The sequence below is a fragment of the Diabrotica undecimpunctata genome, chromosome 6, assembly GCF_040954645.1.
Source record: "Diabrotica undecimpunctata isolate CICGRU chromosome 6, icDiaUnde3, whole genome shotgun sequence".
Lineage (NCBI taxonomy): Eukaryota > Metazoa > Arthropoda > Insecta > Coleoptera > Chrysomelidae > Diabrotica > Diabrotica undecimpunctata.
Genome location: NC_092808.1, coordinates 94134539 through 94371406, shown reverse-complemented (window position 1 = coordinate 94371406; position 236868 = coordinate 94134539). Strand labels below are relative to the sequence as shown.

At 32.9% G+C, this 236868-nt stretch overlaps 4 protein-coding genes across 5 annotated transcripts in view; 1 reads left to right on the top strand and 3 right to left on the bottom strand.

The window, feature by feature from the left end:
* Window positions 1-2036: 2036 nt before the first annotated feature.
* On the bottom strand, window positions 2037-39893 carry YME1L (ATP-dependent zinc metalloprotease YME1L). Its single transcript, XM_072534906.1, has 9 exons — window positions 39734-39893; window positions 38924-39678; window positions 36835-37019; window positions 30450-30578; window positions 27142-27371; window positions 25394-25554; window positions 18594-18943; window positions 6867-7015; window positions 2037-2457 (listed from the first exon to the last, which is right to left on the bottom strand). The coding sequence occupies exons 1-9, from the start codon at window positions 39758-39760 to the stop codon at window positions 2272-2274; spliced, it is 2172 nt and encodes a 723-aa protein (XP_072391007.1). The 5' UTR covers window positions 39761-39893; the 3' UTR covers window positions 2037-2271.
* A 7806-nt stretch (window positions 39894-47699) lies between these two features.
* Gcn2 (eukaryotic translation initiation factor 2 alpha kinase Gcn2) lies at window positions 47700-159782 on the top strand. The gene is made up of 24 exons (XM_072534903.1): window positions 47700-47937; window positions 57416-57585; window positions 62955-63210; window positions 72810-72943; window positions 76618-76727; window positions 77317-77568; window positions 80719-80880; window positions 86613-86814; window positions 95202-95460; window positions 102204-102446; window positions 103694-103839; window positions 104358-104617; window positions 104859-105149; window positions 105249-105393; window positions 114967-115246; window positions 118514-118650; window positions 121103-121251; window positions 132741-132925; window positions 134823-135056; window positions 142446-142793; window positions 147308-147471; window positions 149608-149839; window positions 152352-152509; window positions 159611-159782. The coding sequence occupies exons 1-24, from the start codon at window positions 47881-47883 to the stop codon at window positions 159735-159737; spliced, it is 4701 nt and encodes a 1566-aa protein (XP_072391004.1). The 5' UTR covers window positions 47700-47880; the 3' UTR covers window positions 159738-159782.
* LOC140443571 (pre-mRNA-processing factor 39-like) lies at window positions 159779-218595 on the bottom strand. Of its 2 annotated transcripts, XM_072534904.1 has the most exons (11): window positions 218359-218595; window positions 207948-208210; window positions 196910-197855; window positions 195288-195601; window positions 186464-186589; window positions 185606-185880; window positions 176339-176615; window positions 172229-172393; window positions 171757-171985; window positions 167094-167535; window positions 159779-160301 (listed from the first exon to the last, which is right to left on the bottom strand). In XM_072534904.1, exons 1-11 carry the CDS (start codon window positions 218381-218383, stop codon window positions 160031-160033), a joined length of 3333 nt encoding a protein of 1110 aa, XP_072391005.1. In that variant the 5' UTR covers window positions 218384-218595; the 3' UTR covers window positions 159779-160030. The 2 variants fall into 2 exon arrangements, with proteins under 2 accessions (XP_072391005.1, XP_072391006.1); XM_072534905.1 differs by lacking the exons at window positions 207948-208210; window positions 218359-218595 and adding an exon at window positions 204276-204421.
* Window positions 218596-232285: 13690 nt separating this feature from the next.
* The window catches only part of LOC140443567 (BTB/POZ domain-containing protein KCTD3), an 11947-nt gene continuing 7364 nt past the window's right edge, over window positions 232286-236868 (bottom strand). Inside the window, exon 2 of the mRNA XM_072534901.1 lies at window positions 232286-234889. Coding sequence (XP_072391002.1) covers window positions 233190-234889 — 1700 coding nt within the window. The 3' untranslated portion in view covers window positions 232286-233189. The remainder of the gene's footprint in view (window positions 234890-236868) is intronic.

Here is a 236868-nt window from a genome sequence, read left to right as displayed (position 1 = left end):
GAACGTTACTGGTTAAACTAGCGTTGTTGTTTTATATTATTAGAACTCGGTGTAGACAAAATTGCCCTAATTTTAACTGGGTCGATATTTATTGTCTTTCTTTTTAACTGAAATTATTGGTAGGCTCCACGGACTACTAAATAGTTCTACAACATCTTTTTGGGGCGTTTTGTCTAGTTTAATGTTTACTATGTTCTTCGTTACTGAGATCAAAGGTCTATGTCTTTGTTTTGGATCTGATTTTATTTATTACTCGTTTAACAATGCTAAATTTTCTTACTTTCTTTTTGAGAAAACCACCCAGTTTTTTTATAATTGACCTACTTCTTAAAGGCCCCCCAATTGCATGTATGCGAAATTTGATAATTAAGTTCCGAGACTGTTGGTATAACACCGTTATTTAGCAATTTTATAAAGCTTTTTATTTGTCTCCTTTAGTATACTTTTCTTCCGCATCCCTACACCACTCCATGCGAACCTTTTACCGTGTGATCAGTGGTGCAATGCTGTTGTAGCTGCGCCGATTTTGCGTCCTCTAATGCCTCGTGGCGGGTTCCTTTTAAGCAGGATTTTATTTTTGGGAACTGTTGGAAATCGTAGGAGGCTAAATCTGGCAAATAGGACGGGTACTTAATGACTGTAATCACGTTTTTAGCCAAATAGTCCTTGACAGAGCGCGCGTTGGGAGTCTGCGCATGCCAAAATTGCATAGCTGATGTGTGAATGACACAGTACAAAATAGGCATGTTTTAGAGTGAATTGAGATACACATTCAGAAAGTCTTCTTATCAGAAAAGTTGCAGATCACAATTTACCTTGTATGAGCTTTCTAACACAGTCCTGCATCCAAGTAAACCCCCAAAAATTTTATTTGTTAGTCTACATCCCCGGAAGGAAGCTGCCTTCTTGGAAAAATTAAAGTTTGGGTTTTATTGAGGTTTAGAAGCAGTTTATTTGCTGCCAACCATTGTTCTGCAATAACTTGTGCTTATTGTGATTCTTCTATGGCTGCATAAACATCACGATCTTTGTATGTAATAGCAGTGTCATCAGAAAAAGAATAAATGAATTGATGAGGTATGTCCGTGAAAGATCATTAATATAGATAAGAAATAAAAGCCCAATATCCTTGAGGTAAACCGATATTTATAGCTCTCTCTGCTGACCTCATTTCACCCACCTGAACACTCTACTTTCTATGTGAGAGATACCTTGAGATCATTGCAATGCTTGTACCCCGAAACCCATATCTCTACAATTTTCTGAGAAGCAGTTCATATGAAACACAATCAAATACTTTACGTCTACAGAATGTAGCAGACAGATAACAGCTCTGCTCAAAAGCCTCTCGAATCTTCATCACTAGATCCATAATAATGGCTTTTGTTGTATTTAGAAATATTCTAAAACCAAACTGACATTTGTAAACAAATTTTTACGCTTATAATTTAATGGGTCATCATTGTCACACTTCTTATATACTGGTACCACCACTGCTTTTTTGAGAACAACAGGAAATATTTCTTTAAAACAGTGATAAGCATTTGTAGAGGACTGGCAATGAGATGTTTCACTCTTTTTATTACATCAACAGAGAATTGTTATATCATATTACTCCTTTATCAAGTGTAGAGTTTATTAGTTGACTTTGATCTCTATGTTTTTTTATAGGGTTTTTCAGAAAAAGAGTGTAAAAAAGCCCCACTTAATCCATTATAAAATACAAAGAATTTAACTTCACCAGTCTTTTGTTGACTTTCTTTTCGGTTTTGCGTGTGTTTTCATTTGATATATGTAAGACATTTCTAAATATATTTTCATAACCTAACCATGCCCCAGCACTTCTATTCATATCCCTTTGTCTATATTATCTATCCATCGATATACACTAAGGTACATGTAATTGCTAATGCCTTTCCAAAATTTTTGGTAGTTTTCAGAGGAGCGTCGCTCGCCCTGTTTTATTTAAGATATGTTACCAAACAATTTGATTTCCTTGCGAAAGAAATTATCAAAGAAAAAATAAAACACAAATAATCATGTAACATTTTTTTATTACGCAATCTATATTTCCTATCAAAAGGAAATTAAAGTTTAACAAAATTAAATTAAGTGTTATACACCAAACCGGTGGATTTGGTATTCCGTGTTTGCTAAATTAGCGAAAACATATATACAGAAATTACAAATTTTCTAAAATACCTTAGTTGTTGTGTCTCTTTAAAATAAAATAAAATGCGGTACTGCAACAACAAAAGTATCCTATTAAAACTAGACTTTTTTCTTGTCCCCACCACCTCCCTTCTCTGACATAATCGCTTTTATATCTTCTGCGTCTAACGTTTCGTATTTCAACAAAGCTTCGGCTAGTGCTTTGTGTTCTTTCGAATGAACCTTTAGAATTTGTCTAGCTCTTTCGTAACTTTCTGATAAAATCCTACGGATCTCACTGTCAACCTGAAAAGTTAATTAAAACATATTATACGCTCACATCACATATTTTAACTATAAACTAATGATCAGTGAAAATCAGATTTATTTTGTATTATTAAAAGACAAAAACAATAGAGCAAATATATAACATCGGTGACAGAATATTAAGGAGGCGGAACCCTGTCATACAATCAGCTAGATAACAACACCAGCAAGTAAACATAGAAGCTGCAGTTAAGTCATTAACTATAGATTTGTTTATGACACACCCGATAGTTCTACTCAGTTTAAAGCTTCCTCCTTCCATACAGTCGCCAATAAATTTTACCCAAACCATGAAGAAATTCAGGTATTTTGAAGAAATCAACTTTTAACGCCAGCTACTCTTAATACCAATGCTGAATGGATCGAAGAAACGAAGCATAACTGTTAACATTATAGTCATACTTTTTACGAAGTCTACTGTTAAAGAAGTCTCGATTATTATCACAGAACTTCACAATATCATACATATAACAATGGAACTGGCTAATTAAACAATACACTAAAGTATAAATCTACTGGACGCAAGCAATCCGAAAGAAGACACAGATTTTGTGACACCCTACAACGCATGTTAGAAAAAATATCTAATAAAGATCAAGTATTTGTTACGGGCAACTTTAACTTAAGAATCGAAAACTTGGCTGGAAAAAACTGGAATCATCGAAGTTTTGCGTATATAGAAGAATTCTGAAAATATGAAACCACTGGAGTTGTGGTTATATAGAAGATTTCTGAAAATATCGTGGACAGAACACGTCACCAAAAAGGTTATGAGAAGGATGAATTAAGAAATGAAAATTTTAAATACAATCAAAACAAGAAAATTGAAATATCTCGAACATATTACACGTGGAAAGAGATACAACTTTCTCCAACTGATGCATCCAAGGAAAGAGAAGCATAGGGAGACGTAGAATATTATGGGTTACCTGAGAGAATGATACGGATGTACATCAAATGAACCTTTCAGAGCAACTGTCTCTAAAATCCGAATACCTATGATGATTGCCGACCTTTTTTTCGCGGAGATGACACTTAAAGAAGATCGAATAAACTTGGATAGTATCAATACTTCACGACACCTGATGTCGCTTCTGGATTTCATCAAATCGAGATGGCTGAAAGCGACATTAAAAAACTACATTCAATACATAAAATGGTCACTATAAATTTTTGCGAATGCCTTTAGGACTCCATAACGCCCCAGTAACGTTCCAAAGGCGTATGGATAATATTTTGAGATGTATATATAAAACGGTGAGACGATACATACCAATATAGAAAATCCTACTCCTTTAATTCCTATTTCCGAAAACCTTGTAAACACGGGAATTAACCAAATTTTTCAATTTTAATCCTATTACTCCTATAATAATCAAATTATAGAAGAACTAGAATGAATTATATAAAAGACGAAGAACTCTCGTCCAGTTCTCAAAAAATAATTTTGAGCGTGATATAATTGATTTTATTAAATAATATACCATACTCAAAGTAAAATATCACCTTTATTTTGAGGACTCACTATATGAGAAATTAAGTGTTGTTCCAAAATTCACAAATATTATTTATCAATTGCACCAAAAAACTTATCGATGCTCTCATAAACGAAATTGAAGAAATAATTCAAAACTATCATAAAGGCAAGCAAAATCATAGAGGATTAAATGAAACGGATAACTGAATTAAATCATTATATTATTGGCCCAATTAAAGAGCTTCTATACAAACTTATTTAACGAATGCAAAATATGCATAATAACGAAATACGATAGAAATCCGATAAAGCCAACATTTAGCATTACTCCTACAGCAATTAAGCCATTTCAGATTTTATATTTAGATTTTATAACTCTTGAAAACACCAAATTTCTAACGGTAGTCGATTCTTTCTCCAAATATATCACAACAACTTAAGTCTGCCCAAGATATCACCTAGCTAAGGCTTTGATTCGATACTTCATTCATATTTGTATTTCAAATCATTTCAGACAATAGTACAGAACTAAAAAAATCATTAGTCATTAAAGACTTATTAGCATTACACAAGATATAAATTCACTTTATCTCTTCCCAGCATCCAGAATCAAATGGTGTAGTAGAAATATTTCATTCAACTATTATAGATCATATCAGGTTGCTAAACAATTCCAATACAACAAAAAGTAAATTATACCTTATTGACATACAACAGTAATATTCATTCAGTAACAAAAATGAAACCCTATGACTTAGTTTAGAAAACAACTAAGGACATTTACTAGGGACATTTAGAAAACAACTCTCCATTCAACATTGACCTAGAGCAACAATTAATTAACAATTATATTGCTAATCACAAAGATAAAATGAAATTACTGTGTTCTAGTTTTAACGAAAAATGAAAAATAAAATAAAGCAAAAGTTATAAAAAAAAGCAAAGGAATTACCAAAAGAAATTCTTACCGAAGTATTTATGCGAAACAGACAACAGATGAACGGAAAACTTATATTTTACCAGGTTCATCACAATCAGACATACAAAGCCGAAATAAAGGATATAACCTATAACCTAGGCAATCTACCTATAAATTTAGGAACTGCAAAACTCAAAAAAATCTAGTCGTACATTTTTATAATTTAAAACCCAAAAACCCATCAAACATCTTACAAAAATCTCTATTTATAGAGATCTTAATAGACAAATAAGGAGACGACGGACACAAATGCCCAGACGATAGCTCTGGTATCTAAACTACTGGTGTAATTCCAAATAGCCTAATAGAGAATATCAAACAGTTGGGACTTAGTGAACATTTCTATAAGACCGGTACTGGTCGCGACATCCAGATTTTCTTCTTCTTCTTTGGCATTATAAGCAATTCTACTTGTTAATTGGCGGATTGATACCTTTACGGAAGGTTGCCACTCCGTCTTTTGCGCGGTCGTCGTTACTCGTTTGGTGGTTTATATCTTGCTCTTTAGACCATACGGGTCTCCCCATTCTACTTGTGTGGTTATTCCATTCTTTTTTCTGTTTAGTGTCCACTCATTTATATACTGTACTTTAAATTTTCTTCGAATGTCTTCACTTCTAGACATCCAAATGCATCATAAAATTTGTAGAAAATATTCCAGCATAACAGCTCACATAGGGCTTGATAACTTTAATTAATTAATAAACTCATAGAGATACCTTGGGTTCTCTGACACTCATACTTTTCAAAATAAATTAAAGTAGCATATTCTCAACATGTATTGTACTTTAATATATATATATATATATATATATATATATATATATATATATATATATATATATATATATATATATATATATATATATATTCAGTTGTCTCTCTCTGTTGTCCCATTCTTACTCATGGTGTCGTCTACTTCGTTCTTCCAGGATTTTCGGGATCGTCTTCTTTTCCTCCTTCCTATGGGGCTCCATTCGGCTATTCTCTTTATCCATCTGCTGTCGCTAGTTCTTCTTACATGTCCATACCACTTTAGTCTTTTTTGTTCTATATATGTTAGTGTGTCTGTTTCTATTGATGTTCTTTGCTTTATTTCGTCTTTACTTCTCCTATCCATTCTTGTTACTCTGCAGCATCTTCGCAGGCATTCCATCTCTGTTGCTACTATCTTACTGCTGTTTTTCTTGTTTATGATCCAATTTTCAGCCCCATATGTCATAATACTTCGCACTAATGTTTTATAAATCTGTGTTTTTGTCTTCATATTTAGGTGTCTATCCCACCATACTGAGTTAAGTTGTCGAATTGCTGTTCTTGTTTGTCCTAATCTTTGTGTAATTTCTTCCTCTGTTGTTGCCTTTTTCGTGATTATAAACCCCAAGTATTTGAATTTATTCTTTCCTTTGATTGTTACGTTGTCATCAATCTGTAGATCTTCCATGTCTTCTTCACTTGTAGATAGGTACTCTGTTTTCGCGAGGTTAATATTTAGGCCAGCCTTGGTATATTCTTCTTGTAGTTTCTTCATCTTGTAGCTGAGGTCGTCTTGGTCTTGTGCAATCACTACTTGATCGTCTGCAAAGCTTAACGTATGTAGGTATTCGTTCCGTACCGGTACTCCCATATCTTCGCATTTTCTTTTCCATGTAGTCACGTTATACTTTAAATGCTATAGGTAAACCTAAAAAAATAATAACCACAACAAGGAACTAGATAGCATCATAAAAAATTAGAATCTGAAAGTCTTACAATAGAATCAGCATGTAATTTATCAAGTTTATTTTGTTATTCGTCTTCCAACTACTGTTTGAAATATAAAATAAAATAGTAATACCTAGTGCAGTTAAAGATAAAAAAAAGTAGTTGAAAGATGAATCTATTGTTACATGTATTATTACAAGAATAACACAAAAATATTTTTTCACGTACCATTTCATTGGTTGAGGGACCTAATGTTTCCGGTTGGAAGCTCTTTGAATTATCAACCATAGTGCGAAGACCAATTTTCTCTGACATTCCCCAATCTTTCACCATATGCGTAGCAATAGATGTCGCTTGTTTCAAATCTGAACTTGCGCCTAAAAAAATTGAGATTACAAGAAATAAATTAAAGATATCTAACATATATACTTAAAACTGACGAGAAACTAAATGATTACGGTTTAAATAAAGCAGAACACGGTTCATACTATGTTTATGGGTGACTTATTATATTTGTAATTGTTTAATATATACAATTTTTAACTTGTTTGGTATTCAATGTTAAAATCTCTATATACTGGTTATTTTAAAAGTTAGCTAACAGTTTTTTTAATACGATATCTTAGTTTCTGGGTTTCGTACAAAATACTAGTCGTGAAAACATACTGTTCTTGAAGATAATAAATAGTATGTAGTATTATACTCTAATTGAGAAGGACTGTCTGCATATATCCGTTCTGCAGCAAATTCAATAGCAATCCTAACTTTTATTTGGTGAGTTACTACTTTTTTACATTATTATTTACATTATTATTATTATTCGTTCCACTTTATTAGATGAAAATAATTGTAAACACAATAATTGAAAGCTCGAGTAATTCAAAAATAATTTTCTAAGAGCCCCTTTTATTGACTCCAACCCATCCAAACAGTTTTATTTTTTCCAAACGAGTCAACAAGTACTTTTCTTATTAATACATTTTGGTTATAACGACGATAAAACCATACATTTAGTTAAAAAGAGAGAAAATAAAATCAAAAAACGTGTTTTTTTACGTTTTTGGCCCGGCCGTGGCTATAAATAAATACCCTTTTTAGCTGCCACCCGCAATAAACTTCTTTACAATAAATACAAATAATGTTTCACATCTTTAGAAAATATGATATCTAGATACTGGACAATTTAAAGCAGTAAAAATGACAGACTTCTTCCAATTGCAGAAGCAATAGTTTATGTTATCCTTGAAAATACGCTACAATAAAAGTAAACAACTTTTTTTTCAAAAACGCCATTCAAACAATATTTAGCATCTTATATTATTCCGAATGGCTTCACTATAGGAAGTTAATGTTTTAGAAAACTACATATTCAAATGTATGCGCAGTATTATTGTTGTCTGATATAACGAAATCGGCTTATACCGAGGTAATTAGTCTGCCATTTCAGTTCTCGTTATAAAGGGAGTCTATATATATATATATATATATATATATATATATATATATATATATATATATATATATATATATATATATACATTTCTCCAAGAAATTAACGCACCACTTCAATAATTCAATTTTATTTGTAAACAGGCAAAGAATAAAACATAAAACTTCACCAGATTTACTCTACATTTTATTAGTAATTATAACAATTTGTCTAATCATCAGAACATGTTGAAGTACAGGAGAAAAAAAAAATAAAAAGGAAAATTCTAAAAAAATAATGATAACAAAAGTAAACTAAAATATGAAAAAAGTCTTAATAACGAGTGTTTCCACCTCTAGTACGTATAACAGCCTCACATCGTTGGCCTATACTTAAAATTAATTGCCGTATTTCATTTTGGTCTAGTTCTCTCCAAATCTGGATCAGCCTCTGTCCCACTTCCTGTAAGTTGTTTGGTTGGATCGGTGTCGCTCTTAATCGCCTACCAAGGATATCCCAGAGATTTTAAATCGGATTTAAATCCGGATTATGTGCTGGCCATTCCATAGTATTAATTTCTACCTCTTCTAGATAATTTCTGACGATATGTGCAGCGTGAGGGCTGGCATTATCTTGCATTAGTAAGAAATTTTCACCGACATAAGGAGCGAATGGTAATACATATTGCTCCAGGATCTCCAATATGTACGTTTCAGCTGTAACAGTTTCATTTTCTATGACCACTAGGTCCGTAGGTGCAGTCAAAAAAATACCACCCCACACCATACCGGATCCTCCACCAAAAATCTGGTGTGTGAGAAGTTACACTGAGCATATCGTTCGATGGGTGGTCGCAACACACGAACACGTCTGTTGTTATTGTACAAACAAAATCGGGATTCATCAGTAAATAGCACTCGTTCCCAGTCAGCCTCTAACCAATTAACGTGTTCTCTGGCAAAATGTAGTCTCCCCCTTCGATGCTCTGCAGTTAGTAGAGGACCCCGGACGGCAATCCTAGGTGTTAATTTGTATTCCCTAAGTGGCTGGCGAACAGTTTCAGTACTAATTTGTATAGCATGCACGTCTCGAAGCTGAATTTGTAGACTTCGATGTGTTACAAAACGTTGTCGAAGAGCAGAAATTCTTAAAAATCGATCTTGAATAGGGGTAGTTACCCGGTTTCGTCCTTGCCCTGGTCTGAGGGTAGGATCCTCTGTTTCGAGGAATCTTTCCAACACCCGTGAGACGGATATGTGGGACACATTAAACCGACAACCAATTCTCCGGTAACTTCAACCTTCTTCCGACAGTATCACTGCCTGGGCACATTCATCTTGGGTTAAATTACGTGATTGACGATCCCTAATAAACACAATTAACAATAATCAACAATTAAACAGTAGCCGAATAAAATTCGTTGAACACTTGGAAATTAGTATATTTATAGAATTAGTACATTTTTTGCTCCTTTTTGTTTTGTTGCAAAAAAAACTATATCGATAAAACAAAGTCAATAAATATAGAGTGTACGAATAGCATATAAAAGGAGCTTGCAAAATATAATATTACAATGGAAATTTTTATTAACGCTAATAAAATATTTTAATATTTCAAAGTGGTGCGTTAATTTCTTGGAGAAGTGTATATATATATATATATATATATATATATATATATATATATATATATATATATATATATATATATATATATATATATATATATAGATAGGTTGGTGAAAAGGGGGTTGAGGTTAATTGGGTATACAGCTGATTGAAAGTCAAGTGAAGTCTGTTGGCGAAATATAATGAACTATTGAACAGAGTACACTTGGCTTTCAATCAGCTGTATACCCAATTAACCTCAACCCCCTTTAGAACGTCTTCCGACGCTGAATGATTCCCAAATTCCATTCCATTATATTCTGCCACAGGTCGTCCCTGGGGTCTCTTGGGTTTATCATTATGCGGATGCCAGCTGTCCAACTAGTTTCCATTTATTCTCGCTTTCTATGTTTAGAAGGTTGCCATTCCAGATATTGTTTTGGGAGCTTCCCCTCATTCATTCGATTTACGTCTCCAAACCAGACCAACTGTTTTCTATATTTTTCATTCCTATTCCAATTGTTCAATTCACATACGATTATTAATATCTTTTTTGTTCTGGATATCCGTAGTAATCTTCTAACTGTAATTTAAGACAAAATATTAGTAAGACATCGAATCGCTCTTTATGAACTTCGTTTTCTTCATATTGACGTCCAATCCCCATCTTGAGTATTCTTTGATTAATTTACGACTTCCAAGAGAGGAATTGCATTCGGGCATCTACCTTTACTCTGAATCCAACACACATCTTTAGAAGATTTTACACCCTCAACCGGTTACTCTCTGCCTGAGACAGCACACCGCGCCCAGGAGAGATAATAATGGATAGCAACCATTCGTCAAATATCATAACGTCACCACATCCTTACAAGAAGGATAAAGGATAGAGGAGGAGGACACCCTTATATATATATATATATATATATATATATATATATATATATATATATATATATATATATATATATATATATATATATCTTTAAGGAATATGACCGTCTAATTTAATATAAAAAAGTGCACTTGTAAGTGAATGGGATGTTTTCGGTAAATTTGGAGATAAAAAAGACAAGAGTTGTGCTACTTTATCTATTTAATGAAGGCGTTTCGCCCACTGTACCAACTTGTAGTTAGTGTAACAGGAAACCTATGGCTAGTAATAGGTTTCTTAACTGTCATTCTTGCCATCCGTTCAAATACAAAATAAATCTTATAAAAGCACTCAGCTGTAGGCTACATAGGTTAACACATCCTGATAACAAAAGGGATTCTCTTTTGTTACTCAGAAGTATACTATCTGACAATTCTTACCCTACTTCTCTCATAAATAAATACCTTTTTTCAACAAGTTTTGGGTCTTCTATTGATGATTTACCTGATGGTGATCAACTAAGGATGATTTCTAATAATATTATGAACAACAGTACTCTACTTCCTCCTAACATTGCAACTTCCACCACCCATTACTCTTCACTACCCTATTTCGCATATGTTACTGAAAAGCTTATTAAATTATACAAACAGAACAATATCCCGGTTAAGATTGCTATCAATAATGCTAAGACTGTCAGGAACTTGTTTTCTAAAATTAAAACAACTCTTTCCTTTTTGGAACAAGTGAATGTAGTCTATCACATACTCTGTTCTGAATGTGATGCATGTTATATTGATCAGACGGGCCGTTCCCTTAAAGGACGCCTTACTTTACATCGTAGTGACATTAAACTTTCTAAACATACCTTTGCCCTTGCACAACATGCAATCAACACCAAACATACTGTGAATTTTGATGATGTTATAATTCTCTGCCTGAAAATTCTCTGTAGAGAATGTAACCTTAACCTAAGAGACAGTTTATGTATCATATTTTGAAACAACATAATGCATTAAATAAGAGAATTGATATCAGCAATTTAAGTAGCTTAACTCTTGTCTTTTTTATCTCCAAATTGACTGAAAATATTCCATTCACTTACGAGTGCACTTATATATATATATATATATATATATATATATATATATATATATATATATATATCCTTTTTCCAAAGTTGTCAAACCAGCCCCGACTAGCTTTAAACGAGTCTTCCGATTCATCATTTGTGGAATTGTGTGGGATCTACTTCAGCAAATCTTCGTAAATCACTCGTGCCGTCTCACATGATGCTTTGTGTTAAGGTTCCTCCTTGAAGGAACGCACATCCTTCTCTGTCACCCATACCATTAATAATTTCTCCATCTTTTCATGAAGAGAAGTCCGGGGCTTAGAAATTATTTTAACGCCCTTAGCTGGCATTATACCATTTATTACCTCCTTCCGTTTATGTACAGTGCATATCATTGATGTGGTATAGTCGACACGTAATTTCGTGAGAAAATTTATAGGAACCAGAGGAGTAAAATACTACTAAAATGGCAACACTGTTAGAGTTACCACTACTTTATTGAACAGTAGCGTAGATATCTAATTTTTAATTAAATAAAAGTTTTTATTTTTATTTAAGAAAAAGTTTCATTTTCTATAAAGTTTAAATAAAAAATATTGGTGTTGTTAACTTCTGTGATATATCTAGGAAGTGATTACACTAATCGACTCGGCTAAATAGAACTTATTGTAAAATAACAATACCTATAAAAAATTGTTAATAAAAGTAATTATCACATACAATTAAATACATTTTTTATGTACAAGTATTTTAGTATACAAACGTTTTAATAACACAACTGCTCATAAGTTTTAAAACTTATGATCACATTTTATCCTTGATAACTTAGTTATTGTAATAAAAAAAATAAAGAATTAATTTTTTAAATTATATACAGCGTATTCTATTAACAACTTTGGTTTGACACCGTGTGAGAGAAGACTTAGTATCTCAATAATTTAAAAATGGGTAATAGGTCTAAAACTTTTATGAACATCTTTTTTATATATCTAGCAGGTATTTTATAATAACCTAACCTGTACTTTGATTATTTTAAATTAAATTATGTTGTATGTTTTTGTTCTATCATGAAGTGTATTTGTACTCTATTTTCAAAGATATATAAGCAAAACGAGAATTTGTACAATTACAATAAAAATAAAGGTTTCAACTAACACCTAGTTGGAAATAAGAACTTAATAATCTACTCATAATCACTGTTATCACTAGTATCAGTTGTATCTTCTATATTTATAGTTCATTTGGTTAATGCTGGTAAATATTTAACATAGTCATTTTCCACTGCGATTACATGTTTGATTACACTTTTCCAGTTGGTTGCTGTGATCTTTGTGACTTCTCTTCTAATTAACTGGAGAGCAGTAGACAAAAATTTAGGAGCCACGTTTCTTCTTCTTCTATTACCTTTAAGTTGTGTCCATATTAACTCTATTGGGTTCAATTTACAATAGTAAGGAGGAAGTAATTGTAATACTGGGCATACCAAGCACGGTATGCCCATTACTGCGAGTACAGTTATCAACAACATATTCCTTCTGGTACTGTCTACTGTCAACAACCTCCAACAATTCCTTTTTACTATATGATGCCTCAAAGTACAAATCTTTCTCAAACAAATTCTTGAATTTGTAATTTGTTTCAAGTAATATTTGGAATTTTCTCATTAATCTTGAATAATATGATACGTTGTCCATGATAATCACACTATATTTAGGTAATCTCGGAAGAAGAGGTTCCTTTAATATTTTTTTCTAGGTATTAATAATACATCATCGATCCATCTATTTTCTCCACCGCAGTGTAAAATTATAATTCTCTGTCCTGTCATGTAGGTAAGATGTTTGTCCTATAGTCTTGTAGCAGATTGCTTTGGACACTCTGATAAACATGTTTCTACAATTGCTTCTGATTTAGACAATTTAGAACACAATTCTTCATAAACATGTTTCAGCATATGTTTGGATGGTATCATCAGAGAGGTATTGAAAATGTCGCTTACATTTTACTACACGGCTTTGTAAAGATATTCCAATTGATTAGAGGGTTCCGCTGGCTCTTCAGCTGCAGAAGTGAGTTTTATAAAAACTAACTTCTGTTTTTTTCTTCAAAAAAAACATTTAACGTCTACATCTACGGTTCCTGAGTTGAACTTTTTTTATACTTCATTTCCATCATATTGATAGCTGAAAGCATTATAATTGACGCTCGAACTTCTTGTGCGATATATATGTATATATATATATATATATATATATAGATTTTTCAAACCATGATTCACAAATTGAACCCTTCATATCCTCATGATAATCTAGATTCACGTCTTTATTTTTTTTACAGATATTAATAATAAATCGTCGATGCATCCAGTTTCTACACCGCAGTGTAAAATTATAATTCTGTCCTTTATTGGGCGGTAATGAATTAGAACACTTTTTGTTATTATTCGTCCAACTTTTTTCACGGTGTCATGAATACCATACCAGGTTTCATCCACATAAACAATATTTCGTTTAAAAATAAAGTTTAAAATAATATAAAATATTATACCTGCCTACCCAATTGTAAACCACTGGATGGTCGAAACGAAATTTATTGGGATAAACTACTTTATGGTTTCGGTTGCTCAGGCAAAAATTGTTATCTTACGCAAAGAATGCATCGATGATAACTTTATCTGAGCGACTGTACATATTTTACCAGGCTCATCTAAATGTAAATATCGATGAGAATATTAAAACTTTGTATTATTATACATCTCAGTCATTGATAATTTTGCAGTTAATAACTACTCCTGGTAGAGTACTTTTATTTTATTTTTTATTATCTGCTTTTATTACAGATAAATATATTTTTACACAGTCTCACCGAAATACGAGGCGACTATACGCCCGTACATTATCGCCAAGTCTGAGGTCTATAATAAAAATTTACACAGTGTAAATTACACCATCAAGAGTGCAATATAGTTGGTATTAGAATCCGAATTTTTGTTGGTTTAACTTCCAATGACCATTTAATTTGTCGGTCCAAGTAATAGTCACGTACAGAACCGTAAGATGATCTTTATGCCGAGGGCGTAAAGATCTATTACCACTAAACTACCTTTTAATTTACAAAGCAAATTAGAAGTAGTAAAATAAGAGGTATGAATTTGAATAAAAACCGATTCCTCGTATCTCAAAAAATCTTGCTCTCATCTCAAAGCAAAATATCGCTCGCTCCGCGGCTCATATCTCAAAACACTCATATATTAGGGCGCTCGTATATCGAGGTACCAATATATATATATATATATATATATATATATATATATATATATATATATATATATATATATATATATATATATATATATATAAGTAGAAACCCTCAATTTAGAAGAGTGATATCATAGTTTAAACGCGGAATATCCTCAAATTTAAATGTACACAGCGGCCCTCGAAAACTGCCTGTTTTCTCGATTGCAATTTGCGTTTCCTCATAAGAAATTACAGAATATATAAAGTTGTATATTTATTTGTGCTTCTCTATAGTAGACTTGACCAGAAGTTGTCGTACAATGTAGCCAATTCTTGTTCACAAGTAGTAATTATCGTCATACAAAACCTGTATTCTTCCATGCAGCGATTATTACCGTCATAAAAATACAAAAAAACCTGATTTTTTCAATAGTAAAAATTAAGCACAAAATTGTAATGAAATAAATTTTATTTATATGTTCCGTTTCGTTACATATTTAAATTTATAAAATAAAAATCGATATTTTAAAACAATATTTTTCAATCGTTTGGCAACTTTGGAATTAGCGACGGAATTCCGTTTCAATTCAGATCCACAGAAAGCCGTAAGACTAGTTTTTGTCGAGCGAGTGCCCATCAACAATAGGTTATTTACATTGGCGTTTCTGAGGGTAGGATATTTTATGCGATAAGTTTGTGTTATTGATAAAACGTGTTATTGATAATACGAGTGTTATAGTTTGTCGTTTTATAGTACATTTTTAGTTATATTCTGTGATTATTTGGTTTGAGTTTTATTGGAGTTGGACGAAAAACCGAGTTGTTCCAAGAGAAGATTGCAAAATTCTGATGTTGATTCCAAAAATGAAATGCCGCAAAAGAGACGGAAAATGTTAACGTCCGAAGAGAAGGTAATAATACGAAACGTTTATGAAGGAATTGTCGGCAGAAAAATGGAATTAAATGTTAGCCAAGCGGTCGACATTTGTAGCAGTTTAACAAAAGTATCCGTTAGCTGTATTTATCGTGTACTTAAAAATACATCGGAAAATAAAAAGCAAGAAAAAGGTAAAACTAGAGGTAGGAAAAGCATTGTTTTGGATGACGAGACAAGGAATATTATACGTCGAAAAATTCATTCATTTTATTTTCGGAGTGAAATTCCAACACTGAAAAATATTTCTCAAGAGCTCGAAAACGATGACTCCTTACCCAAGATATCTCGTAGAGTCTTAACCAGGACCATGCGGGAAATGAACTTTCGATATGTAAAACTCAACAGAAAAAGTATGCTATTAGAAAAAAATAAAATTATTGTGCGGAGAAGAAAATATTTAGAAGAAATACGCAAAATTCGCAGCACTGGACGCAAAATATGTTATTTGGATGAAACCTGGATTAACCAAGGTTGGAAAAGGTCATACAGTTGTAAAAGTTTGGCAAGATTTAAATGCCAAAAGTAAACGCGAAGCATTTATAGAAGGCTGATATACAGGATTAAAAGCTCCATCAGGAAAGGGACGGCGTTTAATCGTCACCCATATAGGAAGTGATAGGGTTTCTTGATGATGGTTTTCTTCAATTTGAGTCGAAAAAAACAGGTGATTATTAAAGAAATTGAAAGGGAGGATTAAACAATGGCTTACAGAAAAGGGGATTGCATACGAAGAATCAATGCTCAAAATTTACCTCCTTGACATTGCACGGTTAAGGAAAATTGAATATCTTAAATATGCTGTAGATGAAACTGCAAAAGATTATGGTGTCAAAGTTCTGCGTCTACCACCTTATCATTGCGAACTTAATCCCATTGAACTTATCTGGGAGCAAGTGAAAGGAGAAGTAGCACGCAATAACAAAACGTTCAAATTAAACGAAATTAAGAAACTTTTGATTCAAGCAATCCTCCATGTAACTCCAGAGAAATGGGCTAAATGTATAGGCCACATAATTAAAGAAGAACATCGTATGTGGGAACTTGACACTTATATAAAAGTTTTACTAGAGCCAATTATAATTACACCAGGTGGTGAAGATAATGACAGCGATAGCAGCACTGCATCTTCAGGTTTAGACAGCGAATAATATTTTCTAATAGTTTAATAAGAACATCAGCATAAAAAAACCAAAAACAAAAAAAAAACGAGAAGAACATAGTAAGTGTGTATAGTGTTTGTGTTTAAACACATCAAACATTATTTTTATTTTGTTTTTATTGGCGAACACCCATTTAAAAAAAGTATCGCGCCACAAGACATACCTCTGGGGTGGTGTGGAAACTGTCTTAAAAATATTTCAGTGTGTAACTCTTTAAGGACGGGTCACGTCAAAAGACGTTTTAGCGTAACTTCCGCGACAGCCGGTTGGTATCAGTAAACTTTCTGCAAAATTACTTCTTTTTTATAGCTTTTTGTTTGTGGCATTCTGTATTTTTAGGGGAATGTAGGGAATGAGCCACAAAATATTTATTCATATGTTTATTTATTGACGTTTCGATCTCTATATCCAGAGACCGTTTTCAATTATACAAATGATAGTACTATTTTATTTTCTATGGCTTTTCGCTTGTCGTTCTGTATTTTTAGAAATGATGTTGGGAATAAGCCACAATATATTTATTCAAATGTTTAATTTACGGACGTTTCGATCTCTATAAAGAGACCGTTTTCAAACATACAAATGGCAGATATATTTATTTTTCTATAGCTGCTTGTTTGTGGCATTCTGTATTTTTAGGGAGAAGGTTGGACATAAGCCACAATATATCTATTTACATGTTTAATACATTGACGTTTCGATCACTATTCCGTTTTTAAAGATAGAAAAAAAAAATAAACAATATAAGATTATAAAAATATATAATAATAAACAAATAAAATAAATATAACTATCATTTATATCTTTGAAAGCGGTCTTTGGATATAGAGATCGAAACGTCAGTAAAAACTTGTAAATAAATATATTGTGGCCTATTTCGAACATTAATATTTGAAAAATAAAATATAATTAACGTTAAAATAAAAGTAAGTGTACGTCACTGGATTTCCAAACAGCTTTCCGCATTTCTGGGCCTTTAAACGATGACTCACGCTCTCAAATAGTGAAATTATACTATATATATATATATATATATATATATATATATATATATATATATATATATATATATATATATATATATATATATATATATATATATATATATATATATATATATATATATATATATATATATATATATATATATATCGTCGATATATCCACATATTAAATCATTAAAAAAATATTATGTATATACATTATGTATTACATGGATATAATAAATCTTGAACTGCTTATATTTCTTTTTTATTTTATATTACTTTTTAAGACTTTGAGGACATAATATGTTTGATTCCTACGGAATTTGGATAAAGGTGATTTTAAAGAAATCTCAACTTAAAATATCATTACTTTATAGTACATGAGCAAAAGAACAAGGAAGCATTTAAATATTATCTAACAATTTTAGGTAAGGAAATAAAAATTCACACCGAGTAGGAAACAAGTCTATTAGGACCATTTGTTATTATTATCCTACTGCATAACAATATCAAACCAAAGCAGCAATCCACGTTATGTCGTAAGTTGTATGTGTAGAAAAGTAGCAAAGTAGAAAAGCTAAAATTTTTCGTTTCAAATTTTACAAAAGAACTACAAAAGAAAATTTAAAAATTTGAGAAAATATGTACCTGAAGTAATTTTTTCTGGTCCAAAAATAAGTTCTTCAGCAGCCCTTCCACCCATCATAGTATCCATCATAGCTAGCAACTGGGATTTTGTTATGTGATACCTTTCCTTTTCTGGAATGTACGCAGTATGTCCGAGGCTAGGTCCTCTGGGTATAATGGTTACCTTATGTAATGGATGACTGTCTTTCGTATAAAAAGCTACAATCGCATGTCCTCCTTCGTGGTATGCCGTTATCATATTCGCTTCTTCGTCGGGTATGCGGGATTTTCTTTCAGGTCCCATTAAAACTTTGTCTCTGGCCGATTCCAAGTGTTTCATGGCAACAAAATCTGCTCCATCTATCGCAGCTCTATTTTAAAAACTAATTTAATATAACATACATTTAACAAAATTATAAAAATACGAGTACTGAGGCCTGTCTAGGACGGGATTACTAGATGAAACTAAGCATTCACCTAACAACTCCAACAAGTTTTCAATAAAACTAGTATTTTAGCGAATTTATAAGTATTATGAAAGCCCTGATCTGTGAATTCTATGGATCTATGAATTTCAGTTACAAAAATTCTCCTTCCAAAAGCTTAACAAGTTAAAACCACATTAACATGTATTTGTACACTTGGCAACAACTCGGTAAAAAACTAACAAACTTGCAACCAAACTTGTGAAGATCTTCAACTGGTGTCTATAAAAAGAAAACATATAAACAAGAAAAAAGTGGAACATATGTACCAAATTTCAGGACTGTACGACTTTTTGTTCAAAACAAATGAAAAGGTTAAGAATATGAAAATAGAAGGTCTGCTTACCCCAAATTCAATAGGATTTTTCCTTATGCTAAGAGAATTCTATGTACTAAGTTTCAAGACTGGGATATATCTTTGAAGAAAAAAGGCAACAAAATATGAGAAGAAAATAACCTGTTCGTCTCAGCATTAAGGTTATTTTTTACACGAGGAAGAATCTGTGTATAAATTTTCAAGGTTCTACGGCTTTTTCTTCAAAAAGAAAAGGCATAAGTATACTCTTAACCCCAAAAGGCGTCAGTGAGCTCATTTTGTACTCTGATAGTTGCTATTGATGAGTCCATTGTTGCTTTTACTAGTCGGATGTATTTTTGGGGGATGTTAAAGCTATACATATTCGATATAATTTTTGTCTCTATTAATTGAGTCGTAGACCTGTTTGATCCTGTGCCGATCTTAGCTTGCGTAAAGGAGGGACTGAACTAAGTAGGGGTCTTTCAGTACTCTGCACAAGACAGACTGGGCAGGGAGTCCTCAACCCCGACACGGCGCGTCCCAATAGCTGATAGGCTTAAGAGGCTACATCAGCGCGTCATCACTATTAATTCGAGACATACTAGCCGCACCGTCTGTCGAAAGTTCTGCGAATCTTTTGCAACAGTGCGTCGGCCGGCAGTACGTGAGACTATCAAAAAGGAAGGCACAATATTGTGATAATTATAATTAGGCACAATAAAATTATAATTAGAGTTCGGATCGGATTTAAAAGCATAAAGAAACGCAAAAAAAGCATTAAGATTTTATGAAAATATTATTTATTTATTATACAAAAAAGAATAAACGTAAGCATATAAATTTTAACAAACCTTTTTCTTTACGAAAATTAGTATAAAACATCTTAGCTTAAGAATTAGTAAGTACCTATCATAAATTTAATAACAATATACAGTGTGTTACAACGAAAATTTGACCCCCCATAAAGTCAGAAACCAAGAGTTTTTTCAAAATAAAAAGAACTCGTCAATTTGTATTGGGCGCGGGACGAATTTTCATGCAAAATTCATGCCCTCAAATGTAACTCCCTACTGCCACGCATCAACCCCCAGTTTTTTTTTAAATAGCAAGTGTGGTCGAGTGGCATACCATCTGAAAGGTATTTTTTCCTCTACACAATACTTCTGTTTAATTTACGAAATAACTTTGAAGATAATTTTGGCTAATTTATTGGTTGAACATCAGTAATAACAAAAAACATAAAATTTCATTAAATTAATCACTTAAATGTTCGAAATGACCTCCTGTGACCTCTATACAGTAATACAGTATATTTTCAAAGCCTCTTCGTACATTTGCAAATACCTTCGGTGTGAATAATGGGCATTCTGTCACAATTATTTGTCGCAACTCTGAAATATCTACAGGCGGAGTGGCGTATATTTTTGATATTAGGTGTCCCCACAAAAAAAAATCTAAAGGCGAAAGATCCGGTGTCCGATCCACTCTATTGGATCCCTTCTGACAATCCAGCGCCCTGGAAAACGTTTATTCAAAAATAATTGTCTTACGCGTACATGATAATGTGGGGATGCCTTGTCCTGTTAGAAAGTAATTTTATTGTTTAAAATATTATCATCAGATTCCAATGAGTCAGTGATCAGCGGATAAATACTATGTCTATTATCCTTCGGACACTTAAAGGTTCAGGCAGAATACTAAAATAAATTTAAAATAATATAAGACAAAATTGTTTCGTTACACTTTGTTTTAATATAAATAATAGTAAAAGTAACAATAATAACTTTGAATTTTTTTGACTATGACTATATCCGAGGAAATCCTCACGCCAAAAAAACGACTCATCACCAAAGGACTTTCAAAGTTAATGTTTGGGCAGGAATTGTGGATAACAATCTAATAGGCCCAATATTTCTTCCCAACAATTTAAATGGTGATAATTATTTGCAGTTCTTGGCAAAAGATTTACAAGAGTATTTGGAAGAAGTGAATATTGCAATAAGGCAAAATATGTGGTTTCTACAAGATAGCGCTCCACCGCGTTATAGTAATGAAGTCCGGGAATTCCTTTGCAGGCAGTATCCTGGTCGGTGGATTGGAAGAGGTCGTGACGCACCTATTTCTTGACCACCCAGAAGTCCCGATCTTAATCCCATGGACTTTTACTTTTAGGGGTTTATGAAAGAGAAAGTGTATTATGTAACAATAGAGGACGAACATCAATTGAGGGTTAGAATAATTGAAGCTGCAAATCAATTTCGTCAGAAAAATATGGTTTTTCAGCGCATTCGGTTTTCCTTATTAAAACGATACCAAATGTGTATTGAAGAAAATGGGGGCCATTTTGAACATTTATTGTAATATCATATTTAGAAATTGGGCTGCACACCCCCCTTAAAATTTTTCTATGCGCTTAGATTTTGTTGTTTCTTTTTTATCAAAAATGCTTTCAGAACAAGAAAGTAACGTGTCCATTTTTATTACAAAATGTCAAGTAGTTTAGGAGAAAATGTAAAAAAACAATTTTTATTTTGTATCTTCAAAGGGCTGTAACTTTTTTTGTGTACAATTTTGTAATAAGGTAAGTTGGATTCAATCAATTTATTTTTCTTCCCGGAATGCGTGATTTAATTTATGAAATACTTTTTTGAAACACACTGTATACTCGGATTAAAATTTGAAATATTTTTACTTAAAATATAACTATAAAACTCACAATTAATAATCTATTTTTTCAAATAGTCCAACAACCTAGTTCTATTACACAAATATAATAAATTCATTTTAAACAAACACTACTTCACTATGAATCAACAATCACGAATTCCAATATCTTAGAAAATAATATCCATAATCCACATCCAAAATAATATTCTAATATCTGGCTGAATAGATATCGATACAGATAACAGAGCAGAATCGTGCTATCACTTACACAGAAAACAGACGCAGGTGTGCGCTGACTAATTCTCTATGTTGCCAACTCACTCAGTTAAGTTCGATTTCTTGTTATAGATCGATAATTTTAGGTGATTTTAGTAATTCCAATGTGACACAAAATCTAGGCATGAGATAAAAAAGTTTATTTGAAGAAAGTGTATTTTTTTATTTTTCTTAATGGCGGTACGGACTCGTTTTTGTAATATTTTATTTAGTTATAGAGTAATTTCCACAAACTAACATATTTGTCAAATTGGCTCCGTACCGCCATTCTTTACTATATCACGTATATGTGTGCCAAATATCTCGACAAAATATTCAAAATTAAAGCTGTAATCTTGGAATGCGTTTTCTGTCTTGATGACGCGCTGATGTAGCCTCTTAACGAATAAAGCTTAACCAAATAAGTACCCGCAGATCAACTGAAGACATGACACAGGCCAACAACTGTGTCATTAGTGGCCCGTGACTGAGGAATACAATTCCTGACAGGTGCCGTACCACAAAGTCGCAGGCGGCAATCAACCGCCGTTGATTTAACCGGCTGTGATACTGCGAACACTCACCAACCCGTCTGGCAGGCGTGGTGTTTTAATGACAATATACCCCTTAAAGGGGTATATTTCCACAGAAATGGAAACTGAAATAAATAAAATTAAATGGGATGTCATAGGTATCAGCGAAGTTAGAAGTAGAGGTGAAACTTAGAAAACAATGAAATCAGGGCATATATTCTATCAGATTGGCTCTGAAACTACATCAGTTGGAGGCACCGGTTTCTTTGTCCATAAAAACCACGCGAACAAGATAATAAACATCCAAAGTATATCATCTAGAGTGGCATATCTTATTCTGAAGCTGAACGGTAGATATCAACTCAAAATTATCCAAGAATACGCTTCAACAACAGACCATACAGACGAAGAAATCGAAATGTTTTATCACGATATATATATATATATATATATATATATATATATATATATATATATATATATATATATATATATATATATATATATGTATATATATATATATCTACTGCGCTTAATGACGAGTATACGGGAAGCCTATGTCAAGCAGTGGACGTGATAAATGAAGGCTGGATGATGATGATGAAGATGATAATAATGATGAGGCCTGTTTGAAATATATGTATATGTTGCGGACATCAATGTCGTATTCCCACGATTTGTTTAGAATTTGTTTCACTGTGAATAGCTAGTCAGTTCAAATATTCCCCGACGATATTTTCAGTTAGTTGTTGGAGTCGTTTATTTAGTATATAGTAAAAAAACTTTGTGCGCTGTGCACAAGAGAGTTATGCCGTGATCATTTTCGCATTTCAGTTTATCCCCTTTTTATAAATTGCGTATAAAATTCCGGTTTTCCAGTCGCTAGGAATCTTTTCTTCATTCCAAATCTTGTTCATAAGCAATGCATTTGTCTTACTAGGTGTTCGACACTTAATTTATATAGCTCAGGGGTCAATTCCTGGAGCCTTGTTATTCTTCTGTGCCCGTTTGCTTTGTATATGTTCTGTGTCTCCCTCAATGTGAGCATGTCAATATGCTCTTCATTTTCTTACGTCCCTAGGAGAGTTTGGAAATATGTTTTCCTGACTGATTTTATTTATTTTGGATCACTGGTTATTTGTCCTTCTTGATTTCTGCATATCGGGGTTTGTATTCTTTTTTTAAATTGCGTAGATATCTATCGATTTTTATTTCAAATGGGCAATCTTTTAAGATATAGATAATCTGTCGTTTATCAACCTCTCCCTTCAAGTAGCCAAACTCTTAATTTTAAATAATGAATAGACTATATGTGAAACATCATTATACAGTCATTTCGCTGGAGAATTCAGGCACCCACGATTTTTCTTTTCCATAATAACTCTGTTCTTGTGAAAAAGTATTAATTTATTACAAGTGCCACACCTCTTAAAACTAAACGTAACGCCTATTTTTTGCTAGTGTGGGCCCCCGCAGACTGCAGACTTTTTATCGGCCGATAGTTTACTCCGGTTGGGATGTAAGTACGTACACCGAGCTAACTAAACAGTCGGGTTGGTGATGTGGACGCAGACTAGCAACAGCCGGTCGGCTATTAACGAACGATACAGTACTAACGTTCGTATTTGACTGTTAAGTGAGCGGTCGTACAATGGAAAGAATGTACAGAAATGATATTATTGTTCTCCTCATACAACGGTGGAGGAAAATCAAAAAGAGATTCCGAGAGTATTGGCTTCAGTGGTGGATTATTTCGTGGAAAATTCTACACAATGCATTCTAAATTACTTGATCGCTCAAAAAAGTTTGTCACCTTTTATCGGATGAGCATAAGCAACTTCTTCAACTAGTCATGCTAATTGGACCAGCTACAGCGAAGAATACCAATTGTAAGACTTTCTATACCTGTAAAGGTGAGATTGAGATTTAAACTGTTTTTATATAAAGCGCGGGTCTTTGTCTGACTTCTTTTATTAACTTTACGACGCATGTTTCTAAAATCAACGATTGTAAATTGGACGATGCAATTTCTCGCAAAAATATTCCAAAAATATTTGCACGGCACGAGTGTCGGACACCAAATCTAGGAGCGAACTGAACTGTCGGCCGATAAACAATGGTCGCGTATTGTGTGCGTAAGTCGTAGTTAGTCAATGCTTATTAAACAGTCGGCCGATAGTTGACCAAAACATTAGTTTGAAGGCAATCGGGAAGCCCTTCAAACTTTTTATCGGCCGATACTGAATCGGTGTAATGTATACCTCTCCAGAATCCTGGAATAAATTCTGGAATCCATTGTATGGTGTAATTAAGTAAGAAAGTGATAGTCGACTCTATCTTGACTGCAATAGTAATTTTGGAATGTTTTACCATTTGTATAGTTTTCTAGCATATAAGCACTTTCGCTGCGGAACTTTATTTCAGAACGTTCTCCTGTGTGAATTGAACTTTTGATAGTATATGGAATACGCAGATAACGCCAAATGGCGCCGTCCGCACAGAATGAGAAATAAGAAAGACGCTATATGGCGTCTAAGAATCTCAGTTCGTATACCCATGATAATGATAAACTGTAATACATACCTTAATGCTGCTTGATTGACCATATTTTCTAGATCTGCTCCGGTAAATCCAGTCGTACCTCTTGCTAACAATTCTAGATCTATATCCTTAGCTAATATTTTAGTTAAGTATAAGCCCAATATTTCTTTACGACCTGTATAGTCAGGTGTAGGAACGGTAACCTAAAATTATAAAACTCAGGGTTAAAAGTTATATTCATGTTTTTTTTTCAGTATTTTATTAATTATTCAAATAAATATGTAATCGAATCCATCGTTTTACCCATTTCTTCCAGAAACATATTTCTGTAATAAGCTTTTTTTGATTAAATTTGCCCATTGTAAAAATTGAATTACAGAAATTTGGTTCTGTATTTAAAATAAATGAGCGGTTGAAATGTCGTTCAGTTACCACAGTGGTTTCTATTTTCTACCATCTAATGTAAATAGAGGTATGCAGACAATAATGAAAGAATAACTCTAATTTAAATATTATATTTATATGGGATTAAGCCAAAAAGATTATTTTAAAATCGTGAGTTGTTATTATAACCAATAGTTGTTTGGCGGTTATTGTTTGCCAAATTGACGGGTGACTTACTTGCCTCGATATTGTAGGTAAATAGTCATACTTTTAGTTGAACATTCTGAAGGTGGTGTTTGTACAAAAAAACTGTATCACACAAAACAATCGGAATTTGATATCATCCTGCGGGTATAAACTCCACCTCCAGAACTCTCAACAAAAAGCATGCCTATTGGCCTACAAGGTCGAGGCCAAGTAAATTACCCATCAATTTGGTAAACAATAACCGCTAAGGGTGGCCGCACACAGAAAGAGCAAAACTGTTTTAGTCAAAAACGTTTTTGACTTAACGAGTCTGATGCTGATGTTTCCATATAAATGAAATGAGCTGACGCACACTGATTAGTCGTGTGTCTAAAGCATGTTTAGGCTCATTTAGTTTCAGTCAGTCTGTTTGATGTTGATTACCGGATCGTCGTTTTGTGTCGAAACATTTCAATGTACGCAGGCGCATCGTGTTTTTGGAATTCCCTTCTTGAAACCGCTCGAGTAGTCAACAAGAAGCACATGTGGAAACAGCGATATTTTGCTTGTTTATATTGTGTGTATCATGGAAGTGGACGCAGAAAAATTAATTGTACTGATTGAGGCCAGATTCTTTTCTCATTATAGGATGCACCCAAAATTGTCTTTTATTTTGCGTTTTTTCGTCCTGTAGGAGGAACCACTGCCAGAAAACTAGTGCAATTTCGTCGTTATCTGTCGACATCTTTAATAAAACTGATTGCAGTATGGTTTTTGCAAACATTTTGTTTCTCTTGAAAACAAAATGTTTCTTGTGGAAACAAAAACGTTTTCGTTTCAAACAAAAACGTTTTTGACTAAAACAGTTTTGCTCTTTCTGTGTGCGGCCACCCTAACTGCGACTGTACCGTGCCCGTGCTTGGGAATTACCTCATTGGAAAACCACAGAAGCTCTTGACTGTACCGTCTCTGACTAAGACATGACTGTTGATAATGATGATAGACAAGAACTATATTAGTGAGTTAAATGCAAGATATGTATAATGGTTATAAACTGTATCTGTTCGAAGCAATTGTTATTATTTGTACGATATGTGTAAAATATTTCCATTTTTAATGACATTCCTACAGTAATATGAACATTAATTGTTAAAATATCTAACTCCATTGATAAATGACCCAATTAATTAAATAAAAAATCAAATAAAAAAAATAATTACTTCTACATCGAATCTACCCGGTCGTAAGAGAGCTTGATCCAGATCATCCCTTCTATTAGTAGCCCCCAATACAATGACTCCTTCATTTTGATGGAAACCATCCATTTCACTGAGTAATTGATTAATAGTTTGATTAGCATATGGATGTAAAACACTATTAGTACGTTTTGAACCTACTGAGTCGATTTCATCGATAAATATCACACATGGGGCACGTTTTTTCGCTGCCTCTGCAAAAATAAAAATAAATACCATTACTACAATAATTATTATTAAAGCACAAATGAAAATAAATTTAAGTATTATGAAAATTAAACTTTTGGTTGTTTGTTGTTGTACGCCACACGTTTCTTTTTTACTACATCACACACTGAAACGCATTGCTGAAAACGTGACCAAAAGTCTAAATGTGTATCAATTTGGATATCAATGTGTACTGTAAGGTTTTCAACCTTGCTGATTACTAATTTGATGTCAACATTGAAAAATTCAAAATGGTCGACCCAATATGGGGACCAAATTTCATATATGTCATATGGGGATTTTTTGGACATAAGCAGGTACTGCAAAGTTTTTGACCTCGCTGATTACGAATTTGATGTCAAAGTTAAAAAATCCAAAACAGCGAATCAATCTTGGCGGACAGACTTTCATAAAATTTGAATTAATTGGACACAAATCGGTACTGGAAGCTTTTCGTCCTTCCAGTACCGAACAGGCAGTGATCTGCATGTGTGTTGTATACTTTGTGTTGTATAGGACTATTTAAAAGTGGGATTTACCCAATATTTCTTCCTTCCGTTTTATTATACAGTTATACGTATACACAACAACGGCTAGCTCCGTGACATCCATCCCGTAATTGAAAAGAATAAATGTAGAAAGCCTGGCCGGACATGCCGAATGTACGTAGAAGCAGCATGTTGCTGGCCGACCGGGTGGTCGCACTGTACTCCATGCAGCCATGGTCCGACCAGTGGTCGTGGCCGGAGTCGCTGTACTGTGCGTTAGCTCTAAGAGAGTTCTCGCTTCTTGTAATAAGTTTTTTTTTGATATTTGCTTATTGCTAATAATATATATATATATATATATATATATATATATATATATATATATATATATATATCCATCGGTTTGGAACGTCTTTCGACGTTGTCCGATACCTAAACACCATCTCTTCTTATCTTCGCAGTCGTTTGTTGTTAAATTTCTTTCGCTCATGGACTTGTTTACGCCGTGTTGCCATTCTAATCTGGGTCTTCCTCTTTTCCGTCGACCTATCGGTTGCCATTCTACTACTTTTTTGGGGAGTCTTGTTGCTGGCATCCGTTGAACATGCCCATACCACCTTAATTGTTTCTTGATTATTGCTAATAATGCTGCTGCAATTATATCGGGTCCATGGACCAGTAATCGGTGAACTTCGGTGGGTATATTGTACCAGGGATATAGTTGAACCAAGTACCTGGGTATTTCTGTAGTATATGTACTTCCGAAATTCTATATCAATTTTTTCACCACTCGAAATTCTTTGTAAAATAATATGAAAACGATGGATCTTTTTTTTTTGTTTCATATTTTTGTCTTCGGCTTTGAGCGCTTACCACTTTCGTGTGCCACTTTGGTAGGATATATATATATATATATATATATATATATATATATATATATATATATACGCAACATTCGAATCATCCAATCCATGCATGTCGAGTTGACAAACCTAGTTTGTAATGGTCAGCGTTTACTGCTGTTTTTAACACTGCGTCAATATCGTGGAACTTGATGTTACTTCGCATAAGTCATAACGATGCTAAGATTTTGTTCCAGTGATGTTCCAAAATTTCATGTCGGTTCCTTTACTGTTAGGAGTATAAAGAAACTCATAAATCTCCGAAATAAAACCTTCAAGCCGGTCTTTATGACACCCGATTAGATATCAAGTATAGAAGGCTACGGGGTCTATTTATTATGCGTCATTGTTATAAAATATAAAATATGATCTCTTCCCATAATTTACACCCATAAATTAATAGTTATTTAACCAACAAGTGTATTAATAAAGGCGATTAACAGCGAGCGCGTTAATGTTCGAGATTGTTAATCGCCATTTTAATTCACGAGTTCGTTACAAAACTTTTCCGTCGACCATACTTTTCAGAAATAAAGATATCTTAGTTTAAATATTTATTTACTTAACGATAAACAACAATTTTTTCAGCTTTCATTGACTTTATTCAAAGTTTCCTTAGTGCTAGTTTTATTATAGTCAACATTAATATTCGAAATGGTGCAATTACTGAAATTAAAGGAAGATATTGATAAATGATTATATGCTGTATAGCATTTTGACAAATTTATATTTAAGTCTTCTTGGAACTCTGTAAATTCTGTGATAGAAGAAGTTAAATTCTGGTAGAGTTAAATTAAACTCTTCGTCAATATCCATCCTTTGATTTTTCAAATACACAGAATTTTAAACAATAAAGTAAATAATGACATACAATGACAGATAGTACTAACAGCGGCTACTTCATTTTAAATTATTTTTTTAGTGGTAATATAAATAGGTATATGTTTAGTTGCCTACACCACAGGTCACTGCCAATCACAGAGCGTTTAATTAATTTATGCAAGCTATAATAAAATCGTTCATTAATAGAAAATCATTCATTAATACGGTTATTAATCAATGATTTTGAGGGTGTTAAAATTGATCATAAATGGACGGTCGACGGAAAAGATAATTACTGAAAGTAAGACGTGACATATAAAAGACCAGACAAATGTGAATTCAACGCACTAATGTCATTATCAAATTTTATATTAGGTTATTAGAAAGTTATTAAATATACATTATGATCTCTCCTAATCCATAAGATACCAAACTCTACAGTAAAGTTGATCACCCTGTACAAATGGTTTTAGAGCAATATTAAAAATACAATTTACTCAAAAAATAAAATTATTGTGTTTAAATCCTGAACAGATTTTTAAAAACAAAAACGATGTAACAACAAAAAAGACAATAAGTCATAGAAAAACCCCTTTAGAAAATTAAATTTTTTGTGATAGTGGCCTCATTTGTCACCAATATACAAATTAACAATATTTTGCTGCTCTAAGAAGTAATTTAAAGGGCTTTGTGAAACATATTTCCAAACAAAAAATTAATTTGAGGATAATAGGATATTTAAATTATATTTAAATACGAAATTATATTAGAACATGTATATATATATATATATATATATATATATATATATATATATATATATATATATACATATATATAACATTATACTTACTAAATAAATCTCTAACCCTTCTGGCACCTTGTCCAACTAATACTTCATCAAATTCTGGTCCAGCTGCATGAAAGAATGGTACACCAGCTTCTCCTGCCACAGCTCTTGCAAGTAATGTTTTACCAGTACCTGTTTTAGACAAATTAATTCAGTCAACAAAAAAAATTATAAAATGTAGACATCAGATATTCACTCAATCTATAAATATTGTCTGAATATGACCTGTTATATGCTTAGTCACAAATCTTGTGATATGGAGAATCTAAAGTTCAAAAGCGAGAACTCTAATTCTATGGACAGTGGTAATGACTTCGATAAAGAGAATGTGGTGGTAGATCAAATAGCTGCAGTTAGTATTGTTTTTCTTCTAGTCTTAACAGTAATAGGTACAAACTTTACATACTAGATATATAAGCTCTTCCAATATGTTTAAGTGGGTCGCAAGACTGAAAATGTTTTTTTCAACTTTTCAAAAACAATGACATGTTTATTACCAATTCTCGATTATTGTAAACCAGTTGATTATTTTCATTTTATTTTGAAATACATATTCTAAATTTAGTTGTTAATTAAACAATACAGTAGTATGAAGTATTTATGACTGAAAGAACCAAGGAGAATCCTAGGGATCAATTGAATAGATATTATTGAAATTTATTGCACTTGTATTACATACAAAAACTACACCACTAAGCAGACCCCAAGACTATTGGAAGAATCGACCTGTATTTTAGTTAAAAAGAAATTCCCAAAGTATAAGTCGCGACAGATTTTTTGTTAAATGATATGCCTGCATTTTGTTCCAGGTCCAACTACAGAAAACGTAACCATATATCGACCATATTAAGTTATGATAATTATAAATATCTTTTCTTCGACGGCAAAATGGCCTCAGTCTATTATCTAAAGAAAGAACTGTCCCTAGTCAAATCGCTAGTTCTATGAAGGATAGTTTGGTGTTTCATCAGTGTGTAATATTAAAGTAGTGTAAAAGATGTATCTTAAAAATACTGTGATAAATATAGTATGTACTTCAAAAATATTAAATTGGAGTTGCCAAAAATATTTATATGCGTTAGCTTTGAGTTTTAAAGCTGAAAGTGATTCAAGGTCTTTTTGCGATGATAGTGGTTTAACAGGAATTTTGGTTGTTTGATGTTTGAAGAAACGGTAGAGAGGTGAGACGCAAAACTAGTAGCTCCGGCCGATATATCGAGGGTCAAAATGAATTCAAGTTTTAGGTTTGGAAGATGGCCCATTGAAGACAGACGTGTTTTAGTTGAGTCTGTCAAAAACCGGCAAATTTGTGAGAAAACGTGATTATACTCAAAGTAATATGTCTGTTAAAGTAAGAGTAATCACTGTTTTTTGTTGTATGCCGTAGCTGATCTGAGATATTTGTTAAACGGCGTGTATAACAAATTTGAATTTTTTTTTTTCAGTTTTTTTTTGTGTGGTAGAGAGAGTATAGTATAAATCCAGCTTCCACCCCCAGAAGTTTCAGTGCGTTTTAGTGAAATCAAGGTAACTTTTTGTTTTAAATTTTAAAGTAACGAACTATGCTAATACACTGTCTTCTTGCATTATTTGCTGCATAGGAACTTTAAATCCGAACTAGCTGAATAATACAAATATAGTTAAAGCTAAATGATGAAAAGGTCGATTCAGACAGGTCAATTTTTAAAATAATCTATGCTCATCATATGCTCTGGCACCAAGTTTTTAACTTTGCATGATCTCTTTTCAGGTGACAGTCACCATTTCAGTTTGTTGAAATCAGAAAGTACATTATGTGAAACGTCATTTAAAACCTCTTAAAATACTTATTTCAAAAACGATTAATCTCTTGGAAATATACAGATTCTAAGATGTACAAGACAGTGTTTCAATATGTATCTTGAAACAATTTAATGTGTTTTTGTGATTTTTTTAAATAGTTAAGTAAAAAAACTGTATTAAGTCTAATTTATTACAATTAAATTAATGATAGAAAATATTTGTGTACCCCGGAGGTAAAGGACACTATGTCCATTTTTATCGAAATTTAGATTATTGCACTTTTGAATATAACTTTTCTGGCTCTACACATAGGTAAACCATACTATGTCCAGAGACAATTTTACGGCAAGTTACCGACTTTTTAATAAACACCAAGTCCACTTCCAGTCAGAGGTAAACAACACCATGTGGACTTGGTGTTGTTTACCTCTACTATATGTGTGCACCGTCATTAACCATCCGGACATAGTGTTATGTACCCTTGTACACTTCCCGTCATATAAAAATGATACACTTTTTTTCCCAATGTAAACCAGTGTTCAGACCAGAGATATATAAGAGAGCCTCTCTTACTATCTCTGGTTCAGACTGGAGACAATGGTTCGTGAAACAATTCATTGTGGCCATCACAGATAACGGAATTGCACTAAATCTAAATAAAAAAAAATAACGTTCAAAAATGTGTTTAGATAAATATTATTTTTATTATTAACAACAAAAAACGGTATTTAATAAATTTAATAACCAGAGAGACGGTTGAGTTAATGTCCAAAATGTTTGAAGAATTTTTTAATAATGGAGATATTACAAAATACTATTATTTCATCAGTTTCGAATTATAATACATATATTTAAATTCCACATTTGTTCACTGTAAAAGTTATTCATTTTGTATTAACTTCAAATTAAATTTTGAATTTTTTCAGTGTGTTTTATTTATTCTAGTATGTCACAACTCAATACAGTTTTGTGCTACACTTTACGAGAAACGAATGACAGCTCTCGATTTGAAATTAAACATAATAATTTAAAGTCATGTCTAAATTTTTTATTTTTTAACATTATTTTTGAATTAAAATATTTTCATAAATTATAATAAAACACGATTCAAGTCCTTCTTTTAGCTGGTTTGATATAATATATTCGTTATAAGAAAAAAGTGGACGAAAATGATAATTTGTTTGGAGATGAAAATTCGGATATTGATAAAATCTATAAGCCTCCAAGTGGTGAAAGCTCAGAATCGGACGACAATGATATGAGACGTATAAGTAAACCAGCGAAAACAAAGGTAAAAGAGAAAGCTATTATTACTCCTACGATTATGGGGCAATAAAAAAAATCTTCTTCAGGACGATTTATCCCTAAGCAGTGATGCAGGCAATTTCAAGAGAAAGTGTTAAAAGAAAGGTACAAAATATAACTAAGTGCAAACAAAAAGGTAAAAAACGTGTAGTAAATAAACAAAATGGGGCCTGTAATGTTCGCAAACGAAAAATAGCTGGTGGGAAAGAGTATCTCAGTAAAACAGGCAAAGACATGCCTGCAAAAATGTTAAAGCCTACTTGCATGTGTCGCATGAAATGCTCTGAAAGATTGCCAGAATACGAAAGACAAACAATTTTCAACTCATACTGGACTGACACCAACGTTTCAGATCTTAAAAAGCAATTTATCTTCTCATGTATCTACATCCAACCTACTCTTCGATCAAGGAAAAAGATCCAAATTCTACCAAATCTAAAAATAATACACTACACTACCATTTTACAGTTAATAATCAGCTATTGAAGATGTGCAAGGTTATGTTTTTAAACACACTTTGTATATATAATTTAGTAGTAGTAAATATGTTGAAAAAAATTGAACCAGGAGGTTTATTAAAAACTGATCAAAGAGGTAGACACAAGCCAATCAATAAAACTCCTACCGAAACCATAAATAGTATACATCAACATATTAAATCATTCCCAAAATACAAGAGTCATTATTCCAGAGAAAGGAGTAAGAGAGATTATCTGGGCACAGAACTTACAATAGAAAAGATATATCAACTGTACATTGATGAATGCAATGAAAGACATGTAGATCCAAAGCTCAGAGCAAAAAAGTGGTTGTACGCAGATATTTTTAATAAAGACTTCAAGTTGTCATTTAAACCGCCCGAAAGAGACATTTGCGATACATGCAGTACATTCACCGCTCAATTAAAAAATAATCTTACTGCAGATGAACTAACCAGTGTACAGGCTAATTATGATGCTCACCTAATTGAATCTAAAACTCGGTATAACTTAAAACAGTTGGACTTTATAATAGCTAAAGAGTCACCAAAATACAAAGTACTATCTGGTGATTTGCAAAAATGTTTGCCTTTGGAAGCTTTGGACATTAAATTTTACATTGCATGATGCCAGTGATTCTACTGTACAATGTATAATGTGGGACGAATCATAAAGGACCCGAGGTGCAAATGAAATTGCCTCGTCAATTTTAAAATGGGCTGACAATACAATTCCAGGTAGTCAAGTAGAGGACATCACTCTTTGGACCGATAACTGCTATGGACAAAATAAAAATATAAATATTATAATGTGCTATTTTTGGATACTGCAAATAAAGACGATCACTCAAAAGTTTTTACTGAAAGGGCACACACATATAGAAGCAGACACTTTTCATGCTTCAATCGAAAGAAAAAGAAAGAAACTCTCCAATTTGGCCATTTTAATACCATGGGACTGGCAAAAATAGTTGGGCAAACATCAGGTAAATACACAGTGCACAATATGGAACTTGCAGATTTTAATAACTTCAAAACGCTGTTCGATAAGAAATTGTCATCTAATCCTCCTTTTGTAAATAGAAAAAAAAATATTAATAAAGACACTGTTCTACTGTCAACATGTGTTTTCCTAAAAGTCCAACAAGAACACATTGGAAAGTTCTTTTATAAGACCGATTTCAATAATCAAAATATGTATGAAGTGGACTTCATGAGGTATTGAAGACAGGAAGTAACGTTTCCAGCCCAATTAAATCAAGTCTCAGTAATCCCATTACCAGTCACAAAACAAAAGTACAATGACTTAATTGCACTACTACCTTTTGTTCCGTCAGTTTGTCATGCGTTTTATCAAAATTTAACACAGCGATATAGCCTAGCCACAAACGATTACCCACAAGAAGATGAAGATGATATGGAGCATCTTTAACAATTTTGAAACTTATCGTCTATAATTTTGCTTAATTATTATAACATTATAATGTTTACCTCTAATAAAATAATAGCATAGGCTGTTTAATGTGTTTGTATTGTTTATTTCGTAAAGACCTTAACATGCAATGCCACATTATTTAAAAAAGTTGTTAGAGGTAAACAACACTATGTCCAACTACACAATGAAAAACGATTGTACACACCACAATAATAATATATTAATCTTGGTTAAATATAAGAAACATTTGAGTATTTACTGATTACAAATTTAAAAAATTTTAAAACTGCTCTCCTGAAAAAGTAAGAAAATGGACATAGTGTCCTTTACCTCCGAGGTACCGATTTAACACATTTCAAGACTGCAATAGCAACGAATACTACATACTAAAACATAAAACAATTGAAGAGTAATTGCCAGCTTAAAACTTATGTGAATCTAAAAAGTGTTCAAAAGGATTCCCATTTAGTTCTCCGCAATAATATAAGAATTCAGAACAATACTGAGATAATTTGTTGGCATAGTTAGTGAAAAGTATCTAATAGTTGTGTCTAATAAATATTGGATTTTAAAAACTTAAGTTTGACTATTTAAATTAATGTCAATACACACTGGGCCTACTATACATTTTCCTAATATGCCTGTCCAAACATTTAGTTTTCTAGTGACCTCGAAATAAACTGGGACTTTTATCAGATGAGTATCTAACATTTTGTGAATGAACATGACCATTAAAAATGTAAAGAGATAATCAAGGTACTGTGCAATATAATTTGTCATTGTTTTGCAGTATTCCATATATTACTTCTTGAACCACTTTTATTTTGTAAGGTTGAAATTTATTTTTCTTCCCAACCTTTAAAACTGTATTCTCATCTACTGTACAAAGGTAAACAATAGTTTTAGCAAAAGTAAACAGATTAAAGACAAAATAACTTATTAACACATAAATCAGTTTATCTACAGAGATATGTTTTTTTTTTCTTATGTTATCTTATATTCATAATTCTGATGAACTTCACCATAAATTGTGATAATTTTTGTTTCTAAATTATGTTGTATCATTTTTAAAAGTCACAATAAACAAATTTCTTTTAAAATACCATCAACACTGGAGTTATTATTACTGTTTATTTTTGACAGCTGCTAAAAATGACTACTTTGCTTTAACCAGATCGATGAGCACTTACAATAAAAGTTTTCGTTACATGACTGTCACATAAAAAGTCACCATGCAAATTTCAAAACTTTGATGCCATAGTAGACTATGATTATGCTAGGTAACATGTAATATTCTACTGCATGTTATATATGTATATATATATATATATATATATATATATATATATATATATATATATATATATTTATAGAAAATAATAACATACCTGGAGGACCAACAAGTAAAACTCCTTTTGGTAACTTGCCACCCAAATTTGAGAACTTATCTGGACTTCTCAAAAATTCGACTACATCTTTTAGTTCTTGTTTAGCCTCGTCTACTCCTTTGACATCTTCAAAAGTTACATGGATTTCTTCAGGATCCACCTCTACCTGATTCCCTAATTGAATTCTACAATTTTTGAGAAACTTCAGAATAAAATAAACCTTTTTAATTAATTCATAAAAATACAGTATAATATTTTTAAATTTTAATTGTTATTCATAATGAATGTTTACACACAAAAAATATAATGTACAATATTTTTTATAATTTTGTGTAGAATAAAGATTTTTTAATAGATCAATAATATATTATGTAGAAATAATCATGTCTCGCTAAGTTGGGACATCTAGTTGAAAATGCTATTTTTATTTTTAAAACTCTATAAGAATTAAGTGTTGTTCAAATGAAGTAATAATACTGGTTATTTTCCAAATTATTACTTAGACTAGAAATATTTTATAAATTTGCTTTGTTTTGAACATGGACATTTATGTTTTGCCAATCCAAATTGTTGAAAATCTTAGCATTTCTTTTTTCAAATTTTCACATTCTTGTTTCTTTGATGGTCCCTTCTCTTTTTATGTTCTAAAAAATATGTATTTAAAATTTGTTTTTGTTCTTGGGTCCATAGTATTAAAATTCTTTTCTTCTTAAAGTCAACTGTTATTTTGTGTTCTTCTTTTTCAAAGTTTTGCTAAGGATAAAACATTTTATTTTTCACTTCAATATTTTCATTGGTTTCATCTAAAGTAATGTCGATTTCGTTTAGTTGCATATCTTTAAATTGAGATGCTTCTCCTTTTTAAATTCTATGAATTCTCCACAGTATGGTTCATAAATGTCTCTAATTGATCAACATCTGACTCTGTACTCTGTCATTTTGAGTAATTGTATGAGGGTAGCGAGATGCTTCCTGAGTTTGGTTGACGTAATGGTCAAAGGATTTTTTAATCCTGCACTTGGAAAGTGTTTCTTTAAAATTTTATAATCACGTAGCAGTCCGAAGAATGTAATATTTGCAAATAAATATATGTTACTTTTTGTTGATAATATTATCAAGATACTTAAATATTCTAATTAACTGTTCTTCTTGAACATCTTTTGAAAACATAACCAGTAAATCCCTACCCCCTTTACCCTTACTCACAATATGTTTCAAGCTTTTAATTAAATATTTTCAGTGGGACTTACTCTATCTGAAAATTCTTCACATTTTGTTGTTCTTTATTAGCTTTTTCATATAAGTAAAACAGCAACCTTTGTAATTTTCCTGGTCTACTTATATTCAAGTGTAACACTCTGCAATATACGCTATATATAAATTGTTTCATTTAACTTGATATTCTTATAATTTTTTGTTACTTTTTCAGAGCAGAATTTTCTGTTTATTAGATATTCTTTGAACACATTAAAATCAGTTGCAAGAGTTAATAATGTAATTTTATTCCACTTATTTACTTGTAAGTACTGGCAGCCTTACTAGATATTTTATATCAGGTGTGTCATAGTTTTCAAAGTTGCTTCTGCCTTAGCAGCAGGTATTGTAGAATATAATTATTTTCTCTTTAAAACAAGAATGATTACAGTATCACAAAATAGTTTTAGGCTAGACTTCCACATAATTATATTTTGCTAAGGTTACATAGATAGAAGATGTACAACAAACCAATTAGCTTCAGTATGAGCTGTTATAACACATGGCAGTTACACACAAAGGCACAAGTATATCACTGTGATATTGGACAAAATCAAGTGTGACCTATTGATGGCTTCCAGAAAAGAAATTCATTTGTGAATGGAAAATGTAAGCCCATGAAGAACGTGCAGTGTAATACACAATTCAACATTGTGTATATTGTAAATTAGTTTAGAAAACACTTTTGTTCAAGGTTCTAACACATTTGGCTAAATTTTAATACAATATACAGCCCAATTTATATAGATTGTTATTAATTTTAGTATTCAAATTTTGTTTATGTGTTTAATTACTAGTTTTCTTACTTTAAATAAGAACACTTTTACCTACTTACCTGAATACAGATCCACTGGCACTAGCTATAAGGCTAAATATAATGGCCAAAAATATAAAAACAGTTAAAATTTGTGTAGCTACTTTTAAGTATCTTGTAGATTTTCCTGGTTTAGGAGTAGCATTGTTTCCCATCAAATATCCTTCAGCAAAAGCAACTTTCAACCTCTGCTTCTCTGATTCATTTACTCCATCTTCAGAAGTTAACATATGTTTTAAATTCTCTGGAGAATTTGGTAATTTTGAAGAAATGGTAGAACTTGCATCTGACCCTGTAATGCCGAAGGCTTGTTTAACTCTATCTGTTAAAGGGGGATTTCTGTTAAGTTCAGCTTTTATGCTTCTGTCAGTCTTAAAAGTTCTTAATTGGGTTTTAAATAAACTTGGACGTTGAAATAACAAACCATCAACCAACTTCTGATAAAGTGTGGTTGGAACATATATACAATCTTTCTTAAATATTATTGTGGGAACAGTTTTATTTAAATCACTTTCGGAAAAACCATGTTTATTCTCAAAGAAAGTGTTACTTGAGGTATAGGAGACTTTAAAATTATTAATAAAGTGATTTCCAAATAAATCTTTTGTATTCAAATGCTTTGCAAATGAAAAGTCACAATTTTTAACAGCTTCTAGAAAACTATCTAAACAGATAAAACTCTGAGCATGTTTAGATTTCTTAGCAGAAGTCTTCTTTAAGTGAACAGAGTGCCTGGTGTTTATTTTAGAGGAGAACTGTGATAATGTAGCAAATGCCTGAAACAGAACGCATATAGTATTTTTATTATGGTGTACATTTTATGTTTCATACCTGATTAGGATTTTGTAGTGAAAACATTATTTTTTACATATATGATGAAGATGAAGTGTTTTTGATGAGAAAAAACTACAATTTTGTAATGATGAAATTAACCTATTTGACAGCTGACTGAGAACCAGAAACCAGAACCAGGCTGCTGAACTTTTAATAGAGATGTGATATCAAAATAACGAAACCAATTCTTATAAGTTACCTATTATGTAGGATGGCTAAAAAATATTCTAAACAGAAGAATTCTAAATACCACAGAAAAAACTTCACATTTGACTGATAGTGATAGGACTTTTCATCAAAAAAAGTCTCAGCCATTTTTTTCAAACAGGCATTTTGTAAACAAACAGGTTGGGTTCTATATATTTAAGCTTGTTATGTTTATAATATAAATATAATATGAATATGTTCAAAGCTTATTATGCGCATGTATTTGCATTGTAACTGCTATATACGTATGCTACATCTATGCTAGATCTACAATTCTCAATTCTGTGTCTATGCTAAATCTTTAGTGTAGTATATTCATTGAGCAAAAAGACAAAGTATATTTGGCATAGATGTTCATCAAAAAACAGTGTCAGCCATTTTTTTCGAACAGGCATTTTGTAAACAAAAAGGTTACGTTAATTAATCTAAAAAATACCAAATAAAGTCTAGTTATCGAAAAAAATAAAGTGCCACAATTAGCAAATCAATTTTTTTATCGATTAATACCTGTACAAAAAAGATACAACAAGCGGTGTTATTATGGAATATGTAAGAGGGATTCACGCTCTAAAACATTTAAAGACAATAAATATATTATTTTATAAATTGTCTAAACCCTTTATTTCTTTATTAAATCAAAAATATCTGTCTGTACGAAAAACATGGTGGTGGATGATAAGTCCTATGCCGTTTATGATGCGTTTATGTCAGAGATATGTAGGGTAGAGTGAGGTTAACTGGACATCTTTTGAAAAAAAAAATTATATTTATTTAGTGTCTGGTTCAAAATAAGCCAATATTTATCCTGTGTTTCGTTGTTATTTGACTAACCATTTAATACGATTTTTGAAGTTCAATAAATATCTATAGGAATAGGGGGATGATTTTCGTAATAATCTGCAATTTTGACCAGTTAACCTACCTAGTAGGTTAACTGGAACATGGAAGTGGGCTAACTGGACAGTATGATATACCAAAAAAAAATGGGTAAAGAAAATAGGAAATTTTCTTAACAACTCTTTATTGAACTAATATAAAGTAAAGTCAAATTCATCAAAGTCTATAGAAATCATGTTAGCAAACCTGGCACTGCCACTTTTTATTGGCAGAGGCAGTTTGTAAATAATATCATCAATAGGAACAAAACCGGGGTCGCCTTCTAAGAAATATCGTGTTTGGTTATGGCGTTTCATAAAACTAACATCATAGCCGTTTAACAAATTGTCATCAATGTGAACCACATAATGCCTACAGGTTGCATTAGTCTTGCCATAAACTTTTGCAATAGCATAGTCCCCTTTTTAAACTTAGGGTGGATTGGATTCTACATCGCCAAAATCTACATCGTCAAAGTAAAACTTGTCTCTTAGTTTGATTTATTTTTATTTTTTTATTGACCTTTTCTTCTCGAATCCTAGCTTCTTTTTCTAAATTTTCTTTAAAAGGTGTGTCCGTTAGTATTAAAGATTTGCGTTTTTTACGTCTAACGTTAGATTTGTGTTGCTTGGCTTTTGGGTGAGGGCGAATCTGTTCGGGAGTTATAATTGTTGATATTGGGGTTTGACAAAGTGGCCTCTTTAATGTTAATTGGGTTGAGAGTTTTCTTCTGATGTTCCTATTTGACCACTGTTGGACGAAGTCTGTTGTCCGTTCTCTGGATTTGGTCTATCTGTTACATATGATGACAAATAGTCATCATCAGAAAATATTTGATCATTAAACGGCTCTATGCCAGTAGCTCTAAATCCACTGCATATATTTTTTAGTGTGAAAGCTTGTGAAAGGAAAGCTTCTCCTGCTAGATTTGCAGCGTCATAAATAGTCTTTCCCGAATTATTCACCATCCACCTGTCACAAGCGGCACCATAAAAATTTTTTAACGAAGCAAACACAGCCACATCTAGCGGCTGCAGCTTGTGACTGCAGTGAGGAGGTAACGTTAAAAGGATTATTCCATTTTCCTTCGCAAAATCTAGTGCCGTTATGCTTAAGTGACTTTCATGATTGTCGATAATCATTAGTTTTGGGTGTTCCTTTGACGGTCTTTCATGTTGAGCAAAATGTTGCAAAACAGGCAAAAAGAGTTCACTTCTTATCCACCCAGATGGTGTTGCGGCACCTTTGCTTCCAAGTAGGGTGGCACATACCTTCCAGTGGCGCCAATAATTGCCACCAAGGTAACAAGGACCCCTCTTTCGGCAGAAGTCATTTGCCCCACGCTTCTTTTGCCTGTTGCGGCCAATACTTTTGGTGGTTTGTGCATCGTCGTTACACCTGTCTCATCTAGATTATAGACATCATTGGCACGTAAATTATATCTATTTTTAAGCTCTCTCAGATTTTTGAAAAATGCTTGTACATTTTCTTTATTAAAGCTGGTCGCCCTACTAAGACTAGTATGTTCAGGGGTTCTTAATGATAATCTGTGTCTTAGCATAAAATTAAACATCCACTCCCTTCCTGCCATTTCATTCCGAATCCAACTCTCCTTTATAGTTTTGTTGTTAGCTCTAGCCTTCGACCTTGTTTGGCTGACAATCCATAATGAATGTTGCAAGCTTCTTGTAAATAATTTTTAAGAAGCAGTTCTTCGTCTTGAGAAAATACCATTAGGTGTTCATTACTTGGGCGAAAATTAACCGTCCCCAAATCATGGTCGCGGCACTTGTCTACATAACGTTTTAGTGTAATTCTCGGAAGACCAAACTGGATAGCTACGTTTCTTACTGAACGACTATTTTCTAAGACTTCTTTGCAAGCCTCTTTTAATGTTTCTGAACTGTAGGACCTATTGTTTGTCGTTCGTATTCTTTTCCTTGGCATTTTCTGAAACAAAAAAAAATATAAAGTAATAATAAATAGAAACCAGTAAAAATATTAAGACAAGGCGCTTAAATGATTTTTGCTGGGCCAATTTGTTTATTGTTGATTTGGAACCAATACATTTAGACGTGACGCCCACATAAATGATTTACAATTAAATGTATTATTGCAGGTGACCCATAAACCAATTCAAAAAGCAGATTATATGCGTACCGCCTTATAGTAGGTTAACTGGATATATGTTCATCTAACCTCACACGGTGAGTGTTCAATTAACCCCACTAGGTAATAAAAATTATAAATAATAATAATTCTAAGAACAACACCAAATATACTAACTTTAAATAGTGGAATAGATGGCTCATACTTACCTCAAAAACCGTGTACAAAATAACTAGCTAAATTATATTTTAATCTGCTTAAAAATAAGAATTTTCATAGAGCGAAAAATTTACTTGCATCCAAAAAAACCATGTTGACTTCACTGACAATTCCCTGTAGGTTATATAGAAATCTTTAATGGCCACAAGTAGTGGCTGTTAGAGTTTGCTTTAAACTACATGTGCACGGCTCTGATTCTCTCTAACAGATGGCAGGTACGTTGAAGTGTTCAGTTAACCTGCCTGTTCAGTTAACCTCACTCTACCCTACTGGTTTATGTTAATCATATATAAAATAAAAATAATAAAAACGTTTATTGCCTAATATAAATTTACATGTCATTCCTTTCATTCATTTTAGCCTTCTTTCTTCTTCAGCGTCCCGCTCTTGCACCGCCAGCTTCTTGATGATTTGACCTCTCGGCATCCTGGACATCTTTGTGTGGATATATCCTCGTCTTCTTCTGTAGGTACTAATTTAAGGCACCGTACCTACTTCCCATATGTTAATCATTGGGCGCGTTCAGCAGGCGGAGCTGCTCCACAACTGTTGAGTAAATGTCTGCAAAATGAAACCGCTACCGCTCCGCTACTTCCGGAGCGGCCTGTCAAATTTGGTAGCGTAAAAATGTATCGCTACCTCCATCCAACATGTTGAGAGAAATGTCATTCATGACATTTCTGTACTAAAATTGAGGGTTAGGTGTTTGTTTGTTTTGCTTTTACGTTTTTACTTCCAGCCATATATTACTTTATTATATGGACATATCCATTGAATTTATTTAACTTGTTTAGAGGTATTTCTTGATTGGATTTCTAATTCCTTTCCAGCTGTTTCCTAATAACAAAAAGGTGATCCATTATTTATCTTTACAATTTAATGACTGTTTGGTTCCATTCCTTCATGTTTTGTTCATACTTTCTTTTCACTTCATATATTAGCTATTAAAAATGTTTACGTCGAAATTGATCATTACTTATAGTTAATGTTATCTAAAAAGAAAACTCTGAAAACTTTTGTTTTCTACATCTCTATAACTTTTATTATAATTTCTTCCCACTACAGCTATTTCAGCATTTTGTCTTTCTCAATTGACAAACAAATGTCTGTTTTACACTTTATAGTCTCTGAACAAATAAAGGAGGGGAAAGCTGTATGTCTCAAATTGGTCATTCAGAATTATATCTGTATATTTTAATACATCTCACTGCCATGAGAAGCATAATGTGATACACGGGTAATACGATTTTACAGCCGCGAGAATCAAATATCGAATACACACGCATTTGTAATGCTCACACATCACAAATTATGAAAGCTCTGAGAAGCAATTGTGGTCTCTCATATCAAAGTATCATTAATGCAGTTAAAACGTAGACGGCTGTAAGCAACAGAAACTATATTTGGCCTCTGAAATATGTGAACCAATGTTTGATTCTCACAGCCTGAAAAGTGGGTTACTGATAAAAACTACTTAAGTCAACTATTATGTATTTATTTTTTAACGAAAACTATTATTTAAATACATTGTTATTTTAATAAGAAATTAACAAAAACTTTATATATTAAAAAAATATTGTTTTCATTACACTATTTAGTTTCTCTTGTTTTTTTTTTAACTCATTTTCACAGTATAAAGAATTGCACAGAGTACACAGTGAAATCAACAAACACCTACGGGCTAACAGTTGGAAATAAATAATATTCATTTAGAGCAAAATTGTATTTTTCTGTAAAATGGCCTATATTGTGGAAATGGACATATAATTGTAATAAACGATATTACATTGATAAACACGGTCGCATGAATCATATGGACTTGTTTTTGTGTGAATCGGCATTTGATGCACACTGCTGTAATATACGATATCAGTCAACAAGGCTGCGTGAATCATATAGTGATTCTCACCTCTAACTAACACAAATTAAGGTTTTTTTTTTTTAAAGAAATGTGTAGATATATACTTAGATTTTAATTTTGTGTGTATATAGAGTTAAAAAGATATACAGCCAGAAGGGTCCTTTTTTTTCACTATGGTGCAGTGTGAGGGTTCATAAATTTCTTAATATAAGGATTTGAAATTGTTCACTAAATGAATTATTATGATATAAAAGGTGAAGTGTGCATGTAGACTCTGTTTTTTGTTGTTGAAAGCTCTTTTGTGTTCTGGTATACATTTGTTTAAGGTTCTACCAGTTTAACAGATGTAATATTGTATGTTGGGTTTTTGATTAAGTTTGTTATACCCCACTGTATAAATGTTTTTTATGTTGGCTCTGGTGCTTATTATATTTGCTTAAGTAATTGTTTGTTCTGAAAGCTGGTGTTATTCCTCTCTGTTTCTGGTTTTTTAGTTCTGTTGTTATCATGCCTATAGATGTAATTATTGTTTCAATTCGTTGATGGTTTTATTACTTTCATATCAAAGTCTTTCTTTCAGGCACTATATAGCTTTCCTTATTTAGATGATAATTGTGTGTAATGTTTAATCTAATTGTCAACTATCTAATATGTTGTTTCCAAGTAAGTGAAAATTTACTATATATTTACTGACGATTTAAAATGCTTTAAAATAAACAAATGCCAGGCCGAAGTCTGCAAAAGGATATTGATCGCCTATAAGTGGAGCACACAAAATGGTATTTGGATGCGTCAAAATGTCATAGTTTTCATTTGCACCTTCCTCATCCCCCAATAATATTCGAATATAGTAAACACAATTTAACCATATATTCTACTTTTGAAACCAAGGATCTAGGTGTGAACCTTGACTCTAACTATAAATCACACATTTCCACAACAATACAGAAATCTATGAAGCTACTTGGATTTGTGAAGAGAACCATCAAAGATTTTTCTTACATCTCTGCTATTTGATCTCCTTCTCCATGGTTAGATCCCTTTTCATTTACTGGTCTACAGTTTTGTCCCCCTATTACATTGCATCTAAACTGAAACTTAAGACTGTCCAATTTTTTGTCATGCCATTGTATGGATGCATGTATACTGTGAATATGTTGCATTAGAATGTATACTGAACTTCTCTTGAGGTATATAGAAATCAAAGAGACTTAATAGTTCTATTTAAAATTATCAACAGCCTGTGCACCTGCTTCAAACTTCTCTCCAAAATATTTGTTTATTATTCTCCAATATTGCAACTAGGTATGTGCAGACTTTTTATATTCTTTTCATAGATTCAATTACTCTTATAACAGCTTTACTCCCAGAACTCTTCTATTAACTAACTCTTCAAAGAAGCTCCAAATTTTTAATCTATCAGTTTTCCCCTTCAAAAGTGATAATTCTGATCCAACTTTGTAATACTTTCGACTTCAGCTTTTGTATTGTGTTTAGTGTTACATTATCTGCATGCATTAGATACCATTATACCTTGTGACTTTTTCTGAATTGATTTGTTATCTTATTTTGTGACTGTATATGTTATTTTTTTTTTTTGTAATCATACTATTCATATATTCTTCTTCCAAATCAGTTTATTGTATTAACTACATTTATAGCACTGTAAATAAAACTTGTAAAATGTTGTAAATAAAATGATATATTTTTAGTAGCTTTTGTTTTATTAAAATTAATTATTTTACAGAGGAAAGTGTGTTTATAAGCCAAATAAGAAAAGTTTGTAAATATAACATAAATATTAATGAACCAAAATATATACAAGTATCATCATTCTATTTGCCTTTTCGCCACATTAATAGATGTTCCACTTTTTATCTAAAGGAATTGTAGGGTATTGAATTGAAATGGGTATAGCTCCTAAATTTCCTAGTTGCTGAGTAATTACCTAAAATATTTATATGTAGTTTTCAAAGAACTAATAATCTTTACTAAAACCTACTTCATCACATTCCCTACTCATGCGAAAATGCTTTACAAAAAGATCTCCCATATATTATTGGTGAATGGTTTCCTCATAAAAATTTTGATTAGGAGGCACTTGAGCTCTCTCAACATTATTTAGCTCTAATTCTTCATTTTGTGTCAACTGATCCACAACATTTCCAATTAGCTGGATATTATTTTCCTCGTTCGCAAGTTCTTCCACTAATACTCTAATTATGTCATTCCTTTCTATATTCCTATTATATGAATGTGACGTAAAGTTAAATAATATTTAAAAGTCAAGCTAAATTGGTAATCTACTGACAAACGTAAACAAAGAACAAAAATATTTAATTTTTAAAATGACAAATTATTTGACATTGACAGATAAGGTAGCGGTAGCGGAATCCAGCAGGTTTTGACTTATGACATTTGGTCCAGCGCTAACCGATGGATTCGGAAGTAGCGGAGCGGTAGCTGCTCCGTCTGCTGAACGCGCCCATTGAGTTAGAATTTAATATATACGTCTATGACCTATCCACACCTATCTATGATATATATGAATCTGTGATTTTATATCTTCTGTGATTTGGGCTAAAAATACATAATAAATGTGACTGTATAACCGATATTCAGTATTCACTCACAATATATACTACTCCGTGGTTTCCCTACTCCGTGGTACACAACACAGTATAGACAACGTTATTTATTTATACTGTGGTCACAAATACATTAAAAAAGTGAGGTTGTACTATTTGACATAATTAATATCAACAAGAGAAAAGTATTCAAAAAAGTTCATTTCAGAAGTATTGAGTAGACAATTTTTACCTTGAATAAATAAGAAACAAGTAAATATTTTGTTATTTATTAAAATGTAAGAATGTCAGGGGAAGAATCTGCTGAAATTCGTCAAAATAATGAGTTAGAAGCTTTACAAGTATGTACAAAATCATTTATTATATGTATGATAAAAAGTTTTTAGGAACAGTTATTAAATAATATGCACCCGATAACTGAATATTAAGGTGATATGTATAGTAAACAATTAAGTATATGAGATGTGGGTGAACATAATATTTGCTTTAAACCATTGTAATTTGTTACATCATCATTATTTCCTTTGTACCCCTATCATCATCATCATCACCATTGGTACTATAAACCCAAAGTATAGCCTCTAGCTTTCCATGTCTTTCTTCTCATTCATTTCTATTCATTGTCAACTTTTGCAAGTTTGTTGCACGAATTCGATACATGACAGCAATAGTGGGATATTGTAATTGTCGATAAACTGAGAAATGTGATGATCTGTGCAAAATATATTTTGCTAAAGTAATAACCAGTCATAACTTTCTTATCGTACAGAGAACTGCATTTATATTTTGAATAAAACTTGTAAACTGAATACTAGATTACTTAACAGTACTTTTGTGAAAAATTGTACCAAAATTTAAAAAAAGACATGTCTCACTGTTGCACAGAAATGCTACTGGAAATATATTGCAATAAAAGTAAATATCTCACTGTCACACAACATATTTGGAAACAATTTTAAAAATATGATGAATAATCTTACTTGAAGGTTCAGTTTAACAGGGAAAATTTTCAATTACATTATATTTTCAGAAAGAAAAGAAACACTTATATTTTATAAGGTAACAAAGATTCTATTAAAGAGGTTTTGAATTATAAAAAAAAAAGAATAAAACGAAAATTAACTTTTGTTTTTCAGCTATCAAAATAATTAAAATCAAACTTTTCAGAAATTACTTATCTAGCTAATTTTCTTCGCTGGATGTTACGTCAGCTTGAGCTTGCACCCTATTGATGGCATCGTTATAGGTAGCATCATAAAATAGCAGTTCTTTACATCAATTCACTACTCTCAATGAATTCTTTGTATTTTTTTTTTCTAAGCAGGTTTAAATTAAAAACTGTTTAAAAAATAACTAATAAAATTGAACATCCAAGCAAGATGCACCGGTGTGCATCTCGCTTGCATGTTCGTTAAATATGGTGGTGCACATGGGTCCGTTATGAACTCGTTAAGCACGCAAATCCATATATAGGTTCGACTTGCCGTATAACAGTCCGGAGCGAAGGGATTAAATGAGAAGTAAAAGATTAAAAGAATGTTTGTCAATAAAGGATTCGATCAGTAACAATTGTCAAAATTTAATTTTTAATATATTTTTTTAATATTTCTGATTTTAAAATAATTTTATATAAATTCAATTATTAGTTTTAAACATATTATTTACTTTAGGTATATTATAATTCAATTTACTATTAAATGCTATTTATTTATATTTTATAATTAATTGAATATTTGGTCTGAATGTGACAGGTTTGGCAGAAGCAAACAACATATGCTTTGTTATTATGTTAACAGGTGGCCTTAAGAGCCAACATAATAATTTATTGAATTTGTTTAAAATATTGAAAATAAATATGTTATTCTTAAAAATACGCTTTATACAGATTTGCAGAATACAGATTTTTTGTTTTAACATATATCATTGACAATAAAAGTAAACAACTCTTTTTTGTTTTAACATATTTCATTGACAATAAAAGTAAACAACTTTTTTCCAAAAACGCCATTCATACAATATCTATTAGCATATTGCTCAGAATGGCTTCACTATTCACATATTCATATGTATGCATAGTATTATTGATGTTGGATATAACGAGATCTGCTTATAACGAGGTAATTTGTCTGCCATTTCAGTTCTCGTTATAGAGGGAGTTTTTTTTTTATTAGCAATAGTACAGTGTAAATACAAATACTAGAATAAATCACATTTCAGTAATAGAATAGAATTTAGTTTCTTTTAAATTCTTTTAAGTTTTTGTTTTAAATAATTCCCTATTTTATGTTGTCTCTAATCCATTTAAAGATTTCTTTTTTTACTTTATGGTAAGGTTTAGCCCTAATATTCTGTGGTAACTTATTAAATAATTTTGGTCCTACAGTATATATATGGTTCTGACATAGTGTATGTTTAGGACTGTTCACTTTTATGTTATTTAGAGTTACATTTCTTGTATTTATACCGTGTTCTATGTTTACTTTATAATATGTATTTTTTAACATAAATCTAATTACACACTTATTATACAGTTGATCAATATTTAATATTTCACTTTCTCTATATAATAAGTTAGTTGCATACCTTCTATTTTTGAACAGCATAATTTTTATGACCCATTTTTGTGCTATTCTGAGTTTTGAAAGAATTGTTGTACCCGCATAATATACCTGCTTAAGTACTTTAAAATTCAGTATGTTTCTTAGTTCATAGAATTTAAAAATAAGCTTTCTAACTTTATTAGTTACATAATTTATATGTTCTTTCCATTGAAAAGTTTCATCAATGTATATTTCCAAGTACTTTAAAAATGGTGTCCTTTCAACTACTTTATTACAATTTATATTTTAGTAGTTTTGTTTTAAAGCATTTTTCAATTATTTTACTTACAGTACTAGTTAACGCAATTGGTCTATAGTTGTTTGTAGACTTTCTGTCACCTTGCTTATATAATGGCAGTACTATTGTCGTTTTTAAAATTTCTGGGAAGACTCCAGTACCAAATACTATATTAATAATATGCTGAAGTGGCTTTATTAACTTTTCTTTATATTTTTTAATTAAATTTGAACAAATGTTATCTTCACCTCCCTTCACCCCATTTTTTAGGCTTTGTATCTCTCTCAATATTTCTTTTTCATTGCATGGAGTTAATAAGAATGAATTTAACACCCTTTTTTTACAACCCGCTATCTCTCCTGTCAGGACACTGCATGATTTTATCAGCTAATGTTTTTTCTATACTAGTAAAATATGTATTAAATTCATTTGCAACGTCTTTTTTATCATTTAGCTCTACATTATCACTATTTACAATTTTTCTAATTTCTGTCTTACATACTTCATCATTAGTAGCTTGTTTTATTACCTTCCATAGTTTTTTGGGATCATTTGCATTATTTTGTACTAGCTTCTTATAGTAAAAGTATTTTGCATTTTGTATTAGTTTAGATAGTTTTTCTATACTATTTCTATATCCTATATTTATTTATAAGAAATATATTATTATTATTTAAAGTACACTCTTTTTTTAACCTATCCCTTTTTCTTATTGAAACTATTAGTCCCCCCGTAATCCATGGTTTCAATCTTTCTTTTTTACAACCTACATTAATAGTTTTTGTTGACCTTACAATCATATTTTTAGTTTTATCAATAAAAAGCTTTGTACTTACATTCACATCATGTGTTCCGAGAACATCATAATAAATATATATAAATTTTACTTCTAAAACATCAAAATTTTAAAAACTGAACAAAACAAAAAGTAGAGGGAGATATATGAATCAATAGAAATAAAAAGAAATTCCAACTCAACAAATGGCAAAAAGGATACACAAAATAAAATATATTTCAATCTGATTTAAATAATAATAAATATAACACAGTAAAAAGCTGTTATAGTCATAACATATCTCCACTTTACCTTTTTCGAAAACATCAATGATACGCCCATATAAAAATAATTATACACTAATGACAGTAAACCATGAGATATCAGATATCAACTTTTATTTGTCACTTCATTAATGTCAGTGTCCCGTTTTATGTTTTGGCAAATAAATATAATATATATATATATATATATATATATATATATATATATATATATATATATATATATATTACAATAACTGTTTGTTTTTAATCTTGTACATTTTAGAATCTTGACAAAGGCAATGGTTTCCTGCCGAAACGTTAATTTCTATGGAAAATAAAATCTATTATACATAATAGATTAGATAGAGACATAATCTTTTTTTTTTCATACATTTTTTATTGTACAGCCTAAATATCATTGATAAATTCAATGACCATTCCAGGTATTTTTTTTTTGTTCTTGCTCTTCAGTAATATGACTCGATGCGAGGGAACAAATTTTTGTGTTGCATAATGTATTAAATTTTTCGTTTTTCAGTTTTGTTTATATGGTTATCGTGTTTTCCCCTTCTTTCTTCCTCCACACATCCAGTTTAGGTTGTTTTAGCAACAATTGTTGCCGTAGCATTATTTAAAATATCAAGCATGGCATTAAAAAACTTTTTACAGGTCCTCACTTTTTGTCATTTGACAGGAAATGACAAGCCTTATTAATTGAATGTTGACAGTTACTATATTTATTGTTAGGTAAAATAAGAGTCATACATTTTGATATGTAATCTCTCTGGCAAGTCTTGTCCACTAATTCATAAAATTTTCTTAGCAGTGATTCCTTATATTCTTCATTTAGTTTTTCTGGACAGTACTGGACAGTATATTTATATAAACAGTTATCGCATGGCGGTTTTAGTTTTTTGGCTTCGTGCAACCTGCTCAGCCTTGACAAATAGTTGTGGCCTGTTGCAATCTAATGTTTCTTTACATTTCTCTTCCCCTTCTCCGAATGAATCATTCTTTTTCTAGAAGTTTTTTCAAGTAGACTAGGATCTATTATTTAGACTCAACACATCTCATTTTGCTCATCAGTGTAGCTCAAATTATCAGCTTGGATGGAAGGTCCCTTCAATTTATCGAGTGTATGTGGATATTCATTTTCAAGAACAATATCTTTTAGTAAAGAATAAATTTTACTTGAGTCAGGAAAATTGTAGTCATCATCTATATCCCACATCATTTTAGTCACTTAGATTAAAACCATGAAAATACTGGGCAGTGTTTTCTGCAATATATTCCTCTGTGGATTTGCAAGCATTTCTAGCAAGGCTAGATTGTTGAATTTCTTCCTTTTTTACATCACCTAAAAACCAATTTTATTATATCTGTTTAACATTTTTGCGTACCTATTTCTAAATTCGCTCACCATATTCAGCAAATGAGGAAATCATTCACACAAACACGTTACTTTTGCAGATTCAGTTAGTCATAGGATAAACATTATTAATGATTTTCACTTACCTTTTGATTAATTTTTGTTATGATTCAACAGGGATACTATAAATTTTCCTCTTTCATTCATTCATTCTTCGTAATTATTTTTCACAACCAGAGCTTTTTACTAGAAATATATTACTAATACGTAACTAAATGTGAATAAACCTGTTGCTACAAGTCCTTGATGGTGTGGCATTGGCAAGATATACCAGTGTCGCTGTGACATCGCAAATAATAATTTGAAGTCACGATTTTGTTCAACACTGAGATATCTCACTGTTGTTATTTTCACTGTGTATGAACTTTAAAAGGGATACATTGGTTTAATCACTACAGAGAAAACTTGTGTAGTTATACATATCTGTGTATTAGTACCAGTATAGAGTGTAAGAAATTCTATGTAAATAGTCTATATAGGCAACAATATTTCTCCATCACTCATGTAGTATTTTCTCTATCTCTGATTTAGTCAAACATACTACTGTTAAACTTAAGTTTAGCATATTTCTTTTGTCGATGCTTTTAGCTTATGCCGTTTTTAATTGCATTGAATATGGGAAAGGGAAGAGAAAGCCTTAACATACTGTAACGACATAATACTCGTACTTTTGGGCGATAATAAGCACCAACGTTCACAAAATTTAACGAGTAGCACAAAAATCAGTGATTTTTCTTATTTGTCAAAGTGATAATCCATGCCCCGGAAACTTATATGCATGACCATAGATAAATAATATAGTAATAGTATATAGAAATAGATATGCAACTCAATGTATAAATTTCGTTCATTAGCATCACTTGCGACTAGGGTTATTACTAATCATCTTTTGGCGGGAAACTCAAATGGACACCCTTTACATACATACCCATTAGTGCCTTTTGCGGGCTATTTCGTTACTAATTAAAATTTACTGGAAAATATCTTATTATTTTCCGATGAAATAATCTCACATGTAAAAATCATAATTTTTTCTAGATATACGTATATTTATTTGTTGTTTAAAATAAAACAGTTATAAACTAATTACATAATATTTATTACACTCATATTTTCAGAAACAAATGTTAAATACTATTATTGTTTGCTTCCTGACAACTTACTATCATCATCATTTTTGTAATTTTTCCATAATTTGTACACAACGGAACAATACAATAATTCACCATGTCTAGTTTTTTTACTAGCACAACACAAAAATTCCTTGCTACAATAGGTAACTAAAATTAAACTTTAAAAACTAGGTAACCAACTTAAATTAAAATTACAATAAATTCAAACGAAAGTTAAAGATAAGAAAATAAAATTGAAAGCTTGTAAACGAACAGAATTGTTACTTTTGACAGAATTGACATTGCGGAATTAATCTTTGTTTGATTATTTTATTTGTGACACATCGAGATTGTGTTAAAATAAATGATTGGTTAAAGTCTTCCTGAGAGAGATTTCTATCATTTCTCTTTATTAACTGGCTGGGGTCAAAGTGATGGGGGAATGTTCCGAGTTCCGAGGTCATGCATATAAGTTTCTGGGGCATGTACATACCCTTGGAACATTCCCCCATCACTTTGACCCCAGACAGCTAATAAAGAGAAATGACAGCCTATCTCTCTCACGAAGACTTTAACCAATCATTTATTTTATCACAATCTCGGGGCGTCACAAATAAAATAATCAAATGAAGCTTAATTCTGCAATGTCAATTCTGTCAAAAGTAATAACAGATCTTCCGTTCGTTTACAAGCTTTCAATTTTATTTTATTATCTTTAACTTTCGTTTGAATTTATTCTTAGTAATTTTAATTTAAGAGACTTTGTAAATAGAAGAGAATTGTTTAGAGCAATGATAGACCTAGGAGTACCAAATCAGTTGGTAAGTCTAACCAAACTAACCCCTGAAAAAGTTGAATGCAGAGTACGAATCCAGGGGGAACTCTCTGAACCTTTTAAAACAAATAACGGGCTACGTCAGGGAGTCCCACTTTCCTGTATACTATTTAATCTAGCTCTGGAAAAAGTAATACGTACGTCACAAATCACAACTACCGGTTCAATATATAACAAATCTGTGCAAATCCTAGCATATGCTGATGATATCAATATCAATATTGTTGGGAGAACGGAAAACGCAGCACGAGAGGCGTACGTAGCACTAAAGGAAGCGGCTACAAAAATGGGTTTAATAATAAACACCAATAAAATGAAATAGATGGATACGCAGCCACAAATACTACGGCCACTTGTTATAGAAAACGACGTCATCGAAGCAGTTAACGAATTTGTATACCTGGGAACGCTCGTCAATACTGAAAATGACACTACCGCAGAGATAAACCGCAGAATTTGCACGGCCAATAGATGCTATTTTGGGCTTAATCTCCTTTTTAAATCTACAGTTATATCAAGAAATACAAAAGTAAAACTCTACAAAACAATAATACGCCCAGTTCTAACATATGGTTCAGAAACCTGGATGAAATGATAAAGCAAAACCTAGGATATAAGGTTTTAATCAACATAAATTGTACATATAATGTTAACAAAAACAATAGAAATTAATATGGCAGTGACAGTGACTTCTTTCAAACACTGACAGCATAAAGTTGTCTACAATATTAGAAGTCTACAGCCAAAGCAATACTAAGGAGGTTAATATCACATCATTCTCCCACACTATAATCTTCCAAATACCGTGGTAAATGACGAATTCTTTCCGATCTTCTAGGTAGTGCTGAAGGAGGCGATAAGCTCTGTTCAGAACTCATTGGGGGTTCTTCAAGAAGTAATGAATCCGGTGGAGGGGGACATGTAGATGTATCTGCCAGGGGCTGCATGTTTTGCGTGGTTGTATTGGATGAGGAATCATTAAGAGTCGAATGTAACTCATGTGGGTCTTCTACGAACACTGATTCTTGACCTGGTATATATAGTATTTTCTCATTTTTAATCTTGCTGGAATGCTTCGTGTTGAACATAAATGTTACAGACTTTTGATCAGTAATGATTGTGAAAGGCTTTCCTATAAGAAAATGGCGCCACTTCTTTAGAGATTCAACAATAGCATATGCTTCTTTCTCCACAGCAGAATGGTTCAGCTCACTAGAGTTAAGTGATCTTGAAAAGAAAGCAACGGGTCTGGAATCCTGACTCAAGGTAGCAGCAATTGAATGTTCTGAAGCATCAGTTTCAACAACAAATGGCATATTTTCGTTGATAGCGTGAACAGATGACTTTGCAACTATAGATTTCAGATTTTCAAAAGAAGATAAAGCATCTTTGTTCAATGGAAAATTGTTGACATGAGCTAATGTGTGGACCCTTTCGGAAAATTTGGGAATCCATTTTGAATAATGGGCAAACATACCTAATACCCTTCTGAGAGATGCAGTGTCATTCGGTGGAGGCATTTTTAATAAGGGTTGTAGTCTGCTAGCATCGGGCTTTATGACATGGTTTGGTCCTATAGTATAACCAAGTAAGTTTATTGCTGTTTGATTGAATTTGCCCTTGGTTTTGTTTAGTGTCAAGCCATATTTGTCTGTGGCTTTCAGAAAGTTCTCAAGATTTTTGTCATGTTCTACCTTCGTCTTACCACAAACAGTTATATCATCAAGATAGGCATATATCTCTTCAAGGTTTTCTGTGCGTATGAGCCAGTCGATTGTTCTTTGGAAACTGGCTACACCATTGGTAACACCAAACGGAATGCGACAAAATTGGTACAGTTTCCCAGCGGCTTCAAAAGCTGTGTACATCTTTTCATGTGGAAGTATTGGAATTTTTCGGAACACTAAAAAGATCCTGTTGAACTTCTGTGATCACGCCTAATCTAACACTCTTTCTTTCTGCGTAATTTATGTGAACAACTTTTAATCTTTATACTTAAGGCATTTATTTATACTTTCTAACATAGCGTACTATTTGAACATAGCCATACCAGCATTTTTCTGGCCTGCTACTATGCCGTTCCCATTCGGTTTGGTTTCTATTCTGGCCCCATTCGATTTATATTCGGGCTAAGTTCTTTTTTGGTTCTTCTTCGGGTCGACTCCCATTCAGGCTCGGTTCTTCTTCGGATTCGGTTCCTATTTGGGTCTTATTCGGGTTAGTTTCTTTTCGGTTCTTGTTCGGATTCGGGTCTTCGGGTTTTTGTCAGATCTCCGTCATCTTTAAAATAATTTCGTTGTCTTAATCCTAAATCTTTGACGGTTACTTTGGAATCTAAGTCGAACTTTTCGTCTTTATGCTGTAATTCCTCTTTGGACAGGCATTGTCTAAATTCATTCATAGTATATTTTTTATTATCTACTATTTACTATAATATAATAAAATATTTATTATTATTTAGTGTTTTATTGTATATAGCAATTATTAACCTGTATGCATTTTTTTTTTATTTATTTTTGTCTGAACTTTTGACAATATTTTTATTTCATAACTTTTGTTAAAAGGCGATCTACATTGAAAATCTAAAAGACCTGCGTAAAAAGGCAGTATGGAACAAATGGTCACCTTTAAACCTTTCCATTACATTAACACCCCAACAAGGAAGCTTGGGAACAACTCATATTTACGTACAAGTTGATATGCATCTGATATGTGACGAAAACTATCCGGAGAGGTAAGGTATAGCATTTAAAAATATCAATCCTACAAATTGTATCCTGATCATTGTTTTAATTTACTAATATTAGTAAAAAATAAAAGGATATTTATAAATTAATGAGAAAATACTCGCATTTTAAAAAAGTTATCATTTTCAATCAATTATTAATCATTTTATTTTACAATAAGTGATTACTACAGTATCATTGCCATCAGTATACCTTGCTGATCATTAATGTCCAGATGGAGTCATTTTCGGTGATTATACAAGGTTTTCACATAGACAGCACATTAAAGTTATCTCTGAAAATACACGGATTTAACGTGTGAAATTACGTGTACATTCTGAAATATTTACAGCTCTCTATCACTCTATCACTTAACGGTAAAACCGGAAATCTTTTCTTCATCTTTTCATTTAGGGGTCGCTGTTCCTTACTCTACTTCGCCACTCATTCCTTTCCATCGTGTCTTCTTCATTTAAATACTTTTTCTAAAGTCCTCGACAACACAGTCCTTCTATCTTCTTATCGGTTTTCCTCAACTTCTATCAGTTTTGTCCTTACTCCCACATAGTTCTTATTTATACGTTTGACGTGGCCAAACCATTGCAGTCCTATTTTTTTTCCTGGACGCTTTCTGTTATAAACCGGTCGTACTGCAGCCAATGGTTTATTGTATATCTTCCATTCCTTCATGATACCCAGTCCAGGATTCTGAAACCCTATATCCATGTAAGTGTGGTTGTCTCCAAAAAGTGTTTGCCGCCTGTGATCTAGTGCCTCGCAGTCGTGCAAGATATGGTCTACTGTTTCAGGTTATCTGCTGCAGAGTCCGCAGCTCTACATGAAACAATACCATTGTATGCCGGTGTTCCTTGACTGGCGCATGTCCAGTAAGGAAGACATAATTCTGAAATCATTCCTGCTTTATCACATGTCCGTCCAATATATATTTTACTACATGCCATGTATGTGGCTGTATTTTTCCAGTAAAATTTCCTGGATCGAAGTATTTTCGAGCTAATACCCTTTTAGTAAGTGCATCAGCTTTTTCATTGCCTTATATTTCCCGGTGACCTGGAACCCATATCAGTGTGACACTGTTATGTTCCACCAGTCTGCCGAGTTCCTCTCGGAAATCCCACACTAGCCTAGAGGCCAAATTAGGGCTTATGAGGGGCCCCCATTGCAATATTTGTTCTTAAACCTTTTTGAGATTGGTTCTTTTCATAACCTCGTCGTTTCTGATCTTGTCCCTTCAAATTTTACTTAACATCCACCATAACATTTTCATTTCATCTACCTCTATCTTCTATTCCTTTCCTGCTGTTTAGGCCAAACTTGTACAGTAACGCATACCTCACCACACTCTTGTATATCTTTAGTTTCAGCCCCGATTTTTCGATCACAGAGTAGCCCGCTCATTCGCTTCCAGTTAAACCAACCAGCCTGTATCCTTAGATGTCCTTCTTCTATCGATGTCTGTTTCCTTAACGTTTTCTATACAGTTCTCTACCAAATTTTCATTGTTTGCGACATTAACTTTATCTCTCTATAGTTCTTACAGTTCTCAATGTTCACTTTTTCTTTATACTGTGATACCAATACGCTTGCTCTCTCTCTCTCTCTCTCTCTCTCTCTCTCTCTCTCTCTCTCTCTCTCTATGCATTGGGCACCCTTTCTTCCTCATATATCCTACTCGTCATTTGCCACTGCTTTACCATTCTTCATCCTATTTAAAGTCTCGACAAGTTCATCACTCGTTATCTCCAGTATGACTTGGGGTTTCGCATACTCTTTCTCCACTCTGGTGTTCATTTAGCAACGTTCCATTCATACTCAAGTGCTCATACCATCTTTGCTTTATTTCAACATCGGATCTTAACACTCTTCCATCAACACTCTTAATCTGCTGCATGTCAGTCAAGTCCTTTGATGACTTGTCCCTTGCTTTAGCAATGCTCTATAACCTTTTTATCCCCTTGGTTGTTTCCAACTTTTCATACAGCTTTGCAGACGGTCTTTCCTTAGCAGTAACTACAGCGCGCTTTGCTCCCCTGTTTGCTACCTTGTATTTATCCTTATCTTCCTCTTTTTTAGACCTGTCATACCTATTTCTAGTCTCTTACTTTTTCCTAACCTTCTGTGGCACTTCGTCGTTCCACCACCAAGTCCGTTTGTCCTAGGAGGCCTTTACCAGATAGTTTTTCTAGCATTTCGTCTCCACTCGTACCACAACTTTGCTATTGGCTCCCCAACAGTTATTTACCCTCTTTTTTCTCAAACTGTTCCAGCACTCTACTCTTGAATCAACAAAAATGTCGTGTATACTTACCGAAAATATGTTGAAGAGAATCGGGCTTAATACAGACTCTTGTGGTATCGGCTTCTAGTAATATTTACTATATTAGCAGATAAATTTGTGGACAACCCCAGTTCGCATAACTGTGAATGCATTACTGTTAAATTAACACAGTGTCGTTAATTAACACACCTTTAAGATCTAGAAAAAAGCATGCTAAATATTTATTTTTAGGAAAATTTAGTTGGATATCTGTTGTTAAGTGACTTGTTGCATCTAGTGTACCAAGACCAGATCGATATCCATACTGAGTGCTTGGCAAAAGATTATATTTGTCCAGTTAAGGCGATTTTTGATAATTCTTTCGAAATTTTTTGTTATACCTTCAAGATCATAATCATTATTTTAACGACCAATTCCAAATTCTCCACATTCAAAATAAAGGCCTTAAGCTATAGGGCTTAGAATCTATGGAAATTAATAAATTAAAAGATACAGATATAATTCTGAATGACCAATTTAAGACAAACAGCTCTTCCCTCCTCAACTTATTCAGTTAACAACTATATATAAATTATATATACTATAAATTATAATAAATTTTGTGGAAGTGCAGAAAACAAAACTTTTCAGTGTTTTATTGTTATATGCAATGCTGTTTATTTTAAAATTGCAAACGTCAATTAGTCACGTTTAAAAACAACTTGTTTTTTAACATCCTAAGTTATTTGTAATCTTTAAATTTAATTACAATAAACAAATTACTAATACTTATAATTACATATTAGGTAGAATTTTTCTCCAACAAAAACAGTATTACGTAGAGACCAATGGTGTAGTAAAGGGGAGGTCTACGTTATAAAGAAATAGAATAAGAGAGGAAGGATACAATTTTTCCTTAAAATAAACTGATAAACGTAATAAACTTCCTTAAATTTCAAAACAGTTAGATTTAAGATGACCGGTCGGTCAGATAGCCAAGCGGGCTAGGCGGCCGATTCTCATTCGCGTCACTGTCGAATGGTTCAGTGGATGTGGGTTCGAGCCCCAGCTTGGAGTACAAAAAAATAAAAATGGCTAACGCAACAGTTTAAAATTCTAGATGAATCTGCGGCTTAAACTAGAATATGCTGGTGTCTGATCGGCCTATGGTGGAGCAGTACGGCAAGAGATAAGGGCTTGCGGCTCGGTGGTACTCCTCCATAGATCCCTACCGGAAGGGCGTGGCGCCTAAATACCGGTATATATATATATATATATATATATATATATATATATATATATATATATATATATATATATATATATATATATATATATATATATATAGATTCAATATAGGTATTAAGCTAGTTTGTGTGATCAGCTATATATATATATATATATATATATATATATATATATATATATATATATATATATATATAGATTCAATATAGGTATTAAGCTAGTTTGTGTGATCAGCTACACAACATACGTGTTGAAAGGGAAAAAAACGGTATTCAGATAAATTGAATCTAACAATCTAATATAACCTAACATAACCTAAGAGTCTGGCTGTAGTTGACGTGCCTCGTGTTTTACATAGGCACATAACTACTTTTGATGCCTACTTTATAGTGCCAACCACGCAATATTTAAAGAAGTTAATTTATCAAATCTCTTTTGATATATCTTCAAATGTCTAAATACCGGTCTTATTATTTTCGATTGGATTCTTTGTAACTTGTGATATAATATTATATTTATTGCATTTGGCCCCAACAGACACAGTTGTGCTGTGCTGGTCAAATTTTGACCTCGACTGGAAGTGACTGGAAGTTTTATATATATTGTCATTAAAAAATTATTCACATATAGTTTATTGAGACCAATTTAATATAACCGCCAGAAAATTTAACATGTTAATTTCCCCAAAAAAGACAAAATGCGTGGTTAGAGCAGCAAATTAACTAAGATGTAAATTGGAGCTGGAAGGTCAGATAATAAAACGAGTAATAGAGTTTAAATATCTAGGCATCACATTATCTAGCTACGGAAAGCTCGAAACTGAAGAGGAAGATCAAGTGAATAGAGCAAACAGAGCCGCAAGCTGCCTGAATGAAACAATATGGAGAAATAAAAATATCGGGAACGAACCGAAAGGCAGAATTTAAAAAACAGTCATCAGACCAATATGATATAACAACCTTAAAAATAAAAAACTGGAGAAAAAAAGCACGAAACAGATCAGAATGGAGAAGAATCCTAGAACAGGCCAAGACCCAAAAAGGGTTGTCGAGCCAGTGATGATGATGATCAGACCAATAATGACATACGCGGCAGAAACAAGACCTGGCACAGAGAGGACAAAAAGGATGTTAGAAACAGCAGAGATGAAAACACTTAAAAAAATTGATGGTAAGACACTATGGGACCGAGCTAGAAGTACAGATATATGACGTAGATGCAAGGTGGAGAACATCAAGAACTGGGTAAGAAATTGAAAAGTAGAATGGAACGATCATATAAGCCGAATGACAAAAAATAGAGTAGTAAAGACGGCAAGAGACGGTTCCCCAATAGGAAGACGGTCAGTAGAAAGACCACGAAAACGATAGATCGACAACTTAACAACACCACTTAAGCACATTGAACAACAGACAGAGTCATGTCTGTAGAAAAAGAAGAAGAAGTTGATTAGAAAAGAAAATTAAACCGAAAACATTAAAGCAATAAAATAAAGGTTTACATTTTTATTTTTGAAATTTTTATTTTTTATAGTCGTTAATAGAATATTTACAAATATAAAGTTTTTAATCAAAATTATTGAATTTTAAAAGAACTTTTTTTTGGAATTAAAAGGTATGCAACCGTTGGATTATTCCAACTTTTACTAATGGGTGCTAGGGACTTTTATATTATATGTTTTCAACAATGATTCCGTCAAAGTTTTTGCAAACTTAGTGAATCGACTATATTAATAGTTTTGGACAACCCCAAAGTTGTAACAAGATTTTTAAACCAAATGTTAACTGTTAACAAACAGTTTATGAAAAAATCGAAATAATTTTTGGTTTAATAAAAATATATATATTTCAGCATTCCTAAAATATCGCTAGAGAACAGCAAAGGTCTGTCTAATACCGTTTTGATTGAATTACAAGGATGTCTTGAACAAAAAGCGTTAGACTTAGTAGGCGAAGAAATGATATTTCAACTTTGTCAGCTTGTTGAAGAGTTTCTTCATAAACATAATAAACCTGCATCAAAAAGTTTTTATGAAGAAATGCTTGATCGCAGAAAAGAGCAAGAGATAAAGGAATCACAAGCAAGACAGATGGAACTAGAAAAAAAGGTAATTTTTTATATAATTTATTAATAAATTAATAGCAGACGATATTTTTAATAACATAAATTTCTTTTTAAGATTATTAAACACCATAATGAGTGCAAAATAGATTTTTTTGTCATTTTATTTAGAATCAAGACTTTTGAAATGTGTAAATATCTCGTACTGATATTAAAAATATTGAAATATAACATTTCTTTTGAAAAGGTTCTGAAACTGTTTTCTTGTTGCATATCTAAGTTTTGTTAAATATTTATATGATATTAAGTCACAATTGACTGTAATGAAAATTTTTTTTGACGTTTTGATTTTCACTCCGGAAATCGATTTCAAAAAAAGATTATTTTAAAATAGTGAGCTGTTATAATAAACAAGTAGTTTGGCGGTTATTGTTATTTTGTAAAAATTGACGGTTAACTTACTTGGCCTCGATCTTGGTGTTATATAGTCAGGCTTCTAGTTCTGAGAGTGATGCCTGTACCCTCAGGATGATAAGAAGTTATTTTTTTATTTGAATCTGCTTCAACCACAAGAGTTATTAGCAATTAATACAATTAGATTTTGTTAATTAGGCCTGAGGAAACCAAAAAAAGTATGGTACGATTGTGGTCACTATGTTCACTTAGAATGTCTTTTATTGTTGTAGGTAACTGTTCGTGTTGTCTTTCAAATGCGTATAACGGACACTCCACTAATAAGTGATGTACTGTTAGATCACTATCACACGCGTAACACAAAGGTTTGGGTTGCTTCTGTAGTAGAAATCATGTTTGATCTTGGTGTGTCCTAATCGTAGTCTGGAGATGATAACTTGATCTTTTCTTTTCATAGGTAGCCTCCATGGTAGGACAGTTTGTTTTACGGATCTAAGGTTAGAATTTGAGACATCCCATGTTTCCTGTGATTTGTTTATTATTTTCTTTTTAAAATATTGTTTGACATCAAGGTGGTAACAAGTAGATATTGACAATGAAATTGGTTTCTCAATTGCTTGTTTTGCAACGTTGTCGGCTCTTTCATTTCCTTTTATTCCACAATGATTGATTTGGCATATGATGAGTGCCGACTTAATTAAACTTAAAATAGGGTGTTTAGTAAAAAGTTTTTTTAATGAGGATAATGAACTCAATGAATCACTAATTATTAGGCTATTAACAATGATATTTTCATTGACGAATTTTATTGCTATAGTTCAGCAGAAAATATAGTGAATTTCTTAGGGAGTTGAAATGACCGTTCTTCACTGGTTGCTACAAATGCAGCACCCACTTCATTTTGATGATGACTATTTAATTTCTTTAAGGCTTTGGTTTTAAAGAGGTATGATGAAGTATCAGATTTTTTAAATAATGTAAGACTGATATCACACTTGAGAGAGATTTTGTCCATAGTAGAGGATTATCAGAATTTGTAAGTGTGTATATAGGAGGTACAGTGATATCTAGGTTATTTAGAATTGCGCTGATACGATGATAGAATGCTGGATCTAATCTTCTTGACTGAAACGCCGAGAAAAATCTGTTAGCAAAAGTGTTTCTGAAAACAGGAATGATTGGATTTACCGCCACCCTTGTAGCATATTATGAAAGACTTAAATATTACCTTCTAAGCTGAAGTGAGGGCTCCCCAGATTCACAGTACATGCTCTTAATAGAACTTGTGTAATGTGCTTCCGATGCTATCCTAATTGCGGAATTATGAACTGGATCGAGAATTTTTAGTATTGAAGTTTTTGCCGAGTTGTACGCAACTGTTCCCTAATCAAGTTTGGGCGAATTAGGGATCTGTATAAAGTCATTAATGTTTAAAGGTCCGCGCCCCTTTGCTTGTGAGCTATACTTAACAGATTTAGTTTATTTTGTGTAGATTGTCGAAGAAAGTGCACATGTTCTTTTCAAGTTAAAGATTATCTAATTTCATGCCAAGAAAATAAATAGATTTTGGAATAAATAGATAACACTAGGTTTGGAGGGATTAAACTAGCTCTAAAGCGTTTATGAAATGCATAGCTTTTGTTTTATTGCAAGAGAACCACAGACCAGTAGTATTAGACCAGTTTTCTAGTTTGCTAATGGCTCCTTGAATATGATGTGATATTGATGATAAATTTTTCCCTCTTGAGTAGATGACCAGGTCGTCCACAAACAGATAGGCTTTGACTAGAGGGGAAAGTGAGTTGGCAATATTATTGATTGCAATAAGAAACAAAGTAACACTAAGAGTGGACCCTTTAGGAACACCGTTTGATTGGGTTTTAATATCAGTGCTGTCTATTCGAACTTGGAAATGTCGCTTCTGGAGAAAGTTTCGGATAAAATGCAAGATGTTTTCTTGAATTGACCAGCTTGACAAGGTATTTAAAATATCTTGTCTCCAAATTGCGTCATGACAGTCAAAACAACTAAACAGTACTACCCACAGCCAAATGATTCAAGCTTAAGATATCTTGGACTTAACATAGGATGTATTTTCTTTAGAAAGTCTACCAATCTTTCGATTGTGTGTTGTATACGTGTTAGGTATAATTGTGGGTGGTGTATATGTTATGTATAATTGTAGATGATGTATCTCTGGCATTCTATTAATCCACTAATGTTGGTATGTTCTTGTTGCTGACTTCTTCTTTTAGTATTGGCAACTCGAACTTGCTACATTCTTCTGATGGATTCCCTACACATTTTTCTTCATTAAGTAAGATGAGAGCTGCTTCTTTGATTTTAACACGTATACAACACACAATACATAAACATATAATACATAAACACGTAATACATAAACACGTAATACATAAACACATAAAACAATCAGAACTTAAGGGTACAGGCATGATTCTCAGAATTGTTAACTAGAAGCATGACTATATGCCTCCAAAATCGAGGCCAAGTAAGTCAACCATCAATTTTTGGAAGACAATGATAACCGCCACACAATTTGGCCCTAAAAAATCACACTATTTAAAATGATCGTTTTTCGAAAACGATTTCCGGAGTGGAAATCGAAATGTCAAATAAAAATTATAAATTTAATTTTCATTACAGTCAGTTGTGGCTTAATCCCAATAAACATAATTTTTTTAACTAGCGACTGGAAATAAATTTAGATACTGAACTAAAGTAGATGTTTTTAAACATATGTCATCATCGTCACTAGTACTACAGTTCTAAAATAAAACCTGGACCTTCCCAAGTGTTCTTCGCCATTAAGTCCTAGCAATTTTCTCCAGCTTGTCACACCAATTTTCCAAAAATCCTGTACGAAAATTGTTGTGATTATATATATCCTAATTATCATCCACTTATATAAAACGTTCCTTTCTTTTTTGAGTGCCGTGTCCAAGTTTTAGGATGGGTAGCTTCCATGACGATTTGCCGATATCACTCTCGATCTTGCGCGGCATGTAATACTTCATCTGCTGATAATCCAGTCTATTCACGAAGGTTTCAGAGCCATGAGTATTTCTTCCTTCCAATTCCTCTTTTTCCGTCGATCTTTCCATTGAGTATCAACTGCATTATCCTGTATCTGCTTCCTCTTATTATATGCCCCAGATATTGAGTTTTCTCTTTCTTATCATCTTTATTAAGTCGCCTTCACCTTGACCTACTCTGTTCAAGACTTCTCTGTTTGAAATATGTTGAACCCATGATATTCTGAGCATTCTACGATATGACCACATCTCGAAGGCTTTTAATTTGTTCATCATGTTAACCTTCATAATTCAGGTTTCACATCCATACAGTACTACAGGATACACATAACATTTTAGGAACTTCATTCTCAGCTTTAAGTTCAGCTGAGAATTGCTTAGAATAGATCTAAGTTTCATAAATGCTCCTCTTGCAATTTCTAAACGAGTTTTAATTTCTTCATCCGGATTTAGTGTCTCGTTTATCCAACATCCTAAGTATTTAAAATGGTTAACTTTTGTTATCGGTTCATTATTTACAATTAGTTGTATAGCGCCGAGGTCTTGTTTACTAACCACAAGTAACTTTGTCTTTGTTGTATTTATGCTTAGTCGTTATTAGAGCATTCTCTAGTGACTCGATCTATAAGGAATTGAAGATCTTCGATACTTTCAGCCATGATCGCGGTGTCATCTGCATATCTGATGTTGATAATAGTTTCTCCCCTTATTCGAACTCCACATTGCCCTTCCAAGGCTTCGTTAAAAATTATTTCTGAGCAAATGTTAAACAAAGTTGGGGACAACACACAACCCTGTCTAACACCTCTTTGAATACAAATTTTGTCTGTTTCTTTGCTTAGAATAGAAGCTTCTTGATTCCAATATAGATGTAAAAGTCTCAGATCTTTATCATCTATTCCAATTATTTCTAGATATTCGAACAGCCTACCATGTTGAACCCAATCAAACGCCTGCTCAAAGTCTATAAAACAGACGTAAATTGGTTTCTGTACTTCCCAGGATCGTTGAAGTAGTGTTAGCATTGAGAACAAAGCTTTCCTTGTTCCCAATCCTTCTCTGAAACCGAATTGTTTATTTCCCATTGTGTCTTCACATTTCTGCTTGATTCTATTAAGAATTATCCTAACAAGTAGCTTGAGAGAGTGACTCATGAGACTAATTAGTCTAAAGTCTTTACATGATGATGTATTAGGTTTTTTTGGAAGTGGGATAAATGTAGACTCCAACCATATTCGTGGCAGTGTTCCAGTTTCGTATATGTGGTTATAAATATTTGTTAGTTCTGAGACATTGTCGTCGTAAAAAGTTCCATAAACCACAAATTTTTTTTTTTTTTTTTTTTATTTAGCACTGATGGCATTTTTTAAATGTATTAGAATAAAAGTTAATGAGTATCGCTACAAATACGATAAGTTACACAAATTAAATAAACTGAAACTCTAAATACCCTTTTCATTTTCTTTAATATTTGTTTATGTTCTTTATGTTCTAATATTACACTTAACTCTCGATGTTCATATTCCTCTAAAAATGATATATTATCTTTGCCTTTACATTTCTTATTAGAAAAAGACGTCGCAATACCGCCGATGCGCCAACTACTCCTATCTCGTTCCTTGTTATCCTGTTACACGTGTCTCATTTCACAACTTTGCGACTGAGACGAGAACGTGGTATATCACGTTTTAGCGATCAAGAACTACAGACATAGAATAAGACTGAAATCACAGTCACAGTATATTTTGTTGTTATTCGCAGGTCGTGATTGTTATTTTCTAACCACAGCTGTCAAATTACAGGGTAGTGATATTTAGCCCACCTCTAGTATCCAATCCATAGTCTTCCTATGTTTATGGGAGATATAACACATTTTCTACGTGATATTTCTTTGTTTCGTAGTTCATATTTTACCTCCTTCTATAGATACCATTTTCGTATATGCCACTAAATATTTCTCTCAACATTCTTCCTTCAAAGGTTTTTATTTTCTTTGGAGATGGTCAATGTTTCGGATCCATAGTTAACATTGGTAAAATAAGAGTTTTGAACATTGGCATTTTTTATTCTATCTTTGATTTTGGCTACTTGCTAGAATTATCCTCAGTTTTATTTCTTGTATAATAGAGTGCCCATTTATCATAAGGGGGCCTAAATTTTGCCTACTACCTCAAAGAAACAATTATTTTCAACAGTGCAATTGTGACAAATATTTCTGGCTCTGGTATTGTGTTGATACCATCACTTTTGTTTTATCTTTCCCCTATGTCCGAACCAACTTAACGCTTGGGCATCAATTAATGCTACCCCTAATACACTCCTTAATTTTATCCTTTTTTATCACTTCACTCATCCATCTAAGTAATATCAGTTCTTCCACATCTGTTCGTTGTTCCTCTTTCTTTGCAACTGCCCAAAGTTAGTTTCGTATATCATAACAGGTCTTATGGCAGTTTTAAAGGAATTTTAAATCTAACTCCACTACATATACCCCTATCTACTTTCCCATTAGTGTGTAATACCGATCAGAGGTACTTAAAAACTATTACTCTTTACGATCGTTTCACTATCTAAAGTTATCATTTAATGGGGATTGCTACCCTGTAGTTTCTCTATTATCTGATCTAATATAAGCGTTTGCAGACTACATTATAATGCACAGCCTAGGTTTGGCGTGATTGGTTGGTGGGTGGGTCCCAATTTAAAAATTGGCGGGTTTTATGTTTATTAAAATGACAATTGAGGTATTGTGACACAGTACCTATATCGCTAAAGAATTTATTAGCAATATACAGAGTAGCAATATACTGTGGTATTGGTACAAAGCGGATGATATTCACATTTTAGGATTAAGCTGGCTATTACAGTTTTATTAGAAATGTAATTATTTTTTCTTTTGAGATTATGTAGGTAAAATTAAATTCTGACTTGTGTTTTTTTTATTTTGATATGCTAGTGATGCTTTATTTATTAGATATGTAGATATTGTTTTAATTTTTTTGATTAGGTAATTTTTTTTATTAAGATTAAGAGGTTCTTCTTATTATTTTTATTTCTAGAACATTCATTAACATTATTATTCTCGTTAGCTTTCTCTATGCGGGATCGGCTTCTCTAATTATATTCCTGTAAACTTTTCTGTTCTCTTCCAGGGACTAAGTACCTCTCCGCTTTTTCTCTGAGATTATGGTTTTTCAGAAACATGCAATTTCTGTTCATCCCCTTTTTTACTGCCCTACATTCAGTACCATACATCATAGCTGGTCTAAAAGCAGTCCTATACAATTACCTTTTAGTTTTCTTGGTACCTTTTTTATCACACATCATTCAATTTGTCTCTTTCCTTTACCTTTAATTGAAGTATGATAAATAAAACGGTAATACCTATCCTAACAGCCGAAAATTATCATCTTTTGTGAGTTCTTGTCTATTCAAGCCAACTACTCTATCTGCACTTGAAATATCATCTTTAAAATAATATTCTAAATATTTTGTTTGTATCCAACTTAATTTTAATCATTTTTCATTAAGGACCTGTCTCCGCTACTCTATACCAAGGAGGTTCAGTTGTTATCTAATCCAGCACAAATGAGAATAAATATGGGCGAAACCCGGATGAAGCCCTATTTTCACACAAAATTGGCCAGTTTCACCTACAATTGTATCGTTCTAACACTATAATAGTTATTCTAACTATATATAGTATTTCTAACACTATTATAGTTGTTGCTTGCTCATACTCCACTCACATATTCAGCCGGCACTCCTTTCCTACTAAATCTCTGCCACACTAGGTTTCTGATAACTTCATCATGTGATTTTTCAAGATTAATAATACTATGTGCAAGTCTATCTCTTTCACTCTAAATTGTTAAATTAGCTGTTTTATAATAAAAATTGCTGATGTAGACCTACCTCCTTGCATAAACCCAAATTGACATTTATCCATTTTTATTTTTTAGAACACTGAATTATGTTAGATTTCACCACAAATGTAGGATAATAAAAAGATATATTGTGAATCGAGTACTATGAAAAATTATCATTGTCAACAAAATGAAGCAGAGATTTACTGGAAATAACTATTACAAACCAAATAAAACACTAAACAGCTATGTTTAAAATGTCTTTATTCTTTATTAAAAATCTGGGAAATCAAAGGAGGGGAGGCCGTTATTAGTGCAATGGCGAAGGAAAACCCCTCTAAACCTCGCCTAGGGCTCAGTACATCCCGATTTAAAAATACAATTCTAATATAAAAGCCTACAAATATAACATCATTATAACATCATTACTTAACACAGCTTAAAATTTAGGCCTAAACTAAGCATTTATACATATATTTTATCAAATTTTACTACATATATTACTAATTGTCGCTGGATTTGACCCTCGGGAATGAGGGAAGGTGGTCCAGTCGCACTATCCATAGCTATGTTGGACCGGAGCATATAGGGATCACGATCTGTGGACATATAGGTTATATATGAACCCTAGCTAGCGGGAAAAATACCTTTATTAAACTACAATTAAATGTTTATTACAAGTAAGAATCTGCAATAAAAGTTGATTAGTATTATAACTAAGAATCTGCAAAGAAAGGGGTTAGATATCTTAATACTAAGAATCTGAAAATAAAGTGTAAATTAATCTTAGAACTAAGAATCTGTAAAGAAGGTCGTTAGTTATGACACCTAAGACTAATTAATGCAAAAAGCAAAAAAAGTAAAATTTGAAAAAAGTAAAAACTTTTTTAAGTCCCAAAAATTTTGGGAAACAAAAGTTATTTAAAATTGTCAGATTTTCCTGAAAATGCGAAATTTGTGTCTGTCGTAGTGCCTCCGGGACTAATTAACAAAGACATGCAACAAAATATAAACAAATAAAAAGTTATTCACAAATTTCGTATTAAAAACTTCCTAAGTCGAAAAAGACCTGAAAAGTAAAAATATATGTTATTTTTATAGTAAAAATGTTTCAAAGTCCCAAAACAGTATATAAATATCAGAAAAATAATCGTTATTTTACCTGAAAAAGAAATAAAATATTCGAAATATTTTCGAATAAAATAGAAAAGAGAAAATAATGTTAGCAAAATACGTAAGTTATTTTCGAGTTGAAAATATTTCAGAGTCCCAAAAGATAAAATAAATATAAAATTATTATAATTTTTCTAAGTTAAATTAATAACCTAAGAGAGATACCTCATTGTCATTTTAATAAACATGAAACCCGCCAATTTTTAAATTGGGACCCACCCACCAACCAATCACGCCAAACCTAGGCTGTGCATTATAATGTAGTCTAGCGTTTGCTTCTTTAGTCCTGTATTTTTCCATTAGCTGCCTTATAATCAAAATTGATCTGCGTGTATAAAACCAAATTGCTTTTCGCATATTTAAGTTTCTTGGTGTGACGAAATAGTTGTATGGCCCTATAACTGCAACCTTCAACTTGTTCCTGTCACTCCTAAAGCTATTCACACTTCCCCAGATATATCATCTGGTCGAATTGTTTCTTCCATTTGGTCGAATTGCTTCCTCCATCTGGTCGAACTTTCTCGTTTGTTATTTTGCTGACCATTGCAGTTACACTCTCCATTAACTAAATTGGTTTTCTGTGAAATTCCTTATAAAATAAACTGTAAAATACGTTTTCAACCGCTTTTTGATATACTTTTCGTGAAATGGTATTTTAATATTTTCCTCTCGGATATATCTAATCTGATATTTCAGATGATGTAGTCTTTTGCTTTCTTTGTTCTATATTTAGCTATATATATATATATATATATATATATATATATATATATATATATATATATATATATATATATATATATATATTTATATTTATATATAATTATATGATTTCTATTGTTTCTAAGGTTTTGATGTATTTTAGACATTATTATTATTACGTAAGTGATAACAATTAAAAGTAATATAAAAATAATATTTTTCTTTTTATTCAAGTTTTAAATTGTTACAATGTTGACTCTCATTGTTTGAATAGCATTTATTACCAATTTATTTATCGTAGTATCGTTTTAAAAAGGTCAAGCTTAAGTTATCTAAATACATATTAAGGCAATTATTATGTGCTATTAACTAAACGTACTCATTTTACTAAATTAACAAATTGTTGTTGTTTACTAAATTTTAATTGTCTTTATTAGAGGCAGTATATGATGGAAGAAGTACAAAAACGAGAAGAAATATTAATATTGGAAGCTAAAAAATGGAGGGAAACTCGACATAACTCCGAAAACGATACAGACGGAGAAGATAGAAGAACGTCACTCGGCTTCAGGTAATAATGATATACAGAGTGAATCATAAGTTATAGACCAAATTATAATTTTGTATTAAGAAAATAAAAATAATAGTTTATTTAAAAAACTATCTAAAATCACTCGTTTATCAGTTAAAGGCCATTAAAGTTTAATAGAGAAACAAATAAAATAAAACTTCGTCCGTTTTTTAATCACTGGCCTCAAAATTGACCATGGTTCAGTTTTACACTGTGAATAATAATATATGATTGGATTTAAGTAAACTTTTAGGTTTTGACACATACCATATATTGCACAAAAGAAAGAAGATATGACTTTTGGCATTAATTTACTTCAACTTCATGTTTATGAAAGTATGTAACTTATATTTGGTTTCATTATCCTCTCTGAGGATTTGACTGTCGTCCTTGCCAGCTGTTTTCGAGAACAGTTCGTTCTCATTATATAAGTCTGCAGGGGCGGCCTCTAGGATTAGTATTGGGGATTCTACTTATCAGTGGAAATTCTTCTATGCGACAATTATTAACGGAATTAGTAATTGTAATATTTGTAAATAAGTGGGTTTTTAAAACAGCGTTTTTGTAAATAAGTGAGTCACTTAATCTGTGAACCCACAGAACAACGTAACAATTGGGTCAGAAATGTGGTTAAGTGAAAGAAGTTATTTTTGAGAATTTATATGGTCAGAACAAGAAGCCAGGCCAAGATGGAGGAAATTCGGGATGATTGCCGGAATAGAAAACCGGTAAAAAAACTGCCGACAAGAAGCTGAAAAGAGACGTCAGGAAACTGAAGAGTTGCTCGTGAGTCTTATATCAAAAATAAATACCTCAAAACTGTGTAAAGAAGATATGAAAAGACAAAAGAAGAAATTATTAAAGAAATTAAAGTAACAAAAAGTCTAATAGAGAAAAGACGTGATGAGGTAACGAGAACTCTTAAAAATATCCACCTAGAAATTGAAAACACCAAACAACTGAAAGGAAACCAGAATTTATTTGTTCCCCTGTCAATGGAATAATTAAGCCTCCTACATTTGATGGTGAGACCTCCTAGCCAGTGTACAGAAGGCAATCCGAAGCCGCTGCCCAAAATAATGGACAAGTGAACAGAAGGTCACAAGGAACAACAGCTCTCATATTAGAACTTCGAGGTAAAGCTATCGAAATCCTCCAAAACATCCGAGAGGGTGCACAAAAGAGCTATGAAACCATCGTATCGGCTCTAGAACTAAGGTACGGCAGCCAGTATTTGAAAGAATTTTACCAGAGTTAACTGAAAGTGCGTATCCAAGGCTCCAACGGATCTGTGAAAGAATACGCAGCGGAGGTAGAAACGATGGCACAATTCGCTTTGCTTCGGAAGAATTTCTTCGGGATAGGACGCTACCAAATATTCAAAGATGCCATTGCCGCGGTTTTGGAGTATGAAGCCGTGAAGAATGTGTCCCGCCATCAACGCAAAGTCTATCAAGTAAGAAGTGTTGCCAAAGTGGAAGAAAAAAGTGTTAAAATTGTGGATTGGTAAAACCACATTTGCTAGCGTAACTTGTTCATCCATGAACTACCGTCCGAATTGTCCTGATATGAGCATAACACTATATTCACCTACCTTCTCATTCTCTTATGCTTCACACAGTTTTATCTTTCTCTCTCCTTTTTTCTTCATATCCGACTTTTACTTCTTATTATTTACCCCTGTAGACTCTCTTAACTTCCTGCTTAACTGTGCACCATATCTGGAGTATATCTACCCTTCTATCCATTATTGTTCTCTATCCACTTCTTCACATATCTATCTCTTCTTTTTTTTTATTTTTTTGATGCAGCAAAATTAGCTTATTTTCTAATATTTCTGTGATTGATTGTGGCCTGCCTTCCAGCTCTATTCCAGGCCAATCCAGGAGTATGTATGTATAGTAAAATATTGCGCAGCGCAAGCGATTGTCATTTTCTTTATTTCCGAATCTGAAGAGGTATACCCTGAAACATTAGGTCACACTATATCTTGACATATTGTGATCGATCTTTCTCTCTCTTCTTTTTTCAGACGGCGACCGTAGCTCAGTCGCTAAGTTACTGGCTTAACAAGTTAGAGGGTCCGGGTTCGATTCCCAGCACTGAAACTAGAAATTTTAGAATTTCTAATTTAACTGAAATCGCTTGCGCGACCTGAAAACATTAACACTAGAACTTAGCCAGAAAGTTACACGAACTTTACTTTTATTTTCAGATGGTTCACTCCTGTATCGTCATTCCTTTTTCCCGTATATTCTTTCTCTTTCCTTTATTAACACACCTTTCTTTAACATATCGGTGCTGTCTCGTATAGAGCTTAATAGAATACACCAGAAAATAATGAAGTGAACTGCTCTTTTTGGGTTTACTCATTTCAGGTCTGCGGCCACATCGTTACTTTCACTCTAGAAAAGAATTATTAGAACCTATGTGCTCCCGTTTAAAAGTTAAATTTGAAAAAGAAATCAAATTCAGCCTTTCTTTCAGCTAGGAAAAATCCTTAGAAAACAGATTAAGAAATATGTATTGTCTAGTACCAAAGTGTATTCAAATTCAAAATAATTACTTACAACGCTTTAGTCACAAATATTATAGAATAACCATAAAAATAAATAAAATTATTCAAATAATGCATTGTTTGCATAGTCCATTTTAAACTGAGTAGTAGAAATAAATGACAGACTTACACACAATCTATTTAGTAAGCGACGACTGGTTTCGCCCACTACAGTTTTCTGGCCATCATCAGGTCACCGGTAAAATACAATCTTTATAAAACTAAAAAAATTACATATTGTAATACATACCTTACATCAGGTATGGTACAAAAGGTGCCAAAGGAGATGCCCGTCCAAATTTCTTAAATTTATTTCAAAAATAAATTTCTATGCTCTCATGATGTGTTCACTTGCTAACTTTATCACGAAAACTTTCTTCATGGAGTTATATTCTCTGGCTAAAATAATAACTTTGACACACGTTCTATGCAAACCCCCAATTTTCCTGATTAGGAGCCATATTACATATATCATTTAGAAATATGTTATTAACTCATCTTAAAATTAAATAAATTAATAAATAACACATATCTTCGTAAATATATCTCTAGAATAAAGGTTTTTGTGGTTGTATTAAATTTCTTTAATACAACAGCACTGACACAGGTACAAACAATAACATCCTTTCTGTTTATAATTAATCACAATACAAAGTAGCTTCTAGACTAGCTCCTCAAGAAACATCCTCCTTTTCAGGTCGCTGTATATTAAGTTGAAAGCCCACAGACTTTACGTTAGCAAGAATGAGAATTCGAAAACGGCATCAAAATAGACCTTGTACCGGGATGTAAGTACTACTTATATTATCTTTATGGTAATGCCACCTTTACATTCAATAAAAAAACCACCCCCTCTTTCAATTTTAACTAACATAAATAATATTGGCACCTTTTGTACCATACCTGATGTAAAGTTTGGTTAAATTAGTAGTAGTACAATATGTAATTTTTTTAGCTTTGTAAAGATTGTACTTTACCGGTAACCTGATGATGACCAGAAAACTCTAGTAGTTGAAACCAATCGTCGCTTACTAAATATGAGTAAGTCTGACATTTATTTCTACTACCCAAATAAAATTATATTTAATGTAAATTAAGTTCTAGTATTTTATTTTAGAAAATATGCTACTAGTTCTACAGACACAAGTGAAGAATCATCTTGCGAACATAAAGGTACTGCGAAAATAAATTTCGGAAATAGGGAAGTACACAGAGGAAGATGTATAAGTAAGTGTTCTTAGCATACCATATAAACTGATACATTGTTAAATTTTTAACAGTCAAAACTTCTTCCTCTTTATGATAAGCAATTCTGCGTGTTCATTGGCGGATTAATACCTCTATGGAAGGTTGTCACTCCATCTTTTGCACGGTCGTCCGATACTTCTTCTGCCGATTGGTGTCTTGTCTTGCTATTTTGACGACACGGGTCTTCCCCAATTTTTCAACCTATTTTTTAGGAGCATGTGCCTCATTAATCTCGTAATAATCATTTGATATCTTTTCAAAATATAATTAAAAATAAATATAATCAGATGCCTCTGGTGCTGTCTGGAGAATTTGCCGATATACCAACATCTTGATTCGTTCGAGAATAATACTGGAGCTAAGGTATTATTGAAGTTTGTGAGAAGATTCAGGATCTTTTCATTGTTAAGTATTCAAAGAAGAATTAAGATACATCTTTAAAACATTGATATATCGTATTATTTTCATATTTTTCCGTTAGCAAACACTTCCTTCGCCGTATATCCTGATATTTTACTGACTTTTTTATTTTATTATTTACAATAAAATTAAAAAATGTATTTTTTAGAACATTCCGATTCCAATCACGTTACTTATAGTGGAATAGATACAGAATCTGGGGAATATGTTATTATTAGTGAATGGAAATTTCAAAGTAACAACGAGCAACAAGTTATTCAACGTCAGTTGGGAAGCATAGAACAAGAAATAAATTACTTAATGAAGTTGAAGCAAGCAAATCTTTCTCAGTATTATGGTGTTAAGTATGAATTCGATGGTGATAATGTTACGGTGTACCTGCTTAAGGAATTTGTACTAGGTAAATATCGAACGTGAAGAAACTAGTTGTTTTAAATTAATACGTATTATAATATTTTCGTATATTAATATATATATATATATATATATATATATATATATATATATATATATATATATATATATATATATATATATATATATATAATTATAGATATAGAGCTAAGATTAATACTATTACAGGAATTAATATTAAACTCAATAGTCTTCCGGGTTGAATTGCGTCGATAATTATCATTGCGCCGAGCTTTCGACATCCTCTTCGATGTCTTCTTCAGGGCTTTCGAGGCCTCAGTCTCCCGAGGCCCTAGACACTACTACACTGATCACTAATCAATGCATTCTTGGTGCTGGGAATAGAGGAAGGGTCATTTATACCGTCGATGGTGACTTGTCTTGGGTCGAGGTTGGCGTGCGGGCCAGCGTGGTGATTGGTGTGAACAGTTCTGACAGTAGGATTTTGATTGACGGGTGGAGCGGACGGTATTTTCTTTATGAGAGGTCTCAAAGTTGAAGGTAACCGTATGCCGTCATCTCCTTTATTGAGAAAATTTGGCCTTTTTTCAATTTCTATGACTTCTCGGATAATTTTTGGTTTATAGAAGCGGATGGGGGGTATGGTTCTGGAGTTTTTAAAATCAATTTTTTTACCTTTATAAAGATGGTGTTGACCTAGAGCAGAAGTTGAGTCGGAATTGCGAACAGAAATGGAATGTTCATAAATCCTATTTTGGATTCTACGATTTGTTTGGCCTATATAGGATCGAGGACCGTCTGCACAAGGAATTTCATAAACTCCGTGTTGTTCATTTGGAATGTTGTCTTTGATTGATCGGACAAGGGATGAAAGCTTTTATTAAATATTGTCTTTATTCTTCTTGATTTTAGAATTTTGTCGATTTAATGGATAACTGGATACTAGGATGTATACCATTCAGATGGGTTTGAAAAGACACCAAAGCATCTCTGCCATGGGGCCAAATGACGAATGTATCGTCAACATATCGTAGCCAACATGTGAGTTTGAGCATTGATGTAGATAGTGCTCGGGTCTCGAAGTCTTCAATTAAGATATTGGCAATTACTGGAGATAATGGGGAGCCCGTTGGGGCACCTTTTATTTGTCTGTAGAATTGATTTTGGAAGATGAAATAAGTGTTGGATATACAATGTTAGATAGATAAGTGGTCTTGCTGGATACTGTATTTAGTTTTCAGAATGTTTAGAGTTTCGTCTGTAGAAATGTTTGTAAAGAGTGAAACAATATCGAAACTTACTATAATGTCTGACGGTGAGATAGGGTATTGTCTAAGAAGTTCGATGAAATGAAAAGAATTTTTGACGAAGAATGAAGCATTTTCGGCGAGAGGTTGTAGAGTTTTGGCTAAGTACTTGGCCAATGGTTGTGTAGGGCAGTTGTATGCACTGATAATGGGACGTAGAAGAATGTCGGGTTTGTAAATTTTGGGTAGGCCATATATTCGAGGTGTTCTGGAAGACTTTTCATGAGGAATTAGAGATTGTTTTATGTCGAGTGAAAGAGAGGTTTTATTGATAATGGCTTTTGTTGTTTTCTCCAGATAGGTTGTTGGATTATTAGGAATTGGTCTGGAGTATTAATGAGATTTGAGAGTTTATTAATACAAGAAGAACTGTTTAGGATAACGGTGGCATTACCTTTATCGGCGGGAAGAGTGACTAGATTTGGATATAACTAAAGTTGTTTCAGGGCTTTTTTCTCGGATTGGCTAATGTTCGGAATAGGAGGCTTTGTGTTTCGAAGAACTCTAGCCATATCTTGTCTAGTTATTTCAGGATCTTCGGAAGGTAAACTGGAGATGGCTTCTTCAGTTTGACAGATGATTGTTTCAATTGGAATGTGACTTGGGGTAACAGAGTAATTGAAACCTTTTGCTAAAGCTTGAGGGGCAATGATCGACATAGGAGTATTAGAAAAGTTATGAACTACTGTAGTGGGTTTCAACGATGTTGTTTTTAGGATTTGTTCGGCAATTAGATGCGCTAATTTACGCTTCTGAGTTTCAGTCTTAGATTCGAAAGTGTTTAGGGCTGTCTGTGTGTTGATAAGGTCGAAACTGTCTTATAAAAAAGGATCAATGCACATCCTATTTTTCTTCCAATTTTCATTGGAACAAAAATGTACAACCATTAGACTTTTTTTCAGTTAAGGAAAGACATGATAGTTGGAGGGAGTCAGATCTAGAGAATAAGTGGATGTTTACATGGCAACATGCAATTTGTGTGTGGGAGCAGTATCCCATAAAAACAAAATCTCGTAGAGTCCAACACGGCTTAATACGTTTGCAACTTTTTTAAACCCAGCACGGATCTAAGGGGATTGTAGAAACTGATCTTTTTATGGCTGTATTCGAAAGATATTGATCCGATCAAGTTAATGAAAATTAGTAAAAACCAGCTGATCGAAATAATACAGAAGTATGCATTCCTGGCAATACTAATAACAGATCATAACGACTAAAGTGTTGTAATTCAAAAAGCGTGTGCTAACTTTATAAAAATGAAAAAGGTTCTTTTTAGCAGAAAAATAGCCCTAAAAATAAGATTGACTAAATGTAGCGTATACAGTGTCTTCCTATACTATAGATTTGATCGTGGACGTTGAATTGAGAGGAGATTAAAACACCCACGTCCACATCCCCTTTAGGATGTGGACGTTTAGAAGGATTCTGAAAATCCTATAAATGTATTACGTAACGAACGTATATGTTACAAAATACGAAGGAAGAACAGAAATTGAATGGACAATAAAAAAAGGAAATTAAGAATTTTCCCTGCAGATCTGTGTGAAGAAGACGAATATCTTTGGTGAAGAACCTATGAGTATGGAATGGTGGCACTTTAACGACCAAACAGATACAATAATTTGTCACTGTTAAACATTTATTCATATAAGTGCGGTCTGAGGTTATTCCCGTATTTACTATTCGTGTCAATAATAAAATTGTATTACTAACTTTTACTTTTTTTATAACACTTGAAGACGCCACAGTATCATAAAATATGTCATGTAGAAGTAAATAGTGTATTTTATGGAATGTGTATACATATTTTGTAGTGATTTTATGCAAATATTTTATTTACAAATGTTTTAAATTTCAATTTTTTTTAGGTTCTAACTGTTATTCCCTATTTATTAGCCAAAATCTTAAAATAGATACAGATTATCTTAAGTATTTAGCCCGAGGAATACTTATTGGTTTAGATTATCTGCATAGAAACAATGTTGTTCATAGAGATATCAAAGATGCATGCGTGTATATTAACGAATCTGGTAAGTCAAAAACTACTGTAATATTCTTGTTATTGTAAGTATCTACATAACTCAATTTCAATTACCAGATAACATAGATTTATTTATTTATTAAAAAGGACGTAATGAAATAAAAAAAAAAAGAATTAATTTTCAACATTCGACACCACTATTATTATTTTTACACTTTTGAAAGCAATTTGTCGCTAATTTCTGCTTCTTTGATTGGGAAACGTGTTTATTAAATCTACATTGCGCTTTACGCAACATAAGTTTATTACTTTTTACTTTATAAGAAGGATGCTTCTTGTGTCACTTATTCCCCAGGTACAAACTCATCTTCTTCATCATCACTTTTTCTCCTCGGAATTTTTTTAGGATGTCTTCATTCATTAGATGCTTAATTTCCGGGTTGGTAACGTCAAAGTCTAACCATACTTGTAAGTTTCTTGTGTCCACATTCTCTCCACCAGAAACTGAGTTCACTAAACTTATAAGGTCAGGCAGGTTTGGAGGCAAAAATTTGGCAAACAATTTGCCGACAGCAGACTTAAGCACACGCGTTTCAGGATGTCAAGGGTCGTTGTCAATCAACAACAAAAGCAAATTGTTTGGTTTTAAATGTGTTTTGACTTCTGTTACAAATTTATCTTCAAATCACTCTTATAATATTTTTTATTCGTCCATCATTTTTTTTTTGGATGAAGTAATCAACAGGTAGTTTTTCTACTCTATTACCTTAACAAACACCGCCAACTTTAGGTTATGACTTCCTGTACCGTTGCTGCAAGACATAATCGTTATCAGTTCTGTGCTGGATACTTCCAAAACAGTTTCGGTTTGTGTACGTTATAAATTTATTCGTAGCTTAGTTTATTATAAGAACGGAACTCTTCTAACCCACTTTTTAATTTATGTAACAACAAAACACCGAAAACTTTGTTTTCAAAAACTTCCACAAAATTTATTATAAACTCTTATCACTACAGCTGTGTCAGCTGATTGCCTTTCTCAAGTAACGGTCGAATCCATCAATCACTTTTGAATTCCTCGGGGCCCTGTTGGTGACCGCTGAGCTTCTCTCCATTAATTCCTACCTCCTTCATCCTATGGTGTTGCATAATGCGAGTAAACCACCATACGACGCATCAAAATCTTATAAGCACAATGCGTTGAACACTGTTTTGCTTTTGTTGCAATTATTGGACATGATATGGGTGGACCCACGTTACGAACTTGGCCTATCCATTCTACCAACGCTGTCTCTAATTACACATAAGACAAGGTTCTTATTTTTTTCTTTTCTTCATGACAGAAGAGCTTTCTTATATAGACGCAAATGAAAGAAATTTTTCCTTTTGTTTTAAAATGTCTTCTACTGTCATCTCACCGATACCGTAATAAAGGCACTTTAGTCTACGGAAAGCACCGTTTTCAATTTTACCTATGAGTTCTAACTTTTGATTAATCAACATCAGCTTTTTTAGCTCAAAATAAAATTATCTTACAACTCACGATCAACACAACGAACTGCGAACTAAGGCTGAGTGACAACACAAGTACGTTAACAATCCTCGTCCACCACTGCCCAGTAGTAATAGTCAAGGTCTTTACGACACAAGTGTAGCCGGAATTATGTGTCAATGGATTTTCGTAAATAATGAGTTCGATCATTAGCGGCACGTACGAAAATATGTTTCTTTGTTGGTCATTTTACACTGTAACAATAGAATATTATATTTCTGCTTATAAAATAAAAAATAATACATTAGATCTAGTTTATAACATATGTTTTTAACCACTTTAAAAATGGCTTCTACAGACTCGCTCCGCGAATCATGCGCTCGCGGATGAACGGGTGTTAATTGTAAATATATATAAAGGTGGCGCTGATTTTATGACGGTTTCGTTTGTACCACCACATGCTTCTGACCGAAGAAGTCCCGGCAGTTGGTGATATTCACTGCATGAATATGGTTGATGAACTGATGACACATTGGATTTTAAGCAATAATGCATTGATATTTGGAATGCTGATAGCCACTGCATGCAGAATATGGTTGATGAACTGATGACACACTGGCTTTTAAGCAATGATGCGTTTATATTTTCATGCTTGCAGCCGGTGTAATTATGTTATAATTTTTATTTTTAAAATTTTTATATTTTACGTACATCAATCATATAATATAACTTACAAAATAATCTAGAAACCTTACCCAATTGAGTTGATAAAAAGAAAAGCAACTCAGATATACTTGAAAAAAATCGAAGGGATTTAACTCATTTGTTATGTGCTTTTGGAACAAGGTTTCGGCAAAGTATTTTTACTACTTTAGTTATTTAGTAGTTATTGTATTTTTTAAACCCCTTACATCTTCAACACCTTTGTAGATATGTTGACACTCGTGAGACTGGTGGTTTAAACTCTACAGAAGAAACAATTAAATACGATTGGCGGTCCTACGATATTCTGAAGAACATTACGATCTCAAGGATCTCAACGTAAAATATAACAGCAGTTGAATACTCTGGTCGCTTAGCTTTATTAGAGCGGCAGCAGCTTTTGACAGCTACTAATAAAATTAACAATGTTCGAACACAAAAAAATACACAAAGAAACGTGGGTCTTCAATGACGGCGTCACAAGAAATCAGATCGATCGTGTTATGGTAGATGCCAGGAGGGGTAGTAACTGCTTAGACGTAAGAAGCCTAAGAGGAGCGAATCATTTTCTGGAAAAAACGAAGATAACAACAAGAATAGCGTCCTAAAAAATCAACAAGAATACATCAACAACATTATGGAATACCGCAGTTCTGAGGGATAAGGAGACAGAGCAGAAATTTCAAAAGGCTATACAGATAGTGCTTACACAGACAGAAGTTTATACCAACATAGACTCTGCTTGGAAAAATATAAAATTAACTTTGACAAGCGTATTAGATGAAATACTAGGACATAAAAAGAAAACAGCAAAAAAATGGTTCGAAGACGATTGCCTGAAATCCATAAAAGAAAGAAAGGTATAAACAGACAAGAACAAAGACAAGGAAACTAATGAAAAGGAAAAAGAAGGAGTAGCAGGAACAAATAATCATAGATACAGAAAAAATCGGAAGAACAACTAAGTAAGATAATTCTTTAAGAAGTTTCAGAGATCAAGGCCGGGTAGCAAGCAAGAACAGGAAAATTTCAAGAAACAGCAATGCTTCAATCAACTGTTAAACGACCGATCTAGCAGAAATACATACCCGACATACGAAAAAGTAACCCAAGCATTTAAAAATAATTAAAAATAATAAGGCACCAGGCACCGATGGTATACCCGCAGAGAGCTTAAAACACGGAGGACACGCGTTATACAATCTATATACGATTAATTCAAGGCATTTGACGAGAAGAAACAGTGCTAGATGAATGGAAAGAAGAGGTTATTGTAACAATCTACAAAAATGAAACAAAAACACTGTATTACCTATCGGGGAATAACGCTCCTCAATACCACCTACAAATAACTTGCAAATATCCTGCTGGAAAGAACCAAAACATACACAGAAGAAATCGTTGGGGATTATCAATGCGTATTTAGACTGGGTCGCTCTAAACCGACGGGGTTGACTAGATATTCACAATAAAACAAATAATGGAAAAATACTGTGAGTTTGATCGTCAGCGTTCATCAGATTTTCATAGATTTTAAACAGGCATTTGATATAGTATGCATTATTGAACTGTAGACAGCGATGCAAGAGCTTGGCTTTCCAAAAAAACTAGTCAACATGATACGGATGTGTATGGAAGGGTTACGATATAAGGTGAGAGACATTTGAAATAAACACTGGACTAAAACAGGGGATGCACTTTCATCACAACTCTTCAATTTAGCTCTGGAACACATAATCAGAAGTGCAAAAATCGAAAAACCAAAATGGATAAAAATATAAGATAAAAACTAACAAAGAGCTCGAATAACTATAACACCTTAAAGCTATGGGCGTGTAGAATTGGATGGAGATTGGTTAAGATAGAGATGAATGATGGAGGCATGTTGTCAAGTCGGCTAAAACCTACGCAGGGTTGTAACGCCACGAAGTAAGTAAGCTTTTGGCAGATACTACTCCGTTATAATTGTTGCGAACTTTTATTGGATGATTGCTGTCAAAGAGATATTCAGATCTATTCTGTAACTTTTAATAAATCGAATAGAAATGACCAAGTCGAATCGTAATTACCTGAAATCTGAATGTTGCACGTATGCGGACGCGATATCTATCGCGTCGTTTTTGTGTTTGGATTGGAATTCTGTAACTCACGTTGTAATCGGTGTAAATCGAAAACGTCAACTTCTACTTGATGCGCTCAGAAGGTGGTGGCAACCCCGCACTAAAAAGAGAAATAAGTGTTCTGTGATGTTATGTTACTGGAAGGGCTAGTGCGCGCGAAAAATTAATCAAAAAAGAAGATTATATTTCAAGCTTGTCGTCAAGTAGTTTTGATTTGTTTTGGTTAAGTTTAAAAAGTTCGTTACAAAAATACAAAATGGCAAGCGAAACACCAAAGAAAAAGACATCTGCTGAGCAGTTAAATTATTTAGTAAACTTTATCTAAATAAATAACACCACAGACTAAAAAATGTCAGACTAAAAAAGTCAACAAATAAATGTCAAAACAAACGTCAAGACCAATTTCGATGTCGAAACTTGATCTCGACAGAGCTTGTCTAGTCGAAATCAATTTCTACACAACATTCCGATAGTAGAAGTCGAGATGAGTTACAAAATACCGATTCCTACAATTCCGATCCGACTTGCTGACCTCTATTCGATTTGACTCATTTCTATTCGATTTGTAGTTACAGAATAGGGTTGATTGATATAATAAATAAATAGGAAGAACATTATTAAATTTGGAGTCAATAGGTCTTTTTCTTCTTTACTTACTCCTATCTCCTTTCTTTTTCTTTAAGGCAACGTCCTAGAGCCTTGAGCTTTATACATAGGTTCCTCTTGGTGTATAGAAGAATACTATTTAATTTGGGATCAATAAGTCTTCTTCTTCATCTTCTTCTTATAATAATAAGAGGCATATCCTTACGATTTTTCTTTTTATAGACGGAAAACTTACATTACATTAAAAATCATGGAAATGATCAAATTGTTTATAATCATTTACACGAAATAATTAAATTTACGTGTATTAAATGCATTGTAAATGTTATTTTTAATAAATTGAAGCAAATAAATAAACAAAATGAAATTGGATGAAAAAATTAAAACAAAAAATAACATATGAATAACTTTTTAAATTGAATTTAAGATTCCGTGAATTGCGTACTGTTTTTTAAGAATTAACAATATCTTTTAGGCATGTTTATAAAAGTTTTCACTTCTATCGGCACTTCCCTGAGTTTAAAATTAATTTTTTTTTGTAAATTATTATCAAGCTCATAAAAAGCAATTGCTGGTATCATATTAATCTTTAGTTGGCTGTAACTAGAGGACTAGATGATACTAGAAAATACAAAATGTATCTCGGTTCAAAAGTATCTATTACCACTTCTATTTCTGGCTAAGTAGACTACGCATCATAATAGACATTTTTTCTTAATGATGATGGCTATAATAATGATGTTAATGGCTATTCTTTTTTCTACTGAATATATAAGTTTTATTTTCTAGAAAATATCACTTTTTTGTTCATAAGTTAATAAATATTCTTTTTTCTATTTGCTTATATAAGTTTTATTTTAGGTGTCGTCCAGATTGCGAATTACAGTATACATCGACGGATGTTAGATCTAACTAACCAATCGCATCAAAATTACAATAAAAAGACTGATATTTTTAAGTTTGGACTTCTCGTGTTGTCCCTTTTACAGGGTTTTACTTGCACGGAAGAAAGTATGGAAATACCTAACACATTTCCTTCAGATGTATATGATTTTTTATCTAGGTATGAATATCCTTTATTAAATTCCTTCATTGCAATTGCTTTTTTTGTTGTTCGCATGTATTTTAGATGCACATATTTAATTTATTCAATTATGTATGGACAATTAGTCATTAACATTATGTGTACCATTATCAGCAAAAATGCTTTAAACAAGAAATATCTAAGATATGTGCTTTAGGACTAAACAAGAAAAAACTTTAAATAAAAATCAACTTGGTTATAGATTTTCGAAGAATTTTCAAATAATCTTTATAAAAAGAATTTCTGGAGTGGAATTCGAAAAGTCAAACATTAGTTAGTTAAAAATGTAATTTTCATTACAGTCATTGTGGCTTAATCCTATATAAACATAATATTTAACATGCCACAAGAAAGTAGTTTTAGAACCTTTTTAAACTACACTAGTGGCTAAAATTCTGGAAACTTTTCAAAAATTTTAGTTTTGTTATCAGCATTCCTCTTTTTCACAAGACATGTTATTTATAAGTTTATCTATAATTTTATTATATCGTTTTATGCTTCTACTTAATATTTAACATCTATTTTAAGGAGGAAAATCCTATAAAAATTTAAAAATAAATAAAACAACAGTCATTAGCTATTAGTGGATATATTTTAAAAAAATGGTACAATGATTATTATCAACAAAATTAGTATTTGGTAGGATAACCTTTGTTTTTTAGAACAGACTCAATTCTGCGAGGCATGGAGTTGACGAGACGAGCCAAATCTTCTGGTGTAATAACTCTAAACCAGTTTTGAATAATGGCTTCTATCAGTTCTCTCTTGGTGCTTTGGTTTCGGCGTGATACTAAGACTTTCAGCCTTGACCATAAATTTTCTATTGGATTTAGATCGGGACTATTTCCAGGCCAAGGCAGAACAGTAACATTATGGTTTCTCCACCATTGCATGGAAGTCTTAGCCGTATGACAAGGCGCTCCATCCTGCTGGAAGATGCATTGTTGGGCATCCCCTTCGAACAAATCTCTGATAGTCGGCAGCAGTTTGGCTTGCAGTATCTCTTCCTGATATTTTTTGGCATTAATATTGCCCTCTATTACTGCTAAACGTCCAACTCCATTAGTGGTCATGCAAGCCCATACCATGACACTCACAGGATGCTTCATAGTGACCGTAGTACACTGGGGCAAAAGGTCTTCTCCCTGTCGGCAGCGAACAAACTTCACTCCGTCACTCCCAAAGATCGAGATTTTGGTTTCATCACTCCAAATTACTTTACTCCATTGTTCTTCTGTCCACCCTCTGTGTGCCAAAGCCCAAACAATGCGTTTTTGCCTCTGTTTTTGTTCAGGAACGGCTTCTTTCTAGGAATTCGTGCTCGCAATCCATTTTGACACAACTTTCTTCTGATAACGCGGTCCGATATTTGTAAGCCAGTTGATTTGACAATACCGTTAATATCTTTTGCGGATCTGCGACGATCTTCTAAAGAAACTCAGCATATTCTACGCACCTCGTAGTGACTAACTTTGGGTTTTCTGCCAGATCTTTTTCCTGAATTTGTCGTTCCACGTTTGCAAACTTTCATTACACCTGATATTGTGGCGCCACCACCCAATTTGTTTGCTATTTATTGATAAGTGTAACCTTCTTCTCGAAGGATAATTACTTCGGCTCTTTTTCCTGGCGACCAGTCAACACGTTTTGGGTTTCTGGTTGCCATTTTCGTTGAATCGACGCTGATGAATTCCTCTCCGACAATTAAACAATATCACCTTAGTAACAACTACCTGATGTCACTCATAAACACTGGAAGCCGCACGAAATTGTACTAAAGGCCACCTAACCGCTTCCAGTTGGGTTGTTGACTGACTAGCAAAACCCTGATGCAATACAGTATTGCCAATATTGCCATTCACAAATCTCGGATTTTCGATGTTTTGCTTGAATCTGGTTCCATATTTTATTAAATAATGATGTTAATAAAAAAAGAGTGAGAAATACATAAAATATTATGCAGAAATATAAAACAATAAAATAAAAATGTAATTGTAATGGTAAACTATATAAATCATGATCATGAGACGAGTCTTGCTAAAAAAACGATAATTTTTGTAAAGTTTGCAGAATTTTGGCCACTAGTGTACAGGTATTTTACTCAAAATGATTGGAGACTTTTTGACAAACTCTTATTCTTTATTGTCGATACGTTGAGCTCTGAAATCAAATGCTTTTAATTCATTTTCATCCTCCATTGCTTACATTAAATTATTTCGGTTATCTTCTCTTGGTCGTTCTTGCTACAAGACATTAACAATAAGAGGAGCCATACAAATAGGACCACAAGGAGATCTCAACCACAGAGATGACCTTACACCCATTGTGGAAGTCACTAGTTAAATAACCTAAGATCGGAATTAAAACATTACATCCATGAAATGCAGTGGCAGAAGCCTGTCCCATACATACATACAAGATAATTTAGTATTATTTCAAAGCTTAAATTCTCGACGGATGAACACCTTGCAAATATACAAAACCATTATCTTTTATACGTGTACCCATGACAATAACATATAAACACTTTTCAGTCTTTGTATCTAAATTGGTAAAATACCAGCATACTATCGCAATTTCAAGTTTGTTCCTTATCAGACATCCTTCGATTTATATGAACTCAAATCCAAAGACCACCAAGACATATTTTCCCTCCTAAGTGTCGGCGATATAAAGATACCATCTATTTTGATGGCGTAAACGAAAACAATTGATTAATTATCATTTTATGTGCTTTGCGCCATACGAAATATGCAACGTATATCCTCCAGAAATGCTTTCTGAAATATACTTTAAGATAGTATATGCTATAGGTATGCTATAGGTATAGGTACGATTTGTCAGCCTTTGTATTTAAATTGGTAAACACCAGCATACTATCGCGATTTCAAGGTGGTTTCCTATTATCAGGCGTGCACATGTATACGACCTCAAACCCAAAGATCAACCACACGTCTTTACTTATTTTACGACATAAATGGAAGCGGTACAAAGATCCCTTTTAATCTATGACCGTAAATGAAAATAGTTTATTAATTATTGTATCGTAGAATCAGTTTTTCGATGCCGGTTTTTCGGAAACAAATGATCATCGAAAGGCGCGAGGTCTGACTCAAGGGATGTAACCATCAAGCGACCCATCAGAAACGTGGGCGCCAATGTGTAACCATTGAACAACCCATCAGAAACGGTGGGTGCCAATGGGTAACAATATAACTACCTTCGAAAGTTGGGAGCCAATGCAAAACAATAGAACTCACAACTTTCTTTAGGAGTCAATTTTTAGGCCTCATCTAGCTCAGTCTCTCAGATGTGAGAACGTCTTAGAAATAAATTTGAAAAATAAGTTTGGCTAGGACACATAAACTAAGATATTAACTAATTATATTTATTATACATACAAAGAAAAATATAAAATTTAAATTTTAATGTTAAATTAAAATCAAAGCAGATCTGGCCTACAGCTTTACAAAAAAAATTAAATGATACTTATGGCATCTGATGTTGTCTTCAAGTAGTTAGACAAGGTTTCAGAATTTCCAAATAACTTAAGGTAAATAAGGCAGTTTGACCTTTCGGCGTGCGTTCACCGATTAATTTAATTGCCTGGAAGGTAAGCCCTTAACAAGACTGCCAATAATAGCAGTATTTGTATGTAAATAATTGGGTTTGTTAAATAACCTACGTACTTCCAATGTGCCCAATGCCACTAGAAATAAGTTTTGAGAAATAGCCTCTGGAAAATCATTTTAAATCCACAAAATAAAAATTAAATTTATTTTATTTGAATTTGGCTGCAAAAGATAAAATACCTTACCTAGTTTTACACCAATAAAAAGATTTTTTTTTTTTGAAGTTATTTGCAAAAAAATGTGATTTGTATTCTTTCATATGAAAAAATGAAAGCTAACTAAAAAAAACATAAAAGTTAAAATTAATGATAAATAAGACCTTAGTCGTCATCACTTAATGGATAATATTCATCCAAATGAATAGGATTTTGTTTTCTATTGTAATCGCTTGAGTATTTTGTAATACTATTAATATGGTCTCGAGCTGACTGGCAATTCTTCTCCGAAATGTTATCATTACCCAATAGATACTACCCTCATTGATCTGCTTTAGGTGTGGTTAGGCCCTCAAGTATTTGTTTTTGTAGGGGCTGTAATAGCTTCTGAGACGTCAGACCATGAACAGAAATAAATTCGTTTTTGAATATTTTTACATCAATACCAGTGACCCTCACAAAATAGTGAAAAAAAGTTGCAAACATGACTAAAATTGACCGAAAAGGTTTAAACACATACCTGTTGCTCTTCATATGATGATGGATTGGATTCGTTTTCATTCTCTGCATAGTGTTGTATTTTACGCTATCATAGGAATCAAATCCACAGCTTTTTTTTCACTGGAATCACTTGAAAACTCTTTTAACTCTAGAGAACATCTGGTACGTGGACAGACATTGATGATGGGGGCTTGTGCCCTTATATGAAAAATTCCGTGGCACAGCAGATTTTGTAAAAGCGTCACATTAGCATAGTCACGCCATCTATTGACCGATCATCAGGATAGGTCCACTTCAAGGACTTCATTCAATTGGACAACAAAACTTAAATTAAAATCTTTTTAACAAGGAAAAGACAGTTAAGATTTTATTTCACGTATAGGGAGCTTGCGCATCCGTTTATACGTATTTCAGCCCAATAGGCATCATCAGAACGGCTTTCGCAAGCGCTCTGAACGTGAAATAAATCTTTTCTGTCTTAGGAAGCAACTATAACATGGCTTCGTATAGACGCAATGTAGCGACATCTGATAATAAAATCGTAGACTAATTTTCGAAACCAAATTCAAGAATTCCGCTTTAATCTGTGCCTTCTAAGAATTGCAAGGCAAAAACAGACGTTGATAAAGGTGTTAAGAGAGACATGGGGAATCTAAAAATTGCATTCCACAACATATCTTTTCAACTAAGCAAAATTCTTAGCGAATTGGTTTCTATAGTGTATTTTTATGTATGAGAGAGTAATAAAACAATAAATTATGTATGCAAATCCCTAAACTGTTTATACGGGTGACTCAATGAAAAACAGATATTTGTCAACAAGTTTACAGAAGTATATAGGAAAACAATTTTAAATTGACTATGACCACCAGGTATAAAGGTTGGAGCAGAATAGAATACAATAGTTGTGAGGGTTACTAATCCCTAAATAAGGTTGCCAGTGTCGGAGTGATGGAGGTTAACAGGTACTAATGAATTTGCAAGAAATGTAAGATGTTTATTTTATTGGTTATATATAACCAATAAAAGTTTAATAAGTACGTACCTATTTGCAAAATAAAGTTTAATTCTTTAGATAAAATAAAACGTTTTATTTTATCTGAAATGAGTGCATTCCACGAAGTAAGGGTTTCAACAATCAAACATTTAATTCTTTAATTCCAGGAATCTACGACAGTAATTGACTAGATAATTACCTTCTAAACTTATTCCACAGAAAATGTGATAGTGGGTTTTTCCATTTTGTAGGAAGGTCCAAGTGGCGTATTCAAAATTCTTAACAGTTCACTAAAAGTAGGTACTTCAGTTGCAAGGTGCAGTTTATTGTGTATACTAGTGTTATGGAGAATTTGGAAGTGCCGTGTAAACGCCGAAAAATTGGTCCTTTAACAGTTAATGAAAAAACATTAATATTTAATTGTTTTAAATCATTTACAGACAAACGTTTATGTGAAAGTGTTGATGAGACCGTTGAGTTAGTTAGCAGTACACTTGGTGTTGGGAAATCTACGATTTACAGAGTTATTAAAGAAGAGAAATGTGGTAGTTTTCAAATGCCACGTAATGCTCAAGGGAAACCAAAATTTCAAATAGAATATCATTTTAAAGAAGGACTTCAACGGAAAGTGCATGAATTCTTCTTTAGACAAGAATTTCCAACATTGGATAAAGTTCTTGTCTCAGTTCTAGATGATAAGGATTACCCAGAAATGAGTCGAAGTACGTTATGGAAACTTTTAAAAGAAATAGGCTTCCGCTGGAAAAAGAATCCCAGAAAGTCTATTTTATTAGAAAGAAGCGATATTGTCATATGGAGAAGACATTTTCTAAGAACCATAAAGGAAATGAAAAACCAAAAAAGAAAAATATTTTATCTTGATGAAACATGGATCAACGAGGGTCATACATCAAATAAATTTTGGCAGGATGAAACTGTTACAAGTCAAAGGCACGCTTTTGTAAATAACTTATCTACTGGTTTAAACCCACCATCAGGAAAGGGACGCAGGCTGATAATAGTACACATTGGCAGTTCAGACGGTTTTGTTGAAGGTGGTTTATTAACTTTTGAATCAACTCGTACCGGTGACTACCATGAAGACATGAACGCTGATGCCTTTCAAGAATGGTTCGAACAAATGATAGATCTTCTTCCTAAGAACTGTGTAATAGTAATGGATAATGCAAGTTATCACTCAGACTTATAGAAGGACTGCCCACAACCAAGTGGTTAAAAAAAGACTTGCAGAATTGGCTGAGTTCAAAAAATATTACGTACCATCCCGGATCTATAAGAAAGGAACTTTATTCGTTGTGTGCCCTTCATAAAGAAAAATTTAAAAAATACGAAATTGATGAAATTGCCAAAAATCGTGGAATGACAGTACTTAGATCCCCACCATATCATTGTGAATTAAACCCGATTGAACTGGTATGGGCACAGATAAAGAGTGAAGTTTCAAGAAAAAATACCACTTTTAAAATTCATGATGTTAAACAGTTGTTTTTGGAGGCCGTAAATAATGTAAAACCTGAAAACTGGGAAAAGGCAGTAAATCACACTATTAAAGAAGAGGAAAAAATGTGGAAGCTGGACAATATTACTGATAAAATGATCGAGCCAGTTATTATAAATCCTGGTTCTGAAAGTTCATCTTCTGAATCTGATTTGGATTTGTAACAAGTAGCTGTAAGTTTTATATTAATATTTTTATTCATCTATTTAACATACCTTAGACGGTTTTAAAAACTCTTTTTCTCTTTTGTAATTTTTAAAAATTAAAAAAAATGTAAATTTTTTAAAACCCTTTTTAATGTAGGCCAGTCAGTTCTAATATAGTGTGTGATAAAAGAGGTCACTTTTGTTTACATACACATAACACTTTATAACACTGAAATAATTCATTTATTTTTTACAATTATTCAAAGTAATTTTTCAATTAATCTTGAGCACGCCCATGGAGTGGTCGGAGGTACCAGTTAAAATTATGCTAATTACTCTCTCGTTCATAAAAATAAACTATAGTACTCGTACAGAGTATATCGAAATAACAAGGAAAAGGCAGTTAAGATTTTATTTCACGTATAGGGAGCTTGCGCATCCGTTTATACGTATTTCAGCCCAATAGGCATCATCAGAACGGCTTTCGCAAGCGCTCTGAACGTGAAATAAATCTTTTCTGTCTTAGGAAGCAACTATAACATGGCTTCGTATAGACGCAATGTAGCGACATCTGATAATAATGCGCAAGCTCCCTATACGTGAAATAAAATATTAACTGTCTTTTCCTTGTTATTTCGATATACTCTGTACAAGTACTAGAAACCAATTCGCTAAGAATTTTGCTTAGTTGAAAAGATATGTTGTGGAATGCAATTTTTAGATTCCCCATGTCTCTCTTAACACCTTTATCAACGTCTGTTTTTGCCTTGCAATTCTTAGAAGGCACAGATTAAAGCGGAATTCTTGAATTTGGTTTCGAAAATTAGTCTACGATTTTATTATCAGATGTCGCTACATTGCGTCTATACGAAGCCATGTTATAGTTGCTTCCTAAGACAGAAAAGATTTATTTCACGTTCAGAGCGCTTGCGAAAGCCGTTCTGATGATGCCTATTGGGCTGAAATACGTATAAACGGATGCGCAAGCTCCCTATACGTGAAATAAAATCTTAACTGTCTTTTCCTTGTTATTTCGATATACTCTGTACGAGTACTAGAAACCAATTCGCTAAGAATTTTGCTTAGTTGAAAAGATATGTTGTGGAATGCAATTTTTAGATTCCCCATGTCTCTCTTAACACTTTTATCAACGTCTGTTTTTGCCTTGCAATTCTTAGAAGGCACAGATTAAAGCGGAATTCTTGAATTTGGTTTCGAAAATTAGTCTACGATTTTAAAATCTTTTTGTTAATATTTAATGTTATAGCATTAACTGTTTTAGAAAACACTAAGATAATTTATTTAAAATTACCATAAATTGACTGCTCGTTTTTTTAGCTTTATAATATTTAATAAATATTGATGTTTTTTATTTATGTTTAAAATAAAATACCATGAGTTGTTATATTGTTTTAGATGTCTCGCAAAAGAAGAATCGGATCGCTTTACTGCCTCCCAACTATTAAATCATTCATTTTTTAATAGACCTATCGTAAACTTTTCTCCAAAGCATGCAAACGAAGTGATAGAAACAGAAAGAAATTTTTCGCCTGAAAATATCCAGGCGGACTTACAAATTCTATCGCAAAACTTGTCAAATGGTCAGTCGAGAATTAATAATGAATTTGAGTTCTTACAACATCTGGGAAAAGGAGCTTATGGTGATGTAATTAAGGTAACACATTTTTTTGTATTCATTTAAAATACTAAAATAAAACCGGGACCGTAATGCTACTATTAGTAGCTAATATACTATTATTTGCAGTTGCAGATCTATATTAGCTACTAATAGTAGCATTACGGCTCCGCTCTAAAATTAATAGCATTGCTCACAATTTTTTACAGACATCCTATTTTTTTATTTCATTCTATCTCAAAGTCAGACACTGTTTGAGAATACATGATGTAACCGTTTGAATATAAAATATAGCATGTAGAGAATACATCCAGTGGTGTAGTCTACCTGGGTATAAAGGATTTTTGTATTTGTAATCTCACATATATGAAATGTAACCATATTAGGGATGGTGTGGACGAGAATGCGAGGAAGATCGGCGTAGCAAACTGGTAACGGTTGGCGATGAACAGAAGCAACTGTTGGAATAGACTTGGGCAGGTCGAGGCTCAACTAGAGTTGTAGCGCCACTGATAATGATAATGATGATGACCCTCACATTTTGGATAGGCTGATGTGTATATTAGTAATTTCAATTGATAATTGTAAAAAAATGAAAATGTGTTCAGGAGTACGTAAAAAAATTTAATCATAAACATAATGAATGAACTTTTCTTATCAAATTTAACTAATTTTTATTTTATTTGAAAATAGATAGAAAATAAAAGTCATACTAATTCTAAACTGACGGCTATAATTTTGGTTTTCTGACTGTATACCTATATATACGACATATGGATATTAAATAATTAAACTGATACTGCAGAAAGCATTTTTTGTTGATTACGGGAACAACTCTTACTGCTCTGGGTTTCTTCTTCTTCTTATGGTGAACTATCCAATTAGTGGATGTTGGCGACAATTCTGGCATACTCCTCTCGGTCTTGTGTGGCCCTAAAGAGTGCATGGGTATCGAGGTTTGTCAAATCCATTATGTTTTTAATCCATGAGTATTTCTTTCTTCCGATGCCCCGTTTTCCTTATATCTTCCCTTCCATAATAAGCTTTAAGAACTGGTACTTGGAATTTCGAAATATCCAGATAAGCAGTTTTTCTTCTTTTTATTATTGGCAGCAATTCTCGTTCTCTGCTCATTCGATTTAATACTTCGACATTTGTTGTGTGATCTGTCCAGGAAATTTTAAGTAGTCTTCTAAATACTCACATTTCAAAAGCCTTCAATCGGTTCATCACATTGGCCTTTATGGTCCAGGTTTCTACACCATATAGCAGTATGGAGTAAATGTAACATTTTACAAAGCGATATCGAAGCGTTCAGTTAAGGTCTGCTGTTGCTTAGCAAGGTTCCCATATTAGTAAATGCTGTTCTGGCTTGCTCAATCCTGCTACGTATCTCTATGTCTGTATCTAGATCTTCAGTTATCCAACTACCGAGATATCGGAACTTGGAGACCTTTTGGATGTTCTTATTGTTTACTCTTATACTTAATTGTATATTTCGTGTTCTGCTAACCACCATTACCTTCGTCTTGTCTATATTAATCTTCAAGCCCAGTCGTTCTCCTTCAGTGTTTATTCTATCTATTAGTCGTTGTATCAGCATAGCGAAGATTACTAATAGTCTGTCCGTTCAGTGTCACTTAAGGTTCTATCGAAAATCGTTTCAGAGTAAAGATTAAAAAGGAGGGGTGACAGGACACAACCCTGTCGTACACCTTTTTCGAATGAGAAATATGATGTAGATTCCAGTCCTACTCTCACAGATGCCACTTGATTCATATAAAGGTTCTTTATGATTTTAAGATCATTATCATCTATCGAACGCTCCTGGAGCAATCTTACTAATTCTGAATGATTAACAAAATCGAACGCTCTGGGTTTATTTACTGTTATCGGTTTGGTAGTGTTGATTAATCCGTTGACTGGATTATTTGGATTAACTGATGCTTTGACAAAGTAAGACAAAATAAGTTGCTGACGGCTAATATTGGTAGGTGGTTCTTAGCTTCGACTTGAAAACTTTCTGTGGGACTAGATTTAAAATCACCCAGAAATATTCGAAGAGCGGTGTTCTGAATGACAATGAGGCAATTTAGTTGTTGTGAGTTGGGAGCTGACATGTGTAGTATACTACCATAATCCATTTTTGAACGAATTAAAGATCGGTAAATTCTCAGCAATATATCTTCGTCTGTTCACCATTGATGGTGCGCTAATGATATTTATTCTTTTGAGACAGATACTCTTTAATTCTTAAATATGATATTTTCAAGATAACTTTTTATCAAAGATTACAACTAAAAATTTTTGTTGATGTAATACTTGCTGTGGGATTCCATTTAAGGTTAAATTAATTAAGTTGGCAATATAAATAATTGAAAATAAATATATCTAAAACCCAGATGATGACAAATCTTGTAGTCAGCGAAGATATATGCTTAGGAACATGATCAATAGACCAGGTAATGGCCTATAAATACCTAGGTCATGAGATCCGCATAGGAAAAGATAACCAAACCGTTGAGCTTCTCCGTCTTATAAGACTGACTTGGGCAGCCTTCCTCAAGCTGAACCATATTTTCAAATCGTCTGATATACCAATATGCCTTAAAAGAAAAACGTTTAATCAGTGTGTTTTGCCAGTGTTAACTTACGGTGCGGAAACGTTGACCATGACAAGGAGAACAGTTCAAAAGATCCGTGTATGTCAAAGGGCGATGGAGCGTGCTATGTTGGGCGTTTCACTACGAGACAAAATCCCAAATCGCCAGCTACGACAAAGAACAGAAGTGGCTGATACAGTAGAGAGAGTAGCAACACTGAAATGGAACTGGGCAGGTCACGTGGCTCGAATGACAGATAATAGATGGACAAAACGGATACTGAAATGGAGACCAAGAGATGATGCCTACCGAAGCAGAGGTCGTCCACCAACACGTTGGACTGACGATCTAAAACGTTATCATAGGAATTGGATGCAAGAGGCACAACATCGAAATAGATGGAAAATTATGAGGGAGATCTATGTCCAGCAGTGGATAAGCGAAAATTGAATGATGATGAATTAAGTTGGGATTATGTTTTTTAATAAAATGAACTATTTCCGATTTTTTTATGACGAACGGGCAAGTGGATGTTGTGGTTTGCCTTCAGAGAAAATTACTAGATCGTCTGCGTATATTGTATATTTGACTGGGCAGCGGCGGCCGGCCAGGTGAAGTAGGTGAAGGTGAGGTTCATCAAAAAAATATAATTAAATTGAGACAAATAAATAAAAAATTAAAGCAACATTATTATATCTAAATTCTGAAATCAATTATTTATTCTCTTTTAATTAATCTAAAAATTAAAAAAGACAACTAGCTTTATTAGCTGTACGTACTTGACGGTCAAGTCCTGACCTGTATCACTAGCCGTGTAGGATTCAGGAAAAGGTGAATATCATTTTTGAAATGCGAAATCCATCTGCATAAGCGTTCATGGTTGCCATGGCAACGTGACGTCAGCCTATCCTTAGTGATAGCTGAGAAAACTGGTGAGTGCAGTTCCGTCTAAAGATATATTATCCGTCTTCACCCACTATTGGATGTGTATTTGGTATTCCTATTTTTCGGAAATTTCTCTCAGCGACAATATTTTGAAATTTAGTCTATTATATAGATAAATATAAGGTTGAATGCTCGAATAAATGAACTTTGATCAGATAAAAGGCATATATCGAGCACAGTTTAATTAAATCTTGCCCAAGTACTTCTACGATCTAGGGATCGAAAGTACTTGGGCAAGATTTAATTAAACTGTGCTCGATATATGCCTTTTATCTGATCAAAGTTTATTATATAGATATTTTTTATATAGTATAGTGTATAGTATAGACATGAATCCAATTAATGACTTCTTCTTCTTCTTCCTATGCCGTCCCCATTAACGGAGGTTGGCGACCACATTTTTAAAAGCTTCTCTGTCTTTTGCAACGTGGAATAATTCGTCTACAGTCATGTTTGTCCAGTCTCGAGTATTTCGCAGCCATGACTTCCTCTTTCTACCTATTCCCTTTTTGCCATCGACTCTACCCTGCATGATGACCGGCAGAAGACTATCTTAAATGGTGGCTAAATTAATGACTTGGTGTGTAATATATTAGAGACTTCGTTTCTTCTTCTTCTTCAGGTGCCATCTCCTCTAAGAAGGTTGGCAACCATCATGGTAATTCGCACTTTCGACGCCGCTGCTCTAAAGAGGTCAGCAGAAGTGCAGTTAAACCAAGCTCTCAAATTATTTAACCAGCAGATGCGTCTTCTTCCGCGACTCCTTCTACCCTGTATTCTTCCTTGCATTATTAATTGCAACAAGTTATAACGCTCGCCCCTCATGACATGTCCCAGATATTGCAAGACTCCGTTTAGGCATTGGAAAATGAAGATAAAAGGGATGTTCTTTTACATGGTCGACCAACCAGTATTTTAAACATCTGCGTCTGATTCAGAGTGGTCGGCTGCAATCAGCATCTGACTCACAGTGGGCGGCTGAATCGAAACTCACCAACCCGTTTTAGCAGGCGTGATGTTTTAATCGCCTAAAAAACGCTCAATGAAATGTTAAGGTTCAGAACTAAAATACCCCAGGCAAGCTGAACGAATCGTATCTAGTATAAGTGCCCTAAAAAACTGTTTTCAAGTTATTAGGGCCCTAAACTCTATACATTTTTTTAACGAATTTTTAATGAGATTTTGGCGCGAAGTAGGTACCAAAACTCCTTTTGGCTCCGGCAAGCTTTCCTCATCTTCACCACTTTTTTAGGCCACGAGCCGCCGCTGTGACTGGGGATTGAAAAAGTGTACTAATATTGTTTATGCTCATTAAGAATAGAGTAGTACTTAGGACAGATCCTTGTGTTATGCCATTTTCTGTAAGATGTGTTGCTGGGAATTTTCCGTTGGTATAGATTCTATTAGAAGGTTCTATTAGACAAAAACTTCTCAAGAAAGTAATATACATTACCATATAATTTCATTTTCTGTAGTGTTTCTAGATTACCGATTTCTGAACTGTATCAGCAGAAAACACGTAGCACTGAGATGCTACGTGTTTTCGATACTGCAAGATGGACTTGAAAGTTTGACATTAAAGCAAGAACACATAAATAAGTTACAGTCCTTTGAAATGTGGTGTTACAGGAGGATGCTTAGAATAGCATAGACACAGAAGAAAACTAACACGGACGATTGTGAGAAATGGGCAAAGAATGCGAAATAATAAACACAATAAAAATAAGAAAGTTACAATATCTGGGACACGTAATGAGGGGACAGCGGTATGAACTGCTAAGGCTGATAATACAGGGAAAGATAAGAGGAGGAAGGAGTATAGGAAGAAGGAGAGTGTCATGGTTGAAGGATTTAAGGGACTGGTTTAAATGCAGTTCTATAGAACTCTTCAGAGCAGCAGTAGATAGAGTAAAGATAGTGATGATGATATCCAACCTCCGATCGGAAGACGGCACTTAAAGAAGAAGAACTGTATCACATGCGCTCTCAATATCGAGAGATACAGCAATAAGGTCTGTGTTGCTGGCGTGTGCAATTTCAGATTGTAAGATAATGAGGTTGTCTAGTGTACAGCGGTTTTTCCTAATTCCTGATTGGGCTTTATCAAAAAAATATTGCTTTTCAAGATAATAAACAAGTCGAAAATTGAGCATCTTTTCTAAGAGTTTACACAATGTGCACGTCAAAGAGATTGGTCTGAAAGAGTTTACTGTGTTATACAGTGAATCAGATTTCTTGATTGTAATTATAAGCGACTGTTGCCAAAGAGAAGGAAATTCTTGGCTTGTCCATATAATGTTATATAGTTCAAGTAGTTTCAATTGTATATTTGGATGTACATTTTTTAGGAAAATTGGGGAGATCATATCGGATCCTGCTACCGAATTCATGCCAAATTCAAGTTATGACAAAGAAAATGGAAGATTTATGTACTCTTTTTGACTGAAATTTGTCGCGTAGGTTTTTGTGGATGTTTGGTGTTCTAAGGATATATTGCTACCTTTCGTTTTGTTGAAAAACAATTTAAAAACTGAATTTATGGCTAATTCCCAATTAAAGTACATAATATTAAAACGCTATAAGAAAATAACTTCAGAACAAAAATAATGCGGAATTTGCACACTTTTTGAATTTGTAAACTGTTACGTAAAATTTATCAATTCGTACAGTTTTAGTAATCATCTTCTTCTTCTTCAAGTGCCATCTTCTATCGAAGGTTGAAAATCATCATGGCTATGCGGACCCTATTGACTGCCGCTCTAAATAGTTCTGCACTACTGCATTCAAACCATTACCTCAAGTTCTTAAGTCACGATATTCTTCGACTTCCCACATTTCGCTTTCCTTGAATTTTGCCTTGCATAAGTTACAATAATGAGTATGTTTGCGCTCTCATCACATCACCATACACATACTCATCACAGTACAATAAAGTCGTCCCAGAAATGCAACTCAGCAATATTGGCAATATCATTTTAAAGTCGTCTACTTTAAAATGTATGATATATTCTGAATTGTCAATATGAGTCAGATAAAATTAAATTATTAGAAGAATTTTTCAGCAAGAAACAAAAAAACAAAATTTGTTTAATTTATTAATATTTGTATTTTGAGAACGATTTCCGAAGTGGAAATTGAAACGTCAATAAACTTATTTTAACATTCAATTGTGGCTTATTACCATTAAAATTGTTCATATTCCTTGGAATAATTCAGATTAAGCATATTTTTTAGGTAAGAAATAAGCTAGATGGAGGTTACTATGCTATTAAACGTATACAATTAAATCCAAAAAATAGGGCTTTAAATAAAAAGATCGTTAGAGAAGTTAAATTATTATCTAGACTTAATCACGAAAATGTGGTACGTTACTTTAATTCCTGGATAGAAACAACGACGATTAAGGATGAATACAATAATACTTCAAGTTCTATTTTTCCCGAGGAGAGAATACCACAAATTGTTAGAAAAACAGAGGTGAGTATAATTTATTTAAATACATTTCTTCATAAGATTCTGTCTTGGGCGATGAATATCAATCCCCTTTACCAACATGTCCTGCCTAATCGTCTCCCCAAGGTTTTCTTTTGCCTCCCTCTCCTACCCCTCCCAGGAACATGCAAATCAGCAATTGTTGGTATTGTGTGATTTAAGTCTCGACAATAAACATGTCCGAACCATCCGAACTCTGCTCTAACCTCTGCTTTCTAATTTTGACATCAATTCGTGTGACCTTTAATATTCTCATTCTGTGTGATTAAGTAGGATTACTTTGTGTATTGTTATATATATATATATATATATATATATATATATATATATATATATATATATATATATATATGTATATCCCTTGATTTTGTAAACGGATACGAATACGTACTTCTTCATTCGTCTGGCGTTTGTTCCATTTCCATAATTCTATTTAATAAACCTATTAGGCAACTTGTTCCTGCCTCTCCTAAAACTGTCCACACTTCCCCTGAAATATTATCTGGTTCAACTATTTTATCATTCCTTGTTACTGTCTCTGAAGCACAACTGTTTTTTTGTCAAACTCTTCATTGAATAAAATGTCATAAGTACTTTTTCCACCGTTTTTTGACACCCTTTTCGTGAATTAGTGTGAATTTCGTGAATTATTTTCATCTAGAGTACATCTAAGATTTTGTTTTCTTTGCTCTATGTTTGGCTATTGTATATATCTTTTCTTCGCCTTCTCTGGTATCAAATTATCGTATCGTATATGTTGCAAAAAGGAAAAGACAGTTAAGATTTAATTTCGAAAATTAGTTTACGGATTTTCGTATATGTTGCATTTAAGGCAATGTTAACTTTGAATCATTGTTAGTGTCACTCTTCTGAAATTAATTTTTGTCAACAATCTGTATGTCCGTAATCCTGTGGTTGTGGAGCAATTTCTCTTCTGGCCCTCCAGTCTAGATATTAGGACAACCTTTTGTTGAAAGTGGAATGGGTTAGAATAAAATAATTTTCAAATATTTTGGGCACAGAGAGAATAATTTTAGACACTTTCTTAAGCAAGTCCATTTTGTTTTCTTTTTTTTTTTTAATATAATGTCTACATGGTATTTAATACATATTTAAACTACTTTTCATGTATTTCTGTTGGTGATCACCACTCGATGTCTGTGACTCCTTCTTTAAGCATAACAATTTGACGTTTGACGAATATAAAATGTAAAAAGATTATTTTCTTTTAGTTTACTTTAAATGACAACATTGAAGCTTTAGCTCCATCTATGAAAAATGTGGAAGTTTCTATTACATATGATAGTAAATCTCAAGCGCCATATATCAGTTCTTCTGATGATGAGTCTAGTGACGATGATGAAGGTTGGGGGCCGAGGTAAGTAAACTGAAAGTAGACGATGTTTAGATCTTTCTAATATCTAATGTTATATTACAGTATAACAATTTTAAGAAAAACATCAATTAAAAATGCAACAATGTCAAAAACGTCCGATTTTAGGGAAACTCAATAAACTTCAAGTAATTGAAAAGATATTAGACTTTGAAAAAGCAAAGCGATCATAATGACCACCTCACTCTTTCTAGTAGGTCTTTCTCTTTCTTTAGAATAAATAATTAGTCGGAAAACCCATTTTATCCTCCGAAACGTTAATTAAAACCAGGCTCGTTAATTGGCGGTTGACGCCAAAATATTTTGAAAAATATATTCAATTTATTAAAATATGACTTAGTTTGTAGCTACAATGTTTTCATTATTTATAAACATTTTACTTTATAAAAAATACAGACTAAATATTAACGGTGAATACCTTAGCTTGTTAAAAAAGACATTAATGAAAAACTTCGTTTAGTTTAAATTAAAAAAAATTAATTATTTATTTTAATTTTTTTAAGATACGAAGATTCTGATTCTGATTCTGACAGTATAGCATTTGAACATGAATCAGGTTCTGAGGAAAAAAATCTGTCAACTACTGCATCGAGTCAGCACCGATCGAGTTCTCCAGATATTCCTACTGAAATTGTAAAACAGATCGATTTCATGTATATCCAAATGGAGTTTTGTGAAAAAAGTACTTTACGAACAGCCATTGATAATAATTTGTATATAGAAGAGGATCGTATGTGGAGGTTGTTTAGAGAAATCGTTGAAGGTGAGGAGTATATTTTATTTTAGTTCATTTGCATCATACAGTGGTGCTACAGCCCTAGTTGAGCCTCGACCTTCCCCAGTCTATTTCACCAGTCGTTTCTGTCCATCGCCAACCGTTTCTAGTTTGCTGCGCCGATCTTCCTATATACATTTATTAAAAATAAGAAAAAGTATAAACTTGCGAATACTTTATAGGCGGACAATACTGAGATTATTAGTATTAACAATTTTTTATATTTTAGGTTTGGTATATATTCATCAGCAAGGAATGATTCATCGAGATCTGAAACCAGTGAACATTTTTTTGGACTCTGAAGATCATGTTAAAATAGGGGATTTCGGCCTAGCTACAACTAATATAAAATCTAAACAAAGCGAATATCTAATTTCCAAGAGTATTCTAGAAAGTGATAAAGAAGAGACTTTCGATGAAAGTAAGACAGGATTTGTTGGAACCGCTCTCTACGTAGCACCCGAAATCAGTATAACTTCAAAAGTTGTTTACAGCCAGAAAGTGGACATATTTAGCTTAGGTAAAATATTTTTTAAATTTTTAATGTTCAGTTTATCGGCCACTAACACTATTTAATGCTACATTACATATCAAATAATAAAATATCTTCATGTTTTAGGTATCATACTTTTTGAAATGTGTTATAAACCATTAGATACTTCCATGGAAAGAATTAAAATTTTAACCAAATTAAGAAATAAAGACATTATATTTCCTGCCGACTTCCATGAAAAAAATACTGGAAAACAAGAGCTATTAATTAGGTAATATATTGCTGATGGTTATAAATATTTGTGTGTCATCATCATAACAATCAAACGAAATTAAAACATAGTCGTAAGAGGTCTATGGAATGCTGTTTGGCGTGTGGTAGATGCTAGTTTTTCTATTTAAATCATAGAAACGCGAAGAACTAAGCATTTAAGAGTTAACGTGATTTTCAATTCAAATTCAAAAATGTTTTATTGCTTGAAGATACATAAGTAAAAGCTTCCTATAATAAAACACGCAATATTTTACTACATGACTCTTAGACGTCTGCAGGGGTTGATCAAAATATAAAAATACTTTTTTTGCTTTCTCATAACAATTAAAAACTAGTGTGATTCTATCTCTTTAGGTTAGATGGGTTAGGTAGATGGTTTGGGGGGGGGGGGGTCGCTGAAGCAACGGTCGACATGTTGCCGGCAGTCGTTTAGCGTCATCGCACGTGTTTAAACTTTTAGGGCGTTTTTTAATTTCGATGGCTTCACGAATGATTCTTGATTTTAAGGAGCGGATGGGGACGATAGTTTTTGCTTTTTCGAAATCTATTTTGTGGCCTGTCTGAATATGATGTTGGGCTAGAACTGAAGTAGTATCGGAATGTTTTACAGATATAGAATGTTCGTAAATACGGTTATGGATTCGTCGGTTTGTCTGTCGTATGTGTGTACGTGGGCAACTGGAGCAAGGTGTCTCATAGACAACATGGTCTTCATTGGGAATTTGGTCTTTTACGGATCTGACGAGTTTGGACAAATTATAGTGAATGGTGAAGATTATTTTGATGTTTAGAGGGTTAAGGGTTCTACTGATCTTATCAGAGACACCTTTAATAAAAGGTAGAAAGATTTTGGGCAAGGTTTCTTTTTTGGATGGAGTGGGGTTTAGTTTAGATGTTTTTGAATGCTCCTATTGATTTGAGTTTTGTGGTAGCCGTTTTGTGCCTTATTGAATTGATTTAGGATGGTCTGTGATTGTTGTCGTCAAGTTTTATGGAACGGTAAACAAGAGTGTTGATAACTAAATTGAGTTGGACGGGGTGATGATGTCTGTGCATTGAGATAACGGTTTGTATGTGTGGGTTTCCGGTACACGGAATAGAAAAAACTGTGAGGTGGGTGTTTCTGAATAAGAACATCAAGGGAATGGCAAAGCCGATTCAGACTCAACTTCCATCGTGAATTGAATACTGGGATATATTCCATTCAGGTAGGAGAGGAAGAGATCTAATGTGTCTTTACCATGGGGCCAAATGACAAAGGTGTCATCAACGTACCGTAACCAGCAGCTGGGTTTGAGAGTTGATGAGGACAGGGCTGTTGTTTCAAAATGTTACATGTAGATATCAGCTGTTACGGGAGAGAGAGGGGGTCCCTGTGGAGCACCTTTGATTTGACAATAGAAATGATTTTGGAATGAGAAGTATGTATTAGACATGCAGTGTTTTATAAGAGATAATGTGTCTTGGGTGATTTGATGTTTAGAGTCCAAGATGGAAATAGTTTCATCGATAGGAATGTTGGTGAATAAAGAAACAATGTTAAAACTAAGAGTTTTTGACAAAGGACGAGGCAATTTCTGAGTGGGGCAGTTGTATGCACTGACGATGGGTCTTATGGGGACATTGGGCTTATGGATTTTTGGAAGGCCGTATATCTTTGGAATTCCGGATGATTTTTCTCTGGATATCAGAGATTTTTTGATAACTGGAGGTATAGTAGACTTACTTATTATGGATTTGGTTGTTTTTTCCAGATAGGTGATGTATTCTGTGGAATTTAGAAGTTTGAATGTTTTGTCGAAATAATTATAAGAGTTGAAAATGACGATGGCATTACCTTTGTCGGCCGGAAGGATGACAATATCAGGGTTGTTATAAAGTTCATTGAGGGCACGTCTTTTTGAAATGCTAATATTTGACGGTGAGGATTTGGAAGTACGGAGAATTCTGGCGTCATCTTGTCTAGCAACTTCGGTTTGGTCGGAAGGAAGATGAGAAATAGCTTCTTCAGTTTGACAAATAATTTTCTCAGTTGGGATGGAAAGAGGAGTGCCACAAAAATTGAAGCCTTTTGACAGAGCTTTGGTAGCTGAATCGGATATGTGAATATCTGAGAAATTGCGAACAATAATAGAATGTTGTTAATTCGAAAAGGGCTGTGGTTTTGCTGACAGATAAGTTGGTCCCGTTTGCGTTTCTGGATGAATGTCATTTCAGGTTTTGAAAAGTTTCGAATTCGTTGTATCTGAGTTGCGTTGGGTGGAATGAATTGAATTTCGAAGAAGGGAAAATCCAGTTGCTATAAGAATTTTGGAAATGGATGAAGACTTAAGTCACGACACGACTTAAGCAAAGCGAGGTCACAGAGAAGACGGTATTTGCGTGTATTAAAAAAAGATTTAGTAAGAATGAAAAATTCCTCCCCGTCAAGGCGAATGAAATGTTCGCATAAATTTCCGCGGTCAGGTAAATAAAAATTACTAAGTTCTCGGGAAGAACCGCTTTGAGAATTTAAAACTGAACGTTTCGGCACTCAAAAGTAAACTTGGGTGTTTAAATTTGTAGGTTGGTAATTGTGTTTCCTATCAATTTTTCTTTTTTGTTGTTGAAATAAACTTATTTTTCTTGTTGTATGTTAATTTGTATGTAAAATTGTTATTAATTATGTCTATATCAAAAAAAGTAGTTCTTTAAATTTCACAAAAGTCGAAACGTTTACTTATTGAGGGAGTATCCAAATATAAATTAATTAAGTATAACTGGAACTTTTAAATGAAGAGAATGATTGCTAAGTGGGCAAAGAAGAGGGAGAAAGGCCAATCATGAAAGATATTAAGAAACAAGAATTAAAGATCAAAATATTACTAATTGAATTATAATTAAAACAAAAATATGCTCAAGAAAATTTATAATAAATATACTTTACAAAAAGTGTTGTCTTTTACTGTCATTTATATAAATAGGTAAATTTAAAATATACACAAATTTTACGAACACATTACTGAAATATTAGCATCATAATATCCTATAAAATGTATCTTGACAAAGGTGAAAGTAAGTGTAAAACCTATTCATTGTAAATTACATCAGAAACAAAACAATTGGTTTAGTAGAAATTGAGAGAAATTGTCTTCTCTTTTTTTCTTTTTATGGCCTTAATCAAATGGTCTTCTTGTTGACCTAGATTATGATCTACAGCAAACAAGACTTAATTTTCTATGGTGATGTTATGAAATACTGCTGTTGCTTCTATTACATTTAGTCACTTTCAAATTTAATCTCATTCGATTCCATATCCTGTATTGCATTTCCACAACATTCCTATTTCGTAAACGAGATTCATTATAAAGATTCTCTGCTTCTGTTCTAGCATCTTGTCTAGCCGTGTCATTAAATATAATTTCAAACTGTAACCACATTGACCAACTATAAGGAATAATACAAACCTATTATTCTCCAGCTTCAAATCTTTGTATCTCACTATTATTCAATGTTCTTTGATCATGTACAGAACCCAGCCATTTTGCAACAATATTTCTAATTTTTAAACTAGTCATTGATTTTTTGGACATTTAATGCAAAAATTCGTTTTCTTAACGATATATTTCTGCATTTGCAACTCCATAAGAATCAATTCGGGTTAAAGTACAAGTAACTGCAGCTATTCATCTTGAAAATAATAGAATAGCATAAGACTCTTCATCATTTGTTTGATACATTTTCAATTCTTAAAGCTGTTGCCCTCGATATACCCATATATTCATCTACTGATATTTGCATTTTTCTAGAAGCAAAAAACATTTCCTTCTTCGGTTTTTCCCATTATGAATTCGCCGTTTTCGTCCTCCACAGCTCTATTTTCCCAATCATTTTCTGATATCTCTATCTATCGTATCATTTCGTATGCATTTTTTTCATCTTGTAAGAGGTCTTCCTCTCCGTATTCTTCCCGGTGGATCTCTGTCCAACATTATTTTCGGCCACCTGTGCTCTGACATTCTTTGTACATGCCCGTACCACTGCATGGCTCTGTTTTTCAACTTTTTTGTAATTGTTCTTTCTACTTCCATTATATTCCATATTTCCTCTGAAATATTGAAATCGTTTTCAAAATACAAATGTTAATTTTTGTATTTTGAAAACAATTTCCGAAGAGGAAATTGAAACGTCAATAAACTTATCTTAAATTTAAATTATGGCTTATTCTCATTAAAATAGTAATATTCTAAATAATTTATCTTTCACTGTAAACTTTTGAGTGGCGTACATATATAAATTCATTTTTGGATTAATTCGAACTTGAAGAACTTTAAATTTATTTAATGTTCACTTTAAATTGATTATGACATCATGCGTTATTAAAGAAGCGATTTTGTATTGTTATTAATTGGATGGGATGACATTTATGACTTTTAACATTTATGATGAATTTTGACGTTCGATAATCGTTACTAATCGAATTTTAGTATCGATCTTTTATTTTTCTGTTTGTTTTACTATTAGTTTTTTATTTAAACCTGCTTAGAGTAAATATATGATGACTAGAAACGAATTGATCGAGAGTAGTGAATCTATGTGAAGACCCGCTATTACAAGACGCTACTCGTGACATATCTTGTGGCGCTAATTCCGTGACGCTCGCCTCATCGTTTCACCGTAGAGAAAAAAGTAAAATAGTTATTAACAGTTAGTTACAATGGAAAACCTTATTTCCTTAATGCTTACTTTACCTCTTCCTCCTCAATATTTATTTCTTCGTTTGTCGTCACCTCTGGTGTTGGTGTTTCATTATCGTCAGCTTTAGCAAATAGGGATCGAAAGTAGTCTACCTGTGTTTCGTTTTTATTAGTTCGTTCATCTCTGTTGACTTGATCTACTAATTGTAATTGGTCATAAAACGCTTCCCTTATTGTTTGAGGGTTGTTATTTTCTGGGCCGTGTACTCCGATGATGTTCAGGTCTTCCTTCTCCATTCTTATCTTTGCTCTGTTACTATTCTTTCTGATGTATATTGGCACTCTTTGATATGATTTTGGTACCTTTGGTGTATTAGTAAGGTTACACCCTCTTTGGCCCTGTTGTATTCACCTAATTTTGATTGACCTTTTCCTTTCTTTTTTCTTTCCTGTAGAGCACAAATGTCTATTTCTTTCTCTTTCAGCACTTGGGTTATTTTTTGGTCCCTTGAGTTGAGCGATCTGATATTCCAAGTAGTGATTCTCATCTGGGTTTTGGATGTTTTTCGCTTGTCCTTATTTCTTGCCGTAGTCGTCTTCAGTATCAATCCGGTTCCAAGGCTGTACATTGTTTCTTTGAGCAGTATTTGTTTTTACGATTGGTAGGTTGCTAACCTTGCCAATCACCCTCCACATTTTATCCGGGCTTGGGACCGGCTGTGGTAACCGCAGTGCTGCTCAATCTACCCCGCAATCGCCCCAGGCAGATCTGACCAAACAACTATTAAAACTAATCCAAAAAATAATAGAACAAAACAGAATTTCTCAAGAATTGAGATCAAGCATCGTAATACCTTTCTTCAAAAAGGAAGACAAATCGGACCCGGAAAATTACAGAGAAATTAATTTATTAAACACAACACTAAAATTAACAACCAAAGTGATAACAAATAAATTGAGTAAAATTATAACACTAGCAGAAGAACAACAAGGTTTTAGGTCGGGAAGATCATGCACCGACGCTATATTTATAATGAGGCAAGTGCAAGAGAAATCATTAGAATACAACAAACCGGCATATTATCAATGTTTCGTGGACCGTACGAAGGCATTTGACCGGGTCAAATTAAAAGACGTTATCCACTTAATTTATGCAAGAAAGATACCTCTAGGAATAATCAAAACGATCGAAAATATCTAGCAAAACAACACAATAAAAGTAAAAGTAGAAGAACCAACCGACCCTATTGAAGCTGGCAATGGGATAAGACAGTGAGATTCCCTGAGTCCCCTATTGTTCAACAATACTACTCTCTCAAAGTGAAGATGATTTACAACGTATGCTGCACCAATTTAATATAACCGCCAGAAAATTTAACATGTTAATTTCCCCAAAAAAGACAAGTGGAAGCTTTCCACAGCTGGAAGGTCAGATAATAGAACAAGTGATGGAGTTTAAATATCTAGGCATCACATTATCTAGCCACGGAAAGCTCGAAACCGAAGTGGAAGATCAAGTGAATAGAGCAAACATAGCCTCAGGCTGCCTAAATGAAACAATATGGAGAAATAAAAATATCGGGAAAGAAACGAAACGAATTTACAAAACAGTCATCAGACCAATAATGACATACGTGGCAGAAACAAGACCTGACACAGAGAGGACAAAAAGGATGTTAGAAACAGCAGAGATGAAAACACTTAGAAAAATTGATGGTAAGACACTATGGAACATAACTAGAAGTACAGATATACGACGTAGATGCAAGGTTTAGAACATCAAGAACTGGGTAAGAAATAGAAAAGTAGAATGGAACTATCATACAAGCCGAATGACAACAAATAGAGTAGTAAAGACGACAAGAGACGGTTCCCCAATAGGAAGACGATCAGTAGGAGAACCACGAAAACGATGGAACGACAACTTACTGGAGGCACATTGAAAAACAGACAGAGTCATGTCTATATAAAAAGAAGAAGAAGAAGAAGGAAAACCCTATAATTTATTTTACATTTGCAATCTGCTTCACTTCTCCATCATAGCAATGTAAAGTCGTAACCTGTTATACTGGGTATTTTAAAAGTTATAACCAATATTACATGGAAATTGGATCAAGAAGCACTTTAGAAGCTTAATATGCAAAAATGGGAAAATTACGACTGAAACTGCTGTGGTTGGAATATGGTTCTACATTTATAGATAGATCACTCTACAATAAAACTGGAATAAAACCTATAAATGAAAGACTCGGTAATTTGTTTAAATCTTTCTCTATTAAAGAAAAAAAAACATGCAATTGATTGAGTCTCGCGTTATGAAGATATCTGAAAACAGTCACCGTAGATATCCAGAGAAAAGTCTATTAGAAGAAATCCTCTATATATCAAGACAATAAACAACCTTGCCTTTCCCTTCATAGTTGTTACTTAATATTTTGACAGTACAGTAAAACCTCGATATAACGGACTACTTGGGGGAAGGGGGTGTCCGTTAAAGCCGAAAGTCCGTTATATAAAAATATGGTTAAAATAAATAAAAATACTTTTTTTTTTTAAATATATATATGTACACTGTAATTAGATATATATATTTATATATATATATATATATATATATATATATATATATATATATATATATATATATATATAACTACAAAATACAAACAAAATTGTATTAAGTAATTGTCTTCGGACATTCATCGGGAAGTAACGTTGCTGTGGGTACGACGCGCTTGCTGTCAGTAATCCCGTTTTGAACAAGTTTCGTTTGCACTTTCTATGTTTGCTGTTTTTCTAGGATCAACTCCCTAAATACAGTTTAACCATTTGATGAATAATCAATAAATGTTATTAGATCGTCGAGATGCAATCTTACCTCTGATAACATTTTTAACAGTCTTGTTTTGTCGTCTTGTTTGCTAACTTTACTTCCGTCCTCATTTTTTAGGTTCATAACTTCATCTGCTATTTCACTTTCAGTCATGAAGTTATACCCAGGGTCACCTTCATCTATTTCTAGCCATTGTAAAACATCTTCCTCAGCTACATGTTCTCCGGCATTATTATGTATTGTACTACAGAAATCAGTAACTTTCAACCATTCTAAATCTATGTCTGCATCTTGGCCATCAAACAAATTCTTCCAACCATTTTTAATGTTTGCTCTTTCACCTCCTCCAATGCTGCAGCAAAACTAAAAATTGTTGATTTTAAATTGTAAGACCTTATGTTATGCAAGGTACGCTGCCCTCTTGTATCTTCGGCATTATCTCCATCGTACAATACAACCATTACCTCGTCTAAAAACGTTGTGCGATATATTCGTTTGGCTGCCAAAATTATTCCCTGATCCATGGGTTGCATAAGCGATGTTGTATTTTTTGGCAAAAACATACACCTAAAGTTTCCATCTTCTGAACGTAGAAATTTTTAGAGGGGTGAGCAGGAGCGTTGTCTAAAAGCAATAAACATTTCACCTCTTCTGGCGGTATTCCCAATTTCTTCTCTTGAAATTTTCTCACTGAAGGTACAATTTCTTTGAAAAACCAATTTTTGAAAATATCTGAGGTGAACCATGCCTTCTTAGAGCTATAATATGAAACGGGCATATGACGCATTATATCTTTTAAAACTATATGTTTACTAGATTTGCCAACCATTACAGGAGTAAATCTATACGATACATGAGCGTTATCACAAAGCAGTGCCGAGATTGTGTCCTTGCTGATTTTTTTTTTCCAGAATTCGATTTTTTATATTTGGAGGCTTGTGCGCTTTCAGGCAAAGTACGCCATAATAAACCAGTTTCGTCAACATTGTAAATCTGAGATTCTAATAGAATTTCCTGACTTACTTATATGTGCTACTAATTTTTGCCTAAAAGGGTTTACTTTCTTCTTTTGGTGCACTTGAAAAGCGTCGCCGTAAATTCTTTTATTCATGATTCCGTGCCTTTTGCGAAAGCGCCAGAGCCATTTATCACTTGCTCTGAATAGTATTTCGATATGATAAGTCTAATTTAATTGCAGCAAATTTCAATTCGACTCCTCGGACGGGATCCCACTAGAACGTTTATGGCCATACTATTTTAAGATTGCTTCTTCCAGTGAAGTTTCACGAGCCAATTTCATTCGTTTTCTAAGATTGCTGTGCTCTCCTACATCAACATTATTGCAAATTTATTTATTTGGCTTTTGTTTTTTTTATGTCTGAAAGTTTGCTTTTTTATGCCATATTAATCACATATATGAGACACAGTCGCTCCAGACTCCAACTGTTGTATATTCTCTAGTTTTTGATTGATCGTTAGATTGATTCTTTTCCGTTTGTCCCTATTTAAAGGGTAAGATTTCGAAAATTTTAACTTATTTACTGGCGTTTACTAAATGTGTTCATTCACAACGAATAAACAAGCATTTATTTTTTAGCAATACATATTACTATTAGCAATGTTTCATCTTATGCTAAATTTTACTGAAATTCTTTGTAAAATACAGTGGTATGGGACGGGTTAAGCTGTGTAATATTAACAGCGTTTTTATTTTTTTTTATATTTGACCCGATTTTTTGTCCGTTATATCCGAAGTCCGTTAAATAGAGGTCCGTTATATCGAGGTTTTACTGAATTTATATTAATACTTAATATATAATTATATATTTTACTTAATATATATTAATTAATAATTTAATGTAATGTAATAATGTAATGGTACATACTACCAATATGGTATATTTCTCTCTCTAGTCAATATGTAATTAGTTATCGTACTCTAATTGAATCATTGTTTAAATAATTATTACAATCTTACAAATGGTAATATAAAATCCGGATTGTACGTAAACTATATAACTTATTTCAATTAAATACTTTTGCTTAATAAAAGATTTTTTAGATGGCTATTGGAGCACGACATCTCTAAGCGTCCTACGTCACAGGAACTTCTCCAATCTGAACACATCCCTCCACCAGTACTAGAAGAGTGCGAACTTCGAGAATTGGTGCGACACACATTGAACAATCCTCAGTTGAAAGGTTATAAATATTTGATAGCATCCTGTTTCAAGCAGTCTGTAACACACGTTCAAGATATAACGTATGATAAGGATCCTTCCGCCCAAAACGTTGTCAAACCATTACTTCTGCAAGAGTTCGTTAAAGAGATATGTATTAAAGTAAGTACTGATTGTGGACATATATTCATTTGTTTAATATAATAATATTGGAGTTATAGTCAAACAAGCAAATCGATTTTAACACCCTTTGGTTAATTAATATACAATAATTTTATGTGTTTGACATTTTATGCTACAAGCCTTGGTGGGTCTTGGCTGACTCAGCAGATCTGATATGTAAAAGGTAAAAAAAAGTTATTTACAAAAATTGCAGGCATCCATGCAAACAGGTCTTTCATCATGCTGTAGTCAGTGGAATGTTCATTTTTTGGAGATCTGATTGTATGTTGCTTATCCGTAGTGTAGTACCGAAGTGGGCTTTTTCTTTTGATCACAAACTAGTTTTATAAGTTTCTCGTTGTGCAGGCTACGTACGTACTCTACCAACGTTAGTCGTTGGGATTTAATCTCTTGGACATTGTTATTATCATTATAAAGTTCTTTTATTTCTGTATTTGTTCTTTTTTTGTGGTCATATCGTGGTGAGGTACGTGTTTTTCTTAATTTGCTTTGGCCAGTGTGTATGTTTCGTATCCATATGTTAGTACAGGCCTGAAAATAGATTTACCGATATTGACTTCTTGTTCGGTTTTTAGATTATTTAAGTTTATCCAGTGCCTACAGACAGCGGTTTGAAGCCTAGATCCTGCTTTTTATTTCTTCAGTGATATCATTAGTGGCCGTAATTATTGCTCCAATATATTTGAAACGTTCAAGTCGTTCGCAATTATAGGTGTTGATTGTGATCTTCTGTCTATTCGGTTGTTCTGTTGATGCAGATGTATTTGGTTTTCTATTCATTTACTATAAGTCCAACTTTTTCTGTTGCTCCCTTAGCCTCAATGAACATTATTAACAATACGAGATAAAAAATAGCGTTGTCTTTTAAAAATGTACTTTAGATATTTCATTCCCCAGTCTATGAAGAGGTTATGTACGAGTCTAGTAAATTCCCATCCTTTCTTTAGAAGCTGTCTCAGTGTGAATAGTTGATCTTTTGTTATGTTTGCCCTACAACCGGCTTGGTATTAAATAATTACTAACTAAACAACTAGAATGCTTTCAGCATTCAGCAAGGGGGTAGCCTAGTAAGAAAAATATTTGAGGGGATTTTATATACGCTGTAAATTAGTGATATTCCTCTTTGTTAATACATTTTTTATTGTCTCCTTTTTTGTAGAGCACTATCATGTTTTCCTTTCATCTTATTGTTTTTTTTTGTCATATATTTTTTCCGAAGTGGAAATCGAAACGTCAAATAAGCTTAATTTTAAACTACAATTGTGGCTTATTCCCAACAAAAATAGTAAATTGCATTAGGATGCCACAAGAAAATAGCTTCAGAACAATATTCCAAAAGAATATTCTTCTAAGAAAGCATATATTTTGGATATGTTATCTAATCGGGTTTTAAAACAATCTATTCCAGGTATGTATGGCGTTAGCGAATAATTGTCCTTCGGTTCCCCTGCATTTTCGCACTATATGCATGTTGCTTAGATTTTTGTATATCGTAGAAAGATTCTTTTACCATGAAAGAGTTACTTGCTTCTTTAGCAATATCATCAATCTCGTTACCAGCAACTTCTTTATCCCCTGGCAGCTATAACGAAGTTACTTTGTTGTGCTTCACCAGTTACTTAAGTGAGTATTTGATAGATATAATTTAAACTTAAGTTAGGTACTACAAATTGTAAAATTCACTTTCAATTTTTTCCATATATGGCGTTTTTAATTTTTCTTTTAAACCTTTTCGTTTTGTTGTTTGCAAAATTAATGGTTTGAGTTATATATTCTCTGACCGTTTGAGTTGTGGTGGTAACTGGTTGGAATATCACAAGAAAAACGAGCTTTGAACCAAAGTTAAAGCAGCCGAACTTTTCGTGGAAAAGTATTTCGGTCTGTAAACATTACCAATTATTTCGCTTATTTCTCTTGCTGTAGTTTTCTATTTGTTAGCATTATGTGAGCATTACTATTTTCTATTAAATATTCCTAGACGCATATATTCAATGCGAAATGGGTGGACTTTCAATATACATATCGTGTACATAGATCACACCACATAAAAATCAAGTTTAATTAGAAAACAGATAATTTTCTGGAGATAATCCCTTCTAAAAACGAATCATGCTTTTATTTAGGTTTGGTCAAGTCTAAAATCAAAAGAATTAGGATTTAAACCGAAGGACCTCTGGTATGGAGGTAAATAAGGAAGGGGAAACAGTCTTTGGAAATCATATCATTGAATATGTCGACAGCTTCACATACCTTGGCTCGCTATTGACTACTACCAACAAAACAAGTGAAGAAATTCGAAAAACGAATAAACCTTACAAATAGGGCATACTATAGACTCCAAAACAATTTTTTAAGTTTTAAGATATATTCAAGAAATATCCAAAGAAAAACTAAAATTATTATATACAAAGCACTGCTGAGACCGGTTCTCACATATGGGGCGGAAACATGGACACTTACGCAGAAGGATGAAAGACTTCAGGAAATATTCGAGCGTAAGATACTCCGCAACGTATTTGGAGCTATAAACGATTCAGGGCAGTGGCGCAAAAGATATAATTTCGAATTATACCAACTCTTTAATGAACTAGATGTGGTAACGTTCATTAAAACAGAGCGACTTAGATGGGTTGGACACATAATACAAATGCCGGACAATATGATTGCTAATAAGCTAACGACACGAACACCTATAGGAAAAGAAGCAGAGGCCGACCGCGAATTAAGTGGTTAGATGGAGTTGAGACCGACTTTGGGATACCAGAGATCAGAAGATGGCAACACGTTGATAGAAACCAAACAGAATGGCGACGAATCTTAGAGCAGGCCAAAATCCACAGAGCATTGTCGAGCCAAAGAAGATGGTGATGAGTCTTGGCTCCAGCACTTATGGTAGACAAGAGGAGAACAAATAAATGCCATTAGAAGTTAAATATCAAATTAATGAGATAAAAACTAATATAAAGAAAATCATTAGCAACAGTGACACCAACCTTTCATCTAGTGTAATGGATCCTGGTAGAGGAGAGCTGAAGACGGTGCTAAAGAAGGTGACTGAGCACTTTCACCTAAGGAAACATCTTTACAACGAACATATGATGAATGAGGCATGGCGTTTTAAGATATTTTCTTTTTTAAAACATTAGCGAGCGCATAAAATAGTGAGTCAGTATATTCTCATTTAATTTATATATTTACAATGTTTCTCTGTACATAAAACATCAAAATACCCGCTTTTAATTACAGATATTTAAGCAACATGGCGGGCAAAATTTAGCAACCCCATTATTGATGCCGAAAAGTAAGTTTTACGAAAATCTGGATTCTTCTGTCAAGCTCATGACTCATTTTGGAGGTATCGTGTCCTTACCTCATGATCTCAGGTAACATATTAGATATATTTATTTATTTAAGAATAAATATAAGATTTTGATAATTAATTAAAAAAATTGAACACAAAAACAGTATATGAGACGTGTTTACAAAACAAAGTCACTTGACAGGTGTGCCAAGAAGTGTGGCACACTCGTAGAATTATCTTTTAATAGATTACAAAGCCAACGTGGCTGATTCTACATTCTAACAAATTATAAAAAAAATATTTGGCAGCAGTGATAGAGTACTTTTATTCGAAGTGCAATCAAAGCAGAGTTGGATTTAAAAAAATTTCACAATACATCTTTAATTTTAGATATTAAAAGTTCATTGCTATGTTGTCAATCCAGTCGGGCGGGTCATAGTATGATGATAGAGTATAATTATTTAGATTTTAATGCAATATTTGAGAATTCAATTGTATGTAGTTTAGCATTAACTAATATTAATTCTGGTCAAGATTTTGTATTATAAAAACGATAAATAATTTATGTTGCACATACATTTATACAGTTTGTGTTACTTTGAATGTAGACTTTTCTTCTTCTTTGAATGCCTCTCCTATCGGAGATTGGATATCATTAGGGCGATTCTAATTTTATTTACTGCTGTTTTGAATAATTCGTTAGTGGTACAGCCAAACCACTCTCTTAAATTTCTCATCCAGGATATTCTTCTACAGCCTGGATTTCTGCGTCCTTGGATTTTTCCTTGCATTATATTTTGTAGGAATGTGTACTTTTGTTATCTCATCAGGTGGCCAAAGTATTCAAGTTTTCTCTTTTTTATATTCAGTATAACTTCTGGATCGTTATTTATTCTGCGTATTACCTCTTCATTTGTAATTTTATCCACCCAACTTATTTTTAGTATACAGCGGTAGCACCACATCTCAAAGCTTTCAAGATTTTTAACATTCTTCTGTTTAAGAGTCCATGCCTCAACACCGTAAAGCAAAGTACTGAATACATAGCATTTTAACATTCTAGTTCGTAGCTGAATACTAATATCACGATTACAAAATAATTTTTTCATTTTTATAAAGGTGGACCTGGCAATTTCAATACGTCTTTTTATCTCGTGATTTTGGTCACCTGTTTCATTGATGAGGGTTCACAAGTATTTGTATTCGCTTACTTTTTCGAGTTGGGTACCGTTTATTGTGATACTAGTGTCATGTATTGGATTCTTACTGAAGGTCATATATTTGGTTTTTTTGACGTACATCCTTATGCCGTAGTTATTATATATCTCATTCATACTTTCAACTAGATGTTGTAGATCTTCCGCTGTTCTTGCCATTATCACAGTATCGTCAGCTGACGATACTGAATGTAGAGTAGGTGATTTTTAATAGTACCTTCCTGCAATAATTAATGCTCAGATTGCATTATAATCTTAAAATCAGATTTAATATTTATGGCATTGACGAACAATTTTTCTCTCTAGAAAATAGTTTCTGCTGTTTGGTCTGCATTTTCGCAGAATCTACATGTTGTTCGGTCTACTTTTCTCATTTACGGACATTATATCTAAGTGACATGATGTCCAGAGGGACTACCTGTGATTATTTTACATTCAGTTATCTAAAGCTCTATGATATGTTTGCGAAACAAGCAGAAAATTGTAATTGCTTGCCTTCTGGTCCGATAAAGGAGTATTAGCTCCTTTTTTAGCAGGACTAATCAGCAAACGCGTTACCCATAATTTCTTTATGCTCTGGAACCCATAAAAACACACCTTAATGGATAACAAATTGAACTAGTCATTATTTGAATATTTGGGAAGTTATAATCAAAAATCAGTTAAAAAATCAGACATAGAATTAAGTTATTTCCTTCAACCTTCATCCCTCTTATGCCATGATAACTTTAATCTGAAACTACGACAGATAATGGTAAAATGTTACATATTTGGTCAACGATCTTGTCCGATATTGAAATTTGGATTGTAAAAGTAACCAGTATAAATCGGCTAGAGACTCTAGAGATGTTTATTCACAGGAATCCTACGGATACCATGGATGCAAAATCAATCAAATAATGAAGCTCTACACAGGCTTAATACTTTTCGGAAACTTTTAACAACGATAAAATGTTGAAAAAGTTGTCTTGAAAAAAAAGAACTATTTAGATCACATTATTCGAGGTAATTAGTATCGCATCTTACAACAAACTATTAATAAAGGGCAAGATAGAAGGATGGAGCGGAATTGGTAGCAAACGTCCATCATTGGCGACTGGACTGGTATCCGCAGTGTCGACCAACTCTTTAAACTTGGGTGGCATCGATAAAAAATTGCCGGAATGATTGTTAACTTAGGGAGATTAGTCAAGACAGATTAAGTAGAAGTCGTTATTTTGTTGGTATTTTTGATTTGAAGAATATTTCGAATTGTTTACTTAAATTTACAATCTAATTATTATACTGAATCAATAAATACATAATTATATATTTTAGGGTTCCTTTTGCTCGATATATAGCTTGGAATGGTATTACAAATTTTCGGCGATACTCCATAGAGCGAGTTTATCGAGAAAAGAAAGTATTTGGCTTTCAACCGCGTGAACTTTACGAATGCGCCTTCGATATAGTCACCTCGTCTCCAGGTAAGTTACATATTATTCGTAATTAGACAACATTCATCATTCTCTTTGATTTGCGAAACTTCGTTATACGCCTTCATTGAGTGAATCAAAATAACGAGTTAAATTTGATTCTCTCAACGGAATCGTATCAAGAAGTTATGTCAAAAGCACTCGTTTAGTTTGCTAGCTTATTTTAATATTCACTCACACCACAGGTACACATTTTTAAAATCAATGTGACAAATTTGGACTTGTGTTCTTGAGCCAGTTTATTAAAGTTAGCTTCACGCTGAGAGCGGCTAATGCAAATGGTGTCACCAAGGACACTTGTTCTTCAAAAAATTAATTTTTGAAAACGAAGTTTCACAAAGAAATGTGGAGCCAAACATAGTAGCAAGGTAAATGGCCAATTTCTTGAACGATTTCTTGGGTAGATGCAGTTTTATGCACTTGAAAAAAAAAGCCAGGTCTATCAGGAAGCACGAAACAATACTGCTCCGTCCACTCAGTCAAAAACTTCCTATTTTCAATATAAAATTTACGCTTTTTACGATCCATATCGATAAAAAATAAAAATCACAAGGATCGACAATTATTACAAGTTTACCAAGTGAACAACACAAAAGACAAACGGCGACAGTCACAACAACAGTTACTTAGCTGAATTTTACTGAGAATGTCAATTTTGGGACCTCAAATAAGATGCAAAAAAGTTTACCACTGTTACCATTCAGCTTCTCCCTAAAACGTAGTGGGGAAACCGAAAAAATCGATTTATAAAAAATCTGTAGGCCTTAGAAAAAAATGTTTCAAATAAAAATGTAGCTGACATAATTCTGAACAAAATTGTTAATTAGCAATTTTTGTGTAGAATGAACCGTTCTCTCAGAAACAACGCTTGAAGCGACCGGTGATTTTGAATGTCAGTTACGCGCACGAAATCAATTTTACATTAAAATTTTATCAACTCGAAGGTAAAAATTCGATATCTTTTATCAGAGTGTCCTTTCGACAAAAATCAAAATACGTTTTAAAGGTGAGTAGGTGAAGAGTGGAGTTTTTATAAAGGTGTTAAAATTAAAAATAAATTTGCCATTTTTTACGATTATATTTAGATCAATAAAATTTTTTAATTTCGTTGACCGGTTAGAACGGAATTTTTATTTTTAGAGGCTAATCTTTAAAATCTATAACATGAAATTTTGATTTTGAGTTTTGGCAACAAATATGAGACATTTGAAATATGTATAAAAAACGCAGAATTCAAACTTTTAAACTACAAACGATCACACGTCGTGGGAAAGGTCTCGACGAAGGCAGTATTGAGTGGAATTAGTAGCTGAAGTTGTGTACTTTCGAAAAACGTACTTGTACAATAAAAAAGGAGCAGTTTTAAACGTTTTATATCGTTTGTAATGTGAAAGTTTAAATTTAGCTTTTTTAGGCAAATTTCAAATGCATCACCTTTATTGCCAAAAGCATTTAAAACCGAAATTTCATAGTATAAATTTTGAATATTATGATCTAACAATGGAAATTTTATTGATCTCATAAGAATCATTAATAATGGCGAAAATCGCGCAACGTTTATTAATTTAACACCGTAAAAACTAACTTTATTTGCGGCAAAATACAAAACTGCTTTTTAAAAAATCTACACTCTTCACCTTTAAAGCGCATTTGAAATTTTGGTAATAGGACACTCTGACCAAACGATATCAAATTTTTATCGACGAGTTGATACAAATTTTATTTAAAATTGATTTCGCGTGCGCCACTGACATTCGAAATCACCGGTTGCTTCAAGCTTTGTTTCTGAAAGAACGGTTCATTCGACACAACAAGTGCTAAGTGCTAATAAACATTTTTGTTTAAAATTATCTCAGCTACATTTTTTATTTGAAATATTTTTTTCTAAGGCGTACAGATTTTTAATAAATCGATTCTTTCGGTTTTTCCCACCTACGAGGGGGCGTTTTAGGGAGTAGCCAAGAGGTGGTAAAGGGGTAAACTTCTTTGGGGTCTCAAAATTGACATTCTCAGCAAAATTTAGCTTGTTCGTATGATTTTTAGAGATTCAGTGGTATTTTTGTCTCTGACGACTGGAGTATATGTGACTACGACTGGCTGGCTAATGTCGGCGAGGTAGCAGTGTTGCCAATTCTATGCGTGGGTGCCCAAGCTAAGCGACGGCAGTATTGCTAGCTCAACGGTGCCAAACGAAGGAAACGGGTTTTAAAAGTTATATTTTGAATTTATGTGATTAAAATATTAAAATAATTTTGGTGGCCTAACCATCTTAAAGGCGGAAATACACCATACACCATTCAATTAGGTTGAACAGTGTGGATGATTCAATTACATTGTTCAATCAAATTGAAAAGCATACATATACACGATTCAACTTATTCTTCAAAAAATTCGGTTGAACAATAATACGATTTGTATATAAGTCGAGCAATATCGGAGTCTTTTCGTCTTTCAATCTATACACCATTGTTAAAAGAAATTATTACTTATTTTTTGTAATAAAGCACGAAACTTAATAAACGTATATTTAACAAAATATAATATATATATATATATATATATATATATATATACATAATATATTATATATATATATATATATATATAAATATATATATATATATATATATATATATATATATATATATATATATATATATATATATATATATATATATATATATATAAATATATATATATAAACTTAATAACATAATAAAGCACGTATTGCACGTACGAAACTTATTATATCACAAGTCAAAATGAAATAAATGGTTGAATCGAACACAATCCACAAAACTTGTATAGACGCGTCAATGTGGATGAATCATCCCAGTTGAAAAAAAGTAGAAATTGGCTCAACTCATTCGAACGTTCAATTTCGTTGAACACTTTTATTGAAGTGCAAAATAGATGGTTCATTTTATTTGAATCATCCACATTGTTCAACCGAAGTGAATGGTGTATTTCTCTTTTAACCTACGCTAAGAGAGAGAGAGACAAAAAGCGTGTTAAAGAAAAATTATTTACATGATATTTATATTGTAGAACATGTAGCCTCTACTATTCTTTTCTCTCTATTATTTTCAAAGTATATTAAATAAAAACATTCATAAAAGTAATGTTTCTTTTATTGAGATACTCTGTATAATACTATTTTAAATTTGAGTTTTTATTTTTATATGTTAGGTAACTTTGTATTTCAAATAAAGAACTGAGAGTTAATCGCTCATTGACAGGAATTTTAAATACAATCTTCGATAATCGTTCATTGCCAGTAGTTTTTAATACGGCCTTGTTTTGTTGCAATTGATTGATTTAAATAGATCCTAGCAAACTCTATAAAAATTATTCTATATAAAAAAAATTATATGCGCGTTGTGTTAACTTGCACATAAAATAAAACCAATAGAAAATTTAATTAATTGCAGCAAAACCAAACTCTAATAAAAATTCTTTGTCAATAAATAATTTATTGTCAGTGACTTATTTTGAACTATACTGGACGTAGAATTAATTAAGATATAAACAAATAACAAGAAACAATCATCTACCTTGTATGTTCGTTCAGCAAACCTGTTAGCATATATTTGTATGTGGTCCAAGAGAAAAGAAGACTGTTAGAGAAATCAAGAAAAAACATAGATTTAACTGGGCATATTAATTTACATCGTCCACCAACATAGAGGTCGTCCACCAACCACCAACAAGATGGTCTGATGACATAAAACGGATCGACAAAAATTGGATGCAAACAGCACAAAACAGAAATACATGGAAAAGACTGAGGGAGACCTATATCCAGCAGTGGATAGATCCGGGTTAAATGATGATTAATTTACATCTTACAAGCAAATATGATAAAAATATTTGTGTCCCAAAAAGAAAGACTATTTAAAAAAGAAAATTTAAAAACCGGGTTCAATTACTCGGGACATTATTATATCATTTTCGCTTCTTACAATCTACATACAACTTTAGTGTTGTATATAAAATAATGGTTATTAAAACATGCCAATAATATTTTAACAGATATACCCTCTCAAAAAATACCAACGCTAAGCTGCACTGTATGTGGACCATGTCACCAACGTTGAGGTTGGTGGAATGGTCCACCAACATGACATGAATGTCATTCATGAATGACAAAAGAAAAAGAAGTGCTTAATTTAGTGAAAATTCTTCAACTCGTTATGCTGGGTAAAGTATTTGGCAGGTGAAGACCGGGATGCCGTCGTATCTCGTGGTTGAAAAACCTCCGACAATGGTTTGGGATGACCTCGACGGAGCTGTTTTGCAGAGCAGTCAACAAAACCATGATAGCCTTGATGATCGCCAACATCCGGACCGGATAATGCACTGAAGGTGCATACAGATGGTCCATTCTGCACTAAATTAATCTTTATTTTTAATTTACCTAATACTATTTCTTTGACTGCATACAGTCACTAACACTTACTAATACAACTGTTTCCAAAGATAAAGATGTTTTCAAATCACTCTAATAATAAACAATCGCCCATATCGGCTTTATAGCTAAAAAGACGGTATCGTTTATCTCCTTTAATTCGACCTAATCTCCTATAGATATAATTCCGAAATCCTCTTAAAAATTCGTCTCTGGGATCTAATACACACAACCTTGGATGGTTTCCTCAGCTCGCTAAGAGTGTTCCACTTCAACTCGAATAGCTCGATCGGCGCCTTTTAAGCGCAATTTGGGCTGAGTAAAATAAACATTGGATATTTATTCTATTCCAAGAACTCTAAAGTGTTCTTCACGAGGTTTTGAGATGAAATCGAATGTTTATAACAAACTTTCGTTCGAATATTTGAAAGACGTATATTAGCATCGTATACAGGATGGAATTTAAACTAATATACAAGTCCTCGGGACTTCGTCAGATCTGCTACAAATACTGACTGCTACTGTCAACACCCGATAGACCTTTTATTTTGCCCTATGAAATCCAACCTTCTCATAGCAATAGTACATTCTGTTGAAGCTGATTACTGGGCTGAAGTTTCGCTCATAGGGCCCTGAATGTGTTCATTAAGACCAGTTTGGGGCAGAGACAGAGTAAGCGATCGGGATCATCTCTCTGATGCTTTCCCATTATTTTCATTTGTAAGCGTGGAAGAGTCACTTATTTTTGAGTCTTCTTCTGGGCCGTCTCTTTTTGTTTTCGTGTCCATTTTATTCCCACTAATAGGGACGAAAAGTGTTCAGCCACGGCAGTGTGTCCATATTGTTCCAAGGCTATAATTCCCTTAGTTCGTCAGATTAGACAACATTTTTACCCCTGTGCTTTGAATCCCATGGACACGACAGTGTTACACCTCAAGATTGTGGAGCACAGTAGTCATAGCACTAATCATCGTATGATAAGCCAGTTGAGGTGCAGCTTTCTGGTGATTTGTCGAGTAAAGATGGTGTAGGTGCGCGTGTGTATTTTGTATATCATATTCAAATCTACAGTTAATGACATAACTATAGCTTCTGTCGTGTTCTCAATTGATCCGCGGATCCTTAGGCGTTTATTTGGTTATATATTCTTGACACCTGTCATATTTTTCTATATATATATATATATATATATATATATATATATATATATATTCATATTTATGTCCTACAGTATCCATAGAATATTGCCTATTAGCCATTGGAACCCGCCATATCAGTGATGAGAACTTCCGTTCCCAGTCTGTCCTGCACCGTGTCCTACTCAGTTTAGAGCAACCCCTGCGCAGAGACAGAGCATCCCATACGTATTTTGTGTATATCATATTCATATCTATAGTTAATGACATAGCTGCAGCTTCTGTCGTGTTCTCACTTGATCCGAGGGTGTTTAGACGTTTATTTGGCTATATATTATTCACTGTCCTATTATCCTATACAGTGTAGGTAAAAGTTTATGGTCGGTATGGTAGAATTTAACAGGATATCTAACACAGATATAAAATCATATTTTCAGCGAATAGACAAAGAAAACAAATATATTTCCCCTTGGTCTCCCCTCCCCATTTTTTAGACACGCCCATTAACGAACGTCTTGCGAATTTCCGATCCAGCTTAGCTTATACGCGACAGGGTTGCGTTAGTACATATTTGAATTAAAACATTGAATTGATTTAAAAAATTGGCGATCAGTGGTGTGGTTATATTGCCATTCAAAACTTAATGATGATATTAAAAATGAAACATTAATTGACACAAATACTGGTCCAAAATTTCTAAAATCCATGAAAAATTTACAGATTCGCATTTTTATTTGGCGAAATTGTAACCCAATTTTGAATAATATGAGATAATTTTGGCAACATCGCCATTCGTCGAGACGAGAGAAGCCACCTGTCGACAGCTATGTATTTCTTTTTGGATGTAACTTTGTAAGTGTGAAGATAAGAAATAATTATGCCGCCTGTTTATATAACAGAAGAACGGGTACAAATAATAAAATGGTACTTTGGGGGCAATTCAGTACAAGAAACAGTATTTATTATGGCTTTTGAAAATAGGCCAATACCTATAGAAAAAACTGTATTAGCCATTATTCATCAATTTGAAAAGTTTGGCTGTACTAATGGCAGGTGTATAAAATTTTGCCCATCAGATCAACCTCGCGAAAACAAAATTTCTCAAGAACGAGAAATTAGAGAAATTCAAGTTTGTGCATTGGCTGAAGCGACGCCGTGTTCAAGTAAACAAATTGCCGATGAAGTTGATTTGAATGCAAAAACAGTGAGGAATATTTTGAAAAGAAACAACTACCATTGTTATAAAGTGCAGACAACTCAAGAAATATTTCCTGATGATAAATTTAAACGGATGCAATTTTGTGAAATTATGATGGAGAAATGCAATGCAAATAATAATTTTTTAAAAAATATTTTGTTTACAGATGAGTCCTCCTTCACAATTCACAAGAAACATAATTCATCCGCTGTACGTTATTGGTCTCAGGAGAATAAGCATTTGAGTGTGTCTGTGCGTACGCAGTATCCACAAAAGTTGAATGTTTGGACTGGAATTTTGGGAGACCATATTATTGGTCCTTTTATCATTGAAGGCAATTTAAACGCAATCAAATATCTCCAATTACTGCAAAATCAAATTATTCCTGCACTTCAACGTCTTCAAATTAACTTCAACGAAATTTGGTTTCAACAAGACGGCTGTCCTGCACATAATGCAAAAGTCGTTAAAGACTATTTATCGTTAATTTTTGCTGAACGTGTCATTGGTACAGACGGTACAATAAAATGGCCCCCTCGGTCACCTGAATTAGCTCTTCTAGATTTTTATTTTTGGGGGATGCTAAAAACAAAATTGTACAGGCATGAGTTCGAGCGAGCCACCAACTTGGAGGAACTAAAGGAAAAGATAATCCAACTTAGCCAAAACATATCGGCAGATGAACTCAACGCCATGAGGAATGCTTTGTATAATAGATTTGGTTACTGTTTGTTACAACTTGGTGGTATGTTTGAACATTTAATTACCTAAGAATTTGGTTTAGAATTTCTAATTGTTTGGAGTTATTTTTAATTTAAACAGTAGTGTTGGAATTATTTTTATTTGATTTCATTTTTATAGAACAAATTTTATACTAATTTTATCTTTTTTTGTTTCATTTTTATAGAACTAATTCTTATTTTCACACTTAATACCTCCAAAAAATCTAAACGAAAATAGTTTCAAAGATATTATTTGGAAAATACCAAATAATGTCTTATTTTTAATTAAAAGACGTAAATTTTTCGTCCAGTTTAAATTTAATGCAATACACCTGCTCCCTCATAATGCTTTACTAATACTGACCTACTGACTGTGTTTATTTATTATGCTTTATGAAAGAACAACTTACTACCGTGATTACGCATGACATATTATCACTAGTCCTGTTCTGTAGAGATGAGCGTTGAATCACCGAACTGTTTTATTTAACCGTTTATTTGTCGTTAACGAATCTACGTTTTCTCACTGGGAAGCCAACTAGTTCTGAAGCTGAAATCTTGATTGATAATTCGTTAAAGGATTTATTTATTTTAAATATTCAATTAAGAAGTCTTTTTCTTAGTTAAAATCATTTACCTAGTACAAGCGTAATAATTGTATTTTCAAAAAATGCACATTTGTAGAAGATGCAGCTTTTATGCTCGACTTTCTGAATTTTGCAATGATCGATTATTTTTAATTTGAAATATTAACACATTGGAGCCCCCGATTCACGTTTTATATAATTCAGCAAACTAAATTTTTATTTGGAGTTGGTGTTTTGTCTAACGTAAATGTGAATTTATTCTGTGAGTACTAAATATTTACTTTATTAAGAGAAGGCTGTATGCAAATTTTGCAAAGAAAAACTTAGTTATAAATCAACTACAACAAATTTGAAAAGCTGTTGAAAGTATTTCAGTATATTTTTCTTTGATTCAAGAAAGCATGTTTGTTTATGTACTCGCTTAAATATTTTAATTATTAGTTTTTCAACTTGTTACTTGTTTACGAAAAGCAGTTCAGTTTCATTAACGATAAAAACGTCAACGACTCACCTCTACTGTTTTTCTCGTTAGAGAACTACGAACACAGTTTGTAGTTCAACGTCTTTACTTTAGAGCTCGACGTTGCCAAATAATTTTGTAAGAAGGTTTTTTATTGTGGTTTGATATTTTAATTTATTATTTTTATTGCGAATAAGGCACAATGTGACTTTAAAATAAGCTTATTTTGATGTTTAGATTTCAAATTCGAAAATCGTACTTAAAATACGAAACATTAATAAATTTTATTTACATAAAATGATTTCCGAAGTGGAAATCAAAATGTTAAATTAAACTTATTGTAAAGAAAATTTGTGGCAAATTTAAAATAAAAAACAGTAAGCTGCCATTTAAATCAATTCGCCCAAATTTGATCATCTTAGAATGTTGTTAAAATGCTAAAAAGACAACAGGTCAAATAAAACCAATAAGTTTGGCAATGTTGAACTTCTCCTCTTTTCTTAGTTCCACTAATGCTATTTCGACGATATAATGGGCTGACCTAATATACCTCTCTCTTTTTAAATAGGTGTTTCTCACTCCATCTCACGTAAGATACATACCGACCATAAAGTTTTACCTACACTGTATATCAATAGCACCCATAAAATGTTTCCTACTAGTCATTGCAACGCGTCATGTCGGAGATGAGAACTTCCCTTCCCAGTCTGTCCTGCACAGAACCCTACTCAGCTTAGAGCTTCTCTTGTGCAGAACCAAATCGGCACAGAAAATTCGCCCCGGGTGCCACTAACTTATTCAGTTAGTGGCTCGAGAAAAGACTTTCTATAGGTCTGTGCCGGTGTCAGCTAGTGGGTATTATCTGCATATCTTATACTAGAAGTTTGTAATCCATTAATTTTCATTCCTATAGAAAAGTCTTCCTTCCTATTCCTATAGAAGATTTTCTTGAATAGAAGTTCCTAATAGAGGAATCAGGAATAATACACAACCTTGTTTTACTATTTTGCTTCTTCTTCTTTTTCTTTTTATCTAGACATGACTGTCTGTTTTTCAATGTGCGTAAAGTAAGTTGTCGTTCCATCGTTTTCTTGGTCTTCCTACTGATCGTCTCCCTATTATTGAGGAACCGTCTCTTGCCGTCTTTACTACTCTATTTGTTGTCATTCGGCTTATATGATATATCCATTCTACTTTTCTATTTCTTACTCAGTTCTTGATGTTCTCCACCTTGCATATACGTCGTATATCTGTACTTCTAGCTCTGTCCCATAGTGTCTTACCATAAATTTTTCATACTTACCATAAGTGTTTTCATCTCTGCTATTTCTAACATATTTTTGTCCTCTCTGTGTTAGGTCGTGTTTCTGCCGCATATGTCATTATTGGTCTGATGACTGTTTTGTAAATTCTGCCTTTTCTTTCTTTCCCGATATTTTTATTTCTCCATATTGTTTCATTCAGGCAACCTGTTTGCTGTATTCACTTGATCTTCCACTTCAGTTTCGAGCTTTCCGTAGCTAGATAATGTGATGCCTAGATATTTAAACTCCATCACTTGTTCTATTATCTGACCTTCCAGCTCCAATTTGCATCTTAGTAAATTTGCTGTTATAACCATGCATTTTTTTGGGAAATTAACATGTTAAATTTTCTGGCAGTTATATTAAATTAGTGCAGCATACGTTGTAAATCATCTTTACTTTGAGAGAGTAGTATTGCGTCGTCTGGATAGCACAAATTTTAAGTTGTTTTTCTCCCATTTGGTATTCTTTTTTAGTTCTTACTTTTTTTATTATTTCATCCATAATTAGGTTGAACAATAGAGTACTCAGGGAATCTTCGTCTTGCCCCATTGCCAGCTTCAATAGGGTCGGTTAGTTCTTCTTCTACTTTTACTTTCATTGTGTTGGTTTGGTAGATATTTTCAATCGTTTTGGTTATTCCTAGAGGTACGTTGTGTACAATAAGTGGATAACGTCGTTTAATTTGACCCGGTCAAATGCCTTCTTACGGTCCACGAAACATAGATATGCCGATTTGTTGTATTATAATGATTTCTCTTGCATTTGCCTCATTATAAATATAGCGTCAGTGCATGATCTTCAAGACCTTTCATTCATTTTATTTGGTATCACTTTGGTTGTTAATTTTAGTGTTGTGTTTAATAAATTAATTCCTCTGTAATCTTCCGGGTCCAATTTGTCTCCCTTTTTCAAGAGGGGTATTAGGATGCTTGATCGCATCCTTGAGGAATTCTGTTTTGTTCTGTTATTTTTTGGATTAGTTTTAATAGTTGTTTTGTCAGATCTGGTCCTCCGTACTTTAGGAGTTCGTTCGGTATTCTGTCCTCTCCTGGCGATTTTCTATTCTTTAATTTCCTTAATGCTTCCTTTACCTCTTCCTCCTCAATATTTATTTCTTCGTTTGTCGTCACCTCTGGTGTTGGTGGTTCATAATATTTGTTCATCCAGCCTAATCTTGGCGCCTAATATAAATTTCTTATTAGTTTGATATCTGTATCATTTAAGTTAGTGTTTTGTAGAAAATCATAACATTTTAATAAAATGCAGTATGGCTAAAATGAGAAAAATTCAAATTGAAAATAGTATACAGAGTATTGCATTAAAAAACAACTTTTATTGGTTATGGCTTTATTTTAAAATAGGGAGCGATTATGTATTCATAATTTTGCTGTAAAAGGTTTTCTGCGTCTATACGAAAGACGGAAATATAGAAATTTTTATTTAAAAAATTCCTTAATAAAAGGTATATTAATACAAAACCCTATCGGTATATTATATTAATATACCTTTTATAAAGGAATTTTTTAAATAAAATTTTTTTATAATATATGGTATACAGCCAACTACAGGAATTTAGTTTCCTTATGGAAATATAGAACATCAGAGTATAAGTTGATTACTTTAAATTCTTATTTGTGCTTTACTTTTTTTACTTATTTTTAGGTTTACTAATGGCAGATGCAGAAATTCTCTATATAGTATACGAAATATTAAACGATTTACCAGGGATTAGAAACAAGAACTTTGTTGTAAGACTTAATCATAATCTACTACTTAAAGCAATTCTGTTACATTCCGGAATTAAAGAAGGTCATCAGGAAATTTACGATATGGTGTGGGATATAAAGGTAATTAAACTAGGATCTCAAAAAAGGAATGGTGATTATTTTTTAATGAATAAGTAATTATTAGATTTTGATAAAAAGACATGAAGACGTCCACAAAGATTGTCTAAGCATGAAAAATATCCTAAATTTTTAGTATGCAGCATTCAAAACGATACAAAGCTAATATAGTTCGTTACCTAAGGTGAAACGTTTCTAAGCAGAGCGATAAGAACCGATTATTTTAACGAATGCTTTTATTAAAAACGATCAGCTTCTATTCATCATATGTTAATAAATTGTGTTAATGTTCTCTTGAAAGATTGCCATCACTAAATGTTTTATTGTTAGCGGTTTTGTAGTTTTTCATTAGTTACGTGTGTATATTGGTATATAAACGTAAGAGACACTTATAGCCAGGAAAAATTAAGAAATTGATAAGAGAAGTTAAGAAATATAGAATTGATATTATAGCATAATAGGAGACAAAACAATAGGGAGAAATAGTGGAGATAGAAGATATGGTCTTTTTTAAAACAAAACAAAAGTAGGGAAATAATAGAATTTTGGGAACAGGCTCTTAAAAACCATGAGAGGGGCGGAGTGCAACTCAGATCACTGCTTACTAAAAGTAATACATATTTTGAACAACTTTATACAAAATAGACCTACGATAGAATAACTGGTCAGCAACTGTATTAAGTAATGAAAAAAATGGGATTACTAAGTAAAATTGTGAGACTCATAAAAATGACTATGGAGATAATGTAACACTAATAGCGACAAGTAAAAAAGAATTGACAAAAATAGTGAAGAATATAATAAAAGAAGCAAAACAATTCGGGCTCATAATAAATCAAGAGCAAACAAAATACATGATAATGGGGAAACAGGACACGAAAGGGAAGGATACTTAACAGTTCAAATGGAAGGCGGAATTACCTACAGTTTCCAAAGCGTAAGAGTTTGTCTAGGGTGAGCACAATTCAGAATGGCTACGAAAAACGAAATTAAAAAAGTATGGGGCATTAATAACATCTATGAAATATATCTATTTATTAAGAAAGACAAAAAATAAGAATATAAGACAGCTTAAGCCCAACAGTTACATATGCAAATGAAACATGGGCGTTGAAAACATCAGAAATAGACCTTTTAGAAAGGAGGAAAAGAAAAATTCTTTAAGCTATGTAAGGAGGTATGAAAATAGAAGGATTCTGGAGAAGCAGAACTTAAAAATAATTGGAAATCCTACAAGGTGCATGGTGCTTTCCCAAAAACCAATACGAAAGAGAAGGAAAGACAGACCACGAAAAATATAGTGTTATTGAAGATATACTATATATATATATATATATATATATATATATATATATATATATATATATATATATATATATATATATATATATATATATATCAAGCATCAACGTTCGCGATTGGAAAGAAAAAACGTAGATAAAAGGAGATAGAAGAAAGTGGTAAAAGAATGCATGCAAAGACTAGAGAAAGTAATCAGATGTAACTATGTATAAAACAAAATTATGGTAGTGTAATTTGTTTAAGCCTTAGGGCTGCAAGGTCTGTTTAGGTCAGTAAAATAGCGGGAGGGGGAGGGACTGGATCGTTATAGGTCAATCATTCAGATCGCCAAATCAGATCACCAAAATCGTGAATTGGATATTAGGATCACTCAGATTGGTTTGAATAGCAACCAAATCTTCCTTGGCATGGGGCCAAATTACGAATGTATGGTCAACATATGGAACCCAACATATGGCTTTTGGTACAATTGAACTGTTATAATTAAATTTACATCATTTGAAACCTGTGTTACTCTGGAATATATTAGCCAAACTTTATATTTTCCTATTTAATTAATAGTTGAAAATATTTTTTAAATCATACATTTTTGTTTTAGGAAGGAAAAATTCCAAAATATCAGTTGCAAAACCATTTTGTGACACTTGGACTTTCAGATAATACTATAAATTCATTAACGAATTTCTTCAATACTGATTGTGAAATATCGAAAGTAGCAAATCATTTTCAGTCGATTACGAAGAAAAGATCTGGTGAAGCTAGTCAACTTGCCAGGCAAGCTTTACAGGAATTAAAAGTAATTAGTCAGAATGCAGAAACATATGGTGTGAAGGTAAAGTGTTTAAAATAATTACGCATATTAATAAAACAATAACATAAAGTAATAGCCGTACAAAATTTGTATATTTTGGATGTAATATACAGTGTGTTCCAAAAGTAACGCATAGAGTTCGTAATTTTGTTCCTGAAAAAGTTAAAAAAACACACAAAAACAGGTCGATTTTTATTTTCAAATTGTAATTTTTTTAAATATTATGTTTTTTTGGGATTAAGCCACAATTATTGGTCGTGATTGTGATGATAATCACATTTCGAATAACTAATGTTGGACGTTTCGATTTCCACTCCGGAAATCATTCTCAAAAAAGGTTTATGCACAAATTCTGTACATATATAAAAAAGTTTTTGTTACAAATTTTAAGGGTGGTGTTTTTGGAATATCAAATTCTGACTTTTGTGTATTCTGTGTTACATGTTTGTGTGAAAAAAATTGTATCATAGTTGTGGTTGAGAAACGTAAATTGAGCAAAAAATTGATTTATTTTGTGTGTATTGTGTGTTGCAGGACTTTTGTTAGCAGGTTTTTCTCTTCCTGAAATGCATTTTAGCATCATGCAGGGGCTTTGTGCTCTAGAGATTTGATGATTTCTTTTTTGATGTTTACGTTGTGGTTGGAGAGTTAAATATCTGTTGTCGTGTGTTAGTTTTCTGTAGACTTTGATTTTGTATACGGAAGAAAATTGTAAAAGTTTTGATACACTTTTATTACATACTTTAAATTACAATAAATAAGCCGACGATACAGAATAGCGACTGACTTGGTCTAGTGTTCAGAGCGAGGTGAAGTTGTTAGGGCCAAAGCTGGCTTCTCCTTAAACGGCTAAGACCATGAAGCGCTCTAGTCAGTGGCGTGTAGGTTTGAATACAGATACAAAATGATTATATTATTATCATGAAAAATGAGTTTGAAATAAACATAGATACGAAACGGAACAGATGTGGCGGATCTTTCAAAATAATACAATAACTTAACAATTTCAAAAATGAGCAAAATTGTTTAAGAGTCTAGCACCTTGCAACTTGCTTCTATTTTTTCCGCTGCTGCAGCTCTCCTATGAACTCCTTAGACCACCTTGACCAAATGTGCTGCACCATTGTTTGAAGTCGCTGAAAGTGGTTCAATCCATTTTCGTTTGGACATCAAATCAGGTTCAGGAATGGCTGTCAAAGCCCTTCCGATCAGAAAATGAGCCGAAGTCAAAGGACAAAGGTCATTGGAGTCTGATGAAAGGGCAGATTGACTTAACGGCGGCCTCCTAAAGGCCACCAAAGTGCGGCGATTGTGGAGGTATGAACTGCCATTTAGTACTTTCGATTATTGAATGGTCTTGAATCTCACACGTATTAGTCTTAATAAAATCACAAAACTCTTAGTTCACGATTGGCACCCTGAAAGTTAGTTCCATTATCAGAGTACATCTTAAGAGGTTTTCCTCTTCTGCTTACAAAGAGCTTAAAAGCTGCTATAAATGAATGAGTAGTTAAATCGGATATGAGTATAAATTAATAGAGCTGCATCTACTTAACGTTATCTCGTGTTAAGACTTTTGGATCCAGAGACCACAAAGGCATTCCTATTCTTTCTTATCGAGACAATAATGTACTTATTGTACTATACATCCAGATACTTCCTTGTTTTATTTTGTTGAAAATCCTCAGCATCAGCATCAAACAAGAAGTGAACAAAATTCAATTATATTATTTGTTTTCCTAGTCTTAACCTGATAATAATTATTTCAACACTATTGTTGTGAATTTATTAAAAGGTTCAATATTTATAACACTTACGGATTTAATTTATTTCTTTATTTATATTAACTTATCTGACAATAATTTATTATATCCGTACGTAACAAATTCGCGAGCGCGGGTCTTGAGAATTAACTGTCCCTCCATATAAAAATGTTGTATTTATATACGAAATCCTGATATACTAGAACAGCATCGAAAGATCGCATTGTCTTGCATCGAAAAATCGAGAAGCATCTAGTTGGATGATTCACCATAATTTGAATCTAGATCCCTTCGCCAAAATTTCTACAATAGAACAGAATTATTAGTGAATAAAAACATGTTTTAAAGGTTAAAACTATGACTCATATTTTTACGTAACATTGCCCCCCTCTCAAAAGATGGTTCCTCCTGGAACCTTGTTGGGACTAGAACTGGAACGGTATGCTGGTATCGGCAACTGGACCCTCTTTTACAACTTCCAGTTGTATAAAAATGACAAGGGACGGTTTTCTCTCCGCACCAGTAACTATGCGGATTGCAACAGACTAACACCTGGACTTCGGTGTCTTTAAAGATCTCCTCCACCATATTTCGGATAACCCTCCAATCTAATTGGCGGCACTCCAACTTTGGCATGGCTAACTTTTGCACGTCGGACTCTAGTACGTGCCCTCTCAATTGAAGTAAGGCTTCCCATACATCTCGGTAGGTAGGTTGGTCACGGGCAGTGTCTTTTGTTACCAGGTAGAAAAGGTAACGTGATGCATCTTGGAGTTTCAAGGTTTTACCGGGAGCTGGCACTTGGCATTGAAGTTCTGCAACTCGACCAAACTTCCTTCGAAAGACGGATGCCAACCCTGGTGCGTCTTTGATACTGGCCGGGATGGTAAGGGCCAGCGAGTAGTCATCGGGGAGCGCGAGTAGATCTTGCTTTTCTTCAGTGGTAACACCATGTCTCGCTTTACCGGTACCTCCATAGGCACCCATGAATTCCTCAAACGTGAGGTCAGACACATCTTGGACTTGGTTTACTTCCACTTCTTCATCTACGTCGTGGTCACCTTCGAAAGATGCCAACCGGTTATGGTGTACTATCATCGGCTTTCCCCTCGGAATCTTGCTTATTCGGTAGATGACATCGTTGATCTTCTCCATGATGAGGTACGGACCTTCCCAAAACTGCTGCAATTTGGGAGAACAACCTTTTCGCTTCTTGGGATTATACAGCCATACTTTGTCGTTCTTCTTAAAGCAACCCTTTTCGGCTTGTGTATCGTACCGTTTCTTCATTCGGTCGCTAGCGATCTGAAGGTGGGAACGGACCAACTCATGTACATCGTCCATTCTTCTTCGTAATTCGATCACATAATCTTCACCTGCTACATCTTCTCCAGGTCGACACCCAAATTCTAGATCACAAGGTAGTCGCATTTCGCGTCCGAATAGGACTCTGGCTGGTGTCTGGCCCGTTGATTCGTTAACAGCAGATCTGTAGGCCATTGTGAAGAACGGAAGGTATTGGTCCCAGTCTCGCTGATGATCGGACACCATCTTTGTCAAATACTTGCCAACTGTCCTATTCATTCGTTCTACCATACCATCCGATTGCGGATGATACGCGGTAGTTCTTGTTTTCTTCATGCCTAGTCTATCACATATTCCTTGGAATAGATCACTTTCGAAGTTCCTGCCTTGGTCACTATGGATCTCCAAAGGCACTCCAAATCGGCTGATATATTCTTGGATCAACTTATCTGCAACGGTGGCGGCCTTCTGGTCTGGAAGTGCGTAAATCTCGACCCACTTAGTGAAGTAATCCATTACTACCAACATGTACTTGCCCCCATTTTCACTTTCTGGAAATGGCCCTGCAATGTCCAAAGCTATTCTTTCGAACGGGCTTCCAACATTATATTGTCTCATAGGAGCTCTCCTTTTCCGGTGAGGCCCGTTACTCGTAGCACAAATAGTACATTTCTTACACCAGTCTTTTACGTCGTCGGAACTGTTCATCCAATAAAACCGTTCCCGAATTCGCTGAAGGGTTTTCCTTACACCAAAATGCCCTCCCGATGGACTGTCGTGTAACTGACGAAGTACTTCGGCTATTCTGCTCTTTGGGATCACCAACTGTCTTCTTTTCTCTGAACCGTCATCATTTTCCAGGACTCGTTTGAGCAAGCCATCTTCGATGATAAATGAGTCCCACTGGGCCCAATACGTCTTAACTACTGAGCATAGGTTTGATATTTCCTGCCAAGGTGGTCGACGGTTTTCCTCTTTCCATTTTCGGATTTTCTGTATAACTGGATCTCTCTCTTGTTCTTCCCTTATCTTAGTAGGCGTCCAGTCGTCGTTGACAATCGTCGTTCTTAGCACTGCTGCTTCCTTGGATTCCGTTTTGTTGCAGTGGGGACACTCTGCTGGGCATGGCCGTCTGGAAAGAGAATCAGCGTTTCTGTGGCTAACTCCGGCTCGGTGCTCAATCTTAAAATCGTATTCTTGGAGTCGTTCGATCCACCTGGCTATCTGACCCTCTGGATTCTTAAACTGCATCAACCACTTAAGGGCGGCATGGTCGGTTCGGATTAAAAACTTCCTTCCATAGAGGTATTGATAGAAGTGCTCTACTGATTTCACTACTGCCAGAAGTTCTCTTCTCGTAACGCAATAATTCCGCTCAGGTTTTGAAAGAACTTTACTAAAATATCCGAGGACTCGTTCCTGTCCTCCTTGAATCTGAGACAGCACTCCTCCAATTCCCACATTACTTGCATCTGTATCTAAGATGAACTCTCCTTCTGGCAGTGGATACCCTAAAATTGGTGCTGTTATTAAATGCTTTTTCAAGGTCTCAAAGGCATTTTGGCAGTCTGTATCCCAGCGGTAATCTCTTGCTTCCTCCGTAAGTCGCGTTAATGGCTTAGCGATATCTGCAAACTTCTTAATAAACCTCCGGTAGTAAGTACATAGTCCAAGAAAACTTCTCACTTGATGTTTGTCAGTTGGTTTTGGCCATTCCTTAATGGAATCGATTTTTCCCTTATCCACGGCCACTCCTTCTTTACTGACTATATGACCCAGATAATTGACTTTACATTGAAATAGCTGGCACTTCTTGGGGTTTAACATCAATTGGGCAGCTTTAAGTCGATTAAAAACGTTTTCTAAATTCTTCAGATGTTCTTCGAATGTCTCCCCCAAGACGATTATGTCATCCAAATAAACCAGGCATGTTTTCCAAGATAACCCTCTCAACACATTTTCCATAAGCCTCTCAAATGTCGCAGGAGCATTACAGAGTCCAAATGGCATAACGTTGAATTGCCACAATCCAGATCCTGTGGTGAAGGCCGTCTTTTCTTTATCTACTGGGTCCATTTCTACCTGCCAGTATCCAGACTTCAAATCCAAAGTAGAAAACAATTTACTTCCAGCCAATGTGTCCAATGTGTCATCGATCCGAGGCAGAGGATAACTATCTTTCTTTGTAACGTTGTTCAGCAAACGGTAATCCACACAGAACCTTGTCGTTCCGTCTTTCTTCTTAACCAGGACCACCGGAGAGACCCATGGGCTCGTAGAAGGTTCTATCACCCCGTCTTTCTTCATTTCCTGAACAATCGTTTCAGCTTCCTCTCTTTTCGCCTGTGGTAATCGTAGCTGTTTGACGAATTGGCTTAGCATTACCAGTATCAATTTTATGCTTAACAACCGTAGTTCTTCCCGTCTTTCCTCCTTTCGGTACGAAAATATCACGATACTGCCGAAGAAATTCCCTTAATTTCCTTTTCTCCATCTGATTTAGAGACTGTCCTGCAACTGCAACCATTTGGTCGAATTTGTCGTTGGAATTATCAGATGTTGTCGCCTGACGGATTATGGATGTCACAGGTACACAAGTTCCTACCTTTGTCTCTTTCTTGATGGTCACTGGGTAGTCGTTGACATTGATAAGTCTCACAGGAATTTCCTTAGCCGAAGTCACCAATTCTTTTCCAATTATGATTCCACGGCCAACCTCATCGTCGTGGTTCCAAGGCTCCATCATAACAGGTCTCCCTTCGTCCACCATTCCCTGTAGTCGCGCTACTATGATCGTTTCGCTTCTCGCAGGCACGACTGTATCTTCTGTAATGGCTGCTTGCACAGTGTTGTCATTATGTGGATGGAGAAATACCTCCTCGTTGCCAACTTTGATTACCTTATTCTTAAAATCCAATTGGAATCCATGCATATTCATTACGTCCATTCCTAATATAACATCCTCTTCGATGTCAGCAACTATAACAGTATGGACAAACTTTTCTGCCCCAATTCCCAATTGTACCTGGATTTCTCCATGAATGTTGGCATTTTCACCTGTAGCGGTCCGAAGTCGCAACCTCGTTGGTAACAGTTTCTTACGGCTGTTTATAACTGTCGGGCGTATAATGGTTCTGGTCGCTCCGGTATCCACCAACAACGTATGCTTTTTACCATTTATGTCTCCATCTACATATACACTATCTTCACGACATTTCAAAGAAGCTATTAGTATGAGAGGGTCTTTGGAAGAGTTCCGGGTCGAAGCTGCCTCCCTAAGGTTGACTCGTTCTGGTTTTCCTGATGGTGAGTTTCTTGATTTTATGGTCTTCTTTTTCTTGCATGTCATGCTTTTCATCAAATTAAAGAGCTGGTCAAGTTTATCTTCGTCTCCTTCCTCTTTTACAGTCCTAACTTTACTGTACCCGCCAGAGGCCTGCGTAGCTGACTCGTATTCGAGGGCGGCGGATAAGACATCAACCAGCGTTTTGTGACGAGCTAATCGCAGTGTTCTCTGCATTTCATGATCACGAAGACCATCAATAAACGTTTGAAACGTTATTTTATAACTATTCATTTTTTGTTTGGTGTTTTCCGTCTATAATTGGTTGTTTATCTATTTTTTGTTCGTAATTCATATCGGTATCTACAATAAAAGTGCATTAACTTTCTGAATGTCAAGAGGTTTTACTTCTCTACCATCTGAATCTTTATTCATTCTACCATTCACGCTCAATTTTAAGTAGTTATTGAAAAAGCAAAATAGCCCAAATCCCATTTTTTTGATAGCATACTTTAAGAAGGTAAGTCCTCGCTTTTCTGATTGGTGCATTGTTTGTACTGCCTTAATAAGCACGAAAATATTCTAAAACAAGTAAATCCTATTAGGTCGTGGTGAGAGTTTAAGATGAGACTGGAAAAAATGGTACTGTCGACGCGGAACAATAAAATGTTTACAATCGAGTGAAAATACGATGGCACTCCAGTATTGAAAGACTGATTGCTGTAATACAATTTTTTGTAAGTCAAAATTTTATGTTCAGGCACCAGTACGAAGTTGTATCATAGAAATATTGGTAATTTTTTTGGAGGCAGTGGAGAAATTTTCTGATTTCATTCCACTAATATGCTTAATGAAATAAAACGTAGCGTTATAATAGTAAATACCATTTTATTTATTAACTTTAAATGAACGTTCCAAATATTCCATGTATTGTACGTTAATTACTCCATTATCTGCTCATATTATCTTGCTGAATATATCCAAAATTATATCGTAAGCACACACAAAAAACTTTTTGAAGTTTATCTGTTTCCCGATTTAATAATACATATATTTTAGTACGACATGGTCATTTCTCCAAGTCTTGTATACAATGTTCAGCAGTATTCCGGTATGATTTTCCAATTCGCATGTGAGTTTCGAAAGAAACACAAGCACAATACGATGGAAGTACTGGCGGCAGGTGGAAGGTACGATTCTATGATTTCTTCGTATCGTACCATTATGGAACAAGCCAGTATAACCAGTAAACATGTTCAACAATCAGCTGTAGGCGTTTCAATATCACTAGATAGATTGGTACAAGCTCTTCAGAAAGAACCAACTGAAGAATTGCCAAAAATGGAAAGTCTAGACGTTGTTGTTTGCTCTTCTGGTGCTAAACAAATGATTCAAGAGAAAACTAAGGTAAGCATGTATTTAATTTATAGTTATGTTCTGAATTTCAAATTGTACGTTTAAAGTAAGATGTATAACAACTGAAAAATAAATAAAATTGGAATGATACATCAACATATGACTACCTTTTTAAAAATAAACAAAGCTGGTATTTTACGGAACATGTGTATTTGAATATCACGTAGACTTATCAGTTATTCCATAATTGGAATTTGTCACACGATTCCTTCTACTTTTGAAATTTGTTATCGGGTATAAATTTACTTATTTATCAAATATTTGTATATTTAAAAAATATGCTGTAGTCAAACTATATTTATACAAAAAATTTCCATTATTAAGATTATATTTAATGTGTTGTTAAAAATTATTGTGATTGTGTCTTTAAACATTCAAATAACTGATAAAGATAGATTTGCTGTTTCTTATCAGTCCAACAAGTAAAATCAAAAGTGATCGTTAAGCAAAGTTCAATATGGACCCTCCTATCGCCCATTGATGCAACCTATGCAATTCATACAACCTGTTAGCACGGAAGTCAGGTCAACGTATAATGCAGTAACAGCACTAGGAAACAACAAAAATTAGGGACTATTGGCTGCAGAAACCGACAGAATTACAAAATAAATTCAGTGGTCTATCTGAATAAGATACAAACTAAAAAAATGGCGAACCAGGAGGCACGCAAAATGTTTCTAAACCACCTCTTATAAGCATTTACAAAGTTGGAGTTATAGAGCCTACACAAAATACTCAAGAAAGCTAAATATTCGATAAAAACCACTGGATTTGAAACAATAAAAGTCTAACTCGAAGAAGCCCCACTCTTCTGCACATTTATAAAGGAACTAAACACCATAAGAACAATACCGCACATTTAGACCAAAAAGTAAAAAAACCTTTGGAATTTTTATAAGAGGATTACATCACGAGTCAGACACTGATGTAATGAAATCAAATGTGTTAAAACTTGGCCATAAATCTCTGTAACATGAAACACCGAACTACTAAAAAAATACTGCCGATGTTCTTGTTCTTCATGTGCCATATCAGAATTATCAGACGTTGGCGATCACCATTGCGAAGGCTTCTCGATCTTCTGCCACATGGAATAAGTGTCCTGCATTTGATATCTCAGTCCTATCACGAATGTTTTTTAACCAAGAAATCTGTTCTCTTCAAAAACAGCCAGAAAACTATAGAGGTATAAACTTGTTAATTACTACGCTAAAACTTACATCTAAAATTTTTACAAGTGCTAATAAATCAGAGGATAAGTTTAGCAGATGAACAACAGTGTTTTCGTAGTGGAAGATCGTGTACAGATGCAATATTCGTTATAAAGCAAATTACTGAGAAATCACTAGAGTATAATAGACCTGCATTTCTGTGTCTGATTGACCCAAAGAAAGCGTTTGACAGAGTAAGACTAAAAGATATAATCCGTCTTCTGTATAATAGAGAAGCTCCCCTAAATATTATAAAAACTATCGAAAACATCTACCAAAACAACAAAATGGAAGTCAGATTAGATGGACAACTTACAGAACTTATAGAAATAGACAGCGGAATAAGACAAGGGGATTCATTGAGCCCCATGCTCTTCAATTTGATCATGGATGAAATCACCAAAAGCGTTAACAAAGGAAGAGAATACAGAATGGGAAACAAAGAAATCAAAATACTCTGTTACGCAGACGACGCAATATTGATAGCCCAAGATGAAGATAATCTGCAAAGACTGGTCCACAGATTTAACATAAGAGCAAAAGAATTTAATATGACAATCTCATCTCAGAAAACTAAAACAATAGTAGTCAGCAAAGAGCGAACCAGATGTAAAATAGAAATTGATGGAATCAGTATTGAACAAGTAATAAAATTAAACAATTTTTTTTTTATATAAAATAATAAATAAGTAATAAAATACCTAAAAATTAAACTGTCTAGCTATGGAGACCTGGACAAAGAAGTGAGAGATCAAGTACAAAAGCAAATAGACTGGCAGGATGCCTTAATAACACTATATGGCTTAACAGACACATTAACACTGAGATGAAATCAAGAATTTATATAGCCAGTGTAAGACCAATAATGACATATGCCTCAGAAACAAGACCCGACACAGCCACAACCCAAAGGCTACTGGAAACGGCACTGATGAGAGTACTGAGAAGAATTACAGGAAATACGCCGAGAAGTGAAGACATTACTAGAAAATGTAACGTACAGTGTATAAATGAATGGACACAAAATAGAAAAAATGAATGAAATAACCACATAAGCAGAATGGAGGAGACCAGTGCCGTCAAAATAGCAAGAGATGTCACCAATCGGCAGAAGAAGTATCGGACGACCGTGCAAAAGATGGAGTGACAACCTTCCATAGAGGTATTAATCCGCCAATGAACAAGCAGAATTGCTTATAAAGAGGAAAAAGAAGAAGAATAAGATTTCCCTATATGTTCCAGATAAGACATTTTCCCGTGTTTAACAGTATTTAGCAATTCTCTATCTTTGTTGACCATCCTTAGTTTTTCTTTCTGTCCAAGGTATCTTCAGCATCCGTCTATGAATCCACATTTCTAATGTTTCAATTCTGTTCATGCTTGATAATTTTAGTGTCCATACTTCTGCTCCATACAAAAGTACAGATCAAATATAGCACTTAACCATTCTTTGTCTTAGTTCTAAACTCAGACAATTATTGCAAAGAAATATCGTCATTTTCATAAAAGTAGTCTTAGTCATTGCTATTCTGCGTTTTATTTCTATGTCTGGATCTAGTTGGTCTGTTATGACAGTTCCCAAATATGTAATTTTGTGATCTTTACCTCTCGCTCTCCCTCTCTCTCTCTCTCTCTCTCTATATATATATATATATATATATATATATATATATATATATATATATATATATATTTATATATTTATATATCAATGATAGCCAGCCAGATAAATGCGACAAAACTTGACAGACGAAATGCTTGGCAAACTATGGAGCAGGTGGGCACCATACTCAACTTGCTTATCACTATAATCAGTAATCTAGCTTGGTAGCAGAATATATAAAACTTAGAATAGCCATCTGGAAGGCCAATGGTATACAGCAACGTGCCCTAGAACTCAAGTCGTTCATACAAGATCAAGATATAGAGATCATGATGATCTACGAGACACAGTTTTCTGATCGAAACTATTTACAAGCCCCAAAATACAAACTGTATTATACTTATTATTCTAACAACAAAGCACATGGAGTATAATCATACAAGATAGCATAAAACTCTATGAAAGAGAAACATTTTCCAAAGACTATCTCCAGGTGACAACCATCACAATTAAGGAAAAAAATTAACCATTAACAATACCTGCCTCCGCCTGTTGTACTCCAAAGCATAATACTAAAGAGGGGCATTATGCGGGGTTTCTAATACGTTTCGGCATAGGTTCATCGCAGGTGGCGACTATAATACCAAACATTCAGCTTGGGGTTCGAGATTGGCAACTACAAAAGAACGAACGTTAATCGCAATTATGAAGGCACATCATTTGCAACAAATTTTCATTGTTTAGTCAATTTACTGGCCATATGACGTGAATAAGATTCCCGACGCGATTGATTGTTGCATCACAAAGGGCATTAGGGCAAAAAAATGCTGTAGCAAAATTCTGTTTTGATAAGCCAAAACAGTCATCCCTGCATAACAATTAAACCGACTGGAGAGTATTCAGGAAAAAGTTAGATAATCTAATCACTCTAGATCTGCCATTAAAAAGTATAATTGGTGACTGAAAACCTTAACTAAAAATATACAAGAGGCGGCATGGTGTGCTACCACTAATTATGAAAGGAGTTAAGGAAAAAAATAAAATATCTCTTTCAGTCAGAGAAAAAATTGCTATAAGAAGACAACTACGGAAACAATGACAGCAAACCAGGACCATAAAAAATAAATGAAAATTAAACAAACCCACTAAAGAATTGAAAGTGCTAATCACAGAAGAACAAAATCAGGGAATCTACTTTTATCTAGAAAGCCTTATACGAACGGAGGCTACAGATTACGCGCTGAGAAAAGTAACACGAAAGTTCAAAATTTTTATTATCCTAATCCACTAATCAGAAATAATAATAAAACCTGGATCAGAAAGGACAAAGAAAAGGCTGAATCTACAAACAATTAAAAAATGTTTTTATGTCCTTTCATTCAGAATTATCAGCTGAAAAAGAATAAGAAATCCCGGAATACTCAAATATGCTCTTTCAAATGGATTTACCACATGTAAATTTGACTGTTAGGAAAATTAAGCAAACACTAAGAATCGGATTGAAAAATACATTAAGAACTACGTGAAAAATATTTAAACTTATACATATTCAATGCCATACTACGAATAAATTACTTTCCTAGCATAAAAACCAGAAGGGGGCACGTCTTGAAGACTCATAAACTTGTTACCAGTTTTTTTCCAAAGTATATAGTGATATTATATAATTATATTAGTAAATATTATTTTAGATATTAAGAAGCCTTTGGAGTGCCGGTATCCGAAGTGCATTGATTGAAACTACCAATATGGAGGAAATTAGAGAACAGTTCAATGACTTAAACATTGTTCATGCTGTTTTATTAAAAGACAATGAGCAAAACATAGTTCGAGTGAGAAGCTGGGATAAAGACAGGTATGTTAGCAGTTTTAGTGCTTTAATTTTCTATTTTTAAAATGGCTTAAGCTTACTCTCGATTTGATTTTGACGTGACAACGTCTTAAATTAGGTTGTGGCTCGGAGTCATTTAAGAAAAAGTATAACGCCCGCTCACGTCTGTTACAGTGAGTCACCGAACGAGAGAGAGGCCCGCCGGACCGGCGAATGCCTTGCGTCTCTCTCCCACTCAAACATGATCGGTCCGCTGCGCGCGGCACTAGAGAATTAGGCGCGTTGAATCGCTAAAGTTGAAAATCGTTGAAAGTATCGTCAGCTGTGTCTGTAGTGAAAATGTGGAGTGCTTACAGTGTCCTATTTTAGGGGGAACCACCAGTATCAGATAGAATTTTAGGAAATTACCTAGGGACCTATATTCTTTTATAATATTGCTATGGATTTATCCATTTAATATTGAGCAATGATTGTAAACATTCTTTATAGTTTAAACTTCAATGAAAATTATTAACTGTGTCTAAAGACATATATGATATGAGGTATTTTACCCAAGAGTATTAAGTATAATGAATATACATAAAAACATAATTTTGTTTTCTTAGGATTTAACATTTTGTCAGCACATTATCTCAAATTCACACTTAAATCAATATGTTTTTACTATTAGGTCTGTTGAATGTTTGTTCTTTACACAAAATTTAGTCTATACTTCATATTTATTAAAGGCGGTAAAATATACATTACAATTCAGTTGTTTATAAACCACTTTCAAAGCATAAAGAACCTTTTAAGCTTTGTTTATATTATTTTGTGTATATTAATTGAGTTAATTGGAGTAGCCCACTTTGATACAAAAATACAGTCAATTTATGGATATTTCAAGGTGACAATCTAAAAAAAGCTGATTCTAGTATACCGATTCTTCTGTGTGGTGATTTTAACAAAAACGTAAAGTCAGACAACTCGTTTCTAAATTTCATGAAATGTACGTATAATCTTGATTGCGTATCAAACGTTTCTAAGTCAACTACGTTAAAAGGAACAACCATCGACTTGACTTTCGCAAGACACATTACAGCAGAAACACTTCCTTTCATTTCATATTTCTCCTATCATCGTCCTATCCTCAACAAAATCACTCAAATAGAAATTAGTTAAGTTTAAGTTTACATGTACAATGTTTTAGTAAACAAAATATATTTCTATAGTTAAAATTTGTGCAATTCTTATTTTCATTCAATTCCTTGTTCCTATTGTGCAATTTAATAATATTCATATCAATAAATATTCTACCGAGAAAAAGACGTTGTCACGTAAAATCTTCGCCCGTAAAACCGACTTTACAGGCAACCGATTTTTTTTAGTAAATTATCTTTTAGGTCTCTTATTTTTTTTAGTAACGTATTTATCTGTATATCCACTGTTAAAAAAATATTAAATATTAACCATAAATATTTCATTCACGGGAGAAACTCATAGAAATCATCTAAAAAAGCCTCTCAAACGATATATTACACTATTGATGGAATTTGTGGTTATTTGATAAAAATTCGTATTCAATAATAAAACAAAGTGTAAATACTGACCACTGTTTTTTAGAAGCCGAAGTTCCGGTACATGTTCAAGATCATGTATAAGATCACTTGTGGTACACGCCCAAAAGTTTACATAGGTCAAACATGAAGAAGTTTTACACAACGAATAACGTAACACAGAGCTAGTTATAGACAATAAAACCAGCTTAATATATGCCAATCATTTAATTAAATGTTACGTTACATTGATTGATTACAAAATACAAATTTAATTCTCAATGCGTAAACTACTCTAACTAAACTCTAAAATAATCGAGTATTTTATATGTACACAAATAACTTACCCTACATCTTACCTGATAGTTTTACATTATATTTCAATTTTAAATAAAATCCATTATATTTTAATAAAAGATTTTACATTTAAATAAAAATAATTTTTTGTATTATTTAAAACAATGATGAATACATTTAAGTGAAAACTTTTAATATAAGTTTGTAAAGAGTACAATTATGGAGTTGTAAGATTTTAAGTAACAATAAACATACTGCTGTCCAATACCAATAGATTTTATTGAAATTTTTTACTTACTTATTTTTTAAATCTAATAAATTTCTCTAGATTTCAAGAGAAATCGTTTCCCACTACAGAACTGGTAGAAAACTTACAGAGAATTATGAAAACGTGGAATGATAGTAATCAAGAGAATATGCAGTTGACGTCTATTTCACGATCTGACAGTCGTTCTTCATACGCAGACAAAAATCAACATAACCAAGAAGCAGATGTGGATGTCCTATTTCTAACGGTCGACAAAATTTCGTCCAATGCAAGAAAGAGATATGAAAATCAGGTAATTTCCAGTTAGTTTTTCTTTATTCATTTGTGGTTGTTTAACTAATGTCATTGAGCTTTAATTATTGATTTATATTGGATCTTGACATTAGCTCTTTTGTTAGTAAGGCTATCAGCAATCTCGCTGCCAACAATTCCTTTATCCCTTAGCATCCATAGCACAGTAAGCAATTTGTTTGCCCTGACGGTTGCTTAAGGAACTGTTTATAGTTCCAAATCCAAACTATTACCGATTCATAAGATATAGACTTCATAGCATTAAGTGCAGCTTGCTAAGCAAGCAAGCAAGCAATTCAATTAAACCCAACCGGTGAGACTTGTTCACCCCTTAGATTTACGTTCGGGTGTAACAATTCAATGGAGCGGGGTGTATTAATTCGATTGTAAACGGTAATCGCTCCAGACTATCCCTTTCACCCCTAAAGGACTCTGATGCGCGATAGGGGTACAACTATCAGCCAAATGCTCTTCATGTGGAAGTTCTAGGTAATAGAAATCCAACATGGTTCCGTAAGCGAATCAAATTCAGGCTAGCATTAATCGCTTTATTCCTGTTATCCTCTTGTATCCTATCCGCGAAACTGAAATTGCTTGCTTGGGCCTTGAGACTTGGTGTTTAAGGGTTTGGGCCCTACGTGCCCGTGTTTTTGCTTGTTAGTTTTTTTGTTGGCTTGCGCCGGTTTTTGTTAGTATTTTTTGTTTTTTTTTTGGTAGCCGAATCCGTTTTTTATATTTTTTTTGTAAGATGACCTGAAAATAAAATCTGAATTAATGGGGCCTACACAATTTTCACTGCGTTTTTCTTATGCTCCTATATCTTATGCTTCTATACGTATTTCTATGCTGCTTATTAATCTTATCTTCGTTTTTATTCTTAGCTTGTTTCTTCTACCTGCGAGTACTTTTACTGACGCTTTTGCAATGTTTGCTTTTTGTACTGTGGCGTCAACGTGCTTTTTAAATGTTAATCCTTTGTCTATTATTACTCCCAGGTATTTGGCCTCGCTTTTCCATTCGATGGAATGGTTTTGCACTGTAAATTGTTCCTCTGGTTGTTGGTGTCTCTTTTCAAAGAGCACCTCTTGCGTTTTTCGGAATTTATGGTATTTTCCCACTGTATACTTCATTCTTTGATATTTTCCAATGTTGTTTGCAGGTTATGTACGGCTATAAAAACTTATAGTAAATATTTTTTTGGGTAACTGAATCAGAGTATCTGTTCATAGTTTTTGTCATATTTCAGTATCGTAATTACTAAAAATAGCAAAAAGGGTCATTTCAAACAAAAAAAGCCAGAGATTTTTAATTATTACGTGAAGGAACCCCATCGAAATTTGTGAACGTGTACGCATGTTCAAAAATTGTTTGTGAATGTGTACATATAATCAATGAACGGCTAAAAGAACTTTCTACTCCCAGAGATAGCCGAAGTACAATGCGGATTGGTACCAGGAAAAGGAACGCGGGAGCAGGTCCTGACCACCAGACAGATAATAGAAAAAGCGAGAGAACACAACATACCAATGCTGGCTGCTCTGTTTCGTAGATTACACAAAGCCTTTCGATTCAGTAAAATGTACACATGTTCACAAATTGTTTGTGAATATGTACATATAATCAATGATCGGCTAAAGAACTTTCTACTCCCAGAGATAGCTGAAGAACAATGCGGATTTGTACCAGCAAAAGGAACGCGGGAGCAGATACTGAACACTAGACAGATAATAGAAAAATAGAGAGAACACAACATACCAATGCTGCTATATTTCGTAGATTACACAAAGGCTTTCATTCAATAAAATGGAATCCCCTCTGGAGTATAATGGAAAATATAGAATACCTAACCACCTAGTTAATCTAATAAGAAGTCTGTATGATAAAAACTCAGCCAAAGTTAAAATACACGGAATATATATAATGACCCGAACCGCAACAGTTAAACTGATTAAAATATGAAAATACCGAAAAATAACAAGGAATACTAAGCTTAGGTCGGTCAATGCCTTAATTTTCCTCATTGCTACATACGCAGCTGAAACATATGACTCTCAATAAAATCTATAGGAATAAGATCGAATCCTTCGAAATGTGGGTCCATAGAAGAATTCTACGCGTGTCCTGGACAGAACATACAACCAACCTGTCAATTCTGGAAGAGCTTTATATAAAAGACAAGCTCTTAAAAAAAGTAAGTCGAGCATACCTGATTTACTTCGACCAAATAGCTAGAACGGCTACCATGGAACTATTGATAGAAGGAAAAGTAGAACGCCAAAGACCAGTTTCTTGTTGGGGATATTATATACTCATATTGTATTCCATGTTTTCTAATAACAGGTATTATTGAATTTTCTTCTTAGAAAGTCAAGTCAGTGTTCTTTGATCAAATTAATTTTTGATATTTGATATCTAGAGATAGCTAATTTATTAACTTACTGATTTCTTTTTGATAATAAATGTTGCGCAAATTTTATTACACATTGAATATAATCATACCTGTTTATTTACAGATACGGTCACAGTTAAGTAATTTGTTTAAAAAACTGACAGGATTTGTAATAGTCCTCGGACTGTCCGTAGAGGCAAATGTTATAAGGACATTGGCATCGTATTTGGAATTTGAAACAGAACAACAGTTTCAAAGAACAGTCGAAGATGTAATAGAAAAGTAAGTTTTTTAATGTGCCTTAAATAAGTTAAGTCATGGTACAACTTAAATCCTAGTGTCACAATTAATCTAATGTTAATACTCAAGCACAATGATCTAATTTTCCTTATTGTACGATTTTTTAATTTTTGTAATTTGTAAAGGTTCATAATCTGCATATATAAAAAAAATTAAATGGATGAACCAAAAATCAAATCAAATACAATATTACAAAGAACCCTCTGTAGCAAAAATAAAATATTGCACTGGATAGGCCACCTTATAAGAATGGATAATAACAGAACATCTAGTAGTAGTAGGGTAGTGGAAATATGGTGGGACGTCAGTCAATAGGAAGATCAAGGAAGAGGTGGAGAGATCAAATGAGAACAATTGCTATAAGATTATAGACAAATTATAAGGGTATACAACTGGAGGGCAGCCCAGGAAAGGGTTGCTTGAAGGCGGGTGATGCGGAAGGTCAGGGCCCGATTTGGGCTGTAGCACCGTTGGAGAGAGAGAGAGATAGAGAGAACCAGCCATGGAGTTAAATCAAATAAATAACAAAAAATACAATCAAACACATAATCCCGTAACCTAACAGTTAATCCTACAACTAAACTTGCTTTTACATTAACTGTTATATATAAATATACGAAAAACCGGTACATAACATTTTATTACGTGACAATTGTAAAGCATGTTTTCTTTTTAAATTTGAAATAATAATGGACCTAAAAAAAACTACCAGAACAACATCATCAGGTTCAAAATGACAGATACCGATATGAATGTCAAATTCAGGAATAACTCTTGAATAGTGAAAATATTAAGGATCTACCCACAAAACTGGAACTTTTCCCATCTGAAGCGACGTAAAAAAGGAAGTAGAGAACATCAAACAGCAGCGTCTTGTTAAACAACATACATTTCCTAGGACTCAACACGGAAAGAGTCCCTGAACGTGCGTTCATAACGAGGCGCCGACCCTCGATCGGAGCATAGGATGGTATCATTTAATCGATTTTCGGTAAAATAAATGCGAGCGTTCACCGTCAGTGCTACGCCCTAGGCGAGGAGACGGTGCGATGGTCTCCGTTATGAACGCACCTTGAGAGTTGAATCCTTTTGATATCTACTATATTTTAATATAACCCTTAAAACTTAACTACCAGACCAATTTGACATGTCTTTGCTATCGGGCCACTGAGTCAAAAAGAGATCACCCAGAAAAATACTTCGAAATGAGTGACTATTCTGAGTCTACAAATAAAAATATAAAGGAAACGAGCAGAAAGGTGATTCCGGTGAACCTTCAGCATAGTAAGATCGAACTTACTGTTATTATGAAAAGTTTCGAATAGCCTTATTACATGAGCCGACACACCAAGATCAAATAAAAGATAGGAAAAAACAAATGTTAACAATCTGATTAATTTTAAAATTCTGTCCATTGAGTGAATTTGCAACCACCGTTTTTGTGTTCTCATCTTGAAGCTTTGTAATAGCATAAATTTTAGCTGTCTTATTTTGTATTCGTGATTTTTTCAGACGTTTCATACTCATGCCACATGAATTTTTATAGCTTGTTGCTTCATCAATTCGTAATGTGCCTTTTAGTCAGACCCATCAAAGTGACCGTCTAGGAGACAGCCAAGAAAACATTTTAGCTCTGAAGATCACTCTTTTCTGTTCGCAATCAGAGAACGTGGCGTATTTTTTTTGCAGTGGATTTTAGAGTAACTGCATATTTTCTTCAAATCTGTTGCCAAATCATGTTTCGGATTAAGCGGATTTTCGGATTACCGAAGTTCGAATTAACGGGACTACTCTAATTTTTTTCTACGCAGTTTTGGGTGTATGCAATGGTACATTTAGTATAACGAAAAATCAATTATATTTAAAATGGTAAGAAAAAATAAAGGTTCTGGCGCTAATGTTAAGTAAGATAAGGTTCTTCAAAGTTTTCTATTTTTAACGATTTTACGGCTATTTTTAATTTCTCATTATAACTTTTCATCATGTTTTTTCTTGTACATTTATATATATATATATATATATATATATATATATATATATATATATATATATATATATATATATATATATATATATATATATATATACTCGTTTTCATCGTTCTTAACGTGTGCCTGAAATAAGCTACTGCGTAATTCAATTATGCGAGTCACGTTCGTCACGGTAAAGTGCGATGAGAAGAGACCACTCACGTCTCCCAGTATTGTAGCAATAACACCGATGCGTTTGGCCGATACGGTGTCGGTGATAAGTTCGGCCTCTTTACGAATACAGATAGCTGACAGTGACGTGTTTTTTTTAACATGTTACCCTGATCTGTGCAGGTTTGAAGTAGCTGATGAAATAGTTTTTATATATATATATATATATATATATATATATATATATATATAAGTAAACAGTTTTTAATTAATTAATAGTTTGAGCACTCCATTGGATAAAATCTGTCTCCTCAAGAACTTCCCCGTTTACTGTTAAACAATTACAATAGTTGACCTGAGTTCTCCAATCAACGATACAAGATAGTTTGAACCATGTTTTTTCAACCATCAATTAATAAAGTACCGCCATGTAAGTAATGTTTATTTATTTGTTTATTTATTAATTCATTACAGTTTAATAGACTATGTTACCAATTTGTGGGTCTTACCTTGTCTGCTTAAACATTTTATTCATTTATAAAACCACAGACATGTAATATTGGCATAATTACTGTAATTTATATAGTTTATATCACCTACCTATGTTTTATCTTTATTAGACAACACCCTAATATGGGATTATTATTTTCAGCATTTTAACTTTGTATCGTGACCTGAAGATGCTTTGCATATTATAGAAAGCGAAACCGGTCGTCCGATTAGTTAAATTAAATTGATTGTGAGTAAGTCTAACTTATTATTTCTTTTACCTTTTGAAATGGACTCACACAAGCAACACATTCATGACTCCATTACATAAAATAATACTCTCGACACCTTAAAAATTCCAGTTTATTATAAATTAACTCTCTCTCTTCCGATAGCCATTGCAATAATGACTTGTGGCATTGTTCTTGAATGAGCTGGCTAATAGGTTTATAATTGTAGCAATTACCATTGATATTTTATGTTGTTGTAGTCGATTTTAGTCAGTCATTGTTGGAATTTGTTCCGAACAGTTTTACTTATTATTTTTTGTTGTGAATAACTAATTGTTCTATTTAATAAGAAAAATGCCGGGAAAAACGATAACAGGAGAAATACGACAATGTGTAATTTATTTATTGGAGTATTTTAAAAAAGAAAAAAACTTTGCTTTCGTTATCATCGGTACATGAACGAGTAGCGGACGCTTTGAAAATCAGTATTCGCACAGTGACAAGAATAAAGAGTGAATACAAGACAGGGGCAGCTCTTACTACACCAGGAGAGTCACGTAATGTACAAAAAAAAAGACTAATAATGTCAGCGATACTATAAAAGGAGAGATTAGAAATGTACTGTATGGCATGAAAGCAAAAGGAGAGCACGTTACAATTAAAGTTCTAAATACACAATTAAGAAACAAGCATCTCTATGACGGTTCTGATACAAGTTTGTGTCGTCTTATGAAAAATTGTGGGTTTTCATGCAATCTAGAAAATAGTAGACGAGTGCTATGTGAGAAACCATGTATTGTCTCCAAACGACTGTATTTTTTGAGGCATTATATGAGAAATTTTTTAAGTCCAAGCCCACTTCAGTTCGTTTTTTTAGATGAAACATGGATATTCCTAAAAGGGACATTTGGCAAGATGACTGTGTAAAAAGCATCAGAAAAGGACACGAAAATACAGGTAAACGCTTTGTTGTTTTACATGCCGGAAGTAGGCAAGGATTTGTTAAAGATGCTGGATTACTGTTTTCTACGAAATCGAAGAGTGCAGACTATCATGATTCTATGGATAAAGAGTCTTTTAAAAAGTGGGTTTTCGAAAAGCTGATACCAATGTTGGAGGAACCATCTCTAATTATTATGGATAACGCCTCATACCATAGCCCTTTAATAGAAAAGTTACCGAATGCCAGTTGGAAAAAATCGGACTTACGAATGGTTACGAGCGAAAAAAATAATTTTTGACGACGATTCGGGCAAGACAGAGCTATTGAGTCTTCGTCGCCAGAAAAAACCACAAAATACCAGGTACGTTATAGACGAGCTACTCCAAGAACATGGGCATCAGGTTTTGAGATTGCCTCCATATCACTGTCAATATAATCCGATTGAGTTGGTCTGGGGCATTTCTAAACAATACTATGATCGTCATATTGGAGAACATGGACGTGGAGATGAAACAGTGAAAAAAGTTTGGGGCGATGCATTAGCTGAGGCAACAACTGCAGTGTGGGCGAGTTGTGTTAACCATACTGAAAAATTAATTCAGGACGACTGGGCAAAAATGGTCACATATGATGAAAATGAAAGTAGGATTATCATCGATTTGGCGGAAGATTCCAATGATGAAGACAGTTCCAGTGAAGACGCTGACTGATTAGCTAATTAATCAAGGTCAGTACGTTGTAACAGTTCAGAATTCGCTACAGTGCTTAAAACTTAAAAAATCTGTATCATTTTTTAATTAAAGTGGGTTAAATAATTAACACTTTTTTGGGTATATTTCAAAATCCTTTTAAAATGTACTTTTCGTTATATCCTGTCCTATTGTACTGCAAGCTAGAAAAATACTTCTTCGCAATTTATACGTATATTCCGTTATTAGCAATTTAATGAAAAATAATTTATAATTTTCTTTTATAACTATTATTTCGTTTGACATGCTACATTTTGCTCCGCCACTGGATGAGGTAAACGAATTGAGCTTAGACAAGGAAAGACAGATGAAACAACTTATTGCAAGTGTTTTACACGCACACGCCAAGAACGATGAAATCGATTATATATATATATATATATATATATATATATATATATATATATATATATATATATATATATATATATATATATATATATATATATTATTAAATAAAAAAGAAAGCTTAGTTTCTGTAACTTAAAATAGTCTATTGTAAAATATTCTAGGGCTAACGGTAACAAAGTTATGGTTAATCAAAGTGTGATGCTTGCATCGATTTGTATATACCTAATAGTACAAGGAAGGAAAGTTATAACTAGAAAATTTTACAATAGACTATTTTAAAGTACAGAAACTAAGCTTTCTCTTTTATGTGGTAATGCCTATACCTGAATGTACAAGAAAAAAGTTATAAAAAATAGTCATAAAATTGAAAAAATTCGTTTAAAGTAAAAAACTTTGAAGAAGCAATCTTGCTTAAAATAAGGTCTAGATCATGTTAAAGTTAATTGATTTATGTACCGTTGTATATATCTAAAACTGCGTAAAAAAAGTTATATAAAATAACATTTGCGAAAAAATAGGGAAAATGACCCAAAATGGTGAGTGGCGATCTTTAAAAAGAATCGTATCTCGGTTACTATTAATGTACAAAAATACATTGAAGACTAGAGATAGAACTTTTTTTTTCTATGAAGGAATGCCTATTATACCTATACTCCCGTGGAAAGTTATGGTTTAAAAAATAAAAACAGCGTGTTTTCATAATTTTTTTCTTGGTATTTTGAAATATATTTTTTGTCAAAAAACACGATTTTTTAGTTTATTAGGTGACATTTCGACGTGAAATTTAATTTGGAACAGCTTTTCTGTATATGTATGAAAACTGCATAGAATTCACACAAATTGCACCCTAGTGCATAGAGACTAATTCACCCTTTCTAAAAAATGCACCCCATAAACTCCGTGGTTTTTTCATATTTACGGGTCCATTGACCATAATCAATAACCTAGTAGTAGGTAGGTGTTTAGTGGTCAGGTCAGTTTTGCGTAACTGTAAACCAGAGGTCCCCAAACTTTTTTACAGTTAGTATATTTTTGTAATTAGATGTGGAGTAAGACAGGGATGCGTATTGTCGCCAATTCTTTTCAATGCCTACTCCGAAGAGGTCCTGAAAAAAGCTCTTGAGGGTGAAACAGCTGGAATAAAGGTAAATGGAGTTCCCATTAACAACATTAGATATGCGGACGACACTGTGATCTTAGCCGAAAACATTGAAGATCTTCAGAGACTGGTGACCAGAATATCAGAGTATGGAAGAGAGTATGGTCTAACAATGAATGTCAAGAAGACGAAATTTATGAGAATATCGAAAACTCAAAGAAATAACGAGAATCTTCTAATAAACGAAACCAACGTCGAACAAGTGGACAAATATGCATACCTGGGAACAATGATTACCTCCACAAATGATATAATCAGGAGATAAAAATAAGAATAGAAAAGGCTAGAGCAAATTTCAATAAAATGAGAAGAGTTCTATGTACAAGGTGCTATGTTTTTTCGACTTTATTTTATGGAATTGAATCTTGAACCTTGAATGCGACATCAATGAAAAAACTGGAATCATTTGAGCTGTGGGTGTACAGAAGAATTCTGAAAATATCATGGACAGAACACGTCACAAACAAAGAGGTTCTGGGAAGGATGAACAAAGAAATGGAAATTTTAAATTCAATAAAAACAAGAAAATTAGAATATCTCGGACATATTACACGTGGAGAGAAATACACCTTGCTCCAACTGATTATGCAGGGAAAGATCCAAGGAAAGAGAAGCATAGGGAGGCGTAGAATGTCATGGCTGCGCAACCTGAGAGAGTGGTACGGATGTACATCAAATGAACTTTTCAGAGCAGCCGTCTCAAAAGTCCAAAGAGCTATGATGATTGCCGACCTCCGCCGTGGAGATGGCACTTGAAGAAGAAGATATTTTTGTAGATATTTAATTGTTGAGCATACGTCAGTCCCTAGCCAATTGAATCGTGCGAACATTCGACTGTCTAACCATGACATGTTTAAGTCGTCACATGATTAATCCGAGATAATTCCAATTAAGCTGGAAAAATTAATTTGTAGTACTTTATCCGTTTCGTGTTGTACAATTGTGTGTAGTTAATAATTTTACTTGATTCTTAAATATATGTAATACGACTTAATCCTTTCCTTTTATATTTGTTTTGTAGGCATCCTCGACACAAGAAGTACCTCAATAACATATGTGATGAAATTTATGACCAAAAAACTAAAAGAAAAAATCCAACTGTTGTTTTATACAGTTTACCTGACAATTTTCATAAAGTCATTTTTTAAATCATTTTTATCTGTAAATATAGGAAATAAAAATATTTTTCTATACTATTTTTTATTTTGACATACTAATTAAAATTACATGATTTCCGTAATAAGAAAATACAAAAAAAATGGTTCGTAAAATATTTAACACAATTGCAACACAAGGTATGATAATAAACGCTAAAAATTTTTTGGTGCCCAATAACATTTTAACGAAAATTGGGAGCCAAATTAAACCCAATACAGATTTGTGAACTGCACAAGCGATCATTTTGATGGTTATTATTAGTACCAACATTCTTGTAACTTGGTTAGTACCCATATCCTCCCCCATAACCGCTCCATTGATTGTATCCACCATAGCCACCTTGTGGGTATTGCCAATTTTGATATTGGTATTGATCTCCTTGACCGTACGGAGGATAATAGTTGGGTCCTTGTTGAGAACCACCAGAATACGGGGGATATGATGGTTGGTTTGACGGTGGTCCATATGGAGCATTATAATTTCCATAATTTCCTTGGGATGATTGAGGCGGTGGTTTAGTTTCTTTTGATTTTGAAGATGACCCCGCTGTCTCACTAAAAATTTAATATATATGAAATTAAACAAAGCACTTTGTACAACTTTGAACTTTTTTTATTTATAGTAAGTAATTTTATAATCTTTTGATTTAGCTTTCCGAATAAAGGTATAAGAATATTTCAAAATTATGAAAATATCAGATTGTTGTAACTTTTGTCTCTATAGAGTAGAACATAAATAGTGGGTCCAGTTAAAAATACTTCAGTAAATAAAGAAGAAATTGATATGAACGCTATTATTTCTGAGATATCTCATGCTTATCCCAATAGTAAAAACATTACTTAATGGCATATCCAAAATTAAAGTTGGAAAAATTGAAGAAAATGCATTTTATGGTCAATAGGATGACACTGATTACGAATCTGCAAGAATATTACTGAACCGGTTTGTAGGTAATTAAAAATGTCGACTATTAAACAAATACAGCCTTAAACTGTAATGGCAATCTGACATCCACATATTCTGGTATGTGAAAACATAAAAATTGATTGTAAGCCGTGATAAAAAAGCAAGCTATTGTTTCACTATCACGATTTACTTAACCAATAACATTAAATTTTTAAATCTTTTTAAAACCCACGAGACGAGACTTCATAGTTGGCGTTTGCTCTAGGCCTGGTACTACTGAAAATCAGTAGAACCAGTGGAAAGAGTAAAAACAATGATCAAAATAAGTTGCTAAAGCACTACAGAAAATAAACAAAGGTAATGCCATTGGAACTTTGAACCGATGATATTAAAGATGTTTACGCAAGTCTAAGATCAAGCAGGAACAAATTGGCTAACAGATTGGTTTAATCAAACCATGAAATTAGAATAAATGCAAATGAATAGGGAAGTAGTATCTTAGTACCTGTGTAAAAAACAAAGATGTTCAGCAATATACAAATTATAGAACCGTCAAAATATTTTGCCACACAATGAAAACACAACATTCATTTGTCTGATAGATCCATTAGAACGCAGATAATGCAAAATATGGGAATAAAGAAACAAACATTCAAGTAGTATTTCCAGCATATGAAGTTACGGGAAATGTGTAGTAAACTATCTGTGAACTAAATGCTAAGACGCTAAATAACTGAGCGAAACTAAATAGAATGGAAATGTCGAATATAGTGTGGATGTCAGTATTAGATTAAATACGCAATAAACGAGTAAAACAAACCATTCAAACTAAAAGCAGATATAATTCACTTTGAGAATTTTTATATTTCTTGATGTAGGAATGGGACAATTGACAACTCGTTTCTGGCGGGGAGAGCTGGATGCGCTACCACTGCTACAGGCACGCTGCGACTCAATTGAAGCAAAGTTTGTCTTTAACAAACCCTACAAAATCGAAACAAGATAGTATAGGGAGACAAACGTGGCAAATGCCTATTGCATATACACCGATGGCTCCAAAATGGTAGAAGGCTCAGGATCACTGAACCTAAGAATAAAGTGGGGTATGGGCAAAAATGACAGCGTAGTTCAGATATAACTGGCTGGTATCTCCATAGCTGCAAAAGAAATAACCCAAAAAAAAGTATAGCAGGGAAAACTATAATAATCTGCACAGATAGCAGATAAGCGCTACCAACCTTGAATAGACCATGTGTTACATGAGGATTAGTAATGGAGTGTTACGAGTCACAACTGAAGCTTCGGATGGTAATACCATCATTCTGAGGTGGGTTAAAGGACACGATAGGAATAAAGGTAACCGCATTGCTGACCAATTGGCTAGGAAGGCGGCAGGCTTAAGACTCTTAGGACCTGGGAATCTTTTTGGTTGGTCAACTACAATAATCGCGGAAATTGTCGAATTGTTGAAATTGAAAAAATGGAGTAAGACAAGGAGATGCGCTATATTTATTCTATCGCTACACAAGATAATAAAAAAGCTGTCAAACGTAGGAACTATAAACAAGAATGCAGTACAAATAATAGGATATGCGGATCATATAACCATAGTAGTAACAGATAAAAAAGCATTAAAAAAAACCTTCCAAGAAATAAAAAAAGAAGCAAAACTGAAAGGACTGGAAATAAATGAAAATAAAAAATACATGAACGTAAGCAAGAAAAAGAAGACACAAATGACAGAACTACAATAGATGTACACAGTTTCGAAGAGGTTGAAACACTTAAATATTTGGGAGTACTAGTCAACAGAAAAAATGAAAGCGTAGATATGAAAAGAAGAATTCAAGCGGGAAATACAGCGTTTTATAGAAATAAAAAAATATTTAGAGATGAGAAGATAAACCTAAACACAAAAATGAAAATCTACAAAACGATCACAAGACCAATAGTAGTATATGCTGCAGAAACATTTACATTAACAGCAAGAGAAGAAGAGCAATTGAAAGTTTTCGACAGGAAGATTATCAGAAAAATACTGAGACCAAAGCGGGAAAACGAAGAGAGTGTAAGACAATGGAGATGAATCACGAAATACAAGAATGGATGGGTCAAGAGAACATAGTTAGAACAATAAAAACACAAAGAATTAGATGGTATGAACACATAATGAGAAGAGAGAAGAGTTATAACGGAATGGATACCACCAGGTAAAAGAACCAGAGGCAGACCTAAACTGAGATGGAGACAACAAATGGAACAAGACTTAGGAATATGGAAATTAGAAATATAGAAATGACAAAGAGAGAGAAGAATGGAGAAAAGTAGTGGAAACAGCTAATTCACACCAGAAATTGTAAAACCAAACCCAGAATGGGATGATCCCCCACACAAAAAGGATCTTTAAGTGAAAACAGCTTTAGCTTCTTCGAGAGCGTATAGCTTATATATATATATATATATATATATATATATATATATATATATATATATATATATATATATATATATATATATATATATATATATATATATATATATATATATATATATATATATATATATATATATATATATATATATATACGTTCAAATTATCGGGTAAAGTGGTCTAATAATGTGGCCTGTTTGCGGGAAGCAAAGTAGTCGGGGCACACTTTAAACTGTTTTATTGATTTATTAGCAATAAACTACATACTAAAAACAAGTAAGAAAACTGTAAGAGTTCTTTTCGTTGTCACCTCGTCGTGTGATCGTGTTCTGACAGCCATCAACTGCTCTCATCTCCTCTTCTTTTCTCCCTCGACGTTCCCTCACTTCAATAGCACAGTCAACCCATGTGTGGCTGGAGGTTAACTGTCAATCTGCCACAGGGCTCCCCTCCAGTGAGGAACCTGCTGGTTTCGAACGGCTATGTTGACTTGTGTTGCCCATCAGACGGTTGGCATATGCATGTTCTTCCTGCACCTGTTGGGCCGCTGGAATATATGCTGGTTTGAGTCGGTCCATGGAAATTCGCTGAGGAACATTTTGGACATCCACAGTTAAAAACTTATCACTTCGTTTTAACACTCTAAACGGGCCGGTATAGGGAGGCGTAAGAGGAGGCTTCACTTTATCGGTTCGCACAAACACATGACTCGTAGTCTGTAGATCCGGATGGACAAAGGCAGTGCGGGCTGAGTGGTTGCTCGTCGGTACAGGACGCAATGCTCCCATGGTCTCACGTAGTCGTTGGACAAAACTATGCTCGTCGGGTGTAACAGCACTAGGGACAAGCAGCTGTCCAGGGAGACTCACTGGGGTACCATACACTAACTCGGAGGCTGTACATGCAATGTCTTGTTTGAAAGTGTTTCGAAGGCTTAGCATGACCAGAGGTAGGGCTTCAACCCACGATACTGTGTCCGCGGCGATGAGAGCAGCCTTGAGCGTTCGGTGGAAACGTTCAATACATCCGTTTGATTGTGGGTGGTAGGCAGTGGTTTTAATATGTTGTACACCTAGCAATCCATTGAGCTGGCGAAACAACTGGCTCTCAAATTGCCTACCTCGGTCCGTTGTTATGGTTGCTGGCACGCCAAACCGGGATATCCATCCATCAAGGAGCTTCTGAGCGACAACTTTGGTTGTAATCTCCGAGATTGGTATGGCCTCTGGCCATCTTGTGAAACGGTCGATGATTGTGAGCAGGTATCGAAAGTTCTGATTTGCTGGAAGTGGGCCAACGATGTCGACATGTATGTGTGCGAATCGATCGTCTGGTATTCCTAGAGGTGTCACAGGTGTAACAGTGTGACGTCCGATTTTGGCACGTTGACATTGGATGCACTCTCGTGACCACTGCTTGACTTGACGATTCATGTTATGCCACACAAAACGTTCAGCAATCATTCGTAATGTAGCAGCATGCCCTGGGTGGGACTGCGTGTGGAACTTCAGGAAAACATCTCTTTGGAACACAGCTGGCATATAAACTCGTATACGACCATCTTGGACTGAACAATAAATAGGCCGCTGGCTATCTGGTAGAACTATGCGTTGAAGTTGTAAGGAACTGGCAGGATCGTTCAGGCAAAATCTTTTAAATTCTGTAAGTGTTTTAAAATGTATTTGTACGCCATTTTTTGTAATGTTCAAATTGTTTTAGTTTACTCCTGAAGAAGCTGTTAAATAAATGGCGAAATATTGAGTAATTAAGAAAAAAGAAAGATTTTTATTACAGACCACTTTACCCGATAATTTGAACGTATTTATAAATTATTTTTTGGTCGAAATAATCATTTCTAGAGAGATTTCAATAGAAAATCAAAAGCTTGACTTGAAGTGGTATGTAACGCTGGTAAAAAAAGATTATTTTTTAAGTTATAGTTATATTTAAGGTACTATTTCATGCACTACTCATTAAAATATGAAATGGCTTTCAACGTGTCTGTAATTGTATATAACTAATATAAACATTTATAGAAAAATCTCAAGGATAACTATAATAAGTTCCAAAAAAAATATATTCAGTCAGGCCAAGAGTATAAAAATATAAAAACTGGACCTGGGCAGATCTAATGAGATTTTCCTCAGAAGGATAACTAAATCAGTGTTAGTCAGATATTAGTAATCAGTATTAGATAATCCGTATCAGATAAACAGTATTAGTCAGACAGAAAAAACCAATTGTAGCGATTTTCATTCGTCAACGACAAAAGACGTAGCGAATCGAAAGTCTATGAGGCCCTAGGAAAATAATGCTTCTTGCAAAAAAACCCCAAAAATGAGGAATAACCGAATGATAGTGAAAAGAAAAAACAGGCAAAAAAAAACAACAATGGATGAGGTAAATCATTTCTTTCTAAGGTACATTCGAAGTTTTAAACAGTTTCCACCCAGAACGTTAATTATTTCTAGAAGGTGTCTTGGAAGAATCAAACGAAGTGATACGGTTAGAGAAAATGGTAGTCTTTCTCCATTGACATCACAAGCAGTTTAAGAAAAATTGCAAACTTCTCAAAAATTTACCAACTATGATGAGATCACAGCATATACATAAATTTCCTGATACAGATATAGAAAGGACAATCATATAATTGTTTCACCTACTTACCAAATTAAGTAATAATTTGTTCAGTAGTAAAGGGTGTTTTTTAGAGGTATAGAAATATAAGTTGGTAACATTTTTTTAACTGTCGAACTTCATGGTCAACATAATAGTCCATGGAACGTTTTTGCACCACGTTTATTCTAAATGATAATATGCGTCCACAGACACGTCGTACAGTGCGTACAGAAGAAGTTGTTGCTGCTGTAGAGCGTATCATACAGGAAGATCGAAATCAGTCTATCTGCCATCGTGTACAGTAGTTGGATACGTATCCATTCACTTTATGGAAGATTTTGGGTAAAGATCTTGCTTTGCGTGAAGAATTAAAGTTAAATCATCAACTAGCAAGGCGTAGATTCGGTAAGTGGGTCCAAAACGAGATTGCGATTGATTCCGATTTTCATAAGTGTATTTTGTTTAGCGATAAAGCTCACTTTTGGTTGAATGGCTAAGTCAACAAACAAAACGGCCGTATTTGGAGTTAAGATAATCCTCAAATGAATGTTGAGAAACTATTACATCGAGAAAAACTGTCTGTTTGGTGTGCTTTATGGTCTGGTGAAATCATTGAACCGTACTTCTTCAAAAACGATGCAGGCCAGAACATTACAGTCAATGGTGACCGCTATAGAGTCATGATTACTGCCCTTTTCATTCCCCAATTGAAGAACCATTATGTGCAGAAGCTGTCGTTTTAATAAAACGGCGCAATATGTCACACAGCTCGTGCCACAATTGATTTATTGAAGGAAACGTTTGATAACCGCATAGTTTCACATTGCGGACTGTGAATTGGCCTCCAAGATCGTGCGATTTAACACTCCTAGACTATTTTATGTGGGGACATGTGAAGGTGCCAGTCTACGCCGATAAGCATGAAACGATTGACTACTTGGAGGACAACATTCGTTGCGTTATTGCCGATATACGGCGACAAAATATTGGAAAAAGTAACCGAAAATTAGACCTCCAGATTAGACTACGTCAGAGCCAGCTATTACAGTTATATGCCAGAAATTATATTTAAATTATAATGCCAAAACATTATCTTTCGAATAAAGTCAATTTCATGTCAATTTATAAAAATTTTATTTCATTTCAAAGTTCTATACCTCTAAAAAAAAACCCTTTACTTTTTTAAAAATTAGTTTGTGGTTAAAATTTTTTTAGAAATATATATTTATATAAAGGACAATTTACAGTATATATACAGTTAACAGTCGAGCAGTTAATGCAATGCACTCAGCTGTTTCGAAAAATCTAAATTTGTTGCAGTAACGGCAGTAAAGAAATTATAGTTGGCCGCTGCTAAAGAAAAATCGAAGAACCTGCCTCCAAAACTTACCTCTTAATTTCCTTCTTTTTCATTGCTTCTTTATTTTGCTTGACCAATTTTTGATATTGTTCATGAGCGTCTTGTACTAACTGAAGATTACTTCCAAAATCTTCGAGATATTCTAATTTTCTTTGAGCAAACAACATCTTTTGCTCACCGTCTATATTATCTTTGTCCAAAAACATATTTAGGATTTCTATGATATCGTTTTCAGTTGCATCTCCTTTATGTAAAGTGAGATCAACAAGCTGCAAATACAGTCTAGGATTATTTGGATCTTTAGCAATAGCAGATTTTAAAATTGTTTGTGCTTTTTCAACGTCCTTCATTATAAAGAATGCAAATCTGGAATATTTTATTGATATGCTACTGGCAATGATTTTGTTTTTTGTACTACTTATATAGTGTTCGAAAAGTTGGCAACATTTTTCGTTATCGCCCCGTCGTCTTTCTGAAACAGAACAGATACAACATAAAAATAAGATCTATAATGTAAATAGATGAGAATATTAATATTGGTTTATTCTACGTAATGGAAAAATTAGCATTAGAATTTTTACTCAGGTTATGATAAATGAACTGCAAAATATTATGTTCCATCATACAGTGTGAGTTGTAAGCATTTCACCCCCTACTACCACCTTAACATATATAATACCTATTTGCAAAAATCATTGAACAAACCTCGAACTATTTCTAATGAAATCCATTTTTGTTTTAAAAATGTTTTCTCTACAACACGGGGTAGCTATCCTCTTGAATATTTTAAATGGATTGACTAAATAGCTCACTCACATCAATAAGAACTAAGAAATATATATATATATATATATATATATATATATATATATATAGAAAAGAAATTTAATCTTTGCAGATTAGTTAAATAGTAAACTCTTAAATATTGCAGATTTCCCCAATATTTAAGAGTTTACTATATATATATATATATATATATATATATATATATATATATATATATATATATATATATATATATATAGGGTGTCCCATAATTAATTGGACATTAGCTCATGGGTGAAAGCTGACATCAAAATAAAGCGTTTGAGCTCAAATTGCTTAGGCAAAATGTTGCTAAATGAGATCGTAGGCTTCCACGGCCAGAGTCAGAATTATAGTTTATTCGTCTTCCGGGTTTGGACCGTGTCATTTGTGAGTGACCCAAAAGTGGGTTCATCTCGACGTTTCGCTACAATTGTATGTAGCTTCTTCAGGAGAACAAAAAGAAAAAGAAAACAAAAGAAAGGAAGATGGGTAGTTAGCAACGGTAACTCAGTTACTCAACGCAACCAGAGGCGAATACTAACTACCAAGATGGGCATATGGTCACAGTAACTCAATTACTTAACGCAGCCCGTCCCGACACGACAGGTCACCGCAACTATAAATAGAGCGACAGCGGAGTAATCGTCGGATTCACTCCCCGCCTCTCGACGCGTTAGTGTTCTGAGCTGTTGGACGTGAATCCCTGTCCTGGCATTTGGTTTTCACCTCTGGCTGCGTTAAGTAGTTGAGTTACTGTGACCAAATGCCCATCTTGGTAGTTAGTATTCGCCTCTGGTTGCGTTGAGTAACTGAGTTACCGTTGCTAACTACCCATCTTCCTTTCTTTTGTTTTCTTTTTCTTTTTGTTCTCCTGAAGAAGCTACATACAACTGTAGCGAAACGTCGAGATGAACCCACTTTTGGTCACTCACAAATGACACGGTCCAAACCCGGAAGACGAATAAACTATAAAAATGTTGCTAGTTTTCGTTCTACAGGGTGATTCATTAATATTTTTTTATATTATTTTTAGGGATATATTGAAAACTATTTAACTGATTTAAGTGAAATTTAGTATCTTGTCTTGTTATTTAGCTCTTGTCTACGCACTGACGCCATTACAGTCTGATTCTTCATTGTATACTTGTTTACTCCAGTGTTTAAGATGCCTTCAACAATCGTGAGACACGCTGATTGTGAAGTACGGGCTGTTATACGATTTCTTGGTGCTAAAGGCGTAAAACCGATCGATATTCATCGTGAGATCGTTGAAGTTTACGGACAAAACATTATGAGTGATGGAATGGTAAGGAAATGGGTGAGAGCATTTAAAGATGGCCGCACAAATGTGCATGATGAAGAACGGATTGGGCGTCCTTCGGTCGTTAATGAAAATTTGGTGCAGAAAGTGGACGAAAAGGTGAGAGAAAACAGACGCTTTACAATTTCATCATTGTCCGACTGCTTTCCTCAGTATTCTCGTAGTGTTTTGTATCGCATTGTTACCGAGAACTTGAATTGACGGATTTGCACAAAACCCAACGTTTAGGCAGTGCATTGAATATTTTTTAGACCAAATTGTTACTGGTGACGAAACGTGGGTGGCCTACGTCCACCAGAATCGAAACAACAATCCATGGAATGGCGACATTCATTATCACCCAAAAGAGTGAAGTTTAAGCAAACAATTTCTGCCCGGAAAATCATGTGAGACATTGAAAAATCTGCGTCGTGCAATCCAGAACAAAAGACGTGGCAAGTTGAGTAAGGGTATCGTTTTGCTGCATGACAATGCCCGTCCACATGTGGCTAATCAGACCAAAGATCTCATCAAATCATGTAAATGGGAAACTCTGGATGATCCTCCATACAGCCCTGATCTGGCGCCCAGCGACTACCATTTGTTCCAGCACTTGAAGAAACACCTGGGCGGTCAGCGTCTTCAAGACGATAACGAAGTCAAACATTTGTGATGCAGTGGTTAACAAGTCAGGCGGCAGAATTTTATCAGGAGGGTGTTCAAAAACTGGTGCCACGTTATGACAAGTGCCTCAATATTCACGGAAATTATGTAGAAAAGTAGATTAAGGTACAGGCTTTCATGTAAAAATAAAATTATTGCCATATCTTTGCACGTCTCTTTTTAATTCCAAAACGGTACTTACTTAAAAAACACGCCCCGTACACACACACACACACACACACACACACACACACACACACACACACACACACATATATATATATATATATATATATATATATATATATATATATATATATATATATATATATATATATATATATATATATATATATATATATATATATATATATATTACTTATATAGCAAAAGTTGTTGATTTTTATATAATCTATACCTTTTGCATTTGAATTTTTTGAGGGATGTCAAATTTGATCAAAAATTAAAAAAAAACACCTTTTTTAAATTTAAACGTCCCTGCTCCAAATCACCCAGGAATTAAATTTATTTTTATTTAAATTAAATTTATTTGATTTTCTGTATTATACCCCCACCTATCACTTTTCATCATAACACTTTAGATAACATTTTTTAGACAGCTTTTTTTGCCAATTTAGTGATATTTTTTGGAAACCGGCAGTGTTCAAAATAAAAAAAAACGTTTGGGTCAATTTACACCAGAATATAAATTCAACTTATTGGTGAATTTGTGAACATTCTGTCCTTGTCTAGTAGAACTATTGCTATGATTCGTTGCGTTTCTCAGTAAACCGTGATGGAGGTAGTTAGATTATCCATATAAATTAATGTGACGATACAAGAATTAACCAAAGATGATTAGAATACTGCGAAATAATAACTCATTTAAGGCCAATTTTTATTTTGTGATGACAGCTAGATCCACGAATAATTCGTCAAACTCATACTTAATTTCTACAAACAGTTAATAGATAGAACGCAACGATGTAGTCTAACAGATACTTAAATGTGTGTGATCATTGTTCCATTGTTTGCCAAAGCGGTGGTTTCATGATCAGTATCGTAGGCAATTACAAGCGTCCAGTTTTTATTTTAATTGACGTTAGACATGTCAACAACAGTTGTCGTTGTATGTTTAACAATACATTGTGTTATTCGACTTGTCATCCAGTGTCTACATAAATATTCTTCAAAAAGAATACTAGAGTGAGTTTCATACCACACAAAGCGATCTTAGTGTGTCATAGCAACCAATTTTGAGCATAGACAGCTCCTCTGCACATATCTCTGTTACCTACAAAGGTTGATTGTAAATTAAATTGAATATATAAACAACCATTATACGTTACAGATCAATTTTCGCAATTTTTATTTCAGAAATTCTTGAAAACGATGGAAACGATATAAAATTAAAAATGTAATTGTCGTTAGAATTATTGTGGTTTAATTCCATCTAAAAGTATAATGTATCATCAAGTGTACACATATATACCCGACCTACAGTTTAATGCTCTCTCCGAACTACTAATAGTAGAGGAACTGTACTAGACAGATTACAACATCATGGTTTGTCAGACCTCAGGTTAGCAACCCTGGAGATAGAATATATAGAAGATATATGCAGAGAAGCAGCTCTCCGGTCCATCTTGTTAAAGGATGTCCTATTTTTCTAAAGACATTTTCTCTGGGTCTAAAATGGATAATTCTTTTAGTCCACGTATTATCGTCCATTCTTGCGATACGTCCTGCCCAAAATTAAAAATATGCTAGTTACAGTGAATTATCAAAAACGAGTATAAAATGAGCTTTTATAGATGGTATTGCCTATATAGTTTATTTAGAATCAACAATGACTCTGAATATGTTGGAGTGACGTCACAACTAATGCAAAGTATTGCCTGTTAAAGAAATATTACAACTTACCTAAATTTATTCGCCGATAAGCAATCTGTAACACATTTGGAACAGACTTTTCCAAATTTACTAATATCTCTGCTGCTCTTGAGACGTTGTCAACACCCTCTTCAAAAATGGCCCATTGCAAATGAAGATTTGGTTTTTTTAGATGGTGAATAGTACAAGCTCGCTCATAGACATCTCTTATTTTAGGCTGTAGCTCGTGGTCCCTAAGATTTTCCAGATAATGCACAAACTAAAAATTAAATTTTTGATTAATTTAACTTGAATATGAAAATACGAAACCAGCACAAATATAATTCTCAGAGGAAGATAGATGATAGAGTACAAAGAACGTGACATACAAGTATTGAGAAATAAATGGATGGTCTTAAGAGAATACAATTTATAGAAGTACAAGGACGATATGATCCGTTAGGACAAAAACAAATTGTCACTTAACTTGATATAAAATATAAATAAAACAAATTAGACTCACCTTTAACCAGAACTCTTCGTATAGAGCACAAGCTATGAGACACCTTTCAAACAATACTATTATCCTCACTCTGTCTCCCTGCTCAGTCTCATAATCTAAATAATCTTGCCAGTTTTTAAGCTGGCATCGTTCTAAAGGTTTTACATGAAAATATGGACGTTTTATCTATAAATCAAAAATTTACATTAGATACACAGTCAAAAACGAACAAATAATTTACAATCTTGAAGCAAGTCAGATGGCCCTTGCGGTGTCAACAATAATTTCAGAGTTGCTTCCCGTTCACTTAACAAGGAAACAACCATTATGCAAAATCATCATTAGATAAAATTAAAAGTGAGAAATTTAATTTTACTATTAAGATAAACGACAATAAAAGTTACTGAATGAATCTAATACTGTTATAAGTTATTTAACCGTATATGCATTGAGATTTAAATTTGTTTCAAACAAATGATCAAAAAATATAGATTACTGGCCTGGTATAAACTTGAGAAATCACCTCTGAACATAGATATATTTTTTTAATTAGAAATTTTGTAAAATCGTTAACCAATCGAAGTACAGTCATAAATTAGAAAAATATTATATGGTAACTTTTGGTCTGAGATGAAAGGAGCGCGACTATGCTTTGGGGCTTAACGGGTTATAAACTGACAGTTGATAACTAAAGTTAGTTTCCTTATACTTTAATCCATGATTTAGATTATTATCGATTACTTTCTTCTGCACAGTTCAAAAGTATATTTTTTAAAATGTGTAATTTTATATTTTTCTTATAATCGTGGTTTATATTACACGAAAAAAATACTTCTTTATTTATTGTACAATATCACTGCATCTAAGTTTTTTGTTGCCTATTGGCTTTGGCTTGGAACCTTTAGCCACGTAATTACATATGAATATTAGTATTCATTCATACAGGGTTGTACAAGGAGGACACTTTTCACGCTCAGGGATTCATCAGAGCGGCTTTATGTTAACAAACAAGACATAAACCACGGTTAGGTAGGTGGGCAACATATATGGTAAACATACAAAGGAAATGTTCATGAATACGATGAATTTTACACTCATACCTTTCATTTAATTTTTACAAGAAATATCATGATTGTAAAAATTTTTAATTGTCTTCACTTAATAGTAGATTTATGTTTAATGGTGTACTTAAACCCTCTTTTATCAATTCTTTTAGCAGCCACGTGCTTCTATTACGATGTAGTGGGCAGTTGAAAAATATGTGATTTAAATCAGCTATACTAGTTCCACACTCACATCGGTCTGTTGGGAGAACTCCTATTTTGTGTAGATGTTTCGGAAAACATCCATGATCTACTTTAAATCTTAAGACAGTTGACACTGTGATTCTGCTTAGTGTAACATCTTTGTAAAATTGTTTTACAGCTACTGTTGGTTGTAATTTGTATAAATTAGTGCCTGTGCTTTCACCAAACTGAATCCATCGTCTGTCCATTTAAATTTAATATGTTGTTTGATATAGGCAAGTAGGTCACATGTGTTGAATTCTTCTATCGCCATATTTGGGTGCTGTAATGGATTTTTAACAATAGAATTAGCAATAGTATTGCCAAAAATATCGAGTGTCCCTTAACACATACAAATTTAACACCATATGGATCTGATAGTTTTAGTAACTGTTGAAAAATTTCTAATATAAATATATTGCTATTGATTTTGAATTTAAAGTTTTGTCAGGAGTGTTAATAGTCCAAGGAAGAATCGACAGTAGGAGGGGACCGGGAAGAAGACGACACTCATGGATGCATAACCTGCGACAATGGTTCGGACTAACATCGACCGAACTGTTCAGAGGTGCCGTAAACAAAGTCAAAATAGCCTTGTTAATAGCCAACGTCCGAAACAGATAGGGCAAAGGAAGAAGAAGTCAGGAGTGTAATACTGACAGTGAATCACTGCATATGACAATTTTTTCCACTGGTTTTCACAGCACAATTCAAGGGCTTTGTATATATCACCGGCTTCAGCAGAAAAGATGCTTGATTGATTATTTAAAATTAATGATTTTTTAATCTTCACTTTTGAAACAAAGTAAGCACTGGTTGTACATGTTAGTGATTTTGACCCGTCTGTATAGATCACAATATGGTCTGAATAGCCACTTAAGATTTCTTTGTGAGTAGTGTAACAAAATTCGTTTTGGTATTTAGGAATAATATTTGTAGCTAGAACACTTGTTAGATGTGGTATATCCAACAATTCCAAATTCCAACAATTACAAAGGTAAAAGAAATAATAAATTAGACTTACTCACAATCAATTTAATTTAACTATCAGACGACCGGTTTCGCTTTCTACAATATGCAAAGCATCTTCAGGTCACGATACAAAGTTAAATAAATGATGCCGGTATTCTATTAATTGATGGTTGAAAGAACATGGTTCAAACTATCTTGTATTGTTGATTGAAGAACTCAAGTCAACTATTGTAATTGTTTAACAGTAAACGGGGAAGTTCTTGAGGAGACAGATTTTATCCAATGAAGTAGAGATAGGTAAATGTAATTGTTTGTTTGATGAAAGTAATGTTCTATACCATTAAGTTCTTGTTATTTATATTTATTCTGGAGATATATTTATAAAATGTGTGTTATTTATTGAGATTTTTATTTTTGTTTTGGAAGGTGACAGTTGTGAGACAATGAATAAGAATAGATGTACAAATTGTGTGGGTGTGCAATTATATCAGCTTGTAATTATCAAATTTCTTTGATAAAGTTATGTTGCAATATGTGGCAAATTGTTGTAAAGTCCAATATATAAAGTTAAAAATTAAAATTGAGACACTTTAAGACACACAGAAAACACTTAAAAAAACGGGGGGACGAAACAGACATTAAATTTAAAAAGGGGAGGATTTTAAAAGAAAAAAGAAGAAAAGATTTTTTTTCCGAAGTGGAAATTGAAACGTTAATAAACGTACTTTAACCTTTAATTGTGGCTTATTCACATTTAAATAGTAATTAATGTATGTCAATGCACGTTGCCATTCCGTAAGATCCACCCGTGACTACCTTAATGAGGTCAGAACCCGACCTTAACCCAATTGAAAACATTTGAGACAACCTCAAAAGACGGGTAAGAGCAAGAGTACTAGCCCCTACATTCTTCGGAGAGCTCAAGATGGTTGCGGTAGAGGAGTGGCAGAATATCCCCAATCGGATATTAAGGATATCATGAATGGATTGCCGAACCGGCTCTGAAAAGTCCTAAGGGCCAGAGGAGGCAACACCCATTATGAATACTCTTTTTTTTTAATTAGACTATGATTTTCAAAATTATGTTTGTTTGAATTTTATTTAAAGATTTTCAAACATTGGATTTTTGCTAAATATCCCTTGATAAACGACTTTTTTTTCAATAATTTTATTGTTTTCTTTTCACAGTACCTTTCATAAAATGTGGTCCAAGATTGACAATTTCTGCAAATTGAAAGAAAAACAAGGTGGGCAGTTAATAGTGCCAGTGGGTGTACATTACATACATTTGTATATTTAATGCTATAAAACATATATAAAAATAATATATATCAAAACGTCACAGCTAGTCTTATAGGAGTCATACAAACTTAAAAATTCACAGTACTGCGTGAAGTATTCAGGGGATACCATGTCACTGAAGCTGTTCACTACTCTTGGAATATATATCATAATGGACAAGTTTTAACGACATGGGCAGAAAAGCTTAGGCATGTGGTGTGCAGATGATATCTACATTTCATATAGAATAGGCATTCTGTAGAACAGTTTCGAAGTTTTATTTTGACTTGACATAATCTTGTTAACAACAAAGATAAAATTAAAAATCATGAAGTGGGTCGATTTCTATGTACGTAAGTGTACACAACATAAGTAAACAAAATTCATTTTTATTCTATATTTTTTCAAATATTAAAAGAATAAAATTATACCATATAATACATTAGATATGAGGAATGTTACCAAATCATAGTCTCAAAATGAAACGAATCTTTATTTTTTACATCACAAACTAATTAAATCCCACACATTAATATGATAAACTCTATATTATTTAGTAGTACATCAAGCACACATTAATAAAATATCTTACCGCTTCTTCATAATTCCATCTAGCTGTCACTGCAGTCACCGTATTTTTATGGAGTTTTCTTCGAATTGAAATTATTCTTTCTCTAAGAATTTTTGTTTCTTCATCAGAACTAATCACTTTGGTCTGATCTTCATCACCAGGTGGTGCATCATTATCTGCTGGTGGGGTATCAGTTATTTCGTGCTTGAGCTGCTGCCTAACCTCCTTCCGCAATGCCAAAAACTCATCTACGTCTATTACCTTGTTTGGTACGTTACTAGATATATGTTCTTGAAAACTTTAACAAAATTACACGGGTAAAAAATAATGGCAATTTACAGAAATGATTTACAACTAAATAATACATTAAATCTATTATACCTAAATACTAAGTAACATATTCAATGGTTTATGTCAATTAAAGAACGATATTGCACTAAAAACATGGAAAATTAATCTGGTATATTTATGGATACCTACATGCCCGAAATATAATATCTTCGAACCGTTGCATTCATACATACATTATAAAATTTTCTTGATACACAATTTTATTCCCTTAAACTTTCACTTACAAAAATATAGATAAACAAAAATGTTTCACAAAGATATAAATGATTGGGACACTATACATCATTCAATATAATAGGTGCAATAGGTGATAAAGTGAATTGATATATAAATTGATAGCTAAATATGTACTTACAAATAAATACCGAATTGTAAAGTGTCAATAGGGAACTTAAACGTATCAAAAATCTTTTTTTTATCTTAATAAAAAATTGTTAATTTGGATTTACAGTTATGATAGTAACACAATTTAAGATAATTTTTTTCAAGCATTTTTTAATATGATTTAAATTTGATACACCCATTTTTGGGTTATATACGTGGCGCCTCTTACTGGTTGAAAATAAAACTACTAATGTCAATAAGTTTATTTCCATAAACTACAAATCGAATAACGTTTAAATTGGTTGCTATGCGTCAAAATCTTGCTGCAGTAGAATTTGATAAAACATTAAATGATAATTACTTTAGTGCAGAAATCAGAAATGTAAATCCCGGCTTAACGGGTTACATAGGTCTTGTATTTTAAAAAATTGATTTTGTTTTTTTTTTTCATATGAAGTAAAGTACTTCAAGAGTATTCACACCAAATTTAAAGTATATTCGAGTAATATTACCGGAGTTATAGAAATTGGAAAACCGCGCAGTCATTTTAAAATTTTGAACGCTTTTCCATGCGGTAGACACGATTTCTCTTTGCATAATTCATCTTTAAACCATTGTTTCGTGTTTGAGCGAAAGGATTTTCAATCAGTCGACTCGTTCTTATTTATACGAAAAAATGTTTTACAAACGATAAGAGTCGGAAAAATGCTACAAAATATAAGACGAAAATTCATTCAAACTTTTCAAAATTATAAACTTCATTTTTTTTAAACGAAGCTTCTATACCGGCGTAGTATTACTTTTTTCTCTATAGTGAAATGCTGCGGCAAGCGTCACGGAACTCGCACCAGGAGAAGGCGTCACAGATATCGTCAGGAAATAGAGGTTCTTCAAATAAATTCCGATCAATTAATTTCGGGCCAACATATTCTAAGTGGGTTTAAATTAAAAACGCATTAAAAATAACTAATAAAAAAATGCAGACATTAAATGAGAAGTAAAAATTAAAAGAATATCTGTCAATACAAGATTAGATTTCTAACGATTGTCAAAATTTAAAAGTCATAAACTTCATCCAATTAATAACAATATTAACCCTTTCTTTACCAGCTACGTACATGTACGGTTTGGGGAAAAGTGCCACTGTTCCCAGTGACGTATATATACGTTCTCGAGTGAAAACCTTTTTAATACCATGCCGTTAATAATGCCGGGTATGGTCGGGTTTTTGGTCTATTTTTAGCATGCGTCTTGTACAGCAAATATCACGTTAGCAAGGACTACGCAGTATTCTGCTGTTACTGTTGCAGTGCAAATGTATTGTGAAATTTCAAGAAAATGTCCGATTGGAGAAAAAGAAGGCGTTCATGCGATACAGGTGGTTTGTGTGGACTAACGCAAAAAGAATATGATGATATACTGGCATGCTTGGATTCCGATGAAGAGCCTTTTGTAGAAAGTGAAAGCGATTATGTACCAGATAGCGATGATTCAGAAGAGGAGGACATTGTTAATATTATTTATAGGAATGATGAAGCTATTTCTGAAAATGAAGGTGCTGATAAGGACGAAGCCGAAGTTGTGGTTGCAAATACATCGAGAAATGAAAGCAAAAGAGCTTTAGCGGATGATTTTAGTATACAGTGGGATAAACAGCAATTTGTTCCTGTCGTGTACGAGTTTGATGACACAAATTCAGGTGCCCATTTAGACAATATTGAGAATCCTGCCAGGGAAATAGGTTGCTTTCTTTCCTTTCTAAATGCAGATACCGTTAATTTAATTATACATGAAACAAATAATTTTGCTGCAGCAGAAGTTTGCAAAAATAAAAAGATTGCTTGGTCACCACTTACAGAAAATAAATTTTTTACATTTATCGCTGTGCTATTACTCGCAGCACGCCAAAGAAAAGCCAAACTTACAGAAAATTGGTCAACAAACGATTTGTTTATATACACCCATATTTTCTAGTGTAGTGTCCCGGAATCGCTTTCAGTCTATACTGAGAATGTTATCGCTGAAAATGCTGATCAACCTCAAGTGGACTCTTATTACAAGGTGCGCGGCGTTTTTTTGCAGGTAAAAAGCTCATTCACTAATAATTTTACGCCATTTCAAAATCTGGTAATCGATGAAAGTTTGGTTCTATTCAAAGGACGGCTGCAGTTTAAACAGTTTATAAGAATCAAACGCCATCGATTTGGAATAAAATTGTTTCTTCTGTGTGACTGTGAAACGGGTTATGTGTTAAGACTTTATCGTTTATGTAGGTAAAAACACCGAAATAAATCATTATGAGGATATCGGCCTCTCAGGATCCGTGGTTCCTCGCCCTTTACTGATAACTGGTACACGTCTCCTAGTTTGTCGAGTTGCAATATGTTGGCACTAAAATGGAAGGATCGAAGAGAGGTCGCTATGCTTACTACCATGCACCAAGACAAAATGGTAGAATTGACTAAAAAAGACAGAAAGACAAACGAATTCATTAAAAAACCAGCTTGTGTAATAGATTCCAACATGAATATAGTGGACAGGACTGACATGTTACTAGGTTCCACAGAAAGCGCCAGAAAAACCGTCAAATGGTATAAAAAGCTCCTCTTTCACATATTGGACCTTTCTATTCTAAATGCACATGCAATATACCTTACACAACACCCAGAGAAAACACCATTGGTCCAGTTTCACTTGGATCTTATTCGTCAGCTTCTAGACAGGTATGTGGATCTACTCTTGAAATTATCTTGTTACAATGAGATGTTATTTTTAGGTATCATTTACCAAAACATACAACTGTAGTTTTCTTCTTCTTCTTAAAGTGCCTATCCGTTCTGGATGTTGGCGATCATCACGGCTATCTTTACTTTGTTTATTGCAGCGCGGATCAGTTCAGTGGTAGTTGTGTTATACCACTTTCGTAAATTTTGAAGCCAGGAAATGCGTCGTCTTCCCGGTCCTCTCTAACCATTTACCTTCCCTTGGAGAATCAGCTGGAGAAGGCCGTAACGTTCTTGATCTCTCATTACATGTCCTAGATATTCCAACTTTTTAGTTTTGACGGTCATGAGAATTTCACACTCTTTCCCCATTCTTCGCAGGACCTCCACATTAGTAACTCTGTCAACTCAGGATATACAACTGTAGTGCCTGAGCGAAACGTTTTTCGTCTTGTAGGTAGACATTTTCCTGATATTGTCCCCAACAACAAAGTTCGTAGATGCCCTGTTTGGTCAACAACAAAGACTCAATCAAAGAAACGGCGCGAATCAAGGTACATGTGTGGGGAATGTGACGTGGGTCTCTGCGCACATCCTTGCTTTGGCATTTAACATACCCAGGAACAATTCTAATGACTACTGTCGTATTTATTTCATATTTAGTTTATAGTTAGTTATTAAAAATACTTTCGTTTTATATTTTTTTGAACATTAAAAATAATTTTCTGAGTTTTTCTTTGCAACCATATATATATATATATATATATATATATATATATATATATATATATATATATCTTATATATTATATTTCCCCAATATTTAAGAGTTTACTATTTAACTTATCTGCAAAGATTAAATTTCTTTTCTATATATGTATATATATAGAAAAGAAATTTAATGTCGCTGGTACTGCTGACACTTCAAAAACCCTGGGAACAGTGGTACAGCGTCGCTGATCAGGTCTGGTAAAAAAAGGGTTAATCATCTGTTTCAATTTTTATAACACTTCTCGTTTTAAAATAATTTCATATAAAAACAAATATTTTTAAACATTTTATTTAGTTTATATTTTATTATTAATTAAATATTTCCTCTGAATTTGACAGGTCTGTCAGAAGTAAACAACGTATGCTTTGTGAATACGTCAATAGGTGGCGTTAGGAGCAAACAATAATTTATTGAATTATTTTAATATAATATAATTTGTTTAAAATATAAAACATAAAATTATTCCATTCAATTTAAAAAAAAAACTATTTAAATTTTAAAAATACAGAAAACATAGTACGAATCTTCGCGTAAATTTACTGTACCACATATTTTTTAATTCCTTCGTTCAATCACGAGCCAACGGCATAAACAAACTATGTACAAAAAAATTTTAGAATACAAATGAACCTGCACCTAAATATTCTGCCTACCGCAAAAACAGCCTGGACGAGGAAAACAGGAAAAATCGACAATTTTCAACATTTTTTACTGAAATTTTTTTATAATTTAATCAAATGATAAACTTTTCTATGTATAAATGTTAAATATGATAGATTTTCAGTTTTTAAAATACAATTATTTGAAAAAGTTGTGTTTTTTTCTTCTGATCTTTGTTTTTTGTCACATTTGTAACACTAAATAAATGATATGATAGTAACACATAAAGAACGTGAAATTTAAGGATTATCTTGCGAATATCAGTATAGAACATCCCAGAGGTACTTTTCAGTGCGTCACAGTTTTTCGATTTCTTTCTAATGCATTAAGTTGGGTGTGACGGAAAAAGCGGTAGTTCCGTGACTAAACAGAACTATATTGCAGCGTTAGAATAAGCTTACATACATAAGCGGTTCTTTCCTCACCTACGTTTGATTCGTTGATATTTAGATGCGCGCTTTCTCTAGCCAATCAAATACGCCTATTACTGACAGTTGACGTAAAACTTCGTCCATGCTGGCCATTCTTTCGAAGTGTTGAACAGCAAGTGACGGCTGTCGTTCAGGTCAGTATTTGTACATAGTATTGGGTGTTTATTTGTATTTGTGTAGGGCCAAGATGACAAGATATACGGAAAAAGAACAAGTACTAATATTAAAATTACTTAGATATTTTCAATTGGAAAAGAAAGCTGGACAAACATTATTACCAATTTCTGCTATTCGTGAAGTATTTAAATATTAATTAAGTATGTTATTACCCTGAAAATAAAATTGTTTTAATACTGTTTATTTCAGCGTGTTGCTGATGCGTTAGAAATTTCTTCTTTAATTAATGTTTTGCTAGGTTATGGCCGAAATATTTCACCATGAATTCGTCTAAGGATATATCTTTAAGGAAACTCTCCACTGGCAGTATTTTTCTATAATTTTTTATTACACTGATATTCAAATTCTACTTTTCAGTGTTTTTAATAAACTATTATTACGCATTAGTGAATAAATAGTTTTTATGATTAGAATTATATTTTATTTATGTAATTAATTTATAAGTTACCTAATAAATTTTTGAAAACAGTCTTTTTTGTGTAACTTATACTATAGCCAAAAAGCAGTAGTGAGAATAGAAGACATAACATCAGAAGAAATAGAAGTACAAAGAGTTTTTCGACAAGGGTGTATACATTCACCAATATTATTTAATATGTACTTGGAAGACATATTAAGTAAGGCAATGGATTAACGAAATATAGGCATTAGAATTAATGACATGATCATAAATAACCTGAGATACGCTGATGATGCAGTTCATTTAGCCGAATTACATGAAGACCTACAGATACTTCTTAATTAGGTGACCGCAGTAAGCGAAGAAGAATATGGACCGTCACTCAACAGAGCAAGAAATATATGATAATAACCAAGACAACTCAGGACATTCGTGAGATATATGTACAGAATCAGCCTATTGAAATAGTAAGAGAATTCAAATACCTATATACAACTATTAATGAAAACAATGACAGCTCCCAAGAAATACGAATCAGAATCGAACAGGCCAGAAGCGCATTTACAAGAATACGGAGGCTTCTCTGCTGTAGAAACTTAAACCGTAAGTTAAAAATACGATTACTGAGGTGCTATGTGCTATCCGTATTATAATACGGGATAGAAGCGTGGACACTGAAGAAAATTGACGTGAGGAGACTGAAGGCATTCGAGATGCGGATTTACCGAAGAGTACTAGAGATCTCATGGGTAGATGGAATAACCAACGTTGAGGTAATGTGATGTATGCATAAGGAAAGATAAGTACTAACAATTAAGAGGAGAAAAGTGGGATATATGGGTCATGTGATAAGAGGAGATAAATATCTAATAATCCAGGTCATTATGCAAGGAAAATCAGGAGAAAAAGATCCATGGGAAGGCGACGTAACTCATGTAATAACGACTTATTTAGAGCCGCGGTCTTAAAATTAAATATCGCTGTGATGAGTGTCAACTTTCGACGCGCAGACAGCCCCTTAAGAAGAAGAAGATACAAAAATTCAATAATTGAATCATTTTGTCGTCAATTTTAAATGTTTCCATATTTATAAATTTAATAAACAATATTGTTTACTTTTTATTTTTATTAATATACGGGATTACCCCCATTACACAAAAAATATATCTTAACATATTTTGTAATAATCAAATTTACTCAGATGACCTTGCAATAAAAATACTAGTAATTCCACAAGCTTTTCACCTGTGGCTAAGTACGATCCTGGCATCTGTCAGATTCTTCAATAATTATATGAAATAATTCTCGACATACCTAATTCATTCTATGACGTCATAGTTAATGACGCACTGAAAAGTACCTCTGGGATGTTCTTTAGTAACCATTACTTTGTAGTCTTTATTAATTATTATTAAGAATTATGTAAAATGGGTAGTTTATTTCAAAGGGTAGTTATCATTTCGTTGTATTTTATGAGCTATAAATGTGTCAATATAACAGCTCAGCAATTAAATGAACGACATCACGATAAAAGTTTCAGTGGGAAATATGTTTTGGAGTTTGTAAAAAAATTCCAGGAAACTGAGAATGTTCATAGGAATAAAAAACGGGAAACTTAAAGGCCTATTGAAGTAAGTTGCAGTTTACATGTTCGCCTAGATCCCATGTTAAATACGAGGCAACTAGCAGCTGAATCTGGAATCAACCGAATTAGTGTCCAAGTCATTTTGAAGAACAAATTACATCCATATAAAATACACTTAGTGCATGAACTTAATGAGGATTAGGAGCACGGTTTACAGTTTTGTGAAAAAATGTGTTTGCTGGAAGATTAATCATGATTAATCCTGTCTTGATTATTATTAAAAATGATCAACAATAATATAATAGACCAATATTTTACACGGCATTGGATTGCAGAAGAAGCAGCATCGAATGGACTCCTCGGTCACCAAATTTGTTTTTGTGGGGACATCTAAAAACTAAAATCTATAGAACACCACCCGCATATTTGGAACATTTACATCAACGAATGCCTACGAATCACTCTGTAAATGCTTCGACATATGAGAGAACGTTTCGAACAAAGTCTTTATCATTATATGAACGCCGAACGTCAACAGTTTCAAGATTTGGTCAACTAAGAAATAGGTAATCAGCTAAAAATATTGATTTTAAAATGGTTTTTCTTTTAATAAATTAAAAAAAATATTAAATCGGATTTAAAAATGTAAATACTAATGTCTAAGGAAATGCGAAGGCATTAAAAGGATATATTCTATCCATCTTATGGCTCTATAGGCCAATTCAAACCTCCCTCATCAGACCTTTCCATTCGTTACGGTCTGTAGCTATTTTCCTTCACGATCGACTGCCAAGGAGATATCTGACGTCCTCACCCACATCATCCATATAAGATATCACAAATGATATCTTATTTGACCCCAATGCAATTAAAAAATATTAAGATGATTCTTACCCTAGCTTAAGAGTCAAAGTAAAATAATCAAAAATACTGGAAAAATGTGTCCCCATTTAATCAACAATCGACGTATCGCTGAGTTGTTCAAAAATTATTTCCTGGGAACTATTATAAATAAGAGCGGGCAAGATAGTGTTAGATGTAAGAATACCAACGATGTAACATAGTCAGGATGGAACCTATGAATAAATTTAGATGTAGCTGATAAACGAGGGAAAGTACGTCATATTACTAGCTACAATGTCCGACGTGAATTTGACAGCTGATTAACGTAAATATAGTTATCATCGATATTTAAATGTTAAACACATAACATTATGTGTTAAGTCAATAATTTAATGTATTCTTTTTGATAAATCAACAAATTCGCTAACTTTTTAATACTTTGCAGTCCATTGTTGTTGGAAGTATTGAATACGAGTTCAATACAAAAAACATTTAAAATGGTTGGTTATACTGCATGTAATAAAGCGAAAACACAGCAGACAACAAAAGATAAAATTACGTTTCATTCGTAAGTATTACTAATATGTACGAAGATAAGAATTATACTTTTATAATACTTTTGTTGCCGTAATATTTTCTAACCTAAAAGTCACATCAGTAGCATGAGATGTGCAACTCTGTAAATATACATGTTTAGATATTTTAAAAATAATAATTTTTTAATGTTACAATGTTATACGTCATTATATCTTTTATTCAAATATAAATAACAAAGAAAATAAATAATTATTGTACATATACATGTAACAAAAAAATTTTTTTGTATACCTCTGATATTCCGGAAATAAGAGTTGGTCATTGTTACTAGCTACTTTGGACGCAAGTATTTATTCAAAGGTTCCACATCCTGAATATATTACATCGTTGAAGAATACTTAAAAAGAAATAGGAAGAGTTCTACACAAGATTTTTGATATAAAACAATTGCTATCGAAATAATAGTACTTAAATGTTTACACTTACTTTTCAAAATGTGTTGTATATCCTTGGGTTGGGGTACCCAACAATCTGTCATATATCGCCGTCACTTTTTGCAATCTTTTTGCTTCAATTTCCCATTTGATATATGAATCCCACAATCTATCAGATCTGAATTCCAAGCCACATGCTGCTACCGCCCTTTCAAATTGAGATCTGATGAATTCTTCATCATCGGTTCGGGTTACTTTAACGTACGTCAAATAATGAATCCACAAGTCAACAGATAATGGTATCGCCTTTAAACCTCGTTCAAAAACCTTTTAAAAATCAAGAATTAAAAGATGAGTAGCTAAAACTACAGGTGATGTGTATTAAAGTATTACATAAACTTACTTTTCTTTTAATTTCAGAATTATTTGACCAACAGTAAATTTAATACACATCAGCTGATACACATACGCTGAAAGAGATTGTGGTAAGTAATGTATCTCAAAGAAAAATATTGTACTTAATAAAACCTATTATTTTATGACGATTATGTTTTCTTACATTTTAAATTCTGGGATAATAACCCTTCCATCAATCGGTGTGGACGCCCTTACCAGCTCGAGCTATGCCAGGAATCTTTGGACGATTAGTCAAATCGCAGTAAACGACAGGTACTCAATTTTATGTCATAATTTTAACATAAATGAAGATAATAATGATAGGGTGTAAAAACATTAATATCAACTTAAATATTTTGTACAAATAATAATATTACAATAACAATAAATATATTCACTACTATTATATATTTTTTCAGCAGCTGCTACGACGCCGAGCTGTAGAAATTGCAAAATAATTATATGTAAGTAAAGCATTCCACGAAAATTTTATATTTCAAGAGTATCTACTTACCTCTTCGCATTTCTTTTTATTTCCCTTTCTTTTTTCGTAATCAGCGTATTTTCGCCAATAACCGTAGCAATACGGATAATGAGATAGGAAAGCGTCATAAGCCTCTCTGGCAGCTTCCATGTCATTCTAAAATAGTGAATTGAGTATGTTAAGCAAAGGAACAAGTAGATGCGAATATGTCTTTATTAATTTTCATTATAATTGATAAAAATCGTTTTAAAGCATAGTTATTCATTGTTCTTATATATTCATAGACGCTGTAGGATACTCCGTCTATAGTAATAAGCCTTCTACATGTTTTAATGCGACTTAAAATAAAAGCTTGCCGCGCAAGTTATACATTTATTTGTAGAGGTTCTGAAACTGCTGTTTTGTGGTATGTTAAATAATATTGTATTTATATTTCGCTTTGTTTTACTAATTTGATAGGTACCTTACTTGGTCTCGATTTTGTAGGCAAATAGCCATGTTTTGAGTTGAAAAAATCTGTCAAATTATGATTTTGTGTGTGTTTATGTATGGGCTTTAACACTAAAGAAGAATCAATCAAATTCACCAAGAAAAAAGAAAACAACAACTCACTACCTTTTCTGGATGTATTAATCACAAATGAGATGACATAAATACATAGAAATATTTTCTAAATAAATTTATATTTATATTTTATACATATTTTTATTTAAAAAGCAGATTGGAGCAGGTGCTTAATGAAAAGAAAATATATGCAGTAATTAACCAAAACATAGTAATACTGCAACAGTATTTCATCTTTCAAAAAGAATACTTAACGAAGGACACAATTTGTATATAACTACTATTAAGAAAATAGCAAACGGAACAATTCGACTGAATCTTCTTTGTCAACCATTTTCCACCCACTCCTGAATGTAGGTCTCTCCCAATTGCTTCCATCTTTCTCTATCTTGCGCCCATCTAATCCACTGTTTGCCTGCCACTGTTCTTATGTCATCTACCCATCTTTTTTGAGGTCTTCCCGTGCTTCTTGTTGTCGTCCTTGGTCTCCATTCTAGAATTCTCCGTGTCCACCTGTTGTCATTATATCGGGCTACGTGACCTGCCCAGCGCCATTTCATTTTTGCAATTTCTTCCACAATATCCCTAATCTTCGTCCTACGTCTTATCTCGGTGTTTCTAATCTTGTCTCTTAGTGATATTCCAAGCATGATTCGTTCCATTGCTCTTTGCGTTGTTTCTAATTTTTTAGCAGATTTTTTGGTAAGGGCTAAGGGTATTCGACTGAAGAGATTCAACAATCCTTCTGTGAAGACTGATACAGATATATAGAAAAAATGTAGAAAAAAGTATGAAATAAAGATGGTGAAGTATTTTTGGTCAAACTGCTGGATAATCAAAGTTTCAGCCATAAATTTCACTTAAGCCATAAATTTTATAGAAATTGGAAATATAGTTAAAAGAAGGAACAAAAAGGAAAAGAAGTATATAAATTGGAAAAGACCTAAGGTGGTAAAACTATAACCATCCAATGGGTGGTGTTAATGGATTAGATCAAATAATCAGCTAATATTTATTCAAAAAATGAACCCTTAGGATAATTTTTCATGCCGTTGACTTGACTATAGTAAATATCTGGTATAAGTATAGACATGAAAGTGACAAATTAGAAATTACAAAGAGACACCAATTAACATTTCAAAATGAGACTTGCTATTCAATCAAAGCAGGTAAAAAGACTTCATGAATTAAAAAGGTAGACCCACCAAACCATACCATACCAGTATGTCATCACCATCGGTAGTATAAAAAAATGAAGGGAAAAGGTGCAAACATTTAAACTGCAATAAAAGACTCACCTATTTTGTGATAAATGCGATTTACACATTTGCATATAAAAGAAACTGTTTTCCTTTGTTTCGCAGAATATATATACAGGGTAACACAACGCGGATTTGGTCAACATCGTGAAGGACCGTAGGCTACAGTACTTGGGACATATTATGAGAAATCAAGGCAGATATGAGCTACTCCAAAGCTTTTTGAAAGGTAAAATTGAAGGAAAACAGGCCCCAGGACGAAAAAGAATATCCTGGCTTGCTAACCTGAGAGCATGGTATAGAAAGACACAGGCTATATAGCGCCATTATGGTATAGAACATTCAAAGAATTTATTTAGAAAAAAATTTAGGCAATGATATTCTCCATGGAAAATTTGATTTTGAACAAGAAATAATGGCGATACGTTTTTACGTTATTAATGCTCTAAAAGAGGTATGTTTAAAATTTTAGAATATATAATTTTGTATTAAAATGTTTTCTACTGTATTTTAGTGTGTTGCAGTAGTCTTAAAACTAAGTGTATCTACTGTTAATAATATTTCTCAAACTTTTAAAATCAATTTTGAAAGTGTGATTATTTCCTTTATTTTAAAAATCCAATTGACTACAATTGTATTTTTATATGAAAAATTCTATAAAAAGAAGAAATGCATAAACAATTATTTATTTTATATAAAAAGGTAAACAATAAATTGTAGTTTTTAAATTAAGTTCAATTGAAATCATTGACAATAGTTTGTATACAGGGTGAACTACAAAACAAAATTATGATTTTCTCAATTTTTTTAAATGGATCTACCTTATATTTTATTTTTTAGAAATATTGTATTTATGATACTCTTTCATTTTTATATAGCATTCCCTATACCTAAACTCATAACTTTCTGATATATTTTTAGTTTTCTTCACATTTCGGAAATACATTCAATTTTTGTAAGTAGAAATAAGTATCGAGTATTGAATGATAATATAACAAAATTTTTATTAAATAAGTAACTAACAAAAAATATAAACCATAACAATATGCAATGAATGCATCAATAAATGTGATATTATGGAAATATCATATTTCTTTAAATAAATACAAGATTCCTAAAATTCCTACAAGATAATGTTTTGTATAATAATATAACAAGATTATTTTTATTCTATAAATAACTCACACAAAACAGAAAGCAAAACAATATACAATTGATGTAACAATTTTTATACTGTTATATCAAAAGTACTCTAAGCCATTTGTGTCAGTTAGAGATAAAATAGTAGGCTTTGAAAAAATGACATGTTTCATATTAATAAACCGTAAACGGTAGGCTTTGAAAATGTCAGTTTTTATATTATTACCTTTTTAATCAGTCTCTGTGGCTTGTCTTTATTGTTAAAAATGAATTTTTCTGTAGATGAGTTACCAGATATGATCTGGATATTAGGAGAAAGTTCGAGAAATTGCTTACTTGCATCCATAATATATTACGAGCGATATCCTGAACGGAGGAAGCCAAACGCAAGAGCTTTTGAAAAATTAATGGATTGTTTTATTCAAAGTGGGTCAGTTATATATATGAAAAAATGAGAGAACCAAAATTGTTCTAAGTGAAGAAAAGGAATATGATGTATTGATAGCTACTACTGAAGATCCCCACATCAGCACTCGTGAAATTTTCAGTCAACATGACATTAATCAAACTTCGGCGGCAAAAATCCTTTGTAAACATAAACTGCATCCTTACCGAATACAGTTACATCAAGAATTGACAGTCGAGTAAGTGCAAAGAGACCGACTTCTTTTTCGATTATGCTTTTTGGAGATAAGGTTACATTTCACAAAAATGGAACGGTGAATCGGCATAATTTTCATTACTATGCATCAAGCAATCCCTATTTTGTTAACTCTCAAAGTCAATCTAGGTGGTCTACAAATTTTTCGGATGGTATTGTTGGCGATTATGTGATTGGCTCACATTTTTTGACGGTCGTGTGAATGGTGACATAGATTTGGATTTTCTAAATAATCATTTGCCAATACAGCTGCAAAATGTACCGCTTAATATTCGAGAACGAATGTGGCTTTTACACGACGGTGCTCCAGTTCACCACACTGCTCCTATTCACAATCATCTAAATAATAACTTTCCTCAGAGGTAGATAGACAGAGGAGGGCCAACTGTTTGGCCACAGCGATCACCGGAATTATCCAAAATTGATTTTTTCATGTGGGGCTATATAAAAGACCTTGTATACCAGAAGCCTCCAACAACACAAGATGATGAAAAATGGAATAAGAGAAGCTTTTAATAAAATTAACTTATAAATGTTAAGAAATGTGGCTCGGTCATTTGGATATCAGTTACAAACTTGTATAGATGTTGAAGGTGAACATTTACTTTTGACTGATTTCCTTAATATCACATTAATCGTTACATTCATTACATATTATTACGGTTTATATTTTTTGTTAGTTACTTATGGAATAAAATTAATTTTGTTATATTATCACTCAATACTCAATACTTATTTGTACTTACAAAAATTGAATGTATTCCCGAAATTTAAAGAAAACTAAAAATATCTCGGAAAGTTATGAGTTTAGGTATAGAGAATGCTATACAAAAATGAAAGAATATATAAAATACAATATTTCTAAAAATAAAATACAGGGTGATCCATTTAAAAATTGGGAAAATCGTACTTTCGTTTTGGAGTTCACCCTGTATACAAAATTTTAGTTATTGATTTCAATTAAACTTAATTTAAACACTACAATATATTGTTTACCTTATTATATAAAATAAATATTTGTTTAAGTAATGCAAAGCTTTAAGATGTTATTAATCACCCTGTAGAATTCCACATATTTTCCAAGTAAGGAAAATATCATTGCCTACATTTTTTCTAAATAAGTTATTTGGATATCTTGTACCAATAATGGAATTAAAACTCACTAAAACTCACGTCGCACTAAAACACCCTGTATATTATTCGAAATCAAAATTATTATTTATTGCTACAAAATTCAGCATTTATTTTTTTTGTATAGTTAATTAATATTATTTCATTTTTAATGTGTCTTAGGTTATTAAAGTTAAATGGATTGTTGCGAAAGCAAACCAACCCTGTAACTGGATTGAGGATATTCAAAGAATAGCCGACTTAGTGTGAAGTAGTCTTGACTCAATAATGATGGAGAATTTTCAAAAATCGGTTGAAATTGTCACGTTACTGGAAAGTGGATTAAGTCCAAGACAAGTTGCAAGAAAATGTTAGTCATTCGACTGTACAAAGGACCCAGTAATGATTTATTATGACAGGATCTCACCAATGACGACCTGGCACGGGTCCAAAGAGGAAAACAACCGCTAGGAAATATAGCTTTGTCATTCTTGCTGCATTACGGAATCCAAGCATCCAAGCTCAAGGACCAGCAATCAGTCTTTCTACTGTTTGGCGAAGATTAAGGGAACAAGGTTTGACAGCTTGCAGTCCAACAACTGAGCCTTATTTTCCCCAGATCACAAAAGACGAAGACTCGAGTTTGCCTGTGAGCACATCAATTGGACAGCAGATGATTGGAAAAAAGTATTATATACGGATGAGTGTAGAATCTCCATTTATGGTAAAGACGGACGCAGTATGGTGTAGGCTTCCAGAAGGGCTGGAGAACATTTCGCTAGTTGCACTCAGGTACCACGAGTTTCTTTTGGTGGTGGTGGTTCAGTAATGTTTTGGACAGAGATTTCTTTTGATGCGCCTACGGATCTCGTGGTGATCGACAGAGGTGCGTTAACAGTAGTAAGCTAGTTAACGGAAATCTTATGCCATATACAAGATTTATTAGCAATGAATTCCTGCTAATGCAGGATAATGCGAGACCACACACGGCAAGGATAATAGCGGAGAACCTTGAAGAGGTTGGTATTCCAAAAATAGATCAACTTGCTCAAATCCCCGATTTAAATCCTATTGAGCATATATGGAGCCTGCTAAAAAGTCGTGTTTACAGTTCATTGTTGTTTTAAAAACCGTAAGTTGATTTTTCCCTGTGGCCCGTTTTTTATGATATAGAATATATATATATATATATATATATATATATATATATATATATATATATATATATATATATATATATATATATATATATATATATAGAAAAGAAATTTAATCTTTGCAGATTAGTTAAATAGTAAACTCTTAAATATTGGGGAAATCTGCAAGAAATACTCTAATGTGTATCAATTGTTTCGCCGAACGTTTTCGCCAAAGAGAATTAATTTGGCTTCTTCAGGGCTGAAAGAGAATAAATTATAATTAGCTACCATATATTATCTATTAAAACATTATTGATCTTACCGTAACTTAGAATTGTAGAGTTAGAATATTAAAAAACTTTGCTAGTAACATAGTGGTGTTTTTTGTTACTATGTGCAAAAAAAGTTTTTTATAAGAATTGAAATGTATGGTAGCTTCGAACTTGACACGTAAAGGCTTACCCAAGGTTAATCGAAAAACCCAATGCAACTACATTTAAAAGGAGGTAATTCTTTGAAATGTCGGCAATAACTAAATTTTGATTTTAAATAGTTAAAAGTGAGGTTCTGTTTAAGCCAGAACGCAAGCGCTGACAACTTCATTATACTTGGTATGAATCTTTATGTCGTTAAGGTTCATTGGTAAAAAACGAATAAATTTAAATCCCAGTAAAGGGAAATATTATTTTGATTTTCTTTATTTAATTATATTCGTCCCATAGTAGCTTCCATTGGAACACCCACTGAAAATATCTCAGCTTTTGTTACAGACATACTTACTAATGCATATAATTATGAAAGTCAATATTACATTAAAGATTCTTTTGAGATGGTAAATAAATATAATGGCTACATACTTCCATCAAATTATGTCCTCGTTAGCCTTGACGTTGTATCCTTATTCAGCAATGTTCATCTAGGAATATGTTTGACATCAATAGAGATCAACTGGGACCGTATTAGAGGTTGTTGTTCCATGTCTTACGACAGATTCATCAGCATCGTCGAATTTCTCTTTAATAACACTTACTTCTCATTTAATGATAAATTCTATCAACAAACTTTCGGTACCCCTATGGGAGCTAAGATTTCTCCTATCATTGCAACTTACGTTATGGATTATGTATTAGACTCAGTCATTCCTTTACTATCCTTTAATATTCCATTTATTAAAAAATATGTTGATGATATCATTTTGGCTATACCCAATGACAAGGTAGATGAACTATTAGACACTTTTAATGGTTATGACCCCTACATCCAGTTCACTATAGAGAGGGAAGATGGTAATTGGTCCGTCCCCTTTCTCGACATAAGGATGATCAGGGAAACCAACAACATCAAAATAGATTGGTATCAAAAACCGACCCATTCTGGTAGATACCTTAACTACAACTCATACCATAATAATTCTACCAAAGTCAACTTAATCAAACAGATGAAAAATAGAGTAACAAAACTATCAGATCCTTCATTTCATACAAAAAACCTACAAATCCTACAGAAACTTTTTATTTCAAACGCTTATCCAACACCATTAGTTAATAAGATTTTGTTTAATACTATCCATGACGAAGATATTTCACCTTCCTTCGCGACTAACAATGCTGATCCTGATGTCTTAAGTGGGAACCCAGTCTCTGATACTCCTATAAACAAATATTTTTCATTACCATATTTCAAAGATATCACTCCGGGGTTAACAAGGATTCTGAAAAGTGTTGAAAATAGCTTTGGCAATAATAATAACAACATTAAACTTAATGTAGCTTGTAGATCAGCCCTAACAATTAATAATCTTTATTCTAAGATAAAAGATAAGACTCCCATAGATAGGCTTAGTAATATCGTCTACAACATTCCATGTCTCTCTTGCAACAATTCCTACATCGGTCAAACATCTCAATTATTGAAATCACGTATTACATTACACAAAAGTGATTCTCGACTTCACCCTGACCGTTGTGCATTAGCCAAACATGTCCATTCCACTGGTCATCTCATGGACTATACCAACACCACAATTCTCCACCGTGAGAACAATAAATCTAAAAGAGAGTTCATTGAAATGTCCTATATTTTTCTTAACGATTTCTCCATTAATGTTAAGAGTGACATCAAGAATCTAAGCGATATATACCACCTGTTACTTAAATCAGATACCAAGAACAATACTATATCACAGATTACTAATTTGACTGATATATCCATTAACAACTAACATACCTTTATAATTAATTTTCATTAACAAAAAATATATAACATTCCCTTGCTTTTCTTAGATACGTCTCAATAAGATTCAATAATACATGAACAATAATATAATTAAATAAAGAAAATCAAAATAATATTTCCCTTTACTGGGATTTAAATTTATTCGTTTTTTACCAATGAACCTTAACGACATAAAGATTCATACCAAGTATAATGAAGTTGTCAGCGCTTGCGTTCTGGCTTAAACAGAACCTCACTTTTAACTATTTAAAATCAAAATTTAGTTATTGCCGACATTTCAAAGAATTACCTCCTTTTAAATGTAGTTGCATTGGGTTTTTCGATTAACCTTGGGTAAGCCTTTACGTGTCAAGTTCGAAGCTACCATACATTTCAATTCTTATAAAAAACTTTTTTTGCACATAGTAACAAAAAACACCACTATGTTACTAGCAAAGTTTTTTAATATTCTAACTCTACAATTCTAAGTTACGGTAAGATCAATAATGTTTTAATAGATAATATATGGTAGCTAATTATAATTTATTCTCTTTCAGCCCTGAAGAAGCCAAATTAATTCTCTTTGGCGAAAACGTTCGGCGAAACAATTGATACACATTAGAGTATTTCTTGCAGATTTCCCCAATATTTAAGAGTTTACTATATATATATATATATATATATATATATATATATATATATATATATATATATATATATAAAGGACAGTTTTTTCAAAAATATAAAAACGTAAATAAGAAACTTACTTCTTGATCAACGTATTGTAATAAATATGTCCATCCAGTAAAATCAGTAGGATCGTCATTAACTGCCTTCCAGTATTTATCAAGTTCTGGTAATTTCTTCGGTTTAGGTTTTTCTTCTTTGTCCTTTTCAACTGAACTATCAAGGGATGGTTTTTTAGAAGGTGCCTCATTTTCGGATGTTGGGGATCCAGGATCGTAATCAGTGGCATTAAGCTTTCTCTTGTTACTTTCTTTTTTGGTATCATTTTTAACGGTGGGGAGTTCATCTTCGGAGACAACTTCGGTATCTGCAGGAAGCTCAGCTCTTTTTGGCCCTAAAAATGGACAATAATAATTAATCTACTATACAAAGGAGTCCATATTATATTTATTTCAAATGAGCATACACTCTTCGGTGTACTATTTTTTGTGAAGTTAATATATATACTTAATACATATTAATAAAAAATTAAATAAGGAAGGTAAAACTTTTTCAGATACTCTCACAACATATTTTTTTATAAAAGTTTCGTTCTACAAATATGATCCTAACATGTGGGAATAAAATGGACGGGATCCAGAAGAGGACTCAGAAATGAGTAAATCTTCCGAGTCTACAAATAAAGGGAACTAGCAATCTATAACGATATCTCTGTCCCTAATAGGTCTTAATGACTATAATAAGGTTTCTTATTATAGTCATATCTTAATAAGATACCAGGGACAAGTAAAAGATATTCTGGACTTGTTTAATAGCTAATGGAAGTACAATAAGCCAATCGATTGCAGTACACCCTTTGTAAGGACAGACGGTGTTTGGAATCCACGGACTAAGAAACAAACCCTTTTGGAGCGGCGCACCTGCCAGCAAGATGACAATACACTGGCATGGGGCTGGCATTTTTTCAATGAGACAATACACAACGCCTTTCATTAATTTGGATTTCAATATTTGTTTTATGTATAATATGAGTTAGAAATAAAGTTTATTTTACAATCACTGTGTTCTAAAAAGTTGATAACTTTAAACAACATAAAATGGTAGCAGAGCGTTTAGAATTTAGTGATTCAAGGATAGTTTTTCCCGTTACCGGTCAGAAGCCATTGTTAAAACACGATATTTATCGATGTCGATGCCCAGTGGAATTTGTGAATAGGTTATCTCGACAAAAACAAGTGACGAATTTGGAATGGTCTGTGAGTAATATTTCATTATCTAACCTTACGTATACATTTATTGATTTTTTAATTGTTTATATCTCTTTTAATTGAATACTTTTGTTTTTTTTTTTTTAGGAAAAAAGAAATCCAAAAAAAACAACCGGAATCGTCGCATCCACTTGCATCAGGACAATACCAGCTCTCGCAAGGCTCGAACAACATTCGAATATTCAAATGTGAAAAACATCCATTCGATGAGCTATCCTGCATGCAGTCCTAACTTGGCACTGTGTGATTTCTTTGCGTTCTCAAGAATTAAAAACAAACGACGAGGTAAACGTTTTAAGATGACAGATCGAACTATACTAAAATCTCATTTCTTAGATATATATTTCGGCTGGCATAAAACAATACCTAGTAATAAAGAAATCTCAAATGGCTTTTATTAGAAAAGACAGCATAGATTATGAATAAAACCTTACCTGGTAGTTCTTCATCCGAAACTTCCTCGGCTTCTGGTACTTTTACGGCCTGAACAACAGGAAGCTCATCTTCAGATATATTTTCAGTGTCTGGATCAGCTTTCTGCTTATCAAGAGTTTCCTCTTCTGTATCTTCTTTGCCTTCTACACTTACAGCTTCTTTTTGTTCAACTTTTGTCAAATCATCTTTGTTTTCTGCATCTTTAACTAATGATTCTTCATCTCCCTTTTTGTTTTTGTCCTCTGATTTTTCATCTTCCTTTTCGCTTTTATCTTCGGTAGTTATCTCTTTAATTTCTTTTTCTTCTTTTGATTCTTCACATTCCTTTTCGCTTTTTTCTATTGCAATATCTTTAACTTTCTTTTCTTCAACTTTTATTTCCTCTTGGTCTTCCTTTTTTTCTTCTTCTTTTGTAATTTTCTCTTCGACTTTATTTTCTTCAATTTTTATTTCGCCTTTGTCTTCCTCTTTTTCTTCTACTTTTGCAGTTTTATCTGTATCTTCTTCTACTTTTGTAGTTTTATCTGTATCTTCTTCTACTTTTGCTACATCTTGTTTTTCTGTTTCTTCCTCCGTTTTCCCCTTAACTTCTTTATTTTCTTTCTCATTTTTTTCGCTTTCAGTTTTCACCTCTTTCTTATTAGTATTGATGACATCATTTTCTGATTCCCTATCAACCACTTTTTTATTACTGTCTGTATCAGTAGGTTTTTCTTCAAGTTTTATTTTCTTTTCGGCCGGTTCTTCCTCTTTTAGTTCACAAACATTGGATTTCGTGTCCAATTTTTCTAACGATTCTACCTTACTTTCTTCAGTTGGTTGGGAACTTACATTATCTTCTGTTTTTTTGATTTCAAGATCTCCATCAACTTCCATTTTTTCTGTATCTTCTGTTTTATTACTTTCTGTCTGCATCTCACAGAGAACTGTCACATCATTTAATATCTAAAAATAAGATAAAATTAACTATATTCCTCATATATAGAATGAAAGCTCATCAAGTATTAAACGAATGACAGTATTAATTTTAAAATATATATAAACTACAAAAACAATAACTACTGGATTAATGGGAATAAATCACAATTTTAATTTAAAATACTTTTATTTCATGTTATGATTTCCACTTCGGTGGATTTACAAAATGGAAATCGAAACCTCAAATACAAACTACACTTATGGACAAAAATATGGAATATTTGTTATGACACCCTATCATTTAATACAATATATCACAATATCATTTATTTAGTAGGCGGTGCAAGTATTTTGACATTTCGATTTAATAACATTTATTTTAAGCTGTGTTTAAGTGTTTCATTGAAAGATGTTTTCCTAAAATTGTAAGAATTGTTGTGGTTCAGTAGTTTTAAGTGGCGCTGACAATACAAAAATCGAATTTTGTTTACATTTTTTTGACTCTGTAAAACAATATAATGCCACCACTCGGACACTACAATGAAGTTGAAGTAGCACAAATTGTAACTTTATCTAATGAGGGGTATATACAGAAAGATATTGCAGGCGTCTTTATATAATCCAATCTGCTTTGTTAAGAGTTAAAAAGTTATTGCGAAACAGGATTTTTTTCATTTTTTTGACTCAGTAAAACAATATAATGCCACCAGTCAGACACTACAATGAAGTTGAAGTAGCACAAATTGTAACTGTATCTAATGAGGGGTATATACAGAAAGATATTGCAGGCGTCTTTATATAACCCAATCTGCTTTGTTAAGAGTTAAAAAGTTATTGTGAAACAGGATTTTTTTCATTTTTTGACTCTGTAAAACAATATAATGCCACCAGTCGGACACTACAATGAAGTTGAAGTAGCACAAATTGTAACTTTATCTAATGAGGGGTATATACAGACAGATATTGCAGGCGTCTTTATATAATCCAATCTGCTTTGTTAAGAGTTAAAAAGTTATTGCGAAACAGATGGAAGGAGTCTGGCCAAGAAAGAAAACGGTGTATAAATGTCACAGAGACCGCTTTTTAATTGTTCAGAGCTTACGAAATCGCTCATTGACATCTACACATCTTAAAAACGAGACAGGTTGATTGCTAGTTGAGTAAAAGATGTTAACCCAAAACCAAGACGCCCTACCACAGTTCCACGCCTCTCTCAAAAGGATAAAAGGTGTCGATTAGAATTTGCTAGAGCACATCAAGCAGTGAAAAATGGTTTTGTTCACAGATGAAACCAGAATTGAATTATCGAAGCCAGGTAGACGAAACTTATTCTACAGAAGAGTTGGCAAACGGTATACTAATTGTAACCTCATTCAGAGAGTTTGTTTTTATGGCGGCGGCATAATTCTATGGAGCTGTACTGCTTGGGAAGGACATACCGAACTTGTGGAGGTGATTGAGCGAATGACAACTGGCATGTACATTGAAAACATTTTAAAAGATCATGTTTGCCATTTGCTGGCCATATTGGATATAACGTTCTCATTTTGCTAGAATGGCGAATGCTTACCTTAATAAGGTTTAATTCGAAAGACTATATTGGCCACAGTAGTATGGATTTTAATCAAATCTGAATTTGTGGGGCACTTTAAAACGTCGCACTCGAAAAAGAAATCCTGTTCCTATGACACTGGGACAGATAAATATTGCAGCACAGGAAGAATGGAATTCAATTCCTTAAGTATATATTCAAGATTAAATTCAGAACATTCCAAGATGATTACAAGTTACAAGCAGTAACAAACACAAACCCTTGAAGAGAAAATACTCGCTATTGACAACCTCACTGTCCAAATAGTAATACTTACAAAGAGTCTACCACGTCCAATGATACTTTAATATTAAATATGACGTCCCTGCAGTAAATATCGATTTTTATCACTAAATATATTCTAAAGTCAAATCAACGTTTTTCTAAATAAAAAAATAATGATCATATATGATTCAAGCACGGACGTATAGTTAAAGTAAATTACACTCCTATGTTCAGTGGATCGTATATAATCAAATTATTATGATTCATTGAACGTGCTTTGTAATGAAAATGTAGCTACTTTTGAGACATATTTCGGTAAATAGTTTGATTTATTACTTAGCTGTTTATTTCAGTTCTGATATTCGACCGATAAACGAGGTTGTGTAAAAAAATAGCGTGGCACTTGGGGAGTGCCGACAGAAGTGAATACTTCTTATAGCGTGTTATTGCTATATTATTGTAATGAAATTTTATGTCTGCTTATTACTAAACTATTAATATTTTTTGGTTAAGTTTACCGAAAGTAAAAGTTTGCCGCAAATGTCAACCATGAAATAAAATATTTCGGTTTGGCAGTGTTGGGATGTTTTTATAACGCATAATAATATGTTGTATGCTTCAAATATAAACAAAGAAAGCGTTTAAAAAGTACATTTTGATTATACTATATTACGAATTCTGCAATGTTTAATTTATATGAAACAATAACGAGTAAATATTTGTCTCATTCAAGATTAATTGCAAACATCTGTTACAATCTATCCCCTAATCTATCAAAGGGTAATTGCTCAAAAAAAATTTCTAATAATTAACTGCAATTAATCTCCAAAGAAACAAATATTTACTCATTCTTGTTTTATGCAAATCAAAAATTGCAGAATTAATAACATTATATAAACAAAATGTACTTTTCTAAAGCTTTATCTTTTTATATTTGAAGCATACAGCATCTACATTATAAAAACATGCCAACACTACTAAACCGAAATTTTTTGTTTCACGTTTGACATGCGGCTATAATCAGCTTGTACTTTCGGTAAAATCAACCTATTTTTTATTATAATACTACACATTTAAGTTTTTTAAAATTCAAAAAATCTTCATTTTTTTTTCTTTGAAAATTTTAGTATGTAATTTTCAATATTATCTATATAATGGTTTATAATTATTTAAGTTTATATAATTTTAATTAATTTGTTATAATTTTTTATTATTTTTTATAATTCTTTATAATATTTTATAATTCTTTATAATTTTTTATAATTCTTTACAATTTTTTATAATTCTTTATAATTTTTTTATGATTTATGAGTGATTTATGACTCACGCTAACACATGCTTGTTTGCTTGGTGTCAGGTATTTAATTTTATTATTTTTGATCTAATTTGAACTTGAAGCAAGTCATTTGTTGTCGATTGAAAAATTGTCAGAAGTAGTTTGATTCTACCGCATTACACATCAATTTGTACAACATTTTACAAATAAAATTGTTAAAACGTGAGTGCTGTGAAACGTAAATTGATAACTTTGAGTGTCGCTGAAAAGTTAGAAGTGCTCGAAGCAGTGAAGAGCTATCAAAAGAAGAAATATGTTGCTGAAAAATTTGGCCTACCAATGAGTAGGTACTCTGTATTCAAAATGATCAATGAAACAATTCAAAACGGTCAAAAGTTGTCCTGTAAAAGATGATGAATTGCAGAATCTCCGGGCTTGGAGGAGTGCTTAATTACATGGTTTGAGCAGTTGGAACCAAAATATCATCAAAATGCCGAAATATACTCTAAATCATTGGGAGTGGATAATTTCAGGGTCAGTAACGGCTGTATAGAATGGAAAAGTAAATTGCAAGATTTGTTAGATGGTTACGAACCTAATAATACCTTCAATGCTGACGAAACGGGACTGTTTTTTAAATCTTCTTGATAAGACTCTTCACTCTCGCCGCCAAGTGTAACATTAATGTGCACTCTGTATTGACACACGTGTAACATTAATGTACACTTACAGCGTTTCACATTAACAAAATAATATAGTTTTGGAGCACGACGAAAAAATTTAAAATATCATTGGCGGTGAGAATGTTAAAAATGATAAACAAAAAAACATTATTAACTTTTTTTAATACTACATTTTTATATTTTAAGGATGTTTTGAAATAATAAGTTAAGTATTTATTTTATTCTTAGACTCAAAATTAACAAGAATTACTTTCAACCTCTTTATGTCAAATCAAAATTCGCCGTAAGTTGAAATCCTCCATAAGTCAAAAACTCTAACTGCAATGTTTTGGCGTCTCCCTTCAATTTCGACTTAATAGAGGTTATACTGTATTATTAAAGTTAGTTTCTGTAGGTAGCGACCATCAAATAGTTAAAACCAAACTAAGGATTAAGTACAGTAAAACTAGAAGTAAATTTAGGTAGAGGTTTAGGTAAAGTATTATAGATGTCGATAAACTAAAATCAATAAAGGGTAACGAATTAAAAATACCCGAAACATTAAATCTGGAACAAGTTAAATGTTTGTAATAAATTCATAACATTATTATGAATAGCGATCCATCGAAAAAAAAAAATCGTATTTGAGATAAGAGGTCAAGGAATAGAAGCCTTCCTTCTTTTGCAGGGGAAGAAACCTATTGGAAGATCGAGAAAGCGATGGTAGGATGATGTGGATATGGACGCCAGAAATCTACTTGACAGTCGATCGTGGAGGAAAATGGCTACAGACTGAAACGAATGGAGAGATTAGCCGAGGGAGGACAGGACTTAAATTGGGCTGTAGAGTCATGGGATGGATGGATTCTTTTAGATGATTAGTCAATCAAACACAAGAAATTAAAAACAAATATAACCACATATGTGACGCTAACAGCATATGTCAACAACTACTTATCTACTCTGAAATATCTAATAGAAAAGATTAACGAATACTATCTTCCACATTGACTCTTTTATAGACTTTTGAAACAGGTTTTGACAGCGAGGAACACCATATACATTATGAAGCTATTTTCTTGTGGCATCTTAATCCAATTATTATTTTCGTTGGGAATAAGCCACAATTTAATTTTAAAATAAGTTTATTTTTGACATATTTTGAGAACAACTTCCGAAGTGGAAATTGAATTAAACTTATATTGTGGCTTATTCCCAACGAAAATAGTAATATACATCATGGTGCTGATGGATAACGGAATAGAAAAGAGACTAATAAATATCAACCGAGGCATAAGATAAAGAGACACAATAATATCCCCAAAATTAGACATCTACTGGGAGACATATTTAAGTCACTTGAGTGGGAAAATAGGGGAATCTTGATTAATGGAAAATATTCGTAGCATTTAGGTACGCAGATGATACAGTACTAATAATCTGTACCTGGAAAGAAACAGAATCTCAGAATCTCTAAAAAAAGCACTGAAAAACCTAAGAAAAGCCAAGTTGATGTTGAATAGAGATGAAAAACCGATAATAACCATTCAAGGACCAAATTAGGAGCAGCACATAGAAAAATATATACACTAGATCAAATTGTCCTTCTTCTTCTTAACATGCCATACACCAAAGTGCGTAGGCGACTATCTCATTACTAGAATTCTGTTCTTGGCGGCGTGACACAGCTCGCCTGTATTGTGTATTCCTGTCCATTCTTTAATATTTCTTAACCAGGATAATTGTTTGCGGCCGGCTCCTCTCCTACCTTCGATCTTCCCTTGTAGGATTAACTGAGGTATTTCATATTTTGCTCCTCTCAATATGTGCCCAAGGTAACCAATCTTGCGTTTTTTAATTAATTTAAAGAGTTCTCTTTCCACGCCGGCTCTCTTAAGGACGTCATCGTTTCGAACTCTATCCACCCAAGGTATGCGCATCATTCTTCTTAATGACCACATTTCAAATGCTTCAAGTTTGTTGATAGATGTTTTTTTCAAAGTCCACGTTTCCATGCCAAATTGTCCAGATAATCCTAAAAAACCAACCTATCAAAATAAGCAGGGGATTAAGAATGGAATAGGGCACCTTCAGAAGACTTCCATACATTCTAACAGATTAAAATATAAGTGTATGACTTAAAATCAAAATAGTTAGATTTTGTATCCTTTCTTTTCTCACATATGGAACTCAGAACTGGATATTTATCACAGCAAACTTGGAGAAGATAACACTCTCTAACTATACTAATATCTCACTCAAAGATCACAAAACTAGTGAAGTAATTCAGAAATCAGCAAAAGTAAAAGACATTGCCAAACAGGCATATTAGACAAATATGCCAAATTAAACTGGAAATGGACTGGACACAACGAACGCCTTTAGAATGGTAGATGCAATAATGAAATAGGCAATTGGCGACTTTGAATTAAAAAGAACGAGGAAGATGAAATAGAGATTAATTCAGAGAACTTTAAGAGACCTATATTCGGCAAAACGAACAGAATAGCGGCTTAAAAAATTAACAATAACGTTTTTCATAAACAAATAAGCTTACATGGCAACTTAGTACTATCTATAATTTTGAAAACTAAATATCCTATTTATTTTATTGTAAACGTGTTTTAATCTTACCAATAAACTTGGTAGGATTATATGGAAATTGATATTTTAATTAAAAATTATAAACTTACATAAAATACAACACTCAGTGAACGAAATAGATATTTATTAAAATCCCATATTTGGCGGCCAATTTTGTGTAATTTGGTGTACTGCCCATAGAGTAAATTCAGAAATAGTTTTCAAAAAAGCCTATTAATATTTATCGGTATAATATACAATTACTTTTAATTCGAAGGACTAGTATATGAAATTAACAAAAAAGTTACCCACAAAAACAAAGAAATATTAACAAATTATAAAAAGTGGTTAAAAATTAGTAAACAATAAATATGAATTCCACGTCAGGTTTTAATGGGCCGGGAACCAGTTATAGGTACGGCGTATATTTTGAATTACACAAATTTTCAAACCACCACTTTTGTAAACAAAACAAATTTATATAACAGGCGAAAAAAATACATTTAAAAAAAATCATGGCATGGAGTTTTGTATCACTCACTGAGGATTTTCATCGAATATCTTCGGTATTGCGGATGGAGATCTCAGTGCTACAAAATAAGTCTCTCCGACAGACACACGGGTAATTACAATATCCCTATGGACCAACTGACAACCTGCGGACAGTCGAGGGATATTGAGTAGATATTTGAAAAACATTATCAGTAAGCGTTAGACAGTATGAACGTTGCAGCATCCCTTTTGATAATGAGTGCTAATCAATCAAAATAAATCAATTTTTTAAATAAAATTTGTATCAACATGTCGGTAAAAATTCGATATATTTTGACATAGTGTCCTATCGACAAAAATCAAAGGTTTAAGAGTGCATATTTCGTATCGTCATGAAAATAAAATAAAATTAAATAAAAAATAAAATAAAATAATGGGAGACCGGGAGTGCCACGGGATGTGGCAGGATGTATTACTGGATATCTGTTAGTGAGGTTAATTGTTAAATCTGTTAGTGAGGTTAATTGTTAATAGAATTTAATTATCAACTACATTCGCGATCATAAAATCAGGGTCACCTTGAAAATCACCGTTAGTTCATTTTTGACGAGCTTTATCGTAAATAATAATAACACAAATACAAACTACTCCATGTTTCTGAGAATAAATTGTTGTAGGCTTAGCGCTTTACTTTGTAACAAAGAATTCCAATAATGCCGATTTCGCGGAAAACTATATACTTCCCAAAATGAACGGTACCTGTAACGGCCGCTTGTTTTAAATGTCTCATTTGTGCTTTGTCTTTCTTTTCAAATGCAACAAACAAACGTTTATTACTGCCACTATTAGTGTTTAATGCCTTTGACTGTTGTTGAAACGGCACGCATTGTTGTGATTGTGGAAGACGGTCACACTCAACGGCAAGTCACAAGAACTGTTGGCGTAAGCCTTTCTACGGTTCAACGAGTGCTTCAACGCTTTCAGGAGACGGGTTTGCTAATCAGACAACCTGGCTCTGGACGAAGAACGACCACGGCACGAGATGACCGTTTCCTTGTGTTTAAGACTTTACGAAACCGGACCTCAACTGCGGTTATGCATCGAAATCGTCTACAGGAAGTACGAAATTGAAATGTTAGCGTTGCAACAGTCAATAGAAGACTTTCTTCTGGACTATCTCCTCGGGTAATGGCTATAGGACCGCCACTACGTCGGGAGCATCGAGTTGCACGACTAGCTTTTGCTCGACAATACCCGCATTGGGAAATTAATGATTGGAGCAAAGTGTTATTCTCAGATGAATCTCGTTTCTGCCTAACTGGATCCGATGGACGTGTAAGAGTTTGGAGGAGAACCAGTGAACGGTTTTGACAAGCTTGCATTGCTTCAAAAATGCCATTTGGTGGAGGTTCGGTCATGGCTTGGGAAGGTGTATCTTCCGACTTCCGTACAGAATTACCCTTAATCGAAAATAGGTCCTTAACTGCACGAAGGTACGTTACGGAGATTCTGGAAGAACATGTTATGCCCGCCATGGCAGGGCTTGGAGAAGACGCCGTTTTTATGCAGGACAACGCGCGACCGCACGTTGCCAGGATTAGTATGCAATACTTGTACGATGTTGGAATTACGAGGTTACAATGGCCAGCTAGATCTCCGGACCTGAATCCCATCGAACATCTCTGGGACGATTTGAAAAAACATATTCAAACCCATATACCTCCTCCTAACAACGCACAGGAGCTTAAGGATATGTTAGTGAGAGAGTGGAATAACATACCACAACATGTAATCAGGAGAAAAATTGAGAGTATGCTCCGTCGTCTGCAAGAGGTTATTAGAGCAAGGGGAGGCAATACACGATATTAGTCATTAAAATTTCACTGATGTTTTACCACGTTCTGTATTTTTTATTTTTGTTTTCGTATGTCTGTTTTAACAATTTGATTTGTTTTCTGCTTTTTCAATAAAAACAATAAAAAAAGCGTTTTTTTTTCTTTCAAAACAAAAATTGATGACAAATAAAAAATACATTAGCCTAAAAAAATTATTATTACTGCACCAAATGCAAAAATATTCAAGAAACTTGAAATTTTCAAGGTGACCCGGATTTTATGACCGTAAGTGTATAAACATGCTATCCTATGGAAAAAAAATTTAACATGATAAATACATATAGATTCGTTACGTAAAGAAAGTACATTATTTACTTGAAAGTATTGAGGAATTGAAAAATTGTACTAAAATGGCAATTCTGCCAGTGATGCATAATGTAAAGTCAAGGTCTGAGAAAGCGAGCTAAGAACTGAATGACGATACGATACGTGGCCACGAACAGTTCCCATGGAGTACTTGGCGATACTCCGTTGTAAGCAGACTTAATGCCTCTTGCTGGGCTGACCAAATATTTCACTAGCTAATCGCGTGACTCTTGAATCTAAACTAAATTATCGAAAGAATTTGAAGGAACAGATAGTAGTAGCAGTGAAGAGAAGGAGAAAAGGGTATAAACTCTCTCACAGAGTCACCAAACAGGCTTAACTGGTATAAACAACCGAAAGATCAGAATCACACACTAAAAAAGGAAAAAGTATTGCCGAGTACTTTTCAAAAACGGAGTCTCGCAGCATATGAAACTTTAGTTAATGACCTCTCCAACGTTGCAAAAGACCCACCCGAATACTCATAAAAGCATAAAAGATAAAACATCAAACAGGCAAAGTATGCGGTTTTTGCAGGATGGTGCGCCACCTATAGCGACAAGGTTAGTACATTTTTATTTCAACAATACCCAGCACATTGGATATTAAAGGGCCCGATGCACCAATTAAATGGGTACCGCGAGGTCATAATCTTAATCCAATGGATTTTTGTTTTTGGGAATTTATAAAAGATTATATTTATTCCGTGGACATAACTGGCAGAACAATTAAGGAAACGTATTTGAGAAGCTGATATTGCCGTTTGACATTTGATTTTTCAAATTATTCGGCATTCATTGTTGAAAAGATGTAGAGCCTGTATACAAGAAGGGGAGGTCATTTTGAATACTTTTGAAGTGAATACTTCTTATCGCTCGGTATGATGATTTGCACGAGCGCAAAATCCTATTTAGCGTGACGCGAAAAATTGAGACGATGTAGTAACCTTGCGGTATACCTTAATATAACTTGTCGACGTCACAAAAGCGACTATATCCTTAATATCGGACAAGAACAGGTCTAAAGCCTAATATAAGAAGAAGGTTTTTTGTTATTCCTAAACAATATTCCAAATTAAATATATCTTACCACTTGATCTTCTATTGGCGTGGGTTTGTTTTCTTTGCCATTAACTTTTTCAGTGTCAGTCTGCTTTTCGCTCTGCTTGGTTTCTTCAGTAGTTTCCATTTCTTCTGATACGGGCTCTTGAACAGTTTCATCTACTTCTTCATCAGAAACTTCTACTTCCATAAGCACAACCTTCTTACGCGTTTTTCTTGATAGTGGGCCCGGTTTTTCCTTTTTGGTAACAACAGGCGTTGATTTTGCCGCACTAGAGCGAGTTTTCCTACCTACAATTAAATAAATTATTATTGTTAATATGATAGCAAATAAGTCTTAATAGTAAATTATTTTGAAATATCGATTTATTAATATTGCCGACTTTTTTTAATAAATTATAAAATAATGACATTATGGGCGATTAAAAGTTTTTTTACTATTATTGTGGCTAAATTTATTCAACAAAAATTTATCCACATGTGATATTGGTAGTTTTATTAGGCTAAGGAAAATACTCCTTGTTGCTTATTATTTTAAATCTACGTAATATTTTATATTTATCTTGGATATTCCATCCCATAGAGACTTCCGGACTTTTAAAGTTAATAGCGGTCATATTGTTGAAGCTACATTTGTCAAAAAAGCTGTCATTTATTCAATTCACTTTGCCAAATCTCCATGTATGCATATTTCGTACAACAATACATGCAAATAATAAAATTGTTTTATCAAAATGGATGTTTACTGCACAAGTCATCAGTAAACAATCAACAAACATCCTTTAAGTTAACGAAACGCAAGATCTGAGGAGAAGGAGAGTCCGAGGCAGTCAACCTCATCCGTACAAAATTCAACTGACCCAGAACCAGAACCTGAAGGTGAACAACCATATACAATGACGTGTGTTCGCTGAATGGACCTGGAGCAGTTGGAAACTGACTCTAGTATTCATTAAAAAGTCATCTTCAGCGACGACGCCCATTCTGTGAAACAAGGACTACATGTGGAAAGAGGTAGCATTAGGATTTTTTCAGGAAAAGTTGTAAGATAATAATTGACTTATCCTTCGTCTCAAACAGGTAGGGAATAACTAAAATATTTAAAAATTACTAAAAACGTCGTTTTTTTCTACTTAGTTGCTTATAACTTTAAGACGATTTGCAAAATAGCAATAAATTCAAAAAAGGGGGAAGCAAGCCTTTCCTTATTCATTATTTTTCAACAACTTAGATTGCACTTAGAACCTTCATAATTAGCCTAGAAAATCTTTATAATATAATAAAACAGAGCACCAAATGTCATTAAATCGATTTAATAGATTTTGAAATTTATTTTTTTTAATTGACATTTTTTTAAATCTTGCACAACAAAAAGTAGTCCATATCAAAGTTTGCCAATGTTTTTACATATAAAAAGCACTTCACCAATCGAACGTACTTTATAGAATTGAAATCAGATTATTTGGGCGGTAGACCCTGTATAAGATAGGAATAAAGTGAAAATTAAAATTATTCTGCTAATTATATTTTCCAGTGTATTTATAAAGTAGTCATTAAATTTGTTTGAATATTATACCGAATTATATCAGTAATTTTATTACCTATTTTTAGATAGATATTTTGTTAATTTTTATTTTCCATTAAGGCACTTAGCCATTTGATTTTGTTTTTGTTACAAGAAAAGTTTGTAATAAATAAATCTGGTTTTTGTGGTCTCGACTAGTACTTCACGAAACTCCAATGATGGGTTAAATAGTCATAAAAAATCACTGTCGATATTTGAGTAGTTCATCTTTCACATGAATTCAGATATATATTCAGAAATATGATCATACTTGGCCCATAGCGAAAGGGTTAAAACTTATTAAACTTAGTAACTCTGGATCTTCAACATATCCATTCATAATCTTATGAAGGAAACATAAATCTGCTTCAAACCTTCTATGATGTAGTGACGAGATATTGAAGTATATAAAGGAGACCAAATGAGAGAACCATACCCCAAAACCGATCGAACTAAACTAAAGTATAACATTTTTAAAGTTTGCACTGAAAACTATAGTTAGTTGAAGTTTTATTAATATGATATTTAAAAGTTAATTTAGAATCAAACTTTATACTCAAATCTGTAATATTATTATGTGCCTCTAAAGATAAATTATTTATAGAATAACAATAATTTACCAACTCCCTTGATCTACCAAAAGTAATTTTAAAACATTTGTTTATATTTAAGTATAGCATATTTACATCATACCAACTAGCAAACTTTTAAGATCATTTAACAAAGGGGCATCAACTAGGTTATTAACTATTAGAAATATTTTAAGGTTATCAGCAAACATTAGAAAGTTACTACCTTTAATGACTGATGATACATCATCAACAAATATATTAAATAAGACAGACCCAATATGAGACCCCTGAGGAACTCCTGGGATCACAGATACTCACTGAGATAAACAATTTTCATATTTTACATATTGACACCTACTAAACCACAGTACTTATATAATAAAACGTACCAGAAACAGTGTCAGGTTTAACTAAAGCACTTGATAAATATTTTACAAGTATGTGATCGCACCGCGAACTCCGGGAATTTCGCGATGTGCTTCTTTGTTGAAATTTGAAATTCGTCATTCATCAATCCTCTGTTCACGTTGTGAGTTTCGTTTGTGTATTTGTGTATTATAAATGTAGGCAAATATTTAAATCGTATTTAGGAGATTCTTTGCAGGTAAGCAATAGTAAGCAGACAATTATTTAATTAAACATTATGTACTACATTATAAACTCGGTTCGCTATTCCCAGTCCGAACTGTCTAGTGAATTTAGTAATTTTTTTTTGCGAAGTTAGTTACTTTTTGACAGACTAAAAGTGGCTGGAAATTACTATACAACCAAGCACACGTACTCATAGCCAATATTAATAGTAAATAAACTAAATAGTAAATAAAATAGAACTTTGCGAATTACCGACAATCAATATTTATTTATCTGCACCATATAATAAATAGTTATGTTAAATATAACAACTAAAATATATTTTTTAAATATATACTACCCAAAATTTGATGGGTTTAGTATACACTTCCACTATTTAGAATATTTCTTCTTTTTTTTTTTAAGAAAGAAGTCTGCAATAGTAGCATACTTGAGCTATTAATACTGAGAAGTAGGAATTGTTGTGTTGTAGGTTTCCGACAATGAATCTGTCAAAATGTGCCCGAGCTAAGCGAATGGAGTTTACACAATATAGTATACATTACACTATACTACATTATATTCTGTCTAAAAAAATTTCTGATTCGCTTTCTTTGCAGATTCCTATTCAAATATATCCTCTTTAAACAAATCTAAAGTGTGCCGAGCAAAATTTTTGGACAGACATTGTTTAAACAATGTCTTTAAACAAATACCAAAGATCAAATTTATTGCTCCGGAAAATATGTTTTTAGGTTTTTGGGACATTCTAAACAAGAAAGGATTGTTGTCATTTTTCTCAAAAGTTGATAGTTTTCGAGTTATTGTCCTGAAAAATGCGAAAATACGCATTTTTAAGCTTAAAAACTCATATTTAAATTAGTGTTTTGAAGTGCTTAAAATGAAATTTAGATATTCATTTTTAAGATTCTAAAGAAAGATCGGGTCTAACTTTAATTTATACCGTTGTTTTTAATTGTTAATGCATGCCCATTCGATTTTTTTGTTGATGCGGCGCGCTCTATTTCAACAATCTTCTATTTTCTCCGAAAAATATATTTTTTAGACTTTTTGGATAGGTCTAAATAAAAAAATTTTCTTGGAATTTTTCTCAAAAGTTAATAATTTTCGAGTTATATGCAATTTAAAATCTGAAATATGCGAAAATACGCATTTTCGAAGCTTGAAAACTCAGATATAATTTATTATTTCTTTAAACATTCCGTAGAGTAATACGGGCTTATTTCAATTTAGAACATTGTTTTTTAATTATTCATTATGCGCGTTCACTCGAATTTTAAGCCGCATAACGCATAATTAATGGTCGCGCATAATTAACAATTAAAAAACAACGGTATAAATTGAAACAAGACATGATTACCCTTGAAATTAAATATTTAAACTTCAATTTAGGCACTTAGAAACCAAAAAATTATAATGTAGATACGATTTTTCAAGCCTCAAAAATGCGTACTTTCGGATTTTTCAAATTTTAAATCGGTTATATATCGCAAACAATCAACTTTTGAGAAATATGAGAAGATATTTTTTTATTTAAAATGACCCAAGAATCATAAAAAAATATTTTCTGGAACAAAAATGGTAATAATTTAAACAATTTCTGCCAAAAATTTTGCACGGCACCCTTCAGATTTGCTTAAAGTGGACATTTTTCAATTCAATAGTAATCCGCAAAGAAATTGAATCAGAAATTTTTTCAGACGGGAGCGGTCTCGCCACATGGACTAACTGCTTTTAACGATTTTCATTTAGGAATTTTCGGTTAAATCATTGAGTTGGTTTTTGTTGGTTTATTGACATAACTATGGGTGCGTGCATGAATTAAATAATGCAATTTTAAAGTTTGTTTAACGATATTATATTATATATTGGTTGCTGGTACCAGATTTCCTTTATTTTCAGATTTCCTTATAATGAGTGATCCGGTAACCAATACCGAAGTAACAACCAATGCTTCAACTTCAACTCCGAAAATAAAGAAGCAAAGAGGAATGTGTTCTTTCCTTGATGTTTTGACGAAAAATTACTCGTTCATCAAACCCGTTTCAAATAATAAGTTTAGCGCACTTTGTACATTGTGCCAAAAAGAGTTTAGCATATCTCACGGTGGCAAAAATGATATAGAAAAACACAAAAAATGTAATGAACACCAAAAAAGAGAAAGAAGTGCCAGTTTATCAACATCTAGTGTTAGTTATTGTGGTCCTCTAGTCCTAAATAACATTCTCTAGCCTGACCCTTTTTATAAAGTCTAGTAGCTTCGAGATTTTCTTCTCCTAATGCAAAGAACCGCACATTTGCCAGACTGTCACACTGATATAAAATGTGCTCTGCTGTTTCATCTTCGAGGTGACAGAATCTGCACAGGTCATCATCTGATAATCCCATCAGCTTCAAGTGCCTATTCAGCTTACAGTGCCCTGTTAGAAGACCTACTATGGCCTTGACTGTTTTCCTGTCTTTGCTTATTAGGTCTGCCGTAAATTTTGGCAAATGTTCTGTAATGAACTGTTTTGCCTGTCTTTGTCCTGGTGAATTCCTCCACCATTCCATAGATTTGTGAGCTACCCACTTCCTTGTAGCCATTCTTGTTACTGATTTTGCAACTTCGCAGAAAGGTTCCGGTCCAATGAATGGCATTGATGAGCCTTGTTTGGCCATTTCATCTGCTTTTTCATTGCCCTTATGACCCTCGTGCCCCGGTACCTAGGCTACCGTAACCTTGCTACTGTCTCCTAGTTTATTTAGGTCACACACGCAATCCCGTACTAGCTTAGAATTGACCTGTACAGAATTGAGTGCCTTAAGCTCTGCCTCGACTATCTGTATCAACATCGCTAAAAATGTTTTTAAAAACCGATCAAATGAGCACTCAAGAAAAAAAAGTGATAGCCGCTGAAGTCACTAAGATATACCACTCGGTCAAGCATTGTTTATCATTCAATTCACTCGATTGCGATACAAAACTCGACCATACTTTGTAAGGTGATTCTAAAATAGCTGATAAATTGGCACTTGCAAAATGACATGTTTTATAGTGTAGCTATTGATGCCTCCAATCATGGTTCCACAAAAATGTTTCTGCTGATGGTGAGATTCTATAGCCCAACCACAAATTTAAAAACGTGTCTTCTTCTTAACGTGCCCTATCAAGTCCCCTTGACGTTGGCGATTAACATGGCGAAACTGTCTCTGTCTTGAGCTATTCTAAAGAGTTGCTCAGCTTTCCTCATTCCTGTGTGTACTTGACTTTTATGAAGATCCAAATGAAACTGCATCAGCCATCCATACGAATTTAGGTTAAACACAAACAGGGCGACGTGCGCCGCGTCGGCGTTGAAAGCGGTCTCTCGTCTATGGTACTTATGTTGTGCAACACAGACGAGCCGTCGTTTTTCAGCTCGCCGGGCGGCCTATGCTGAGTACCATGCGCCGTCGGCGGTTTTATGACTTCTGGCGGCACATCAGTTATAGATATCTCGTGCTTCAACACAGACGTGTGACTGTTTTTTGCAACGGTTTTATTTGATTACTTTTGTGAGTGTTTGCCAAATTTTGTATATATTATGGAAGATATAGACATCAATAAATTAATTAATGAAATTCACACACGGCCACCAATTTGGGATATGCGCTCAAATGAATATCCGAATAAAATAAAGAAAAAACATGCTTGGGAAGAGGTTACCCACAGTTTTATTTCGGAAGATGCTTTCTGGACCATCTTTAATTTCGTCAACTAACGTGTAAAACATTCCTTTATTTTTTTATTGATTTACTATAGGATGTATCCAATACCTGCGTTTATTCTTCTTCTTTGATCTAATATTAAGTAAACTTGCACTTATTAGGAAAAACAAATCGTCATCACTTTCACCAGATGATTCTAGAGACATCATCATATAGCATTTTTCATATAAAAAAGCTTGCACGTCATTCAAGATTTACGTCGTCAGAACCCCACAGCGTTGCCAAAACATCAGAATAGTTAGTAAGTGAGGAATTTTTAAAATGTCAACTATATGTCAAACTATTATATTAACAGTAAATAAACATAGTTTTAAAACTACTGCAACACATTAAAATACATAAGAAAAGATTTTAATACAAAATGATATATTCTAAATTTTAAACTTACTTCTTTTAGGGCTTTAATAGTAAAAACGTCCCGCCATTATTTCTTGTTCAAAATAATCTATCTTATACGAAAGCTTATCAGCTTTCTACAGACTATTTATTTGTTTTAGCACATCACAATACACAACAATAATTAGTTTTTAAAGCTATTAATCTAAATTTAATATGTATTTATAAATACAATTTATTAATATATATTATGATCAAATTGTGTAAGAAATCAAAACACAAACAAAATTCCTACTCTAAAAAAGCGGCAACACTTTATACACTTTTGCCACACTGTTAACTGTCAATGAAATTTGAAGTATTTCCGTATCAGTTGCGTACAATTGTCTAATATATTTAATTAAAATTATTATTTTGTGGAATATTAGACTTAAAGAGTTATTTCATAAAATTTATATTATTAGTAATAACAAATGTTTTTGGTTATTTAATCAATATAATTCTAAAATTTTCAATATAATGATTACATTTTTCTGATTATTACACCATGTTGACGCCTATGAAAGATCGAATAGTTCCGTATGGGTTTCGTATTATTAGCTGTGTTAGGAAAATTTGAACTCTAAGGTTGATGTTCTGGAAATTTTAAATACAAATGACGTCACTTTGTAAAAATCATGACGTGCAAGTGTTTTACTTTGAAAAATGGTATGCCATTCTTCATCCAAAACTCGACTAAATTTGACAAAAACGAATACAATGGCAAAACTACTGCCACTGTTAAACCGCCTCGTGTTTTAAGCCCCGCGGCAGCCGACGAGGTGCAGACGCGGCGCAAGCCGCCCTGTCTGTGTTTAACCTTAGTGACACAATTGAAAAAGCGCAATATTGATATCAAACACCTTACCAGTTACTGTGTGGATAATGCAAATGTAAACTTTGGCTGCCACAATTCAGCTTTTCAATTATTGCACCATGATAATGACATTTTATCAGTGGTGTGTCCTGCACACATCTTACACAATAGTGTAAAGCATGGGCTGGGTATGAGTAATTTTGATTTAGAGAATTTTATTTTGAAGCTCCATAACCATTTTTCATATTATGCAAAATGAGTTGACGCTCTGAAAGATTTTTATGTGATCCACGAAGCTGAATTTGTTCCTGTCCTGCGGCATGTTAAGACGAGATGGTTATCACTTCTCCTTGCTGTGAAACGTGCTACCAAATCTTTCAATATATTGAAAGATTATTTTAGTGAATGATGAATGTCCCACTGCGCTATGGCAATTCTTTAACTCTGACGAAACAGAACCTTGTCTGGCATTTTACCAAAATGCACTGAAAGTCTTACAAGATTCAGTAGTATGTCTTGAAAACGAAACATTACTGTGTTTTGAAGAACCTTGTCTGGCATTTTACCAAAATGCACTGAAAGTCTTACAAGATTCAGTAGTATGTCTTGAAAACGAAACATTGCTGTGTTTTGAAGGTCACAAAATAATGATTGACCTAAGCAACAAATTGAGGCAGAGAAGTAAAGATGAATTTGTGCATTACATGGAGTAACTTATTTAAAAAGTTGCCTGTGGATAAAGTTACTAAAATAAAAAAGACTGTTGTGTGTGGTACAAAAATGTTCTACATTACTTAGAAACAAGATACAATTTCAAGGATAGCAAATTGGACTTATTTAAGCCATTTTTTCTCCAGGATGACTCCTTTACTTATGCGTCAATGATCAACATAATTGAAAATCTAAAAATTTATATGTTCTTCGACATGGATCAACTTTACGAAGAAGTGTGTAAATTAAAGAATTAGTGAGGGCAGCAGTGCAAAACCAAAACTTTACACCGCTACCAAAATGACACAACATTTTTCAAGAAAACCAAGAGTTTGTCAATTTTCAAGATATTTTTGTGTATGGCTTCAATACCAGTATCAAACGCTGCTGCAGAAAGAGTATTTTCCAGGCTAATTTAATTTGGTGTGAACGGGGAAATCATTTTACACTTGAACATGTCAAAGCAGAAATTGAATTTAAAACTAATTTTAGCATGACTTGCAGTGAATTTTATAATTATGTTATAAAAAACAAGGCACTGCTAAAGGCAGTAAAATAGAAAGAAAATATAATTTACAACTTATTGTTTATTTGTCCCGATCTACAACCCTAAATCCTGATTTGTTTTACCTTATGTACTGATTTAAACCAAATCGGACCTGGCAACACTACCTACCAGACACATAACTACTTATCCACTCAAGTATTTTACCTCCAAATCCATAGCCTTGTAATTTAGCAATAAGCAGATCATGGTTAATTCTGACTAAGGCTTTAGAGAAGTCTGTGTAGATAGAGTCAACCTGACCCTTATGTTCAACTCTGTACCTCAGAGGGATAGACCACTATGTCCATTTTTTCCAATTTTGACACTTTTACACACTAATATTCAACTTTATCACTTTATCTAAAGTGATAATGTTTTATCCCTCTACGCATGTAATTACTGCCGCACACATAGTGTTGCATATTTCTATGATAACAGGTATACTGTTAGTGATCTAATAATAGTACTTTTGCCATTTATGGCGTGTTTACAGTTGTTTGTTACTAATAATAAGAATAATTAACCATAATTCTCGAGGGAGAAATATTCTTGAACTACTGAAAAATTCTGCGAATTCTACTACATTTACAGGTAAGCTACCTTTTTTGCTCATTACTTTTAAATTATTAAAAAACATAACATCGAAAAGTTAATGTAGTGATTTAATTCCAACCTTAGACTAGCAATATTATTAAATCTTTTACAACCAATACTATAAGCCTTATTTTATTTCAAAATCAAATAATACACCAGGCAATTATGTTTTAAATGAAGAACATATTATTATAGATGCCTTGAGTTTTGATGGAGAAAATGAGTCTGATATAGACAAAAGTTATGATGAACTACTTGTGGTAGAAATGAAATCAGATCTGCATTACTGAAATGGGCAGATACTGTCATTCCTAGCTGTGAGATAGAAGAAATCATACTATGAGTAACAATAATATTAAAGATTTGGGTAAAAATTGTAATTCTAAATTGACTTTTAAATACCATATTTTAATTATGATCTAACTCTTCTAATTTGGCCATAAGTCCAATAAATGTAGTCCCATCTCAGAACTATAGTTCATAAGATATTTAACTGTGAAATTTTAAAACTGAATATCTCACAAATTATAAGCTGGGAAGGCGTGAGTTCACAAAAATTTAACTTCCTATTGGAAATTTAAAGTTTTAACAAAATTTGATATTACCCATGTATGATAATCTAACCTTAAATGTTATAGACAAATACTCATCCTCTGATACTTAGACATGACCTAACTGTCCACATCTTGCTGTTAAAACTATCTAGTGGGTTCCCCTGCTGCTACATGGAGCTATAGGGAAATGATGGCTACAAAATGCAAACAAGATATGCGTTCTTGTTGTAATCCATTGAGTAATCACTTGTTACCCAATATATAATAACAATACTTATTACTGTAATAGAAATATTATAAATACATAAAGACATTAGTTATATGTTCAATTTTTGTAAACAGACTCATAAAATATAACGCTTACCAGTAGTTCCTTCTGTCCCCTCCATTTTTAAAAAACCGGTGAACTAAAAATGCGGTATCAAATATTTAATTGTAGACACCAAATTTAGAACACTAATTGTGAAAATAATAATGTTTTATAGCGATAATCCAATATTTATTTAATAATTACTAATTTATGTTTCAACCGCTGAGCGCTGAGGCTATTCTATTAATCAATTAGTATTAAAGATGGCGGCTCACTATATGGCGTACCAACGTTTTCATAAAATATAATTTTGTATTGTGTGTTTCAGTGCTGGCAACCATTATCTCATATATTTACTCTTATGAATCGATTGTTTAGCAGTATCGATTAGAAAAAAATTTATATAATAAGGGCTATTCGCTCAACTCAGGCATATTTTGACAGATTCATAGCTAGAAACCTACTAACCTACAACAAAAAAGTTCCTAGCTTACAGCATTAACCTTAACAGCTTAAATAAACTTTTATTACAGACTTCTTTCATTGAAAAAAGAAGAATAATTATAAATAGTGGAAGTGTCATCGAGTTTAGATTCTAACTCGATGGGAAGTGTATACTAAACCCATAAAATTATTTAAAAAATATCATAACTATTTATTATATGTCAAAAAGTAACTAACTTCGCAAAAAAACAATTACTAAATTCACTAGACAGTTCGGACTGGGAATAGCGAACCGACAGCATCATAGCATTGCATCAAAGAAGATAGACGCTTATAGAAGAATTTTTCACTGTTATTTTTGAGCATAGCAAAAGATGTGAAATAGATAAAGAAAAGTGGGACGAGTGGAACGCACGTGTTGCACGTGGTACCACTAAGGAGCGGTTTGCTTCTAAAATATGAAAGAGTGGGGCAATAAATGCAACTTTAGATATTTTTATATGTAGATGCCGCGTGGTCGTAGAATAGGATTAAATTTTTGCGTTTTATAAAATTGTTTAAAGAAAATAATATTATTTTAACTTTTAATAAATTAATCTTTTTAGAAAAATTATTATAATTCAAATTTTTAATTGAAATATGTACAAATCTTAAGTATAAATCAGTTTAAGACTATATTGTAATAATTTCACCAATATTCATTCATTGTGAAAATTATGTTTTAGATACTATTAGTTGTTATTTTAAAACAAGATTAAATAGTACCCATACAGCGTAAAAACTTTCACATATAGGTACTATTCATTAAAATGTACTGTTAAAGTTTATTTTGTTATTTCAAAAATAAATCAGGAATGCTTTTTGTTGTTATTGAAAAATTATGGACGAAATGGAAGTTTTGGCGAAATGGAAAATTTCATAATTTAGTAAAAAGTTTCATTGAATACTTTTTTTTTAAATTGAAATTTTTTAAAATTGTTTCGTTAATTTCTGGGCAGAAAAACAGTATAATAAAAAGTTATGTGACGGTTTTTCGTTGTGTTGGAACAAACCAATTTTTAATTCAAAGTTATACAATTAAAAAAATAAATACTTTGAATATTGTAAATATCATACATTTTTAAGTTTTAAAATTAAAAATTTAACAATTTAATATATTGAAAATAAAGATTTTATTGTGAAAAAACAAAAAAAAAGACAGTTTGCAAATCAATGGCATCGAAATTTGTTTAGGCGTAGATGCAAAGTTACCCGTTCGTACTCCTTTCCCACTTCCCCCTAACTACATATTTCATTATGAAATTTTCAAGATAGTTTTAAGCCGACGGCCACGGCACCACGCTGTGAGTTTATGCAGCCACCCTCTTAAACCGTAACCAAATCGCCCATTTGAACTGGTCTTCTATAAGCGTCTATATTCTTTGATTGCATGTTCTACCGTTTGTATGGATATTACGGATAGAATAAAAATAAAATAAAAAAATAGATATGCACATTTTATTTAAATTTAAGTGAAAACATTGCAACTGTGAAAATAAAAAACACCACAGACGGGTTAATGGTACCTAATGTACTGAAAAGAAAATCAATAGTATTGTATGTTCGACCGTTACAAATGGATATTAGGATGATAAAAGTAAAATACAAAAATAGATATGCATATTTTAATTAAATTTAAGTGAAAACATCGCACATGTGGTGAAAATTAAAAACATCGCTGACGGATTAATGGTAATGTGCTGATGTGATGAATTTTCCTTAAAGCTGGATCTCACTAAACTCAACTGTACAGACTCAACCATGGTCCATGATACAATGAACACAACACTCAACAATTACCAAAAAATATACTTTTTCTTCTTTTTGTGTACTTATGCATGACTCTGTTTTCCAATGTTCCTCCAGAAAGTTGTCATTATATCGTTTTCGTGGTGTTCTCACTGATCGTCTTTTTATGGGGGAACCGTCTCCCGCCTTCTTTACTACTCTATTTGCTGCGAATCGGCTTATATGATAGTTCCATTCTACTATTCTCTTTCTTGGCCAATCCTTGACGTTCTCTACTTTGCATCTCCGTCGTATATCTCTACTTCTAGCTCTGTCAGTGTCTTACCATCGATTTTTCTAAGAGTTTTCATCTCTGTTGTTTTCTTTTGTATTGTATTCTTTTCATTCCGGCATCCTGCGGCCTTGTTTGATCGATTTACTTGATCTTCCACTTCTGTTTCGAGCTTTTCGGTTTACGCGTTCTATCTACTTTCTATTAAGCGAAAGCAAATCTTGATCTATATTAATCTTTCCAACCGCTATCAACTTTGTCTTGGAAATGTTAATTTTAAGGCCTCTGCGATAACTTGCTTCGCTAACTAGATTTACTACTGTCTAGAGATATTGTAAATTTTCTGCAATGACGGCTGTATCGTCAGCGTATCTGATGTTGTTGATTACTTCTCCGCCTAGTGTATTATTAAAGTCGTTCCAGGAACGCAACTCAGCAATATTGGGAATATCATTTTAAAGTCATCTACTTTAAAATGTATAATATATTTCTGAATTGTCAATATGAATTAGTCAGATAGAATTAAATTTATTCGAAGAATTTTTCACCAAGTAAAATACAAAATTTGTTTAATTTGTTAATGCTTTGTATTTTGAGAACGATTTTCGAAGTGGAAATCGAAACGTCAAAAATAAACTTATTTTAAACTTAAATTGTGGCTTATTCCCAATAAAAATAGTAATTGCATTAAGATGCCACAATAAAATAGCTTTAGAACAATATTGTTTATATAGGTAAGTGATTGAAATAATTAAATTGTTTTGATGTGTTCGAAATTTTTTGTCAAAATAACTGAAAATAAAATAATATAAATAGCTAAAACCGCAAAATCGGAGTGGAAAGTAACATTTTTTGATAAAAGTAACTTTCTTCTTGTTTTCGCATTTCTTATAGTCTATAAAGAGCATCGGATCTTGTTGGCACCCACCTTTTACCCATTTCTTCCACACCTTCCGGTCTTTTGGCATTTTCTTCATCTGCTGCATTGTTTTCTCTCTCTTGGTCCCGACTTCCAGGATTTGTTCCATCCAAACGTTCTTCTTCCTTGTATTTTGGCTTATGTCGCTTCCTCTACTAGTCTGTTCTGGTCCGTTCTAATTGTGTCCGTGCCACTTCAGTTTTTTTTCTTTACGTAGTAGTAGTTTCTCTGAGCATTATTTTTTTCTATTATATTTCTTAGTATAATTATGTTATGAACTGTTTTGGCTCTGAATGCTGTTTGCTTAACTTTTAATTTTTCCGCTACTTCTATGCTTAGCCTTCTTTCTATTATTCTCGTAAGAAACTTGAACACCACTAATGATATGCAAATATATTTATAGTTCCCACACAAGGCTTCTTCTCCTTTCTCGCGTATTGGTATCAAAAAGTTGTCTTCCCATTCTTTGTGCATTTTATTATTGTTGTCATTTCGAGATCAATTTTATCTGATACGCTTTTTTTCTACTTATTGCTTCTTGTAGGTCTTCATTTCTTATATCTTCTACTTCGTTAAGTGTTATCTGTTCTATAGTTTCTTTAGATTCTTTGACCATATATTTGTCTTTATATTCTTTCCACACCTGTTTATATTCTTTCCTACTTTCTGTTGTATTTGTCTTGATTTGATTATATTTGCCTCTTACTCCTCTGAGTTCTTTTCTTTTCTTGCCTCTTCAAACTTCTTTAAACTGTCTTTTTCCTTTTCTTATTAGTTCTTAAAGCGTTTCTATGTGTTTGGTACTCTTTCTTGTTTTGTTTCTCTCTTGTCCTATTATAGTTTTTCATGCCATTTTCTTTTTCAATACTTCTTCCTGCATGCCTTTGTTCTGATTTTTGATTGTTAATTTTCCGCATATTTTCTCTGTCTCCTTCATTATTCCTTCTTAAAATTTTCCCATTTTTCTTCCATACTCATTTACGTTTTCTTTCCCTGTACCATTTTAAACTCAATCAGTTTCTTCTTGATATTTCCTTTTCTTTTTTCATCTTTTATTGCTATTCTGCTATATTCTATCTGCATCTGTTTTCGGCATGTCATCTCTGCAATTACCAGTTTGTGATGCATACTGATTTCTGCTCTATTTCTGTCCAAACAAAATATGTATTTTGTTTCATTTCTTGCGCGTAGGAGACATAGTCTATTAGGCTTTTTGTTTCTGTGCCTTCTGCTACGAATCTATTTTTTTCTTTCATAGCTCAAAAAATAAGCTTTTTTTCGTGACACTCGTCCAGCCAGGAAACGACAGTTGCTTTAAGTAGTGTGGTCCTCTATAACAAAAACCTATATGTTTCCTTCAGTCGATTTTTTGGACTTAAATAATTATTTATTAACAAATTAAGGTCAAAAACGGTAAATTTTCGCTTTTTCGTCTCTCTGCAAAAAGTAAAGTACTTGAAACAAATTTGAGAGTAAGAAGCTTATAAGTCATATAAAAACCTTCAAAATGGCGTTTTTAAAATGTTCCTATCATTATTTGTTGCCTAGAAAGTTTCAAAATGGGTAAAAAATTTCTGTTTTTCATCTGCGCAGTGCTTAAAATATGATTAAAATTTCAAATCGATTGGTCAAATAGTTTAAGTTATTTCATTTGTTTATCCCAAATTAAATTTTTTCCAACAATATACCTAAATCAGAAAGTTATGTAATTATAGTAATTATACGGGTAGTTTCTAAAAGAAGAAGATTTATTCTATTATTATAATTTAAAAAAAATGAGCTAAAATAATTTTAAATATTGCAAAAACATGTTGCCTGCAAGAAAATTATTTTTTCATATTTATAAAGCTGTTTTTTTTTACAAATTTATAAGAAAAAAAGTTGACCTAGGACAAATTGGAACGAAGTTAGTGCCTTTTTTGTTAAATTGATAGCAGCTTTGTTTATAACTATTAAGAGATCTTTTTAGGGCCATTTGAAAGAAGATACTTTAAAGTTTTAATGTGAAAAATTAGAAAAATATTACATTTTAATGGATTCGTTCACTAAGCTTCAAAAACGAGGTCTTCAAAATCGGCCAGATTCGAAACTAGTAAGAGTGGTGTAGGGTGAAGCAGTTAACTGTATCTATGTTTCTTGTTTATAGATTTCGACGTTTCTTTTTTTAATTTGTATGCACTTTTTGCGTACATTACCAATATGTTTTATTTAAATAATTAAATTGTTAAATCAAGCATCTAATTTGTTTAAACAATTCTTTTTCAGTTTTTTTTTAGTAATATTTGAGGTAATTTTTATTGTAAAACATAAATATTTATGATTAATATATACTTCTTCAATAAACTTCGTAAATAATTTATTTGAGATTTTTCTCAATGAAAGATTTTCCATGGCAACCTATTTTTTTTGTTTATTTATTATTCTATATTTACGTAGCACATTTTAAACAAATTATAAAAAAATGTTTTTTGCTTCAAAATTACTTTTTTTTAATAATATGACAGCAATTAAAAATGCCGATTTTAACGTTTTTCGAGGCCACTTTTCAATAGCTTGGACATCCACTAAAAAAAAAAAACAAAAAATATGAGGTGAAAGTTTACAAATGAGGTTTAAAATGCACAACTCCATTTTGATTTTATATTTTATATGACATAAATCAGATTAAAATATCCATAAACAAATTAATATACCGTTGCGTTTCGGGATATATAGACTTGACAAACATCTAAACTTTAACGTTCAAAACACATTGTTTATTTTTAACCCATAAGCTGAATCTTATTTCAACCGAAAAAATAAATATGATGCTATATTAAAGTAAAAAGTTTACCACGGGAAGCTGTTTATTGATAACAATTTTGCAACAAATAAAAAATTTCATTTTTATTTGAACTATGTATTCTTTTTGCAGGTTCCCGTGGTATGTTGTGGGCAAAATTTGTACTGCAGCATCATATTCTTTCGATTAAAGATTTTAGATAAGACAAAATAATGTGTTTTAAACGTAAAGATTTAGACGTTCGTCAATTTTATATAGAATTGTATCTATAATATATCACAATTGTATTCCGAAACGAAACGGTATATGAATTTGTTTATGAATATATTAAACTGACTTTTGGAATATAAAATCAAAATGAAATTGAGCATTTTTAAACGACTTGAATTAAGCTTTCATCTGGTATTTTTGTTTTTTTTACATGATGTTCAATCTATTAAAAAATTACCTCAAAAAACGCTAAAATTGGCATTTTTCGGTTAATTTAGTTGTTTGTTTGAAATTTACGTTTTTTTTGTTGGCTTTAGGGTAAATACCCACACAGACAGAGACACAAATTTTTAAAAACAGATACAATACAGGGATTACACTCTTCTCGCCCAGGGGCCGATCAGGGCATTTTTATAAACGATAAAAGGTAGGCCTCGGACAGCTAGGTATACATACATTAAGGGAAGATATCAGGTATCAACAAAGGTGGTTATATTTGTATATTCGTTGTTCTGACGAAAGACAGCAAACAATTGTAAATTTCTTTTCTGTCTAAAGTAAGAAGATGCGGTATATTATATGGGCTTTCAATGTTTAATTTTAAAAGTTTTCTGAAAAGCTCATTAGATTGAGCTCTATATTTTAAACAATCAAAACAGATGTGGTCCAGGTCACCGATTTTATCATAGACTTAGCAAAGATCACTCTCAAGTATTTTTATTTTAAACAAATGTGCTGGATAACACGCGTGGCCAAACTTCATTCTGCTGATAATAGTTATACTTTTTCGACTGTAATCGTACTCATTGTACCAAGGTTTTCTCCTTAATTTCGTTTCAAGCCTGGTGTAACGTGTTGGATTTGTAAAGCTGTACTCTTGCCATTAATATGACCATTTCTTCATCATTATCTGTTTTGCTATGATTATTATTTGTTCATCTGTGGTTAATTCGTTATTTATTTGTTCCCCCATTACTATGCTTTCTTTGACAATTTGATCTGCAATTTCATTGTTTGTTATTCCTGCGTGTGCTTTGACCCAGAAGAATTTTATATATTTATTTTGATCTTGTAAATGTTTAAGTACTGCTTGCATGCTAAAAATAATGTCATTGGTTGTGTTTGAGTTTGATTTTAAAATTTTAAGAACGGAAAGTGAATCGGAAAAGATTATAGCATTCTGATCCTCTTCCTGATGAACACATTCTAGTGCTTTTAGAATTGCTATTGCCTCAGCTGTGAAAATAGATGTGTTTTTGTTTAACTTATATTTTTTCTGTATACGTTTAGGTATTACGAAAGCGGAACCTGTACCATCGGTGTTTTTTAATCCATCAGTGTATATAGTGACGTAGTTTGGATGTTCCTCTAAAATTTGATTTATGACTATACTATTAAATGATGCTAACTCCAAATAAAGGGGTACATTCACATCATAGAAAACAAAGTGATCAAAGTAGTCGGTCGCTACCTTTGTTTGTGGTTTTAAGGTCACGTTTCTCACTCCATCACAAATAGGAGGAGAGTTTTTATGAATCCAAAAAGGCTTAGTTAGGTCGTATTCGTTTAACTTATATATGCTGCTAATGAATGGTGAGTTTTTGTTTATGGCGAATGTTTATGAATGGCGACTTAATAATCATTTTTTCATCTAAAAATGATCTTCTTAGTTCTAATGGAGGTTCGATTGCTTCAGCTCCTAACGGTTCAACTGGTGTAGATTTCATTGCTCCAAGACATATTCTGAGTGATTTGTTTTGTATAATATCCAGCTTACGTAGATTTGTTTTATTGGCTGTTCCATAAAGTGTACAATCATAATCAATTATTGATCGTATGTAAGCTTTATAGAAGATTAGAGCTGTTTGAGGTTCTGCACCCCACCAAGTTCGCGTTCGATTTTAAGAAGTTTAGTCCTTTATTGCATTTTGTCTCTATTTGTTCAATATGAAGTTTCCAGGTCTATTTTCTGTCTAATGTGATTCCTAAGTATTTGACATTGGCATCCACCGGAAATTCTATACCATTTATTGTAATTTTCTGCATCGGTTTCATGTTATGCCTGGTGAAGATTATAAGTTTGGATTTTTCTGCGGAGATTGCGGAGGTGTGTAAATTAGTAGTATATATATTAAAAAGTAATGGTGCAAGGACAGATCTTTGTGGCAAACCTAAATTTGCAGTTTGGTATTTTACTGGGCACCTATAATGTCCTCTGAGCCCTACTTGCCTGTTTATAAATAATTTGCATATCGTGTTAGCAACTTCTTGAGAGATTTGTAGTTTCATCATTTTTTCCCGTAAGATGAACTAGTTGACATTGTCGTAGGCACCTTTAACAACTAGAAACATCGTTCCATTATACTCGTTTTCAGTTAAGCCTATTTGTATGTCTGTAACTGAGTGTGTCACCGCATCTATGGTGCCAAAACCTTTTTTAAAACCATATTGTGTAGTTGGCAGAGCGCCGGTTGTATTTAACCACCATTCCAATCGGTTTTTAATTATTCTTTCGAAAACCTTGAGTATACATGGCATAAATGCAATAGGTCTATATAAGTCACATAGGTGGGGGTCCTTGTTTGATTTGTGTATTGGTATTACAATAGCCTTTTTCCATTCTTCTATACTTTCCCCATTGATCCAGATATCATTTAGAATTTTGATTAGAAACATCTTGGCATTGTTTGGTAATTGGAATATCATAGGATATCTAAAATCATCATATCCAGGTGATGTATTCTTTCTGTTTTTTATGATATAATTTAATTCTGGTAAGCTAATTGGTTGACTAAAAATCTTATGGTTGGTGTTATTTTGTCTTTGTTTTGAGAAAATGTGTGAGGTGTCATCCAAAGCATTAGCTGGTGTAATTTTATTTAAAAATTGTTCTTGCCAATTATAATTCCCCGATGTATTACCTTTCCCATATATCCTATTCATTTTTCTGGCCTGAGTCCATATGTTTGTCAATGGTGTATTTATATTTAAGTTTTCGCACCAGAGCTGCCAATGTAGTTTAGCTTTAAATTTTAAAAACTTTTTTGTTTTTGAAATTTCGTTTTTACATTTCACATAATTTTCCATAGTACTTTGTTGCTTATACGTGTTGAGCATTTGTTTTTTTTTAATAGCCTCTTCGCAGCTTTGATCCCACCATGGTGGAAGAAGAGTTTTTTTGTTCAGTTTAAAGGGTTGGTAAATGGGTATAGAGGCATTGGCTGCCTTATTTACCCCTTCAACTAATAAGCTATAATTATGTTCCGCGTTATTGCTATTTTTAATGTGTTGTGAGAAATATGTATTCGCAACTTCTTAATATAGACTCCAATCTGCTTTATTCAAATTCCATTTCGTTTTTGGATGTATTATGATGTCTTTACTTTCCATGCCTTTGTTAATTTCTATAATAATTGGAAAATGGTCTGAACCCAGTACATCAGGTAAAGTTTCCCATGCACAATTAATTGCTATATCAGGAGTTGCAAAAGTTAAATCCACGACTGAATTATTCCCATTAATGGTTAACCTTGTAGGTGTTCCGGTGTTAAAAAGTACTAACTCCGTATTGTCTGACTCGGTTATAATTTGCGAACCTTTGGTGTTACTTTTGGATAATCCCCATGTTGAATGATGCGCATTGAAATCACCTCCAAATATTCTATTTGACTTGGTACAGTTAAGAATTGCGTCCCAATCGGCAGTTGTTGTTCGTATGTCAGGTGGGCAGTATAATGAGAAACATGTTAGCGTTATTTCACTGTTATTCAATATTTGTATACCACACATTAAAATATTTTCATTACAATTTTTTTTAATTGGAATTTCTTTAAAACAAAATACATTTCTGTCAAGGATTGCCATACCTGCATAACCATCATTTCTATCTTTCCGAATAATATTATAACCTTTGAAATTATATTGTTTATCTGGCTTAAACCATGTCTCTGAAATTAAGGCAATATCAATTATATTTTCATTTAAGCATTTAAGTAAACTCAGTTTATTAGCTACAGTCAATTGCGCATTCCATTGTAAAATCTTTATTTTATTTTATTAGCCATTACTTAAATTTATTGAATTTGTTAATTTTATCATAAATGTATGCTTTATCTAACTTTTCTAAATCGCTAAAAGAATCAAACTCTTCGAGTACACTTTTAAAAATATTGAATAATATGTTTATAAATTCATCTGTATTAGGATCCGGATCGGCACTGTGTAAAATATTTGAGGGAAGAGGTCTTTTTGGACCAAATTCAAAAGGGAACATAGCTTCAAGTAAAGGAGATTGATTGGGCTTTTCTTTTTTTAAAACGTGAAGAAGTTTCAGGTTAACTTGGAGGTACTTTTTGTGTTTGTGTTTGTTTTTGGGTATTGGATGAGGATGGTTCAGGTATATGTTTGGTGTTAGTTTGACTTGGAAGAGGTGGAAAGCTTTCATTATTTAGCATACCTAATACTTCAAAACTATTCCTTGTACTAACAGCAGATGTATAAAAGTTTTTTAGACCGTCCTTTGCTTCTAAGAAAGTTAAATTTTTTTCGGCAATATGTCTTTTAATTTCGTTTTGTTCTTTAAATTTTGGACATTGCTTGGAAATGGATTTATGCTCATAATTTTTACAGTGTATACAATAACTGTCTTGTGGGTCTCTACAGTTATGATCATCGTTTTTCTCCTGTCCGCAGTTAATACATCTGGTTTTTGTACTGTTTCAATTACGAAATATGTGTCCATGTTGCAAGCATTTAAAGCATTGCATAACTCTATGCACATAGCGTTCTACGGAACAGGCAACACTGTTTATGTATACATATCTGGGTAAAATGTTTCCTTTAAAAGTAAGTAATACCATTTGTCTGGGGACATATGCTTTTACCCCATTTAAATTAATTTTCCTTTTAAGTCGAGTGACTTCCGTTACTGTTATATTGGATATTATATTATCAAAAAATATTCATTATTAAAAGCAGTATCTGTGTTTCTTATTATGCCTTTTCGTTGAAGCAAATTATTTGGAATATATGCTTTTAGTTGTTCCTTTTTTAAATTTTCATTTTTACTAAATTATTTGCATCTTTGGGGCTTTTAACTCAATACTAAGAATATTTTTAATTGCTAATTTTTTGTGTAAAATATGACCTACCTTCATAGGATGCAGTTTGCCAATATTTTCTTCATTTCTTTTTTCAATGAATACATATACCTTATCCGTTTAGAGAAGAGATAATCTTTTTGTAGATTAAACAGCTTACTTCCTTTTTCCTGTTCCTTGGTCTGTAGGCATTCTTCCACTTGGTCCATATTTTTGGTCCCCCCTTTGTCAGGGGGAGAGTTTTCATCCATTTTTGAAAACTACCACTACATACACACAAACAACAATAATAAACACTTAAAAAACACAAAAACTGGGTTTATTTTCCCGGAGTGAAATTGGTTTATTATTAATAGTCACAAAAAACTAGTCTTAATCTCTATTTAAGCACCTGTAAATATACGTCTACTCGCTATGAATGATCGAACAAGACTCAAATTTACGTTTAAAGTAAACGTAAAATAAAATCATAAGAATAACTTTTGCCTTGTTATAACTCAAATTATTAAAAAAACCGTTTTAAGGTGAAAAAAGCATTTTTTTATATGTTTAAAAATTGTTATACATAGGTACTCGTATATAGGTTGCCATGGAAAATTTTCGGTAAACTTTTCAGCATAGCATATTGGCATCATAATAATATCGATTAAAACAAGTTTAAACATGCAGGTATGAAATTGAAAAAGTATATATTAATCATAAATATTTACGTATTACAATAAAAATTACCGCAAATATTACTAAAAAAATTGTTTAAACAAATTAGATGGTTTATTTAACAATTTAATTATTTAAATAACACATATTCGCAATGTACTCAAAAAGTACATAAAAATAAAAAAACAAACGTCAAAATCCATAAACAAGAAACAGTTAACAGCTCCTTCCCCCTCCCCCTCTCGCACAAGTTTCAAAGCTGGCCGTTTTTAAGGCTTAGTGAATGATTTCATTAAAATGCAATATTTTTCGAATTTTGCACATTAAATCTTTAAAGCATGATCTTTCAGATGCCACTAATAATATTTCTTAATTGTTATAAACAAAGCTGCTATCAATTTAAAAAAAAACTGCACTAACTTCGTCCCAAAGTGTTCAAGGACAACTTTTTTTTTATTTTGAATTTGTAAAAACACACAGGCTTTCTAAATATAAAAAATAATTTTCTTGCCGGTAATGGTTAGTTATTTTAATTGTTTATAAGCAAAAAATGTTTTTGCAAAATAATTTTTCAATATTTAAATTTAGTTTTGCTCATTTTTTTTTTTAAATAATAATAAATCATAAACATGTTTTATTTCTTTACTCTTTTTGGAGTACCAGAAACTGAATACAAATTTTGACCATGATGAACGTCAGGTGGAATGCATATTTTAGATTCCCTTGCCGAGTAATTCATCAAGCTGTTTGCTTTGCAAGTTGTAGAAGGCACAGTGGTAAAATTTGAATTCAGCAGTCAGGTAGGATGTCGTATGATTTCTCTTGTTATTAGATGGCGTTGTTAAGTCTGTAAATAGTTATTTCGATAATTATTGACCTACGACGGGATAGATTTTGTTTCGATTCAGAGCAGTGGCATATACCGCTCTGATGAGACCTTAAGAGGTCGAAATACGTATAAACGGCTTGCCGCTGCCCTGTATCGAAACAAAAATCTAATACCATCATTATGTTTTATTTCATAATAATTTTATCAATCGATAATTCTTTTACCATAATTCTCAATATTTACCATATTGAGGAGAGGTCTTATTTTGAATCATATGACGTCTTTATCTATACATGTATTACCAGTGAAATGTATAAATTTCGTAAATTTCAAATACTGAGTTCTTGATATACATTTTTTTTATAATATCTATACCTAGATCTTTCTCCTCACTCCCACAATGCCGCTCAGAGAGTACTTGATGATATCCAGAGAATAAAAGAACACCAATGAATGCTTTGAGGTCAGCTGAAGAAAATATAAAACAAGGAGTATTTTTACTATTTATATATCGAATTGTTTCTTCCACAATGTGTTCCAATAAACGATTTGCAAAAAATTTTTTCAAAAATTTCAACAGTAGTTTTGGTTAATAGTGGAAGTTTTGTGTAAACTGCTAAAAATTTTTTCCATTTAAATTCCTCTTCTATAAGATAACGTCTTTTTTTCGATACTGTTCTTCAGAATATTTGACGGCGCAGATTCATTATCATAGACTCATCGATTTTGGATGATTGTATATTTTTTGACAATTTGCATTTTATTACCAATTCTGTGGGTACATCATTTACTTCCACTGTTCCTAGTAAATCATCATGGGTTTCATCTTAAACTGTTAAAGAATCAGGCACCGGCGGTAGCACTATTACATCAATCTCTTCAGCATCGTAAAATTGGGATCATTTCTTATATCTTTTAATGATAACGCTTTTAACACATCTTCAAAGATCATAAATAGGTAGAGTAATAGAAAAAAAAATCATTTACTTTATTTTTATATTTATTATCCAAAATAATCGTTCAAATATTAGTTACCACGAAATATATTCTCTTAAATATGTTTGAATATAAAACTTGTTATGCAAATCACAATAAGCAAATGTAAAATTTTAAAAAATAAAACTACTTGTGCACAGATCCACATTCCATTGAATACTGAAATGCTGCACATTTTGATAAAGCTAAGTACCAGTGTCCTATTTATAGAACAGTTTATAATAAACATTACTACACGAATATTCCAGTACAAGATAAGAAAGTGCCGATATGAAACTTTTATTATTAAATGTGTAAATCTAAACAAAGTCAGCAAATTTGTCCAATATTTAAACTTTTATTTATTGAAAGGATATTGGTGATTGATGATATAATACAACAAAAATTATAATTCAGTTAACTTCAGCCCAAAATTTATATAATTTTTCTTTAAATTAAATTAATTTTAAGAGTTGAAAAAGAAATAAAATTGTCAGTGTCCTATAAATAGGACAAAATACTTCTGTCTGTCAAAATTTTGTAACAGAGATGAATAACTCAAAACATATAAATTTTAGATATAATATGATGTTTATACAAAATCTGCCCAAAAGCGGAAATTTTCAGATTTCAAATCAGATTATTTTCAGATATGTCTTCAGATAAAATGTGTGGTCTATATGAAATACCCTTTATACAATAATACTTCGTATATCAGTCTACCTAACTCATAAAATAGAAATGAATATTGCAAAGCAGCAACTAAACCGGAAGCGAAGTCATTTCTATTGATAGATTTAGGTATTATGAGATCTGTTCAAAGTGAGATTGATGAATAGATAAAAATATGTTTTGACGCAAAAGTTAAGATATTTAATAAAAATTGACATTTAATAAATAAAGTAAATGATTTATGATGAGTTTGTAGCTTTTTCATTATCCTGGTGTAATTGCTGATTTAAAAATGCTACATTACTGGATTTCAGTCGTAAAGCAGCAGCCATATATGGAGAAGGAGACATGCAAGGAGTTGAACACAAACTGTTACTAATATCACACTGATCCAACATAAGAAGTAATTCTTCCATATTCGGACCGCCGTTAGTTTGATTAATACTAGTACTATCAGACTTATAAGAAATGTCAAGAGCAGTTGTAAGGTCCCACATTTGAATAGAACCATTTGAATGGCCAGTAAAAATAAACCTCCTTGGTCTGGAACCCATCCTACTGGACCCTTCACATTCGTGAACACAGAAAGCACTAACAGTACTATTATCTACAGCTTTAATTACACAAATCCGTTTTCCATTGCTGGCTAGTCTCACAAATATTTGGTCAGAATCTGGCACCACCTTTTGGATAAAAACTTGCTCATCATCTTGTTCTCCAAAAGGTCCACACTCATTAGCAACTCCATAAATCATTGTTGGTTCAACGTTTTCTAAAGATACAATTTTAAAAGATGCTTCTGGGGTTGATCCAGGCTGTGTAGAAAGCATACCCCGAAACCTTGTTACCCTCCAACTTCTGACGTGATTGTATTCAGAGCAAACAGATACAAGATATTTCTCAGAGAGTGTTACTTTTATAACTCGACTCTGGTGGACTGTAAAAGTTTGAAACAATTGAGGTCCATGACCAACAGTTTCAGGATGCTGAACTATAAGCCTGACCGCACCTGAAGTTGTTCCATACGCAATCTCAATCCAGTTGCCGCAAATGTTCGTTTTTGGGGTAAGATAAACTGAGATAGCAGTAACTGGTTCATTGTTTGGATCTCTATATAATTCTGTTACAAGTAAATCGTTGTCTTTCATTCGTAATGGAAATTTCTGCATATCTATATAGTATATACAGCCATTGTTACATCCTAATAATAATATTGAGCCTGCAGTATCAAAAGAAGCAATAGGCATAACATCTTGTGTTTGCCAATGTTGAGTCATAGCATGCCAAACTCCTAACTTTCCTGAAGGGGACAATGCAACAAGTTGACTACCTATGAAAAATAAATATTCTACTCTAACACACAAATTAAAGGTGCCAATATTTGTCCGTGAACCAACATCTGTAATACCCCATAATCTAACTTGGCTTCCATATGATATAGCAACCATTTTTGAAGCTTCTGTAGAACCAATTTTAGCATTAATTGCAATTCTTTCTATGCAACTTTCAATGTATGGACTGGTAAATACTTGTTGCCAACCACTAGAATCTTTTAACCTGTAACAAACAACAAAGTGGGCATAGGCCACAACTATCCAATTATGATGTGCCTTTATAATCTGAACCCTAAGAGGATCGGCCCAACTAGAAGCTGTAACTCCAAATATCAATCCGACATCATTCCTTACTAATTTATTAAGATCTGCTGAAGAATTTCTAGCATGTCTTAGGTCTAATGAAGCTGCTCTTGAATGACCTCTGCCAGATAATCCACGCAAATCCTGTGAGCTTCTGCTGTAACTATTGGATTGACCCAATCGAAGTTCTAAGGATGAATTTCTTGAATGGCCATGTGGTCTACTTGGTAGATATCCTGGTGAATGCAGTGTATATCCCAATTGATTTTGATTTGAGCTGCCAGCCTCGTCTGAAGACTTTCCTAAAATTAAAAATATCTAAATAAACAATATGGTGAAAATAATTTATATATATAGTCAATCAATAATATTTTAATATCTAAACTTTAAAAAATGGGTTTTGATGGTCCACTTCTTGGATGGCTGAGAATATATTTAATTGAGTTCAGACGGTGTGTATCAGGGATTTTGTTTCCAGTGAGATTAAGGTTCATTCAGGAATACCCCAGGGTTCTTATGTGGGGCGCATGTTATTTAACATATTCATCAATGATATATACCACTGCTTCCAGCACAGTTCACCTCTAATTTTTGTGGATGAATCAAGGTTCTACACAATTATCAATAATACAGAAGACTGTGTTAATCTTCAACACAATCTTGATCAGTTGAGTGAGCAGTGTGTGATGAATACCATGGACCTGAACGCATATAAGTGTCAAACTGTTTCTTTGGACGATCTAGATACCCAATGGAATACAATTATAATGTACAGAACATTCTTGTTGACTGGGTTACTGAAATTCGTGATCTGGGAATTAATTTAGACTCTAAACTTATTTGAATTTCATTAAATGTCAATAATTTCCAAGTCTTTACAAATGCTTGGCTTTATAAAAAGATGCAGTAGAGACTTTTAGAATATTGAAGGGACTAAATTACTACATTGTTCTTTAGTTAAACCTCATCTAGAGTAGTGTTCTTGTGTATGGTCTCCATCTTATAATATTTACATATCAAAAATTGTAACAGTTCAACACAAGTTCTTAAAATATGTAGCATATAAACAGAATATATATTTTGAATTAAATCAAGTAAATTATGATCAAATTGAAACCCAACTTGGTATTCTTCTGTAATAGTATTCAACCTGTCATAATTAATTCTACAGTCTAGTGTCCTCAGCTACTTGAGAAGGTTGGTCTGCATGTACCTCGCCATAGAACACAATTAAACCAAACTTTTGTTTGCATTGAGTAGCTATGGAATAAGTAGTCATCATTTTAATATGTAAAACTAAATTACATGATTAAGATTGTGATGTTTTATTTTGTTTTATTGTATTTTTAATTAACACACACATACATTGAAATTTATTTAGACAGGTATACATTATACATTGAAAATTATATAATATATATATATATATATATATATATATATATATATATATATATATATATATATATATATATATATATATATATATATATATATATATATATATATATATATATATATATATATATATATATATATATATATATATTATATAATCGTTTTCATCGTTCTTGGCGTGTGCGTGTAAAAACACTTACAATAAGTTGTTTCATCTGTCTTTCCTTGTCTAAGCTCGATTCGTTTACCTCCTCCAGTGGCGGAGCAAAATGTAGCATGTCAAACGAAATAATAGTTATAAAAAAAAAATTATAAATAATTTTTCATTAAATTTCTAATAACGGAATATACGTATAAATTGCGAAGAAGTATTTTTCTACCTTGCAGTACAATAGGACAGGATATAACGAAAAGTACATTTTAAAAGGATTTTGAAATATACCCAAAAAAGTGTTAATTATTTAACCCACTTTAATTAAAAAATGATACAGATTTTTTAAGTTTTAAGCACTGTAGCGAATTCTGAACTGTTACAACGTACTGACCTTGATTAATTAGCTAATCAGTCAGCGTCTTCACTGGAACTGTCTTCATCATTGGAATCTTCCGCCAAATCGATGATAATCCTACTTTCATTTTCATCATATGTGACCATTTTTGCCCAGTTGCCCTGAATTAATTTTTCAGTATGGTTAACACAACTCGCCCACACTGCAGGTGTTGCCTCAGCTAATGCATCGCCCCAAACTTTTTTCACTGTTTCATCTCCACGTCCATGTTCTCCAATATGACGATCATAGTATTGTTTAGAAATGCCCCAGACCAACTCAATTGGATTATATTGACAGTGATATGGAGGCAATCTCAAAACCTGATGCCCATG

Bases quoted from the DNA above. Each gene is read 5' to 3' on its own strand.
- Gcn2 (XM_072534903.1), top strand. From the start codon at position 47,881: ATGTCAGGGGAAGAATCTGCTGAAATTCGTCAAAATAATGAGTTAGAA. The intron at 47,938-57,415 runs GTATGTACAAAA...TTTTGTTAAAAG, and splicing joins ATGAGTTAGAAGCTTTACAA to GCGATCTACATTGAAAATCT. The intron at 147,472-149,607 runs GTATGTTAGCAG...AAATTTCTCTAG, and splicing joins AGAAGCTGGGATAAAGACAG to ATTTCAAGAGAAATCGTTTC.
- YME1L (XM_072534906.1), bottom strand. From the start codon at position 39,760: ATGTTTTCACTACAAAATCCTAATCAG. The intron at 18,944-25,393 runs GTATGTATTACA...TTTTTAAAATAG, and splicing joins GTCAATCAAGCAGCATTAAG to AGCTGCGATAGATGGAGCAG. The intron at 7,016-18,593 runs GTACATATTTTC...CAATTTTTTTAG, and splicing joins ACCAGAAAAAATTACTTCAG to GCGCAAGTTCAGATTTGAAA.
- LOC140443571 (XM_072534904.1), bottom strand. From the start codon at position 218,383: ATGGAGGGGACAGAAGGAACTACTG. The intron at 176,616-185,605 runs GTAAGTGTAAAC...ATTTTGTTAAAG, and splicing joins TATACAACACATTTTGAAAA to TTTTCAAGAACATATATCTA. The intron at 172,394-176,338 runs GTAAGATATTTT...TTTGATTTATAG, and splicing joins GATGGAATTATGAAGAAGCG to ATAAAACGTCCATATTTTCA.